At 42.4% G+C, this 262,273-nt stretch overlaps 6 protein-coding genes and 4 long non-coding RNA genes across 13 annotated transcripts; 6 read left to right on the forward strand and 4 right to left on the reverse strand.

Annotated features, from left to right (window-relative positions):
• Nucleotides 1-388: 388 nt before the first annotated feature.
• On the forward strand, nucleotides 389-137,111 carry grin2ba (glutamate receptor, ionotropic, N-methyl D-aspartate 2B, genome duplicate a). Its single transcript, XM_026165706.2, has 16 exons — nucleotides 389-526; nucleotides 1,826-1,933; nucleotides 31,285-31,923; nucleotides 69,826-69,969; nucleotides 72,430-72,700; nucleotides 80,471-80,663; nucleotides 91,880-91,994; nucleotides 98,930-99,138; nucleotides 99,559-99,730; nucleotides 107,105-107,258; nucleotides 108,506-108,631; nucleotides 111,686-111,915; nucleotides 112,030-112,190; nucleotides 113,066-113,253; nucleotides 120,603-120,841; nucleotides 129,186-137,111. The coding sequence occupies exons 2-16, from the start codon at nucleotides 1,907-1,909 to the stop codon at nucleotides 131,466-131,468; spliced, it is 5,151 nt and encodes a 1,716-aa protein (XP_026021491.1). The 5' UTR covers nucleotides 389-526; nucleotides 1,826-1,906; the 3' UTR covers nucleotides 131,469-137,111.
• Nucleotides 72,252-74,685, reverse strand: LOC145428591 (uncharacterized). Its single transcript, XR_013908885.1, has 2 exons — nucleotides 73,808-74,685; nucleotides 72,252-72,715 (listed from the first exon to the last, which is right to left on the reverse strand). It is a non-coding gene; the product is annotated as an uncharacterized LOC145428591 (long non-coding RNA).
• A 15,781-nt stretch (nucleotides 137,112-152,892) lies between the features above and the next one.
• On the forward strand, nucleotides 152,893-168,062 carry tcf20 (transcription factor 20). 2 transcript variants are annotated; one of them, XM_026165711.2, is made up of 6 exons: nucleotides 152,893-153,458; nucleotides 155,414-163,843; nucleotides 164,104-164,197; nucleotides 164,333-164,396; nucleotides 164,553-164,653; nucleotides 166,586-168,062. In XM_026165711.2, the coding sequence occupies exons 2-6, from the start codon at nucleotides 156,641-156,643 to the stop codon at nucleotides 166,588-166,590; spliced, it is 7,467 nt and encodes a 2,488-aa protein (XP_026021496.1). In that variant the 5' UTR covers nucleotides 152,893-153,458; nucleotides 155,414-156,640; the 3' UTR covers nucleotides 166,591-168,062. The 2 variants fall into 2 exon arrangements, with proteins under 2 accessions (XP_026021496.1, XP_026021497.1); XM_026165712.2 differs by having other exon boundaries at nucleotides 164,333-164,382.
• Nucleotides 168,063-168,455: 393 nt separating this feature from the next.
• Nucleotides 168,456-178,476, forward strand: gsg1 (germ cell associated 1). The gene is made up of 6 exons (XM_026163733.2): nucleotides 168,456-171,600; nucleotides 172,068-172,390; nucleotides 175,063-175,110; nucleotides 175,199-175,363; nucleotides 175,469-175,580; nucleotides 176,429-178,476. Exons 2-6 carry the CDS (start codon nucleotides 172,096-172,098, stop codon nucleotides 176,907-176,909), a joined length of 1,101 nt encoding a protein of 366 aa, XP_026019518.1. The 5' UTR covers nucleotides 168,456-171,600; nucleotides 172,068-172,095; the 3' UTR covers nucleotides 176,910-178,476.
• On the reverse strand, nucleotides 177,778-182,513 carry emp1b (epithelial membrane protein 1b). The gene is made up of 5 exons (XM_026165713.2): nucleotides 182,260-182,513; nucleotides 180,649-180,736; nucleotides 179,995-180,103; nucleotides 179,154-179,294; nucleotides 177,778-179,041 (listed from the first exon to the last, which is right to left on the reverse strand). The coding sequence occupies exons 2-5, from the start codon at nucleotides 180,724-180,726 to the stop codon at nucleotides 178,875-178,877; spliced, it is 495 nt and encodes a 164-aa protein (XP_026021498.1). The 5' UTR covers nucleotides 180,727-180,736; nucleotides 182,260-182,513; the 3' UTR covers nucleotides 177,778-178,874.
• An 8,044-nt stretch (nucleotides 182,514-190,557) lies between these two features.
• Nucleotides 190,558-202,007, forward strand: LOC113021210 (uncharacterized). Of its 2 annotated transcripts, none has more exons than XR_013908627.1 (14): nucleotides 190,558-191,341; nucleotides 191,687-191,842; nucleotides 192,030-192,148; nucleotides 193,691-193,862; nucleotides 193,974-194,092; nucleotides 194,246-195,905; nucleotides 196,170-196,280; nucleotides 196,527-196,702; nucleotides 196,842-196,933; nucleotides 198,146-198,296; nucleotides 198,408-198,588; nucleotides 199,329-199,458; nucleotides 199,594-199,654; nucleotides 201,388-202,007. XR_013908627.1 is itself a non-coding variant. In XM_026165716.2 (14 exons), the coding sequence occupies exons 1-14, from the start codon at nucleotides 190,834-190,836 to the stop codon at nucleotides 201,405-201,407; spliced, it is 3,639 nt and encodes a 1,212-aa protein (XP_026021501.2). In that variant the 5' UTR covers nucleotides 190,558-190,833; the 3' UTR covers nucleotides 201,408-202,007. The 2 variants fall into 2 exon arrangements, 1 of the variants encoding a protein (XP_026021501.2); XM_026165716.2 differs by having other exon boundaries at nucleotides 198,163-198,296.
• On the forward strand, nucleotides 192,164-193,349 carry LOC145428338 (uncharacterized). Its single transcript, XR_013908628.1, has 2 exons — nucleotides 192,164-192,865; nucleotides 193,017-193,349. It is a non-coding gene; the product is annotated as an uncharacterized LOC145428338 (long non-coding RNA).
• Nucleotides 202,008-202,135: 128 nt separating the features above from the next.
• Nucleotides 202,136-209,565, reverse strand: cd9r (CD9 molecule related). Of its 2 annotated transcripts, none has more exons than XM_026165718.2 (9): nucleotides 209,414-209,565; nucleotides 209,046-209,157; nucleotides 207,099-207,204; nucleotides 206,898-206,995; nucleotides 204,643-204,717; nucleotides 204,448-204,549; nucleotides 204,091-204,186; nucleotides 203,895-203,978; nucleotides 202,136-203,636 (listed from the first exon to the last, which is right to left on the reverse strand). In XM_026165718.2, the coding sequence occupies exons 2-9, from the start codon at nucleotides 209,109-209,111 to the stop codon at nucleotides 203,430-203,432; spliced, it is 834 nt and encodes a 277-aa protein (XP_026021503.1). In that variant the 5' UTR covers nucleotides 209,112-209,157; nucleotides 209,414-209,565; the 3' UTR covers nucleotides 202,136-203,429. The 2 variants fall into 2 exon arrangements, with proteins under 2 accessions (XP_026021503.1, XP_026021505.1); XM_026165720.2 differs by having other exon boundaries at nucleotides 202,136-202,823; nucleotides 209,414-209,564.
• Nucleotides 209,566-215,489: 5,924 nt separating this feature from the next.
• On the forward strand, nucleotides 215,490-215,853 carry LOC145428339 (uncharacterized). The gene is made up of 2 exons (XR_013908629.1): nucleotides 215,490-215,676; nucleotides 215,772-215,853. It is a non-coding gene; the product is annotated as an uncharacterized LOC145428339 (long non-coding RNA).
• A 42,422-nt stretch (nucleotides 215,854-258,275) lies between these two features.
• Nucleotides 258,276-259,809, reverse strand: LOC113020066 (uncharacterized). The gene is made up of 3 exons (XR_003272149.2): nucleotides 259,044-259,809; nucleotides 258,598-258,887; nucleotides 258,276-258,488 (listed from the first exon to the last, which is right to left on the reverse strand). It is a non-coding gene; the product is annotated as an uncharacterized LOC113020066 (long non-coding RNA).
• Nucleotides 259,810-262,273: the final 2,464 nt, after the last annotated feature.

Consider the following 262,273-nt stretch of genomic DNA (forward strand, 5'->3'; position numbering starts at 1 on the left):
TGCTGCACATACTGTAGTTTGAGGGTGTTGTTAGGGATGTAGGAGAAGACATTTTTTTGTACTGCAGTGCATTTGGAGGAAATGTGTTATTTAAAATATTAGGCTTGGCTTCCTCTCGGATCAGAGAGCAAACACGCACACGCTTTGCTGAAGATGAGCTGTGAGATGCATTCAAACAGGTTTTCATTCAAAGCTGAGAGTTATGTCCAGATGTGCACATGAGCACGGCAGCTCTTGCATTTTAAGTTCCCATCATTTAATCGGGTTTATTGATTCTAAGGGGAGCGGGTCAGAGGTCGACCAGGCGTAGCAAGGCTTTATTAGAGTCTAACTGACTGTGACCTGCTTCTAACCCGCTGTCCTCTCTTTTCCCCTCTGCAATAACAGACTGGCGGTTGTCGGGAAGACGAGCGACTCCAAACGTCTTTCCAGAGGAACAGAAGTGAAGCTGCTCCTGTGGAGTACAATTACCTCGAAATTGCTGCTTTACCCCCTTGACCCAACGAGGATTTTACCTAAAACCGCTGTGAGTTCCCGGTGCCAGCTCCTTGTCACACAGTCACCGCTGAAGGGATTAGGATGCGGAGGGGGGGCGGAGATAAATGCTCAGCATCGGCGCCTTGATTTTTAATCTTACCCTTCCATTCACGAACATCTGTATTTACTTCGGCAAACCCCACACACCTAATGAGGTGTCCTGGTAGAGAGTAAAACACATTTGTTTGATTAAGTGCAATTGGTTTAGCCAAAGACAAACCTGCTGGTAGAATGACACCTGAAAATAATGAAGGGCTACTTTATTGTCCGGTTGTGAGTTAATTAAACTCGTCTTTCTGTTAACCGGCTAATGACTTTGTCATGTGGTATCAATCCAGGTGATTAGTTATGCCAATCACAGGGAGAAATTCTTTTCCTTTAACGTGGAGCGCTGTTTATCCGTCTAGATTGTTGTCCTTTTCTGGAATTAAATGGCACTCACCTCATGTTTGCCACGCAAATAAAAACTTTATGCAGCTTTTTCAGAAATCACAAAATCCACAAACCTGGACGTGAGCGGTTTCATGTGGGGACTATATTCTTTCCAGCCAGCACACCTGCCAAACATCACTGTGCAGGAGGAAGTGCGCTTCTACCTGTGAGTAGAAGCTCCTGCTTGTGACAGCAGGACAGGATGTAAACATTAATAGCGTCCCCCCCCTCAGCTGAGCCGTGATGTCAGCTAGCTGCACTCCTCCGTCGGTTGGCAGATGTAGATGCGGACACTAGAATGCAAAGAAAGTTCCTACGTGAAACTGTTCACAACAAGATCTGGGGATTTCTGTTTTTCTGGACAGAGGACAGTACACTCAGGAGAAGGCAAACATGGTATCTACAAAACAGAGCAGCTCACACCAAAACCATCTAGATGGATAAATGATATTGTAGCACTACTGTAAAAATATGTAAACTTGATTTTGGGGTGAAAGTTGTTTTTAATGCTGTGTTTATTTGTCCACAAGAAAAGCTTTCGGTGCTCCTCAGATCTGATTCAGTTTAATGTAATTGTGTAATTTTTCCACAGGGATAACATTTGTAATCATTTCCTGTCACTTCCCGCTCTATTCCAATTTTTCGACCGCTCTGCATCATCACGGCCTGTTATGAGAGGCAAAATCACGGGAAACCCTTGAGGGGGAGACTGTCATCACCCTCAGGGACAAGTTGTGATAACCCAGAATGCAGCACTGTTTATGTACAGTCAGGAAAAAGAGCTCAAAATTAGTTTTTTAACAGCAGCCACTCACATTCAATAATCATATTGTCTTTTCTCTCATGTTGACTTTAGTTCGGCCTCCCTCAGTCTGAGGCTATGAGAGGGAGAGAGGAGTCCCAGGCCGCACCATCATGCTACTTCTGAGACGCTGGGATGAGACTTTGGCTGGCAAAACACAAAGTAAGACAATATTGATGCATGGGGCCTCTTTACAGGTGGAGCTCTTCTTAGTTTTCTCGTGTTGTCCCCGTAGAGAACCGCTGAAACAAACCATCTTATCTCGGCTGTGTGTGCCTCTCCTAACGCTCAATGATGGATGTTCTTAAACTTCTGTAGTGTGTGTTTTTTTATTGCTTCGTATCTTATGCCAGGTTTGCTTGTGGGTCAGGATAATGGTTCAAGGTGGAGCTTGCAGATGAATGGTTTAATCCTTGGTTTTTAGCACAGTGTGCACTTTGATCAATGGCACGCGTCAGCACGTGGTCGTTCAACCCGACCCCGCCCACCTCGATCGACTATCGGCCACGTTTACACTCCACAGGCATTGATCAGGCAATTAAAGGTTTTGTTAAATTCGTTTTTTTGGTTTTTGTCGTTTGTGTGTGTGTCAGCTGTTCTCATGTTTTCACGCGCTGCATGTTTGTGGACGACAGAGAGAAAGATGAAAGAAGACGTCGTTCCCACTCTCACCCAGGACCAGATTACACAGAGCAAATGTTTTTACCACCAGGGGCAATGAGAGGTCATCATCATATCAGTAGATTTCAACATTTTCTCATCCATTACTCCTCAGTAACTTTTTTCTTCTCTATTTCTTTTTCGTCTCTCTCATCTCATGCACTGTTAATCAGCGGTGACGTTAGGAGACTGAGCCTTGGTGCAAATTTAGTCTCCTCGTTTTGTGGTGGGATGGAGTGTGTGGACTGTGTGAGCACACTACAAACAGCACCATTACACAGGCACTCCTCTACACCTTTAACCTGCTGCCTTTTAGCCAGCAGCAGAGCAACGGCGTGGCTTTGTAACAAAGAGCTTTAGCTTTAGCCTCGGCCCTTCAAGCATCAAGTCGCTTATCTGCTTCGGCTAATGCCACACAGATATATTAACAGCGATGATGCATCTAATTAACAACAACGCGCCGCTGTTTCTGATTTAAAAAAAAAATAGCATTCACACGTACACTGGCAGAATATTAGTCTGCTGGGCTTATTATTCGAGCGTGCTTCCTGCTCTTACATAAACTGTTTAGAAAAAAAGGCTCTGGCTGGAATAATGGCCTAAATGAGGACATATTAGAATAATAATGTCTCATGAGTTTTTTAAAAGCTTTATCTCCAACCTTTGTGTACCTAACCTAAATGGGATTCTGGCCCCTCGTTATATCGGCGCCGTTCAGCGCCGCTAATTAAGTGCTGCATAGCTTTTCAATCATTTTTTCAGTCAAATCCATTTAACAAGAGACTTTTTATTTAGACTCAAAGAGCCCACGTCACCAGTCTTAAATGAAAGCCGCAGTCTTTGACGTGTTAAATGCAATTTGAACATTTTTAGGGTCAGCCTTCTTCTCTCTCTGCCTAATATACGGAGTGCAGTTAAAGGTAGATTTCGGCGTTGAGGTGTAACAGTAAGATAAACGTTGTCTTTCTCCTGTAATCCTGGTATTACAGTCTTTTGCTGAACAGGCCATTATTGCAATCACCTTATTTTTACTGATATAATTTTTTTTCAACCTCTCTCTGTGTCTTTTCTAAATTGGAAGAAATTCAAGAGTCAGGAAGCTTCTGATAAAGAGAAGCTCTCATAATAAGAGACAATAGGAGGAAGAGAAGAGGGGAAGTGTTTTGGTAGTTGTTTCTGGGGATGTGGAGTAGAAGGTAGAAAAGAGCGCAGCTTTTTTTTATTTTCTTTGCGCCTGTGCCGCTGTCTATTTTGTTTTTTCACCTCGTGTGAAATTACACAGCAGTGCGTGTGGGCATCTCATTGCATCAACAGCTCGCACTGGCACGTTTCCCTTTGTAATGAATGCCGGTCACATTGTTAGTTTAAAGCGTCACTGATGCTCAGTCCGCTTGCAGTCGAGTAAACTTGGAAGCTACAGAAACTCAGTCATGCAGGATAAATGTCTCAGGTGTTTAGCTGTCTCAGAGTAATGCGATGCTACATATATTAGCATTAATTAAAATTTGACCGCAAGATCACATACATGCTTGACCTTAAAACACGGCAAAGATCCATGCGGTGGAATCGATTGCTTTGAGAACCAGCAGATCAATGCGGCTTCACTCATTCTTGTCTCCAGCGGTGGAGCGGTAGCATAAGTCACCTGGAAAACGGCCTGCGGATCCAGTCATTAGCTGCTGCACATCCAACATTTGCTTTGGTGGCATCTGTTATTTTCTGGCACGTCCTCAGATGCTGCTGTGGGGAGGCTTCAGGTGCTGTCAGTGTTTGTGCTCCAATTTTTTGGACTGAACAAGTGCTGAAACTGTTAGTCGATGTTCAAGATTTGAATCTGTGACAAATGATTAATTGTTTACATGGTTTTCAGTGTCAACATATAGCACAGCTGCTTTTTCTGTTTTAAATGCCTGCAAATTAAGTAATTCAGGCTGCTAAGTGTGAAAAGCTAACAATCTGATGATGTCGTCCTGTGATTTGTGTGGGCATGGGCAGATTCCTGATTTTTATAGACTAAAATAAAAGTCTATCTTACTTGAAATGGCTCAGGTGATTTGGCTATGACTCCCAGCTAATTCAGGCCAAATCAGTAGGATTGACATTGTTTTCATGCTCCTTCATTTATTTTCTTTAATGTCATCCAGTGTGTTAATTCATTATTTTGTACTTGTTAGAGTTTGTTTCCTTTAAAGAAAGCAGGGAACATAAAAGACTGTACATAGAAGATGAATGGAAATGTGACCAGAACCTTACGAATCCGGTTGTTCAGTGATGACGCGACGAATCCTACTTCCGGGTCTAAAGTAGTCTGCGTTTAATATGGCTTTTGTGTTGTTAACATGCTTAATGTTATGTATTTTCTTCTATTTGATCTCAAAAAGCTCCTAAAACAGTCGGTGATCCCTGTTGACCTCCCTCGGCTTTTATTACCACTAATCATTTATTTAAGCTCAGTTTTTAAAACCTTAGGATGTAACTACAGCCCAGCCCATGCAGCAGTATATGAATGACTATCCTCGTATTGTGGATGGATTATCTCAGTTGTTCTCCTGGCTGAAGTTTGGTCCTTTTACAGCATCCTGCCATGCGATTACATTTGTTCCTGACCACCGAGAACACTCACGGTAACTTTTATCGAGTGGAAAAAAAGTTAGCTTGTTTATATTATGCTAACATAGCTGTGTCGCTAGCGGCCACGTAGCACATCATTATATACCAGCTAGCCAAACTTCAGTAACCCTGCAAACGTCACTGCTGTTTAGTTTTCTGTCTTGGAAGTGATAACAGAGCTGTACGTTTTAATTTGTTTCCAAAACCCCGCAGTCAGGACATGATTTATTGTATTTAGATAGAAGCTAGCGAGCTAACTTCCTGCTAACTTCTAACTCCGTTAAATGTCATAAATTCCATTTTCATGGATGCCTGGATGTTAAACTCAATTTTTACACCTGGTAGAGCAGAACGCTGATCATTTTATTAAAGATGAAAGACTTTAGACAGTTTTTCAACTCTCAGTAATGCCATAGTGATCGTTTGATATATGGACCTGCAGCGGAGTTTAGACCCAGACACGGCTAGTGACATCAGACTGAACAACCGGATAGCTTTTGATACCAAAATTCTGAAAATGTGACAATGTTTTTTTTTTTTGTTTTGTTTTTTTAATTGTAGTTTTGTAAGTAGCATCTTGCTTACCTGAAATATAAATTAGCTTTTTTTTAGCTAGCTAAAATTGCTTTGGCTAAAATGTTTGCAATGTTTAGCACTTTATACATGCTTAAGCTAATTTAAATTAAGGCTACTTGGAAATATCCTAACATTTCCGTCTGTGTCCTGTTAACAGAATAAAATGTTGACATTTCAAAGAATGGTCTTCCATTACCATGTCAGTGATTTAAAATGACTTTTCTGGTTTCTTTGGCAAAGCAAACCTGTTTAGCACAACAGTACAAGCCAAAAGCTACATGCTAAAGAAGCAGAAAATACTTTTTAGCACAAAAGTTTATGCCTAAGCACATAGGATACAAATTGTGTAATTCTCCTGGTGGTAATACTGACTAGGCTACTAAATTTCTGGTCCATTCGTTTGTTGACTACCGTTTTAAAGGTCCAAGTAATGCTAATGCTAGCTAGCTAGTATGGTTAGCAAGGTCATTCCTACATAATTTGGCTAGTAAAAAAAAAAGAGGCTTAAAACAAAAGTGACACCTTAGTGTGTTTTAAGTATAAATAGTGAACAAGACAGTGAGGGCCACATTTACTAAATGCTGAAAAATAGTGTGTCAGCACAATCCCCAAATAGCGCTCATAGGTGTGGTTAGTGTTATGAGTGGTTTACAAAAGTGTGTTGTTTTGTAAACACAGGTGCAGGCAGATCATTTTGATATCAAACAATTCACTGGCTTTTTCCCTAAATTTTACAATTGTCTGTGAATATTTGTATTAATATTAATATTATGCTGTAATCCTGTCTTTCCTGCTGCCCACATGTGCAAATGTGTCCACGTTTCCTCAAGTTTTAACTGTAAGCTTGAACAGGTATGTGACCAGCGCTCTATAAGAGCAGCTGTGCGCTCCGTTTTCAGCTGACTTGTTGTTTCACCTAGAGGTTGTGTTGTAGGAGAGTGTGACTTATTTGTTTCGGCGTGTGAATGCCACAGGTCAGCATCTTTATGCAGCCACGATAGACAGGAAGCGCTTGTGCTCGTGCTTTGAGGAGTGACATGTGGGTGTTGCAGCTGAAAGATGAAACGCACAATCATTTGTATGCTGCAGATTGACAGACCAGTGAGACAGGGAAATTCATATATTTCCGGGGTTTAAAATGAAAGGGGAAAAAAACCTGTTTGCTCTTAGAACATGTAATGACTGAATCTGGGTTTTACATGACTTTATCCAACTTGGTGTCATCCCTGATTTAAAGGCAGCCACTAGGATCCTGCTTTAATTTGGAATAATAACACCTATGTCCTAGTGTGTGATTAATCCGATACTAAGAGATCTGATTAATGTGCTGTTGTGCAGGAGCTGCAACTAAGTAACGCTATTTAAACTTCTTTTTCTTTCTCCCAGCTCCACTAAGCACTGTTTTTATTTCCCATTATCAAAGCTGTGCCAGACAATAAATCAGTGTATACCAGAAAAGAGATTACTTCCCCCAATGCAAGAGAAAGTAGTGCCCCCCTGCCATGAGACTGGATGGAGGTGCATCATCATCATCGTCTAAGCTGTGCACAAACACATACACACACACACACATACACACAAAAACCTCTAAAAGCCTGTTTGTGATGTTGCAAAGATGAAATGGTCAAGCACGGGCAGTGACCCTCAACCATACCTGAATGCACTCGCTTCTGCAAGTTGAACCCGAATGCACGGCGCTGTCTCGCAGCCCCGCTGCTGTTGAAATGTCATCGGTAATGCTCACCGCGCTTCAGTGGGCTCACTAAAGCAAAGCAAACTCCACAGCATTTTCTACTCTGCCTCTCGCCTCCGAGGCTCTCAGCCTCAGCCACAAAGCCACCTGCAGCTTTTTTCGCCCTGACTGTGTTTGCCAGAAGGTAATATTAAAAGTTATTGATTGGGTTGTGTTTAAAGAAAAATACCCAGTAGGAGTTTAGCAGAAAAAGACCCGATAGGGAGCTAATGCCTCCCTCAGGGACATCATCCACATACTGTCAAAACCCATGATGTGTGGCAACCAGGATGCAGAGCAAGGGAGGGGGAAGTGTGGAGAGGGGCAATCTGTGTCATATAGAACAACCAGATGCTGTAGTGCTTCCAACCAGGCGCACAGACAAAAGGAAGCGTGTGAGAGAGGCGATTGCGATGTGCGCTATTTTACAGAATACAAAGATAATAGTTTTGTCAAAGTCTGGCTGATTAAACTGAATGGACCTGAAGACGGTGCAGCTCTCATGCAGCCATTTAACTCCTTCTGTGTGTTTAGTCGATTGTTCCTGTTTGCATCTCACATCGATTTGTGAAAGCCGGGACCAGAGTTTCAGAGCTACTGATAACGATGTAAGTGTCCATGTAGGATTGTTGAGTTGTAAAAAACGTGGCCAGTATTTCTTTGCACAAGAGAGCCGATTGATTAATTGCCGATCATGCCACAGAGAAGGCAGTGCAAAAAAAAAAATACAAGTTGATCTATAGAAATTTTTCAGTTGCACTCTCATTTGATCTAAATATCCATTTAAACATGTTGCATGTTCAATATTGCTAAAAGGCACTGTCACACAGCTTGGTGTTTAATTGGATTGAACTGTTTGTCATCTAATCACTGCATTTGGAGGTTGTTAGGCTTTTTTAATTTGTAGCAATAAATAAAACACAAATACAGCACAAAATTATTTTGTTTCCAGGTTTGTGACAAAAGGTCTATAGTTAAAGTGTTTGCAAACCGTAACAAACTGTTGGATTTGGCTGATTGAGAGCTGTTACTTGAAACGATACAGACTTCTTTCAAGAAGGAAATCCAACATAAAGTTTGGCTGTTCTCAGCTGGGTCTTAAACAAGTAGAAACAAAGGGGGTTAAAAGGAAAGTTGTAAAGGGTAGTTGGAAGATGTCAGAGCACCAGTGTAAATGAACTGTCGAAAATGCACAAAAAACAAATGTGCAGCACAGGAGCCAGTTTTTGTGACAGAACTGCAAGAAATGGACTTAATGAAGAGGGATTTACATAAAGACAAGCCAAACAAAAACCAGCACTCACACCTACACAAGAGAACACAGTGGGATAAAGAGACGCGTTACTGCGCTGTGGATGACTGGATAAAAGTGATGTTTAGTAATAAATCACAGGTCTGAGCTGGCACTGGAGTTATGGTCCAATGCTGGGGTTGAATGTCAGGGAAAGGACCAGGAGAGATTTCAGTCATTATCTCACCAGTAAATGCAAAGGTGTACAAACAAATTTTGGACATTTTGACCCCCTGAATTATTTTATCTATGGAGACCAATACTGTTTTTTAGTATTTGTGATTTGAAGTTGGGGCCTTTAAAGGTAACGTGTGTAAAATCTCAAAACTAGATATCAGTTTTTTGCAAACTGCAGTCATATGAATTCTGTTTCCTTATCTCTCTCAATTCAAATGTGCAATTGTAGCTACGGTAAGGCAAACAAATCGGACTGCCTTCCATCTGTAGTGAGTAAATGGTAAAGTGTAGCCTGTCAGTCTGCTGTTTATCTCAGCTGTAATATGTTTGTGTCTATTTACTCTGGATAGGGATAGAGAACTTTGTGAAAGGAGTCCGATAAAAGTTGATAAATCAGTGACGCTCACATCTGTCAGATGACAGAAGCTGAGGTGAGTTGTTGAGAAAATCCTGAAGTTTTCTGTCGGTAAGCGCTGCTGTTTTTGCTGCTGTTAGCCTCTGTTAGCTGCTCTTAGCCAGTGTTCTTTAAAGTGGATCTAATATTGTTGGAGTGAATAAACTACGTGCCATAACCTCAAAGCGTGGTTACCTCTGGGTTTAAAATAAGAGTGTGAAACCATTAAAGATGATCAGAGAGGCTGACTGCTGTTATAAATTCTCTGTAGCTGTGCTATATACACAAGAGCATGGCCATCAAATCAAATCAAAATTTATTTCTGTAGCACATTTTAAAAGACTAGTGTACATCAAAGTGCTTCACAATAATACTGCAAAGCGGGCAGAACAAGAAACAAATAGTACAATTGCAATTAAAAATTACAATTACATGGTGTAGTGCAGGCCGAGTGAAAGTCAAACTAATTTGCTTCAAAAGCTAAGTTTTTGAGCTAAGTTTAAGTACGATTTGAATGATTGAATAGATTCCAAGAAATTATTCCAGAGTCTATAAGTGGCAATAGCAAAGGAACGGTCACCTCTGGCTTTTAAACGAGATATCGGTTGCATTAGGAGCAGTTGCCTGGAGGATCTTAGTGCTCTTTTTGGGTTATATAGGTCAAGGAGATCAGTTAAGTAGCTAAGGGCCAAGTTATTTAAAATTTTAGAAGTGAGCAAAAGGATTTTAAAATCAATGCGATATTTGACGGGAAGCCAGTGTAAGTTAGCAAGGACAGGGGTGATGTGATCATGCCTTCTAGTGCTGGTTAGGAGGCGTGCTGCAGCATTTTGGACTAATTGCAAGCGCTGAAGGAGGGAGAGTTGGAGGCCCAGGTAAAGAGAATTGCAATAGTCCAATCTAAGTGATGAAGACATGAATAGGGCCATGTGGGGCTTTAGATGTTATTAATAAAATGAATTCTGAATTTCACCCGAAGCCAGTGATGGGAAGCAAGAATAGAGATGATGTCTGATAGCCGACTAGTTTTTGTTAGCAGGCTAGCTGCTCCGGGCTCATTAAAGGATGGATGTATGAACGGATGGACGTCCATGTTGAAGATCTGTAGGTGGTGAGTTAGCACCATTAAGTGTTATGCACAAGAGAGTGACACTTGAGCATAGTGCTAGAAGTCAGTAGACTGTCAAAATTAATTTTAAGGCAAATCCAGATGTTGTTTTAAGGACAGATGTTTTGAAATAAATAAAATCATATTGTGGTTGATCTTGTTCTATTCATGTTCACAGGCAGAATGACAAGTGTGTGTGTGTCTTTTATTTCTAATGCTGTTAGTAATGCATGACAACAGACTGCCAATTAACTTACCATTAGCAGAGATGGGCTGTTGTTGGGTGATGGGACATTAAGGGAAAGATGAGGGGGCACAGAAAGATCGAAATGACAGCGACAGGTAGAGATGGGTGATGGGGAGGGGACAGGAATATGTTTAGAGGTGTAAGTGGAGGGTGTAAGTGCGTTTGCATGTGTGCGCAGTGTTGATGGGATAGGGTGTAAATAACAGCAGCATTAGAGGTGGATTGGGTGTGAAATTAAACCTCGGCCCAAAAATGTGCCACTTCGAAAGATGAGACAATTAGAACACGCTAGCACAGCCAGACCTTGATGGTACCTCCATTAAAATGTGTACGTGTGAAAGAATACCTGTGAGTAGGTTTAAGTTCTTCTACCTAAGATTTTAAAACATGTTCTCTTTCATTACAGATCTATTAAAAACCATAAAAAAAATAGTAGCTGACCAGCAGAAACTTATGTTCCAGATGTATTACATACACATATATATTTAATAGTACTATAAAAATCAGTAGAGGGCAGAGACTCTTTAAAGTGTCTCAGGCCAGGAGATCCATAGAATACATATTAATACTCAAACGACGAACTCAATGCAACATTCAGGCTTCTTTTTTCTTATAGGGCTCTCATACAATGTAACCATGTTTGGGTCTGATATCGGTTACAGATATAGAGGTGGCTTGATGACTGACAGGTTCCCTCCCACATGGGCAAGCACTCTATGTAATTCTACATATTAATGATATGTTTGCTATACCACAAGAAAGTAGCACTTTCTTGCTGCTAAGTGGTGAGTTTGAGTGTGACAGAAGTCTGCTGGAGCTCTAATATCTGTCACGACAGAATTGCTGTCTGACATTATCTGTAACTGCTGCTCAAGTGTCTGACATCTATTATGAAGAAAGGAAACCCTCGGGGTGACCTAAAATAGTTCAGAAACAATCGAGATTTACAGTTCTGCGCATGTGTGCAGAGAGAAGTGAAACGTCTGAAAGGGCAGTCAGTCATTTTGATGGGATTTTATATAGAAAAAAAGATTATTGTTTTCATTATATAGATTAGTGTGTAGCTGTGTATTCCAACAAATTAATGGGTTCTCGTAATCTTAAAATATTTCCGATAAAAACACATGCGAGTGGTCACCATTTTGTGGAGGAAAGGGACAACGCCACTGGTGTTTTAATAAAACATCATCCTTTTCCTCCTCACTTCAAGCCTCATCTCCAAGAGATCGTGCATAAACATGCGTATTTATTATTGCATATATTATTGCAATGACTGTCAATAGAGATGTGGCCCTGTCTCTGGACAGCTGACAGCTATCTGACTAAATTAGAACAAGCTAGTTACGAGCAAATCCTATACCAGCTAATGTTAGGTTTGTCTCCTAAAAATCATACTTTCCCTCTGATAAACAGCTTGAGTACATTAACACGCGTGAGAGTTTATTTGCTAAGTGTCCAACAATCAACTTTTTTACATCAGCTTCAAACACAGTGTCAATAATGCTAGCTAGCAGCAGCTAAGAGAAGTTAACAGTGGCTAAGTGATGCTAACACCGGCAAAAACAATAGTCTTAGTGACATAAAAGTTCAGGATGGCCTCAACAACTCACTACAGTATTGCTATCATTGGTTGGAAGTGAACTTTTTTGACTCTTTGTGTGTCGGAGTCCTTTCAGAAAGTTTTACAGCCTCTTAAAGAAGTAAATGCTTCTCACCCGCCATTGACTGCTGAGGTAAACAGTGGATTGACAGCCTTCCACAAATAGGGAAAAATTCTTGGGGGGATCCAGTCCAAACAGTAGAAACACATTGCCCAGCTGCAGCTGTTATGGGTTTAAGTCTAAATGTAATGTTTTTGAGCTCTCTTGGGTGACTAAAACATGTTTCCTACAACAGCCACGATAGCTAGGATTGCCAGGGGTGAGAAAGCAGAACTCGGCTGGCTGCAAACTACAACTTAACTGACATCTAGCGGCTAAATTTTTAAGCGCTCTAACTTTAAGAAGTGACTTTTTGCCGAGCCCTCACGATTCACAATGTTTTTCTTTCACTTAAAAGCGTGCGTCATGTATTAACTCGTATAATGACAAGAGTGAGATGCTTTTATAATTGCTAGTTATAATCAAACAAATAACAGGTCTGTATTTTAACAGAATTGGCATCTACTTGTCTTTTTCTTTCTTTCTTGTATTTTTTTTTTTGCTGAAAAAGGTCAGTTGTGTAATTTTAGAGGGAGTAGGCCTGTGTGCACGCTCGAACAGTCTCATTTGAGTGGCAGCATTTTTATGTTCATTACTTAACAGAGAGCCTGCATATAAATGGATTATTTCAAAGTATGCATATGCATTGTTTAAAGTGATGCAGCCATCTTGGGTGTGCTTGCGTTTACCTGTGTGAGTTGGGTCAATGCTCATGATAGTGCTTTTTTTTGTATGTGTGTGTGTGTGTGTGTGTGTGTGTGTGTGTGTGTGTGTGCGTGTGTGTGTGTGTGCACTTTCACTGTGGTGTTTGGATGTGAGCCAGAACTTTAAAACAGTCAATCAGCAAGAGTGACAAAAGAACAGAGAGGCACAGAAGGAAGCAACAACACATGCATACGGTGAAGCCCTAGAACATTTAGGCACTGGGACAGAAACAAATATAAAATGCAGGAATAACTAATGTAGAGACACACTGTGCTTTTCTGTTTTCACTTCACTGCAGAATGAGCTCTTACTTTCCACTTATCTCACTCATGTAATCGCTTTCTTTCCCCTTTTCTGTCACTCACTGTTCTATCTCACTTCAGAACTCCTCTGTTCTCTCCGCATCATTTTTCTCATCTAATGCTCCATCTCTCTCTCTCTCTCTCTTTTCTGTCATGCTGTCTCTGCATTTATCTCTCCTTTCTCTCTCTCTCTTTTTTTTTTTTTTAATTAAAATCTGTCTGTATCGAGGGATTCTGTTATGTGGTGATTTAAATGGAGGGCCTGACATAAACGTAACATTACTGTCAGACCAAAGCAAATTCCATCAGCCCTGCTTAAATTTGCAGTGCTGGCTGTTTTCCAAAAGGCTTTTTTGTTCTGCAGCCAATATCTATACCATCTCCTATCTATCTTCTGATACTCATTTATGCTATTCTTTTTTTTTCTTAAAGTTTTCTGTGTCAGGTCAAAGGCATGAATCATGAAGGGTAACTGTTAACGTACGAGCTGGACTCGGACTGACGCTGCAGTCTTTAAGTCCGATGCTGATGCTAATATTTGAAAGCAGGAACGTTATGGTGAAATGAAAGGTTTAACTGTGATAGAAGCATGCGAGTGTTTCTGCTTTGGCTGTTTTTTGTACATAAAATGAGAACCTTTTAGTCCCCTTTCTGCCCCAAACAATGCACGTAGTTCATTATGTTTCTGATGTTCACTTAAAGTTCAGAAGCCTAAAAGCGCACAGTGCTTTTTCATTGGTATATGAAGTGGTTTTCTGGCTAATCAGGGTTTTTCCATCTCTTGTATTCTCTTCTCCTGAACCCACTCCTAAATGTTAGTAAAAATAAGCTCCATTTGATTAGCTGTTTAGTTTCCAAACTTTTTGTAGCTAGAGATCACTTATAGTAAAGTAAGTTTTCTAAGTTTCCCCCCTCATAATCCTGACAGAGTTGATCAAGCATAGGCTTTTTACCATTTGCACTCTAAAGGGGGTTAGACACACAGGAAGAGATTAACAGCGAAATGACAACAAGCGATGAGGGATTGCCAGTGAAATTCTTTGACTTACAGCAATCACTGCTACATAGGCATTAGTGATGTGAAGTCGGTGGATACCTTTAGTCTACCTCTCTTATGCCCTAAGACTGCTGGGATAGGCTGTACATCCTCTGCAACGCTGAACTGGGTAAGTGGAAGATGGATGGATTGATGAATTTATCCATGCAGTGGATTCCTGGGATGTCCGCTGGTCCAAAATGTTGGGAAATGAGTGAATCCCTTGAACATGGTTATAGAACCATTATATTTTTCATTTGTTGCAAATTACAACCTTTTCCACAACCAAATACTTCGGATGTGGTACAATCATATCAGAGTTTCTGTTGTCCCAAAGATAATGGGGGCGGTGGCGAGGGACTCAGGAGTTCTTGTTTTGTTTATCTGCACCAACATATAAATATTCCAGCACAATTTTATAATTTATAATAGTAAATAATTCAATTATATACTTAAATTATAAATTATTTTGCAGAACCCTTGGCTATGGATTACAGACACCTACAGGCCCCAAAACCCCACTCAAGAGATCCAGCCGTCCACAGCGGTTTATTTCCGCAGCCTGTTTCATGGGCGTTGGTTGTATCATGCACCAAATGTGACGTCACCATTCAAGAAGTTTAAACAAGAAGGAAGGGGAAGTTTAAGGAGTTTTTAGGAAAATTCCTGTCAGAAAAGTTGTTGCAGCATCGCCCTATGCGTCTAAACTCTGAGCTCCTAAAGACCGACATGGCCGTGCACTTGTGAAAAGTCTGAGTCAGCATAAACTACATGTAACTGTTTCTTTGACAGTCAAAACAAGAAGGATGTGATGCTGTCATGGAATTGCAAATCTGGCGCTAATATTAGCTGTATCAATATATCGATGAGCCTCGCATGCGCAGAGACAGACCTGTATAGCTTGTCATGCACCTGCACTCTGTCACACTTGTACTGAGTTATGTGCCCACAGTGCCATCCACCTTGCTGTGAGAAATGAGACACTTCACCTCCTCATGAGTGTTAGCACTCCCTCCTCTCCTCTCCTCTTCCCACCCGTCTTCCTCTTGAACTCGCTCTCCCCTGGTGGATGGGAGCCTGTGGTCGGGTCTCCATAAATCAAAATGTTACCACCGGCACTATAAGGCTACTTTTTAATTAAAACTGTGAATCAGTCGGCCCTGATTATGAATTGTACTCTGCTGCCACTGAATAAAATATACAGGGCTCATTTGCTCTCCCCCTCTGACTCCTCTCCGTCTCTTTGTCTCATTCGGTCTGCTTCTCGCTCTCACTTTGCCTCTTGTTGCATGCGACTCAATTTTCCACCAGAAATTGAGAGTGTCCACACAGCAAAAGCCACGGCCACGCGCAGCCACTGAAGACTGTGACAGCATTGTGAAATAGTTGAGGAGCTTACTGGTTGCATAAACATAAAAACTCAATATGGAGGCTCCGGCGCCGCTGGGGTCAACGCTATTATATCACAGTGTAACGGTGGACCCAAAAAATACCAGCCGGAGCGACTTTGACAATGCAGAACTTTTTATTAAACTCGGGGTTGTACGTGGACACATATACTCCCGCGCTCTCTTTCTCTGCTGTCACCTCCGTCTCCGTCTGTCACTGCCAACATATAAAGAGACACAATCACTGTCAGATCCCAGCACACCTGTTCACCCCGCCCCTGCGCCGCCCCGGGAGCTCACTGCGTCACCCCTCCTCTGCAGCTGGCCAAGGACCACACCCACGCCACACACAGAAACAGCCAGGAGGACTACTAGGCCAGTGGGCCTTGTTTATTGTATGATGCCACTCTTTTAGCTGTGCCGCATCAAGTGAGGTTAGTAGCTGTTGAGTTGGATGCTTCCATTAAAGAGAAGCGAGAGCATTCAGCCCAGGTCACGCAATTCAAATCAGCTCTGCAGGGAAAGTAGCTCCTGGTTTTTAGCTGGAAGATGTACAAAGAATAGCGGCAAAGACTGGGGACAATGGCCGTGCTTTACTGTCAGAAACAGAGCAAACCCAACTCTATGAATACATTTATATGCAGAAGAGTGAGTCTTAAAAGCTTCTCTTTGGAGTACCATCAGGTTGAAGCTGAACAGTATCTCTCATTCAAAGGGACTTTATTGCTAATTTATGACCTTTGCGTGTCTTGCAAGTACAACTGACATCGTCTTAGGGAGATATGGGCATGAGCCAGGCCTCGGCGGAGTGGAAATTAGCTCAGTGGAACGCGGCGCAGGGGGGTGCCGCTGTGGCGCTGCCACCTCTGCTACCCTTAACTTTATATCAGCAGGCAAGTGCAGGGAGGAAGGACTAACTGGAATTCCATCTTACAGCTTTGCACAAACAAACTCATGAATGATAATGGGTTGCTAATTGAAGGTACTGGAGCGATTGACTACGCCACTGCAAATGGAGTCCTCCTGGTAGCCATGGCGACAGGCGAAGAGAGGCTCAGGAGGTCTCCTGACCTGAGCTAGAGTCAGATCATCTCTTACACCCGCTCCCCGTAGTCTACCCACCATGTGGATATATTTGCATCAATGAATATTCATAAGTAAGCTGTTGGTGCATCAGAGAGCTTTTTGAAAAGTTGGTTCAAGTGTTGGGTTTGTATCATACGACGGCATTTCAGATGCAAATGTTCTGACGATTTTTTTTGTTTTTTACCCTCTGTGTAATTGCAAGCAGTTAAGGTGTTAAACAAACAGAACAATTACACTTTACTTGTTGTATCCCTATTAAAAAAGATAAAACACCTTCTAATTACAGTAATTAGGAAACAGATTGTTGCCGCCTGTTTTTTATGCCTGTATCAAAGATCTCTAATGATGTGCACTGGATTTCACCGCTGATGAGCAATTTAAGGAGAGCAGAAGGTTTGCACAGTAGGAACTGTGATGACTGTCTGACCTGCAGAGGTGTCCTTGAGCAAGATGCCGAATCTCTGCTAGCTGGAAGGCTTTTTTGTGAGTGAAGATGGGACGGGAGCGAGCGGAGAAGAATTTCTCTACTAGTAACAGGTTCTTTTAAAAGCTGATTTTACACACTGGATAGCTTTGCATCACCTGAAAGGAGTTTCACCAAGGCAGTTTCACACCGATCAGCTACATTAAAACTGATGAAGGAATAAGATCAATAATCTATTTGTCTTAAATGGCACTCCCCAATGGCAGCAACCTCCTAGCAGGATAGTACACCCTACCACACTGCTAAACCTTTCAGGAACATCTCCAGAGAGCTCAAGATGTTGAGCTACATGTATATGCATGTCTCGGTGAATCAGAGCTGCTTCGGCGGCACAGGGCAGATAAATGCAATATTAGGCAGGTGGTTGTAATGTTGTGGCTGATCGCTGCATCAGTAGACATCTTGTCATACTCTTCTTTGGATTAGAAAAGCTGTCTTAGCTTTGCAGAGAGCAGTTTCACTGTGGTGCCACCCACTATGCTTAGGTGTTCACCTGTGGCAGTGTGTTTGTTCCTGTCTGCTTCCATTCCTGCTGGATGTCTGCCGATGAGCTGGCCGGTCTGACCGACTCTACGTCTTTGTGCATCTCAGCGGCTGCTGCCTGTCGAACTGGCAAAGCTGCCTGTCTCTGCGTGTCTGTAATGTTTTTGCTGCTGTCTCTTGGGTGCATGTCTCTCCCGGGCTGAGCTTTGGGTGCGATTAAATCCAGGGGACATCCATTGGAGAGGCGCTCTTAGATGTCATTATCCCTGTGGGGAGTCTCATCATCATCCTGCAGCAGAGAGAGAGAGGCGCTCGGCACAAGCAGCCTGGGAAGGCTGCAAGAGAGACAGCCATGACAGCCTTAGGCCTGCAAGTAAATTGTGATGATCATGCGAAAAAACATCACCCCCACCTAAAAAAAAATGCCGGAGATGAGATCTGTATGTATGTGCATTTGTGCATTTGGAGCTCTTGCTGGAAAAACAGCAGAAAGCTGTCACAGTCTGGCGAGGGCAGACTGTAGGTGTTGGCAAAAAGGACCCAAACGCAACTCCATAAACTGAACGTGGCGTAGATTTAACAGAAAATAAGCCGTTTATTGAGGCCAACAAAAAAGGAGTACAAACAGCAGGACACAGGTGAACACTAAACCATAACCTAAACTGGGTGAACTAAAGCTAAACACGAAAAACCTTAAACGTGGTGAACTGACATAGAATGCTGAAGTGAGGGTATGGATAAGCAGACGACCTGACAAATGACATGCAAAAACAGAGGACTTAAATACACACATGAGGTGATCAGGGGAAGTGGAGACACATGAGGAAACAGCTGACTAACATGAACCTAATGACAGGAGCAGTGAAGCTAAATACAAAGAACCAAGAACACATGACTCCTTCCAAAATAAAACAGGAAGCATAATGAAACGCAGACATGACAACCAGAACTTGACAACGTAAGACACAGACATGAAACACATGAAGAGCAGGGGAGACTTAACATGGGTTGGAAACATGAGGGGGAATTAATAAGAACTAAAATCACCTAGACATGGTAACAAATGAACTTAGAAAACCTGAAGGGCTTAACATAAACTATAAACATCAAAATGAACTCAAACTCAAAACACTGGGTCATAAGACCCAGGACCGTGACAAAAGCCCCGAGATAGAGAAAACCTAATCCTCGTGGAGCTTCTAATCATAGCAACTCCTGCGCAAGAACACCTGGAATTAATTGAAATGTGTAAAATTAGCAGCATGAATTGATAGTCGAAAATGAAAGTCATCAGTCAATATTCAGCCTGAGGGGAGAGCAGGGAAATATAGCTCTCCTAGAGTGTGTTAGCCTAGGTGGTATGAATTAGACAGGTCTATAAAGGATTATACGTGGATGATTTTTTTTACATAACCTCTTTGCTATTCTTTGTTTTTTTGTGAGGTCAGCTGACCAATTATCAGGTTTCCTTTTGTAAACAACTAAAATAAAAGTGTGCTAAAGTTCCTCAACGCAACATTTTACCTCTATGCACACTATTTATTGCACTCTACTTTTTGCAGTGTTAGTATTGTGTCTTGTATCGGCAGACTCGTTAGACATAGTACAGTAGTGGATTAGGCTATGTTCTTGCATAAGCATATTTCAGGGCTTGGCTTTTTGTCTATCCAACTGTTCCCATGAGATTTTTATTTCCAGTTGAGAAGGCAGATTCAGAGCGTGCAGACACATTATGTCCCATTAAAAAAAAAAAGAAAAGAAAAGAAATGGTTCCAGCAAAACATCCACCTGAGGTTATTTATCCCCACAATATAGGGGAGCATGTAGATATCATTCTGTACAATATTGTTATTCCTCACTACACATAAGGACTCTCATAGAAGAAGAAAAAAAAAACTTGCACTCCTACTAATCCAAAAAGGCAGAATCCCAGTGCCAAAAATAACAGCTTGGAATGAGATGGACGGAGGAGGACAGATTATTGGTGGTTCTAATCTGTGAAAAGCTGACAATAAAACACATTTAAAGTGATTACAGTGCTGTTATTGGCACGGGGAGGTCAATGCATCGCGCTCTTCCTATCCTTAGCATTGCGTTTCCACAACAATGCAGTCTGCTGCGTAACTGCACCCATATGAATGCTGCTGTAAAGGTCTTTCACAATGACACATGGGCTGAAGCGCTAATGCTGATGTACGGCGTCAGAGGGGAGAGAAGGCGAATAGATGAAAGGAAGCAGAGGGGAAGTAAGAGACAAGTAAGGAAGGAAGAGGAAAAAGAACAAGTGGAGAAAAGGGATTTTGGAGATGAAGCCACAAATCACGGGGAAGATTAAGCGTCTCTTGTGCGCGGTAGAGGAGGTGTAAATAGAAACATGTCCCAAGGAGAGATCCCGGAGAACAAGCGCTTATCTCCCTGAGTGTTGTCAAAACACATTTGTCAGTCTGACGTATTTAAGTGTCTCAATGTCTATAAGAGACTTGATATGCAAAAATAAACAGCTGATAGTAGTTGGAAGATGTTTAGCTGCAAACATGAAACATGCCTACAATGACACACTCTGCACAAGCATGCATACACACACCACCCGAGACTATAGGCAAAACTGCTTTCACTCCAGTGTGACCCTTGGCTTGATGGGAGATGTGTGGATGAGCAAGCTGATCATGCATTATCCCTGCATCTGACTCCCTCAGCTGAAGTACCAGCACATCATCAAACAGCTGCTGGCGCTTGTACCTGTTCAACAGCTGCCACATTTCACAAAACGATGAGGAAATGCTTCACATTGTGACTGTCTCTGCCCAGTAAATTAGCCAAGGGAGTACGGGGCCCTGGTGTTGCAATACTCTTTCCCCCACTGGACTGCCTCCTGTGGGAGCTTCCTTGAATGGTTTGTGGACTCACTCTGCAACCCTGTGGCCTGCAAACTGCCAGAAGCAGCTGCTGAGAAAATAGAAAGCACATCTGCACTGTGGTTACTTCGTTATAGGCAATATTTGGTATCAGTTGCATCATTTCTATCCTGAAGTGGCAAAGTTTTGCTCCTGCACTTACAGTCATATGAAAAAATAAGCACATCCTGTGGAAACAGGGTTCTTAGTAATGGTGAAATATTCAATCAAAGTGCACATCTTAAAGCTGCACAAATTTGAAAACAAATGACAGGAATGTTCATCTCTCCGAATTAGCAGCCCAGCTGATCAATGCAAAGTGAAGTCTCCAAGAATCCCCCAAAAGATCTGTGGGTAACTCTTGCAGTTGTTCGTTTTCAAGTTACAGTCAGTCAGAGATTTCACTTGCATTAGGAGAACAAAACACACGTTAGCAAAATAAGGTAAATCTAAAGTTTAGTACAGACTATGCGTTTTAGAATAAAGCACTTTTGGGGTTTAAATCAGTGAAGAACAGTTCTGTTGAGATATTTAAAGGCAGCAATTTCAAGTGGTGGCGCTTGTGTTATCACAACTGTAATTGTATCATTAACTTTTCTATTCAGCCAAACAAGCTTCATAACTAAAAAAATAATAATTTTGGACTGCACCTCATGTAAACTATATGCCTGTTTTGGCTATATCATAGTCCCTCTACTGTATATTAGTCCAGAACTAGAATTCTGACTATAGTGCACAATATTTAAGTATTTTCAAGGGTCAATAAAGCCACATTTAATTTGAGAGGGTACCGATCCTGACGGTACAACTTTAATGAGAACTTGGTTTGGATGCAATCCCAGTGGTGGTGGTCTCGTCGACAAAGGTTAGCCTTTGAGTTTGTCAACGATTTTGTTCATAATTGTTTTCCAGCACCCCACCAAGCTGTGCAGGTTGTTGGGTCTGATGGTGTCAGGATCTTGTCTCTGCTTTTTGCAGATGATATGGTTCTGTTGGCTTCAATGAGGAACAACCAGGCTGAAGTGGGGCAGTTTGTAGCTGCTGACATGAGAATTACCACCTAGGAGGTTCTGGCTATCCATGGTTCTCAATCAGTAAAGGGTATAATGCGCACCCCAAGTTAGGAATGAGCTGCTGTCCCAAGTATCTCAGTGTCTTGTTCACTATTGATGAAAGGACAAAGCGGGAGACTGACAGACCAGCCTGCTGTGGTGAAGAGAAAGCTGAATGCGAAAGTGAAGTTGTCAATTTACCGGATGATCTGCTTTCCCACCCTCACCTGTTTCCACGAGCTGTGGGTAATGAGCGAAAGAATGAGGTCGTAGCGAAAATGAGCTTCTTCTGAATGCTGTCTGGGCTCAGCCAAAGAGATGGAGTGAGGACCTCAGTTGTTTGAGAGGGGCTCAGAGTAGGGCCACTATTCTTTTTTACGCCAAACGGTAAATGTTTAGGATGCTTCCTGGACTTGTGTCTCCACAAACCGTCTTTGTCTTCAAACCCGGACAAGCAGCGGTGGATAGATGTATGGATAGTGTGCAACAGTCACCTGATTGACTGATTCAGCAGGACACCTTTATAAAGCTAGAATGAACAATGCATAAATGAAGAGCATGTGTCTAATATTATCAAGCCAGATAAATAAAGTAAAAAGTTCCTTGTATTTTGGATACAAAGCATAATCCAGTGGAGAACAGAAGCACAGAAGCTCGGAGTGGATTCTAAATTCATAATACTTAATCCACAGACAGGATAATTAACTAGGTGACACGCTTCTGTGCTTTGAAGTTTGGAATTATGATGGATAGTTGTATATATCCAGTGTTAACTTGGGCTTTTAAACAGTTCTTTGGTTCAGTATTTACACGGTTTTCTTCTGCTTTTTGTGACCAGTCACACATAACTTTGGGTGGCTGGAATTTATATCCTCAAACTATTATCAATTCATTAAGGACAGTTAATTCAAGCAGTCTTGTAACTGGAGGAAAAACTGCATGATTTGCTAAAGGGCTAACTTTGCATTGCATTCAGTGCAGTACCTATGATCACTTAACCGGAACAGCTATAGTTCCATTTTAACTCGTCATATTGGATCCATTCTTAAGCAATTTACTGCAAATTTTTAAACTCATAATGCATTTAATAATGCTTTATTAGGATCTTCCTATAGCTTATACTGTAGCCTGTTATTCAATAATATGTTTCTATCTATCTATCTATCTATCTATCTATCTATCTATCTATCTATCTATCTATCTATCTATCTATCTATCTGTACATATAGATATAGCTGAAGCACGATTGATATAGGATTTTAAAAACTGATGCAATACAGATATTTGGTAATTAAAAAAAAACACATTTCTTTCAGACGCATGAAAAATAAACACATTTCTGTAACATTTGTTAAGTGTAGTTGTCCTTACTAAGTTAATATGACAATCAATCTTAAAAATAATATTGCTTTATTGTCACAACAAGTGGTGGATTGCTCGTTTAGGCTTTGCCTAACTCTGCTCTGATCAGCTGTATGTTTGTAGTGCTCTAAACACCTGTTGTCAGCAGGAAAGTTGCAGAGAGCCCCCTGGTGGACAAACTATGCAAGCGCAACACCGAAAAGCGGTTTGAAGGGTGTTTCTCTCTTCTCTTCTGTACTTAACAATGACTGATATGTTAAAACTCATCATATCACTCCTGCTCTAATTATAACAACTGTTCTAACTGAACATAGACACACTGCCAACATATCTGTATAAATAAATGAAGGAATAACAACAATTTATTATTAGTAGTTTGCACCAGAGGCTACCTGAACCTCATTACTCTGAAAATGGAGTATTAACCTTGAGCAGGACCTTCTCACCAGTTCTGCAGCAGCTGCAAAGAAAGTCAGACAGAGAGATTCACTTTTAATGTCAAACCACATCTTGTCCAGACAAAAATGGAGTAAAATAACACAGTGCGGCTCTCTAAGTGGGATTTCTGTAGAGGGGATGTCAGTTAGGTTGCCCAGTACTCTACCTGCCTACCTACCTTCACAGCAAAAGCATCGACAACAGCAGAAGCTGTACAGAACTAAACTTACATACACATACACTCCAATTATAAATACAGTATAAAATGCATGCAGAGGCGTAATCATAGACTACTTTCCTCAACAACACCTAATCTCAAACCTGTAAAAATAGAAATAAACTTATAAACTATTTTTAAATAAAGACTTGAAGGTAACAAGGATTTCAGCTTAAGGCCTGAGTAGTCTGCTCCGTTCCTCCCACCCACCACAGTGTCACCAGTTGTGTGTGTGTGATCAACCGCCCCCGTGTCTCGCTGCTGTGTGGTCAAAGAGGTTGTCCAGGTAACGTTTTCTTTCATCACCTGTCAGCAAGGTGCTGCCTGAGGGTTTAGCCTTGGATCACAAAGAACGCGCAATGTGATGCCAAACAACTCAACAGCCTTCGATTACAGCTGTTAAAAATAGTCTTTTCCCCTTGCAGAACATTTGTTTGCTGTAATGAAATCACAAGCTCGGACTGACAAACGAATTACACTCGTTAGTAGCCTCCAGTGTGCAAAAGCAGGCTATTTCTCAAACTCCCGGTGCTTATCCTCAGCGCTGCAGCTCCTGACGTACGAGCCTCTCCTCATGACATTCTTATTTCAATTAAAAGGAGAAATGAGGCCGTCGCAGCGCGCCTGACTTGGCGGTTAAGATAATGTACATGCGCCATAGACATTTGAATGCCATCGTCTGCATGTCTTTCCAAATATCAAAACTGGGCAATAATTGTGAAAAATGACCGAGCGCCTTTGTCCTCCAGTTTTCATGCAAATAACGCCATCGACAAACCTGACACTTACCACATAATGAGAAGAGCGTGATGAGAGAGTGCGAGCACAAGAGAGAGATAAGTGGGAGAACTGAGAGGAAGCATTGTTCAGAGACAAAACTATAAAGCGAGAGAACGAAAGGGTTACACCGAGTTAAAATGGAAGAAAGATAAGGAGGGAATTGGGGAGGAAGGGCACGATGGGTGCTTCAGTGTCCCCTTTTTCTGGAAATAGAGACCATTATGTCAGTAGATTGGTCCTGAATCCTAGTGAACATGTGACTGCAAAGCCTGGCCGGTCTGCTTTGCTGAGGGGGCTGGTGAGTGGCTGCATCAGAACATCATGTTCAGACACAGGCCCAAACACACACACACACACACACACACACACACACACACACACACACACACACACACACACACACACACACACACACACACAGCACCTTCCACCTCCACAGTGGGCTGCACAGACAGTCTGCATGAATATTTATCAGAGCAGGTTTATAATGAGTTCACACATTAGACAAGCATTTCTATCACATGCTCACGTATTGTAGGTTTGGCAGCGATGCTGGCGTCCAGCTGATTTCTCCTCTCATCAGTATGCTGCGCGGTGACCCGCTATGTGGCCCGGTCACATCCCCCGGGGCGGCAGGGGCTCGCCTCCTCAAAACGCTGCCAACAATCGGAAGATGTTCCTAATATTGTCAGGTGCCGGCGGATCAAGTTCAAATCAAAAGGTGTCTCTTCAGTAAAGCTTAGCGGCGAGGAGACATTCTTCCTGCTGGCTTTCATTTGGACAAAAGACATAAATGTCAGTTCTAAAAACGCATTAGGGAGAGAGCAGGCCACTGCGAGTGCTGTTCGCAACCTTTCAAACTAAATTCATCAGCTATACACACAATTATACTACCCGCAAGCACACAAACCGTTTCTTGGCAGCAGTGTTTCTCGTCCTGTGTGGATTTATTGCTGCAAAAGGAGAATATCTTGTGATTGGAACAGATTGCTGTTCAGTCAGATATATTAAATAGAAACTGTCTTTTCTGATTGACATGAAAGACAATTTTCCTGATTGCATATTTTGTGTGTGTTTGGGGTTTTTTTCATAGTGGACAGCTTCATGACCTTCCCTGTAACATTTACCCTGTGGACTCTTTGTTAGTTAGAAGCATGTGATTTATAGGTAGCAAAGCCCCCAAAATAACAGCAAAAAGATGAACAGGGAAGCCAATTACGGCACTACAATATCTGCGTCCCTTCCTCTTTCAAATTCCTGCAGCAGTACGAGCCGTATGTCTTTGGCGCAGCGTTTTGAGTTATGGGCTTTATTTTCTGCTTGATTTTTATTTCCTGGGTGATTTGATCTAGTTTTACATTCTCAGGTTTTCTTAGTTTTGCAGTCTTGTTGTTCCTGTATTCAGTTTATCCTTCCTCCCCTGTGCTCCCCGTGTCTTCTTGTTAAGTCACTGTCTCTTTTTTAGGTGTTTTCATACTTTATGTTGATAGTCATTTTGTCCCTTGTGCCTTGTTTTTAGTTTTACTCCCCCCCCGACTCATTTTGTGATTCAGTTTAGCTGTCTTGTTTTCCCCAGCTATGTCCAGCTCCCCTCGTTGCCCTTTTTTGTATATATAGTGGTCTTCTCCTTAGTCTTTCTCAGTGTCTGTTTTCATGTCCTGTGTGGTTTCTTGATCAGTGTTCCTGTGCTTATACTTTGTGGTTCCTTTTTGAACTTTATGTTACAGACTGTGCTTCTCCTCTGGGGCTTTGTGTTTTTGCCTTGTGTACTTTCTGTTATGTCCTGCCTGCTTTCTGTGTCTGCGTTTTGGGTCCTCATCATCACACTCTGTGCAGTCTGCATAACCTGCAGACTGCACAGAGTGTTGGCCTACTCTTCCTGGTTTATTGGCCATTTGGGCACACTTAGTAACAGCAGGCTTTTTTGGTTGGGATGCATAACTACTGGAAACAGTGTCCTCCTGCCTAATTGAGTGAGGCCCCAGTCACACATTCCTAGAGACCGGTCAGTGGCGCCCTGGCAACACCAAATCACTTGGGGAAAAATGTGTATTCCCTAACTGGTTGATTTTATTTGATTGTTTTTTTATTTTTTATTTTTAACAGGGACAGTGCACATTAACCCACATTCATCCAAGGATCAAACAGGCTGCCTGGACCTATATTATAATTTCAGGAGCCTTTTGAATTTTCTCTCTATCCCAAAATGTTTGAGGAATGATGGTAATGTGAAGCACACATGGTGAAATCTATTTTTCTGTTTGTGTTCAGGCTAATTCTTTCAGACAGTGGGAGTGTCTTATGCTGCTGTGATACATCCCTGTAAAGCTTGTCTTCCCTTCTTTCCGAAACCATTTGGATTTTGTCTCTAGCACAAACTGTAACAGAGTTACAGTCATCTAAAGAGTGCTTGTAAAATGGGCCTCCTGACATACCAGTGGTAAAAAAGAGTTAATAAATATTGCTGTGCATGTGCCTGAGTTAGCAACAGGCTAACATTCATCCATAGTTCCAAACCAGATCTGAAAAACAGCAGCCTCTTTGTGAGGGCAGCCAGCAAACTCCAGGAACCAATCAGTGATTGAACATTTACCGTAAGAACTGTTATAACTGTTCTCTAGGCCCCTAATGTCTTGTGGCATTACAGCAATGGAGATTGAGGCAATAGTGACTATAAGAAATGTCCTGTCCTTGATCCTGTGCATTTTACCGTAAACATAGATTCATACTCTATAAGAATATGTTGTGCAAATTACACCAGCATTGCAACTCCAGTCATTAGGATAGTGGATGGTTTGCTTTTATATAGTCCCTAAGAGGCAAATTTGCTGGACCTTATTTTAAGCTTTGGCTATTTTAAAATTTCCATAACAGTTTAATTTAGTATCATAAAAGAGGCTGATATATTTCCTGTTAATTAACCCATTAATCGGTTAATGGGCTCCAGCATACTCAGAAGATATTTGGCTCCTCAGCATCTTGACCTGCACACACACAAAATAAAGTATATGTGTGTTTATGCTGCTGTATGATGAACGGCATAAGTGCCCACCATAAATGTATATATAAGATGATGAACATGGTGTAAAGCCCAAACAGGAGCTCCTTAAGTCTGCATTCTTTGTAATGATCAGCCGGTAATGATTGCAAAAAGACCAATTACATAAAAGTCTGTGAGAAAATGATCCTTTAGCTTCCTTGATCTACAACCTCATCTCACTATTTGAAATGGGTTTATGGTCTCTAATGCTAGTTTCACATCTTATTGAATAAAACATGATGTCCATTTTGTAAATTAAGTTCTCATTAGAGCCAAAGAAGGAGGGCACACTTAAACACTTAAAGTTACTCCTGTATAAACGTGTGGTGTCCCTGAAGTTTTGGTCCAACACTCACATATAGGAGATAGGACAGATAGGTATTCATTTGCAAAGAAAGATGAGTGTTTATAGGTGGTTCCCCTCTAAAACTGTTCCTCCCTTTGTGTGTGTGTGTGTGGTTGGGGTCGGAGTGGGGTGGAACCTATATGGCCTTGAGCTGGTGGAGGCTATCCACGATCCATCCGTGTGTAACTGATATGGCAGCGATGTGCACTCGTGTGGCTAATGGAGCAAATGATGGGTGAGATGTGAGGGCCGGGCGACGGCGAATTGGGGTCATTTGGTGGCGGAGCCTCGTCCGTGTAATCTACAGTTTCATTTTGTGTTTCTTTGTGAAACAAGCTTGGGCTCGCTGTGGCACTTTTTAATGGCCTCATCTTTCTGAGTGATCGTTGGAGTTACACGGCACGTTGGCTAATATAATCTGTACCCCAGGGGTGTGTGTGTGTGTGTGTGTGTGTGGCTGCAGGGTAATATATATGTGATGCGGAGAGAAAGGGAGAGGAACATTATAAAAAAAAGTAATTGTATGTGTGTGTGTGTGTGTGTGTTTGTTCACATGCCGGCTGTATCAAAGGTCTCCATGTTAATGGTAATAAGTTGGTGTGTGAACTACACCCACTTTAAGGACGCGCAGCAGTGCTCTGGACTTCTGCTGCACTTATATGATCAATGCTTATTACAAAATGTGTGAGTGTGCGTGTGTGTATCTCTGTGTCCATCAACTGTGTCTGTGCGCATGAAGGCTTATTTTAATTGTTGCCATGGAAACAGAGTGCTGCCAGAGAAGTCCAGATTCAAAGAGGGCATCTCTCTCTCTCTTGCTCCCTCTCTGCTTGTCTTTTTCCTCTTGTTTCTCCTCTTCTCCTCCATCCCGCTCTCTAATCTCTCCCCCTCTCTCCTGCTCCTCTTTTTTTTCTCCTTTTTAAAAAAAATCTTTTATGCCTCTCACTGAGGTCCTCCTCAGTTTGCCTCTCTTTTCGTTTCCTTTGCCCGCCCTCCTCCTCTCCTTTTTTCTTTCCTCATGCCTCTTATCAGCCCTCCCTCGATCCATCCCTCCCGCTTCTCGGGTCCTTCCTGGAGAGTAGTGTGCAGTTGACTATTAACACAGGGACCTGTAATTAGCGCTGACGAACCTCCAGCAATTAGTCTCGGCTAAAGAAGTTGTTCTGTCATCTCTGCGCCCGTCCCTTTATCCCTCTTTCAATCTCGTCCTTCCTCTCTGTCATTTCCTGTCTTACTAGCTGTCAGCGTCGCTTTGTTTTAGCGTTTTTTGTTCTTCTTTGTACCTTCCATCTGCCTCGTTAGCGGCAGTCATGTACAAGAGACACACACAATACACCGCTCAGAAGCAAGTTTATGAGAAGCTACACCCCCATCGCCCTGGGTATGTCTGCCCACGAAACCAAAGTGAACATCTATTCCCTCCGACTGTTACACCTACACCAGCTATATGCTGATAAGCTCAAGAGGACGCATGCCCTCCCACTCACTCAGATGTAAACACGTAGAGAACACAGACATCTTCTTTTTCATGTCCAGCGTCATCGCTCCAGCTGTCTTTTTCACCTCTCCTCGAATCATTTCTGGATCTCGCTGATTTCTCTCTTTTCCTTTCCTTCGGTCGCTCACCTGGCCCCTCTGCATCTTCGTTAATGAAAAGCTCTATAAATAATGCGCAGGGAAGAGGGAATCAGACAGCAGGCAAGAGAGAGAGAGATACGGTCAAGTAGAACGTGGGAGGGAGGTGAAAGGATGGAGGGACGGACAGCAGACGAGTGAAAGTGCTTAAACTAGGCCAATAGGGGTTGAGTGAGGTGGGCGGGTATCATATCAAAGCCTCGCGAGCTGCTCCGAGCACCTTTGCCGTCAATCCCTTAATCAATTCCGGCGTTAGTCGGTTTGTCCTCGTCTCAGGTCGGCGTGTCAGTCATCTCGCTCCAGACAGTTAGTCAGTCAGCTGAAGTTGGCGAGGAGCCGTCTCTCCCTCCATCCAGCCCTTTATGGTTTTTGAGTTCGCTCGCTCTGTTCGTCCCTCCTTCCTCTGCTGCACTCTCAGCCGTCTCATCTGGAGGGAGAGTTTATATCATCCTTATACTATAGTGCTGCTTCAGGAGTCCACATGAATAATTGATGCTTGTAAGATTATACTTGAAAACTCTGAACTGTGCTCCATTATGTCGCGTGTGTCTCTGTTAGTGTTGATACTGGAATATTAATCAATATCATCTATTTTTTTTAGCTAGATATTCATTAAAAGACAAATATAACAAAGCTATATCATGACGACAGCAACCAGCGCTGTGGGTGTGTGAGAGGAGGCGCAGCTAAAGCAATGCTTTATGTTTAAGATGAAATATAAAATGACCAACAGTTTGGATCTTCGCTGATATTACGCAGCGTTGTAAAACAAAATTATTACATCCAAGAATATATTTACTGATTTTATTAGTAAAACAATACATGAAAAACACCTCGAATCAAAAACTGTATTTGGCTTATTCGCCTTTTTTCATTTGCACTCCTTTCGCTCCAACTCAGGTTTTTGCTTTGCTCCCATTTACTGCTGCAGCGGTTCCTCTTTTCTCTGCAATCAGCGTTTGTTTACTTCCGCATACACAAAATAGATCCGACTACTCACAGGTGAAGTGAAGGAAGCAATGATTTAGTTCCTTGTCTTGAGCCATCCCTTATTTCTTTGCATGTTGGTTCCAAGTAGCCAGGCTTTGTTATAATTTCTAAAGTGGTCATGCACAGTAGTTCTCCAGACTTTCTGAAAGTGTTTCTTTCAGTCCTTGTACTTAACCATTTTCAGAAGCATTTTGAAAACTGACCTATGAGTCATGAGAACAATCATGAGAAAGCATCTTATTGACAGCAGCTTCGTTTTCAGCATGGCAATGACCACAAACACGCTGCCAATGTACTAAAATCATACCCGGACAGAAAAGCACACAGGGGAACACTATCAGTGTTACTGAAGCAGTGTTAGCGTCCCTACTAGTCGGTGAAGTGATGATGGGTGGAGTAAACACTGCATGAACTGAAGGCAGAAATGTAGCTTTTCGAATCGCTGTCAGTCCAATTTCTGATCCAAATATCAGATCTGTGTATCCATACCAGAAATTTGACCTCATCTCTTATCTCTATTTTCCTTTTAAAGTTTGCTTTGTCTTGATATTTCTCTTCCTTCTTTGTCCCATTTCTTTGAACTGACATTAAATTATGCTTTGATTCATATGATGCATCCAGCCCTGATTGGCAGTTCATTTGTTAACCTCTGTTTCTCTTCATCTCCCGCTTCTTTTTTTCTCTTTCCTTCTTCTCTGTCATCTTGTTTTGTCAAATCTCTGCCTACCTCCTTTTCTTCTCTTTCCTATCTCCATCTTCTTCTCCTCCTTGTCTCGGCAGGTATTGCTCTCCCACTCCTACACCATGCCTGTCTGCGGATGCCGCGGCTGCTCCCCACCTTGCGGCCATGCCAGGGCTTGCTCTGGCACCCCCTCGGTTGCTCAGGAGCAAGAACGGGTCCGAACCCTACATCCACCCCCGCCGCCGTTCCACCACCACCGCACCGGTTCGTCTCTCTGCCTGTCCCTCCTTCTCCTGCTCCTCTGCCTTCTCCACCTGCCCCCGGCCTGCCACTCACGGAGAGACAAGCCCGGCGGAGGAGGCGGTGGCAGCCACTATATTCCCATCCCTCAGCCTCCTCCCCACCACATGGCCCTGCCCAACATCTTGCACGTCTTCAGCATCGCTGTCGTTCTGGTGGGCAACTCCAGTGAAGTGGCGCTGGCCGGGGCCCGAGAGAAGGAAGACTTCATTCACATGGCGCCGAATGTTGAAGTGCTGACCATGAATGAGACTGACCCTAAGAGCATTATCAAGAGCATCTGCGACCTCATGACGGAGCACTGGCTACAGGGCGTGGTGTTTGGGGATGACACTGACCAGGAGGCCATCGCCCAGATCCTGGACTTCATTTCAGCCCAGACGCATATCCCCATTCTCGGAGTACGCGGAGGCTCCTCCATGATCATGGCTGCCAAGGTAGGTCACTTCCACACAAGAGGACAGCTTTTGTAAAAAGGAATTAGCACCATTTATGTGTAGGCTGTGTCTTAATATTAAAATACAAAATATCCAATTATGCCAAACCACATGTACACCTCCAATTCTTGTCTTGTTATTGGGTGACTGGCACAGACAACTTATCAAACTGGCACGCTGGAGGAGAAGGTAACGCTGTTTTTGCTTCTCACAAGGCCAGTCCTCACTCTAACCTTAAATCTCAGCTGCGTTTCATTTCCGATTGGCTGCTGTCAATCACGCTGTTCCCACTGCTTTCCCCCCGTGAAATCTTGTCACGGATTGATTACGTTTTCCAATCAACAAAATATGGATTTAAAGTCTCCAGACGTAGCCTAGGTGATGGAAAGCAACCCTGGCCTTAAACGTCTGCTATCAAATAGGTGAGTTTGTATTTGGCAGTAAGAGTAAAAAAACTGTGGTTCTGCACTATTCATGTGTGCAAGTATGACTTAAAAATGACACAAAGCACTTTCGTGTAATTTTATGTTATAATGAAGCCTCAATAAAACAGAGAAAGCATAGCTTGACTGTAACAGAGGGCTTCTTGACTCTTCCTCCACCACCTTCCTGTTCCTGTTTGCAGACATGCAGACAGACAGACAGACAGCAATGCTAAGCTGGGGTGTCTCACTTGAAAGACAAAGTGCCAACAGAGCTGATGCCAGTGACAGGATCAGCTGGAGATTGCACCAGAATAGAGAGCTAGATCTCTGCCTATTTACTACGCCCTGCCTAATGGGATAAAACAATCTGCTGCTGCTTTATCTGTGTCCGCCTGGGATCTGGATTTGGACTCCGCTTCTCAAAATCAGCTCATTCATTTGGTGCTGGCTGGGAAAAACACACACACACAGTTAAGGAAAAAAGTATAGATCTATGACGGAGAGTGAAACCTGGTGTCTCAGTCTTATCTCTGCCATCCACGTCTTCATGTAGTCATCCTCTAGTTTGTCCGCGTACCCTCTTGGTGGCAACAGGTCGTTGCGCCAGCAGAGATGTGAGCTGCAGTGACACGCCGAGGCCAGCGGCCACCACTGAAACTCTTCTCTCTGTTCCTTCTCATTAGAGCTCTAAGGAGCGAAGTGGCAGAGAACCGTCTGCTCCCATTTAAAACTGCTCCACTCCAATTGCAGACACTGCTGCTTGGCGGACACATCTATGCTCACAGTTCAGTCCTCGTACAGACACGCACCCCCACACCCAGACCTGCTAATCACATTTTTTTTTAAAGAAAACAAAACTGTATAAATCATTTCAAGAACTCCAATCGTCATCCAACTGTGTTAAATATTAAAATTTCTATTTGTGCTTCACCGAATGCAAAAACACAGGCTGAAGAAAATCCACGAGAAAGAAGGAATGGGCCCGTGTGAACATGTTTGTGTGTGTGTGCAGCAGCGGTGTTGTTAATTAAGTGCACGTGGCCCTAAGTGCACCACGCGGTGGAAAAAGAGCAGCGTTTTGTAGAGAAGGATTAAATGGATTTCCCCCAACTGCAAGCCAGAGACTGCCTCCCCTGAGAGCTTCCTCCTGGCTGCGCTGAGGTCTGGGGGAGTCAGGAGGGACGAGGTCGCACCAAGGCTCAGTGTCCCCGAACGGATTTGTGTCTGCCTAATGGGCTGAGACAACGGAGTGCCGAAAGTATAGCAGGGAAGGATCAGAAGGCAGGAGAGGGAGGGGACGCAAAATACATGAGTGAAAATAGAGAAATTGAGATAGCGGGGGGAGGAAATGAGACTGAGGGGACTAAATTCTACTTTGAGGGAAAGTGGGTAGGAAGGGAGAGGCGGGACGTGGATCAGGTGGGGTTCAGATGGGGGCTGCCTGTAGACGAGACGGGCAGATGTGGCCAGAGGGCACAAAAGTAGTCAGTTTAAGACCATTCAGACTTGAGGGGAAGGGGGGGATACTGTGTCTAAAAGTGAGTGGTAGGTGCTGAGAGAGATAAAGAGAGAGGGGGAAAGTTTCCTCTCTCGCGGACAGCTGCGATGGAGAAAAAGCGATAAAGTATGGAAGATAAAATGAAAGGCAGAGTTATAGAGCTTAAGAAAAATTGGCTTTTGGTATTTGTGTGTTTTTTTCTGAGAGAGCATCTCCAGGAAATGGACTGACAAAGATTGGGAAATAGGGATGGAGTACGGGGCGTTTATCTTAGGGCTCCTAATCATCACATGCTCGCGCGCGCACACACACACACACACACACACACACACACACACACACACACACACACACACACACACACACACACACACACACACACACACACACACAAATGAGTGCATCCGCCAAGACTGAAGGCCAAATGCTGCTATTACAGTTGACAGCATAACCCCTCCTTTTTCATTACACATCCGAGGAAAGATGATAACAGGAAACGACGGAGAAGGTGGGGAATGTTGTGTTTGGGGTTTTAGTGTGTGCTGGAGAGGAGAGTTTTCAGGACTGGTACAAGATAATTCCATAAAACGGGCACTCTGCAGGAGAGTAAGTGTGAAGAGTCAAACTGGATCTTTATCAGAAAAATGCTCTTTTTCATGCATGCATGAGTGTTACTTACAAAGCAGTATCATTACCAAGGAACATGCTTTGGGGCTGAAACTGCAGTTCCCTAAATTAAAGGCTGACTCCAGAAGTGAGTGGATCCTCGTGGAATCACATGTTCAGTAGACAGTAGACAGCGGAAAACACGGACGTAGCTTTGGGGTCGGAAAAACGCCAATGCTAAAAACCTGCATTCTGTCTGAAAACCACCAGATGGCGATAGCTGTGGGTGCGCAAAGACGTCCTATAAAAGTCTATGCGATAATGGCTTTCTGTTCTGACCTCCACAATATTTTCCTGCAGAGTTCATGAGCGCACTCGTTTGGAATCATTGCAGAAATTTTTTTTAGAAATCTCGGTGATGCTATGTTTCAAAATGGAGGATTATCTGTGGTGTGAAACTGCACACAGTGGTTTCAGTCAGACTCGCCATCATATCTGGCTATTTGCAGCTGAGACACCAATGGTGAGTAGCTCATCTCATTTGCCAAGATGCAAATGAAAAGCTGAGTTTACCAAAATACACGTGCACACGTGGACAACACCAAATATCTGTTTTAATTTGCAGTTAACTTTAGTAATAGCTTATCCTAAACTCCAGCTCAACTCAAGGTTTCACAAAGCAGTAGGTGACATCACAGCAGTTACATCCATCTTTGATATAGCCTACAGTCAGAGATCATTACCCAAAACACTAAGACTCGTTTGACATCCGTAACAAGCAAAAAGCTCCAAGTGAAGGAATTACCCAGGAATAAGTGGGACTCTAGCTTCCACATTTGTTGTGTATGAGCATGAAAGTGGAAGAGTTAAATAGATGAAAGGCATGGGCGGAGGAATCCAGGTGGGTCCATATTAGCACCAAATGAGGAAAAAGGCGGATGAAGAGGGGAAAGGTGAGAGATGGATCAAGGCAAAGGGTACTCACATCTCCCAGAAAGTTTCATCACTCAACCAAGTGACTCCTTCAGTCCCAGCTCATATAAACGGTACACAGTTCCATTAGGACATTAAAACTAAAAGTAAAACCTTTGCCTAACAATAAGTCACAAGCTTAGGTTCTTGATTCTCAATATACAAGGAGGCCTGCGGGAAATGAGTCTTCTACTCAAAAATTAAGGCATTTTATCCATGTCTCATTTACAGAAGCGTTTTCTTCCATGTCTAAGCGTTTTCTAAAATTGACACTCAAGGTTCAGCATGCAGACTGGAGCAGCCAGGGATCGAACCACCAACAAACCAACCACCAACCGTAACCACATTGTAGATCCCCTCCTTGGTTCAACGATGGTCATTCCCTTTTCACGTAAATGGACTCTTTGACTCCTCATTCAAACCAAGAACCAAGCCTTCTTTTTACACTTACAGGCCCATTAGGTGTAAATACAGAGCAGCGTCTTATCCTGATGAGGTTGCTCTTCTATTTTGTGCCATCCACTTTGTCAGAGGTTCCTTGGTTTCCCTGATATATAATTCCCAGGAACCACAAACACTTTATTGCCCAGTTTATGCTGTTGGACCTGATCCTTCGGGTGAACCCGTTTTTGTAGCATTTTGGGGTTTGAACAAATGCATCTCAGCTGTTCCGATACTCCTGACACATAAAGGATCACCAATGGTTTTTGCTTGGGCAGCGTTCGTTCTTCTTCTCTTCTGAATCACCCGGAGCTTTCTTTTGGCCTCTTCGCAGCTTTGTTAAACGCTCAGCTGGGATAAGCACATTTACTCAGGGCCTCTTTGATATGTTGTTCTCCTCCTTCCCTGGCTGTTGTGTCTGGCAGGAACGGTGTTCGCTCTGTGTTGTAGCCTCCTGATGATGCCCAGTTTATCCTCCAGTGGATGATGATACGAGTCAAACCTTAAATACTGCTCTGTATGTGTTGGTCCCTCCCTGGTTAACTTTATGTGTTTGTCTAGGAAGTTAACATGAACAATGAATTGTGGTACATCCCGAGATTCGTGGTACCCCCCACCCAAAAGCAAAAAACCCGACTGTGTCCACAACAGAATCAACTTTCTGGGATTTCCTTACCTTTACTATTAAGCCTCCATTAAGACTCTCACATCTATATCAGTGAGTAAGATCAATGAGGGAGGGAGGGAAAGAGGGAGGGCATGACGATAAATAAGAGGATGAGTGCTTTGTGTGGATGGCCACATGACTGAGAAAACAGAGGGAGAGAGGGGAGTCGGGGAGCGACACAGACCTATTTGCAGCAGTGGTGTTGCCATCTATCCAAACAAAAAGAGAATCTGCCTACGCCTGGATGGAGGAGGATGGAAGAGGAAGAAGAAGAAGACGGATCGAGCACAGCTGTCCGCACATCTGTGAAAGACTGGATAAGATAACCAAAGAGAAAACACAGGCACTCATCTAACTGTTTAAGTGCGTGCGGGTCTATAGGCATCTGTGTGTTTGTGTTTATGTAGCCAACATGACTGTAGCTGCCAGTCCTTTTGTCACTAGTGATTTCCAGCACCACCCTGTTTGTTGTAGCACTACAGTGTCTGTTGGACTGCAGTAATCAGCATGATCTAAAGCTCTGGCTAATGCTCATATTATCAAGACATGCGGCGCTATTTTCCTCAGCTTGTCTAGAAGGTACGGCTTTGTAGTGGCACAAATAGCTGTAGTTGTTGCCGATCACCCCCAGGGCCACTACGCAACAAGAATAGTGAACCAATCTGAGGGAGGAGGCAGTCGTTGTAGATTAGGAGGGAGATAGCATCTGCTTGTGCATAGGATTTAGCTATAAGATCGTCAGCAATTAACGAGAAAAAGGGGAACGCAGCCAACCCTGATTACTGGAAACTGTAATATAATATGAATAACATTTGCACACATGCAGGAGGATGCAAAATGATGGCACACATGCTTTTTTCCCTCCATAAATGTACAGTAACATGTGTCACAAGGGGGATTAATGGATGCATATTAAACAGATATTCTAAGAAAGTCTAAACTGTTTCCACGACACCATCGCATCCACACACAAAGCATCCACGGGGGGATGCTCGGGCGCTCGGGCACACAAACAAATCTGTTCCCTCGCATCCATTGTGCGACTGGCAGCTTTCTTCAGAAGCCAAACAGCAGGATGCGATCAATTAACTTTTGCCCAAATAATTCAGCTGTTTTCACCGCTCCAAACGTGGTCATTTGCACTGCGGGTGTCCCGAGCCTTTTGTGAGGGGAGAGAGAGAGAGCAATTTTGTGTACGAGCGCGAGTCGTCCCCGTCTGCGTGCCTTTGTGTTCAGAGGAGACCGGGCTGATGTTGAACCGGAGCCAGACGTAATTGCCGTGGAGTGCGCAAGTAAGCCAGTTGAACCATTTAATCACAGCGCCAAGAGGGAGTTCAGTGGTGCAATTAACGCCCGTACCTCTGAAGAAGCATGTTCCGGTCATTCTCTGTGTTTACGTTTTACCCTATAGTTAGGAGGAGCTGTTCTTTCAAATTTTGGGCCCCAAAAGAAACAGACTTGTTTAGGCGTCGTTTCTGTACGCTCACCGTGCCCTCTTGGGGTTTTTATCCGGGGCGGTTGAACATAAACGTTTCTGCATTTATATTCCCAATTAATGTCCTACAATAGCACCTATTGTTGTAGCAATCACCGAGGTCCTGTACTCTATTAATGTAATGTGCCGTTCGGCTTGGCAGGACCGCGTCCTCGCTAAAACATAGATGCAATTAGGAGCAATTTGTAAACGATAAGAGAATTAAAAAGCGAGTGTTCCTCTGCCTGACGTCGCTCTCTCTCTCTCCGAGTTTCTCTTTGTCTGTTTTTATTTCTTGCCTCCCCCCCATTCTGTTTCTGTCTGTTCCAGTCTCTCATCTGTGTCCCTCGCCTCTAATTGTTCAATTCATTTGTGGATTTTATTATTTTTTTGTGTCCAGCAAAGCATATTGAACCCCATCTAACAGCTTTCTGATCTATCCTTTCATCCCAGCTATGTTCTCTTTACTTTCTTTTCCTTATTTTTTTTGGTTTCATCCCCAGGTGCATCTCGGTCAGCTCATTTACTGTCTGTGTGCCTGTAGCAGTGTCCCAAACGGCTGCTTTCAAATGCAAAAAGATTACTGGGAGAGTTCCTTTTCTGGAACTTTGCACGTGTTTTGAGATTGTATATATACTTTTTACTGTTACACAAAAAAATGCTAATATAAACGCTCAGCTGAATCCCGAAATTTACATCGTGGTCCACATACAGCCTACTTTGATCTTAAATGGGCCAGACCATTGTAGCTCACCCTTTCTGCCAGTGTAAAGAAGTTTAATTACACTTTTAATCCCTGAGATATCATAACGTAGAAAAAAGAAGTGCAATTTCAACTGTATGCCTCATGATAAAGAAATACTGCTGTAATAAATGAAAGAAATCTGCCAGCATGACTTTTTGGGCTTAAACTATAAGAAATAAATGTGTAATGATGCATAAAAACGCATGTCATTGCCCAGACTTAAAATAAAAATAAAACAGATAGTTTTGGTCAATTCACAGAAAACATTTTTTGTTTTGTAACTCTTTGTAAGAAAATAGAAACTTCTCAGTTTGACAGTGAAAAAACAGCCATTTGGTTGTTTAACTGTTACTTAATTACCTTAATTAGTATGAAATATGGGGGAGCTGCAAAACGTCTTAAAATAAGGTTAAATTTCCCAACTTTGTGCCCTCCTTTACATTTTCCAACACACTCCAATGGGCCGGGTTGGAGTCTTTGCCGGGCCTATTCTGGCCCCCGGGCCTTATATTTGACACCCCAGCTTTACAGGAAGAGGATAAATCCAAAACTATAGAAAGTTTTCTTAATTTCTGCATGGAAATGTCCCCTCAGTAGTCTGTTACCTTCTCATTGTCCTGGTTTAGAAAATGTGACAGCCCACTGTGTGTGTGTTCCCCTTTCCTTTCCTCGAGCGAGAGAGGGAGCTAGGAAGAGGTAGTGAAAAGTATCGAGAGCCCTAAATTTATGTGTCCTATTTTCTAACCCTGTTGGTCTCAATTTACTCCGACCATTTAGAATGTGGCCATTTTTAAACCTGCTCCACAACTTTTCATTCTGCACCTCTCCCTCTCTGAACCTGACTCACTTTTCACTCTGTGATTTTTAATTTATTTTAATACCTGAAGATTGATTAAAGAAAAAAAAACGCTGAATGCTGATTTGTCGGTCTTTTCATTCATCAGGTTGTAACGTTCTGCTGTTTTACTCTTCCTCTCCGTCTTGATTTGTGAAATTGGATTGTTGTAGATGGTCTCCTTCGTCCCGTGGCAGCTCATGAGCCAGACGGACAGATTTACACTAGATGTATGGGTTAATCCCCCTTCCTTGCCCCCTGTTTTCCACACCTTGTCACTCACCTGCCTCTCCCTGTTCTCAGGTGCCGGCAGAACTGAGCGAAATTTGTCAGGAATGGTGCATTAAACCGGGACAGTTCATCCATCCCTTGCCTCCTTTTCTTTACCTCCCCTCAGGTTCAGGCATTGTCTCAGTCTCGCCCCTCCCCTCTCTTTTCCTCCTCACTTGGCCTCCTTTTTCTTAATTTTCACTCTCTGTCCCTCCGGTATGGGACCACACCTTTTCCTTCCACACCAGCCATCCCTTTAGACATGCCTTTACACCCTGCCTCAGCCTCTCCCCGTCCTCTTCCTCTTCTCCCTCTTACTTTATTACTACCTGCATCAGCCTCATCTTCTGTCCCTCTGTACTTTCCTTTCATGACTACTGCCTCTACACCCAAACGTCTCCTTCCTCTAGACACAAATAATCGAACACTCCCATCCTTTTCCCACTTCACCCAACCACTGCCACCATGATCTAAGCAACTCCTCCCTTCTTATCCGCCCCTTCTCCAACCTCCATCCTTCCCTCCTAGCCTCTTGTGGACCTTTACACCAGCCCTTTGCTGGGACTCTTATTAGTCTTATCTCTGCCTGCCTCCGCCCTGATTCAGGGGTGGAAAGGGAATGTACCGCTATCTGTTCATAGGCTGGGATGAGTCAGTCCTTTTCTATACAGTATATATGGAGAGGGGACAGAAGCGGTGCAAATTCTGAACTCTAGTTAATTACTGTCTAACGACACTTGGGATACTGATGAAGAGCTACACCTTCCTGCTACATCTGCAGGATCTAGGATGATCCTTTTCCCTACAAGTCTTTATATCTGTCCAGTCACAATCTCTGCTGCTCTTCCCGGTGCAAGGTTATGACATTGCCCTGTTGACATTTCCCAGCTGATCCATGATTGTTCATCTCACTGATCAGAGTCCCGGTCAAAGGTGTAGTGAGTATGATTTGAACATAGATCAGCTCTTCACTCAAGTTGCCTTATGAGTATATTTACTGGGAAGGCGCAGGAGCACTGAAAAACTTGGCAGCATCTGAATTAGACTTTAGTTTGTACTACTTGGTCAAATTTAGCCAAGTTTTGTGTCACAAAAACAAAAACATTCAGCTCATGTTTCCCAGTCTGTTAGAAAGGTACAAGATGGAAATCATCACGTGCATTTAAAGAAATAAAAAACAAAACAACAGAAATAATAGTAATTACTCTAAGAAAACATACATATTCATGAGGATAGTCATGAATATTCACCACTTTTAAACTGCGTGTCAGTCTCTGAGTGCTTTTTTCTGGCGTCGTGACGAGGCGCAAGAGCAAAATGAAACTGCCGCTGAACACGGCGCTGAGACTCGAGGTCTGTTTATGCAGTAGCAACTTGGTTTCAGAGTCTGCGAGTCGAGAGGTACAGTCTGAGATAGGAGGATCGCTCTGTGTGACTCACACTGCCTGTCTGGTCATGTCAGCGCTCAAATCCTCCACGACTTCAGCAAGTATGATTTCAACGTGCTCTGGATATGAGCGAGAGAAAATACGGAGAAGATGGTTGAATGCATTTCCATTAGATTAAATATTTGGGCTTCTTTATTAGAAGGCACAGTGAAGAGAGAGAGAGTGGGAGAAGACGGAGGGCCTCGGGTCACGATCGGTCTGGTCGCCTGCTCAGCTGGCGAGCTAAACCGGTGCTAATATTCAGTTTACTTTAATTAGCATAGCACCAAACTTTAACAACAGTCTTCTCAAGGTAGTTTGTACTGTAAGGTGAAGATCCTACATCCTCAACCATCCGGAAGAGAACAGGAAGTGAAAAAAACAACTCCCTTTTCCTTGGGTTGCAAACTCATAGTGCTGGATCATCATAGATGATCCAACAAGACCATTTCTAATAATAATAGATGCCACATAATAGCAAATATATTCACATTCGATTAAGTTCTATCAAGGCTTTTGGTCACGCTGCGCTGGTCATAAATTAAACAAATCTGCTGCGCGACATCAGTAAGTCGATTTTATTTTTAATTGCAGTTTGCTTGGATTCATTTATATGTACAATAGCATTTTATAGAACAGTAACAGCTTTGAGCGCAGTCAATACATGGAAATGTTATCGCCCATGTGTCATTGTGAACAGTTTTAATCCAAGTTTTCCTCCTGATGCTTTATTTAGTCAACAGGTTCTGCCTCCTTTCACCTGCCCTTACGGCGTCCACGCTCTGCTTCACCTTTGGCCTCTTCTCTTACAAGCCCTGCATCGGTTGGTGGGAGAAAAAATAGCAGAGGAGGAAGACAGGAAATAGACAAAATTAGGATGCTAGAGGGGAAGGAGAAATGCAGATGGAGGGATAAAGGAGAGGGATATGTAGTCAAGAGGCAGGGATGTGGAACAAGAAAGGCGTAAGACCACAATGTGCTCACTCAATTACTCACCAATGCTGAGCCAAGCTGGCCGTCATCAGAGCCACATGCTGTGACACACACACAGCTGCAGCTGCACGCAGCAGCCTATACATCAGACCAATATGTTCAGATGTGTTCCTGCTGACCTGCAGAGTAAAAATTATTCAACCCTGGACACCCTTGTCTTCCACGTTTATGCTGACTTAACTTCCCCCTTCCTCCATGTTCGCAGCCGTCCAAGCTCACATATACCTTAAACGTGATGGCAAACGTTTTCACACGTCCGCACAAGCCGTGCGCCTCCCGGGTGACAGTCCAATCTCTTTGGGTGTGTAAGGTTTTCTCCCCAAGATGGATTCCAGGTGGGAAAGAAGCAGGCCAGACCCCGTTTGTTCCCCGCAACGTACGGGCGGATCAGGAGGGAAGAGAAACGCAGCTCTGCAGTGAATGTAATCATTACGGTAAATAAATCGAAATCCGTGCTCGGATGTGAGTTTGCAGATGGTGAAATCACAGGAGCGAGCTCATTTTTCCTCTTTTTTTGTGCAGTTTGTTTTAAAAGCTGCTCAAAGGGCACTGTGGTTTACCCGATAATTACAAATAGAAAAATGCACTGTTTGACTGGCAAGAATATCATATTTGCTCAGGTTTGAAAGCCCGGTGCCTTGTATTTATAGATGCTTCTTCACTAAAGTATTTCTGGGGTAGAATTTAAAAAAAAAAGAAAACAAACACAAAAAAGATCTTTTTGCTCAACCCCATTCTGTCTCGTCTCTCCCTCTCTATGTTTTTTTATCTCAAACCGCTCGGCGCTCTCCTTCCCCTTTCTCACTTTCTCACGTCATGTGAATTGAAGCGAGGCGAGCTCCTGTGATGAATGTAAATATTGCCCATCCCCTCCCTTGTTCTCCTAAATTACAGCAAACACTACCTCCTCTTTAGTCTTCACTCCCTCTGTCTCTCCGCATTTACCCACAACCCCGCAGTTCGTCCTAGCGCGTCGACCGGCAGGCAATCTGCCTGGCCTTCAGCTTCCATACAAACACATTTACAGATACAGTACACAGACATATGAGTCAGACGTGATAAATAGACAATACTCCGAGAGGAAAAATACACCTCCGGCATGTATATTGCTCACTTTGTGGACACTATCAGTACAGCACGAAGGACTGGGCTGCCAGCACATCACGAATACGCTTCATCCTTGCATTGATAATCAATAGATGGTAGCCATATTTTTGTATTGTAATTACTGGAATGATTCACTATGCTCCAGCAATTTGGGGGATTGCAATTTTCTGCGAATGTTCAGACTCTGATGTGACAATGACAATGGATTTAGTAAAAATAAATAAATAATCACACTGTTAAAACTGCAAACAGGATACTTAAATATAACAGAGTCACACAATTAATAGAGTTCAATCTCTTGTGTTTCCTTCACCCTAATGATAGAAGCTGCAAGTGCTTTCAAATGGTATCGAACAGCAAAAACGAAACGCAATCACGGGGAAATCGCTGAATTTGGATGCTCCCTTTTATTTTTACCATAGCCTTTAACCATTAAACAACTTGTGGCAGAAAGCAGGATAACTTTCTGGAGTTTACAAATTAAATTCAGCTCTGTAGGAAGTTATGTAGCCGCTGGTGCATGCTGCTACCCATGGTGACTATTTTTTGTTGCAATCAGTTATGCCCTTGTGATGTTCAAAAAACTCCAAATCTGCTGCCAATATGGCTGACGTGCTGCCTGAAAAACAGCTGTCACCGCATTAAAGTCAAGTCGTGCAAATGGCAAGCACTAGAGAAGAAGACACTCACCCTCGCTCGCTTTGCCAACCTGTCTGGTAGCTGATGATATGTTTTGCAGGATATATTTGACTCTTTTGCCTGTAAGTGGCATTAAATAACATCTGATTGGAAAGTCAATATTAGCCAGCAAGAGTGTTTATACCCAGTGCCATAAAAATCCACGAAGCCTTATTGAAGTGGTGGAGTAACCAACAGACTAGCGCATGCATTGCCGTTTTAGCTAAAAATGGTTGATGAAGAACTGAAGGAGGCATTAAAGAAGTAGAAAGCAGTACAGTGTAGCTGCACACAGCTACAAGCATTTGTGAGCTTTTTTTTGATCATCTCTAACACCATTTCAATGTTCAGTATCAGAAGTTATGATCGTTATCATTATCACTAAAACAACCCCCACTGGGCATTAAAGTTATTTGCATTAGTTCTCTGGCACATCAGTGTTGTGTCTTGTTGGGTGGACCAGAGCTCCTCTCTTCTCCTCTGAAGGCTGATTTGCATTACCAAAGTCAAACAGGCTTAATAGACTTTTATTGGCATGAGGCGGCCGGGCACGGAGGGGGGGCTTTTGTACAATGCAATATGCTAATAGAAAGAACGCTCTGTACTAGGACATCAACTAGCACATCAACAACAACAACACAAAAAAAACAATCCCATACACATACATGCGTCTCATAAACGAACCCAATGGCTTTTTTAAAGAGACGCTTTCAGATTAAACGCGTTGTAACTGTGTTTTCTCAGCAAACAATGGGCCGTAATTCGTGTTTAAAATTTATGCCTCTAACGTTGTGGTGTGCATCTCTTACACAGACAGAATCACAGCTGATACTGTACTAGCATTGTGCTCTTACTCATGCCAAGGTTACCTCGTTCGATAGGAACGTGGAAGCAATAACATCACGTCTGTGCCGTATTATCTCCTCGGTCTGGATGAGAGCCAGTCGATAGTAGCACCTACCTACAGCATGTGGGCATCGCCGTTGATTCTCCAGCACGCTGAGCCGAACTTTTATCTCGGGAAGCGAAGCCAGCGAGAAAGACAAGAGGCCAGGTTTGCGCGATTAGATCTTGCTCCTTGTACAACATGATTTATGCGACCACACGTTTTACTTGAAAATGTAAGGGTCATGTTTTCCCCCCAGAGTTTAACATGTCCTTGGATTTCTGCCGTCCAACTTCTGAGTATTTTTTTACTTGGAAATCTATTTCTCTGTGCTTGCTGAAGTTCCAGCGATGTTCCGGTTTCTCCTGTGTTCATAGAGCACTTAGTATCAAGGCCATTATCGTCTTGAAACATGCTTCCACCTCGAGGTACAAAACAGCGGTCGTACAGACATATGTCTTGGCTGTTATGTAACAGCGGATGATTCCCTCAAGATGGTTGCTTGTGTATTATAGATCTTTAACACTATTTTTAGGCCTCCGGGTATAAACACAGAGCTTAGTATCCTACTGTTCTTGGAGAATAACATCAATATTCAACACCTGTATGTGCTAACAGTGGACAGAGGGTTTGTTGGGGTTGGGGTTGTGCGTGTAGAGTTTACAAAGTTCTTTTTTGCTGTTACAGCAACTTGAAGTAAACATGATGTGTTTCTCTTTCTATAGCCAACCATCTCTTCTTAGTGCAAATTCTGGAAGATCCAAAATGTCTGCGGTCAGTGGAGCCAACAGCCACATCCTCTTATAGTCTGTTAATTAACCTCAATTTGAGAAAGTGACTTGTGGTATTAATTTCTTAATTTGTCGAGCTTTGCCTGTGTTCCTGGTGTCAGGTGGACTTTGAGGCTATTTTTGAGTGTGATTTTCTTTCTTTTCCCCCTTTATCTATAGTTAGTTCAATCTTGTGTCTTTCAGGCATCCATATTAATATGTGTGGACTGTCAGATGCCTTTTAAAACTGACTGAGCTAATTAAAATGGCCCTTTCTTTTGTTCAGGTGTTTTTGCTGTTGGTGATCGAGTTCTTTTTTTACAGTGATATTTCTGCGCTCGCCTCTTGCCTATCCCTTTTTTGTTTGTACCTAAAGTGGTAATGAGCTTTTCTGGCTCACTAGCGTGTTAAAAATCATAATCGTTACATGGATATCTCATTAGTGGTGTGATTTTTCCTTTGACTCTAAAAAGCAAGGAGTTAAACAGAAAAGAGAGTATTTTGTCAGCGTTTGATCCAAGGTCAGCGGGGGGGGGGGGGGGGGGGGGGGGGGGGCGACGCACAAGGCTCCAGGGGTGGCCGACTTTAACCACTCAGCTATCTCTGGGCACAAGCGCAGCTTTTTTTGCACCCTGCAGGAGTTTCTGTTATCAAGAAGCCTCTTCGTGCTTCTGTTTAAGTGCTGTTCTTTTTTTGTTTTTTCCAACAAAATTTGTCCCGCGCCTCTTCTTGCTGACTTAGCCAGTAGCATCGACTGCGTCGACAGAAGTGTTTGTGCCGCCGATGGATGTAACCATGAAACAGGCGGCTCACACAACCGCGCCACAAACCTTCACCTTGCACGCGCAGCTCATGCACCAACCCTGGCTTTAGCAACGGCAGCATCTCTTCTTATGCCGGCCTTTGTGTACACAGTACATGTGGTACGCTGGCATGAACTGCGGTGGTTGTAATCTATGATCAGATCTGTGTTGGAGTCCCAAGTACTGACAAAGGTGCAGTGCGCTTAAGCGACGAAAGCACAATGCACACACATAGTGGTTGTAGAAAAAGTAAGTGGACTCTTGGGTTTAATAAAAAGGCGAGCCTCCTTGGCAGCAACAACTAAAAGCATTTTAGCAAGAATTTCTCCTTTAAAGAAACTGCTTCAGCTCAGACAGGATATCTGCTGTGAACGACTTCTTGAGATAATTCCACAGCATCTCTGGACTCTCTGGTGGAGCCACTCCAAATGATGGATTTTCTTTGGTCAAAGTGATCCCACAGAAGATTTACTTCTTTGGGTTATTGTCCTGGTGTATCGGCCAACTCCTACAGAGCTTTCGGTGGCAGACAGCCACCCTGACATAATCCTGCAAAGCTGAACCCTGTGCACGGTCAGGAGAATCAGCCGGGGTCACTGTCCAAAGTTGTCCTTTCTTACAGGCAGCACACAGCAGGAGGCGGTCTGCTGTTTGGTTTGGGTGAGAGAGCCGCCTGGGTGGCCACTAGCTGTGAAATCACTGGGCTATTAAGCGCTCTGTGCTCAGATCCTTGTGGAAGTTCTGCAGTGCATGTGTGAAAAAAGCCTAACCCTGTAACCTTGAGTGTATTATATTTGATTTATGAGTAAACCATAACCCCCCCATATGTGCGTTTGTTTATTGTGAGCAATAATTTGCACTCATATATGCAAACTGATATTCTAAAAATGTGAATTTTCTGGCCTTTTTTTCATCGCTCAGACTTCACAGGGTTAATATGCTTTGATAAAAACTGATGGCGAGCTGTGTAGAGGCATCAAACCGCCTCCAAATCATGACACTCTCTTCACTGTATGGAGGAAGATTTCGTGTTGGCACTGTATGAAGCCCTTTTTATGCCGTACACACTCCTCAACCTCAGTTTCATCAGTAAATCTTGTGGACCTTCAAGGACAACACCCATCTGTGACCGGAACAGTAATAAAGGCAGATTTTTACCCAGCCCCGGTCTGTTAATCTGTGCTTTTTTAAAAACAAAATTAACTGACTGAGCAGTTTTGTGCTGTGCTTTTGGATTCTTTTCATTTTGGAGCCCATAAAACTTAATCATCTCTTTTACAGACAGTTTGTGCACCTGTGGGCTGATCAGTATCTAAAATCTCTGAGATGCGTTTTTCTGACTTTCTCCAGCTTTATGCAGTTCAACAATTGTTAATGATACGTCTCTTGATGTCTCTTTTTTGCATTGCACGGCAGATTCTTCTTTTAAATTGCGAGCTCCAAACGTCTGCTTTCATTATAAGCGAACGCAGCTTTAGCCAACAGCTCAAATTTCGCTGGTTTTGTATGTCTGAACTGCATGTTTGCTAACTCTTTACTGCATTTATCTTCTGTTGGTGTTGGTTGCCAAGCTACACCGTTTTTATGCAGTATAATGGATTCATTGTTGACCACAACAATACTGTGATTTCACAGCTGAAACTTCCAAAGTGTCCTTTTATTTCTCTCCTCATCACTGTACATAGATTTGCACCTGACCTACATGGATCTAAACAGTGTTGTAGCTCTGCGGCTATATATGGGAGCAGTGCATGCTTGTATGGAGACAAACAACATCTCCCTTGGCCCAAAGCAGTGCTGAGGTTTGAGAACGAGCTGCTTCCTATACCGATATCAGCATCTTGACTCTCAGTAACAGTCGTCCGATTACAGTGCAGATACCCATGCAGTATCGGCCTACTATTTGTTCTGACCACTTCAAGCAACATTTTCACGAGTAATCTGACCCGTAGCCAGCGAATCTTCAATCACTTTTCCATCACAAGATTGCAGGGTGCATGATTAAATGTAAATGTAATAGCATAGCCAGATTTACAGTGCAGGGATTTCATTTCAGAGTGCTCTAGTAACTGATAGTAACCCCTGTCATGTTTTATTTTCATGCCATTACTTTAAAAGCGCTTGCCAGTTTTTTTTTTTCCAGTTTCATTTTGGAATGAGACCGTTTTCAACATTTGTCTGTTTGATCTCCTTTGGCAATAAGGAACAAAACAAATCACAGTGTATTTTGAGATGGAATTTCACTGACATGCAGCAGATTACGAACAAGTTCTGTTTGGCTATTCGGCCCTTGCAGTGGAAACTGGGTTATTGTCTCTGATGCCCTGGAGCAGAGCAGAGAGTGAGCAACATGCCTGCTGCCTACAGTAATATCAACATGCTGTCTTGTATCCAGGCTTAGAGAGGGTAATTTTGCACAGTGCACATTTTAGCATCATCACACAACATACTGTTTTTTTTTTTTTACTTTAGCATCACTTTTATTAGTTTTTTTTTTCTAAATCAGAGCCGACACCCAACAAGAGACTCAGCGACTTGGCTGATTTTATAAATCAACATTACAAAAGGTGAAAAGCTTTGCTTGTATTGCATCCTCCTCTCGGCCTCTTTGTGCTGTCAGTCATTTCGAGATGCTGTTGAGCATCACTGAGTGGCGATGCAAAGGGTCAGCAGCATGCCTTCTGTATAACAAACTATCCACTTCTCTTCTGAATACTAAAGAAAACCATTTTCTGTCAGAGTCCTGTTTATTCAGCTTCTCTATTAGGCATGAATATTCTAGGTAGGAACACGTTTCTCCTGCAGTCTTAGCGCCGCTGCTTTGACCTTCACACTCCTTACTGGTGTCTGTCTGCTCGGTACGCCAGTGATTTACAAATGTAAAAGCTTTCTTGTGTGTTTCTTTTGATAAGCGAGCCAGCTGAAGGCTTAAATGTGTGCTTAAGGTCAGCAATGTGCACAACATGTGTATCAGACATTCCTTTAGCATCTTTCTTTCTAAAAAACACAGAATATAGAGGCCCCCGCAGCACAGCGGCTCAAAGTGTGGAAAGACTTTTATATAGGAGGCACAGCAGGACACGTTGCAGGTGTGAGATAGATTAATATATGTCTGTATTCACTCCTGTGTGGGCAGTGGGGAAGTGGCAGCAGGATGTGTGTTGTGAGTTGAATGGAGGGGGGGGGGATGCAACGCTGTGTGGGTGGGTGCGTGTGTGTGTGAGACTTTTGAGTGCTTCTGAATGTTTTATTTGTGTAGCTTAAAGAAAAAAATGCATGCAGGAGACAATTGTGTTTTCTGTGTATTGTTGTGCTCCCTGAGTGTATGTGTGTGTGTGCGACACGTGTGTGAGACACACACACGCTTGACATACAAGTGGTGAGCGGCATTCTTTTTGTTCCCGACTAATGGCATCCTTAGCAGGGCTGTTACGATGGAAACCACGTTGCCACGGAAACGCAGCCCGTCTCTGTGAATTAGAAGCGTTTCGCTCCCTCTCTCAACCTTCTCTCACTTTGTCACCCTCTCTCTCGCTCTCTCTCTCAGTCTTTATGAGCCTCCCTCGCCCGCTCCGTCCTCTCTCCGCTTCTCCTCTCCACCTGTCTCCCCCTAAATCTGACAGGACAGCAGCTGACGCCTGAAGAGAGGTTTGCATGTACACGAAAGAGCGAGGGGACAGACTGACAAGGGAAATGCAGGACGTGAGAGATAGGGAGAGATAGAGTGTGAGAGTGAGAAGAGTGGTGAGAGTGGAATTTTTTTGGTGAGGTAAAAACTCTCAGAGCGTGAAGGAAGGTGTGTGTGTGAGTGTGTGTGTGTGTGGGGGGGGATTGAAATATAGAAACAAGGATGCTGCAATAAGTAAAAAATAAAAAGACTAAAAGGCCACAAGTACAACGATGGCTGAATGTGAGTATGTCACGTCAAATCATTTAATGTGTGGGTAGTGAGGGCATTGTTTTTTTTTAAGACACAGCCACAGATGCCTGTCTACTCCACTACTTCTTCTCCATTCCTGTTCAGACTGTTTGAATTGATTTTAAACTACCTGAAGTACTGGTACAGTTTCATCTGAAGCCAACATAACCAGTGCATTCAACTAAAAAATGTAACTATTTTTCCATCGCTTGTCTAAATTAATTAGTTGAACCTTCGCAATCAATTCCATATTAAAAGTAAAAAAAAATATTGCTTTTAATGTTACAGGGAATCTAGTATCTCTATCTGATATTTTACGACGTAAGCTACATATACGCTTGAGTTAAAGATTTATGTACGTTCTTTAAGTTTCACCTGTTGATTTTAACTGTTGATTCATGACTTTTCCAGATTCAGGATCCCAGATTTTGTTTTTATAGCCCAACTTTCCGAGTCTACCCTGTGAAATGTTTTGGACTCTGCAGGATTTGGTTAACTTAATCCACAGAATTATTAGTGAACTTCAGCTCATGTTCTCGGTCATTCCAAAGGAGAAATGACAAAGTGGTTCAGGACAGGAAACAGTGAGTGACGGTGATTTCGTTGTGCTTCATACATGCTTTGTAGATGGAGGAACCGCTGTGAAAAAAACGTGTCCTATACTTTTTTGAGTTTCCCACCAGCACGCATCGCATGTCCTTCACATAGACTGTATATAAAAGATGTTCCGCCACGATGTCCCCCACTGATTTCTAAACTCCTGTAATGAAGCCCTAATGTTTGGTATTTTGGCCGTGACAAGTGAGACACTGCCTACATCCTTAAGCATTCGCTGCTTTAACTTTATTTAACAGTAATTTCCAAAGCAAGGATCAGCCTACACTACTGCTGAAGACCATAAACTCATCCGGGAAGTGTCTACTGAGGCTGTAAATCATGCGTCACCCACCTGCACATGCGCCCAGTATCATCCCTGCTTATGATGATATAAACAGACATCTAAGCGCTCCCTTTAATTCCCAAATTTTCTTAATTGCAACAAGGGTCAAGCCAGGCCGTGTTGTATGTGATATCATGCTGCCATTAACTGGAGAAATACACTGAGACAGCAGGGGTAAAGTAAGGAAAAGGGGTATATTAGAAGGGAGTGTTGAGATAGTGCTGAGAATTAGAGGAGACAGGCAGTTTGAGTCCTGTTCCACATATGGAGGGAATACAAAATAGGGTGTGAAAACAAAGAGAAGGAGGGCAGGAACTGAGCGCGAGAGAGTGAGATTGATTATGTTCCCCTAAGTGCTTTCGGCATTATTGGAACTGTAATGTCCTCCCTAACCAGGCAATTTGAATTAACATTGAAGGGAGAGTGATTGAGGGTGTAAAAAAACAAAACAACAACAACAGAGAAGCAGGACAAGGGAGAGACAGTGGGAATGAGTGAGAAAAAGAGAAGTAAGGAGGGCGAGGGGATGAAGGGCGGGTTGGCAGGGAGACAGAGAGGAAGAGTGAGGGTCTGGAGGGAGGACAGAGAGATAGATAGAATAACTGGGTTCAAAAGTAGGACAAAAGAGAGAGATGGCAAGGGACAAAGGGAAAAAGCGTGAGAGAGGAAAGAGCATCCAGGGCTCCGAAGAATCGCAAGACAAGCCAAATTGAAAAAATCAACACGCTAAACTGTAATTTATACATTCCAGCTGGGTGCTGTGCATAATAATCCATTTGGAGGATAATAACGTTAGAAACTCCAGTTTAAATATTCATTCAAAACGCTGAATCGTCCGAACAAAAAAGCCCATTTAGAGGATAATAATAATCCAATCAGAACAGGAGGGAGGGAGAGAAAAGTAGGAGAGGTGTAACTTAAGAATGGACGGATGGGTTTGGATCGGGTTCGGATATAAAGCGGAATGGTGTTCAGTGTGCTTCCAGGAGAAATGGAGGGTAAGGACAAATGAGGGCATACAAGTAGAGATGTTTCAACGTGGGAAATGATGAAGAGTGTGTGTGTGTGCTGGAGATAAAACATGCAAACAAGACTGATAGAAATGGAGGAATGGGAGTGACGCATGTGCAGGACAAGCACAGATGGGAGGAAGGGAGAGGGATGTGAAGCGACAAAGCTGGAGGAACAAAGAGAGTGACGAGTGTTGGGGGAAAAAAAACGTCATGTAAAGTTAAACAAGATTTAGAGCATTTGTCTGTTTTCTCTGCTGCCTTCACTCCCCGCTCCCTCTGGCATCTGACCTTTTCTTTCCTGGGTTGCTTCGTTCCTCTTGCTTCCTCACCCTTCTTCACCCCTCTCCACCTCCTGCTTTTGTACCTGCTTTCTGATTGAAGAGGAGCGACCCCGAGCCCAGGAAAACACGCCACACATTAACAGGGGATTTTTGCTCCGTGTTAAATCTATGATGTAGTTATGTAGTAATGGTAAACCCCTCTGAAACCCTACACTGTACCCTGCACTGTGCTATGATGTAACCTATGCCGTATCCTGTGAGGTACTGTGCAGTGTACACTATGCAATACCTCTAGCCATATCCTACTCCATACCTCACACCACATTATAGTGTAAGCTATGCGGTACTTTATGCTGTGCATGTCGACATGCACCTCTACGCAATGTTACTGCACCTTGCTTGAACCCAGCTTTTGTGATTGGCCTGTTCACTGCTCTCAATTCATCCTCTGTGTTTTTGGCTGCACAGTTTTTTAATTTGTCTGTCAGAAAATATAATACAAGGGATATATTGTAATATATAGACTTAAAGATCACAGCAAATTCCATGGTGAATTTGCCAAAACTATCCAAGTGGACGTGAAAAAATGTACAAAATGGAAAAACTTTAGGGACAAATATATTTGCCTCAGGAAAAAAAAGACCACAGCAGAAAGTGGGGACCCAGAAGGGAGAAGCTCACAGTATTTTATGTGTTTGTATTGTGGCTGGCACGGCATATGAAACACTACTTATGTACAGTAGGTTATGTCTAAGACAGCCTACTGTACCTCAGAAGTCTAAATCATCCATAAGTCACGCTTTAGCTGCACGAGCAGCGCATTACTCTGAGGAGGATGAGGTGGTGGCCTGATGGAAATGAAAATGCCAAATGATGGAGCACCTGCCTCTTTAGTCTAATGAGAAACATTGTCAGGTGGTTATTTAATATCACAGAGAAGGAAGGGACAGGAGAGGAGCCAGGATGCTCTACATCCGGCCAAGGGTTTTCAGGTTATTTCGGATTATAGTTCTCTTCCAGGAAGAAGAATTCAACAGATTTTTAGATGATCACAGTTTACCCTCAAATCTTACTTATGTAAAGCTACAGGTCAGCTAAATGTACTCAATTTCATGTAGAAGCACTTGTTATGCTGTGAAATGACATTTTATATTATATAATGTCATTTGATTGATGCAAGCAGTGTTTAGCTCTTTTAACTGTTTTGTTTGTAGTTTGACTTTTTAGATTCAGGCTCCTCCTAAGAGCTTCATACGGGCATAAAATAACAAGATGGTGCCAAAATGTTAGAATACACCAAAAAACAGGATGCTATTACCGGGTAAAGTTTTCAGGTGAACATTTTCCTTTAAATTGCAGCTAATTTTAAAAGTGTATCTATTAAGGCACTTTCCACAGCTGTTGAAGGCAAATCGAAGTTTGCATGCCAAGTACGTCGTTTAGCATTTGTCACTCGTCCTGTGTTGACAAACTGTATACGTCCATCATGTCCCAGCTGGTTAGCGTCAGCCTTGTAAGAATCTATTTTTAGACATGCAGTTTTTTCGTGTCCTGTGCACCTGCAGTTTATGCACGCGTTTTGGCCTCTTTGAAGCTTGCTCGTCTCATGATGCATTCAAACAGATCGTTTTGCAGCCAGCAAACGCTGCTCATTTGAGCTGATCCCTGTGTGACCTGACTTTGTAGCCGTGAGCGTTGCCGAGATCATCGTTTACTTTTTGGAGATTGTTTTTAACTTGATTTTTAATTCTGTTCATAATTTCCTCATTTCTCTGCCACTTTGCCGTGTGAGTTTGCGTAATTAGCCTGCATTTATTATCTGAGGAAAAGCGTGTATGACATAGAGTTATAATAGAATTCATCAAAAAATGCCTATAGCATATTAGAAGGTTGTGTTTAATAAAGCATTGTATATGCTGTGACTGTATGCCGCTCAAGTGTTTGTGTTTGTGAGATCTAATTAAGTCTTTAATTGAATATATGCTGAATGTGTATATGAGCATGTACATGAATGCATTATTGTCACTCTGCTAGCTTTTTTACTGGACTGAAGCCCAGCTTGCCTGCTCGGTAAATACTGTTACCCTTACTTACCCTCAGCTGGTAATTGTGCAATACATTATGTCTGCTTTTAGAGTTCATACCCTGAAAGTACTCTGAGGTGAGGTAACTCATCACCCAAACTCACAATAATGCAAAGCACACCGCCTTACGGTGCAGGACTGTACCTCCATTACCTGCTGTGGGATTTGTCTGGTGAATGCCAGCCGGCCTTTTTCAGGTTGATTCATGTCATGCATTGCTTTTACTCTTTAGATGATAAGCAAAGTTTAATATACTTACAGTATAGTTGTATTCCTGTATAATTTTCATATATATATATATGTGTGTGTGTGCGTGTTTGTGTTTGAAAGCTTTACTCTTATGGTGCATGGATATAAAACTGTGCTCAAACTCCACAGTGATATCATGCTCCTGATATTTTTAGGATCTTTTTTTTAATTGATACATTTTAATGAAGAATTCAGATTGTCTGGATGAAGAAGGCAAAGATAAAGCAGAGATGTGATGAAGCAAACAGATGAATGAAAAACAGCAGGAGAGTAATATTAGCAAGGTGATTAAAGCCAGGCAACGCACGCACGGCACTAAACTGTAGTGTAGTAGCTGGGAAAAAAGCCGGTGTTGAAATCCATTCAGACAAAGAAGCTGTAATTATTTTTTCACATTCTGACATGAAAACTGGAAGATATTGCACTGCCAGTATGTCAAATACTTGTTTCTATAGACATGCACAGCAGTGAGGCATTTGCCACTGGCATTTAATCGGCTCTTTAAGCGTGCACGTGAATGAGCGAGAGAGTCACCAGCGCGGGCTCCAGAGGCAGCTTCAGTTGTGTGACACAGCATTTAGGCAGGCAAGAAGACAGCGAATTCGAAAGCCAAAAGCTGGCTCTAGTGTCCCAGCTGGTGTGCCTGTGAAATTATACATAGGTGCACCTTATGCATATGCACGCTTAATTTCAAATGTGCCTGCTCGCGCGTCCTGCAGCACACAAGTCGTGTGTCGGCGTTCATCCGCGTGTGCGCGCGGAGCCTCAGCGAGGGAGAGGAAGAATAGTTTGCACCTCCGCTGTGAGCATTCGCTGGCTGCTGTTGCAACCAACTGTAAAGAGTGGAGGAAGAGGATGGGGAGAGGGAGGGAGGAATGTGAGCGGAATGACTTTGTGTGAAATCATAACCAGTTCTTATGGATGTAGAAAACCATACATCAGAGGTGTTTATGCGTGCGAAATCACAGCCAAGGGCTTAATCGGTCAGTAAAGGGTTTGTGGGCATTCACTGTTCGCTATAAACCGAGCTGTAAATCAGAGGCTGGGAGGAGGTGCTCTCATTGAGTATTTCTAACCAGCATCATTCAGGAAGATTGAGCCCTTCTTCTTAAAATGTTTGATGCGATGCCCAAAACCTTTGGTTAATGCTCCCATCCCCGCTGCTTTATGTGCCACTGAGTTTTAAGTCTGCCGGATGTTTCAAGATCTTTAGTAAACACTGACATTCTGAGTAAATAGATTTAAAATAGGTAGGTTCACATGGATCAGGAAGACCCAAATCAGGTCAAGCTGACTATTTTTACTTTCTTTATGGAGCTCAGCTTGGCTCAAATAAACAAGATGTGATTTTTTTTATGTTGAGGTTTTAAATCTGTTAAAATGTAATAATCCACTATATATGACCAGACCAGCTGGATGCTTCTTTGTCAGTAACTCTGTAAATAATTTTTTAGAAATCTAATTATATGGAATAACAACAAAGTGATTAATTGTTCCACTTAAAGTAAGTCATTCCAATTATTTTCTAGCATAACCTAAAGAGGTTTTACAAGTGCTTCGGGGAATTTTAGCTGTGTTTATTACAGGCAGTAGTGAGAGAACAGGAAATGAGCGAGATGGAGCAAAAGTCTGCCTTTCATTATCAAAATATTCTTTACTCTCTGTGAGTTGGCATTAAAATGTAAGGTTTTTTTCGTTTTTGATATCTTTTATGGTTGTTTTACAAGAAAAAAAAAGCAAAATGCATATTTATTTAAAAAGAAAAACCCAGCTGAATCTCATCTGGCCTTTACTCCCTCCTCTTTTTTCACGCTTAGTTCAAATGCTCAAGGATGAGCTTTATTAGCGTGACCGACGGGTGCTGTGGCCGAAGCTGTTGGATCAAAAGTGCACGACCAAAGGAAAATCTCTCTTTTATTCCTAAACATGTATCGGTCGCCTCAAATTCACGTTCTATAGCTTGACGTGCTTACGTGGCCGTTGCATCCGACTGACAAAGCTCACGACAGCGGCACGCTGAACCTTTTCTCCCTGTTCTCCTCATTATTTTGGCCCGCTCCTTCTTTTCATCTCATCTGATTCTCTGTAAATACCGTGTCCAGCAGTATGAAATCTGTTAATCGATCGTGACGCTGATTGCGGGGCTCTCTAGTACGGGGACTTTGGCGACAGAGAGAGAGAGAGAGAGAGGCTAAAACACTGGGGGGATAGAGAAAGAGAGTTGATTGGTGTGAGGTATAGTGAATATCATTGAGTGTGCACGTGCAGCTGGCAGGGTGAGAGGATGGGTGAGACAGAGGAGAGGAAAAGATGAAAGAGAGAGGGAGCATGTGCAAGAGAGACAGGAAGGGAATAATGGATGGGTGGAAGGTGTGTGTGTGTGTGTGTGTGTGTGTGTGTGTGTGTGTGTGTGTGTGTGTGTGTGTGTGTGTGTGTGTGTGTGTGTGTGTGCGCGCAGGGGAGCGAGGTTGAGTGAAATATTCCTAATTGCCAAGCCCAAGGTTGCCGGTTGCTGGTTTAACGGCTTGATGGCTCTAATGGGGCTTTGTGTGCCATTTCGATATTGTTGTGGTTAAAAAGCTTTGGCAGCTACAGAGGACGCCTGTCACGGCGGCACGCAGAGGGAGAGGAAAGACGGGCTACGTGTTTGCATGCAGGTGATGGGGGTGTATGTGTGCAGAGAGAGAGGCAGAGATGGAGCACGGAGTGCAGAGTTGTGAATGCGAGAAGTAGAAAATGCAGTTATTCCCTCTTTTTTTTTAACAAACAGCACAGCAAAATGTAAGTGGAGTGGGGCAAAAGCAGAGACACAGACAGGTGTCTCGCTCTCTCAATCTATATATAAAGCACTGGAGGTTTTCTTGGTTTGTAGAGCTGTGACCATAACAGTTTGACCGAAACAATGTACAGATGTGGTAAAAAGAAAGTACAACGCCTTTAAATTCTAAAGTTTTCCATGTCGGGACATAATAAAAATAATCTGTTCCTTAACAGGTCTTTAAATGTGGTAAATACAACATCAGATGTACAACAACACATGAATCAAATGTAGTTGATTAACTGATGATCAGAACGTGTGAGCAAGTGGAAAACATTCCAGTCAGCAACCAGTCTTCCCAGAATGGACCAGTGGAATCCCTCGGAGGTCAGAGGATTAGAGTGATTAGAGGAACTGCTAAAAACCCAAGAGCAACATCTCAGACTCTACAGGCCTCAGTTAGCATGTTAGCTTTAGACTGATAGCAGCACAGGGGTAATGTTATGTAACATGACCTCCAAAAGGGGAAAATGAAGCAAAGCAATTTTAGCCGGCTCTTCTATGAGGCTGAAACTCTCTAACAATACGTGACCTTAGCACAGTGTGGAGCAACCAAGTTACATTATAGCCAGACAAAAAGAACTACATCAAAGTCAACCGCTCTCAAACAGGAAGTCAAAGCAAAAACATTACCAGTGTGGACACTGTGAGTGACCGCAAACTGGCTTTTCTAACTGGTGGAGAAAGCTGAATCTTCCAGCCCAGAGAGAAGTTCAGCTCTTCCATATGAATAAACCCTGCAGCACGAATAAAGACAATATTGCAAGAATATGACAACCAAAAAAAGAGAAAACCTGACATCGCCGAAGAAGAAGCAAAACGTGTCAGAGCCTCTTACAGCCGGAGGGGAAAAAACCAACCAGCAGAACAACATATGAAACTGCGCTGATTCTTCTTTTAAAATGATTTATTTATCCTCTTTTATTGCTCTCACTGTTGTCATTTAGCTGTAAAACTATATCTCATCTCATCTTCTCACACACGCACATGTATATATGTGTATATACAGACAAGATGAACAAGGTCTCTGCAAACGCGTTCCCATTGCGCTCTGATTTTACTTTCAATCCATCAGAAATCCTCGTTTTCTTCATTTGATGATGATGATGATGATGATGATAGATCAGTGTAGCTGCTTCACGCGCATTAACTTTAAAGCACGCAGAAGTCTGGTCACGAACTCATGTATGCGCCCGTGCACTCGCAGACACGTCTGTGATTCAAGTGTTGGTCACATGTGGAGGTGCGTCTCGAAACTGTGGCCTGGCAGATTTAATTTATTATGAATCTCTGCGTAATGACAGCTTTAATTTAATGCATCTGTGGGGAAATTAGATAGAAATTGCCTTGATTGGCGAGCCATCGTCATTAACTTTGACCAGCTCTCTGACATCATCGTCCATAAACACAACCCTAGTGTGAAGTGTGGAAAGAAAGCGATACGTTTGCTTCTCACTGGTCGGTATCATTGCATTAACTAATGCGAATTAAACATTTCAATGAGTTTGCAAGCATGACCTTGGCTTTGACCCAGTGGGGGATTATTGTGCACAAGTTTCACTAATATCTGACCAACACTCTAGCAGGAGCGCGGTCCTTGTGGATTGCGGATGCCTCATCATGGCAACTCATCAGTCTTTGGCAAGATTACCTAAAAACTACTTTGGTTGCCGTTGTTTGTGTATATTCTTTTCTCAGCTATTGCTAGACTGGGCTTCAACAACAAAAGATGACCGGGTACAGTCGTATGGCGTATTGTCTGTCTTGTCTGTTGGTCTCAAAAGGGCCATATTTTATTATTCTTCAACTATGAAAATGTTGCGTAGCCTGAACCCGACATCAGGCATGCAGCTGAGCCTCGTTCCCACCGCTACATTTTTCTGTCAAGTGCCCTTTGAGCTGGTTTTTACCAACTTTGCTGTCAGCTTTAATACATTATTAAAGCGCATAAGAGAAAGATCTTGTATGTGTCGTTATTAGAATAGGGATTTGCGCCGATATGTGGGTGCATGTAAGATTTAGCAATATGTTGTTAATGGAAGTTACGTGACAAGGCATCTCAGGCAGTATCGCCGAGTGACGCAAAAGTAGTACGAGAACAGAGTAAACAAGTAAGGTAATGGATTAACTGAATAAAAACAATGAGTAATCTGTGAAAAACTGCAAAGGGATGACTAACAACCCCAACACTGCTCAAGCAGGAGAAGGCAGTTTGAATTTTATGTTTTTATGTCTGCTTCTTACAAGTAACGACTACTCTGAGTGTAAATACATTTAATGACCACACTTGGCAAACATGCTTTCAAAAATAGGCTACGTTTGAAAGATTTCGACTTTAGTATGAGTGAGGTAGGGGAAGAGGAGCGTGCAGATTGGCTTATTGTCTTAGCCGTAGTCTTGTTACATGTTTGTGTTGTGGAGACAACTCCCTGCCACTGTCACGCCAGCAAAGCAGATTTGAATTTGAATTGTCATCACAGTGAATGAAAGGAGTCTTCACTGGGGGGAGCCTCACTTGTGTAGCAGAGACAGAGAGGGTGGTCTGTGTGAGTCAGAGATGAAAACATCAACCTCTTTATTTTTTATTTTTTTTATTTTTAACACGTGTTCTCAGTAATTTCTTCCACTCATAATTTCAGCGTTCGAGAATATTTGTTAGGTTCGGTGTCAGAGAATGAGACTCATTCTGTAGTTGTGCCCGTTAAGTCACTGTGGATGAGAGCAGCAGCTAAATGCCCCAAATGTAAAGGCAAAAACACAGGGGATGGGAAAAGAGCAGTGGAGATAAAAGACGAGGGAGATAGAGAGGGTAGTCTTTTGCTTTGGAAAGGATGGGGCGAGGAGGTGGAGAAGGAGGAGGAGGAAGAGGGCGAGCGGAGATAGAGAGGGTGGTCTCGCTACAGACAGTGACTGAGAGCGAGCCTTTATCGTGTTGCCAGGAAAAGAACACAGAAGCACATATCAATAGTGCTGTTATTTTTCTCGTTGCTCTTCATCCCCGTCCTCCACACCCCTCCATCGTTCTCTTCCTTGTGAAGATTCGGCGTTTTGCGCATTTCGCCGGTTTCTACGATTCTTAAGGATAAACGGTGACCCGGGCCTTTGTTTTCTCACTGCACCACATACTGACGTATTGTAGATAAACTGTGAATCTGTGGGTGAGGTGAAGAAAGCCCGATAGTGGGGAGATGGGAATCTGTTTGAGCGTGCGCATGTATGTGTGTGTGTTTGAGCATTCGGTTTTTGTAGTGTGAAGTGGTGAGAAACAACCCCAGCATGACGATGGCTCGGGGCCTTCGGCTGACAGCGCGGACCAGGTGCACCCTGGGATGCATGATAGATGGAGAGAGGGAGGAAGAAAGGGATTGAGCCAGAGAGGAACAGAAAGAAAGCAGACAGGGACTTTAGCAGGGGAGGCCGAAGACGAGAAGGAAGGAAGTTAGCGGTTGTACAATACAGGGGGAAGAGGAAAGGTTAGAAGGATAAAAGAGGAGACCAAAAGAGGGAGAGTGGGGAAAGCTGAGGGCAAGCCAAAGCTGGAGATCGAAATCGGTAGATATGCCTGGAATGGTGAAGATAGCAGCAGAAGAATGCAATGAATGGATTAATAACATCCCTCATATGGATCTCACTGACCTGTGCCTTCCTCTACCTACTCCTCCTCTCTGCGTCTCTTCCCTTTGCTAAAGCTAGCATCACCTTTCCCCTCTTCCCTTTTGCTTGAACAAGGGACAAAACAAATATGTCTGACTAAAGAAGCATGCTCACCCCTCTGACTCTCTAAACCACTTTACAGCCACTTTGGGACACTCTGTGGTGAACCTCAGAGTCTCCTCTGTCCCCGCTTCCACTCATGAATCTGTGACTTACTCCCACTTTTTTATGATGGTTGTGTAGTTGCAAATGAGAGAAACGAAAACAAAGAATCATTGATCTTTTCCCCATACCGCTTCTTTAACTTTCACCATGGTGGCTTTGGGTAAATCGTTTGAGTATCTATAGGCACAATGCTTCAGTCATCGTGATCTGATATGATGGACAGATTAGCTTGAGGTGATTTAATTTTGTATTTGCACTGGATGTTTCCTACTTGTTTCATTTACTGTCGCTTCATTTTTGTTTTGTTTGTACTTTTAATGGTACTTGTATCCATTTTGAGCAAGTCGCATTGCTTTGGACCTTAAATTCAAATTAAATAGTTAATAGTCTTTTACATGTAACTTGTATTGCCTGTGTGAGGTCTCTATTTTGGCTGTGCAACATACTACAAACCTCAAGTAATTAACAGTATCAGACAGTACGAGCAAGAAAAAATTGCCAGAGCAGCCTGTTCTTTCATTCACACAGGACATATTTTCCAAATCAAAACAACATAAATAGCTTTTAGGGTGAGGAGTAGCCAAGTGTTTGGTACATTTTATTCTGTCCTTGTTATCTGTTGTGTTTTTTGTTAACTTAGCCTTTCCCACAAAAAATTATCAGCTAATGAAACTCTGCTCTGTTCTTACACTTGCTAACTTCTTTAACAAGTAAGCTAGCTATCGATTGCTAGCTAAATTGCTAGCATGTCCCAAAGCTGTGTGTTGCTATTTTAAAGGAGTCTTTAATCTGAGTTAAATATCTACAACTTGTTAAGGTTCTACACATGAAACCTCAACGCAAGAGAGCTTCTCATTTAAAGTAAGGCCTCAGTCACACAGGTGTAAAGGTGAATCAGCAACTGCAGATCTGATCCGATGGGCCGTTTGACTAATGTCAATGACTAATGACTAATATGATATGTCTGTGATCTCGTGCAAAAATCAGTCTCGCCAAAATTATACCTCCATCTTCTCATTTATCCACTCAGCCTCTCCCAGCGGCTCATTCACAGAGACACAGATATAAAAACCAGAGTACACCAATTTAATTTGTAGGCTCACCTTTCCCTCTAGCCACCCTGTTCAGTCTTCTTAGCCTAACTCTATGAGACACACAGACAGACACGCACAAAGAAAGACCTATTACCGTTCTACAAGGACCAGGGGACAAACAAGAGCAGCAGCAGGAAGGGCATCAGACTGCAGAGGCCCCTCTGTGGGTCGTCTGCTAAACTTAGAGCAGAAATGGGCCAGAGAGAAACAATCTGTGCATTTGTGTGTCTGTGCCTTAGTTTGTGGCGAGTCTGAGTGTTAAGTGCTATTACCTTTCACTCAGACGCTGTCTGATTGTGTTAAGACGTGGACCGAAACACCCGTTTGTTAAATTTGTTCTTTTCATCCTTTAAATACCTGGAAGGGGACGTAGCTGTCACGTCGCAACGCAATTATGTTAAAGAAAAATCTGTCAAAAATTATAAGTGCGACCTGGGCTCTTTTTTTTCCTTTTTTTAATTAACTTGAAAAGTACTTAGAATAAGGTCAGTGTTAATTAGATGATGGTCTGACAAATGTGTGAGCTAATTAAGCTTGTATGTGTTTGATTAAAGATAAGTAGACTTCCATGATAAGAAAAGGGATGATGAAGCATGAGAAGAGTGAAGTACGGGAGGGGAAACGAGACACCGCGAGTGAGGCGAGGTTTAATTGAGGTAGAGATAATAATTGTGGGTGAAGCGAGAGAGGGCGAGAGAGAGTGCACGAGGGACGGGGAGGTGGAGGAGGGGGGGAGAGGGGAGGATTCGTCATCAATACGTAGTGCATGTGGTGATGGTGGCTTATGCTCACAGGCCTTATCGGAAACGAACACTTGTGTGTTTGTGTGTGCGTTGCCTCGCCCTGCTTCTAGCTCCACTGCGTGCCTGTGTGTGTGTGGAGGCCTGTGGCTGTGGCGAGTTTATATCTCCTGCCCACTGTCTTTTAAATTCACTATATTCAAGCGAAGGCCAGCTGTTCCCTCTTTCCTCCCGCCTCACCTCCCACTCCAGCTCTCTGTTTTTCATCCCTCCATCCTCTTTTTCTCTGTCTCAGTCGCTCGCTCACTCTCTCTCTGGCTGGCTTCTCGTTCCATCAGGCAGTGCAGCAGCAGTCAATAGCACAACCCCCCAACCCCCTCGCTCAAGTTCAAAAGATCCTTTATAGGCAGGATAGAAATATGCATTGCCAAAAACCTCCCAGCAACAGACACCATCATCTCACTCTCCCTGGCTTTCTCTACCTCAGTCTTTGTCTCTCTCTCTTTCACACACACTCCTCTTTTTTTCCCGAATGCTACTTCCTCACTAAAAACAGATGCCTCAATGACACATAATGCTCATAAAGTTATATAAAAATAGCAGTTCTTATGAGTTAATTGGGATCTAAGCCTTGCCCCACATTCTCACATGCTGTTAAGGGGTTTTCTTGCTTTTTTATGCTTGTGAATTTAGGATAAATATTCATTCTTAATATGAAGTCTGTTTCATTGTGAGCCGTGGAATAGACACGGCATAGTTAAAGATATGTAAAGTAAATACGAACCTACAGGCACAAATTACAGTGCTGCACAGTAGTCTTAAGCCACCCTTTATTTCTGAAGGTCTGCTTTTTTACTCATTTTCAGTCCAGCATTTACACCTGACCATTTTTAGGGAAATGTTTGTTTATTTGTTAAGCTACCAATGAATCATTCAAGCATAAAAAAAGACCTTACCCGAGTGATAAAGGAGTGTTGTGTCTACACATAACAGCAAGCTTAGCAAATAACCTATTTTAAATGTTATCTTTAGGTGAATTGTTACTTGCAGCCTGTCACTACGACACATTCTTTACTTGAATCTGTGAAAAATGCCAAAGATAACACAGACAGGCATAAACTAGTATTTTTGCACCAACAAGCTGATTCTCAAAGAGCTATTAGCTGAAAACCTGGCATATCTCGACATGGTGTACAGTGTGTCCTTAAACATTTTTAACCTGGCCAAAAGGACAAAAGAAGAAGTGGTGGGACTAAAAAGTATCTCCAGCAGATAAACAGTATCTGCATCTGTCATGTCCTTAAGAAACAGGAAAAACAGACCAGCAAAGACTTGACACAGGACCTGCGAGATGCATCTGACCCTTCAGTCGATCCATCTACTGTTGACTGAAGCCTCATTAGAAAGAAGTCTCAATGGAAGGGAGGCTGTCAAGAAGCCATTATTAAGGAAGGGAAACAGGGAAAAGCCTGTGTCATGCTAGATTACACAAGAACTGGGCTGAAAATCAGTGGGAACAACTTTATGGAGTGATGAATCCAGATTTGATATTTTTGGTTCAAATCATCATCAATTTGTTCAGAAGAGGTCAAGACTGAGCTAAAAAAGTGACTCCCCTTCATTTTTAGCACACTGCCTTGTCGGAAAAATATACCTGGATAGAAAAACACACATGGATTGGCCCAGACATCAACATTATTGAAGCAGTGGGGGACCATCCTGACAGAGAACAGAATAAAAGGCAGTAACATCCAAAGAAGAGCTTTAAATGTCCTTCAGAAAGCCTGGAGAAGAAATTTTTGGAATGGAAAGGCTTACCTTTGTCCTTAGACTCGGGCTCGAGAAATTTAAGAAGCTCTGGGAAAAATGGGTTGTGTACTCCCCTTTGCACTGAATAAATGAATATTACCATGATGTAAGTAGATGCTATTACTGGAACTGTGAATGTCTCCCATGCTGACCTTAAGTTTTGTATTCCCATACTGTAAAATGATAAATAAAAAGTTATAAAAAAAAAAAAAAGAAACCCTGGAGAACTATTCCTGAAGACTACTTAAAGACATAACAAGAAGCTGCCTAAGAGAGATCAGACTACTGAAGAATAAAGTTCATCATACAAAATATTAACTCTCGATCTTGTTAAAGTTAAACAAAGTTAAACTATGTCTTTTTTATTGCTGATATTTCAATACTAACTTGGCTAGTATTGAAATATCTGCTTGGCTAAGCTAAGCTAAGCTAGCTACTATGGCTAGCTTAGCTTATCTTAGCCAAAAGGAAGGAAGGTTTGTTTTCTTTGCCAGGAAATACTAACTGCTTCCAGGATGGTATGCTGTGATGTGATAATTATGAGGATACAGTTACCCAGAAAGCTTGCAGTTACAAAACAAGTTAAGCTTTCCTTTTTAAATGGTGAATCATGCATTTACAGGGCCGTGCCGGGATAACATAGCAAAGCAAGAAGATTTATTTCCAATATATTCCAAGCCTGCTTGAAATGATAAACAAATAGTTCGTTAATTACAATTGAATTACACAAAAACATCTTCAGAGCCACATTACATCAGCACAAACTAAACCAAAAATAAATAAAATGTTCACAGTAGATCAGGTGACGAATGGACTGGCACACCTTACCTTGGAACTATATTAGTTCACTCCATTAGTCCAAATTGCTTCCCACTAAAACCTCAGCTGACACGTATCCTCCGACAGCCATGATTTATTTTTACGCAAATGGCGCTATGTTGGTTTTCAGTTGCAGTAAAACATAAAGGAGCGTGAGCATTACATCTGTAGCTGCACGTAAACATGTAGCTACAGAAAGCAAAATGCAGCTAATGTAAGCCAAAAATGCCTGCTCTTGACCCCTGTGTTCCCATTTAGTATGTGCTTTATGTGATCACGCTGTGATGCACTTTCCTGTTTAACGGTGCGCCTCATGTTGTTTTACTATGTCATTATTTGTGTGGAGTGTGCGTGAGTGCCTGTGTGTGTCTAAAGCAGCACCCTGGTATTATTCTGTGATTGCGGTGTTGATTTGTCTTTTTGTGTTGGAATCCTCACTTGGAGGATGGGTTTCGATTGCCGCTGCTGCTGCTGTGTATGTGTGTATGCTAACAAGAGATTTTGTGCCTGCCTAAATGTGTTTATATGTGTGTTTAAAGCGAATTATGTGTGTGTATTTTTGTATGTGTGTGTGCATATTCCAGAGCAAGATTGGAAGTGGGTCTATTTCTTTTGCAGTCACTGATGTGCCCCTGTGTGTGTAATTGAAATACCTGAGTTATTGACTCTCCCTCCTCTCCAAGTCAAATAACTGCTCCAGGAGTGTGTGAGTGCACTCATTTGGAGGCTCTGGGGCAGAGCAGGCAACTCTGGCAGACCAAGACCTATCAACCACAGAATACACACACACACGTGCATACCTAGTACAGAGCCTTTATGAGGCTAAATCTACTCAACTGCAGACACGCAGGCACACTGAGGCAACGTTAGAGGCAGAAAATCACACACATATGTATTAATAGAGGTGCTCACACGCACAGTCGTATGCCCAGAATACATTAGATTAACTTCAGTGGATCATATAGGAATGGAGATTTGCAGATGACATGCGGCAGCCAGTGCATTGCCTTTAGTTTCCTTATTAGTCTGCCCAGTTGATGGATGAGGTAGGGGGGAGTCTAAACCTAAGCTTATGCCAGCCTTTGGATACAAATTAGAGTTTTTTCATGGGACTTGCTTTTTGTCCTCATTAGAGGGATGCCTCCCATAATGTGACAGCATCCCTACAACCTGAGTAATACCTGACTTCTCTCCCATCGACACACACACAAACATATGCTCGCGTACATACATCTCTATTTTGCACAAACACACACGTTTCACACAGAGGAAGGCACACGTGTCTCTCCTCTCTCTTCCTCTTTCTGACAGCAGAAGTCCTGTCTCTGTGGTTGAACAACTCAGGCTTAGCCTCCTCTGTAAATGGGTGGCTGACTGCCTGACACACACACATACACACACATTCACATACGCGCTCACACACCTCCGTTTGCCTGCTCCTTCACTGACTGCTGGCTTCCTGCCCCTCACTCGCTCCATGCAGGATCACAGCCGTCTGCCAGCCTGCCCTGTTCTTCTCCATTCATCCCATTGTCACCACATTGTCCTCTGCCTCTGTCCCTCTGGAGGCTTCAAATCTCAGCTACATCCCCACTGCTTTTTTTAAAAACATTTTTTGTACATCTCTATCTTTTTTTCCCTAGCTTGCTTAATTCCTTTTCCCTCCCTTTGGTTTCTCTCTGCTCTTTTCTCTTGTCAGCTCTCTCTTCTGTGGTTTTATCTGCTCTTTCTCTGCCTCTCCTTGTATCTCTCCATCTCTCTCTCTCCCCTGTCTCCACCGGCCATTCATCCCAGCGTATTGTGTTGTATAGTGTATTGTTGCCTTAGTACAGTAGCCAGCACTGACGTCAGCTGTGGATCCACAGAGAGGACAGTGAGCGGCTGTGAGGTGTTTTCAAAGCCTTGCTGGCCGGCTTCTTGTGCCTGGCTGACTGACTTGCTGGCCCTCGAATGCCCCTGTGGGAATTTTAATGCTCGCTAATCGATCACCTCATGCCAGCAGAGGTGATAATGTGGCCAGTCCCTAATTATTGTTGCTGTAAATGAAGAGTGGTGTTTGCAGCACTTCATTTTAGTCAAGCTACCAGCGTCTTTTCTTTTTCTTTTTTTTTTCTTTCTCCAGTATCTCCAAACCCCACCTCCCGATTTTGCATTCGCCTTGCTCTTCTTTGAGCGTGTACTTTTCTCAAAGGCTAATGAAAATTCTGCAGACCTCTGGCACTCTGAATGAGTGTGCTGGACAGCACATTAATACTGCTCTTTAAGAAAAGAGAGATAGAAGGAGAAGGCCAGAGGAAATGGTGGTGGGGAGGCAGGGCGGCAGGGGTGCTCTATAGAGGATAAAGTGGGGGGGGGGGGGGGGAGTGCACAAGTCTGGAAATTCAATTATAACCGTGCCCTGGCAGTAATTCCAGTGGTATTAATGGGACGGCAGAGCGAGAGACGAGATGGATAGAGATGAAGAATGAGAGAAGAAGGGGCGGAGAAGAGACAGAAAGTTGAGCAACAAATGGATTCGAGTTAGCAGCGAAACACGGCACGACGTCAGAGCTCGCATCATTTTTTCATGATCTCGAGACACAGCTCCTGCATATTTCAAGCAGCACGGGGATAATGACATGTTTTCACTCTCATGGATGCAACGCGTTACCCTCATTACTTGCGAGAGTTCTCATCTTACATGCTCGCCGTACACCTCGACATGCTGCCTCAATCGCGCAGCCCTGATCTCGGTAATGCAGCAACAAGGTAACAGATCAACCCACGTGAATCCCCTGGGAGGGCCAGGTTAGCGTTTGATGATGAATGAAGTGCATAAAGAGTCCTAAGACACCGGCACCAGTTCTGCCTGTTTGCCTGGTCTTACTGTCAGCTTCAAATTGCTCACATGCAATAAAAAAAAAACAAAAAAACAGCCTCATTCTCATTCATATCATTTGCCACATTAGAAGCATGAATGCTGTGACCATAAACACACTACTGTACATTGTGTACACGCAAGTTGGACACTCGCAGAATGACTCACAGACACAAACACACATGCAAAATAACCTGCTCATGTTGCAGAACTGCAGAGTCCTGTCTAGACGAGTATTTCTCACCTCCTCCTCTTCTTCTGTCCACCTCGGTATTCTGTTTCAACACTCACGGCAAGACGCAGGCTCGGATATCAGTATGTAAGCAGTGTTTATTGGAGTGTCTGTAATGCTGTTTGGTTTGGTGTACATTTAACGTCTGTAGACTGAGTTTCTCCCAGCAGACAGACTCAGTCAGGGGTTACTGTGTGCCATTTCTTGTTTGTTATTTAAATCTAGTACTGTGCGGGCTAAAAAATGGCCTTGTTGGCTTTAATAAAACAAAAATGATGAACACGACGTGTGAGATTAAGGACAGCAGCTTGAAGCCCTCAGAATTTGCTCCAGCCACCCCCGTGTACAAACTCATTAACAGAGTCATAAAGGCAACTAATGAAAATCATGACCGGTATCATTACAAGACCACTGGTGTCCTCTCGCCTTTTCCCTCTGCGAGCGAGAGAATAAAGGCAACTAAATTAATGTTCACACCAATAATGTTACAAAAACACCGCCGTCCTTTAAGTAGCAGCTATTCTCCTCTGCGTGTGCGCAGTCACCTAAATTAAAGTTCAGACCAGTGTTGTTGCATAACCGTTTACACTCCACATCTTTGTCCTTCTGTGTGTTTTTCTGTCACTTTCAGGATGACAACTCCATGTTCTTTCAGTTCGGCCCCTCCATCGAGCAGCAGGCGTCAGTCATTTTGAACATCATGGAGGAATACGACTGGTACATCTTCTCCATTGTCACAACGTACTACCCGGGTTATCAGGACTTTGTCACCAAGGTAACCGTGCAGCTGATACAACGCATACAATCAATCAGGATGAAAGAGATGCAGAACTTATGATGTGGATGTGTTCCCAAAAGCCTAGGCATTTTTAAAAATCTAATATCTAAGTTAGATATTAGTCAGAATATTCACTTATACTCCCAAATCTTTGCAATCAGGGATAATAACAATTAAATAATAAAAATAATAATTCAAAAAAAGTCCAAAAATAAATGTAGTTACAAGTAAGATTAAAACATAAATGTACTAACAAACAGACAAAATATATATAATATAATTTTGAATTTGATTTAGACGCTTGATTTTAACACATAAAGCACTACAGTTTTACTCACTAAAACCACAAGTGTGTTAGCCCTGCGACAGACTGGCGACCTGTTCAGGGTGTACCCCGCCTCTCGCCCTATAACAGCTGGGATAGGCTCCAGCACCCCCGCGACCCTGAAAAGGATAAGTGGAAGCTCCAAAAGGCACGGACACGACAAACGCACTTCAGTGTTCAGTGACTCCAATTAGCCTAGCAGTCAGCTATCAGCTACAGAGGCCTGACTTTAAGCCTTAAAAGTTGTTTTAAAAAAAATCACCCTCTGTATAGTTGTCATGAGTAGAAAGATAAATTAAAAGCATTTTGTGTACCAGACTGTAAACACGTGTATTTCAGCTGCAAAGTTTTAACTAGAGATGGCACGATACCACTTTTTTATGTCCGATACCGATACCGATATCATAAATTTGGATATCTGCCGATACCGATATGAATCCGATATAGTGTTTTTTAATCAACAAAACTGTTTTTTAAATATCTTGCTGCATTTTGTATAAGTTCATACTCAAGTTTAAAACAACAACTACACTAAAGCTATTCTGTTATACCTGTATGCAAAAAAAATGTTTCATAGTTCAGCAATACTGATCAATCTAATAAACTTAAACCTACACCATCCTCCCTATTCTGGTATTTTAAAGAGTACTTAGCATAAATATTAAGCAACCTAACTAATAGGGTTCCAACTCCCAGCAACAACAAAAATAAATAAATAAAAAATAGGGAACCACCCCTCACGCTCCACCTCATGATGCTTAATCGACGTAATCAACCTTAATTTGATGCAGTGTGAAAAAAAATGCACAGAAATCAATTATTTTTCAAGAAATATTAAATAGATTCAACATCTTTCTTCAACAAAATTGCAGACTGCACAGATGGTACCTTCCCAAAGGAAAAAGTACTATAGCTTACTAGGGTATATATATTAGACTTAATAGTTACTATATACAGTAATGGACTTCTATTCATTTTGCATCAAATTAAAACTTTGGCTGTCAGATAATTATTTATTAAAAGCTAGACATTTTAAATGAGAATAAGAAAGAAAAGTATGTCTTTGTGCCCCCTTTTCCCTGTTAATGCCCTATCGGCCCCCCTGGCTAAACTTTGCTAGATCCGCCCCTGCACAGTTACCAGCGTCAGCTACGTAGAAAAAGATCCTGGAGTAGAAAGTAATATTAAATACATTCTAACAACAGCTGATCAAGCTTAAACGTGCTGCTGTTGTTCAGCCGCTGGTTTCCTCTTTCTGGTGCAAAGTGGGCCAAAAGCAAACTAGAGACACCGACAGAAAAGCTGATCAGCTGATCGTTAAGCAGTTTCATGATTGAAGTAGCAGCAAGAAGAGGCAGTCGCTCCATATATCGTTTGTTAAGCTTAACGCAGGAATGCTTTACAAACATTCAGAGATAGACTTACACACTTGCTTTACTTCTCTCGGGGATAACTTTGTCGGAGATGAAATGCCGGGTTGCTAGCGAAGCTCCAAATGCTATCCAGACCACTGACAGGTCCAGCATGCCACAGCCGCTCTATCACGTGATGCATACTGCTCAGACGTGCTAACGTTCTGAGGTGAGTTACGGCGTGTTGCAAGTTTTGTGAGGTGCTTTCGTGATATTTAATGGATCGGATTACATTTTTAATTTTTCTCCGATATCCGATCCAGTAATTTAGGTCAGTATCGGACCGATACCGATACGTAATATCGGATCGGTCCATCTCTAGTTTTAACATGGGAGTCTTTGGAGACTGACTTTCTTTTGAAAGCGCTTGAATAACTGCATGACTGTATTTTTCAGTCCCAGGGGTTTTCAGGTGCTTTGTAACACAAACTGTATGATGCTGATTAGAGATGTGTTTTATAAACATTTAGTAATTTGTATAAACCCAAATGCCTGATCTGTGAAGTGAAGTGCTAAGTAAAAGAAATTCCAATTCAATCTAGTGATGTATCCACTTTGTTTTTAATAAACTGCTTCATCTTGGAACAATAAACTAAAATGCAAGTCAAACACACATTGAAACACACTGTTGACAAAAATAATAGGGTTTGAATTTTTTTTGTCTTGTTAAAGACTAAAGCAAAGTACATTGTGGTAATCAGCCCCTTCTACCTACTGCAGATTCGTAGTACCATCGAGAACAGCTTTGTGGGCTGGGAATTAGAGGAAGTTCTACTACTTGACATGTCTGTGGACGACGGCGATTCGAAGATTCAGAACCAGCTGAAGAAACTCCAGAGCCCTGTTATTCTTCTCTATTGCACAAAAGAAGAGGCCAACACTATCTTTGAGGTGGCCCACTCTGTTGGAATCACGGGCTATGGCTACACGTGGATCGTGCCCTCGCTGGTTGCTGGAGATACTGATGTAGTGCCGGCCGAGTTCCCCACAGGTAGGAAATCTGAAACTGAACCAGAGTTCGGACTTAAAATTGGATCACAATGAAATCATAATAAATGATCTTTTATTGCTTTCAACTTAAATCCTACACATGTGGAGTTTAACATTTACATAACATTCAGTGATTAGGTGAGAATTTGGAGTGTTACAAATACATCCATTTTCAGTACAGAAGATTGTAAATGAACCACGGCAGACCCGATAAGATTTTTATGCTTTTCAGCATACTTTGTTATTACTATTGCTGTTCACAATCACACGGCTGCAGCTTTGCAGCTTGCAGTCATACACCTACCAACAACAACAACAAGGCGTGATTGCGGATGCTGCTCAGGTGTGTCCGCCTCCCCTGCAGCGGCCCTGCAAACCACGCCCGCCACAAAGATGTTGCCCTAAAATGCTTGTTTTAAATCATAATTGTACGTACCAAAGTTACCAAAACATGTAAATGGCCCAGCTTTTATTGCTAGTTGTGTCAGCTTTAGCATCAAAGCTGCAACAGACACCTCCGATAATCAAAGATCGGCCTCTGCATGGCTGCTGTGGAAATTTTTGCAGAACTGCGTAGTGGATGCACACTGGATCTGTTGTTTTCTCAGTTCACGCTGCAGCATGTCAGTAGGGTTCAAGTCTTGACTTTGACTTCACCATAAGTTTAGTTTATTGCTTTTAAGCCGTTCACAGGGGGGGTAATTCTTGTGTTCAGGATCACTGCACCACTGCATACCCCAGAGTGACAGACTGATGACCTGCCATTGTCCCCACTGTCACTGTCAGAGACTTTCTTTAAGGGAGCAGAATTCATGTTTTCTGCAATAATCACAAGTCGGCCTGTAGCAACATAGCATCTCCACTTTATACAGCTTCCCTCAGCTTTGACCGTTGGTAGAATGATTTGTTTGTCTTTGTTTGGTTTATGCAAACTGTGATGAGACTCTTGGCCTCGAACAAATCCATAGAGTATTCTTCCAAAAGGTTTTGTTGATGCAAAATTAATAAAAGCCTTAATGTACTGTTGGGATAGCACTGATTTTCACTTTACCAATTCTTGTTGCCATTTTAGCCCAGAGCCTTCAGGTTAGCAGAGTAATAAACTGACCTTTGTTGAGTTTAGACGTGACTTTCTTTGGATGTTTTTGTTGGGTTGTTTGAGACTTTCCAGAAGTTGTCACTGCATTAGAGGAATTCTGGAAGGTCAAGCACCTCTTTGAAAGTTCAATCTTGTTTCAAAATCTTCTTTTATAGATAAATCCTTTGTGGACGTGCCTTAGAAATAGTCTCATAAACCTTTCCAGAAAGATACTTCAATCACATTTTTTTCCTTGTCTCATGTCTTTTGGCACACTGTGCTAATGTTGAGACTTGAATCGGGACTGGCAATGTATATTGTGCAGACTATATATGAAAGTTAAAGATGGCCACTCAAATGAGGCAAAGAGTTTCCCCGCCCATTGACGTCCTTACAAGTTGACAGCCTGAGGACTCGCCCCCTGCTGGCACTTAGAAAGAACACAAGTTTTAATTTCTTCATTTGCTTCATTTTTCATAAGAAGAAGAAGCTGCAGCCGAGCTGTGGTATATGTCACGGCTGCCGAGGCGAGCCGTGTGGAGTTGGAAGAAGGACCCAAGATGCAGGCAGTGGATGAGATACCGGTGGTTTTATTTACAGAGGTGTAGTGGCAAACAAACAGTGGGGCATAACAAATAACTAAAGACACCTAAACTGGGAGGACTAAAAATAACAGACCTGGGAGCATACGACAACGGGATGAGAAGCAGAGAGACGCAGACAGGGAACAGGACACCGTGGAAGACAGGGTAACAGACTGACACGGAGTTACACAGAACTTAAACAATCATCATCTAGAAAATGATAACAAACTAAAAGCGCTGGGTCACCGACCCAGGACCATAACAGTATATACTGCACCACATTACAGAAAAGCGTTTTGTTTCATTTCCAAAACAGTGATAATGATATAGTAAACTTCTTTTAGATCGGTCCTAAAAGCGACTCTCTGTATTTGAAAATCATAATGATCCGAGTAGAAACAAAACCAAAGACGGACAAAGACGGACGGCAGAACCACTGAAAAGCTATTCCTTAAATTTTCTTTCCAGTTCACTGTTGGATTGTTTTGTAAGACAAACTGACCTTTTCTAACAAGAAATGAGGAAGCCTCTTTTCTCCACAGCACCACCGGAGGTAACCTTTTCAGGTCAAATGTGAAACCAAAGTGATGTCTAAGTTGGGGCACATTAAAACACTCAACCTGCTCACGCAATTTGTCAGGCAAACCTGTCAGGCTGACTCATCGAAAACGACACTCAGCGCTTGGGGGTGGACAGACACTTTTTAGAAAGGCCATCTCTCAGTGGGAATCAAACCTTTAACTGTTAGTGATGTCCCCACCGTGCTAACTAATGGAACTTTCCTCAACTTTTGGCTCTCTGTGGGAGAGAAAACTGTAGAGGAGGTAGTATATCTAAGCTAGACGTATGAGCGCTGTAATTTGTTGGTGTTTGGCTGGTTGATTTACAACGGAGGGGCGAAATTACACTGCCGCCTGTTCTCAGCAGTTTCTGGGAAATGGTTTTCCAGGCGGAACCTGAGACCGTTGTCCCGTTCAGGCACCGTAACTCAAACCTTTTACCTCTGTTCCCCTATTGGCACCCACAGATGATTTACTCTTGAGTGGGAGCTAGGAGTGTGTTTGCAGGCCGGTCTGTATGTGTGTGTGTGTGTGTGTGCTTTTGTTTTTGTTTCAGTGTGTGATGTCTATGTGCATTTGTCTGTGAAAGTTACGATTGGTTCAGGGTTTAATTTGCATGAGAAAATAATGAGCGAATGTAATCAAATGGGTTGTGTGTTTGCGCACTGCCGTGTACTTCATATGGTGAAGGACGACCGGTGTTTACTCGTTGGACAGGGTGAACCGAATTCTGTGCGCGTTTGTGTCACTCTGTCTGTTGCAAATTAGGGTTCCACTCTATAAAGTTTGATATATCACCGTATCAGTTATGTAAATCACACAACAACGTCCCTCTTGATTTATGTTGCCGCTGAGATAATCGCGTCTCGCTCATGTACCGCCTGGATGATTGCAAAGTAGAGCTGCGTCGATGGACACACACAAAACTCTTTCAGTTAACACTCAATTATCATGACATGACTCACATGGGACAAAATGACACATTTCAGGCTAAATGTCGTCCTCCTGTTTCGTGCGTGATGAACAGGATACAGAATGTGCCAAAATAACCGCACAGAATTCTCAAAGTAAGACGACTTTTTATGACGTCGCTTGTGTCAAAAACATGATTATTTAGATCATACCTTTACTTAAAATGTCATTAATACAGTGTTTTAAGACAGCGTGCAAAGAAACCATGAGTATCCAGATGGCCAAGCTTTGATTCACAGCTCTTCTCCTGTAGGATCTGTGCTTGTTCGTGCTGCTCCTGCCAGAAATATGAAAGTGATGGTTGGCTGACGAGTTTCCTTTAAACAGCTTCAACAGTGACAGTCTGTAAAACCTGTACTGAGAACAGCCTCACCTTTCTAATCACTAAAATGCTAAAGCTTTCCAAATGCCTCTGCTTTGTGGTTTTGTCTTGAAGTGCAAAAACGTAGAAGAATAGCATCAAAATCCTAGCAGCCTAAGAAAGTTAGCAACTGTTAACTCTATATTGCCCTGACAGATATTTATCAGCTTGATGACATATTGGCCTATAACAAACACGAGTCTACATATGACAACATATGAGCTGTCCAGAAAGACGCCAATTTAAAAACTTTATTTTTTTTCTGGAGTGAAGCAGCGTCTTTGTTGCTGGTTCCTTTTTTAAAAAAAAGATTATTCTTATTTCTTTTTTTGCCTTTCAGCCTTTATTGGGTAGAAACAGTGGAGCTAGTCAGGGAAGAGGGGAGAGAAGGGAAGACATGCAGCAGAGGACTGCAGGTCAGACTCGAACCCAGGCCTACTGCTCTCTGGTCAATACTTCCAGGCATGTAGACACGAGTAAGAAGACCCGCTGAAGTTCTGAATATCTGAATGGGGATTAAAAAGGTCATTTCAGTGACCGAACGTGGTGTAGTTGTTGTTGTCAGAAATTGCTGATCCACTGGGATTTTCCCACACAACCATCTCTAGGGTTTACAGAGAATGGCCTAAAAAGTGATCGAGTAAACAGGTTTTCTGAAGGTGAAAATGAAAATAACCCCTCATTACAGCCGAGGTATTCATATAAACACAAAACACATTAAATCTTGAAGCAGATGGGCTTCAACAGCAGCTAAGAGCAGGAAACTGAGGTTATTGTTTTCACAGACTCACCAAAATTGCACAATAGGAGTTTGGAAAAACACCGTCTGGTCTGATGAGTCTTGATCTTTCTTAAGGTATTCCATGTGAGAGTCAGCTTTCATACCGTTTAGGTATGAAAACATGGATCCACCCACGTTGTATCAGTGGTTCAGGCTCGTGGTGTTGGTGGAAATGGTGTTGGGGACGTCTTAGTTCCAATTAAGCATTACTTCAATGTCACAGCCTGCCTAATTATTGTTGCTGACCATGTCCATGGATGCTTTCAGCAGGATAATACACCATGTGACAAAGCTGAAACCATATCAGTCTGGTTTCTGAGTTTACTCAGTGCCTTGAATCTATGAGGAATTAAGCAGCTCTGAACACAAAAGATGATCCAACGTGGGACTAGCAAGGTGTACCTAATAATGCAGCTAGTGTGTGTATGTAGGACATGCTTGCATGTTTGTTTGTGGCATCAGTTGGGATAGTTCTGGAAAAACCAACATGCCTCGTGTAAGCATCGAGATCAGAAAAGCCAAATTAAGCCTGCAGCAAGTGGCAGTCAAGCGCACCAACTTCTGAATCAGCACAGAGTGAAATGACACCGCGACACCGCATGTGACTGTTGGTTTCGCTGGTTGTGTCCTCTGTGGACTCTGGCGGTTCAGGGTTCACCAGGAGGTGCATGCTAGCTGTGGGCCTAATTTACTTACAAGGCACACTTAATAATTTGCACCGTGTGTGATGAAGAGCCTCCAAATCTCACGGGTAATTCCGCTGATCCCTTCCTTAAGTAGCGCTTTGGGAAACCATCTCTTCACCCACTCCTTCTTCCTTCTTGCTTCTCTATATTTTGCTGCTGTTCCCTCACTTTTCTGTTTTTTTCTTCTGTGTTACTATTTCAGCCTCCTCTGACTTGCTCCCAAGTCTCAGCTCCCTTCATCTTCCTGTGTTTCTTGAGTCTGTATCTTTGTGTCTCTGCTGCTGCCTGACTTTCTCTCTCTTCTGCTCATTCTGTCACTCTTTCCCCTCCTCTTCCCTCTCAGCTCTTTCTCTCCTACTAACAGCCTTTCTGTCTCTTTTTTCCCTTGATCAAAGTTGCACACTACTGCCACACACACTGTGTTAATGTAACCACCCAGTCTGACATCACTGGCATTAATAAACTGTTTCCAGAAATATCTGCTGTTATGCTTTCCGATCAGTTTGCTTATTGTGGATGCGTTATGTCTGCAGTGTGATTTAGGTTGTATGTGTGAGAGGGAGATGTCCTGCCACACTGTAATACCTTGTTACACGCCCAAAAGAGAGCTGCGACAATAAGACATCAAACCGTCCGCCCGCGTGCTCCCGACACACACGTCTCGCCTATGTCTTCCTGGGAAGAAAGTCGCGCCCTTAAAGCAATAAAAAGTCAAGCATGTAAAAAGGAACGGGGAACGGAGCGAGTGGTGAGAAAGTGTCGACAATGTGTGACATGAGATGTGGTCCTGAAGGGCCCGAGCTGTCAGTGCAGAGGCCCCGTGAGGAAGGCAGGTTGCCAGGCTGCCTGTCTATTTCTGCACGCTGACATGGTAGCGGGCTGGCTGACATGTGGTCATACATTGTCAGATAGATGCAGACCTGCTGATGGACAGAAAGATGGACAGATTAAATAGAAGAGAGTCAGATAAATTACAAGCTTACAAACCCTGAGAGCTTGAACCCAGGGGGCCTCTAATGGCTCCTAAACAATCAGCTGTTGGCTGTTTTCAGAAGTCATAAAGGCATTTTTGTAGCCAATTTTAAATGCGGAGGTAGTTAAGACTTTTGACTTGAAAGGTTTGAGCGTTAAATTGTTTGTTCGGCAATGCCTACCACTGCTTCAGCCACTGCTGTCACACCTTCTCTAACATGACCACCGAACACAGAAACGCTTGCTTTTTTCTTAAAAGAAAAAAAAAAGATTTCCATGTTTGCTGATTGGATCCTTTTAGTAATAATTGGGTGGTGAACATTTTAACTTTACACCACCCAATTAATATTAAACTTACACCTGCTCCAACTTTGAACTGTAACCTAAGCCAAGAAGGCATGAAATTGTTACCAAATGATGCTCCAAAATGAATCCTTGTGTACCGTGCTTAAGGACAATCCCCTTGTTGGGGCGACCGTGGCTCAGGGGGTTGGGAATCGTATCTGTAACCGAAAGGTCGCCGGTTCGATCCCTGGGCTCTCTGTCCTGGTCGTTGTGTCCTTGGGCAAGACACTTTACCCTATTTGCCTACTGGTGTTGGCCAGAGGGGCCGATGGCGCGATATGGCAGCCTCGCTTCTGTCAGTCTGCCCCAGGGCAGCTGTGGCTACAACCGTAGCTTGCCTCCACCAGTGTATGAATGCGAGAGTGAATGAATAGTGGCATTGTAAAGCGCTTTGGGTGCCTTGAAAAGCGCTATATAAATCCAATCCATTATTATTATTATTGTTAAATCCAGCATGATGAAGTCCTGAACCGCTGAACACGGGAACTTAATGACTGGTCATTAAAAAGAGATAAAGATTTATTGCTGGGAAACATGCACCATGAGTAATCAATTAATGATGACTATTAGTCATGGGTTTATTGTAATTAAAATTGAATATTGTAATGGATTTTATTGCCAATAACAGCAGTTTAATATCAGTGAAACTCATTTTCATAGCATCTGTGTTTAATACATCCCAAAGAGCCTAACAGTAAGTTAATGCCTTTTTTTAAACAAAAAATGTAACATTAAGAAAATATTTTCACATTCATGCAAGTTATTGTCGGGTTTTTAGGATACCTACAGGAAATTTTGTGTTTGCGATTCGCTGCCTGCCACCAGGCTGTCCTCAGCCTCGAGAATGCTTCGAATACCTACAGAGAAGGACGTGGTGGAGGAACGACAGGTATCCTGGCAAACAGCTGAATGGGCTGATGGGCACTTGGAAGGGCATCGGGAGAGATGGGCATGGAGGCACACAGACAGAGAGAGACCTGCAAATAAATATTCCTAAACATTTGACAGATTGTCAAATGCGAACAGGAGTCGGGCAGACAGAAGGACAGATAAGCAGGCGTGCGGAGAGTGCAAAGGCCGACAAACAGACCGTACAGAACGTACTTTAGACAGACAGATGGACAAACACAGCAAGATGATAGACTCTTAGTCAGTCAGAATGGGAGTGCTATTCATCTGCTCCCTGAGTCACTACGTAGTGTATGCTCTGTCTCTTGGAGTGTGTTCAAAGCATGTACACTCTATATATCCTAGCACACTGATCCCCCTGTCTCCCCGGTTTAGTTTCCTCCATCTGTCCATCTCGCTGTGTCTTCACTTTCCTCCGTAGAATCACTCCTTCCCTTCTCACCTCCCTTTAAAACAAAAAACCCCTCATCTACCTTCTTTCTGCATTTCCTCTAAACGATCTCTCTCCTCTTCTTGCTTCCAGGCCTGCTCTCTGTCTCCTATGATGAATGGGACTACGGCTTAGAGGCGCGGGTTCGCGATGGTGTGGCGATCATCACTATGGCGACTTCTACCATGATGATGGACCGCGGGCCTCACACCCTCTTGAAGTCTCAGTGCCACGGAGCTCCTGACAGAAAGACCCCCATCTCAGGCAACCCCAACGAAGTGCTCAGGTGAGTGAAGGTGGAGAGGGCGTAGCATGTCAGAGCAGCATGATCACACTTAATGGACCCAGTCTCAGTTAGTTTATCTGGTTTCGTCGGCACTTATAGTATTGCACGCAAAGCAACACTGTGACATTTAGATGTACGATTCGAGGGTCTTTGTTGTCATTATGCAAGGATAACGAAATTATAGTTTTATTTTCATTTTTCTACATTTGTGACACAACTTCCAGTGACGCTGGAAATAATTAGAGTCCGTCTGCTATCAGTTTACAATGAATGGAGTCGAGTTGGCAATGGCATGCAGTCTGTTGCGGTGATTAACACAGTGAATTAAATCAGTGAAAATCACAAGTCTGTTGCTGTCTGCATATACAGAAATTTGCATTAATCACAAATTCACATTAGCCACTTATACTCAGAGTCCAGCCAGAAACAGAATTTCATGCCCCTTTACTGTTACCTGGACAAATACCTGTTAGTTAACAGAAGTCTGAGATTGAACTATGATCTGGCACATCTTCATCCAGTTCTGAAACCGCAAAAAAACTTTTAAGCAGAGAAAACAAAAAGATTAAGTAGCATTAAGTGACATCTTGGATCTTACTTTTATTAATCACAGAGCTTCTGGTGGTGTGGTTTGCGTTCTTTATCAGTAAGCCTGCTTTCCCATAAAACGTTCAGCTCTCTGCTGGATGTTGCCACTTGCGCGCTGCTTGAATATGTCATTCTGCAGTAGTCTCGGTGTTCTCTAGGAACCACGATCCTTTTCCTTTGCTTTCTGCCCTGCAGCAAGCCGGCACATATCTCACGAAAACCAGCTCTGTGGTGCAAACCATACACTTCTGTACAATATAGAAGAAATGCCACAAAGCACTGGTCGTGTTTGTTTAAAGCTGTTTATTCACGCTAATGTGTCTGAGTTGATGTGGGAGTCATTTGTGGATGTTGCTTTAAAATTGCAACGTTCTGGTGGTCTAACATCCCCACGATCACCATGGCACCGTCATCATTGGTGCAGCAGATGTTGCAGCACGTGCGTGTTAGCATCTCCATCCCCTGCACGCTGTGATCATCCTCCCCCCACGTAATAATACCCTATGCACAAACACCCCTTCACATGCTGCCATCTTCAGGAAAACCGACCCCACCCCTTCAGCTGTCCGTCCCAGCAGCAGGCCTTTTGAACTGGATGTGAAGCCTAGCGTTGGGCTGCGCTTTGCTCTGCGCGCCGCCTAATTGGTCCCAATGGCGTTTCAGTCGGCGAACACTATCCCCTGTCGTGCTGCGCTCCAGAGCTCAGCGCAGCATTATATTCAGTGGCGGTTTCACCCCTCCGCGACTCTGCGCGTCTGCTGGAGATAGATGTGCGTGGGTATGTGTGTTTTTATTGCCCTAAAGAGAGACCAACTGTCAAGGAAAGCCACGTGTGCATGTGTGCACAGGTGTCGTACAGGGCAGCATATGTGTGTATGCTTGCTAAAGAGACTGTCAGTATCGCTTCAGGACACCGGTGGCAGATCACAGACACTTGCACAGAAAACGAAATGCGCTGACCCCTTTTGGCTGATTCAGACAGATGTATAGATGCACAAATAGTCTTTTTCTGCCTTCTCCTGCAATTTTTCTGCTGAATGCAAGCACGCATACATCCCGAAATACTCTTCTCACGCTCATAAGACGCCAGAGAAACGTGGAGCCTACTGTGGAAACTCGGGCTCTTCTTTTGGGATGTGTGTAATTTTTTTGCTCATGGTCAAGCTTAACTGCATCCTGCTCAAAGGCAACAAAACTTTGTTGTCCAGTCAACTCTTTGGATGTCATTTCAGCCCCTGCCTGTTGTTCTCTCCTTTCTGAACCTTTTGCATTTGTTTCACCACTGCTTACTGCTTTGAGATAACAGTGGTGTTTATGGCAGCTGCTCTTGCCCCAGAATACAACCCCCTCCTCTCTCTTCTGTTCATGTGTTTGCCTCGCTGTGGTCTGCTGCGCACTGCTTTGTTCTTCTCAACTCTGCTGTGGTCTCTCTGCCGCGTTCTCTCTGCTCTGCTCGGCTGTCCTCTCGCGCCCCGTAGTCTTCTGTTTTTGTTCTGCCCTGCTCTGCTTTTTTTCCCCTACATCTGCTCTGCTTTGTTCTACTTTTATTCTGTTCTGTGGAGGGCTGCTCTACCGTTTTATCTTCTCACACCTCCTCGCCTCTCCTCTTGTCTCCTCTCCTCTCTTCTCTAGTGATTTTTCCTCTCATCTCTACCGTTCTGCTCCTCCCTAGTTGGTGCCTGCGCTGCAGACCTGCAGTTTTATAATCAACTTAGCTGTGTTGTTGATTAGATCAGTTGCAAACACTGCTAAGATCCTTTGCCCCTTTTCTGCTTTAACTAAATTTGTTTGGTGATAACCTTTGTCTTCAAGTGTTCAATCAAGAGATTAGCATTTGGCCTAGAGTCTATATATTAGAAAGTGAACGAACGCCTAGTTGCCCGGCTTGCGTGGCTGCTTGGCTGCATGGACCGATGCCCACCCGCTCGATTCGTTCACTACTAAGTGAGTCAACGAATGAAAGATGGATGGACGGCAGCTCAATCAAAAAGCTCTTTCCTGCGCCTGGGAAGCCTTACATTCTGTGTTCTCTCCAGTGAATACAAACTCCATTTGTAAAAATTTCAAGCAGACCTTTAAAGTAAATCATTAATAAACCAAGCAGGGGCACAATTAATTCTAAGCTGTCGAAAATGGCATTTAGCAGCTAAACCTGAAAATGAAGCTTTCATCTCAACATATTAAGCTGGAAAAACATCCATGGAAAATGGACCAATCAGAAACTGATTCACTGATCAATATAGGTCCCGAGCTTGCCCCACTGCTAAGTCACAATCCACATGTGCCAATCTGAAACATTTAGGTAAATAAACTAACTATTAGTGCTATAAAATTGGGTGCTTTAATGTTTACACACACACGCTACATATTTTACTTGTAAACCCATATTTTTACTGCGATCTACGGTGGCCCTGAGAGGTCAAACATACTTAAGAAAACAGCAGCAAATAGAAAAGTGCAGCAAAACACACGAACCACAACGGAAATAGAAAAATACACAGCAAACGCTGACAAAAACAAAACACAACAGAAGTGTTTTTAGGGACACAAGAATGTGTCGGACCAGCTGCAGAAGTGAAGCTAACAGTAAGCAAACATGCTAACAGCAAACATGTATCTACAGCGGGGGTGGGCAATCTCAGTCCATGAGGGCCGGTGTCCCTGCAGGATCTCACCTTGGGTCAACACATCTGAATCACATGATTAGTTCGTTACCAGGCCTCTGGAGAACTTCAGGACATGTTGAAGAGCTAATTTAGCCATTTAAATCAGCTGTGTTGGTTCGAGGACACATCTAAGACCTGCAGGGACACCAGCCCTCGTGGACTGAGATTGCTCACCCCTGATCTACAGTATTATATGACAACATAGATGAATCCTCAGCTTCTTTTCTCCATGTGATCCTTTGCATTTCTTAGTTTCTGGTACATTATAAACCACGGCCGCTGCAGATAGCCTACAGGGTAGAAGTTCTCCAGTTGGGGATCTCAGGTTTAAAGAGTGGTAGCAAGTAGCGAGAAGTACCTGTACCTTCTTCTTGCTTTAGATATATTCCACAACATTTTTTTAGGATGTCTTTGAAGTGCGTGATTAAGAATCTGAAGCAGATGGTGAAGAAATCAAGGAAGGACGGTGGCAGTTATCCATTTTTAAACCTTCTTAAAAGCCGATGATTATATGGAAATACATATGTCCCAAAGTACGAGTGAAAAATTTGTATTGTAGCTCCAACACAAGTTGGTCCAGCTTGTGGATTATACACGAGCTAGGTCAGTAAGAGATGCATGGGAATATGTAAATTGAATCTAGTTTACATTTCAATCTGCTGGTGAACGAGGAAGACTGGCTCTAAGGTCACGGTCATCTACTCGAATTTATAAGCCATACATTAGCATTTTCTTGTTCGGCCCTCAGTGCCTCATAGAATACCACAAGAGAAGGACGCGTCACTCCACTAAGTAAATTAAGTCCATTGTAGCCAGCGCTGTGACATTCCAGCTAATTCTACAGCATGAGCCTGACAAATGAAGATAGCAGGAAGGGGAAGAAGAAGAGTGCAAAGCACAGAGGAGAGGGAGGGACAGAGCGAGGGAGAGGTGGCAGTAGAGGCCAGCAGCGAGCAATACACAACAGTGTGAGAATCATGAGTTTGACAACACTGGCCCTGACCTTGCCAGGCGTGGACAGGTTCCAGATGAGGTTGGTCTTGGAAAGGTGTCAAGTGCTTTTAAGCTCCGTGGGCATTTTTGAACTTCTGTGGCCTCAGTAAGGCTTTCAATATGGGGTATATATCTATATATATTTAAGCACATACACGTGTGTGCGTCAGTGTGTTGGTGTGTGCTTGCACGCATGCTCTGGATACAGAACAATCTGCAGTTGCATTTTGACCCTGTTGCGCTGAGAAATGCCAACTCAATGGGACCGTGTCTGACTCGGTGTTTGCGCGTGTCTTTGTGTGCATGTGCGTGTGAGTCTGTGGAGCCCAGCTGGATGTGTGTGTTTATGGGGCAGGCAGTGGGAGGTGGCAGATAGGTACCTGTTTTTGATGGGGCTTGATTGGAAGTAGGTCAGGAATCCTCTCTCCTCTTTCTTCCATCTCCCGTCTCTCCATCTTTATTGCCTTGCTCCTCCTAAATCTTTTCATCTGTCCTGTCACTAAATCTCTTTTTGTCTGCCAGGTTTATCCAGTCCTCTGCTTTTCTGTGTTTCTTATTTTATCTCACATAATCTTTTCCTTTCCCCAGTATTTTTTATTACATCCTTCTCGCTCTTTTCCCCTCCCCTCTGCTGCATCCCATCTTCACCTACCTCCTTTTTGCTGCAGGCTATTATAATTTTCAATTTGTATAGCAGTACAGTACATAGGTTTGTCTTTTAAGGTTTTTGAAGTTTTATTCCAAAATGCTCTGAAATTAGAAAATCAAGAGGAGAATATTGCCTCAGGTATCCATTATATCTGCAATGTAGACAATGCAGTCTGTTCGAGGGCTAGTGCTTTAAAGAAATGTCACTGTAATTAGTTTTAATTAAGTGCTGTCGATCATGTGTCAAAGCCACATATTGATGTCCACGCTTCTTCCCTCCTATTAGCGCAGCTTTGTTTACACATTCACTCGTTGTATATGGATGCCGCTGAATGTATATAGTCACACCTCCCCTCGCATTCACACATTATACCCCAAGTGTGCACGCAACAAAGCCTCAGTATGTTTTTCTACCTCAGCCGCACGGAGCCCTACATGGCTTGTTATCACTCTCAGTATAGATCCCTCCTCTTCAGATCCAGTGATTACACTGTACCACAGTAATTGCTAAGGAGTGTAATTCATAATTAATTCATGTCAGGGTTAATTTATTAAAACTGACTTATCAATATTTTACACAACTCCTCCATTATTCACACCAGAACATGCGCTCAAACCTATCTTTGTCAGGCCATGGAGTTAGCATGGGAAGTGTGCTGCTGCGTGCCGTGTTGTTGTGTCACAGCGTTGTTCTGGTTTGTCTTTAGATAAACCTATGCATGCAAATGGATTCGCTGCATTGTGGTTCATGCTGCAAAAAATATGAGGCGTTTCCTGAATGTAGAAATCGTTTTCTGTAGATTTGATTGGAGTAGTACATGTCGGACTCCGGTCAGTGTTACTAGCTTTTGTTCGCCAGGTGACGACAGCTGCTGCTGTTTGAATTTTAATTCACCTCGTGTACAGCACAGCTGAGATACTCTCCTCCAGCTCATGCAGGAAACTGACAGGTTCAACAGGATATCAAAACATGCAATTTAGCGGGGAAGGTGGATGCGATTCTGTCTTATTATGCTAGTCACACCTGCGTATTCAGATTCCTACCATCCACATAACTTTATACCATCTCATGACACCTACAGTAACTTATGGAAAAGCAGGGATCGGTTTGTGTTCACATTACAGGAAGGCAGCGATGGTGACATGCAATCATCCTGTCACTCAGCTTTGGAATAACAGTCACCGCATTCTTGCAGCTCTAGTCTTTATATGCCTCTGTGAGGTTTGCTACATGGTAAACTGCATGGACTGTAAATAAAAGATGGAGATAGCCACCGTGAGTTATTCACTGTCTTTTAGAGATCTGTTTTTCAAGCCTACATTTGAGCCATTTTGGGCTTTTTCATCTTGGTTCTTTAGAGACAGAAGTGACCATTTTTGGAGGAGAGGGCAAATACCTTAGTAGTCACAGCCGGTTCTCACTCCCGAGGCCTAACATCCTGACGATTTGTCACGTCCCGCAGCGTTCCTGAGGAACGCGAAAGGTGACCTTCCACAATCTTATGCTAAGCGCCGGGTTATGGGTGAAATCCAGTAGAATGACGGTCCCGCGGTAATACACGTTCCAGCCATGTATTCCAGCCCTAACCCTAACCATAACCTTATCCCAAACCTTAACAGCACTTTAATGACATCAAATAGTGTTTTCCAAAGCAATTTAAGTAAAATGACGAACATGTGTAGATTGAGTCCAAACGGTTCTCATGTTTCCAATCTCCTCATTTAGGGACGTGTTTGGTGCCCGGAAGCGTAATATGTTGACGATTTGTCACCTAGCATAAAATATTACGGTTTGGGAGTGAGAATGTGTTGGTAGTTAGCTAATGCTAACAAGCTGCATCTGTGGACTTTACACCAATCAGGCCTCTGACAGGTGAAGCGAATAACACTGATTATCTCTTCACCATTGGATGGGATATATTAGGGAGCATGTGAGCATTTTGTCCTCAAAGTTGATGTGTTAGGCGCAGGAAAATTGGGCCTTTTTTCCCATCATGTAGATGCGTGTGCGTTGCTTACCTGGAGAACACCTGGCACCAGGATGCACTAAGGGAAGAAATACAACTGACAGAGGCAGTCTGTTGCTTTGGACAATGTTCTGCTGGGAAACCTTGGGTCCTACCATCCATGTGGATGTTACTTTGACAAGTAACAACTACCTAAACATTGTTGCAGACCACGTACGCTCTTTCATGGAAATTGTATTCCCTGATGGCTGTAACCTCTGTCAGCAGGATAATGAACCCTGCCACGAAACAAAAATAGTTCAGGAATGGTTTGGCAGCACAACAATGAGTTTGAGATGTTGAGTTGACCCCCAAATTCTCCAGATTTCATTCCATTTCCAACACAACATTAGCAAGGTGTTCATAATGTTATACCTGATTAATATATAGGTACAACACACAGACGCAGACAACTGTTAATTTAGTGCTAAGTTACATACAATTAAAATACTACACATTTATTTGGCAAAGCTACACCATACAAACACCTGAAAAGAAAGCCATTTTAAATGTCATAGTTGCATTAAAAGGCTCCAGAGGGCACCAAAAACATGACCCAAAGCTCAGTTCAGTGACCAGAATGTGCTGAGGTGACGTCTACTACACCACTTGTGGCTAGTCACCTTTGTAGGTATACAGTCAAAGCAGCCACGCCCCTAATTTTGAGCCTTCAAAACCTGAAAAGGCTGAGTAATAGGAAAAAAATTGTCTGGTACAGTTGTTATAAATGGACCAAGCAAGAAACATACTTTTTTTGAACTTTTAACAAGGGACCCTATGGGGATTGACTCTCTTTCTTAAGTCTCAAGTGGTCTTTGAAGGAGCTGCTGTTCTGCTTTGGTTTCATTTGTCACTCCCAGAGACTGCTGCTTACTAAGCTGTTATCACTGTGTCTGGAGATGCGTGTAGGTCCAGTTTTATTATATTTACAGGAAGTTCAGAGAATGCGCTTGAATGAAGAGTGAACACAGATTGCTTTCCTGTAAACACAGAAGTTGCAGGATGATGAGGGGAAGAGAGACGTGTTGAAATCTGCCTGTACTATGACCCATCCCCTCCCTCTTCTTCTTTGAATCCCACCCCTCTCACTCTCTCTGTGTCTCTTTCCCACCCTCTGCGAGATTACCGTTACCATAGTAACAGTGGTTGTGGCTGCTATGGCAACACACATATGCTTGTGTTTCCTTGCTGTCAGTGTGTAGGATGCTCACGTGCACACTCATAGACACACACACACACACACACACACACACACACACACACACACACACACACACACGGCTCTGAATTGCAGCATGTAACAATAGCTTGCTCAGTAAAGATTAAAGGGACCGCAGCGTCGAGTCATTTTGTAAATGGCTTATGATTTATGCAGCAGATTCTATGCACTTTGTATCACTGCCAAGGCTCTACAGGAGCGGCTGTAAGCCGGACACATGGGGCTGCATGAGACGGTGTGATGGTGGATGAGTGTGATCATCACAGCCCATTGAAAATATCAATTTTTGATAGAGAGGAAAGAATAAGAAAGCTGGCATTAGAGTAATTGCTGGATTACATAAGTCATTTCATCACAGATAGATAGATAGATAGATAGATAGATAGATAGATAGATAGATAGATCCCATCAACATACAATCCTCTACATGCACACACTTCCAGATGCAGTATCTTTTGCCATGTATTTATTCATCTCTCTCCATATATATATATAGCGTGCATGCTTTTGAGGTAGAGAGTTTCCATGGAAACAGTCACAGAGCGGGAAGGCTAGGGGTGAGGGAGTGAAATAGTTAAGAGAGAGAGTGTGTGTCTGTGTGTGTGTGGGATGACAGTGAAGTGAATTCAAGTTCATCTGACATAAACATTGCTGTCCTCATGTACATGCACTTACACACTCCCACGCACAATAACCATACCCTCTGCATGAGGGTATGGCACTGCTGAGTGCTCTGTGTGTGTGTGTTGTTTTAGTTGCAGGGAAGTGAAATTATTCCACCTGACACACACTTCTGACACCCGATAGAAACTGCATTGCTCATGTGCGTGTCCCTTCAGCTCCAGGAAAAATTAACTTCAAATCGCTCATAGATTTTAAATTATGTCCGAGCAGTTATTTCAAATTGTATATTTAGTGAATATTTAAGCTGTTTGGTTGTAGATTTTTTTTCATCTCTTTGTAATTATCTTATGATGAGGACAATGGATAAGCTGGATTTTAATAATGTTTTTTAATCACAGTTCTCATGGCTGTGTTTGGCAGCCGTTCATGCAGAAATCAACCCCCAGACAGGACGACAGAGAACATAATTTAGCTTAAAGTCTTAAAACAGAGTGAAGCAACTACCCCGACTGTGTGAATAAAGGTAAAAAAAATCCACCTGCCAGAACCTCTAAAGCTCACTAATGAGCTCCTTTTTTGAAGCATACGTTTTCAGAGTGTGGTCTGACTGCTGTTTCTTGGTCAGAAACAGTAACTTCATGGAATCTCTGCTGGTTGCATGGCAAAAGATTTCAGCCCAGAATGACTGCTATTTTCAAATCACTTGTTCATGCGCTTGTTGTTCATATGTAATGTGCACTGGATTTGGTCCTCGACTGTGTTAGACAGCAACCCTTCGACTTGATTACGATTTGGGTCTGTGACAAAAAGGACAGAGAAGCAACATTAACCACAGAAGAAAAATCCTGCCAATGGTGTGTGCTGCCCCTCGGCGACAGTCACAACAGTTTCTTTTCTTCTCAAGGTTGTCTCTTGTGCTACAGTCACCATAGGAAGAACAGTAGATAGAGACTGTAGCAGAACCGCAGTTAAGGCCGTAAACAAAGAACTTGTAATCACTCGCAGTTGTCGTCTCCAAAGCGACTTTGGCACATTAAGATGATGATAAAATGGCAATAAGACGAAGTCAGTCTGCTATCAGTTTGATTGATCGTGGTCGAATTGGCAGTTACATGCAGTCTTATGCAGTGTGATAAATTAGCTTACAGAATTTCGCATTAATTAGAAATTCACAGAAACTAATTACATTCAGAGTCCAGACAAAACATGAGATTTGAGACATTCCTTCACAAATAGAGACATCGTTGTGGCAGGATTGTGATTTAACTGTAAAATGATTAAGGAGCTTGGCAGCCTTTCTTTTTAATTTAAGAATGAAACCAGGACACAACTAGCTGAGTCTCCAATTGAAACGAGACTGGTTGCAGAATTACTCAGATTGATCGCAATGTGTTGGGAATCTCTCTGCAAACTTAAGCCACTCTGATCATTTTCGTTGCACTCACTCTGCTTTGACAGTCTGATCCTGTGAGATGAATTCACAGTGTGTGCACTGGTAAATGTCACAAAACAAGCATATTCCTTGTCCACGCTGACCTTAACCGTCACCTTCAGGCACTGCAGATTCATCCATGTAAAAACTCATGTTTGCTTCTAATATTGTAGTTGCAGAACCAGCTGTCATTACCAGCGATGATCAGAGGCATGGTAGCTGACTCAGTTGGACACAGATGTTCTTAAATGACGTATAAGACTCAAATGGAGAGACTGGTCTGAAAAGAAAATAGCAGCTACTATCAAAACAATCTGTAGATGGGTACATGTATAAGACTGAATGATAAGGGTCAGCCTTCAAAGTCTGATTGATATGGTTGTTAATTGTTTTTAATGCTGGAGATGTCGAATTTTTTTCTCACACCTTGTACAACGTGTGAATTTCTGTGTTTGTTACGTTTGAAGGATGAAGTACTGAGTGACCAATGTTTCCCTGTGTATCCAGTCTTTGTGCTAAGCTACCTACCTGCTGACTGTAGCTTTTATTTAACAGATAGAGGTTTGATATGAACTTTTTCATCCAGCTCGTGATGGGGAAATATCAGAGGGCAAAAACACAAAATTTCACACTGAATGTCACAACAGAAAAGGTGAACTCATTGGCAGCAATTGAAATGTAATATTTGACATTTAGGGATGACATAATTTGCTGAAATTCATTTTCTTTAGTCCCGTCTTAAAGACATCATCTGCCGTTCTGTTGATGACTAATGTATATCTATTTATGGAAGAGCTGGTTCGACATTAGTTGATAGCTGTTTCTTGGCAGATGACGAATTTATGCAATATCACTGGGTTTGTCAGAAAAGATGCTTAAAAAAATAAGTCTATGTGCAATAAAACTTTAATGATTGGAGAACTGAGTAATGGAACCTGAATGGATGTAGATATATAGAACAAATAAGACATTTGTGAAATGCCAGTGACAAGGATATATTCCAGCAAGTCTGTTTCTTTCCTCAATGTTTTCTTCTGCAGGTACCTGATGAATGTGACGTTTGAGGGACGAAATCTGTCGTTCAGTGAGGACGGATACCAGATGCATCCCAAGCTGGTCATCATTCTGCTCAACAAGGAGAGACAGTGGGACAGGGTGAGACAGAGGGAGACACTGACGGTCTTTGTGTGTGTCGGGGGGGAGGGTAAGACACTCATATGAAAAAAAAAAACAGCCGATGTGCACAAAATTATAAGTCCTGACTAACCTAATTGTGCTCTGTTGTTAACAGTAAAACATTTTGTAAACTGTTAAAATGAATAGAAGCAATGAGTTAGCTGTTCCCTATGAAGTCCGCGAGTATCTGTGTGTTTTTATCTGGATCTCTTATCGTCTGATTTTCACTTTTCAAGCATTTTAAGCCTTAAGCCTTATAGACGCAACTCTGATTAGATATTATCAGCTCAGTGAAGGTGCCTTTGAGCAATGCACTGCAGCAGAGGCTCCAGAGTGGTGATGTGTTATTTGAATGCTGCTCCACAGCTGTTTTAATTTCAAAACTTGGTTAGCAGTTGCCTATTTGTTATTCGGCTTTTTTTTTGTTTGTTACAAAATCCTGGTTATGCGCTGTCTCCAAAAAAATCTGTTTGTTTCACTAAAAAGATGTCAAGACACCCTTAAGAACTAACAGGCAGCAAGTTATTGTAAAGACTGGGTGGGACAAGGAGATCAAGGTAAATATATGGAGTGAAACTGTATTCTCTGAGTAGAATATGTCATTTTTTTATACCATCCCATACATACAGATATCCATTCATACATTTACAGACATCCTGATAATAAAAAAGTATAAGGCTAGAAAGACATCAATGATCTTAGAGAAGCAATTGTTGCTCCGCATCAATCTGGCAAGGGTTATAAGGTCATTTCCAAACAATCGGAGATTGATCATTCTGTTATTTACAAGTGGAAAACTCCCAAGACCTACACCAAACTTAGTGGAGGTCCCAGTAAATTCACCCCAGGGTCAGATCGTTTAATGCTCAGAGAAATTGCTACAAACAACAGAAGTGCTATATCTCAGACTCTTCAGACCTCAGTTAGCATGTTAAATGTTAAAGTTCATGACAGTACAATTAGAAAAAGAATGAAAAAATATGGTTTTTCAAAGGGTTTTCAGGAGAAAGCCTCTTCACTAAAAACAGCAGCAGCACTGCTCAGGTTTGCAAAGGTGCATCCGAACAAACCACAAGACATCTGGAACAATGTCCTTTCGACAGATGGGACATGAGTGGAGATGTCTGGCCATAATGCCCAACCCACATTTGAAGAAATTCAAATGCAGCATATCAGCATAAACACCTCATACCAACTGTGAAGCACAGTGGTGGAGGTGGCTGTAAAGTCAATTCAGTGACCTTACAGCCATTGAGTCGGCCATGAGTCCTCTGCATACCAAAGTATTCTCGAGTCAAATACGAGTCCATGTGTCTGACAGCTAATGCTTGGCTTAAAATTGGGCCGTGGAACAGGACAACGATCCCAAGCACAGCAAATATACAAAAAAGAAAAGAAAAGTATTGCCCAGTCACATACAACCTGATAAAAATGCAGTTAGCTGCATTTAGCTTAGCTTAAGTTAGCTGTGCATGAATGAACACCTGCAAATCTCAATGAACTGAAGCAACATTGCAAAAAAGACTGGGACAAAATTGACATGAGAGAAAGTCATACAGAGAAAAATTACTACAAGTTATGCTGCTAAATGTGGTTCTACAAGCTAGTGAATCATGTGGTCTACGTAGTTTCTCACCGTGCATTTTGGCTTGATTTTTGTTAAATAAATAACGAAACGGTGTAATGAATCATCTATTCTGGTTCATTCTGTTTACCTAAACCTCGTGCAGACTAGATATTTAAAACTTAGAACTGACAGAGGATGGGCAACAATAATTTGACAAATTAATGCTGTTGAAACTTTACTGGCCCTACTTTGTAAATGCCCAACAAAACGCAAGATTTACATTTGTTTAAGCTAGCTCTGTAGCGTTTTGAACAATGAACAATTTCTCGTTCTTCACCTTAAAAAAAGCAACAAAAACTAGAGAGCTGTCCTTACTTTGAAAGCTTTCATCCTGGCAGCAGTGTGAGGTGAGGGATTTTTTTAAGATTCTCACTGAGCTCTGCAGTGGCAGAATATGGAACACAAGTCACTAAAAAGGCCTTCGTTTTTCCTCCATGGATAGATAGATGCGTCCACTATTTGAGGTCATGTTGGAGTACTGTTTTGCCTGCCAGGGTGTTGAGACGGTCACATGACGATCACATGACTGAAATATGGATTCATAAAATAATGTAATTTTGGTCCTGTTGAAACAAAGAACGCCTTAAGGATGTGATCTGGACTTGCTGCCATTAGCAGCATTAACTGACACAACGTTGAGTTGAGCCGTGATTATGATGACATTATTTAAGACAATGTGTGTAGAACAAGTTGCTCAGACACTGATAATATTCTAACTGTTACTTGCTGTGGACAAAAGTAGACTCCCAACTTCCAGTGGCTTTTTTTATTAGCATGTTCTGCTAACGCTTCCACGCTCCCACAGAACAAAGGCATGCAGGTTTGAGTAACTGTGTGGTAAAATTGCCCGTGAACACAGAGGTGAATGGCTGTCCGTTTATGTGTCAGCTCTGTGATTGACTGCCAGCCTGCCCAGTTTGTATCCTTCCTCTTGCATAATGCAAACTGGGATTGGTTTCCGCCTCCTTATAACCGTCACACATAAGCAGTTATAGCTAAAGAATGGAGAGATGAGATTGAGTCTGATGCACAGAAATGGTTCAGGCACTGCACTGTGCCACAGGCCTTTAAAGCTGAGAGGTTGAAAGTTCAGCTGCGAGAGAGTTGCTGACTCGCGTATCGAAACGTACGACTTAATGAATAACAACTAAATGTCAGTCAAACTTTAAATGTAAAACTTCCGTTCAGTGAATGAAGGTGCAGATTTTTCATTGTACAGACTGGGAAAAAAGTCTCCAAGCACAGGTGGAAAAGAAGATGGTAGTGAACATATGGCAACAATAATCCCGTGTCCACAACCTTAAATGAACCTGACGCATCACCACCTGCCAAGTCACCGGCATGCATCTGTGTTTCCTGATGCTTACCCTCTATTGTTTCTGTGTCCTGCAGTCTGACTCCTTTGACTCTCCCTATTCTTTATTCTCTGTATTTCTCTCTTTCTTCTGCCTCTCTAATCTATATTCTGTCCTCTGATCGGAGAACAAGGTGAAACTCTCCCCTCCTCTCTCTCCTTTCTATCCCGTTCTCCCCTTGCAGCCTGAACCACCCCATCCCTTTTCCTCCTCCTCCTCCTCCTATTCCCTCGCTCATGTTTAATTCTTAGCTTGACTTCCAGCTGAACCACTTTTCTTGGATCCTAATGAGTTCCAGCTACAACCATCCTTCCACTGCATCTTTGAAGTAGCAGGTATACTGTAGTACCCAGTCATGCTTTTTGCCCTGGCTGGTTGATTTTAACCCTTATCCTCCAATACACCCCACTCATTTCTTAGTCCCCCACCTCCATCTCTGTCTCTCTCCATCACTTGCTCCAGCTCACTACCCCCCCCCCCCCCTTTTTTTTTGTCCCAACAGGAGAAAGGCTGCATTGTGTCCCAGAGATACACAGCCTTAGTTTGTCCACTCCAGGCAGCCTTGCCAAGTTTGTGCTCCCCAGAGTCCAATGTGTTTGAGCACATTTACATATTTAATGAGAGTGCAAACCTAACTTTACATACTCACACCACAGCTCCCTGTCCTCCCCTGCCTCGCATTATACCGAGTCCAATTAGCTGATGATCCATTCCCACTTCCACCCACGTCTTTCCGCTCATAAAAATGGCCTACTTGGCACAACCGGAGGAAAGGGCACAGGCATAGTCTCCAGGTATGGTTTTATGTGAGAGCCATCCGGGGGAAATTGACTAATTGATGACGCTTATTCAGTGGAGTAGAGCCACAAGGGCTAGAGGGTCCTCCAGACCTACAGCTGGACACTCCTCTACAGAAGAGCCTGTATTTTGCATTTGAATGAGCTCCATCTCTGGCTTTCTTTCTCTGTCATCCCGACACTCACTTGGCTCTTTCTCTTACTTTAAACTCTCCCTTTCTCTCTCTTTTTTTCTTCAATTAATCTCTCCATCCACTTCTGTATTTCTCTACCCGTCCTCTACGCTCTATCTGAATTCTGCACTTTCCCTCTGTTTCAGTCTCGCCCTTCAGAATAACCTTGTTCTCATTCTCTACTCTGTGTCCCAGTCCTCTCCTCTCCTCTCCTCTCCTCTCCTCTCCTCTCCTCTCCTCTCCTCTCCTCTCCTCTCCTCTCCTCTCCTCTCCTCTCCTCTCCTCTCCTCTCTTTTTTACACACTCTCTTGAAATATTAATTTCACTTACTGAGTTGAGAGGTGAACAAACAAAACAAAAAAGTTATGGCATCTCTCTCTGTGAGTGTTCTGTTCTCCTGTTAGACACGAGGCTAGAGTGGAAGGAGTCGTGCACGAGACTGACGAAGCGAAAGGTAGAAGCTCTGGTCAGGATGACAGAGAAGCGGAGGACAGTGAAGGTCGTGGACAGACGAGAATAAAGGCAGCTGAAGCTGAAAATCAGAGTATAACTACAGGTTGTTTGAACGCCATAAATCTTGAAAATAAAGAGTTATAAATGCTTGAGGGTGAGTCTTTGTAGCAATCCTCAGATATTGTATCACGAGACGAGCGCCAACAGTCGTACTCCTGTTACTTTTTTGATAAAACCCTTGGAAGACCGTCTGTGGGAGTCAGACTATTCCCCAGACTTTTCTGTTTTAAAGATGAGGAGAGCGGTTGGTCACGAACAGCTAAGTAAACAAAAAGGGTTTTGTGTAAAGAAGATACTGACTTAACTCAGGAAGGAAAAACGGGGAACTTTAAATATCAGTGGGGGCAGGGATAGAGAAACAAAGCTTGCTCAGGGAGGGGCAAGCTCAGGTGGCTGCCCCTCCCTCAGCTTGGTTCTCCCCAAGATTTCTTCCTGTTAAAAGGGAGATTTTCCTTCCCAATGTCGCCAAGTGATTGCTCATTGTGGGTCATCAGGTTGTTGAGGTTTTCTGAGGCATGCTGAGACAACTGCTGATGGGATTTGGTGCTATATTATATAAATAAAATTGACATGAACTGAAAAATTAAATGATAAATAAAACAGTTAAATAATGGCTCAGTAGTAGTGGGATTGTAAACGTACCACCCATCCTTCAGCTGGTAGAATTACAGGGGAACCTTATACACCTTCAGCTTCCCTTCTGTCCACCGTCATAATTAAAAATGGTCTTAGAGACATCTGGAGGAAGCTTCAGATGTGAGAAAATACACATATGTGGAATCTCTGAAGGCAGCTGGAGGGCAGCCAGGCTTGATAGAATTTAGGTTAATCAATTTTACAGTAATACGCTGGTTAAAGCAGCAATACCACCTGTTGGTTTCTTTGATCACCATTTGGTAATTTTTAGGCATCTCTTTGCTGGCATGCTGTTACCATATTGTCACTTTAATGTGCGACTGACCCATAACCGAGAGTTCTGGCAGGATTTCTCTGACTTCTGGAGTCACTGGAGACTTGAAAACAAAAAGATGTTGCCAATCTGTCTCAATGGGGAGATCTAAGAAAAACACAGGTTAGTTTTGTTGGAATTCTTCTCACCAAAAATACAAGGTGACACAATAGCTATTGGACAAAACTGTTTTCAGGAGTTAGAAAAGGAAATCAGGTTGTTACAGGGTAGAATTATTAGTTTGATAGTGAAAACACCACTTGGGATAGCAGGAAGTGGCTTTAGGTGGGGTTCTTCTAAAAATGTAATTTAATTAAAACTCAGGAAACTGGGGTAAGATCTCTATGACTTCTGGAAAAGCTACGAGAAGAAGTCCCTATTGCCTCTCTAAAAAGCCATCCTGGTATCTTTAGAGAGAAAGTAGGGACTCACTTTCCAGACAACAGGTGGATCTTGGTGCTTGACTTTCCATCATTATTCATTTGTGCTACAGTGGGGAAGCAGGATGAAGAAGGATCGCCATTATCTTTTTTAAACCTGAACTACTTAACTGGTGTTGAAGAAAGCTTTGTACGCCGTGGCTGGCAAAGTTGTCAAAAAAGCATCACTGGCCGCTTTAGGTGGTTTGGCGTGTTGGCTTGGGGTCGTCTCCTAGGGGCAGTTGGAGATCCTTGTACAAACCTTCCATAGAGAAATGCCGTGTGGATCTCCAGTGGTGTGTTCACCAGAGAATGGTGTGGCTAGAAACAGACATGTGATCCAAGAGCAGGAAGCCACTGTTTTCTTTCTGTTAGGCTTAGAAAACTTTGAAACACCTGTGGCTTGTCTGTCCCACAAGCTTTCTGCAGTGTAGGAAGGTTTGTTTAATGAACATCTAATAGACTAATGTAAGCATGGGCTCATGAAGAGTAACCTAATGAATGGGACAGGATCTCTAAATGTTAAATTTGTGAATTTTTTAGTATGAAAATCAAAGGATATGCCATCTATTTTAGCGGGTTTCTCCTGGGGTGGATGGAGCAATTGTACATATATTAAACTTTCATTTGAATTTTCTTGTTTTAAATGAAAAGTTTAACCGATAAAGAATCTGTCAAAGGTAAAAGTCACCTCTCATCTCAAAATCACAAAAATACAGAAAGTAGAAAAAGAAGCTCTAAAATTATATTGAGATATTTTTGCTTGAACACCATGCAGGATCGCTGGTGATATATTTCAGAGCTGTTTGCAGTTGCAGAGCTGCAGTTATTTTTTTATGGTCTTGAGTTACTGCAGTGTGAAATTTAATCCAAATTCTTGTTTTTATTTTGATTTCTGCCATTTGATGTGTTTCAGTGTTATTTTCGGCACTTCAAGGCTCAATCACAAAAGACGAAAATAAAAAGACTGCAAGTCTCTCCATGATTACTATTAAGCAACTATATAAATGAATAAAGTCTTACTTGGTGTGTGATTTTAAAGGCAGACTTACTCTCTTTTGTTTTCTCGATGTTTCTCCAGGTGGGTAAATGGGAGAACGGTTCCCTGTCCATGAAGTACCATGTGTGGCCTCGCTATGAACTATACGGGGGACCAGCAAACAGAGAGGATGACCACCTGTCCATCGTGACATTGGAGGAGGCTCCGTTCGTCATTGTGGAAGACGTGGATCCGCTTAGTGGGACGTGCATGAGGAACACTGTACCCTGCCGGAAACAGATCAAATCAGTGTGAGGCTCAAATTTCACGTGTAGAAAATCTGTGTCAGATTAATGCTGAAATGCCTGAAAATCAAACGTAAGAATGCGTTACAAGACAAAAACTAATTTCCACCGAGTAAAAGGTTAGATTAGTGTGAGTTTTTACACATATTTTTCCTGCCATCTGCCACAGTAGCTCACAGATCCACCTACTGCAGAACTGACCGAAGCAGAAATGAAAAGCCTGGCAACTGCCTAAAATTTACTTGTGAATGATGTTAATTTCCCACGGCAGCTTTGCGGAGCCCGAGGTGGAATCATTTCACACTTCATCGGTGTGACAGTGACAGTGCCAGAAACACCAAATCACTTTTACAATTAATGATTCATGGCCATTCACACAGATGTACATTTTTAATTAAATAATTGTCCATCTGTCCTCTTATGCAGCAATCAGACAAAAGAGTCAGGGATCTACATCAAGCGTTGCTGTAAGGGTTTCTGCATCGACATCCTGAAGAAGATTGCCAAGTCAGTCAAATTTACCTATGACCTTTACCTGGTCACCAATGGAAAACATGGCAAGAAAGTCAATGGAACTTGGAACGGCATGGTGGGAGAGGTAAGGATGTAATACGTCTGTTTGTGTCTTATTTTTTAATTTTGCACACCTTGACTCCATTACTTGCAGAAGTGACAGTTCTGCATGTAATGGAGACGATATCATCAAAAAGGATATCCACTAATAATGTTCTGGGGAAACGGAAACTTCTCATTGTCATGCATGTGCAAATTATATGACAGTTGCACTTATTTCCATCAGGACTGCTACTGTCAAAATAAAATTATGCCCATCTGCAGTCATTTCTTGCAAGACCCCCCATACAAAACAGAGCAGACATCAATGACAGCAGAGACAGCATTGATTAAATAAGGGCTTAGTCATACAGACCCGGAGGCCAACCAACTGTCAACCACCAGTTGTGACGGAAAGATAAAAATGGATGTTCCTGACCAGTTGCGAGTGATTGGTGGAGTTTGCTGTCTGATGCTAGCACCAAAAATTCCTTGTGATTTACTCTCTGAGTAAAAAGCACAATGCAAATCAGAAACTACCCTTCAACCAATTACATGCACTGGCATATTCTGCCAGGGAGGTCACGAACTACCAGAACTCAATCACAATCAGTTTAGACACATCATACATACATCATGGCCTAGCAGACCATTGTCGACATGTTGTAGTTTTTCACTGTCACCAGGGGGCAGTGTGACAAACAGTCTGTGGACTCTTGCTTGTGTTGTTATTGGTCCATTAACCAGCTATGGACAAGAACAAAGGTATATGATACATAGAGCTGAATTGAACCCGAATGTTAAAAACAATGAAAAATGTCCACTACAGCCACCAGCCAGGCTTCTCTGCTGTATTTCTCGTGCTTCACCCATTTGTGGTAATGGCCGCTGTTGCTCCCTTCCCTGTTCTGACCCACTTTTCCAGTCAGTCAGCATTGTGTTTTTGGAGGATTGGACGCAAGTATGTTTCCTTAGGTTAAAAAGCCCTCTCTGGAGGGCACAAACATAACCAAAAAAAACACAAAATAAGAAAAACAGTGTGAAAAAAGTAGCTGGGGGTGGAGGTGGGTTGCAAAGTGGCTTGGAGATGCAAGATCAACTTTAGGCAGGCTAAAGCAACTCTCTAAACCCAGCTGAATGAGTATGAAGTATATAAGCTTAGCCATCAGCTGGTGTGGACTGGCACTGAGGCTTCCTCATATCCACTGATCTGCTCAGAGAACAGCCTGAGCTTGGTTTGAAGTAACAATAAAAGGTGCCATTTCAAAACTATTGGCGCTACAAAATGAATAAATTGGACAGCAGAAATATAAAGTCAAAGCTGTGTACCCTTTGCCTCTTACTGCATCGTTATATCAGCTGCCAGAGGTGTGGACTCGAGTCACATGACTTGGACTCGAGTCAGACTCGAGTCATTAATTTTATGACTTTAGACTTGACTTGAAAAAATGTTCTAAGACTTGTGACTTGACTTGGACTTTTACACCAATGACTTGGGACTTGAATTGGACTTGAACCGGTTTACTTGAAAAGACTTGATATTTTACCCCAAATATAAAATTTAACATGCATATTATATAGAGATTGAAAATGTGACGTCATTCACGGGTAGAACCGCAAAGGATTCTGGGAACTCGTGGCAAGAGGTACTAGCGCACGCAGGCTTTCAATTAAAATCAGTTATACAGCGATAAAAAGAAACACAAGAAGCCGTTGTATTATTAACTGCAATAGCCGGTCGCATGACAGCCACGGGAAGCCGACGGGTAAAGAGATCGGTTGTTATCGGATTACGTCGTTGAAGAGAAATTGTTCGAGCCATGTTTCCGAAGTAACAAAGACACGACTGGATTGCAGCCATTCAAAGGTCAAATATAACATCCCAGAACTCTCCAGCTCACAGGTTAGTCTGCTCCAAGCATTTACACAAAGGTCCGTGTTTTTTAGTAGTTAATATGTCACTTTCATAACATAATTGGTGATATAGGTTACAAGCAAGTCTGGCGCTGAACAGAAATTGTCGCGCTATGCTCCTTTATTTATTGTGCATAAATAGTAAATTGTCCTGACACAATATTGCGTTTCGCTTCTGTTATTATGGTACATTGACAAAAACATATACTTTTATTCACAGGATAAAACAGTTGTTTTGTATCACTAATTGCCCAGTGCGATTACAGCATACAGTATTATTGTCACTGCTACATTTCTGTGATGCTACCAGAAATTATTTCCACTACTAATTAATTACCGTTGAGCTCAAAGGTCCTATTAATAAACGGTTAACGAATGTGTATTTATGAAGACGATTTGTGAGACTGGTAAACTTATGATACGTACGATGGTCTTTCGTTCTACACGGTGCGTTTCAAGGTCCTGCACCCATCCGTCGGTAAACTGTACCTGGGCTTGTTGCAGTGACCTGAAGTTACTAAACTTCATGAGTGTATGCACTCACTCCAAGAACCGTATAATTATAAATATGCATATAAATATGCTACAATGAGATAGCTGACTTCATCTAACTAGCAAATGTTGTCCAGGTGTGATATAGTTTTTTTAATGTGTATGATATTTTTGTCATGCGATTTTAAAGCCGGTCCTACAACCGCATCCAAGAATAACATGCAGCTTATCTCAGAACTGTCGGTGAAAATTATTCTTGGAGCTAGGTTTAATTGAGCTGCATTTTAAAGAGGTGCAATTTCACAATTTGTGTATATTTTCTAAGTTCACTATTTTGTCATGTGTTGAGAAAAACACAGATTTAAAATTACATGGTCTAATATTTACATTTAGCATAACTGCAACATGCTTTTTTCTTTTTTCTTTTTTTTAAAGACTCGAAAGGACTTGAAATTCAAAATTTCAGACTTGTGACTTGACTCGGACTTTTACACCAGTGACTTGAGACTCGACTCTGACTTGCCTGACATTACTTGAGACTTGACTTGAGACTTGAGGATAAAGACTTGAGACTTACTTGAGACTTGCAAAACAATGACTTGGTCCCACCTCTGTCAGCTGCTTGTTGTTTTTACCATGCAGCCAGTGTGATTCTTTTTTCTCTTGTTCTGCTGAGATGAGCGGACCGCATTAGGATGCTTGGAGTTACTGCCAAGTTGGAGGTGAAGGTGAATAAAAGATTAAAGGGGAAACAAAGTTACTGTCTGCTTTCAATGTCCTGAGCTATTTTTAACTCACACAGGGGGTGCCTGAAGGGTTCATTTCCTCTTTGAAGCTCGTTTTCATACCTTGAATTATAAGCTTCCCTTTCCGGGTCAAGCTTCTGCCACACGGGCCTAATTCTTATGTCAGATGGGTTAAGCACCTCACCCCAGGTTCAGCTCAGTCAGCTGCAACAATTCACTGCGGGCTTGAAACATTTCCTAATCGACATTGCTCCCAAGCTAAGGTCGTTGTCAGTTCTCATACTTCAACCTATAAGAGCGAACTGCACTTGTGCTGTCTGACGTTGGCCATTTGTTAATGAAGGCAAACAGATCAATAGGACCCCAAAGGTCACGGGTTGAGAACATGTTTTGTCAGAGTTGCTACTGAAGGACTTTGGCTTTGCCCAACTTTGCGTGGATAATAAAGTTCGAGCAGCCTTCGGAAGTCACAGAAGACAGAGACGAGATGAGTTTACGTGTCTGCTTTTTCCTGCGTGGACACTTTTGCTATTCAATTTACTGACACATTTAATCTCTTACGTAAAGCCATTACAGTCAACCTCTCTTTAGTGGGCACCGAGCTGTAAGTGTGGCCACCTGTAATAAACTCTATCGCCATGACTAAAAGCGTCGTAATGTACCATCTCCTTCTCACCTCCACAGATGAATGGTCATTAGGAGAATAGACGGGGAGAGGGGGGCATTTATCCACCTCTCTTGCACATGCAGACAACAGACTCTAATGTCTGAGTAAGCACAGAAAAACATGAACCAAAGCAGACACGTAGACACAAAGAAACCCTATTTGGTGAGACCGTTTCTTTATGTTGCACTTGTAAGGTCAGATTTACACTCTCACACTTCAGCAAAGCTCCGCCATAACTGCTGGATCTAACTAAATCCGACCTGCGTCCTTCTCCGCTTGGAGAACAGCCAAAACTGCAGCATATCTCACATTGACGGCGGACCGAGATCTGGACCGACGGCGACGCACGCTTGCACACGAAACATGTCTGAGCGCGCTCCCGGATATCTCGCAGAGATCATCGAGGGCGTTTTCACAATTTGCCACAGCTCACAAAGACAAAAGATCAAATTTAAAAAAAGAAAAAAGAAAATCAATGAATGTGATGAGAAGTCCTACATTTTGTCCTAACTCAATTCTAGCAGTTAGTGTCACATTTCATGGGCTGCACTGACTTGCGCTGCCCCCAGTGCACCTAATCTAAAATATTAGAGGCAATACGCTTGATTACATGAATTTTAGCCTCGCTAGCAGAGACGCATAAAGACTGGCACGCGCGCACACACACGCACGCACGCACGCACCAGCCAAGACACATAAACAATCGCAAACGCAGAACCTCGCTCACTCATTCTCAATAACACCCACATGGGTCACTTTCATAACACGGAGAGAACAAGTCGTAGGAGGGAGATGGAGAGAGCGAACGGGGAGAGAGGAAGTGAGTACGCTGCTGGTTGGACTCGCTGTCTTCCCCAGGGAGATATTCGCACATTAAGACACGCACACACAAAGGCAAAGGAATAAGCAAGATCGGAAAGTTACAAATGCACACATGCTGCACACATGCTGCACACACATAAACACTTGACAAAAAAAAAAAAGCATTGCAGATAATGTGCAGAGCAGATGTGGAATATTCTCCCTGCCTGTAAAGGTCCACTTCACAGGTAGCGAACAAAGGTTCACTCGCTTCTCTTTGTCTTTTTCCCTTTTATGACTCACTGTTGTGTGCGCGCACTCACTCTAACACTGAAGCACACAGCGGAGTTTTGACTCACACTAGTCACACACGCCTTATTAACTCAGAGAGACAGTCCTGTCCCACTTGTGCTGTAGGGCTGTAGAAATTTGGGGCTAAATATACTACCTGTGCAGAGGTATGGAAGGGGAGGAAGGCAGGTAGAGGAAGGCATTGGGGCGGCTATTTCAAGCAGCCCTGACCCACTGTGGTAACCCACTTACTCCCTCCCTCTTTGTGTCTTTCTCCCCCTCTCCGTCCCCTGGCGAGCGTCACGAGTGTCCAGTCCGAGTGCTATATGTGTGGAAAGTGTGCTGTCTCGATCTACCGCGCTCCATCTTTGTCTCCATTGCCTCCATTTTCTTAGCCTCATGTTTCTTTGCACACTTTTGTTTCCTTTCTTTCCTAACCTCATATCAAATTTAATCTCCCTCGTATGCCGGAAAACTCTTTTGGACAGCTAGCAGATAGAGCGTACCCTGTCTGCATCATGTTTTATACATGTTAATGGACAAGGAGAAGGGAACTACAAAGGAACTACAACTTTTCTCCCTTTCTCAGAACAAAGTTTAACTTGAGGAACTGAGCTGTGGTTTTGTTCTTTGGAGAGGTTGGTGTTTCAGCCTATTTTGCGCCGCGTGGTTACTGAAGACGAGGGTAAAGTGTTGTATGTATTCTGGGACAGATGTTATTGGAAGGAAGTGAGCAGCTTGACAAGAAGACCGAAAATAAGGTCCACTCTAAAGTTTAAAGTGTTCACCAACCAGAAATCAAATCTACATGCTTTTTCCTCCAGCCTGCAGTGCCGTCTGTCATTGAGATTCTTTTAATGTGCATTTTAAAATATATCTGCTGTGGAAATGTCTGCTTTCTCTTGAATATTCTCTTGAATAAAAAATCACTTTAAAAAATCCACAATCCCTGTTGTGAGCAGTTTAATATAGGAACCAATTTCCTTCTATCAAACTACACCCAGCAATTGTATCAGTCAGCCGAAGAAAGCATCCATCCTCCCTTCAGGAGAGGCTCGTGGGTACAACAGCGAGACATTACTGCTAAATTTTTCAAATGTGTTTTTTGGAACTTTTTCCCTCATGAAAGAAAACTGCTTTCAGCTGCTCCCTTATTAAAAAAAGAGTCGCCACAGAAGGTGGTGCCACATATTTGATTTGCCAGATTTGCCCTTCCTGACACAACCGTGAAGGAGTTTGTGTCCATTCCTGGGATCAAACTGGGGATCTTTTGTTTGTTAGGTGAATGTGCCAAATCAAGTCCCATTTATATCCTTTATATTTAAGAGAAGGCTGACATCCCTTCAGCTGATATCTTTAAAACTGTGAAACTGACAAAAAACACTAGGGGATAAATACAGGACAGAGAAAAAAAAACCCTAAATTTAATTTTGGTCCCAATAATCCCTTTAATATGTCTTCCATAAACAAAGCATAGGTCTAACTCATGCTTTCTATGACCTTTAGATATCTGGAGCTAGGGAGGCAGTACATAATCAGGTCTGTTTGTTTGTTTGTCTGTTTTTTAGCAGTCTAGCATCCACAGTTTCAGAGATATCATTTTCAAATTATGTGTGATGCTAGATACCAATAACAGCTCGAGCTGATTGGTGAAAATCAGGTCAATTGCACACCAAAAGTGAAAATCAGTAAAACCTTTACTCACAATTTATTTTATGGGTCATCTTCAACATTTACAAAATACTAGGCCTTAAGGGACACGAATACCTACAAGTTGGCTAAGCATCTGACCTCGACCTTTATTATTAGTGCCAGAGGTCAAAGTTGACCTTAAAAAAGTCACATATTGAGTAATGCATCACATAAAAGGGCATAGAGACAGCTGTACAACACACTTTTTTGCGCTGTCTGAGTGCTCTTGTTAACTAATTAACTCTGTGATTACACCGGCCTTGTTTATGATCTACATAACGACCTGTGACATAGGATGCCGCCATATGCTTATGAATTGTGACCATGTGATCATCTTAAAGTCAGTACAAAAACATGTCCTATCGTGAAACCTGCTCGTTGACATGTTAGCTAATCCAGAACTTCTCTGCTAAGAGGCTCGTTTTTCATTCATCCTGAAGCAGAGGGGAACCTGAATAGATGGTATAAACAGTATTTGTTTTCCACATTAATGATCTTAAACTATAAGGATGTCCACCTTTGTCTCTGTTACATCGCCAAACAGGATTGATTCACATTTAGAAAGACTGCACAGTCACCTTCAAATGAACCGATGGCTGTGATATGCTATTTTTATGCTGTTTTATGACCAAAAGCTATTCTTAACTATCTCCATTGAAATAGTTTTTTGGAATGTGTTTGTTGCCACAGCACACAAGACTGCATTCATTGACTTACTCTGCCTCTGTTATTGATAGCTGCCTGACGGATGTGTTGAGAAACAGATAACAGACACACTTTCTCTCTTTCTGCTTTTTTTTTTTTGCATCTTGCCTAGGTGGTGTTAAAAAACGCTCACATGGCCGTCGGCTCCTTGACCATCAACGAGGAGAGGTCAGAGGTCATTGACTTTTCCGTCCCCTTTATTGAGACAGGCATCAGCGTCATGGTCTCTCGCAGCAATGGCACCGTTTCGCCCTCGGCTTTCTTAGGTGAGGAAGGCGAGCTGTAAAAGGTTGGGGGAGGGCGGCAGAGATGGATCAGGGGAAGAGACCAAAGGCTGTGTTTTGACCTGTGTGAGCACTGATCCAGGAGAGACCGGTCAAACTTGTAGGAATGTCTTCTTTTGTGCAGTTTATTGAAAAAAAACTAAACAAAAACACAATAATGGATAAGCCACCAGGCATTTAAGCACTATTCTTAAAGGATTGATCTTCATTTGTGCTCTGATCTGGCGGGTTTTGGAAAGTTTTTTTTTTTTTAAATCAGCATTTTGAATGTAGGATGGCCTAATGGCCAGTGCACAGGAAGTGGAGTTTAATTTAGTCATGCTTAAAATGCATTGTTCTTTATCAAATGGCAAAAAATAAGAGGAAAAAGCATGCATGTTTGTTAAGCTAGCATAGACAGGCTCCTTCATTTAACTGTATGTGGACCAATGGTGCTTTTGTCCCTAGTCAGCTCCACCAAAGCCCCTTTAAAGAGAACAAAATCCCCTCTGTAGTACAGACCCATATAGTGTATGCAGTTTGTACTGGTGGTGGAGTCCAAAATGATCCATAGAGTCCACCCTAGAGGACAAATTGCATTTTAATATCTTTATATTTACACGTACAGTAAAGCTGGATCCTTTTGAACTGTACAGACTTTTTCAGTTTCACTTAAATGGTTCGACTTAACTCCTAAGAATTCTTGAAATCTTTAAGTTTAAAAGCAATTTTTGCACAAATGTCTTTTCGTTAGCCTTCCTGACAAACGGACAGTGATGACTTTTTATTACGCTGTTTGATTTTTTTCCCCTTTAAAAGTTGAACAGAAAGAGATTTAGTGGCCACGCCAAATGATAGGAGCCAAGTTTCAGCACATTTGCACAGCGAACACTGGAGTGCATGATAATACGGCTAACTGTTTTGCTCCCTGTCTCTTTGCCCTCTTATATTTCCCACTCCCACTCCATTTCTCTGATGCTTCCTTCCTCTTCTCAATCTGGCGCACCACATTTGCATATTTCTCTTGCCCTCTCCTCTCTCTTGCTTCATTTTCTCTTTCTCTCCGCCGCCCTCGCTCTTTTTCCCTCTCCCTCGCTCTCTGCTAATGTCCCTTGTCTATTCCCCGTCTTCTGCCTCCTTACACACCCCACCGCCGCCCCACCCATTTACTTATCTCTCTCTGTCCATGCTCCCCCCCTTCTCCCTTCATCTTTCTCTCCTCTTCCCTCTCTCGCTCTCTCGCCCTCCAGAGCCCTTCAGTGCGGATGTGTGGGTGATGATGTTCGTGATGCTGTTGCTGGTGTCAGCAGTGGCTGTGTTTATATTCGAGTACTTCAGCCCTGTGGGCTACAACCGGTGTCTGGCTGACGGCAGAGGTGAGAGGCTTCAGCGCAACATGCACACACACACACACACACACACACACACACACACACACACACACACACACACACACACACACACACACACACACTAAACCATTCAGTGATATAGATGTAAACAGTCTTATAGCTGGGTTGCCTTCTTCATCTGTTTATCTATGTTTAATATCCACCAATAAATAGACCAGCAGTATTTATATTTCTGCATTTCAGCATTTATATTGATTATAAGTGTGTCAAAGCACTTAGTTCGCAGGTGAAAATGTCACGTTTTCAGTCTTAAAATTACCACAACAAAATGACATCCTGGTTAAAAACTTTGTTTTGTGTGCTGCAGCTGCTCTCTGTGACCTAGAAGATTTTCAGAAAACACATGTACACATGTTGCCTGTGCACGTAGCCCAGGCAGCAGGTCTATTCAGATTTCTTTGATAGGTGAGATGATATTTTAGTGACCTTGGGTCCAAATATCACACGTATTGAACACACATAACTAGGTACAGGAATAGCTGATAAACACTTTGATATACGCAATACACACTTGCATGTTTACCAGCACTTACCCAGCATTTACTTGTCTGTTGTCGGCTTTATTTTCAGACACTTTTTGTTTCAGATTTTTTTTGAAAGCATCTGAACTGACAGCCAAGTTGGAAATTGTGGATATGACACTAAACACCTAATAAGATCCACAGAAATAAATAAATGTTGTGGATCAGTATCAGTTCACAGGTTACTTGTCTTAGCTGGTGAGGTTTATGAATGAGAATGGTGGCCAGTAATTTGGTTCTTCAGAGAAGGAGTGTTCAGTGAGATTTGCAGTCTGAGTAGCTATTTTCTCCAAAGAAACAAGTGCAGGTACAGATGCTTCCTTTCTGTAACAATACAAGAGTTGGCCCGTGTTGTACAAAATGTTTTTCGTTGTTCACAAAAAATGAATGAGACACAGAAACACATTGCAGGCCACCTCCACATATAGCGTAGACCAGCTGTCCTCACTGACCCATTGACTTCATTCTCCTCGTCCTCCTTCACCGGCCTCTCTTTTTATCATTTACAGTTGTGTCTGCAGTGCACAGGTTTCAGCAAATCCTCCAGCGCTGCTCACACCGGACAAGTCATTTGCATTCATTTTCATATTTCACGCGTCAACTCTGACAGCATTCGTCTTAGATCTCCTCAGCTGAAAGGATGAGAAACAAGGGAAAAAAATCAATGTCTCCCTCAACTCTCTATCTCTAATGTGGCTATATATAGACAATAGTTATCTTTTTTTCATTCCTCTCATCCTTCATCAGCTTCTGGAGAAGATGTACTCCTCCCTGAAGCGCTGTTTTCTTTCTATGTGCCTCCTTGTTTTATCTGCTTGTAGCGCCGTGGGAGTTTGGTATCATGAAGAGTGCAGATCGAAGTTTGGAGTCAGAAGATCTGATGTAATAACATATCAATGACTCGGCTGCAGATTTGTAAAATCTCTGCCCCAATTCATTGAAGTAACTTTCTTGCAAACTTCACAAAGGAGATTTTTGGCACGATAAGGACAGTTTGTCCATGAACAAACGGTCCACACAACAATACACACCCACATGGTTGCACACAAACACCCTCTCATTCTCTCTCACACAATCACACATACCCACACAAATTATGAACCAACTGCTAATCACAGCATAATGGCTGTAATGCACCAGTCTGTCAACTCATAGACGAATGGAACCAACAGCGCTCTAACAAATTACATAAAACAAATAAAATCTACTTACTGCAGTCACATATAAGATTATATAGGTGACATGAAACAGCAGGTCTTCCTTGTCATCATGTAAATCTGTATTATATTATAAAAATATTAAAAAACAAACCAAGAGCTACATCTCAGACTCTGCAGACCTCATTTAGCAAATATTAATGCGAAAGTTGATGACTGTAAAATTAGAAAAAGACTGAACAAGTGTCACTTGTTTTTGAGGGGTTTGCATGAGAGAATCTCTTCTCTCCAAAAAGGTTTGTTAAGTTGCCTCTGAATAAACCACAAAACATCTGGAACAGTTCCGTTTGGACAGGTTTGTCCATAATCCACAGTGACAGTCAAACATAGCATAACAGGACAAACACCTCATACCAACTGTCAAGCATGGCGGTGGAGGGTGATTATTTGGGCTTGGTTTGCCGCCACAGGACTTGGCCACCTTGCAGTTGTTGAGTCTACCATGAACTCTGTTGTATACAAAATACTATCCAACAGCAACAAATCTAATCAAACGAGCAAGTGAAACAAATCTAAACAGAATGTATGACAAAGAAAAGAATCAAGTTGGTCCAACAGCCTAAGTTTAGACCTCAACCTGTATCAAATGCTGTGATAGGACCTTAACAGAGCCAAAATTCCTCCATAGCGTTGTAAGATAACATCATAAAGAAAACCATTACTTCATGTTACTGATGCTAAAGGAGATTCTACAAACTAGTAAATTATAGAGCATGCTAAGTTTTCATAGAGTCCTGTGAAAACCTTATTTTTCACATGATTGTATAATACGGTGGCTGGTTTGTGAAGGACACGTTTCAGGTATTTGGACAAGAAGGTGGAGTGTCATGCTATCAGCTAAATCCAGCTTCTTGGTTAATACAGTGAGTTCGTATACTGTATGGCTGCGAAGCACTGACACAGTGCTCAGTAAGATACAAATAACATATTGTAAAGTTACAGTTTAAAGCTGAGTGTGTTACAAACTCTATTTTGAAGCCAGATCCAAGTGGCTACTCAGGTCTAGCATGTTAGCGAGCAAGCGCTTGCTAATTAGCACTAAACGAAAGCTAGTTGTTTGTCATGAAGCAAAGTCCTGGATAAATTTCTTTATCAGAAACATAGAAGGGGAAAAAAATGAAACTCCTTCATCATACTGAAATCCTAAAATGAATATATGTAGCAAATTAATTCTAATTTTTGGTTTTGTTCTTCTAAATAGATCACTGATGTCCTGGAGAATTGTTCAACTGCTCCAGAAGTGATCTATTGTCTTTAACCAATAACTCTATTTAATTTAGAGCCCCATGGTCCATCCTTTACCATCGGCAAGGCCATCTGGCTGCTGTGGGGTCTGGTCTTCAACAACTCTGTGCCAGTGCAGAATCCCAAAGGCACCACCAGTAAGATCATGGTATCAGTGTGGGCCTTCTTTGCTGTCATCTTTCTGGCCTCCTACACTGCCAACCTGGCTGCTTTCATGATCCAGGAGGAGTACGTGGACCAGGTATCCGGTCTGTCAGACAAAAAGGTAAGGTGAAAGGTTTCTGTTTGATGCTGTGCCACTCGCTCGTCCTTACCCAATGTTGTGTGAAGACTTATCAGAGTTTTACACGCCTCTCCGTTCTCTGTTTTTTATGTTCAGTTCCAGAGTCCCAACGACTTCTCGCCTCCGTTTCGTTTTGGCACTGTCCCCAATGGAAGTACAGAGAGAAACATTAGAAACAACTACCCAGAAATGCACTCCTACATGACAAAGTTTCATCAGAGAAATGTCAATGAAGCTCTGCAGAGTCTCAAGTCTGGGTAAGCATGTTCGCAACAAAGTGGTTAAAAAAGACAAATGTCAAAATGAAAATGACCACATTTATGTTTAAACTTCACAAATCTATTACTGGCAAATTGTGTTAGAATATATTACTTGAGATACTGAAAAGAGTATTTCGGTCAGTGTCACCCCTAACTGGTCGTACAGATGACTGCCCTTCCCTGAGCTTGGTTCTGCTGGAAGTTCTTCCTATTAAAAGGGAGTTTTTCTTCCCACTGTTGCAAATTTCTAGGGCTTAGTGGGCTGTCCGATTGTTGGGGTTTTCTCTGTCTTATTGTATGGTCTACCTTACAATATAAAGCACTTTGAGGCAACTGTTTTTGTGATTTGGCATTATATGAAAAAACTGAATTAAACTGAGTGTGCATTTCTTTGTTTTGGGCACAGTATTATTTATTATGGTGCAATCTGCTTTTTGTTCATTTCAATTGATTGAATGCTTTTTGGAATGGTGCTAATCATGTTTTAAAGTACCCAGAAGCACTATTGGACTCACTACGATGATCAGAATGTCTGTTTCAATAGAAGTGTAAAATTCAGGCTACGATGACTTAAAAAGTAATCACTGCGAAATTCTCTTGTTTGTCTTGCTTCATGTAAATATATCTCAGCTGAATACGTCCAATAATACTATCACTCCCCCTCTTCAGTTTCATCAAGTGCGCCTTTTCGCCAGTTTGTGTGCCAGCCCCAGCCTTTGGCAAACCAAGTGGAAGTCTATTAGACTTATCAGCAGCTTAGAGCTATTTAGCAGGTTAATTGGAATGTTGTAGCTGTGATGTCTGACTCCCAAGTGCTAATTAATTGTAACCTATCGCTCCTCCTCTTTGTCCCTCGCTCTCTTCTTCTCCAGCAAACTAGACGCTTTCATTTACGATGCGGCCGTGCTGAACTACATGGCTGGCAGGGACGAGGGCTGCAAGCTGGTGACCATTGGCAGCGGCTACATCTTTGCCACCACGGGGTACGGCATCGCCATCCAGAAGGAGTCGCTCTGGAAGAGACATGTGGACCTGGCCATCCTGCAGCTCTTTGGAGACGGTGAGCGAGCGAGCTGACACTCCACCGTTTAATGATGTCACGCGCGCAGCTGTGCTGATGCGATGAGTTGTATAATTACACATAAACGGATCGGATAGACGCAGAGATAAGACCAGCTTAACACAGACGTTAACAGATCAAAAACTTCTCCGTGACCTTGAGGCAAATATTAAAGGATAGGTGTGCCCAACTTATTCTGTTGACTTATTCTTTTGGGATAACATTGTGTTCACCAAACTGTTTAAACTGTGTTATGACAGCAGGACAAGCTGAAAAACAATTATCAGATGAACTAACCCAGGTTACTATCAGGCAAATTTGAAATTCAATGCACCTGAAAAACCTTACAATCCCTTGTTAGACACGAAAACCATTTGTGTGTACGGCTGTGCAGTACTGAGGGCATCTCACATGTAAGGGGTAGGGAACTCCAGGCCTCGAGAGCCGGCGTCCTGCAGGTTTTAGATGTGTCCTTGTTCCAGCACAGCTGATTTAAATGGCTAAATTACCTCTTCAACATGTCTTGAAGTTCTCCAGAAGCCTGGTAATGAACTGATCATTTGATTCAGGTGTGTTGACCCAGGGTGAGATCTAAAACCTACAGGACATCGGCTCTCGAGGCCTGGAGTTCCCCACCCCTGTCACATATGAACGAGCAGATAAAATCCCAGACAAGCAGCTGAGAGTTCGGATCTGACAAACGTGGCTGACCTGTGAGTTTATTTGAATGACTGAGTGCCTCATGTGTTTTTGCACCATTTTACTTTTCTAATCTTAGCTAATGACTTCATGTCTACAGTTTTCATACATTATTGCCAGCAGGAAAAAGAACTAACGTATGAAAATGCGATTTAAGTAAGAGCTATAATGGGGGGAAGAAAACTAAAGCTCCATCAATATGAACAGCTTGAGGCTTTGCTGTAGGCTCGTTCTTATGAATATTGTCCAGTGTAGACTTTCTTATTCTTCAGGTTCTGCATTTTTGATTTAAAAAAAAAAAAAAGAAGCTGGACGAGCAATGATTCTCTGTTTATACTTACTGACCACCAATTGGAGATCTCAGACAAAAGCAGGTAAATTCAGCAGCTTTCTAAAGTCCTCTCAGACTTAATTCCTCCCCCGCTTTTTTGTTGGCATGTGAAACAGAGCTCGCTTTAAGTGAGATCATGTGACTGAAGCAGGAAGTTTAGGATGCTCCTCTGCCTGAAAAGCCTTTAGATTACTTAGGACAGGGGTCGGCAACCCTGGGCACAGCTGGCACGCGAAGGGTTAACTGATGGCACGACACGCAGTGAGTAAATCTGAGAAGGTGCATTAAAAAAATAAATGGCCGTGCCACCGGTGCACATCATATAGAGCGTTATTAAATGTATTGCTAATGCGATGGTTGATATGGCACATTAACTTCTGAGGAAATGTTAGATGATACTCATCATCAGAAAGGTGTCCGACCCCTGACTTAGACGTATGTTTAAGGCTGTCTTGTCCAAAAAACTACAAAGTTTCTTCTGGTGAATTTTGCTGAATCCGATCGTGCAAACTGCTGTTTGATTGACTGTTTCCTTGGCAGCCGTGCACCCTTAAACAGAATCTCCACCAACATTTGACAGAGGAGGAGGGTCAGGGTCACTGGCTATACCTTTTTAACACCGTACGTTTGTCACTGGCTAGTTTTAAGGGTCATTTCACAATTTTTTACAAACTGCCTTTTTTCCTCTCTTGATTTTTCTCTCATGAGTTTGGCGGCGGTGAATCCACTGAGGTTAAACTAATAGACTTTCAATCCTCAACAGCATTCTTGACTTGCTGTGCTGTTATACTGAGATTTTTCTTGCCATGTGCTCCTTTCCGTCTACCAGGCGTTCTTTTTTGTTTGCTTTTGCTTTTGACTATGAACCCAACTGTTGATTTTGGCAAACCAACTAGCTTTGATACGGCTCTAATAATTTCTTATCTTCTTCACTTGCTCGGCTGACTCTTTGCTCTGCATATTGCCAGGGTGCTCCCACTCAAACTAAATGGTAACTGAATTAGCTACGAGCCTCATGTGAACTCTTCCACACCCCCAAAAAAAGAAAAGCCAATTTCGTTTTAAAACTGCTACAATTCTGGCACTGTGTGATAGAAGAGCTATATCTCACACACAGTTCTTTCTGTATCACTAGTGAGGCACAGAGCCTGAAGACTAAGAAATGTGTAACTGTCTATATACTTACAGTCTGGACTGTATTAGCGTGAAATATAGTATTTTCATGAATGTTTGAAATCCCTTCCCTTCACTCATGCAAGAAAAAAAAATCTCTCTCAGACTGTAAAATTGTTGATCTCACCCACTCCCATCTGTTCAGGAAAGGATTTTGGAGAGAGCTAGGATAAAAATCATACTTTTTCTTGTGCGTCTGCTTTGCTCTGCGAGTCAAATGTACTGTAAGTCCACTCCCACATATTGTATCTCAAATGCAGAGTGAAAAAGTAAAACGTTAGGAATACAAGTTGAAATTTAGCTCCCACTGTGGGAAGCTGGTGGTTTATGATCATGTTTGCCGTTTATGGGAGACTGTGCAAAGCTCTCCGGGGTTTGTTCTTTAGAGACACACTTTGTCCCAGCTGTAGCTGCAGCATTAATGAGTCTGTGAATGAGCAGGAAATAAAATGCGTTCCAAATGTTCATTTTTGAGCTCTTCGTCACGCACAAATTAAAATGTCACCAACAATGGCTAGTTGTGAAGTTTAACCACTTTAACAGCCTGGTTTTGATATACAGTTAATTCAGTATGGGAAGTGTAATGGAAGTTTTGTGTGTGTCTGTGTGTGTGTAGGTTCAAGTGCGTGTGGTGTAGCTAGTTTATTTGGGCACGGTCCAGAGTGTTGTGAGCATCCTGAGCCAAGGGCCCTCAGGGGCCTGCTATAGTGTGTCCCAGTTAGAGGTGCCAACATAGCTCCTGGTGTATTTCTAAACCGTGTGTGCATTAGTGTGCGGGTTTGTGTGTGTGTGTGTGTTTGCGTGCACATGTAAATATGGGTCAGCCCTCCAAAAATGAGTGCCTGCCTGTGTGTGTGTGTGTGTGTGTGTGTGTGCGCAATGGGCTACAAAGTAAAAGCAGTGTAGAGATTCTGATTATTTATGACACAGGTTTATTTTTATCAACCTACATGCGATTCAGGAAGAGTCTTTTGTGTGCTTGTTGCTTATTGATGATCAGTTAGGTTAGTCGTAGAATTAACTTAATAACCCGTCGAACTTAGTTGAGAGTAATTTATGTGTGTACTTGCAAATGTGAATGTGGGTCGGCTCGCTGTAACATCCCCGTGTGCCACTGCAAAAGCATTAATACAGAAACTGAGCGGCCCTGTCTGGCCCCTCTCAGGATTTCAATGTCACTTTACCACGCCTCGCCATCCACTCCCCTCCTGGTGGCCTAGAAAGTGATCAGACTCAAGCGGCGAGCGCAGTGGCCTGATATGCAGGCTGGAAGAGAGTCGGGGTAGTTTGACGCAGGCCTGAGCAAAAAATATATCACAGCTGTCCTGAAAGTTAAACTGCAAAATTTCCTGTTTCACTTTTAAACGGAATCATTCGTTTGCTTCTGATGAACTTTTTGCCCTTGAAATCAGTGAAAGACCTGTTGCATCATTACAGAGATACCGGGCATCGGTGATGTAATAGTTACTTCTTATTCCGTCATAAAATATACTTCTTTAAGATTTTATATGACATTTTGTAACAAGGTTATTAGATTTTAGACAGTGACTAAAATTAAGAATAGGAAAGATGTCTGTATTTTGTTTATCACATAGCAAAGCTCCATAGAAGTTAAAGATGTAGTTTCTGGCTTAGATGAGACGATAGAGCCAACTCAGATATTTAGTCTGCATTTTAATCATTTACAGTATTGGCTCATTACGTGGCATAAAATTGCAATTTAATGTTTTCTGGAGATTAAACAAACAGATTATGCTAAGCTACTAACTAAGCTACTAGCTAAACTATTAGCTTATCTTATATCATACAAAAATCAAAGAAACGACTGACTTTGACGTGTAACTCTCTGCTCCCACAAAAAAAACCATGTTTCAAAAAATGTTGTAATGCTGCTTTAAAGTGTAGAAGTCTAGCATTCCCTCAGAGTTACAGCAGATTGGTTATGCTACGGTCACACTAGGGAAAGCAGTTGTTGGGAGACCGCGGCATGACCGAAGTTATTAGAACATGTGCAATTAACTGTGATCTCATTGCTTTTTGAAATTTTCTTTTTGCTTTCGAAGATGGGGACCTGGTTTGCAACCACTCGCAGTCAGTTGCCAACTTCTATGTAACTTTGCTGCTTCGAGACATAAATAAGACCTAGTTGGTCTCTTAGTTGCATGCAATCTGTTTATGGCAATATGGCAATAAACTGTAATAAATCAGTAAAAATCACAAATCGTTGCCATATACATAGATATAAATTCTGAAATAAAAGTTCAGATTAACTACCTAAGTCTAGCAAGAACCTCGTAACCTCAAATTTTGAGATAGTTGCTGGAGGTTGATGATTTAATTCGATTATGTAGCGGCAACCTTGCTTTTTTTATTTATTTATAATACTATAACCAAAATATAGCAACCAGCTGAGTTAAGGAGTTGAGTCGCCCATTGGAAAGAGACCTCTGGTTCCCCAGAGGTTGAGTGTGCAACATCATCAACCAGTAGGAAATAGTTTGCTGCTGCAACATCTTCAATTGCCAAATGCAAAATGCAAATAAATAAATAAAGCATTTCCGTCACCAGGCAACCACCATTTTTTTTTCCTAGTTGTAAGGCGTTTGTTGGCCAATTTTTATTTTAGTGTGACTGAGTCATTAAATAACTAAACCAAACAGTGAAAATCCACTTGAATAGACCTAGACAACTGAAATTCCACTCACTTGATTTTGCAGTCTCATGTCATGGACTTGATCATTAAGCAGAGATAGCTATCATTTTCATCTGAGTCAGGAGCAGGTGACATGAGTCATGAGATTCATGTACAGGCTAGAGGTGGGCTGATCGATCCAAATTTTGATAGTATCAATACCAACACTGGTATCGGTATTAGATCGATACTAATGCAATTGGATCGATACTTTGTTTCTATCCTCATAGTTCAGTATAAATTGTGTTGAATAGATTTTTATTAGCATTTTTTATAATAAAAAAATATACCCCAAACATGCACTATGAAAAATGTCTGAACTTTTTTCTGTTCACTGTTACGTCAATTCTTTTTAGCCTATAGCACATTTAAACAACTGAAGCTGACACAAAGGCCTTTAAAGACAGGCACATTTACATTCCAGCTCTCTTAAAAAAAACCAGTACCAATATATAAGAACAAAATCACAACACTGTCATTTGATGTTCATTAAAATCTCTTCAGAATTTGGCAAATCAACGACGATTCAGCTCATAAATCATGACACTCTTTTATAGGTTAAAAGTATCGGTATTGACATCGGCAATACTGCCCTTAATTCACTTGATATTGGATCGATACCAAAATTTGCAGTATCGCTCAGCAGTGCTAAAGGCTCCTAGAGATGTTAATGAATCTTGAGTTGAATGTTTAGAGGGATTTGTAGGGAGGGGTTTGGAGGACTGGAGGAAAGTTGAAGTCAAAAAGCTGTCAGTTACATTAACCTTTATTAACACTCCTTACAAGTCCTGAACAAACACTTAGGCTCAGGTTCCTTTATTGATACCCATAGGTAAATTTGTTTTGCAGTTCAAAGTGCAGGCAACCCTTCTACCAGACATCAAACGCCAATACTGGACAATTGTAACATAGACACAATAAGAAAAATAAAAGGGAAAAAAGTGAGAGTGTTCCAGTAAAAATAGTAAAAAAAAAAAGGCATATAAGCAAATTTGCTATCGTTTAATAAAGAATATCAACTAAGACAAAGTCGTTTCTCTAATGCTTTCTCCTGCATTTAAGGACTACAAACCTCTGTCCAAAGGGAAGAAGCTGAATATCCCAACAAAAGGGGTGGGAGTCATTATTTAAGATGGAGCTGGTCCTTCTCTGCAGCTGTCTGGTATACAGAGACTCTAAGTTGAGCTGTGATGTACCTCGCAGCTTCCCTAACCAGTTCACAATTTGCATCACTTTGTTTCTGTCCTTCAGAGATAGGTTACCGTACCATGATACCAAGGAAAAGATAAAACAGACTCAGTAAAAGATCTATTAAATAGTGTCTTAGTCTCAGTCTTATCCGTGTGAAAGGAGGACAGTTTCTGTATGAGAGTGTGAAACACTGTAACCGTGTCCTGGATTTTAAGCCAGTCAACTACAGTTGTTGTCTCCTCTCACTCTGTATTCTCTGATGTCCATTGAACAACAAAAAGATGAGCAGGTTTTCCCACTAAAATCAGCACTAAATGAAAACTAGTGACAAAGTGGCATACTGACTCCCAGGAGACAGCCCTAACTAGAGATGCCACTGTCAGAATAGCTGCACAAGGGTTCCAGTTACTGTTTATCAGTAGATCTAAGTAGAGGCAGCTGGGTGATGTATCTGTATTTATGCCTTTGTGTGCAGTGCCTCTTTTTTTTACGTTTACATGCTGCGGAGACGCTTGTTGATGCTCAGAGGCCAGGCTGGGCTGTGTGTTGGTGGAGTTGCGCTGACGTGGAGCGACAGCGGCTGAATGTATGATTAATTAACCGACGCCTGTCCTGCCACAGTCAGCTTTGATAGAGAACAGCTCGTGATGAAACAGAAGGTGACCCACAAAAACAAGCACAAGCTCGGGGACTAGCGTCAGATGCATACCAGATACCTATATATGCAATTATTTGGAGAAAACAATGCAAATAAGACTAATGTGATTAACATGTGACTGGTGGCATGTGTGTTTTGCTCTTCCTCTGTCTGCTGTGAAGCTGCTGCAGAATTTAAGATCTGTATTTCACTTCTAACCACCCTGACCCCCCTTTTCTCTTCTGCCCGCCATCTTCCGTCTTCTCTTCTTCTGTTGCATCATTTTCTCCATCCCTCATGTCCTCCAATACCCATCTTGTTATTACATCATGTCCCTCTTCTCTACTTTATATAATACTTCCATTCCCTCTTTTTCACACTCCTTTCTTTACTTCAATTCCACATCTCAAACATAAAAACACTTCCCCCACATATCCTCACTGTGCCCTCCTTCTTCTTCTCTTGTCCGTCCACGTACGCCCCTCCTGTCTCACCTCCATCCAATCCCCTCCTTGTTGGCCTGCTCCTCGTCCATCTCTTCTCACCATCTGTTTCTTCCTTCGTCCTGTCACTTTCTCCCTCCCTTCGTCTTCTTCCCAAAACCTCATGCCAATACCTCTGTCCAGGTGAGATGGAGGAGCTGGAGTCCCTCTGGCTGACAGGGATCTGCCACCATGAGAAGAATGAGGTGATGTCCAGCCAGCTGGATGTGGACAACATGGCTGGCGTTTTCTACATGCTAGGTGCTGCCATGGCTCTTTCACTCATTACCTTCATCTGTGAACACTGGTTCTACTGGCAGCTGCGCTTCTGCTTCATGGGTGTCTGCTCCGGCCAGCCCGGCTTCGTCTTCTCAATCAGCAGGGTGAGAAAGGGTGGGGAAAAGTGGGCTATTATAGCAAGAAAAGGCTCTTTGTTAATACTTTGACCCTAGCTATCCAAATAAGATAATAGCTGCATGTTGGAGTACCATCAAATACACAATTTTTCAATTCAGATACTTCAGTATGTGTATTTCATGTTGTACCCTTCGTATCATTGCTACATATTTACTTATGTAGTAAACATTGTGAGTTGGGGTGCTGGTTTAGCTCACTGTAATGAGCAGGCAACCATATGCCGCATAGCAAAGGGCTGCGGCCGCATGTCTTCCGCTTTCTTATCAGTCTTCACTGTTTATATCAAAAAGAAAGCCATAAAAGGGCCCCAAAAAATATTAAAAATAAATCAAATATTCTGAGTTAGGGCTAGTTACACAGGCCTAGAGACCTGTTGGCAACCTTGACTGGTTGCAAGTGGTAGATGGTAGTTGCTGTAAAATCTATTGCTAAAGCTAAGTCATCTAAAGCAGTGGTCCCTGACCTCTTTTGCGCCACGGACCGGTTTAATGTCAGCCAATATTTTCACAGAACGGCCTTTAAGGTGTCGGAGGATAAATACAACAAAGTAAAATGATATAACCAAGACAAAAACTGTGATATGTTGTAAATATAATAATAAACGTGAATTCACTGTGTAATTGTGTAACTTTATTAGCAGCATCCTCCTGAAATGCACCAGCAACATTGAGAGTAACGTCCTCCTCTCTCAGGTAAACCAAGTTAACGATAAAAACCCTGAAAACCATAAATTTCACTCCTGAGCCTCAAATCTCGCGGCCCAGTACCAAACGGCTCACAGACCGGTACGGGTCCGTTGCCCGGGGTTTGGGGAATGCTGACCTAAAGCCCCTGGTAACCACTGGTCACTAGGAAAAAATGTGTATTCCCTAACCGACTGGCCAGCAGTTGTGGGATGTTGCTTTCTGTCGCTTGGTAGAATTAGTTACAGTATACAGTGTTGCATCAAAAACCCATTTACAATTGCTTTGGTCACCCATAGTGGAAAGTTTTAAGCCTAATTTTAAAAGCAGAGAGGGTGTCTCTTTCCCAAATCCAAACTCGGAGCTGGTTCCACAGAAGATATTGAGAAAAGCCAAGAAAGACTATTATAATAAACTTTTTCAGGAAAACAAGAATAATATTAAGGGCATTTGGAATATTTTTATTCTATATTCTTAGCTGATATTACCATAAAAGAAATAGTAGCAATTGTAGAAAACTTTAAAAATAAAAAACCTACTGACTGTGATGGTATAGACATGGTTATAATTAAAAAGACTTTAGGCTGTATAAGTATTCCTCTTTGCTATATTTTTAATCTCTCGTTACAATCAGGAATATTTCCTGATCGAATGAAAGTGGCAAAAGTGATACCCTTATATAAATCAGGAGATAAGCATAGTTTTAACAACTATAGGCCAGTGTCTCTTTGTCACAGTTTTCAAAAGTGCTTGAAAAACCTTTTGCGCAAAGACTTGATAGTTTTATTGAAAAAAATCAACTAATAAATGAAAATCAATTTGGATTTTGTAAAAATAGATCAACGGCATTAACATTGTTGACTTTCATTGACGATATTTCATCTGCAACCCATAATAATAAATACACAGTTGGGGTATTCGTTGATTTAAAAAAAGCTTTTGACACGTTACAACATTCTATTTTGATTTCTAAATTGTATAATTATGGTATGAGAGGAGTGGCATTGAATTGGTTAAGGAGTTATTTAGAAAATAGGTCGCAATATGCACATTATCTCGGCAATACTTCTGAAAGATTGAAGATTGTATGTGGCGTTCCTCAAGGTTCTACTTTGGGACCTAAACTTTTTAATTTATATATTAATGATATCTGTGACGTATCAAAAAGGTTAAGTTTTATTTTATTTGCAGATGACACAAATTTTTATTGCTCAGGAGTGAATTTGAAAGATTTGGTTGAAATTATGATTTCTTAGATGTTAAGATTAAAAAAATGGTTTGATGTAAATAAATTATATTTGAATCTGACAAAAACGAAATTCATGATATTTGGCAATCGTGTAAAGGAGGAAGAAGTCATTATGTCCATTAATGGAGAATTGATTGAAAGAGTTACTGAATTTCGCTTTTTGGGTGTAATAGTAGATGAAAATTTGACGTGGAAATCACATATTGAGTATATTAGAAAGAAGATAGTTAAAGACATTTATAGTTTGGGAAATGTAAGAGATTTATTAGATTACAAAACAATGCACATTTTATATTTTTCATTGTTTTTCTCATACTTTAGTTACTGTGTCGAAGTTTGGGGGAATACATATGAGGATATAATATAAAACCTCTAAACTTATTACAGAAGAAAGTGATACGAATGATTCATAACGTTAAATATAGAGAACATACAAATAAATTATTTATAAAATCCAAATTATTAAAATTAGGAGATTTAGTGAAACTACGGACACTATTAATTATGTTTAAGGCTAAAAATAATATTTTGCCTTTTAAGTTACAAAGAGTCTTTTTAACGTGTTCGGGGGGAGAAGACAGCAGAAGGAAATTTTATTTTAAGCATCAGCTAGCTAGGACTACACAAAGATTAATGAGTCCAACGGTTAGGGGTATACGACTGTGGAACTCTCTTCATTATAATTTAAAGAATTGTATAAATTTACATTGTTTTAAAAAGTGTTACATGTCTAAAACGATAACTCAATATGAAGAATGTGAATAAAATTGGTGTTAATAGAAAAAAGATCCATTATTTTTTTGCCTCATTTATTTTATTTACTTATCTTTTCTCCTTGTTACTATGTGGAGTGGTATATTCTGATTGTAAATTTGTTGTTTGGTTTGAGTTAGGACTTGAAATAAGTGTTAATGTTAGTTTGTTCCTTGATTTTTGGTGCCGACTTACAATATAAGTTGGATTGTAGATAGGGGGCAGGGTTTAATAAGAATATTTTCTTCCTACTGCTCCTTTTCACACATGGTTGCAGTGCTTTACTGATAGAAAATGTGGTTGGTTTGTCTGAAAGAACTAGCTGTGGAAACTGTTGTACAAAGTGTGAAATAAATAAATAAATAAATAAATAAATAAATAAATAAATAAATAAATAAATAAATAAGAGGGGCCCAAAAACTGAACCCTCTGCCTCCCATTCTACTTTTAAATACTTTAGAAACCACAAGTAAGCCTGGGAAGAGGGAAGTGCTTTATTGGGGTGACAAGATACTTTGACGCCCTTAAGATAAGATAGAGTCTGATAAAAACTTTTTAAGTGAGGAGAAGGATTTTAAACTAATTCTAGATTTAAAAGGAAGCCAGTGAAGAGAAGCCAGTGTGGGAGAAACATGCTGTCTTTCTAGTTCCTGTCAGTACTCAAGGTGCAGCGTTTGGATCAACTGACAGCTTTTCAGGGAGTTTTTAGGATTTCCCTATAATAATAAATCGCAACATTCACCCTAGAAGTAATAAATATATGAACTAGCTTCTGAGCATCAATATGAGACAGGATATTTTTAATTTTAGAGAAACTGCACAAATGGATATTCGTTTGCTATATAAGAACACAGAGGGACATATTCTGGTCAAAAATAACTCAAAAATTCCTCACAGTTTGGTGTAGCGCCCTTTTTTGCCACTTATTTCACCCAACAACAGCCAGCAAGCAATTGCCTAAAAGTTGGGAAATATAAATTTTTTTCCTGTGGTTGCTAGATGGTTGCCAACCAGTCTCTAGGCCCATGTAACTGAGCCCTTAGCTTGTATTGGCAACAAGGCAATAATACAACAATATGCTTAACTTACAATATAAGGCCTCAATTAACAGAGTTTTAAGTTTTTTACAACGATGTCGGGGGTGCAGCTCCATCTAGTGGCAGATGGCTGCATAATATATTGGACACAACAATTTACTGGTATTGTGCATCAATTAAAATGTAAACAATTAGATTAAATGACTAGTACCTCTTGAAGGCTTAGCGACTAGTGATAACAGTTTCCACAATTTTCTTCATTGTAATAATTATTATTGTCAGCTCACAGGTATGAATGACAGCAGCCAAAACAGTACAGTTATTTGGTCGTGGAAAGGCTGCTCTAAAGTAGGTGGTACAAGACATCCAGCTGGCTATAATTCAAATTAACCTCTGCGTAACTGAATCGTCCTCGTCTGTGAAGTCACCATCATTACTCATTACTTCATTACTGTCTCTAATGGCTCACAAATGAAGGTGCTTTACTCTTTAAGGCCTAAGAGATTCTAAAAATTCAAAGATGCATTCCACTTACCCAAATCAAACTACCGCTGCCAAAGTACACACACACATATAGAGAGAGCTTTCTCCTTTACTTTTGATGCCTTGGCCTTTCTGATGCCCATGAGGTAAATATTTACAAAATGCTGAGCTGAAATCAATACTTCACTCAACAAAAAATCAGCCACGGAACCGGAGAGGGTAGATTACCGGGTCCCAGGAGACCAAAGTCACCCCCAAGGTATTTGATTTGCATTCCAATTGTTTTGACATGGCTCCGGTGTAATTCACTGTGCGCCTGTGAAGGTGAAACACTGCATGCTAAACCACGTGGCTAATTTACAGCAGAGAAGCCACACACTGCTGCTTTCTGCCTCCATTTGATATGCTGTTGTGGTGCTGGGTCGGCTTGTGCCAAGAAAACAAGGCTTTGTATTTAAAAAAAAAGTAGAAAAAAGTACCCCTCCTTGCACTCATATTCCGCTCCAGTGCTCAACTTTGATTATTTTGTGTGGTGTTAATTTTGAGCCTGTGCTGTAGCGTCGTTTACGCCTGTCCGTGTCTGTTTTTTTGTAGAACGAGCATGGCATACTTGTTGCTAAAATGTCAGCCGATTTCTCCTTTCCATAGACAGGCTGGTTGTTGTTGTTCATTATTGCATCATTACAATTTGTATGGGAACCGGATCAGAGACCAATTATGCTTTGTGTAACATTCAGCGATTGCTCTCATTTACAGAAATTACCGGCGTCTTTGCTGCGATGTGACAAAATAAATGAACGCTGTGTGTCCGCAAATACAGCCAGATGATTCAGCATGTTAAAATATTCAGGGGAAATATTCATTGGGAGCGTCGATTTGCATGTGTAGCACAGATCACGGGAATTGTGGAACAGTGGAAGCTGCTGTTTATTATCTTTTGGCCAAGACGTCGCATTGTCTCCTTCTCATTTACTTGAGTGTTTTCTCTCCAGCCGTGTGCTTTCTCTTCCCTCTTTTTCCTCTCTTACGCTGCCACTCCGATTGATTCCGCTTTTTTAATTTCACAGCATAATCCAATAAACCTTATTGTTATTGCAGCAATTAACATTTAAGCTCGGCGGTGTAAAAAATGAGACATCTGCCACGGCTGGTGTGAGTCACGTGGCTCCGGTCATGGCTTCACGGTCGGTTAGCGCTCCCCCCTCGGCAGATCTGTGAGCAGTTCTCCCCCCGGCTACCTGCTCCTCCAGGTCCCACCTGGATCACTGAAACAAATTAATTATATTGATTTAAAAGCCTCTAATGACTTAAGAACTGTAAATGTATTAGAGGTTTAATCGCTCCACTTTTCACAGGCCTCAGATCGCGTCATGGCTAAGTTCGTTTGCATTAAGGAACACATGCTTACAGCACGCTCAGGCTGTATTAAATTATACGCCGCTACCTGTTCAGACGCTGTTCTATTTGCAATCAGGAGCTCTTATAGATTTTGATGTGATACCTTGGATTCTGAGGAGTTCTCTGGCCGCCGTTATTTCTTTTACACATCCTGACCAAACAATCAGCTACTGTGGAACCAGCCCTGCCAACTGTTACTTTATGTGGGCCTGCAGAGTAGACAAAATCTGCTGGTGAAGATTAAGCATGCAGTCTCGTCCTAGACTCAATGCTTCTCATTCTTTCTCTGACTGGTTGCTACTGCTTATTCATGCATAAAAGAAATGTAAAAAAAAAAGTGCAAATATTTATCTCGATCTCGCCCTGTAAATCGTTACAATGTTAATTTTACCCTCCGCTATCAGGTTAAGTGCTAATGAGGGAAGCTTGCCGGCAAATTAAGCTGAATGTCGCAGAAAAAAAATCTTCCCAAAAGTTGATTATATCATAGATGTCACGGGAGGGAGGATGTGACAGATTCGGCAGCAGGTGGGGTGTAATCAGAACAATAAAATAAGAAAAACAAAAGCGATGAAGGGATGACTAATTATACAAACAGCCAGATGGAAAAAAGGAAACACAGATGACATGGAGAAGGACCGGATAAACATTAAAAGATGGTTCTGAGTTGGGGGAAAAGAAAAGAGGAATTTCACAAAGGTGGGCGTGTGCGCTTTCCTGAATACTGTTGAGTCATTTTGTATTTATATTAACCTCATAGTTTTAGCCACTGTCAAGCTTTGCGTACTTGGCTGTTAACCGACTGTGAAATTAAAAGAAGTAATAACATTATTTAAAAAGAAGAATGAGGGATGAAGCCTTTCTGCTGCAATGCAGCCACTGTCCATGTAACTAATTAATTACTAGAAACAAGTGGCTTGGGAAAGGAAAAGTCAGGCTCAGGTGATGATATTGTTGGGTAAAAGGAGGAGAAGAAGAAGATCTGACATCCAAGACAGACTTCGCCTTATGACGGGACCTTGACCTCTGCAATGGGATGATCTTTGATCTCTAACAGTGGTTCCCGTCGTCATCTGCAGGGAAAAAAATGAGTAAAATCATTGTCGGGAATTGATCCGATACTTTACAGTCCCCATCTGTCAAGCCTGGTTTGCGCTCTGCTGTACATCCATTTTTATCTGAATATTGTATCGTAGATCACTGGATGCAAATGGAGCAGTTTGTCTTTCTGTCACTATGATGCTCAGCTAGTGTCTCCTTGGCTTGGCCTTTCTCTTCATCCCTAATAACTGCCGAAGGATATTGTTCAGCTGAATTCTAATCACATTGAGTAAAAGTATTGATTGGCGGGGTCCGAGGAGTTCTTCCAGCCACTTGGCCTTTATCAATCATCACCCATCAAGGTACACTATCCTCTCTGAATCTTCACACTGTTTGCGCACTCGCACTGCCCCACTTTATTTCACATCAGTGAATATGCCACATTTCTGTATATAAAGGACATCTATTTCCCTTACCGCATACAGCGAGGTGTTGACAGAATCGATACCGAAAGCCGTAGCGTTTTTTTTATGTTTGCTTGCTTTGCCGTCTCAAAGTTTTTCATTAAACACACCGGCTCTTTTTTTCCCCTTCATCTTTTTTATGAGACGACACATCTGATGTCATTGGTTGTGTTTCTGTGCCATTAACTACCACGAAACATAAATTTTGAATCATATCAGTGCATTTCCAGTTTTGTACCCACTGTGAAGAGATGACATAAAATACGACATTAAATAAGATTGACTGATTGCTGGTGGGTTTGTGTGTTTTTCAGTCGTGAGGCCTGTCCTGTCCTCTCCAGGTAGCTTCACCCCCCATCTTTAAAATAAATCATAAATCTAGTGCCCTTGGTTACCTGGTCTATGTAGACAACCTGGATTGACTGATGTAAAACTTTATCGCTTCTGTCAGATATGTGGGATGGATGGGTGGACACTGTGGCCAAAACACCTCTGTTGGCTTGTGTTACAATTCAATTCAGTTCAGTCCAGTTCAATTTTATTTACATATCACCTTTATGCTGTAAGGTAAAGATCGTACTATAATACAGAGAAAAACCAACAATCAGACGAGCAAGCACTTGGCGACAATGGGAAAGAAAAACTCCCTTTTGACAGGAAGGGGAAGGAGACAGGATAAAAAACGCACTGTTGAAAAGAGCCAAAGATTAATAATAACGAATGATTAACTGCAGACTGGCATATAAACAGTGTGAGTGAAAAGAAATGAGTGAGGAAGTGCATTATGGGAAGCCCCCTCCCCCGCAGCCTAGGCCTATTGCAGCCTAACTAAGGGAAGATGTAGGGTCACCTGATCCAGCCCTAAATATATGCTTTATCAAAAAGAAAAGTTTTAAGTCTAATCTTAAAAGTAGAGATAGTGTCTGTCTCCTGAATCCAGACTGGAAGCTGGTTGCACAGAAGACAGGCCTTAAAGCTGAAAGCTCCCATTCAACTTTTAAATACTCTGGGAACCACAAGTAAGCCTGCAGTACAAGAGCGAAGTGCTCCATTGGGGTGATACTATTAGGTCTGTAAGATAAGATAAGGCCTGATTATTTAAGACCTTATATGTGAGGAGAAGGATTTTGCAGTGTCAAATAACAAATGTTTGAAATGTGCACCCTTTAATGCCTCCTCTCACCTGTTTTTCTCCCACACAGGGCATTTACAGCTGTATTCATGGGGTGCAGATTGAGGAGAAAAGCAGCTCTGCATTGAACTCGCCATCAGCCACCATGAACAACACCCATTCGAACATCATGCGGCTCCTACGGACAGCCAAGAACATGGCGTCCCTGTCAGGGGTGAACGGCTCACCACACAGCGCTTTGGACTTCATCCGTCGTGAATCTTCTGTTTACGACATCTCCGAACATCGGCGCAGCTTGGCGGGCCACTCTGACTGCAAGCCACCCTACATGCCAGAAGACAACATGTTTAGCGACTACATCAGTGAGGTGGAGAGGACGTTTAGCAACCTGCATCTTAAGGACAGCAATTTGTATCAGGACCATTATCTACACCACCATGGTTCAACTTTAGGGCTTAGCGGACCTCCTCCCAACAGACCCCATAGTTTGGGTAGCGCTAGTTCTTTGGAGGGCGGCATGTTTGACTGTGACAGCCTGGGTGGAGGGGTGACCCCTATTTTTACCACTCAGCCCTGTTCAGCACTGACCCACAGGAACATGAGCAAGTTTGACCTGCTGTCCGGACAGACTCCTCCCTCGGGCCAGAGCTTCAAGGGAGGCCTGCCCGACCTATATGGGAAATTCTCCTTCAAAGGAGGTGCCTCGAGTTCCACTTACATCCCTGGACATAGCTATTGTCCAGGGAGAGGAGATGATGATGGGAATATACGCTCAGATGTGTCAGACATTTCCACGCACACGGTAACGTACGGAAACCTGGAGGGTAACGCCAAAAAGCGCAAACAGTACCGGGACAGCCTGAAGAAGAGGCCGGCTTCTGCCAAGTCCAGACGGGAGCTAGACGAGATTGAGCTGGGCTACAGGAGGAAACCTTACCACATCAGTCACCACCACTATCACGGGCACCGCTCTGGTTCCCCACCGCTGCTGCCCTCTGAACGCAAGAGGGGTGGCGGAGGAAGCGGGGGAGGTGGAGGAGGGAACAATGATGGGAACTCTTATCTTTTCAGAGAAAAGGAGAGCGTTAGAGATTTTTATTTGGACCAGTTTCGGCCCAAAGATGGTGTCCCTCAGTGGGAACACGTGGACTTGACTGAGGGTCCTGGGAACAGAGATGGAGGAGTAAGTACCTGCACCTCCCTGGTACCAGTGGATGACTTTCTTCAGAGCAAACCCAAGAAGTCTGATTCAAAGAGCGGGGGAGGTTCTGGATTGGCTGGGGGAGAGTGGGAGTGCAGGAACTGTCGGGCTAGTGGGGGACTGGGGAGCAAGCAGATGTCATTGCATGGAGGTGGCTATGGTGGCGGCATGAGTTGTGGGTCCTCGGGAGGGGGAGGCAGTCGTCCCAGCTCCGCAACCTGCATGCGTTGTGAAGGCTGTAAAAAGACAGGAAACCTCTACGATATCAGCGAGGACAACAACCACCTTTTGGAACAGATGGGGGGCGGGGCGGGTGGGGGAGGAGGGGGTGGCATGGGCGCAGGCCCTCAGTCTCAATCTCAGGCACAGCAGAGGCGGAAGAGCGGCGGTTTCGGTAAGCCACTTCGGCGGCAGCACTCGTATGACGCATTTGTCGACCTGCAGAAAGACGAATTGGGTGGGATGGGCAGTTTGATGGGAGGCTTAGGAGGAGGTGGGGGCATGAGCGGTGCAGGCATGGGTGGAATGCTGCCCCCACCCAGAAGTGTTAGCTTGAAGGAAAAAGAACGCTACATGGAGGGCAGCAGCCCCTTTGCGCACATGTTTGAACGCCACGGGGGCTCCGAGAGGGAAAGGGAAAGAGACAGGGACCCATTGTTTTACGGAGGTGAGAGCCGGTCGGGCCTCTTCAGAGGCGGAGAAGGTGTCCACCGCCGCTCAATAGGGGAAAGAGACATGAGAGACAGGGACAGGTCTTTGATGGAAGGAGGGGGCGGGGCAGGGTTCTCTTTATCCAAATCACTTTACCCCGACCGGGTAAACCAAAACCCCTTTATACCCACTTTTGGCGATGACCAGTGTCTGATGCACGGCGCCAAACAATATTACATGAAAAAGCAACAGCAGCAGCAACAAGTTGCCAAAAACAGCCGAAGTGACTTCAGGAGCCAGATGAGTGCAACTTCGTATCTGCCAACATCTGCCACGGCGGCCGGGGTGATGTCCAGCGCGACGCCCCGGTTCCCGAAAGAGCTCAGCCTCGGTGGAATGAACCACCACGGTTCCATGCTGGGGGTCGGACCCCCGCGTCCCTTCAACGGAAGCAATGGCCATGTGTATGAGAAACTCTCCAGCATTGAGTCTGACGTGTGAAAGACAAATATGGGAGGAGGAGCGGAGGCGAAGGAGGGGGGAGTGAGGAGAGCAATAGAGGCGCATCTAGTTCTAGGAGATCAGGGATGACTTTAAAGACGCTGTAGACACACTTTAACCCTAGCCCATATTGAGATGTTAGGATTGGGAGGAGGGGAGGTAAGGGATTAAAGGAGGAAAAGACTGAAAGGTGGAGACTGAAATATAAAATAATGCGTAGAAGTTTTGATTTTTGCAAGAAATAATGGGAAACAAATCAGGACACCCTGAGGAAGTGTGGGATATCGCCCCCTTCTCTCAGAAATGGCCAAAGCTACTCTACTTTTATGTCCAAACACGGTCAATAAACATCCTCCCCTTAACTCAAGTCTACCATTTTCCATCCACCAGTGTGGCAGAAGTCAGTGTACTCGGTCGGCGTCGCGACGAGGCCGACACCTCTTCATAGTCTGCTATGGGACGTGTCGAGCCTGCTGCGATTCCATGGCTGTCTGAAAGGCTCCCTGCTGAGCGCTCACGAGGAAGGACAGCGAGAGCAGAGACGGGATTGAACTGCCCATCTGCCCCAGTGTCACAGCAGAAAAAGTAGATAGGGTCACGTTTGCTGGAGCGGCGACACGGGACGATGACTGCTGCTTCCCCGTCTTTCTCACGCTCAGTCAGGACGGAGACAGCCCTGTCTGTCCATCTCTTTTCGCAATGCACTTCAGTTCTCAATATCTCCTCTTTCTCTCCGCCCCACACCCCCCCATGCTTTTCCTCCTCCTCCTTATCCTCGACGCCAAAAGAGCTGATCTTGTTTGCTGTGAGAAATACAATCAATGAATGATAATAAGATATTCTTATAGAAAAAAATAACAGGGTATAAGAACAACAGTAATACTGATACAGTTGTGAATAACAGAGATGTTTAGTGCTGATTATAATAACACTGCTTATAATATCACTAAGTTTTTACTTGTTTTGTGTTCTCGCCGTAAAATCTTTCACTGCTGTTTTTAGCATCTGTGGTTGCAGTCTGTCTGCCCCTAGTGGCAGGAGGAAAGTTGTTCTCAGCTCAACCAACAAGCCAGAAAAACTGATTTTTTTTAAATTTGAAAAAAGAAATATTTGTTTTTGGTTTTCTGTAGAATGCTCTTACTACATGTTCATGCATTTATTTGCTCCTTGTAGAAAAACAAGATCTTGAAGATGTATTTGGAGTCGGCAGAAACACGACACTTAACATTTAAAGGCATCACAAGTGCACAGACGCGCGCACACACGTTCGGTTTCTGTCCGTCTGAACTTGTGTTCTTTTGAACGATGACGTGCCGACGGGAGCTGAGGATGCTTGGGAGGAAGGACGTGCCTTAACGGTCTCCGGTGGAAGTGTCCTCCAAGTTCACAAGCGGCCCTCGCGCAGCAGCAGCCACCACCAGGACGGACCGGCAGGCTTCATAAAGGCCACTCGGCGTTCTTGGGGTCACATTTATGAGCCAAAACTGCAGTAAAACAAAATCAAAGATTTACAGCGGGCTTTGAGGCAGTGCTGCTGCTGCTGGTGGTGGTTTAGATACAAGATACCGTTTAAGATCTTTTATAACTTTGTAAAACAGTGTATTTCATATGTCAAGTGTGGGCAGCGTTTTATGAGCCACCTGTATTCAGGATGTCCCATTGTCACGGATAGACCGATGAGTCTCAGTTCACAACATTGGCAGCCTTTAGAACACTTGTTTTTATTCAGGTTACACAATGACAGTCATCAGGCACTTAACTTTTTCTCGGCCTCTTCACCGGTATCCTGTCGAAGGCGTTACTTTTCGCTGAGCGGGCCGAGGGGCTCGCACAGTAAGCTTTTGTTTGGACATCACGTGTGATTAATATTTGCGCTGTCGTTTACGTAGGCGAAACACTGCAAAAAGAAAAGAGAAATGTGTAGGAGGAGTGTTGCCGTCCCGCGACAACAATGCTGATGGAAGTTTGAGCAGAGAGGAAGATGTCTATTTGAGAGACTGGCTGATTGCTTTTTACTTTGACTGATGTACATAGTCTTTTTAGCTGAAGAGGCCTAATTTCTTGGACAGGACTTTTTACTCAGTGTAGGTTCAGGCACTCAGTAGACATGCCTTATCATCCCATTGCCCTCGCCCCCACCCTGAGCTGTCTGATGATGACTCATCGCATTACTGTACAGAACAGAGGGAGCCCTGGTAGTTCTTTAAAGGTCTGATCTTCGATTAGTTGGTGTCAAAAAGTTCAAGGGCTGCTGGAGATTGCGCGGGGAGCGCCGGTCCGAGGAGTGTGATCTTTATCATTGTCGACCACTATATCTTAAGGCACCAGTGGAACGGACTGGGGAGGATATGCACGCGCACACGCGTGGAGGGAAGCGAATCAGGATCGAGTGATAACAGCTGTTCTTTTTTTAAACACTAACTCTGTTGACAACTATTCATAAATTCAAAAACTTGTCCTCCTCCTCTTCCTCATCCCTCGCTCCACAGATCACACTGTCAAAGCGAGACTTATCGAGCTAGCCTTAAATCCGACTCATCTGCCCCCCACACACACCCTCCTAATAAACAGATTGGGATCTCTGGAATTTTTATATGCACACATTTTGAAAGTTCAGGTCAACCATTAAAAGCAAGCTGGTATAGGAAGGAGAACGGCCAACGGGGAGTTGGGGGGGATTCGACAAGGAAATAAGAAGAAGGAGACTTTGCAGTGGGTATCAATCAGCGTCAGCATTAGTATGTTAAATCTTTACCTTGTAAATAATAATATATTTAAAAATCTTTTCACTTTGTACAGTAAACAGACAGACAGGATGTAACTTTCAATATGTTTTACAGCAATTTAAGAAATAAAGAAAACAAACATAAAAACTCGTAAAAACTGAAAAAAAATCACACAAACAAAAATATGCAAAATATAGTTAAGACACAGATATTACTAATCATAAGTGATATAATTGAAGCTCTTTTTTTCTTTCGATCTCATGTTTACTTAATTATAATAGTTTACCAATCAGTATACTGATTATGTTAAGAATTATGCTTTTTTTCCCCTTTTTTTTCTCTTATTTTCACTCAAAGTGTCAGAGGATAATTTTACTGTAGGTGTAGACGTTTGGTGATTTGAAAAAAAAAAGAAGAAAAAACAGAAAAAAAAAACAAAGGGGAAAAGTTTAGTTTTAGGAGTCTTCGCTAAGTTTCCCTTGGATTGTGTTAGATTCTCTCTTTTTAAGGTAAGCTATTCTTCATGCTTTTCGAGCGCAATTCAATTATCTACACATTTATGTAATACAATATTACATGTATACAGAGATGATATTTGCATATAGAGGCAGTATATTGTGATCCTTCATTTTTAAGCAGCGATCCTTGTTAAAAAAAAAAAAAAAACTTAAAAAAAACCTCCTAAAAAACATTTGTGGATTTTTTTTGTTTGTTTTGTTTTTGTTGCCCGTTTCTTTTTCGATGTGGGCTCTAACGGTGATTGCACACAGAATTTAGAGCCATTGTCAGTCCGGCCTATCCTGTTATATCTCTGTTTGGGATAGACATCACTGTGGTAAATAAGGAAGATACACACATGCACACACACACACACAAATGCACACTGGACTTGCCCCAGTGTTGATATTGTGATATTGCTGAGGATTTAGGCACAATCTTGTGGAGAAAACCGTGAACGAGTGCAGTTTCATCTCAGTTATGTGAAGCTGAAATGCATTTGTACAACCCCTTATTAAAAGGTGAAACATCTCTTCCGTCATGTCTCTGTGCAGCGGTTTCTTTGTTCTTTTCTCTTTGCTATGGGTGAATAAACTGCCGTTGCACCGTTTTCGCTCGCTTGTTACTCAACTGTGCTACTTGACAGCTGGAAACAACTCATATGCTTCGGATCCTGATTTGTTTTGTGTGCCACCTTGTATTTGTCTGTTTGAGAAAGGAAGTATCGTTTGTAATCTGTTGTGTACATATGCAGGGTTTTTTCTTCTTTTTTCTTGTTTTCACACAGTCAGAAGCGATTTCCTCGCTCTTATTCTGTATGGTACTGATGCCAATAAGTCTCTATAATCTTCTCATCAGCCCCGAAAGGAGAAATTCATCTCTCTTCTGTTTTGCCCCCCCTTTTTTTTTGTATCTCTAGAGGGCTTGATTGAAAAGTGAAAAAAGTATCAGTGTGCACATAGACTCTGTTAGGTTTGCAGATTTTTTTCTTATTCTCCTCATTTGCAATAAACAGCATGACCAAACAGAAAATCTTCTTACTGTACGCCACATTTTATTTTATTTCATTTCATTTTGTCAGGATTTGGAGGGTAACTAGTTTGCTACCACTGGTTGGGAGGTGTACCTGGCGCTGCGGTGAGCATGCTATCATCAGACCTTTAGCACCTCCAGCTTCAGATCGGTCTGTGCTGCAGAGTAAGCAGGGCTCATTTGGAAGCCTTTATTTCCCTTAAGGCCAAATTGTTCCCAGCTTCCCTTCTCTCTGCACACATTTGTTCAGATAGTTCACATAGGGGAAAACACTGGCACTTTCCCCCTTTTTTTTCCTTTTCTTGTCTTGTCCTTTTTGGGGGGGGGGCAAATTAGCAGGCTGGAACATCCTGAGAGTGGAGGATGTAAATATCACCCCAGATGACGTGTGTGCGGGGGGGGGGGGGGGTTTGTCAGTATTAATGACACATGGGACCAAATACCAGCCTGACAGTCGTCTGCAGGGAGCGATGTAATGGTTAATCTGACTTGTTGAAAATGCTTTTTTTTCCCCTTCTTTTTTTCTATGTGTATGTTTTGGATAAAGGGTATTTGAGAAGTTTCTCATATTTCCAGCTTTCATAATTGACTCTGAACTGCTAATTTTGTAATAAATAAGTGTGATTTCACCCGGTGCAGACAGAAGGAACTATACTGTGATGTTATATAGCTGATTTATTCTGAAGGTCCGTGTGATTTGTTCATTCTTATTCATGACAGAAAATATTTTAAGCCTCTCTTAATGTGTGTTACAGATCTCGCTTTTTACTGACGCACACAAAACTTTCTACGAAACTGTGTACAGTTTGTTTTGTTTTTAATATTGCGATTTTCCACCGTCATCATTCACAGATTGAGAATCGGTCGCGCTAACTGGGTGAAAATTGCCGGTGACATAAGGGGTTGCTACCAAATGTATTTCACAAGGTTAACAGGTTTATGAAATCACAAACATAGCCTGATTGAATTAACTGTGGGTGACAAAAAAAATGTAACATAGAAATAATATCAATTGTATACATAATATTATTCTTGGCCATTCTTTTCTCTTTTTGTGGCCCTTTACTTTGAAACAATGCCAAAATTTTTACACCGTACAAACAGAAAAACCACACAAAAACAAATAATTGTACAGGTTGTGTATATACTGAATACTGGGGAAAATATTTACCTTCATTTTCTTTTTTTTTTATGGAAACAAAGTAATCTCAATAACAAAATTAACCACATCATGACAAAGTTGCAAAAAAACATCATTAAGGTACTTCTAATAAGGATCATACTGATATCTACAATTATAAGTGCTGACATAAGACTATTCTTTCTCTTTGTACATGATGAACAAAATGAAGTGTTGAGTATTAATAATAAAAAACTATAAGTTTCACGCGTATGTGGTCTCTTCTTAAGCTTTTTGGTGTTTATCTGAATTTCAAAGAATTGGTGATAGCCTGTAGATAAATGATGGACATGGCCACTATGACATCATTGGGAAGTCTCATTCTGAGCTTTTGCCCAGTACCATCTTGGTATTTAAGCATGTGATAAAGAGAGGGCTTGACTAAGGAGGGATAGAGTGTGCCTACATGCTAGTGACTTGGCAATCATTAGGTGCAGCAAACCCTGTTTTATGGTCTTTATGGACACTAATAGGGACCATAATCATAAAGTCACCAAGAAGGTGTTTACTGAGGTCAGAACAGTGAACCACAGGGCTCTTTTCCCACAGTCTCTTCTTTGTACCCTTAACAACACCTCAGTATATATCAGGGTTGGGCAACTCGAGGGCCGGTGTGCTGCAGGTTTTAGATGCGTCCTTGATCCAACACAGCTGATTCAAATGGCTAAAATACCTCCTCAACATGTCTTGAAGTTCTCCAGAGGCCTGGTAATGAACTAATCATTTGATTCAGGTGTCTTGACCGAGGGTGAGATCAAAAACCTGCAGGACACTGGCCCTCGAGGCCTGGAGTTGCCCACCCCTGGTATATATCAATAAAAATGTGGTTTGACGACCATGAGATCATTTTCAATAGTAGCTGCATAGACAGGAATCACCCTTGCTCACTTCTGATGTCACAGCCAATCATTTTGTTCTATAAGCTGGCCTGAAATGTCATAGAAACTGTGCAGTTTAGAAAAGAGCTTCAAGAGTTACTCCTATTAGGCTTCCAAACGGTAAAGAGTTACAGCACTTGAATGTTGATTTCACTTTCCAAGCTATGTCCATCTTTTATATACAGTCTGTGGCACTGAACCATACATGAACACACTTCTGGACCTCCTTCAACTCAATATGTATCTATGCAAGCTTGGATAAGGCTGCATTCAAAACCGACTTACTAAGAATACCGTCACTGAAGATGAATCTGTTACAGGGTTACCTAACTCATTAGAGTACATTACCATAATTAGCTTGCTCATGTTGGTTATAGTCCACAGGGTGTTTAGCCTATTGTACCTTTGAGTGTGATAACTTTACCTTTGCATAGCAAGTTGATATTTGCAGCGTGCCCTCCACTACATCACTAACCACAAGATTACCAGCTTTGGCTGAATGCCAGCCACCATGGTTTCAGAGCTGAAGGGCTGGCATCTCCTCTTCAATGTGCCTCACCACCAGGGATGTGAGATGGCACTCAGCATATACTGTAGGTGCTTTACTAAATATGAATTAGAGCCCCTTAACAGCTGACAGGTGCTTAGTTTCACCCAGTAACAGATTGTTTATTTGAGACGAACCCTTTTTTATGCTGCTACAAAGAAGTAATTTGAGTTTTTACTTTACACTCATTATTTAGTTTTATGCAAGAGAAGCATCTCTTGCGTATGGCTTTCATGTCCCCAGGCTTTCACACAGTTGGTCTTTCCACTGGGCTGGAAGCAGTCGGTTTAGTTCTATACGTTTCCTTTATCCCCCCCTTGTTTGAGCATACCAGCCTAATTTAAAACCCTTCATGTGGGTATTTCTTCTCTTCCCGCTCTCGTTCATAGACACATTCGTCATGGTGCTTGCAAATGCATCATCTCTCTGTCACACACAAGTTGGCTCTCTATCTCTCATATCTGGCAGAAATGACAGGAATTCCTGGGAGAGGGGAAGAGCGATGGAGAGGGCTGCATGAGAAACCAGGGCCATATGGTGACGGTATGGTGGAGTGCCTGGGTCTGGGTCTGCCCTCTCTACAACCCACACTGCTGCTGGCAGGCCGCACAGCCTCGTCTAATCCCGTCCAGCCCCCTCGGGGTTCTCTCAGGCTGCTCTCTCAGGCTGCTCTCTCCTCTACCCCATCACTAACTCTGCTCTGATGGACCCTCACAGGACTTTGTCAAAGTGAGAGACCCCTTCCTTAAGCACAGCTGTTGCTCTCAAATATAAGAGGTCCAAACTACACTGGCGCTCATTAATTCACCTCTAATGAAGTGTTTTAACACAATGTACCCACAGTGTCTTTTAGAAGACATAAAAGGTGCCTGTTATGCTCATTTATGGCTCCATATTTTAATATGTGCACCCAGTTTTACATAATTACTTGTTCAAAATATCCTTATTTATCTAATACTGTGCCTAGATAGAGTCCTCTCGTTTTCACCTTGTAATTTATAATCATTGCCATAGATAGATAGATAGATAGATAGATAGATAGATAGATAGATAGATAGATACTAATATGATCCAGGGGCAATATTAGAAATATGCATTCTTACTGATATCTGTGTGAAAAGTACAATTATCTGCAGTCTCAAGCCTGAGCTAGTTGTTATTGCAGGTTCTTTGTAAAGTAGGACGACTGTATTATTTTTTAACTTTATGTTTAATATGAGTATCCACCACTGTAATAGTATATATAGGATAGTAGGAAAATTAGAGTGTTCCTTCGGGTCAAAATAGCAGGACAGGTTGCAAAATCTGGATGATGAAAGTAAATGAACAAAACGCTCCCCTGTCTCAACAATTGCCATCAAACTGACATTGAGAAGGGCATTTATCTTTCAGCAGTCTCCAGAAGTGTTATATTGTGCTTGTACTGAGCAGGTCCCTTGTGCAAATTTATTTAAATGTATGAATAATAAACAGGACATTCTGTACAGCCGGATACAGACAAAACCTCCCGGAGGAAATCAAAGCAGAAAAAAAGTTGCATTTAGCTAGGCTACTGATGTCTGGAGATATATAAACTCCATTTGATGCAGGATTCATGTCTTGTAGAGGATTTGCATGCAACTACAAGGTTAGTCAAATTTGAATTCATTTAGCCATTAACTGTTCTCGTCACTACACTTTTTTTTTTTTTACCTTTTTGTTTCAAAATCGACGTCAATCCAAAAGAAAAAAGTTTTTGTTTTTCACTCTTGTTACGAGCTGGGCTGTAAACTTCCCATTCTGGCATTTTATCAAGCGCGTCTTATCCAGAGTGACTTAAAGATGCATTAGGATTTTTACTGCTCCATAGTACAGAATGAGTGCAATATATCTGCAGAGGTTTGATAGGGTTGTTTGTCAGTAGCAGTGACTCAAAGATTGCTTCACAAGGTACAGTACTGAGACTTACAGCACACGCTTTCCCTCTCCAGTGCACACTAACTCCCGACTGCTCACATTTTCAACATCAGGTCTATATCATGTCGAGTTAACCTGTGTGTGGCCTTTCTGGTCAGACTTCTTTCTCGTTTTAAAGATTCTTTTCAAAATGAACTTCTGTCGATATCTACTCTATGTTCTGTCCATAGACTGTATATAAAAGATGGACATGGCAACGGTAGCATTACACATGAGAAGTAGTTAGTCAATAAGCATTTCTTCTTTTTTTCTTTTTTTCTTTTTTTCTTTTTTCGTTCTTTAAATGCCATTTATTTATAAAGTGAAAAAGAGGAACAACACAAACGGGAGTGTCAACACAAATCCCGCACTCCTGACCTTACCAAAACAAAGTCAAAAATAAAGACAGAGTCTGACCTCCTTAACTAATTCAAAATAGGAAAAATAGGGTGATCAAAAGAAACGGCAGCTCACGCCTACCCACTCCACTTCCACAACTTTCAAGCCACACTGGTGGGTCGTGAGGAGAAACGGGAGAACCTCTCCTGCCATGGCACTCCATCATCCTTTTAATGGGCGGGTCCTCCAGCTGGGACCAGTCACGTCAGAGCAGTGTATCCATGCACCAATCGGAGCAGGGCCCAATAAGCATTTCTTGGTTAGTCTTCGTTTATGACTCGTAGAATGACCTTATAAAACAGACTTACTACTCAGTGTGACTCCAAACATCAGAAAATGGTTGTTACTGTTTTTGGGGTGAAGGCTGTTTTCCCATGGATTCCTATAGCAACCAAAGACTTTTCCCAGCGATAGCGCTTGACCCTTGGCAATTATAAAAAAAATGTCAGTTTTAAGTACATCTGGTTTCACTTTTCAAAAACAGAAAACCCCCCAAAAGCCGATGTCCCCCTATGAGCAACCACTTGGTGACAGTGGGAAGGAAAAACTCCCTTTTAACAGGAAGAAACCTCCAGCAGAACCAGGCTCAGAGAGGGGCGGGGCCATCTGCTGCGACCATTTGGTGCGTGAAAGGAGGGAGATAGGACAAAAGACACAGTGTGGGAATTCTGACATGATGCAACCCAGTATCACAGCAAAGAATGTAAAAGACACACATGCAGAATTTTGAGTGAGCTGCTGCTTCATTTACAAGGTAACAAACGTTTAAAGACGCATTACTAACACATTTACACATAAATACTTATCAGTCATCTGGCTTAATCTTACCTGGGATAGAAGGAGCCTGTACGTCATATCTTCTTTAGTTAGTAGTGACTCTCTGCCTCCTCTTGGTGGTACTGCAACTTCTGCATACATATCAATTTACAGGCTAAGCGTGATTTCCGCATAGGCCATAATGATAATGCTACTATATAGAAAGCACTTTCCGTCACTATCTTAGCTTATTTAATTTGTCCCTAACATCAGAAGTATACATTTGTTTTGCTTTGCTTAGTTTTTTGTTTGTTTTCTTTTTTATTCATCTAATTTTATTTTATGTTATTTTTTGGTGGGGGGGGTAGTAAAAAAATTAGATGAATTAAAAAAGCAATTGAATGGGATTTAAACATGATTTGCACTATTTTAAAATAAACTTAACCATTACATTACATAATATGGGAACTTAGAAACAGTGGCTCAGTTTAATCAAAGGGGATGTCCAAATTCATGGGCTGCATCCTCCTGAGGACGCATTTGTAGGCTGATTACATCACAGCAACGCGACGAAGGCTGTCCAAATTCATAGACTCCTCTGAATGCAGCCGACAAATGCGTCCTCCTTTTCCCCGAATTTGAAGGATGGGTCAGGTGTATCCTTCGTGGCCCACCATATCCCAGAATTCACAGAGTTTTTAATATTACTCTTATTACTCTTTCTGGGTCACAAAATAAACTTTTAACATATTTTCAGGCGAGTATGTGGGTGTCTAAGCTTCAAATATCTGCTCGGTTTATCAAGATATCACATATTTGCAAAAGTGCTCCGAAGTTTTCAGAGACGCCTGTTACCCACCAGCTCGACAGCTAGCCGGGAGCTCGAGGGTCACTAGAGCCGCCAAGAACGGCACAACTCCCGGCACATCATTTTCAGGTTTTTCGCTACTCAGGTTAAACGTAATATATAAGTCACTTACACAACCTAAAAATGTTATTGTTTGGCTTTTTTCAGTGTTTTATTTATTTCGTTAGTAAATTTGTTTGGCTGAGATTAAAGTTATTAGATTAGATAAAATAAAACTTTATTAAGCCCCTGGGTGGGTTCCTCCTTGGTTTTCACACAGCTGAATAGACAGAAGTGTGAGATGGTCGAGAATTTACACCAGTGTCCTGTTATATTTTAGATAGGAAGGAGCAGACGGCCGAGTTTATTAAACTCCACCGAGATTGTGGTGACGCATATCTGAAGGCTAGACTGTCCAATTTTACGGCCTACCCGACCTTCTGAGGACCCGGCCCACGTAGGCCGCAAAGGCCGGGTCCTCAGGAAGATGCAGCCCATGAATTTGGACACGACAAAAGTCGACTTCAAGGAAAAGTCACTGTGATTGGTTCTGTGGGGATGGATGTTGGTTTAAAGAAAAGGTTTGTCATAGTTTTTAAGAAATTTTAGCTTTGACCAAAGCGCCATAGCAACCATAACCAAAAAAGTACACTTAGAAAGAAGGTGGTGGAATGAACGGTTTACAGAAGAAAAGTTGTGGGTGGGGGCAGAGAGTGTAAGTCATGAAGGAAAAGTGAGATGCATGTAAGACTCGAGACCATCAATTCTACTACCTTCCAAAATAGTAAGGATGAAAACAGGAATCTGCCAAAGACAAAAGCAAACCTGCTGACAAGAGCAACCTTGGCAAACACAGCCAGGTGCTTCAAACACGCTAGTGGTGATGGTGCTTCAACTGCAATGCATGTGGCTGCGAGTCTGGGACTAACTACTCTGGCATCAACCTGAAATGCCTCCTCTCTTCTCTGTCCGTGAGCCTTTTGCATATTCCTCCACACAGCAGGCCTCCTGTCACCCGCCCTGGCTATGATGACACCCACCTCCCCATCCATCATCCCTCGAACCTCCACCCACCCAACCACCAATTCTAGCTCCCATTAATTTTTCAGTCACACTGGCAAGCAAGACTTATTTAATTATTGATGATGGGAGTAAGGTGTGAAGGGGAAGGGAAAAAAAGAGAAATATATTAGTAAGATTCACGAGTAAAAGTCATGTGAGGTAGCGCACCTTAAATATGAAATATGTCACAGTTTTGTATTTTTGCCTGGTTGAAGCTTTCACAACTCAAGAGCCACTCAGAGCCAAAACCTTGCTCTCTGCCTGCCTCTCAACATTGCTGCGCTCTGTCGCTCCTTCCTATTTATCTGCCTATCACCTAATCCATCACCCTATACTCTCTTTATCCCACTCTTACTCACTCTCTCTCCGAGACCCCCTTATATTGTGCGTCAGCCTGAATTATTAGGATGGTGAGAGAGGTGGAGGGGCCATCGTGGTAATAAAAGAAAGAGGGGCCAGTGAGTTATGGATGAGAGTTCACTGGATTATGGAGAATGAATGGGCGAGCTGGATGGTGGGAAAATAGAGGTAAAAGGGGGCAGATTAAAATAGTATAGGTGCTGCAGCACTGTAGTCCAATAAAGCAAGCCTCCATCTGAGTGATGCAAGTCACTTCATCCTTTAACCGCGCGTCCTTAGAGGAGTAATTTGCTTGCATAATGTTGCTCGGCTTTCTCTCTTACTTTCCTCTATCGCTGCCTGTCCCTTCGATTTCTACTTCTCATGAAGTGCCTGCATATTAACAATTAACAGTTACCTAGCAACAGGATATACTGTATTATGTCAAAAAGTGAGTGCAGGAGGCTATTCACAGCCAATAATGACATGCCAATAATGCATTTTTGGCCTCACTGGGCAGTAAATGTAAGACAGACAGCTGAATTGTTTAACTCAACCTAATTCCTGCTTTTGATCTAATGGAAGGCAGATGCATTGTGTTTGACACGTGCCTGTTACACAGACACACACACTGCACACTGTGAACCGCTGCGATCGCCTGTGTTACCGTGCATCGAGATCCTTTTGGAAGAACATCAGGTGCTAATTTCACGCCGCAGGTGGACAGCGCACACACCAGCATTCACGGTGCGGGCAGCGGAGCAAGACGATGTGGCAAAGACTGTGGCTTAATGAATGACGGCATATTTCATGATCCTGTGATTTGCAGACCTGAATAATAAATACTCCAAGTCAGCAGCAGTCAGTGTGGTCGCTGGCATGGTGTTTTTATGACTTCTAAATGTCCAGCTTTCCATTTGGCAGACGTTCATCACAGCAAATAGAGGAGCGAGTTTTTATTTTACTTGCAAATGTCAGTTTGATTTGATTTGGCCTGAAGTTCTTGCAATTCAAAATTAGATCAAAATACAGTCAAGATAAAGGAATGATAGAAAATTTTAAAAACAGAAGAAGGAAATCTAGCCAGGCTCAGATTATTTAACATGTTCAAAAAGTTTGAACATGTCAGATCTGTAGATCAGGTCTGTTCACTGGCTTGGATTGGTTGGCAGATAACTAAAAGGTCCTAAAGGTGGAAAATGGTACGATCCTAGCCAGTGTGATGTTGCCCATTGGTTTGAAGGGACTCATTCTGAAACCTTGAGATCAGAAATTTAGCGATCGTCTTATTTTTTTAAATTGTTTTTTCATTTCGCCATTTAAATTAATGAAGACGAAAAAGGGAAGATCCAATTGTGACATATTTGTGACATTGTGACATGTCAGTCCAGATAGCAGAGGCCTTAAGCCTGCAGTGCTTTAGCCTCCCTTTTGACTTTGATAGAGTCTTAAATTGATTACATATACAAAGTGTTAAAGAAGACCTTAACACAAGTGTTTACTGAGGACATAAATGAGGCAAAAAGAAGGGTCAAATAAATGTAATCCCAAACCATTCCTGTCATAACATATTTGAATGTCGGGTGTTTTCTTAGTAGTCCCTTCACTGTAAGACTTACATGTAATATCACAGTCTAAGTAACGTGGTACTCACAACAAGGTGGCACACTTCTAATATTTTGCCATATCACTGACATTTAATGTGTACACTAATTCACATACTTCAAGATCTGCACTTTTTACTGTTTCAGGCTAGACAGTCACCTTCTCACGTGCCAGCAGTGGCTTTCTTGCACTGCGTGTTGAAGTTTTCAAGTGATCACTGAAACCTGACTTGAAATATTTAGTTCCTGATACGGCACGAAATGACTCACAGTCATCAAAGCACATGTGTGCAGACATGACAGGTGGGCCAACATGACGAGGATGAATAATCAAGATGAAGAGGATACAGAGTAGCTCACGGTTCAGGATTTTGCATTACAGGGAGAAGTAGACCTGCGAGTAGAGAGAGAGCTGGAGAGTAGAGAGATGCCTAGAGACACAGAGAGGGACAGATGGGGTGATAGAACATCAACAAGTGAGAGATCACTATGATACAAAGACAGAAGGTGAAAAGGAAGTGCTGTGGAGAAAGGGTTAAAGAAGAGAGGGGAGAGAGATGGTTGCCTCGGCAACAGCAGCCAGCATTTTCGCTTTTCATCAATGTCTCACACGCATATGCAGACACGATACACGCGTACAGATACATACACATGTTCTCTCTTTTTCGCCTTTATCTCCTCTGTAGCCTGGAGTTTTTCAGGCACACAGTATATCTTCCTGGATTTCTCCAGAGGGTGGGCTGTTTTTCTGATGTTGTGGCAATGCTGGGAAGTACAGGATACACTTTTAATTCAGTGGTTCTGTTGAATTTTTTGATTTGATTTGGTTACATTTTATCTATATAGCACCAATCGACAACAACCTGAAGTTGCCTCGGGGCACTTTATATTACAATATTAGAAAGATTCCTGAAAACTACATGACCCCCTGTGAGCAAGCAGTTGGCAACAATGGGAAGGAAAAACTCCCTTTAAACAGGAAGAAACCTATAGCATGGAGAGGCAACCATCTACCATGACTGGCTGGGAGTAATAAGCAAGAGAATGAGGAGGAGTTTAATAATTACTAATGAGGGTAACAGTTGTAGTTTTGTATCCTTGCATCACATTGTTTCAGTTTGTTTGGCTCATCTCATGCTTCATGGCGTTGCATTGTTTTGGCTTACATTGTATCAATTCGCATTACATTGTTTCATCTCATGCCATATTGCATGGTATTGTATTGTATTGTATTTTAACACACTGTATCATACTATATTGTGTCGTATTGCACCATATTGTATGTTGCATCATATTTTGTATCACATCATATCCCACTGTGTGTACTGTATACAAAGATATCATGTACACTCAAAAAACTGTCTATGACTGAAATGTTGACTTTAAGTAATTTGATTACATGTAATTTTCAATGTAATTTTGTTGCTTAAGTACAATGTAAAAAACAATGAACTTTACTTGATTGGTATAAATTCAATAGCAAGCATATTTCCCCTAATAGATAATTATTTGAATAAATAAACCTTTAATTTGGTATATTTCAGTTGCATTTTAGTCAAAGGTACTGCTTCATGTTTATTAAGGGCCAGTATATTGTATATTTTAAAATCTCCTATTATATCACATCACATTAGTTTGCATATCAAAGATGAGCTATATTGTATATTATCATATCTCATAATGCATCACACTACAACAGAGGCTGACTGGTATATGTACAGGTATGGTTTGAAAAAGCTATATGTAAGTTAAGTTTTCTTGATATTGTTCTTTAGCTCTGCATATCCATAAAGTAAACCTGTTCTCTGTACTCTCTGAATGCTTTGTGAAGCCATGTGTCCACATATTTGATCCACATAACTCAACTAAGCTATCATAAATAGAAAAAACAGTTGCTGTAGTCAGACAACGTTAATAATATTACTAATAGTTCAAAGATTATGATCATTATTCTCATATCTTCATGGGAATTATTTCTCCATATATATTATTGCTGACCCGATGCTGTCCTGTTGAGAATGAATTACAGGGTAGGTACAGTAAATAATACAGCAACCATAATAATCGTATAGGTTGAACTGTATTAGCAACGTTTATCTGCAGTGCCACAACACCCCCTCTCAACACCCCCACTCATCTGTATTTCTTTAATATAACATTCATAATTTTCTCTGTGTATTCTCCATTTCCTGCAGGCAAAATGTTGCACCTTCTCTTCAAGCATCGTATTTGTTTGCATTTGCTGCAAGCCGCACACAACCTGTCAGCCTTCACCCGGGTGACTCCTGTTGTGCATCAACCTGACACGGATCATGGCTCCGTCTTCCTGACTAAACTCTGTCATGCGTGTATCAGTGTGCCACATCCCCACATGACAGCTGCCACAGGGGTTGGGAAGGGGGAGGGCAGTGTCTAAGGTCACTGTAGCCTCGCACAAGGAGCGTGTGAAAGCTTGTGTTTTGTTACTGTGAGTGACGAGTACTGTGTGTGGGCCTGCGTGCGAGGTGTTCGGCGTGGATGACATATCCGCAGAATGATGCTACGTGACGTGGCGGTGCGGACAGCTGCACGTGTACACGCGACATGTGCGTGATGTCGTGCGGGACTGCATGTTATCCATATATGTGCACATTTTTTTATCTCGGTGCACACGCGCGCGGTCACCGAGAAACATAGATTACACAGACAGATAGGGCACGGACCCCTCAAGGAAGAAGAGCCATAGAGTCATAAAGCACAGGGGCCAGCCGCGACTCACAAGGACAGAACACAGATGATGATGGCACCATCAAATTTAATGGACTACAGGAGAAGGTGGGTGAGAGTAGAAGAAGAGGAGTCGGGAGGAGATGCTGAAAGAGGAGGGACTGTGAGGTGTGCAGACTAAGCAAAGAGGACCCTCAAGACAAACTGGCTTAATTGAGGCAATCACTCTCCTCCACTTCACAATCTGTAATATGGCTGATTTGAATTATGATCTCAATCTGTCCCTGAGAACCTCGGCTTCATGATTTACCTTTCCTTGCTCATCTCCCCCCTACTGACACACACACACACACTACCCCACCCACTCTAGAAAACCATTGCTTCAACTTGCTACCTCAAGCTCTGCACACTTTCAGTTTTGCTAGCTTGGATGTTGATGCCAGGCCAGACTCACCACCTCTTCTTCCTCTCCTCCCTCTTCCTCACTATCCCACCCTCCCTCCTTCCCTCTCGGTATCCGTAGTGATTGGAGGCAGGGTTCGGAGGTTGCTAGGAGACGGGGAGAGTGTGGCAGCAGGCCTCAGTGTGAGAGCGAGTCGTGCTAGAGCGCCGAGGGATGTTAGGAGAGAGCGCTCCCTGCTGTCCACTGCTTACCACTGCTCACCACTGACAGTGCTGTGGATCCGTTCAGTGCCTTAAACTACCTCTCATTTTGGTGAACAAGCAAAAGGATCAGAAACAGGTGAGTGCAGACATATCTCTTTGTTTGCGCGAGAACGAGCAAATTTAGAGTGTGTGCTTTTACACTGCTTGTGCTGAAAATCACTGGTTCGATGGGGGGAAATCACCTTAATGTTGGTGGACAAAGGGAGTACTGAGCATGTCCCTTTCAGGGGAATTCTTCTTTGCATCATCAGACCAGACTGTTAAGGTCACAGATTCAGAGAATTGCTGCTGCATTTCAACTGGGCTGCATCATACTCTTTGATCTGAAGGAGTTTCACTGAGATTGTGAGAGGGTCACCACACCTAGGAGCAATCAAGATCTCATTTCTCTCTGTCCTCAGAAATATGTTCTCAGCCATACATTATCAAAGCAGCCCCACTGTACTGATATAACACTTAATGTCCGTGGGACACTAATTGTGATATTGTAAGACACTTGGGACGGAGAAGGATCAAAGACTGTGAAATTGTACTAGAGCATAACTTTAGAAGCATGCACTTCAAAGGGATAGATGGACACTGATTTATATATATATATATATATATATATATATATATATATATATATATATATATATATATGTAGCCTGCTGAAATGCAAGGCCAGCTCTTGAACATTAGAGAACAGCTGAATGTTTGTTGTATGACTCTGACTCCATGTGGTCATCAAGGAAACTGCAAATTATTGCTACCTTGGGGCAGATCACTAGATGCTGATGTGTGAACCACATGGATGCTAATGTAGCCTGGGACTGTGCCATGTTTTTAGTAAACCTTCACGTATGAGGTGCCAAATATTTTCGATTTTCAAAACCAATTGTTATTCACGGTTTTGCAAGATTAAAGCCAATTACTTTTACTAACAGAACCTTCAAATTAAGAGTGATTTATTTTTAATGTACAATCCTCAATGCAAACAAATAAATATTAGCTTACATATTTCAAGCAATAGTAACCAAATGTACACAGTACATTTGTCCTCTCAGAATTGGCTGCTCTGTTCTGGGAACCACTGACTCTAAGAAATGTTATAAAATAGTCAGTAGGCAATAGGAACTTTCTAATGAGTCTCGTGCTTCTAGATAAAGGTGACACTTGAGAATGGATTGTATTCAGAGCGAGCGGTGAGAGCACAGTGCAACCATCTATTCTCTGCATGTGCCATTGTTATAAAGCTAAGTTCCAGCTGAGCTTTAATTATCCATTTGCTTGCCGTAATGGCATTATCTTGTCCACATATCTGAGCTGTAGACCTTCTGTATGCTTTGATGTACTTAGTTTTGACGGAAATGCCTTTAGTGGAAATACTGGCTCAAATTTCTGTAGATAGTGTCAAAACGTGCCTGTTTTGCTTCTGTCAGGCTGCAGTGATGTAGTCGGCTTATGGCTCAGTTCTCAGATTCATTCCGGGATCTGTAAAATCTCAATCTGGAAGAAAAAGAAGTGGCAGGCCAAAGAAAAGTAGCTGAACAGTATGTGAAATTCATATCTATAAGAAATACAGGAAAAATCCTGCAGACTTGAAACAAGATGTGAGAGGTGCATCTGGGCCTTCAACTAATCCGTCTACTGTTCACTGAACCCTTATCATAAATGGTCTCAGTTAAAAAGACAGTGTTTAGAAACAGGAGGAAAAGGCTGAGGTATGCAAAATCGCTCAAGAACTGGATTGAAAATCAGCATTAACAATTCTGATGGAGTGATTAATCCAAATTTGATATTTTTGGTTCAAATTGTCATCGATCTATACTGAGGAGTTCAGTAGAGAGGGACAACACTGAGTGTCTACAGCCATGGTGGAGGCTCTGTTATGCTTTGGCTCTGCATTTCAGCCAGCAACGATGGGGATCTTGTCAGAACTGAAAGAATTACAAACATGGAAAAGTACCATCAGATTTTGATCCACCATAGAGTACCATCTGGAAATTGTCTGACTGGCCACTGCTTCATTTTCCAGCATGACAATGATCCCAAACACACAGCCAGTGCAGTGAAAGCATACCTGGATAGCAAAATAAAAACACACAATGGAGCATCGTCACTGATGGACTGGCCTCAACATTACTGAAGCAGTGTGGGGTCATCTTGACAGAGGACAGAACAAAAGGCAGCCAACATCCAAAGAAGTGCTTTGAATGTCCTTGAAGAAGCCTGGAGAACTATTCCTGAAGACTTCTTAAGGAAGAGAGATCAGACTGTGTTACAGAAAAGCTTGTGGTCATACCAAATATTAACTTTCAAAGTCTGCTAGAATTGTAGAGATTTTTCCTTATATACAGGGTTTTCATTTATGTGTGCAAGATCCAATAAGTCACTGCACCTGTTTCCCATTGTCCAAGCAAAAATTAAATAAACGAGCGGCTCAGCGAGGGAATGGGTGGTTCAAGACTTTTGCACACTACTGTAGTCTAGATGCACTGTTCATGAGTTAAAAGCGCTGGTTGTCATAAAGAAAGATGTAATAAATGTCACAGTTCTAAGAATTAATCATCATATAATGAAGCAATCTGTGACAATGTAGCTATGATTGGATAACATGTCTCCTCACAGGTTATACAGGTTGATTATCCCAATTACATGTAATCAGAATACCCCCCCCCCCCCCCCCCCCAGCCCCATACATATCATATGTTTAAGTATAATTATCATTATTAAATATACGATGATTTAAATTGGATATCTAAAGAAAGTTTCATAAGTTAATACAGGTTATGTGGGTATAACATTTTAATGCTAGGGGGTTTGGCTTATTCATATCAGTGTATTCAGTACCGGTTGCTTTCTTTACAGCTGTGCCTTTGACACTCGTCTGTACAAGATTTAGTGACCTTGTACATGATGGAAAGAGTCTGTGTGCATCCCAGCAGGCGCTCGTGTTGATTGGATAGGCCTGGCTAGGCTGACTTGCCAGCCCAGAGTATGAGCCCTTTATGTCGCCTCTCAGCTCTTTCAGTTTGACTTGGTGGCGATACAAGTACACAACTGCTCGCGAGCGATTCGTGCTTGAACGTTTTTCTTTTACCAGCAAACAACAGTGTCTGCATGAAATCGTTCATAGAAGGGAAAAAACACACACACACACACACACACACACACAGAAATGTAGATACGTAGCCTTAAAAATTATCCACAGTTAAGGCTCTGTGATGCAGTTGCTATGGCAACTATGATAGAAATAGACGTGTATCTGCAAGGGAATGAAATGTATTGAACTGCTGGTTAGAAAAAGAGAGGTTTTACCGTGGTGATTGGCAGGTTAAATGAGTGGCTGCATGCGGATGTGCACGCTTGTGCGCAAACGGTGCGCTTGTGAGTTTCAGACTGGAGTTTTGGGATTGTGTTTTGCCAGTATGTGCGTGTGTGTTTTTCAATACATGTGGTGAAAGGAAGAGAGAGAATGAAGAGAGCTGCACACACACACACGGACGCACAGGCAGAATGCGTGTTTGCATGTAAGACACACTGCAGTATATTAAAAGTGCAGCACCATGGATGGAGGGCATAGGGCACGTAATTATGATGGCAGGAGAGTGTGAGTGGGTCTGTACTGCACTCAGTGGCCCTGTGTGAGAGCAGAAAAGCTGAGGCACAGACAACACAATAAATTTAATGGGAAAAGGATTGTTTGTAGCACCTATATTGTTGTCCCGGCCATGATGATATTCTGAGTCTGTCCTGTCAAACATTAACCAATGGTTACATATTATTATCATAATGACTTAAGTGGCTTTTCTTTGTGCCAAAACAGGGGAAATACAGCTGCACTGTGTGTGTAATAGATCTGTTTGAGCATTAAGAGACCACTGTGAACTTCGTCCACTGCACTGCAATCTTCCTCTAATACAGGCGCACCTCTTTGCTCACAAATTGCCTTTCATTTGTTGCCTTCTTCATTAACCTACCATTCCATCCAGCCCCGTCTCCTCTCCATGTTGCCTTTGTAGCCATGGTGCCTTCATCAGGCTAATTCACTTTCACTTGAGATGAAATAAGAACAAAGGGGCAGAGGCAACATACTCAGACACACATGCAAAATTTGCCTTTTGCTATATTAGGATAGTCTTGGATTTGATTGTAGACATAGGTAAAAATCAATGAAATAGCAAAAGCTTGAGAGAGGGAGGCAGGGAGGGAGGGATGTGATGGAGAGAGATGAGGGAGGGGGTGCAGGAATATGAGTGTGTATGCATTTTTAAGGCGGTCTTTCTGTTGCAAGAAGAAGGGGAAAAAAACAGTAGTCCAACAGGAAAACGAATGAGTCGAGCTACTGATGAAGGCATGCAAATGCAATTTAGTGACGGAAACTGACGTCTGAAAGCTTCGCGTGCTGATGGAGGCTCGTGCGAGGGCAATGTGTTTAATTTTACTTCGAGATAGGTGGAATCACCTAAGCGGTGTGTGAAAGAGGGGGGGAGAGAGAGAGCGAGAGGCGAGGGAACAAGAGGGGAGGGGGCGGGGGTGTATGGACCTCGCTGGTTACGGGACCCACAGGCACCCCGATTGTGCTCCGCTCTCATCATTTTTTGGAGGTGAGGACAAAAGAAAAAAGGGGGGATCGGAAGAAAGGCCCGGGATCTAAGTGTCGTGACGGGGCCCCCGACTTCGCCGCCGCTGGTCGGGGTTGTCTGGACTCAAAAGCGCTGAGGGAAAAGCGGCGGAGGAGTCGACTCTAGACTGGGGTTTCCTGCCACAGCAGCGGGATTGTCACAAAACAGCCTTTCACTCTTCGAGGGGCCTGTATTGCTACGTTTTCAGGTATCTACAGTGTGTTAGCTAGCCTGTCTCTGAGTGACTTGCCTCTCCCTGGCAAACGTTAGCTCTGTTTATTCAAGAAAAATATCTGGCTGCGTGACGGCAATTTTTCTGTTGCAGTGCCCACACCAGGTCTCTTATTTATGCTAGCTAACCCATTTACTCACAGCCCCACTGAATAATGTGAGGGGGGAACATCTGCACCTAATCACTTCTCTATTTGTGGCTAAACGCTGCTTGGCTGCCCCTGTTCCTTTAGCCTGCTGTAACTACTCTTTTGTGCAGGGTCTTAAATGCAAGAAACGCAAATTAGCTGCCTTGCTACAATGCTAACTGGAGGTTCTAGCTTAGCTAGCTCTCAACATATGCGGCTAGCTTACAATTTTAATATGCAGCATTTGAGGTATTGTTGCTAACGCTAACCTAAAGGAGCTAAAAAGAAAAAAAGAGGCAGCACTAAAAGGCTAATTGTAATGCGTATACCTTGCTACTGGCTAATATAGCCACTAAGGTTGTTGTGCAAAAGCCTGTGTTTTGTTGATGGCAGTCTGAGACGACAAATTGTCCAGATAAAACGGAGCTAGCGTTTGATAATTATCTGCAAAAACATTGCGTCTGCGTATCAATTAGGCAGCCATGCAGCTGATTGACTTGCTGACAGACTGCACTGAGCCAGTTTTTATTATTGCTGCTGCTGCACTGCTCTCTGTGTTATGAATGCTGCCGCCTGGTCGTGCTCGGCGAGCTGCTTTGATTAATTAATAATCTGTCCATAACCTAAGCGTGAGCTCACAGAAGGATGGAAACCAAGTGTCTCCACCTAACTTTAGCTGTTGCTCTGCATCGCCGGTGTACCTTAACTGTGACCGTCGGAGCATTTGATCAGACCTGTTTGATGGTGCTGTGTGGTTTGACTCAGTCCGATTGACACGGTGTGATCGGTTTGTTTTGTAACCTCACATGGTCCCTGCTCATTGTCATGTTTTTCTTGCAGCTTCTAGTGATGCCCAATAATGTTGCTCAGTTAAAGTCCCCACAGTGGGAGAAGCCATCCAAAGTTGTTTTAGGGCCATTAACAATTTTACAGTGTATTAGAGACATACAATTGAGGCTTATGTCACACATGACAATTAAAGGCACTAACCCCATAAAGGTGGCATCATCCCTTTAATTATCACCCATAACAATTAAATCCTTTAAAAACAAGTTAAGCACATTAAGGTTAATGGTCTCCTTTTCTCATTTTAAAAAGAGGACAGATGGACTGCTTCTGTCTTGACTCCACAGGGTTGGTTGTTTACCTGTGAGGATGAGTATTTTGTTGCCTCACTCAGAGACTGTTGATTACCCTCCTTTCAGCCACCAAGTCTGTTTATCAGTCACAAGAGACGCCTTAAGCATGCATTGTTAAAGTGTGGACCAAAGTAAAAGCTGTACTCGCAGAGAATGATAAAAGAGAAGCGATGATACGAGACCAGAAAGCCTTTTAAGTAGAGAAGACAGAAGTTGAATGAGATTGCTTGTGCAACATTAAGTCATGTTTAGATTATTGCCCTTTTTTGCAAATGCATTTGCAATAGTGCAGCGTAATATTTATGCGGCTGACTGGAAAATAAAGTGCACTTATGAGAAATGCTGAGATAATATGTGACCCCAGATCAATCATTTGAAAATAAAGTATGAGGGGTTTTTTTTTGTTAGTGTTACGTATATGTTGTATTTACCACTGAGTCGTTGCAGTTAATTAATTAATAAAGTAATATATGCAATATATAAGTATAAAACTGTCAATTAGCCCAAAATGCACTTTGCTATTGCCCTGTGAGCAATCAGTGCACTGCTAGTTATAAATATTTACCTACGACAACAGAGCTTTAGCTGGAGGTATATTTAATAAATGTTGGCGCATTACATCTGCACGCATTTGATTTATCTTTTCTTTTTTTTTTTGACAACAGGTTTTTTTCTGGTCAGCAGTTCATGGGAAATGAACACATCTGCATGGAAATACTGAAGAGAAACAGAAAACAGGAGCATGAATTGACTCAACCTGAAGTGGAATAAATGGATTACCCTCCTTTTGGAAAACTGTTGCCATGGAACTAGGTAGAATTAAATGATGGTTGACAGAAAAAAACAAAGGTAAGATGGCTAAGTGCTGAAGACACAGGAAAGCATCAAGATGTGTGGAGGCAAGGAGAGAACGGTCACTATATAGGGATCAAATACTTCTACAGTCCAGATGATTGCATGCAGTTGCAAAAAACTAAAAAAGGAAATCCAAAAAGGAGAGACCGAGAAAACGAACGCCTGAAAAAGCGTTGGACTCTGTATCCAAGAGCCGATGTGAATATATCCATGGAGCGTTTGCCTCTGGGATGATGTTGAGTGAGGGTCTTGATTCAGACCACTTGATTCCATTACTGGAGTTTTTGTCTCACACAGGTGTGAGTCAAGTCCCAGCAGTCTTACACGCTTTGACGAACTGAAGGATCGCCGCGACGGAGCACAATCTCGATGGTTTTAATGAGATATTTTTTTGTTTTTTTGTTTTTTTCCATTTTGCAAGACCGTGTTGGATCGTAACACCGTTTAAACCCAGAAATAACTCTGCCTGCTTGAGCTGTTATTAGTGTGGAGTTCATATGCGTAAAGACATTTAAGGTTGAAAAACTCACATGGTGATGTGGCAATCATCCATATCTTTTGCCTGTTCGGTGCCAAACTGCTTCAGCTTCATGGGAATGACTGCTCATTTTTAATCTTCTAATTTTTTTTTGAAGTAGAAAGCTGCTTCACGACATAAATCTTAAAGAAGAATCTGTTTTCTAAGACCCAGCTGTTAAGTGAACATTTTTCCCCCGTTGGAAAGTACACGTTCACATTTAAAAAGTACAGTTTTTGCAGTTTGACCTTTTTCCAAAACTGGAGATGTCATCCTAAGTTTAACCTCCCGATCCACTGCTGGCACTACAAAAGTGATTATTACAGCTGCAATATATACATATATGTATGTGTATATGTATTGCTTTGCTCTTTGGTGGATTTCAAAAGCATTTCTTTCTTTTCCTGACAGGCCGTAGACTCTCTCTTTGTCATTTATTCATACTGTCATAAGCCTTCCAGTTTCTGATCGGAATCATTCCCTGATATAAACACTAACAGATATTTTAGTTTTCTGAACAATGCAGAATTTTCCTAACAGTCCAGTTCCCCCCTCTCTCCCCCCTGGGTTCAGTGGGAGGGGTGGAGGCGTACCTCCCTATCCCCCACAGCCAGCAGAGCCCCAGATATCCCCGAGGATGACAGATGATTATGCAGGGATGCACCAGCAGAGCCTGCACAGAGGCCATCACCACCCAAGTCAAGCCAGCCACATGCTTGTTTACAGTGCTAGAAACAGAGGAGCTGTGGAGCCAACACCAACACAGGGTAACATTCACAGTGGCAGCAGTAATAACCCTTACAGGAAAGAGACCATGGATTACTATTTTCCAGTGGGTGGAAAGGACAGGCACAGAAGGGGAGGTATGGGCTACGGTTTTGGGTACCCCAATATTGATGGACATATACCTCACCAGTACCGGCATCCCGGATCTAGCTCTGCACCGTCATCTGGCCTGATGTCGCCATATCCAGTAGACTATGCCTCTAGTGCTGGTTCAGGAGGAGGTACTGGAGCGTTCTCTCCCTCTCATCAGTATAATATGAGTCAGAACCCTGCAATGCAGCCAGTGCCAGGTTCTCAGATGCAGCACCGCCAGCATGGGCAAACCTTCCCAGCTATCCATCATGGACAGCAGCATAGGAGCTATCCACACTCTGGACATAGAATGACCCATCAGTACCCGCACTACTCTCCCCAGGGTGGTGCATCCACGGGGTCATCAGGAATGTACAGCCCCCCTCCACAGAGATATCTCGACGGGGCTGCCAGCGCTGGGTTCGATCCCAAAGTCAACAGTTCTCCCAGTGTCAACTCCAGTTCAAATTCAGTCTCCAGTTCAGTTGCTGCTAACAATGTGGGGCCAATGGAGAATGTTCAACAAAGTTACCATGCTTCAAATTATCCTGGATATTCCCCACAGACACATTCACTTCACAAGCAAGCCACACTACAGCACCGCAACTCGCAGCACAATTTAGGGATAGGTTATGACACACCTCTCAAGATGCAGGGCCAGTCTCCAGGCTCTGTATATGCTAAACATCATCAGGCCTCCAATCCCAGTATACCTCAGCCAGCATCCCAAGAAATAACCAAATCTCCAATGCATCCCAATGCGCAACAAACTCAAATTAACCAAAACTTTAGCCCAATTTCCAATCCCTCTCCAGCTGCATCGGCAGTGCACTCCCCCAGCTGTAGCTCCTCTCCTTCCCCTTTGATGGGTGTCTCAGAGGCACATGGAACCCCCTCAGGTCATGGTCCTTCACATCCTCCTACATCAAACCCTCGTAGCAGCCATGGTCATGGTAGATTACTGCAGACTATGCCTCAGTTAAGTCCCACACCCAACTCTAATAGCAGCATCAGTAGTTGTGGTAGCAGTGGCAGTCATAAACCTCACAGCATGAGTGCAGCCGGAGGGAGCAATCTCCCTCCAACAGGCCGCAGTAAAATGGGGCTAGGCACGGGAATTGGATCCCGAGACGAAGGTTCTTCTGTTTATTCATCCTCTTCAGTTGACAAAATGCAGGATGCCGGCTTGAATAGTCTTAATGCCTTGAGCTCACAAGTAGCCAATTTACCAAACACAGTTCAGCACATGGTCCTTACTGACACAGTGCTTTCACCTAAGAAGAAAGAAAGCGGACAGATGCAACAGGCGACGTATAGCGTGCTCCCATCACAGCCGAGGAGTCGCAATGCAAGCGCAGCCTCGAGCACCAGCACGGTCAAAGATGGAAGTGCAGTAGGGGCCGGAGATGGAGCCAGCATAGATGTCGGGGTGGATGAAGACTCCTCATTGTTGTCAGTCGAAGGCTCCTCAGGAACCAAGGTGGAGCGAGAGGAGCAGTTTTCTGAGGGGGAACATGGGAGAGTGAGGCAGATGAGCGGTGCAAGCAGTGGATCTGAAGCAGCTGGCTCTCACCCTCAGTCACAGAGCCAAAGCCAACCACAGACTGGACAAACATCAAATGTCAAAGTAATCACCTCTGATTCATCAAAGGATCCAGTTGCCTCTGAAGCGAAGGCAAATGAAGCTCATATTCCTGCTTCATCGTCATCTCCATCCTTTGTGTATCAGTCGTCAGAGACTGGCCCAAGCTCACATCCGATGCCTCCAGTTTCCTCATCCACTTCCTCCAGTATTCCCCCTCAGCCAAACTGTGTCCCAGAGTCTGGGGCAGCATACAATGACCGCAGAGGTGGCAATAAGAAGACACTAGAAATTAAAAATGAAGTCATTAAAAACGAAAGCGACGGTGTAGCTGATAAAACCGTGAAAGGCAGCAGCCAAATGCAGCGGGATGGGGAAGTCGATACACAAAATGGACAGGACAAAGAGAATAGGGTTCACTCCACATCCAGATTACACAGTAACGAGAGGGAAGAAAAGCACACGTCTGAGGAGCAGCACAACGCCAGTAGTGTTGGAGTGATTGTTTCCGCTCGGTCTGAGGGAAGTCTCACAGAAAAAAGCAAGAATCCCCAGGACAACTGTATAGAAGAGAAACACTCACACTCTTATTTAAGAGAGTCGAGCAGTCATAATGGCGATGAAGGCATAGACCTCAGTCTGTATTCATCCCATTACCAGAAATCAAACTTTGGACGGCCTCATAATCCTTCCCAGTCTGGCCCGCATAAGTATGGCTACCCTGAATCAACATATGGCTCAGATTTATCCTTGAAGAACAAAGGGAGGCCTGGCCCAGTGGGTGTGATGGATTCAAATCCAAGATATTTAGGATACCAACAGTCACAACCTAGTTTCGGACCTGTGCATCAGAAAGACAGTGGTTCTGTAGCAGAGGCTTTGGTGAAGCGAGGCCAGGGATCAGGGGCTAAAGGTCTCGAGGAGAATGCACAGCTTCAGCAATTCCCAAGCCTTTTGCAAGAGGTCCTTCAAGGTTACAATTTAGATCGTCGCTATGGGAGACCAGAACAGGCATTTTCTTCACATCTTCAAGTTCATCAGCAGTTTCAGTCCAGACACCCATCATATGGCATGGCTGAAGGTATGAGAATGCAGAGTGGAGCAACTGAGGGTTCAGCTCAAATGGGTAGCGCTGGAAAACCCCAAAGCCAGCGGCATGGAAGCGAGCCTGATTTTACCACAGAGCCTCAGTCCTCAGTGAAGTCAGAAATGTCAAACGCTAAGATTATGCAAAATGCTGAGAAAACAGAGGTGGGTGTGTCCCAGGGCCATTTACCACAGGCCGAGTCTCAGCAAGCAGCAACAAAACACATAAACTTAGCTGACTACTCTCTACCACCAAGAAAAGCCTTATCTAATGTCTCCACTCCATCCTCTGCTGTGCAGGAGCTCCTTTTGCAAGAGCCAGAGCCACTAACCGGCAGCGGTGGTCAAACTGAGCCTCAGAAATCATCAGGCTGCATATTAGCCCCATCAGAGCGACGCTCTGTCATCTGTGATGTGTCGCCAAACCGACGCAGCACACCAGAGAGGGACAGAGAGAGCGACAGAGAGAGAGAGCGGGAGAAAAGTCAGAGTGGAGCTTCTGTGATTCAACAGCCATTTTCCTCTCCAGCAGCAGCAGCCAGTGATCTAACTAAAAAGGATACGGGAGAGAAACAAGTAATGAAAATGGAAACTGCATCAAAAGAGACTGGGGTGGAAGCTCCAAATTTGCAAACTGAGCAGCAAGGAAGTGGTGGGGCTAATGAGGCAGACACGGAGTATCATTCCAAGTCGATCCATTCATCAGTTGTAATGAATGCTGACCCCTATAGGCGAAGTAATGTTGATATTCCCCCCTTGCCTTCTCATCCTATGAACACTAATCCTTTAACTTCGCCGTCAAGGCATCAGCCGTACCTTCACGGCGTTGATCTGTCAGCTGGCAGCAGCAGCACATTTCCTGGATATCGATATGGAGATTCAAGAGAGGGCAATATGATGTCACGCAGCAATCCTCATTTTCCCTCCCATCATCCATACCACAGTCTGTCCCCTTCAGCTCAAGCTGCATCTAAGCTTCAAATGTATCCTCACCCTCACGGCCCACCTCATCACCATGAAATGAGTGACTGGGTAAAAGCGATGAGCAGGCCCACCAAGGAGATGATGATGCAGCCCAGCTTGTCCCCTGGAAGACATAAAGTCAGCCAGTCAGAGCAGAGACAGAGGATGATCTCTCAAACTGACATGCCAAGTGAAACGCACGCTGGCAAACCTTCCCTCCATCATCAAAGCGCCTACTATGACATGAAAATGTGGGAGTCGACACACTCCGGAAGAGAAGGTGTTCGAATGATGGAGGGGGACTACTTCAGAGCGCAGCCTCCTCCTCCTCCTCCTCCCCCACCACCTCCCCCTCTCCTTCCTCCAACTCCTGTTTCACACGGCCCCGTTCTGCCGCAGATGCCTCACGGCCAAAATGCCGCCGAACCTGAGGTCTCCAGAGTAGCCACAGAAGAAGCCAAACATCCCTGCCCACCTCCTCCACCCAGCTCCACCAAGTCTCCTGCTGACGTGAATTCCACCCAGCCACAGGTGCAGCATCAGACCAAAGCCGGGGGCTCCGGAGACACAAATCCGCTAATATTACGGAGGAGAGTTCGCTCTTTTATCTCTCCAATTCCCGCCAAAAGGCAACTCCAGGATGTGTCTCAACAGAGGGCCGCCACAAATTCACATCACTCTCCTGGGGCCCAGTCTGAGCTTGGCCATCACAACGAAGATGACTCATCCAGTTCAGATATTCCATGTCCCAGGCTCTCATCCCCTCTGCCAAGAGACAGCACCTATTCCCAACCTCTGTCTCCATCCAGTGGCAACACTAAGGCTTTGCCTCCCAGAAAAGGACGTGGTTTGAAACTAGAGGCAATAGTGCAGAAAATCACACCAAATATTAAAAAGCCAGCAGGCCATACTGATGATGAGTCAAATCATTACCCAGGCTTCTCTCACTCCGAAATACCAACATTTAATGACTCGCAGGACCAAGACTTGCCACATTTCCCCAGGGTTCCAGGAGGGGACGATAGTTACATGGATGAAAGTCACTCATTAAACGACATGATTCCCTTTAGAGGCGTTGACGAAACTGGGCCTCTACCTCCATCAGCTTACCCATGCGATCCCCACCAGACGTCTCAGCCCCTCAAACAACAGGACTTTGACTTTGGATTGGGTGCTGCTGTGGCATCGGCATCTGGCGACAAGGAGGATTTTGCTTTGCTCGGACCACTGCCTCCTCCTCCACCTCTTCCTCGCCCGGTTCAGGGTTCCCCACCTCCATCTTCGTCTGCCCTGTCAGACATTCAGCATTTCACCAACACGTACCAGCAGCTTGAGACGAGGAGAGGAGAGCAGTCTGCCGCTAACCTTCTTCGACAGAAACTTCAAGAATCTGGCATGGGATTTGATGATTATCCTGGCAGCGACTACTATGGCACCACTCCGCCCCACCACGGCCAGGCTCAAGGGCACATGCTCAACAGGCAGCATCAGATGTCCTCCGGTAGGTCCAGTCTGTCACCACAAGATTCAAAGCCGCTAGAGAGTGTTGTGCCTAAAGGCTATTTCCCATCTGGCAAGAAAAAAGGCAGGCCTGTTGGGAGTGTGAATAAACAAAAACGGGCCCAAAACCAAGTCCAAACACAAGCTAGCGCTCAGTCTCAAGTCCAAACACAGAATGCAACTTTGAGCACTCCTCCAGCACCGGCCATTCCAGCTACAGCTGCTCCCACAACTCCACCAACAATGCAGACTACCAACAGCAGCAGCAGCACAACAACAACAACAACAACAACCACAACAGCCCCGCCAGCACCCCCTCTGCCAGACAGTAAAACCACTCCTCCGCTGGCCCCACCTGTGTTAACCCAGGTAGTGAAGGTGGACGTCGAGAGCGAGGACACCCAGCCGGAGATCGAGGTCAAACCTGTGCGGCGAAGACGCAGAGGCGTCAAAGATGAAGACGAGCCCCTGGAAGCAAGAGGGCGGCAGAGGAGGAGGCGGCGAGGAGCGGCAGCGGCAACGCCCTCAGTGGCCAAAGACGATCCAGATACACCTTTAGGCGCAAATAGAGCTTTTGCAGATCCTAACAGAAAGGGCTTGTTTGTTCCCCACATACACGTGGAGAAAAAAGTACCAGAGATAGGGGCGGTGTGCACCATTGTGAACGCTGAGGAGGACAAGATGAAAGGAGAGCGCAGCGCAGTTGGAGGGAAAGCTGGTGGGAGTGGAATTGAATGCCTCCTGACCTCGGCTCTTTCCTCCCAGTTATCTAGGAGAGACAGAGAATCAGAGAAACGGGAGACGGACGAGGTGGAAACTACACTTCAGTCAGGAAAAGCACTTCCTTCATCTGGCTATGTTGTTTCAGGCCCTGTGATTACGGAGACCAATCACTCCGGCCGCCTGCTGTGTTGCCTGTGTCAGAAATGGGCAAATTACAAACACCTCGGAGATCTCTACGGGCCTTTCTACCCAGCTGAATATGCTGCAAAGCTCCCCAAGAATCAGCCCCAGGTCAGGCAATGTCAGGCAACCACAGGCACAAACAAAACAGGACCAAATTCAGACGTGAGCTCAAACCCTTTGACTACAATCCAAGACACACAAACACAAGATGCTCAGTTTACCAAGCCCTCATCTGAGAGCGACTATGCCTTCAATCTGGATTCAAACCCTGCTTCTCTTAACACTACAGTCAGAACTGCTTCTCCAGCTGGGAGGGAGGAAATGATGACGCATGTGGCTGACAAGCACAGTAACGCTGCCTCTTCTTCTTCCTCTTCCTCCTCCTCCTCCTCGTCCGCTGCCATTAAAACCTCTCTAACCTGGGATATGAATCTGGATATCAGACCTATCCCTGAGCTTAAGAGAGAGCCAGACCTTGAAACCGACCAGCAGCAGCCGCCGAAACAGCAGCCTGCAGATGAAGCTCAGCAGCGACCTCAGCACAGAAAGCTGACCTCGCATCCCCGTTTTAAAAGGAGACACAAGTCGAGTGAGGATTCCCCCAGAATGGTGCCAGCCAACAGTAAGGCCTCCCTGCCGTTCCAGCCCCCTCCACCGGCCTTGGATTCCCTGGGACCCTTGGCACAGCTGGCACAACTGCCTCAGATGCCCATGGATCCAGAGGAGCTGTGGGTCCATGAAGGATGTATAGTGTGGACCAGTGGAGTGTACCTTGTCAATGGGAGACTGTATGGCCTGCAGGAAGCACTAGATGGCGGCAGAGAAACAGTGAGTTGTACATATTTGGCATTTTTGGGGTGGGGTGAGGTGGAGGGGGGAATTACAAATTTATGCTTTTTATTTAAATTTATGTAGGTTTCACTGCTTAATAAAATCACACGTATACATGCATGTTGATAAGACACCCAGTACTGCAGTGGATCATGTACTATACAGTATATCAAGTGTGCTTGCTCATCAGTTTTTTCAGATTGTATCTGTCTTTCTGTACCTGACGGTTTTTATGTATTTATATCATCTTTTCTCAGTCCTGCTCATACTGTGAGATGGTTGGCTCAACCCTGGGCTGCTATAGTAAAGGCTGTACACTTCGCTACCACTACTTATGTGCTATTGAAGCAGGTGAGTGTCTGCATTACTGCACAAGTGCACTGGAAATAGTAAAATGATGTGAAAGTCTGTTGTTGGATTAAAAAAAAAAAAGAAAAAAGTCTATGGCAGTGTCCTTAGAGTCTTGAAAATCTGTCTGTTTGCCAGATTGCTCTCTGAATGAAGATAACTTCTCGCTGCGGTGTCCGAAGCACAAGGTAAAGAAGGAAAGGTTCGTTTTCTTTTTGTAATTCAGTGCGATATCTTACTTTTCACGTCCAAATCAGTGCCTAAACCCCTCATTTCTTTCAGGATCTTCAGTCTTCTTTAATTCACACTTTTATCTCGTCCTGTTTTTGTTTTTTTCCCCAACCTTCCCTTCTTTCAGTTTACCCAGAGCATCCGGCCTGCCAAGTCAGTGTACCTGGAGCAGTCAGAGAGAGGCTGAGAGAAACAGGGAGGAGGAAGAGACACAGGAGTCTGGGAGCTGTAAGTTTACAGCTGTATATGTAAGATACAGTAGTGTGCAAAAGTCTTGAGCTATGGTAAAATGATAAATGGATGCAATGCAATACAGTCCGACCACTTTTATTCTTCTTCTATTCAAAGCTTTTCTTTGGACGATGGTCGCCTTTTCTCTGTTCTTTTGATTTATTTCCTTCTTTCTTTGTTCCATTTCCTAAAGCACAAACTGCACACCACCCTGAGTTTATGACTAATACCTCATCACCTTGTTGATGTTTCGAAATACTTTTGCACAGATTCCACTTTTTAGCAACAGGCTGCTAGTAACAGAGTGCCCAAAAATACATTTTAAAAATTGCCTTTTTTAATGTCTGAATGGTTCATAGGTCAGTGTTAAGTGCCTTAAACACAAAAAAAGCATTTGTCTGAATAATCAGGCACAAGAACTGCACTGAATATGAGTAAATAAAACCAGCCAATGCTCAAGAACACTTTAAAAAATTAGTCTGTCTCCTTAAACGCAAAATTCAAAGAAAATACAGCGATACTGTTTACTTTTCTTAAAATGATTTTCATCCTTTCAAACGTTGTCAGATCTCATCCAAAACCATTTACATGTTTACTTGTTTCTTTAAAAAAAAGCCTCTTAACCCTTTAAGACCGGTGTTTGCAAAAATTGCATAAAAAGCACTTGCAGCAGCAAAAACATAATATTCCAAAAACACGCTTTGCCGATCTGATCAGCTGTTCGTAACACTTCCTGCGTTGGAAAAGGACGTCAGCGCGAACTATTGCATGTCCGCCATTACCTGCCCGAAACTGGAAGTAGGTTTCTTTTTTTTTTAACCTCCAGAGCCTTATAAGCCTATGCTGGTGTTTTTAAAAGTCATGTTTGACTTTTTGCTTTTCTGTATAGTTTCTGGGATGCTTAGAAATCAAATTGCACTGCTTTAAATAGTTTATTTTGATGCACATGCTGTTTTGTTTTGTGTTTTGCAAATTTGCATTATAATATTTATTTTCGTTTTTCCTGCAGTATATAAAAATTGGTGTATCTCAAAAATAAAACTATTAAGACACTCAAAATGAATTTCCTGTTGTTGGAAACTATTTTGTGCAACCTTTTTGTATTTACATATTTGAGGGATAAGCCTCTTAAATTTCTCTAACTAGAAATATATGTAAAAACAAAAACGATTTTCAATATTTTTTTTTTTGGCACTTTTTTGCAATTTGTGTAGTTACTATGCGCTTAATGCATACATATTATTAAAGTTTGGGCTATAATGGTTGTATTGGTGTATAGCAACTTGAAATGCTGCCAGAAATGGCACTACAGCATGTAAGAATATAGAGATAAGCTCTGGCTCTTGATTCTATGCTAGATCTTAAAGGGTCAAACCTCGTAGTTGTCACATTGTGAGCTTGTGTGCTAGGAGCAGTCATCTATATGTAATCATGTAGAAGTGGATGTTGGTGTATAATGTTACGTTGTCTCGCAACCAGCTCCAGTGTGAAAGCCTGCCTCAACACAGGGCTTCAGTTACCACAGAAACGTTCAAACACATGCTGCATTTTATTTTTGTTTAATTATTAAAAGATGTGGAGACACTTTTGTCTCATTAATGGATGGATTTGTTGCCTCTGGCTCGTTTATACCTTCTCTGTTCATTTAAATTCCAAAAAGCAACACAGCAGCCACTCTTTGTTGGCAGGTTTCTTCGAGTAGCATTGAGGGAAAAAAAATCATGTAGCTCTCGCACTCCTCCTCCTCACCTCACCTTAGTGGCTGTACTTGTGCCTGTCGCTGCCTCCCCCTCACTTCCAATCCAGCCTGTCCTCATGGAAACTGATGCCTCTCGTCTCTGTTTTGTACAACGCTGCTGGCATGCTAAGGTTTTTCGAAACTGCAACGTATCCTTTTTGCTTCATTATGCCTTTTTCTTTCTCTCCTAGGTTAGTTTGGGATAGAAGACCGAGAAATGTGAAAAAGACTGGCCTGTCATCAGCGGCTGAGGACAACAAAAGGGAATGTACAATTTCTCACCAAGATTCAGCATTATTTACATTTAAGACAATGGAGGGAGAAAAATCATTTTTTTTAGGAGAATTGTTGCTCTTTACTTAAAAGCCGGAAAAAAGAAAAAAAAACAAAACAAAAAAACCCCCCATGGACATGCAACACAGGGGCATGGAGCTACAAGAAAAGGACTACAAAGATGGAAGTGGGATGAGATAAAACATCAAGACTGACAGAGGAACTAAAGGAACTCTGCTATAAAGAACAAAAGAAACAACCTTCCTCTCTAGGCTTACTTTAATTTTCCAGTGACACCCTTAAAGTGTTTAACTCATGCTTATCATCATCATCTGTATTTTCTATTGTTTTTCTTTTGTTTGCTTTGACATATTGGGAGCAAGTTGGGTGATAAACCCAAGAAAGGAGAGAACTTTGTATCCTCTCACAATTAGTATTTTACCTTTTATAATATTAGGATGATCACAGTTATTATTTTAGTCCTCATTATTTTGTAACCTCATCAGTATTTACTCATGGAAATGAAATGGATGTATCTCATTTTATATTCAGTCTACGCATTAATTGGATTTTTTTTCCTCATTCCTGGAGAGGGGGGAACCAGAGTGATGTTGTCTGTAATGTCAGGGTCATGTTTGCCACAAAGACATTATTGCCTTGGAGAACGGACATCTGTTGCCTTTCTAAAGTCGTGTATGAGTGAGCAATTGAGTGCGTGTGGAAAAACTGAAAAAAAGAAAAAATGCTGACTTCTGGGTCTTTGATTCCATTTTTTGGTCCTTTTGAAAAGTGTTCTTATTTTTCATCACCGGGGTTTTTACGGTACAGATAGTATTCACGAAAAATGATGGACACAGTCTTATTTTTCAAGTACAAAAAGTTCATAATGTGCAAAGAGAAGGACAGACGCTCGTAAGAGGAGCAGATAACACTATGGACTAAAGTGTGTCTGCCATCTTTAACCACGCCGGCTGGGAAAAGGTGAAGGACAGGACACTGAAGAGGTTTTATTGGTGTGGAACTGGATGCACGCGTTTGTAAGACGTTCGTGCAAAGTTACGTTCGACTGACAGACGTCAGACATTTTTGGAAGCGAACTTTGGAGAGGGTGTCATATGAACGAGGGCGAGCCTAACCAAGTACTTTTGAATGGTTTCAAACTTCTGTGACACGGCAGCATTCTAATCGGGAGATGCAAAATCCATTCAAAAGAAGCATTGCCATAAAAATTTAAAAGTGAGTCGTACATGGTGTTGTCTTTATCATTTTTTATTGTTATTCTTGTAAGAAAAAAAAGGTCAAGCTGAAAGACAGTTACACTATCAAAACCATGCTGTATTAGAAACCTGTCAATATGTATATGAATTATGAATACACTTAAAAATGCTTCACGTATGTTCCTCTTCTTATGCCTGAAATATTTGTTTTCACATCTGTTCCTCTGGGAAACCCGCCTGTTTCAAGTTCGTCTAACATGGTTATCCCCCGATTTTTCTCTCTGCTTTTATTACAAATCAGCCGTTCTATCTCTTTTATGTTCTCAGTGAGTTCTTGGAAAATAACCACATTAGTTGTAGTCATTTCTGTACACATGCACACTTCCTTTCTTGTTTCTTCTTGACTTTGGTTGACTGTGAAGCTTAGCGGCATACTGATGTAATCAGACAGGTTTTAGAAGATGTCTCAAATGGTTTGGGACTGTAATTTCTAACACCAGCAGTTGCTGGACATGGAGACTGGTCAAAAGGGGGGAAAACATGTGAACCATTGTGTGCTTTAATACGACTCTCCTGAACTCTGGATGGAAGTCCATTCTTCTAATGCATGTTTTTTTCATAGTAATTAAGCTATTCCCCACCTCATACCCTGTAGATAAGAGCGCTTTCACTCAGGGACACCACTCCCATCAAGATGGAAATGTTCAAATAAAGCAAGAAAAAAAACCTTGCTATAACGTTACAAAATTGCCAGGTGCCCTCAGTGTAGGAGTGGAGTATTCATAACAGTTCTAAGTATGCTAATCAAAGGGTGTGGTTTTCAAGAGTATTTAAAGTATTGCTATGAATTTTTGGCTGGTATTATTTTCCTTCTTTCATAAAGGTTAGTCTAGTGTAACCTCTGTTAAAGGAGGTATTAAAGGAAAGCACCTTACTTTAGTATGTAGAGAACTCCACCGGCTGTTTTATGGCTGCCACAGATACTTGCAGGTCACTCAGCTCATGTAGAACCTTCTTAAGCAAACTGACTGTCCAACCACACTGCGTGGCATGTCAGTTACCTGCTTTGTATGATGAAGTGCACCTGTGTTGAATCGTATGCATTCATCATTTAGGTTTTTCTTACATGACTAAAAATAGTTAAAATACCTAACACTGGGGAAAGGGTTGAAGGTTAAAATGGTTTATATGAGATGGAAATATTGAGTGAAGTGGGTAATACTGGGTTGCTAGATAAATGGTACACATTTGCTAAAAGTGGTGATAATAACAATGGTTATTTTACACAAAAAACATCAAAGCCCAAATACCTCTGTGAATTAAGCTGAAAAAGCACAGACATGCAACACAGTGGAATGGAGCTAGCTTTAGCTATGCTTTGGTTATGATTACATAAGCTAAAGTATATCAAGTACAACATGGTGAAAGAGCATGATCTAACAATAATGGCTAACATACCTAACAGCAGCTAAAGGATAAATGGTCAAAGTAGTTAAGCATACATTACAACATAATGAATAAAATAGCGTACAATAGCTAAAGGATAAGTGGTTCAGATTTGGTATAAAAAAAACCCCTGAAATAGTTAATATTACCTAAAAACAATGGGTAAGATATCTCACATTAGCTAAAGGCTAACAATTGAAATATTAAGCATTAAAAATAATTGATAACTGAAACGCTTTAATACTAAAAGTGACAATTTAGCAAATAAATAGAATTAACTGACTAAAGGCTAAAAGAAATGCAGCAGTTAGCTTAAAAAAATGGTGATACTTGAGGATAAGTGTGGGCCTTGTACTGTCATCAAGCCCATCTTTCTGTTATCTGGTTTCACTCACCTCAACATGAACGTGGTTATCGACTGAGAAAGTGAAGCCAGAGTTTTCCCAGTCTAGCTGCAAGGGCACAAAAGAGCCGTCTTTGGCAGCGTTGTTGTCACATTCTTTAATATAAAGAGTGACATTAGTAATTTGAGCTATGGAGGTGTTAATTGACAGCTTTCATGTCATTGCAGTATTTTTCAGGGATGGCTTTTGCTCGGCACATGGACAGGAAAACACCACATTAACAGCAGAGCAGGAAACTAGATGTGTAACTATTTATTTATTTACTTAGAAATATGTTCTAGATAGTTTCCTCATCAACCGGTCGGCCTCCTCGCAGATCTTTGCGCTCTTGCTCCTTCATCTGTTGTCGTAAGGCCTCATCCATGATGCTGCCAGTATCACCCAACTTCTCCCCCCTCCTCCTCCTTGGCCTGGAAGGAGACGGTCAGAGAAACAAACTGACTCCCATCCCATATACGTGTACTGCACATGCTGCATGTCTGAGCATGCAATAAAGGTGGGTGTCTGTGGGTGGGCTGCACCTCCCTCTTGTGTCTGCACTTTAAGGTATTCTGGATGCATTCTTTCATGCATCTCTCTTATCTGTAGTTTATCTCGATCTTTCACCTCATCCTGCAACAGCTTCTCCTCCAGCTGCTTCTGGATCTGCTCACCAATCCTCTGCCTTAGTCTGATATAACAAACATGAGGTGACAATTCTTCTAATTTACATCCACTGACTTCAGCAGCATGATGATTGCAAAGTGATCTTATGGCAAAGCTCATAAATCCTTTCGGTCTCCAACCTATTGATTCTCCTGCGTATCTTGTTTGACTCTGCTGAGCGCTCTAAACCAGCTGAGGTAGCCACACACCCATAATAGAGTAGTCCATGTGAATGTACGCCAGACCTACTGTATATTAAAAAATAAATAAAAAAGGCTTTTCTCATTCACATGTCCAGGAGCTGCTTCCTGCCAAGTGCTGGGCCTTGACCTCCATCTCCCTCAGGCCGTTCTGGGTTCTGAATAAATCAATTTAGTATATTTTAGTTTCCTCTGCTGTTTAGATTTCTGTATGAGGAATAAATAAAAGATTTAAGATGTAACTGTGGTGTTATTAATCTAGAAGTCAAGTGTCAGTGATGATATTCGTAATGGCTTCGCTAGTGTTACAGCTGTAAAATGTGTTTTTCTTTTCCATCATGTGGATGTCTGGGCACGTGAGTGTTTCCTCCCATATTGCAACCTGGCACCAGGATGCAATATGGGAAGAATGCAAGCCTGAAGAGGCAGTGTGATGTTTTGAGCAGTGTTCTGCTATTAAACCTTTGCACACCTTCAGGGGTCTAGTGGACCCCCTATAGCCAATCACAGTGGAGTAGCCACGTCTTACAATCAGAGAGTTATGGTGCACACATATAGTACTGGGTAGCACTATAGCCCCTGTCACTGTTTTCAAGGTCATTTTTGATTTCTACATGAACAGAGCGCTGCTTGCACTTACAGGCTGGAAAGTGTTGAAGGAGGGTGGAGATGAGAGGCAAGAGAGATGAATGAAATAGATCAAAATGAGTCTAGGAACCAAAATAAAAACAGATGGAACAGAGTTGTCTGTTTTGGATTTATAAGGATGGATTAAAGAGGAGGAGTGTGTGCTTGTGTGTGTGATGCTCACAGTTGTGTCTGACTGCCGGGGTCGGATCATAAAGACTGACAGACACACTGCTCGCAGAGGTCAGTGTGACGGCCAAAATCCTCCATCACTCTCAGTATCTCATGAGGAGTGAGAGGGAGAGCAGAGCTGTGAGGGGAGCCAGGTTTCTCTTTCACCTTCCACACTCACTCGATGATGCAACTGAGGACAAAGTGAGGGAGGCTGAAGCAGGTGAGTGCGCTTTAATTCACCGCTTGACACAAAGTGCTCAGACGTATTAGTTTGAGCATCTGTCTCCCGGAGAGCTTCCATAGCGACAGCTATTTTCACCCGTTTTCCTCCTCTGATTTGGCTGTCTGTCTTCCCACCAATTACCAGCAGTGTGTGATTTTCTGTCACAGTCTTTTTATTCTTTAAATGTGATTAGTAGTGTAAAACCAATCAGGCCCCCTTCACTCTCTCTTTTAAATGCCTCACTAATCTGAGGCAGTTGGGTAGAGCCGCTTCTCCTTGGAAACTAATAACAGGCTGCTGGTATTTTTAGTGGCATGAGTTATACCTGACGTCAAGCAAATTTAACAGATTCCCTTATGAAGCATTTCATTTACATTGCAAGATTATTTTTTTTTAACTTGCTGTTTAAATCGAGTCAAACACGTCTCAGTATCATGTCTCATTCCCTGTTTCTCCTCCATCAGCCCAAGCCCTCATTTAAACCCTCGCGCGATGGCATTCGTGCAGCGGATGCGCTCCCCTTGCCTCTCCTTTGTCCAGACATTTTTGTCTCTCCTCCTGAGCACCACGGCCCTCATGTCCTCCTACTGGTGCGTGGGTAAGCAGAAGGTGCCCAAACCGCTGTGTTCGCCCACCAAGCAGACCAATTGCATCCCCGTTCCCGGCGTCTCCAACTCCTCCAGGATTCAGTTCTTCTGGGAGACCGGCGACGACCGCTTTGTCTTCCCCAACTTTCACACCGGACTGTTCATCATCTGTGAGGAGAACATCTACATAGATGAGTGGGGTGAGAGAAAAGAGGGGAGTGGGTAGAAATGTGACAAGCCCAGAATATTGTGATTGATTTCTGTTGTGTAAAGTAAAAACAAAAGTCAAACAGAAGTCCTTACTGACCACAATGGAGAGTCAAAGGACAAAGTTGCTCAGTTTCTTACAAAAGCCCAGACGTGGCGCCGCTGACCCTGAAGGGGATTAACAGGAATAGGCACTAATGAATGAGAGAGCACTGGATTTGGACAAAGAAGCTAAAAATAAGCACCGATGCTCCTCTCTAATTTATCTAGTGATGCTTGTAACATTCAATCAGTATCACCGGAAGGTTTTTTATAAGCACGCCCTGATCATACTTGATGATTAAACTGCGTGGTGAGTAGCCAAACAAGGTTAGCCAAACATCTGCCCAGAAACAGGAAGCGAAAGGAATCCTTAGTCCAGCATTAGACACCGAAATGGGTGACAGGAAGAGAGGAAGTGCAAGGTGGTAATGTGAAGTGAGGACTCAGGTGTGTTTGTACGTGTGCGATTGTGACTGTATTTGGGTGGGCGCTCGGCACAAAGAGGATTATCATCTGTGTTTATGTTCTGCTAGCCGAGATTTAGACTTCAACAGCATGACTCAATTATGGATTAAAACCCGGAGAGAGAAAGATTGATAGGATTCACAAACATCGACCTTCACCGTCTCATTTGCAGCTGATCTGCATCAGATTTGAAGGATGATTATCAATATTTACGATAAGCCCCTTCAAAAATTCAACTGACATATATGGTTAATTAAGTAAAACTCCACATTACAATACGCGAGCTGTGCATGCACCCTAATCTCGTGGTCTCCAGCTATCTGTTACCATGTCTGCAACAGAGTAAATCAAGTGTTGAGAGAGAAAAGGCTTTCTCCTAGCAGCCCATCCAAACAAGCCGTACTTGTTCAGTTATTTTCTAATCATGCTGTCATGAACTTTAATATTTAACATGCTAACTGGGGCCTGTAGAGTCTGAGATAGAGCACTTTGGGGGGGTTTTCAATTTCTTTGAGCGTTGGATGATCTGAGCCCACTCCTTGGAGAGGCGTGTGGCTCAGGAAGTAGATCAGGTCATCTGCAACCTTCATATTAGTCATTTACTAATTTGTGGTTCGATTCCTGACTCCTTCAGTCTGCATACGTGTGGGCAAGATAATGAACTCTGTTGCTCCTATTAGTATTAACGTGTGTGTGAATATTAGACAGAGAGCGCTTAGTTTAAAAAGGGGTTGCAGTCAGGGCTGTCACCTCACAGCAGGACTCAAATCCACAATCTCGCCCAGGCCTTTTCTGTGTGGAGCATGTTCTCCCAGTGTCTGTGTGGGTTCTCTACAGGAACTTTGGCTTCTTCCCACAGACCAAAGACATGCAGTTAGTGGGGTTAGGTTAACTGGTTGGTTCTAAATTGTTCATAACAAATGTGACGTTGAATGGTTTACTGTCTGTGTTAGCCCTGTGACCCTGTGGCAGCTGGGATAGACTCTTGGGTCCCTTCTGTTTTCAGATTGTTTAGAAATGACCTTATAACCCAGATTGATGGGCAGTAACTTCTCTAGGATCATTGATGTCTTTCCTCCTTATCACTGTATTAACACACCTGACTGCTCCAGATCAGCAGTCCTCCAAAACTGCTTTTACAGAGGTGCTCACACTCACTGATGATCGGTTAATTAAGTGCGTTTGATTATCATTCTCTACTCTCTTAATTCCAATGAAATCAGTAAGGAAGGCATTTAGCCTTAGTGTTGGTTTAATAAATAATATCAGTGTAATAAGTCACGTGTTTTTTACAACCTCCTACGGATGTGAGGATGCTGTTTACTTATAATTATGTCCTGACACATAACACCGTAGAATAGAAAGAGTTTGCACTTTCTTTTTTACACGACTGAAATTCAAAAATAATTCAAAGCAAGTGCGGCGCGGTGTCCTTGGGAGCTCTGAGCACCAATCCAAAGATAAAAATCAAACAAAGCAAATGAAGAAAACCTATAACAACACAGAGGGGAGCGCAGAGTGATGAAGGCCACGAGCACGCGGCTGTGTGTGTTCATTACTGTGTTTTTCTTAATGCACTTTGCACATGCGTGTTCAAGTTAGTGAAAATCTGTTCCTCATTTCTCCCCCTTTATTTGCATCTGTTTTTCTTAAGTCTCCGTATGCTGTACTTTCAGGGCCACCTCGGTGTAGAGCCATATGGTACTCTAATTATTTCAGCTGCCATGTAAACAATTAGATAAACAGGCTACAAAGAGGCTTAACCCACTACTGGCACACGTTGCTACTGTTTTTAACGCACGGCCCGTTTGATTGGTGGAAACAAAATGCGGCAATATTGAAATGAATCTAATCTAATCTAATGTTATAAAAATGGAAAACACAACAGTCTCAATGTGTGACCCTGTAGCCACAATCTTTCGAGATCTGAGCTAATCTTTTAATCTCCTATCACCAGGTTAACTCAGGCCATTACAGCACTCATGCAAACGGTCATCTCAAATCTGGTTTCTCACACAGTAATTCGATTGCAGTGTTTATTTACACTGAGAGTAATTACGCAGGGACTGGCGGATTTTGGGGAGAGACAATGCTGCAATGGGTCTTACATAAAACATTTCCAGAGCAAACTCTTCTCATGTTTTCTTCTGATTTCTAGAGGAAAAGTGTCGAGGCTTTTACACACTCCCCCCAGGATCTGAAAAAGGTAAAGTTTTGCGGTTTCTCCCGCAGTGTCGTTTGAAATCCGTTCCCTCATCTGTCCCCTCTCTCAGCCTCTCCTCCTCCTTCTACAGCAATGCTTTGGCTGTCGCTGTCAATGGAGCTCGTGAATATCGGTCTGCTGTTAATCAGCTGCATACTGCTGTCCGTGCAGCTGTGTATCAGGGCCTGGTTTCCCTCTACGCAGCACTGGGGCCAGCTGCTCAATGCTTTTGCAGCTGTCTTCACAGTCCTGGGAGGTACAATATTTAGATGCATAGTCAAATCAGAGTGACTTCTGTTAACACCGCAGAAACACCGACAGAGTGACCAGGTTGTTACATTTCCTCGTTTTGTCCTCTCAGGTCTGCTCGGGATGGTCGGTCACATGATGTTCATGCAGGTGTTTCAGACCACTGCCTCGATGGGACCAGAAGACTTCAAGCCACATAGTTACGGGTACTCCTGGGCATTCTAGTGAGTTCTTTAACCATTTATATTACGTAGAAGATGTAGAAGATCACAGTGGTTCAGCCCAATTAGTTGTTCCCTCTCTGACTCAGACCATACTGGTATGATGATAATCTATTCCTCATGTCTATTGCTAAGTGCTTGTCTGACTGACTAAAATTCTTGTTTTGGGGATGAAAACAGGAGAATAAACATTCTTTTCCTGGCTCTTATGTGAATCAGACCAATTTTTTTCCACACCAAATTCCTTGAGCTGTTTGTTTGGGATTCTTTGTGGGACCTCTCAATCAGCTGGGGATCAAGTCCCTCCAGCTTGTCACGCTACTGAAATGCCCTCAAATCATTTGCCCACTTAAAACGACAGTTTTACAACTCTCAGCTTCTGGAAATAAGTTCTTCTGCAAACACACAGTTGCTTGATGCGTTTTAGAGACACAGTACTGTGCAAAAGTCTTGAGTCATCCCTCATTTCTTTATATATTTTATTTAGGAAATAGGTGCATCAATTTATTGCAACGGATTCCAACATACATAGGATACAATATGTGTATATTCTATGTAGAAATACAATATAGCAAAGTCCTGTGTCATTTTTTAAGGACATGACTTTCAGATACTGTTTATCTGCTTTAGGCCTGCCAATTCTTCTTTTCCACTTGTCCAGTATAAATAGTATAAAAGTCAGAGTTTCTGAGTTTTCCCTTTAAGTCCAACTTCCAAGTTGAAGTTAACAATCCAAGATGGTAGTAGGGCACCAAAAAGCTACTCGGAATAATATTACTACTTGTGAAAAAACAAAACGTTGTGAAACGTTTGTGATGCCGTTTCTGTTTCTCCTCCTCTGCCTCCAACAGTGTGGCCTGGCTTGGCTTCACCATCTGCATGGCTGCAGGTGTCTCCACCCTGAACAACTATACCAAAAAGGTCCTGATGGTGGGTCCCAGGCGTGCCTCTGACCTCAACCCCTGCAGCTTTAACTTTATGGGACTTCTGCCACCTGCTCCTTACTACACACCACCAAATCCTGCCTCCAACCTCACCTGTCCCCTGTCTCCTCCTCGGATCTCCCACTTGTCTCCCTACTATGCCCCCCCTTCGGAAACATTGCCGCCCTCCGCCCCCACCCCAAGGCTCACGCACTCCCATTCACTTCCTATCTCGATTTCTAAGTCCTTCCCTCCTCCCCCCTCTCACCCTGCACCTGGATCACCTTTTCACCGTCTGTCCCTGCCCTCACCATCTCCCTCACCTACACCACCCGTCTCTTACCACACGACCCTCCCAAGACACCAGGAGAGTCATTACGAGCAGGAAGAGGACTACAGCCCCCTCTGAGGACCTACACCTCTCTTAGAAATGCTGTGTGCTGGGAATATTAAACTTTATAGAACATGGTCCCAAATTCCCTCCATTTCTCAGTTTGAGGTCCTGCACCCATAGGTAACAATCACATTTACACAATGTTAGAAAACACAAGTTCTGTACTGAAAAAATATGTAATATTAACTTTTTCTGCTTGTTGTAAATAAATGCAAACACAGTTTTGCATTCTCCTGTTTGTTGTGGAGCAATTTTGGCCCACTTCTTTATAACGTCTGTGAGCACATGGGGATAATTTTGTGTTAATACACAGAGGCAGTTAAAGATATACTTCGTTTTTCCTCTCTCTTTACTTCCTTCTAAACCCATTCATGTTACTAATGGACGTCATCTGTTGTGAGATGTTGCCGTGTTTCTTCATAAGTGTGTGAATGTGAGAGTGAATGAATAGTGGAATTGTAAAGCGCTTTGGGTGCCTAGAAAACCGCTATATAAATGCAATCCATTATTATTATTATAAGATTACACAACTTTTTTGTATTTATTAATTTATTTAATCAGAATATTTGAATATTTGTAAAATAAACTTTTTTTTTTTTAGAACATAATAAAATTTTAACATTTGATGTGTTTCCTTTGGACTGCTTTTGTTAGAAAATAACATTTTAGTGATTCATAAACCAGTGTATTCATTTGTTATTTACAATCTGCAATGTCTGTTATTTAAATGAAGAACATGTGGATAAAGACTGAGCATAACACAGAAACTCCTCATTATGTATAAAATGTATATCAACCTTCACTTTGTGAGCCAGTGTAGTTAATTAAGAAATCCATATCATGACAACTGGAGAAGAAAAATAAAAACACCTCCAATAACTGATTGAAATTCACGTTTTAATATAGTAAAAATCACCGTCAGTGTCATTCATCATGACGTACAAAGATAGCAAAAATAAACAAGAGCATACAGAGCATCATGGGAAACAAATTATATTTACACACTACATCTCATACACCAAGAGTAAAGCCAGTTGCCTTTCAGTGTGGAAGCAGGTTTAATCTGGGTGATCGAATCTATGCTTTTAGAAACTAATGTGATTACATTTACAACCAGAAAAGACAGCTGAGTCTTTGAGTTATGTAAAATGGCAACTTTCAAACACTCCATGAGAACGTAACCAAAAGGCTTTTATGTGTTTCACGCTGAAACAAAGTAAATTCATTTTGCCTTTACATTTAGTATTAAACTGTATCTCCAGGGTTTGATTTGGTGTCTTCCCAATTACAAACAATTACAGCACAACCTCAGCAGCATCATAATATCGGCTTTCCACCGTATATCTTTGTATAGTCTTATTATATTTTTATATATTATGTAAGACTTCAAACAGATTAGCTACGGGTTGATTGCATTATGTTTTCACTCTGTTTATTCAGTGGCACACTGTATGAAGTAATACAAGGGCAAATTAAAAATTAAAAATCAATAAACTAACAACAAAAAAAAAATCTAAACAATAAAACTCACCCATTTCCATATTATAAATGTACATTACAAACTGTTTTTTTTTTTATAATAGAGGGATATTAATAGGTCTTAGTCTATGATAGCATCTTATAAACAATAAGGCCTTTTTTTATGTAATTAAAAAAAATAAAGGATTGTTTATCATTAGATGCCCTCAATAAATCCAGCCCCACTCTGGGCTGGAAATACACTCAAATACAGCTGTGATCGACTGAGCCTGCAGAAATAAGCCCGAAACTCCGATTATCTGAAAGCAGGCTCAGTTAAACACCAGTATGTATTTGAGGAGGATCAGCAGATCTACTATATCTATAGCTGAAAATACACTAGCAGCTCAAATCTGATGTCCAAAACAGATACATGTAAACACAGACCACACACTGTAATTAAAGCCAGATTTTAGCTGGAAGAGCAGATTCAGTTAAGGGTTCCAGGTTTGAATTCTGGAGCTACTCCGCAGTCTTCTTGCGTAGCACGAAGTAAATGATGGAGGAGAGGAATGTGAGAGCGAAGGCGATCCACGCCAAAATGAAGCAATGGCCGTAACTACCCAGACTTTGTTCATTAGTATGGAAGCGGTCTGTGTAGATGGAGGCTGCGATCATGATGCACAGGCCTGAAGTGAAGGAAACATGGAGACGAGTGAAGATGCACATCAGCGGATGTCATACAGAGAGAAACACCCTCAGTGAAAGGAATAAAACATAAGAGAAAAAAGAAATACTCACAGGCAAGGAACTGAAAGACACCAGAGACGAGGAACCTCTGTCCTTTGGGGAGGGTGAAGAGTTGAGCCACAAATACGAAGATTCCAATGATGGAGAATATACAAGCTAGCACTGAGCTGGCCTGCACTGCTTGGAGGTAACCTGCAGGCGGAGCCAGAGAGAGCAAACGCAATGAAGATACAGAGTGTGTGAAAGGGTGTGGGGGGTGTAATAGCTTAAGGACACTCCCTGGAAACGGCAGCACTGCAGTCACATTGAACCTTTGAAAATCTCAGACACAGTTGCAATGCTGACAGGCAGGAACATTATGTTCAAACACGCCAAATGCTTTATGGTAAAAAGACGCTGATCACAAACAGCTAAAACAGTCTTGTATGTTTGACTCAAGGCAATAACTGCATACCAAAGGATTAGGAAAAAGTCTTCATTTGCAATGCAAATAATACAGAATTTGGGTGAGTGTAAACTCATTGTGTGTCCCACCAAATGATGCAGATAAAAAGCATGTTCCTGGATTCAACTCTCAATGCTTAAAATAGGTGTTATATTTAATGTGTGAGCTCCAGGCCCCAAAGTATTGTATCAGATAGTACTCTTAACAGAATGCACTGTATATATATTTAAATCTTAGTTGTCTTCCCTTATAAATGGAGCATCACTGTTTAAAATCACAATGCAGTCACAGTGTGTTTGTGCATCTAACTGTGCCTGTGCAGCTCTGCTTAACACAACTGACCAGCTACATGTCATAGCATCAAACTATTACTAATCTCTTACTTTGATTCTACACATACGAAAACGTAACACTGAGAGGTGCAAGCATGGAAACATGTTCTCTTACTCTCTGGGTAGGTTGATGGAAGATCAATAGAATGCCATGAGTTATTCACGAAAACCCAGCGGGCCCATATATCAGTGGGCATGTTTCCGGCTGAGATGACCCACCAGGCCTGACGGGGAAGACAAAGACAATATTTGCAAAAATATTAACAGAATTCTTGTGTGCTAAAGTAAAAGCGGTGAATCAGTATGAGTGGAAATTAAACAGGTAGATACTGCAGCAGCAGTTATGGTGTGCATTTGCAGGGGGAAATTATGACAATATGAAGAAGGAATTCACTCGTTCCTTTAACTGAGACAAATCTCACTCAGGTATGCAACAGTGGCTGCAACGCAGGTGAGACTCGCATATAGGTATCCGTACTTGTGTGACGTATCTGGGTAAGACGCTCAGCGGTATGGGGTAATGACACAGAACTCGTCACCATATATCGCACAGAAATGTCAAACATGTGGCCATCCAGAAGAACAGCTGGCCGCACGCCGAGAAGGAATGAATTCCTCAACAGATGAATCAGTCTCAACTCTTTGCCCATCCATCATGTCAGAGATGCACAAGGCCTGAAGCTAAGGGAGGAGGCCAGCAGCAATGCTGGGGCAATTATGCCTTGAGCATGGAAGAAGTCTATACACGGATAACAAGAATTGCACTTACATTGTCAATAGTGGCTGTCAGGAGGATGATGATGCAGGCGATGTGGAGAACAAAGATGGCGGCGAGGAGAATCAGCATGATGACTGTGCTGCAGAGAGGAAGGCACAACTTTAACATGTAACAGGGCGAGTAAAATAAACCAAGCAGACTAGGAGGGAACAGTCAAGCGTGGCCTACAGCTAACTCATTGTGTTGTTTGGTTTTTCTTTAGTAAAGGAAGCCTTTCGTGCGAGTCCCAAGTGTGTGCGCGCGCACACACATCCTCATGAACGCACGCATTCAGTGCACCAAAGCTAGGCCCAAACCTGGCACCCGCTCAGGGCGTGGCTTCTTAACGTCTAATTACCCTGGTTTACGGCTCCCAGTAAAAGAATCAGAGGTGCTGATGGGCAATTGTGTTTCAAACAAAATCAGTGTATCCCTGGGAAAGCAGATACCTCTGGTATAGAGACAACTGTGGAGGAAAGTTCATGACAGGCAGATGAGTTTAGGCTTGTCTCAGGGCATGGTGATTACAGTGGAGGAACCTGCCACTCCCTAAAATAACTGTAGAGACTACACTCTGTTCTCTGCACCTTGATGCTCCACACCTGATCCCTTTAGTCTGAATCGGACCGCTCGATATCTCCCGACTTAAAAAATAAACTTAAGCCTAGCTTTAAAAACTGTTCCCCCTGACTGATTAGTCAAAAAAGATGACTCCGCCCATGAGATATCAGTTAGTTTAGAATTTGCTAATCTAATGTATACAAGAGCTATGTTTGGCTGTAGCTAACAATAAGGCTGCTCTGGGTGTGAACAGAGAAAGAGGCACATCTGGAATGCGCTGGTTCTCTGGGCTGATAAAGGAGTGTTCATGGGATGGGTCCTCATACACGCTTCACACGCCCGCCAGTTCCCTTACTTTCATACGCAACCACGCACGTGTACAAAAAGAAAAGGGGAGGGGGGCTCGCGCACTGTGATCACACATACTGGCACATCCCCGCAAAGTAATTTCCCACGTTTTGCCCACTTCCAATCTAGTGACAGCGAAGGCAAATATTGGCTCTGCGGCTCAGCCTGAAGGCAGAGAACGCAAATACAGAAAGAAGGACCAAACTTTAATGAAAAAAAGCTGTGAGCAGATAAACAACAACAATAACAACAAAGTTAAAGCTGATGCTTTCATTTAAAACACGCACACTGAGCACTTTGATCAAAGAAGACATGTTGACTGCTCCTGTGGGCTTTCCCCCCGACTAAATCTGAATCTAGCATATTTTCCATACACAAAATAGACCACATTTGTTTGGGGCAAGATCTGAGAATGTAGCAAAACCACAAGTCCTGATGCAGGAACTGAGACTGGAGCAAAACCTGGTGAGGAACAAGTTGCTTTAACGGTAGAGCAAAGAAAGGTAAACCGGCTCTACTTCACAGATGCACAGACACACACGTCTCCACACTTTAGCCTTTTTTATCATTAGATTTTCTTATCTTCCAATGGAAAAAAAACCCCCCAAAACATTAATGCAAAACTACAAAACAAGCTTCTATTCAAACATCACTCAAGCTTGATGAAACACCTGTAGAAAAGAAGCAAAAGAAGAAGAAGAATCTTTGACTTACTGTTAGGTGGCTGTTTGTCTCTTCAAGTCTAATTCCTCCTGCTCTCAAAGACACCGATTTCAGACTGTGTCCAAATGTACAAACACAAGTTCTACTCAATCTGCCCACTATTTTACCCTGCCCTCTTTTTAAGTCCACACCCAGGACAAGCCTCTTGCTGACTTGATCACATAATCTCTGCCCCTTTTTCTTTCTGTCCCGTCTCTTCCTCCTCGACTCTTCACTCATCGTCCCACCCTCCCTCTCTCTCTATGTGTACACATACCAACGCTCAAAAGGACACTTAGTTTCTCTGTGTTTGGTGTGTTTTGCCTTTGTCACTCAGCTGATGGTGGTGATTTTCTCTGTGAGGACACACGTGATGATTCACTGACATTATGTGGGAAAAGCAGGGGGGGGGGGGGGGGTGTGTTAAAGCCTTGGAAAGTGATTTTACGCATGTTGCCATGGCAGCAGACTGTAACCACCCAAAACACAATCACATTGTTACTAGTGTGTGTATGTTATGTACCAGCAATCATAACTTAGCTGCGCAGACGCACACAAACACACATAACTGAATTTATTGTTTCTCCCTAATCACTGCCATTCGCCTTTTCCAGCTTTTGTTACAGAGGAAGAGGTTTCAGGATAAAGGAATGTTGGTGCTTGCCATCGAGGGAAAAATAGCTGGAGGCCCAAACGAGTGCAGCTCGTTGCTTAAGTGAAAAAGATGGAGCAGAAAAGGGGGAGGAGGTTCTTTGCAGAAAGTAGGGTGGCAGTGAGGTATTTCACGCCGCTCGAAGTTCATTAGTTATTACTTATTATTACTCGTCTGTTCCTGCTGATGATTGAGGTTCTCCCAATGACTCCAGTGAGTCAAAGTCATCTGCTTCTTTAGCAGATCGCACAGATTACTCACAGGAAGAACCTTACAGAGGGAATCTATTAGGCTTGTCCTCATTTTCAGTGCCATGCAGGCTGTGTGTACTGTAGGAATAGTGGACGTATGGGATCGGGGTATGTGTAAGCATCCTTGTGAGCCTTCGAATGAGCCTAGCAGCATGGCAGTTCAGTGGTTAGCGCTGGCCCTGGGTTCAACCCCAGATATAGGTCATGTGTCGAGTTTGCATGTTCTCCCCATGCTTGAAATCATGATAGGGCGAAGCAGTTCTCAAGTTTCACTGTAGTTAAATTAAAGTTTAACACTATGAAATCACAGGATTTCATAGATAATCATAATAAGTAGATTTCTTATCTCAGGTACACATCATCTCAGTTGTGACAGCCGTATCCCGACCCACCTTCTGTTTACGAGGGGAAACCGTTCTACCTGTGACTCATGCTGAAGCCACCCTAGTTTGAGTCAAAGAATAAGAATTTCAAGCTGAAGTTGAGCATGACAGGTTTCCTTTCAAAGGCGATCAGTCCATATCATCATAAACTATTTCATTACGGCCTAAAATGTGTTACACAACCCACAGCAAATCAAACATTAACAATGCAGCGTGCTGGTGTCAGAGCCTCATAACTACATCTAACAGCAGTTACACTCTACATCCTGTTTTCCCTCACAGTAATGGACACAGTAAGAGGCGAAGACCGAATTAGAAAAACCAGAATTTCCACATCGTGGTTGTATGCCTCTATTAACCAATCAAGTTGAAACATGTTAGTTAGTTGTCCAAGTTGGTGGTGTGAAAATAGATGCTGTCTGCTTCACAGAGTATGAGGATAATACTCTGTGATTTCTGACATCTACAAAAAAAACAAAAACTAATTTGACCTGGATTTGTTAAGCTCTGTTGTAACTGTTTTGCTCTGTGTGTAGTGTATGAGTGTGCAAGTTCAATGGGCAATAGAGCTAATGTGTGAATAACAAAGGCTTACACACAACAGTAGACAAAGCTACAAATATAGATGCTGCTGCAAGAAGCTGCACATTAAGAGCAGAAGCTTCATGGAGCACCGGACGACTACGCTATACAACAGTCATGCTGTTTCCATGTGAGCCACCAAGTCTAGTGTGACTAACTCAGAAAAAGAAATATGAATTGTAGCCACAAGTTCCTCTTTTTAAAAGAGTCGCTGACATCACAGCAACGAGTGCCTTCGACTTTTTGAGTATGAAATGTCATCATATTTTAATTTTAGCTCATTTTAAATTTGTGTAAATTGTTCCCACACAGTTAGAACTTGAAATGCCACTTGCATTGTAAATCCCTATGACAGGTGAACTTACAGTAAAGCACGATGATGTCAACCGCGCGGAAGCACGAGAGGCGGAGACTAGTTCAAAGTTTGAATTCGGTCACTAGGCAACTGCAGCAAGTGTAAGGGCATATGGCGAGGATAAAGACGAGCTGATGAGCAGCAAAATTGATAGAGTATTCTGCGTGTGATCATTTAGTCTACTGATTATATCTCTGACCATTTGGACGTTTTGATCTTTAAACGAGGTTTGCAGCAGAAGGAAGTGGAAGGTGGCACTTCCTGAAAAAAACTAATTTGATGACAAAAATAACAACAGATGCAAGTAGGTAGGAAAGTCAAACACAATGTAGATGAAGCATCCAAAAATAATCTGTGTGTGGACTGGGAGGCTGAGATCACTTGTTTGCTTCTGCTGAGAATTAAAGTATGGCTAACAACATTTCTGAGTCAAAAGCTTGGCGGTGAGTTAGCATCGTATTAGGCTACCTCGGCCTCAGGTATGAGCCAGCAGGATAATAGCACACTTGCAGACCAGAGCAGAGGCTGCTCGAGGTCACAGCAGGGCTCACTGTGTGGCTCATAACATGAAAGCACGCACACAAGCATGCTTCCATACAAAACACTGTTGTCTCACATTGTTCTTTAGTATGACAAGAGCAGAATCAAGACTACAGAAGCCTTCAGATGAATGAGTGGTCTTTCATTCATTCACTCACTCTTTCAACACTCTCTATTTCTGATGCCGCGCCTCGGTCACCTGACCTATCGTTCCACGTCCCGCCCTATGGGAAAGCTTTCGAGTCCGTTGAAATTGCGCACTTCAGGTTTTAGAATGCAGTTGCATACATCATCCAGCAATGTACGCCAAACATCCTCTGTAGGAAAGCTGGGAGATCGGTGCATGTGATCATATCAAGTCCTGTAATTTGTGCAATGTGACTTCAGATAAAAAACTGCAACTGCTTAAAATATACAATCAGAAAAAAAGTGATATTGGCTGAAGAAAACAGGAGGAGAAAGGAGAAGACAAAGCTGTGAGAGGAGAATGCGGTTGGGCCTGCTCCTGTTCTGGGCGTGTCGACCCCACCTTGCAGCGAAGTTAAGCTCAGGTTTGCAACGTTCTATTCAGCGCGACAGGCCACTCCCTTCAGCCTGTTCATCTCGCCATAATATTAGAAAAGTGTTGGGAGTTTGAGGAAAAAAGCCCCAAAACAAAACAAAATGAATGCTTTCTTTGTTTTTTTGCCACATCAGTTATGCAAGAATCATGCCAGCCCCCTTTTTTTTTTAAGTTCTCGGTGTAATTTTAGGAGAGGAAATTGCCATGAGTCATGCATCAGTCAGCTATCATTTTTTTTCAGAGTGAAAAACTTAGCGGGTGTTTTGCACACCGCAGTTGTGCATGCAGCAGGAGGGGTGGGGAGGGGGGGGGTCGGAGCGTAGCCACGGCAGATTTCTCAGATCCAAACACAAGTCGACAAATCATGTGCCTCCATAACTGTTAAAGGAGAACCAATCAGGTGGCTTGCTCAACACACAGCCCTTTGTCGTGCTGGATCACTCAAAACAGCCGTCATACTGTGTGATCGACAGTGTTGTACTAATACTGATTCCTCCCCAGCGTATGCTCATTCATGGCGGTCCAATTTCGGTTTATTGCACACTGTTGGGTTCATTAAAGAGCTGAAAAGCAGAACTCAATCTGCTCTGCAACAATCGCAGGAACACACATTACTGCAAATGAGCCACGAGACCGACCAAGACAAGGGCTTCTCAATCATGGATTACCTGTCTCACCTTGAAGCCTTGAGCTAAGCCCTGCATTTTTGATTTAGCAGCTGTTTGCGGCACTGGTATTGCTAATCATTTATCACTTTGACACATGTTAAAATGTTTGGAGACGAGCCTCAGATACAGCCCAGCCACGTGATGCGGATGCCTGAACAAGGCGTACAAAAGAGCAGATCGCTACGTTTTGGTTGGGCAACGTCAAAATCCTTTAATGAAGGTGGCTGTTAGGAGCGAGGAGTGAGGGAGGATTTCGACACGACCGTGTGAAACAAAGCCATCCCAGCGGTGCCTACATGCCAACACAGTGAGCCTGACCACAGCCAAGTCGCTGGCGTATTTACACAATAGTAAAGCTCTCTGTCTGTGGTTAGCGTCTCACTCGCCTCATTCCTGTTCCATCTCACAATATGTCACACCCTGCTCTGAGATTTCTAAACCTCTCCTATAAAAACAGTGACTGGGACTCCTTGGAAGAAGCCAGAGTGAACGAAGGGGCCAGAAAAAAAATTGATGTTGAAACTCTTGATTTGCCAAGGGGCAATTGTGTAATTTCAAAAGTACACCATCACCCTTATCTCTGCTCCCGGTGTCACCAGACTGGTTCTGATGAAAAGCCCCGGAACAGGCATGTCAGCCAAGGCGTGAGCCGCTCGCTCAGTCACATGTACATAAAAGCGTTTATAAGCACAGGGATATGTGAGCAGAGCATCTTGAGAAAAGCAAATATGAACAAACTGTACTCCAAATTAATCAACTTCTAAGGGAGTTACTCACAGACAGAGAAACACACCAACACACAGAGTTTCCATTCCCACCCTCCTTTTCTCTGCTGCTCTGGGGCGAGATGGTCATCAGTTTCAGTTTCCAGTAAAACTTTTTTTTAAAAAGTCTTTCTTTAGACAAAGACATTTAAGATACCGTTCATTTAGGAACCAAAATGAGCAGCAGGGTAACACCTGTGATGTAAAAAAGTGGGTTAATTCATATTATTTACGACACTACTTTTTAATCAGGTGTTCTTTTTCTCTAAGACCTGATAAATATGGACAAAAATAACCATTGTTTTACAAAACTGGCCCCAGTTTTTCAATTTTAAAATACATGTTACCATTTAAGCAAAGTTACACTATAATAAGGTGTTAGTCTTCATACCCGACACACAGCTGTACACAGTGTTAGCATCTACTGACATAAACAGCTCAAAAGGTTTCAGGATTTTTAATACGAACTATTTCTTTTTTATATACAAATCATACCAAACCTTAGCTTGCTACCTTACTAGTACCAGGTTGGACCCCATTTTTGCCTTCATACCTGCTTTAATTCTTCGTGGCATAGATTCGATGAAGTGCTGGAAACATTCCTCAGAGATTTTGATCCATGTTGACATGACAGCGTCACACAGCTGCTGGACATCCATGATGTGAATCTCCTGTTAAACCACACCTGGTGACTGTGGGGGCCATTTGACTACAGTGAACCCACCGTTACGGTGTGGTGTGTTGTCCTGTTTGGAAGCAGCCAGGAGAAGATAAGCACGGTGTGGTTATAAAGAGATGGACATGGTGGGCGGCAATAATCAGGCAGCCTGTGGTGTTTAAATGATGCACAGTTGGTCCAAAGGGGCCAGAAATGTGGCATGAAAATATCCTTCACATCGTTACATACCGCAACCAGCCTAAACCGCTGGTACAAGACAGAATGGATCCATGCTTTCATGTTGTTCACGCCAAATTCAGACCCTACTATCTGAATGCCACAGGTCAAAGGAGTGTGCCCAGTCGTCTGACCCAACACTGACATTTCTACCCGGAGGACTGCTGCTTTCTGGACATTTTCCCAGTAGATCAACAGCTCCTGATTCACTCAGACCAGCCCATTTGGCACCAGCAACCATGCCACATTCACTTAAATCACCTTCATTCTTCATTCTGATGCTTAGTTTGAACTTCTCCATGTCTACATGCAGTGACCTGCTGCCATGAGATCAGCTGATTAGCTATTTCTATTAACGAGCAGCTGAAAAGATACACCTGAAAAATAACCTCATTTCTTTAAAAACAATCCTGAGTTCAACCTAATCTTTATTCTGAAAACATAATTTCAGATTGTTGGTGCCCGATGATGCAAATTATTTAAATTGCATATTCATTCATGCATATTTTTAACTACATTTTAAATACTACGTTATGAAGCACACATGTTTTTAGTTTCTGATTCAAACAGTTGAATCTATTTCAAAATTTCCACATTACAAAAAAAAATATCTAATTTCAACGATTTCATCTCACTTTTAATAGTGTGGTTTTGAACATACAGCTGTACGCACTGTTAGTGGCTGATATGAACAATTTTAAATACTTTAAACTGACGTCTAATGCTTATTTGTACAATTTCCTTTTAAACATATACTTGTAGGTGCTTTACAACATATTGTTCTGTTTTTTATTCGCCTGCTTAGTAACAAGAGATTTATTTATTCATTTACTGTTTTATTTACAACATACACTGTATATTTGAGCAAACACTGCAATACCTATTGAAGCAGGAGAAGAGAAGCTGAGAACAGAGGTAAACACTGTGTGAAGGGCCATCAAAATCAAATTAAGACATCAAAGAATCGGCTAAACGCACAGCTAAGAGAATTTATCTCTGAGCATTTGCTTGTGCCCCGCTGGCTGCCTGCCAGTGGTTTGAATAGAAAAGTGAGACAGGAGCAGCTTCGGGAGTCTATTATGAACTCGACACAGCCGAGGTTTTCTACAGTGGATGTGAGCCACTTCACTTTTGAAGGCTGCAGAACAACTTTGTGTGCGGTGAACGTTTTGTGTGTCGACTGTGGTGCCCTAGCTACCGTTTACATTTAATAAAAAAGAAGGGGAAAAAAGATAATGCCTCATATTTAGCTGAGCCAAACTGTCTCCATGGTTACTGGCTAGGGGTTTTCATTCTTGATTCACTTCCTCACCCAGGGCGCTCTTTCGTAGCCCTCCCCCTTCTTTCCCTTTGCTCTTATTACTACATTTAACTCCAGTTTGTCCCCGCGTGGTTTCTTCTTCTCTTTGGGACGATGTCTGCTCCTCCCGCTTCCTGCTCGGTGTCACCCCTGCGTTTATGCCTCCCACACAAAGCCCTGCGATCTCAATGAAAGCCAGACATGCACACTGTACTCATGCTCTGACTCTAAAGAAAACAACTCGTGCCTGTAGCTAGGCAACTCCAAATATGAGTCATCCCACTGCCGCGCCCATCAACTGATCAACACCCCCCCACCGCCGCCGCCACCACACACACACACACACACACACACACACACACACACACACACACACACACACACACACACACACACACACACACACACACACACACAGAGCTCTGGGTCCTCTTTAAGAAGCGTAGCTGTTAACATTATCTCTGCAGTCTCTTCTAAACTTCATGGTAGCTGCGGAAACACAGCACTGATGATAATGCTGTAAGGACGCAGCCCCTCTCTGGCGTCAGTTGATCTGAACCACAATCTGATGGCATGACTGATATCAGCTCCACACTCACTGCCTGTCGAATGGAGTTGGTGGCAAACTATCGCTGACCGTCTTTCTCAGTTGATCGGTTCAGTTTTTCTCTGCTGACAAAGCCATTAAACAGTCTTTTCCAAGAGCAGGTCTCTCCAAAGGGAGTTTATCAGCAAGTTATTAAAAATGAACGCAGTTTGGAAAAAAAAATGCAAAATGCAAATGAATGAAAGGAAGTGGAGTCATTGCAAGTAAAAGCAGGAGTTATGTGGGGAAATATTCTTCCAGTGTGAGTTACTTTTAGCCTCTGACTAATTTTTCTGTCAGCAGATAAAAATAAATGACTTACAAAAAAAGAGGGCAGGGGTCAAATGATCTGAATTTCAGGGATGAAATGGCATCTATCAGAAAGACAGAGCCACATGTGTAGCTGAGCAAATGCATGTCCAGAAAAAAACCAGCTACTCAACTGTATTAGAAGATGAAACATACACAGTTAGCCAGACTTACAGATTAGTAAGTCTACATGATTTCAGTAGGGTTCATAAAATAATGCTTTTCAAATCTTCGGTGACTTTGTGCAATGCAGTGCTGCCCTCTAGTGGACAGAGACGTAAATACACATTTAAGATTCGTGACAGTCAAAACCAGGATCGCTGAAGCGACACAATGCTATTTTAATTTTGGCAATAAGACCCAGATTATTCCGAGACATCACTCACAATCATGTCTATACACAGTGTGTGACCAAATCAGTAAAAAAAACAACCCTCAAGACAAACACGAAATATCTTGTGTGTGTTAAGGAAAGTATATAAATAAGACTAACTGGTAGTATGCTAAATTGATAATATCCCACACGCTATATAACTAGACGGAAAAGGTATTAGATTAGCAGCTGGATGCTAACAGCGCCAACATAAACACTTGGGACAGTAACGGGTAAGAGCGCGTGCCTCTTTGCCAATTAAGGCTAATTAAGTGACCAGGTGCGTTGACAGGAAGTCTACAAAAACACTGCCGCCCTTCATTCCGTCCCAGTGTTTTGGTGCAAAGACAAAAACGCGTATTGGCAATGCATTTCAAACATAAAGGATACTTCGGTGTTGTGCTTATTTACACCATCACAACAATCGCTTTGCCTCTAGTAAGCCGGTGTGAGCCTACTGCGTCCTCCTTCCAATCGAATTCTCCTCCTGATGACAGCAAAGGTCATTTAACTACGGAAAGCAGCAGCAGTCATTCCTCCGGCCCTGACGTCGGAGAGCGGTTGGACCTCGGCTCAAGGCGCGCAGAAGACCTCCTAAACTCTGACGACCTCCACAGCAGGAAAGAGAAACCCAGCAGCAGCCCCGAAGAAAAGCCCGAGAAGAGACTAAGACCCAAAATGGCGTCTTCTTCGGGTCCTACAGGTGTCAGTGACCGTCACAACCCCAGGCAAGCCGAGGACGAGCCGGTTTATTCATATGGAGACTGCAGAGAGGGGAAAATTAAGCACGTAGTTTACGGCAAGTTTGTCATCGCTGGCCAGCTGGAGCCAAACGTCCCAACTCTCGACTACCAATCAGAGTCCTCTGCTTCAGGTAAGCCACTGTCCTGAACTCACCTGACCCCAGGCTCCTCCTCACTGTGCTTGCGTTTTACTTTGCTACTTTAATACTCCCCTAACGAAACCAGTTTGATAATTTTAGTCATTTTTATAAAGTAGTTGGTACATTTTAATCCCTCATGATGATTAGAAACTATTCTACCACTAAAACGAATCTTTTCACTATAAGAGGCATTTTGTGTCCAGTTTTCTTATCCATTAGTTTGCTACATGAAACTCCCAATTTCCCCCTCTTTCACTCACGCACACACACTTTACATTCTGTATAATCCTCACACTAACACCATATTCTCAGAGGTGGTTTGTTTTTGTTTACCAGTCCGGTCTCTGGGAAGCCAGACAAGGCTCAGGGGTCACCGGGTCAGCAGCACAGTGGAGAGCTGGCAGAGGCTGCTCCCTGTGGTGGAGTGTGAGGAGGACTGCATGACCCTCACTGTCAGGAGGAGACGAGCTGCACAGCTCTTGCTGGACCGAGGTGATGCTACACCTTCTGCATGTCTATGCGCTCCAGTAGCCTGGATTTTATACTTGCACTATATTGCAGTGTTTCTTTTTTTTTTCTTCTTTTTTTTCTTCTTTTTTTTAAGGTTTCTCTTGGGAAACCCAAACAGTTTCTTAATATTAGTAAAATTAAGATTTTGTGTCGTCTATTTGTGTCCCAGCGAATGAATCATCGGTGCCTCTGTCCCAGCTACCACCACAGTGTGGTTATACTCTTCAGACCACATGGAGAAACCTCCGTTTGATGGTTCCATATTACGCTTGTCATGTCATTCAAAAGGTGCGTGTGTCTGTGTGCTACACTTAGATTTTAATTTTTTACGTTTCTTAAAAAAAAATTTGAAACAGTTTTTGTAACTTTGCCTTCAGATGCCACCACAGTAAATTAAGTTACACGATCTAGATGTGATGTCTGTGTTGTGCACTGTGAGCTGTCCAATCAGTTTAGCAGTATAACTCAAAAATTACACAGAAAGTGATTTAAACAGAGTACATATTCTGTTATTAAAATATGTGAAATTTAAATGATCGTTTACATTTTCTTTATGAAACTCTATAACTTTCACGCATCTAAGCAAAATACCTCCAGTTTTGGAATGTTGATAGGAAAATCAGAATAAGTACGACTAACAAACGTACTAAACAGACATTCACTTAAATACAACATCTGTTTCTCATGAAAATCATATCTTTATAACTCCTTTTTGAACTTCTTTGTTCTGGCATTGCTTCAACTCTGCATTCAAACTCTTCCACAGTTTTGCTGCATGCACAGTGGTACACGCATCCAGATTTGAAAAAAAAACCAAAACATTTAAATTAATATTTGCTCTTCTCAAAAGAAGCTGTAAATATTTCCTGGTAGTTGGATTTTTTTATTTATTTTTTATTTTTTTTCTGTCTGAACAAAATTTGTGCCACATTATCTCCACCGTGTTTGACAGATGATGTGGCGTGCTTCAGATCACAAGCCATTTTTCCTCTTCCCATCATTCTGGTACGAGTTCTTGGTTTGATGGGTCTAAAGGTTGTTTTTTGCATAACTGTGCAGGCTCTTTAGATGTCTTATGACAAAGCCTAATGTGGCCATGTTGTTGTTTGTATTACTAGGTTTTGTCTTGTCATAAACTCTTTTCTCTTTGTTTTAGACTTTGACAATGACCCGTCTGCTTCCTCCAGAGTGTTCTTGAGTTGCTTAGATGTTGTGCAGTTGGTTTTCTTAACCATGGAAATAATTCTGTCATCATGCACTTTAGTTGTCTTCTGTGGTCTTCCAGGCCCGTTGTTGCAGCTGAGCCAGTCAATGCAGTCATTCTTTTTAACACTGCACCAGATTATTGATTTTTCCACTTGTAAAGTTTCTGCTGTCCCCAAGTCTAAGCAGTTTATGTGGAACCTCTGAAAAATGTTGGACTGTGTATAAAAATGACTGTTATTCCTAAGGAGTTAATGCAATTTTTTTAGTAAAGTTTACACTTCAATCACATGGGTTTGTTTTTTTTCCCCCCTTTTAAAGCCAGAGAGGCAAAACAGCCAAAACTACAAAAAATAATGTAGTGTGTTTGTTTATGGCTGCATTGATACAGTTTTAAGTGTCAAATTACATGAAAAATGTCCAAAACTGGGCTAATTGTTGTTATTTAGAAAAAAAACTGAGTTTTTTGTAAAACCTTCCTCCTTTTGACTGATCAGATGAGTTGTACATTCACATTAAATAATCTTTGAATCTGGCAAATGTTTCTTTTAAAATCCTGAGCATGTATGGTCTAAGGTGGGGTGTTTTTAGCCAAGGGTGGTATAAATGCTCTCTGCTTTTATTCAGGATGGCAGTTATGTGCTGCCCCTGCTATGGAGGGGAACCCCGGTCAAGATGTCCTGTCCAGTCTCTCAGATCAGCCCTCACACTGTGGGGCTATCCTCCCTCTGCTGCTCTTCACATGGGATGACTGTCAAAGTACATGAATCGACTCCTTTGGAGAAGCAGAGAGTAAATGGTAGGCTCCCCTTTCTTTCTATTGGCATCAAACTTAATTTAGATAATAGTTTAGCCTTTTGCCCTCATATGTTGAATCAAATATGAACTTTTATTTCTCTTCTGTCTGCAGTGAGAGGAGATTGGACCCCTCTAGCTCTGTTGGCTGAGCAGTGTGGCTACACTTTGGCTAAGCAAGATGCAGATACTGTAATTGCTGCTCCGTTTATTACATGTGGCATCACAGAAAAGGTGAACTTCAGAGCATACTATACACAAGACAGACTAGACAAGACTCTTTAGCCCATCTGGTTCTCCAGCATAATCATCGTATCTGATGATTACTACATGTGCATATTGTCATTTCCTGTGGTCTTTTAATGTTTTTGTTTTTTCCTCCTCCAGGATGGAGAATATATACTTCCTCTCCAGATAGGCAAGGAAATCTTCACACTTGCCTGCCCTATGTCTTCTCCTGAAGAGCTCTCCGTTAACACTCAGCCTCTGGTCAACAGCCCAGCTCATCTAACCAGGGGGGCAGAAGAACCTATGTTAGGGGCTCAGGAGCCTTTTCCATGGGCCCCTCCTTTCTACCTGGCTCCACCGTACTATCCTCACCCTACATATCACCATAATTATGCCAGTCCTAAAGTACATGCTTCATATGATTCTCCTACTCCAGCATCTTTGACTCCTGAGCCGACTTCTAGCTCTCAGCTTCACCCTCCTGTTGATTTCCAGCCAGATTATCAACCCTACTACGTCTACCAGATGCCTTTCTGGGAGCCGTATGACAGTCCTCCGTCACTCGTTGAAGAAATGGAAGATTTACGTCGGGAGAACCCAGAAAGAAGAAAAAATCAAGAAACTCCTTTTTTGGCGTTCTCTGAGAAGCACAGTGTCACACCTACAGGCTTTCCAGCTCAGCTCGAAGCGCCGCATTTCCAGCCTCTGAGACACGATTTCAATCCATACTACCACTACTACCATCACCCCAAAATCCCCCTTTCTGGCAAACCTCAAAACCCTGATTCAGGTCTGGATGTTTCTCACGAAATCTCTTCAGCTCACTTGCGTAAACATGAATTTTCAGCTTTGGCCCCCAATGTTGAACAGTCTAAGAGCATCAGGAAAGTCACCTCGGACCAGTTCCCTCCACCTGTGTTAGAGACTACCTTTTATCCCTACGCCCAACCGGAAAATGCTAAATTGGTTGACAAAACCCTTGAAACTCATGCTCCTCACCTTCTAAACCCATATCTTTACTACTATTACTTTCCACATATTTCAAGGGTTGAGGCTGAAAGACTGGTTCCATCACATCCCGACATGCCTGGAGAAACAAACTTGTCGAATTCCTCACCACTTCCTCCTTCACAAATTCTTCCAGTAAATGAGCACAACATGAATGCCTACATAAAAGCACACAAGAACTTTGAAAAATATAGCACAGAGCAGATCAAACATCCTAATTTGTCTGCTAAAGTACATTTGGAGCACAATGATGCAAGCCGCTCTGCATCGGTGTCTCCTGCAGTGCTGCCTCCAGTCTCACAAGGTCCCCATCATAGACTTGAGCCTCAACAACGCCCTCCTCACACTCAATCATTCATCAATCAACTAAATCCTTACCAGTACTACTACCACCCTTATTATCATTACTCTCAGATGTATTACAGACCTGGAAACCAAGTTTCTCCAGCTTCACCCCATCTTCTTCAAGCACCTTCTGCTCCGGCTCAACATCTGACTCCACCTGCACAATCAGTGTATGGTTTTCATAACTGGATGCATAGTCCTTTCTATTATCTATACTACCCATCTAAAGTGCCTGAAGGCAACGAGCTCCATCCTACAGGCAGCATAAACTCTGAAAACAAATCTGCTAAATCTCAGCTTCCCTCAGACTTTGACTATGGCATGATGGCAGGATATTTTAACATCCCTCCGCCACTGCACAATCCTTTCCATAGTTTATATTCACATTATATTACTCAGCAGCACCATAATGAGCAATCTGAGAAACCTGATGAAGATGCGAAAGAGAATCTAGACAAAGTGAGAGGTAAATGATCACATTTAAGGGTTTATCAATCTTGAATGCCTTGCAGTTTAAATGTTTGGTCTTACAGTTTTAGTTTGACTGCACTGAAATGTTGTGCTTAAACAGAAAACCAGTGTTTTGACTTCAGATCACCACCACAAGGGGGCAGGAAACCCTCGGCCTAATGTTGTGGCTGTAATTACACACCTGTATTGCATATTTTCCATCTCATGCTGCTGAGTCATCCATAAGAAGTTCTCCTTGTTTTGTTTGCTTTCCTCTCAGATTACCTCGAGGCCCACACGTACACGCCCTCCGCCTCACCCTGCGGCCTTGGATCTGTGTCAGATACTGATTGCAGTAACTCTTTAGGCTGCTGTTCAAACACTGTGAAGGGTAAGTCTCACACAATACAAAGCTTGTAAACACTTGTCTAAAAGGATGACGACTGTAAAGGGGGAAAGCAAATGACTAATGCAATGACTCTCAGGCTTGAAGCCTTAAATAAGTATTTGATCCCCAAGCAAAACATGACTTGGTGCTTGGTGGTGAGATCCTTGTTTGCAAGCACAGCGGCACAATGTTTCTTGTAGTTAGCAGGGGATCCAATAATTATTTCCCACTCTGTATGTGTGTCGGCAGGCTGTACAGTGGGACAGTACTGCGTCTTTGCGGTGCCTGACTCTGTAGTACAGCCCACAGTTGCCCCTCCGGCTCATTCCCCTGAGGACATTAATGCTTCCTGCACGCTGCAGAGGTTGACCCCTGATCTTGACATCTACATTGTACCTCTGGATGGCTGCGGAGTAAACAAACATGTAAGGCACATTCCTATGTTATCACATCATGTAAACCCCCCCACCCCCCAAAAAGAAGGAAAAATGGACAAACACACGCCACTGTTGCAGAATAAATTAAAACCTTTTTAAAATGTGTGTATATATATATATTTGATAGATGCTTGGCGAGACGGTGGTTCATCTTTTGGAAGTTCGAGGTTTACATCCTTACCAAAACGGCAATTCTGCACATGAAAGTTCTCCTTTAAGGTATGTCACTGCTGTTTACAGGAAACTTGCTTTTGTAACAATTGCCAGCAGCCTTGTAGTACTTAGCTTTAAGCATTCAGCTGTAGCAGGAAAGATTGTTTTCTCTTAAATATTCGCCGTTTCTGCAAAATCCTTCTGTGGTTTATACTCCCGTTTGTCTGAAGGTTGTCAGACTTCTGATTTGACCTCAACATGACCCTGCTTGTGTGCTTGGACAAGGATACAATATTTAAACTGTTTGAATAGTAACTTGAAATACCTTGATAATGCTATACTGGATTCTATCTGGACTTTGACTTTCATGAGCTACAATTATCGAAATGAATCAAGTTTTTCCTACTTGTACGAAAGTTTACCTTTTTTGTTTGGGAAATATTTTTTACTTTTTGGTGATTTATAACAGGAAGTGAGGAAAAGCAAAGTCATTGTTCTGTGGTTTGTCAACAGTTTGAGCAAATGTGCTCAATCTTTCTCAACCAGTGTTTTGTGGGGAAATTAAAAAAAAAAAAAAAAGTACTTGCTATTTGTCCACAGGTGTCCAACATGGAGGCAAAGTGTTTTCAGCTTTAATCCATGTCCACCATTTTTGATGCCATGACAATCATCCAATCTTTAAACTGTTCACTTTCAGCTGACAGATGGAGGGTGCTGATTCCAACACATTGATATTTTTAACTATATTTCCTTTAATGACAAATTGCAACATGAAAGAGAAGTACCTCGTTTTATATCATTTCTCATCCCTATTTAAAACTCTCAGCTGTCGATGGGTTCAATAGGAAGTGAAAGATGAAAATGACTTAGTCTCAGCTGCTCAGAAAAGATGCCTCCCCCAGCTGTTATGACACTCATCAAAATCTCATAAATATTAGATCTTCACAACTGAATTATGTACCTGGCCCACTGCACAGTGGCCATTCTGTATTTTCTCTGTGGTGGTAAATGTTTTTCCACGGCTTCTGTATTTACATAGTCACTTGCTTCTTGTGTGGCGCACAGTTTGACACCAAACCAGCTGCCTTTAGGTAAATAAGATACCAGGATCTTGTAAAAGGCTTTCTAATCTCACAAGTGCGCCATCAAGGCTTCATCCTCAGCTTGTTCTTGTTTCCATTATGTTCTCTTTCATTTTGTTTTTGTTCTTTAAGCAGTGCTTTGATCAACAGCTGCTTTTCAAATGTGTATTGTTTCAAAAAAATTCGTATGCGTCAGTCTCCTTCCCTCCACAGGTTTATGGTGGGATGTAGTTCCTCAGCAGATTCTCCAGGTGAAGTGAAGTTTCATGTGATGGATGAACAGCCTCCTCTTCCTCTCTCACAGCCAACACCAGCCGCTGTCACTGTGCAACTGAGAATTGCCGAAGGTAATTTTTCTTTAACATCTGTGTTCTGTTCAAGCACCAGATCATAGCGTGGAGCCAGTAGGCAGAGTATTCTTAAACACTTTATTAAAGCGTTTTTCTTTTTCCCTGCAGATGAGTCTTTCACCAGCTACCACCCTGAAGCTCACCTCCCTCTCAGCCTCTTGCAGGGCAGAACAGTTTATGTGGAGGTTAGCCTGAAGGACCCCTCAGAGTCCACACTTGTGCTGCTGGTTCACTCCTGCCTGGCTTACACTGACGCTCCATATCCCAGTGGGATTCTTGTTTATGATGGGTATGTTTATACAAGGAGGAAAATGACGTCCTCACAGATGGTCTTGTTGTTCATATTGCTGGCTGCCCCAGTAACCATTTAACATGATCAGTGGTTTAGTGTGCTCGGGGATATGGACACACTGCATGAAACTGTAGTTGTAATTAGTAAGTACTAATTTTCTAGTTAATTGCAAAACAGTTTCTCTGTGGTTGTTCATGTTAAAGGACACGTGTTTAACAGTATAAACGGCCATTTTAATTGTAAATTTGATAGCTGTGCCAGCAATTTAAGAAATGCCATTGACTTTGCAAAGCTTGCTAATCAATTAGTGCACTAATAGATGCCAGTCATTCCTCTGCAAGTAGATGAGTATGAGGTTAAAACCTGTTCCTGAAAGCTGCGTGAAACTCGCAAAATATGCAAAGAAAAAACAAAACAAAAATCTTAACCATCTTGGAGGAAATGATTGGTGGATTTTTACTAAAGCCTCGTGTCACAAATTCCACTTTCCACAATTCAAACTCAGTCAGGTGGGCATTACTTAGTAACACAGTGTGTGGATGTTTGTACTGCTTTGATTTTAAAGCCGCCATGATCTTTTTAATGAAGATTTGCGTTGTCTTGCCAAAATTACTGCTGACTCTGTGTGAAGGCAACCTTGCAGCCACAAATCTCCAACATTAAAGAAGGGGGCTTCTTTAATGCCAGTTGTTGGTCAGTCTTTGGTTGTAAAGGCATGTCACTGTTATGTCGTTCAGCTGCAGCAGCCTGGGGGTTTTGCAGATGCTTCCGACCTCGGACTTGCAGGTCCGGAAGATCGCAATTTACAGCTTCCTCTCTCTTCCACCACACATGACTAAAGGGGGCTCCCTCCGAGAAGACCCAGAGGTATTTCACACCTAAGATGCACACAAGTAAACAGCTGTTTGTGTATAAGTTACATTCATGTTCAGGCCCAGTGCAGATAAGTGAACTCGGGTAGTAATGCTATTGTTTTTGGTTTTTCTTTCCCTCCTCACTCAGATCCACTTCTTGTGCCTGACAGAATTGTGCTCTGATGACTGCACCCTAAGATGCCTCGAAGGTAAGACCATAAAGAGAAATGAAACACTGGGCAGCTTGTTCATTTAAAAGTATAAAAATACTTGTTCCAATTTTGAAAAGTTTTGATTCCTGACTGAAAATTGTTTTAATTTAAACACTCGTTAATAAAATCTGATATCTGCAGACTTCTAGATAAACAAGGTTTTCTAACTTTTCATTCTATACGTCACCCAAGTAGACGATGAAGCGATAAGGATTCAGTGGTTGAAAATTTGCTAACAAATGTGCAGGAAAACCTCAGAACATGATGACGCAAGTTGACATTTACGTTGTGTAATGTGGTAATAGTCAAAAACAGAGGGGCCAGGTGAGACTTAGCTCATCGCATCTAAATAAACGCCTTCTTTGGAAAGAATGATGAACTTGAAGCAAAGAACGAGCTCTAAAGAATCACTTGTTCAGTGTGGTGGAGGCCGTGTTGTAGCATGACTGTGTATATGTAGCGCTAAAGTAACTCGACGTTCCATTGAGATTCAGTCTAATGCTCAACCTGAACGGCACTTCTTAAACTACAAAGGCCAAGGCACCGCTGGGTACTGATGGGCGATAACTAAACACGTGAACCCGGTAAATAAAAGAATGTGCCTAAACGGGGAAGTTGGTCTCAACACTTTTCACTACCTGAGGCAGAAAGTTTCAAAAACAAACAGGACCTGAAAGCATCTGAAGCCAAATGTAAAAATTCTTAAGTTTTTTTGGTTTTTTTTTTTTTTTTGTCAGTTTCCTTGAGCTTCAGCAGTCGTTGACGCCAGAGGGTTTACAGCCGATTACTGATGTTGCCTAAGTTTGTGTATCAAATCATTTTTCACTCTGTGAAAACATAACAAAGTGGGGGGGAAATGGCAGAAATCTGTCATTTTTAATGGTAAATGGCCTGTATTTATATAGCGCTTTACTAGTCCCTAAGGACCCCAAAGCACTTTACACATCCAGTCATCCACCCATTCACACACCCATTCACGCACTGGTGATGGCAAGCTACATTGTAGCCACAGCCACCCTGGGGCGCACTGACAGAGGCGAGGCTGCCGGACACTAGCGCCACCGGGCCCTCTGACCACCACCAGTAGGCAACTTCCGATTACAAGGCGAACTCCAAACTCTTGAGCCACGATCGCCCCATTTTAAATGTAATATTTTTCTCAAACCCTTAGTTAATATCCAAAAAAACTAAGAGGATGGGAAATGCTTTCAGATTCTAGTCTGCTGAAATCACAATGATGCAGACTTGCACATTATGTACTTCCTGTTCTAACACATTGCAAAGTTTTCTGTTTGATCCGTGAGGGGTTTGTGACCTTGCTGCCATTGTTGTTGCAAACCACATGCAGTAACAATACCCAGATGGGTCGTTGCGCTGGTTATTTGGTGGTTAAACGAGCCAAAAGTACAATTCTGAGACATTACACCAAAGCCAGAAGCCTTACCAGTTTTTTTTTTTTTTAAATATAAAAGAGGTTAAATACAAAAAGTGGAGGGTGGCATGATTTCCTGCTCCGCTGTCATTCTGCGATAAACTTAAAGTTGTAAAGCATGGTGTGATCAGTAATGTAGCTACATAAATTATCCTTGGAGCTCATATTACTGGAGTTTCCATTCACAGAAACCACCTGGTCAGGTTTCACACAGCTACCCAGTGTTCCTAATAAAGTGCTCAGTGTTTCTCATTTATTACGTGAAATGACTACATTAACATTTTTTTTTCCTCCACAGGTCCAAACACTGGTGTGTAAGCAACGAAATAAAGAGTATTACACAAGTGCAACTTGATTTTTGTCGCTTAATGGAAACGAGTGTCTCTGGAGGTTTTGCTTCTATAACTAAATAGTACAAATAAGTAGTACAGGGCAAGAAAACAAGTGACAGACAACTGGAGGCATTTAGCCTTTGAAATTTATTTATTTTTTTTATCAGCAAGACGGTTAACATTGTGTCATTTAAAAAAAAAAAAAAAAATGTTAACAAGCAAAATACAAAGGAATGAAATGTGAGCTTATTTTTTTTTCCCTTTTCTCAGGATGAAAGCTTTTAAGCTTTTACAGAAACAAGTCTTCTGAAGCATTGAGTCTGGAATGTTTAAACAGTTTGACCTAAAACTGAACCTCTCGGGTACCTGGCTGTCTTTTTTGCTGTTCTTGTTTTTTGACCTGCTCTTTGGCCCTCTGCAACCTCTACCAGAAATCTAAAAGGAATGCACTTCTTAACAATACTCTAGTATACAGCCACTAAAAAGTAATGTGAAATTGAAGCTCACATTAGAGCGATGACACCCACCATGCTACACCTTGCTGTAATTGGACCTCTACTATAACAAAGATGATACACTGACTCCCTTTTAACAGTCATGACTCACCATATCCAGTGACTTTTACTGTGTGCAACAGACACAAACTATTAGTTTTAGGGTCACATGAAGGGGGAACGATTCTCAAAATTAATAATAATAATGAAAATGTGGAGATTTTGTGTTTTTTTTTTTTTAAATTTTTTTTTTTAATTTTTTTAATTTTTTTTTTTTATTCTATAGACTGCCTCATTGAGTTAAGCTGATGAAACTTGTGTTTTTTTTGGTACAACATCTGTACTGCATAAGTGTGACCATAAATGTCCTTGCATCGGTCCATCTCAAGCTATTTCATTTTAACCAGATGCATCTTTCTGCACCTTCAGCGTCCGTATGCTCATGGCCACGTTGTTTCTCTTCCCCCTTTAACGTGGCCCTAATACTCATTCATAAATAAACAGCGTAACTTTTCAGGAGAAAAAATGTTTAAAAAAAATAAAATTCATGTTTTACCAGCTGAATTTGTTAATGTGTTCTCATGGCTGGGTTTGGCCACAATAATCTAGAGGCCTGTCAGGTTAGTGCACATGTTACAGGATTTATTAAGCTAAATATCTAAAAAAACAAAAAAAAAAACACCTTTTAATCAAAATATGGTTCTGAAGTAATGTAATCATAGCTAAAGGAAAATATGTAAACACTGATGTGCTGCTTGTATGTAAAGCAGTGGCCTTTGACAGGAGGTGGTTAAGGGTGTAAAACCCTAATCCGCCTCTTAGTACACATTTGAGTAGTACACTGTCCTCTCCTGATGGGCATTCTTGAGCTGGTTCAGGAGAACTATGGCGCAGACCATGGCCATCATCTGTTGTGCAGACAAAGGAGGAGGGCAAGTAAAGAGCAGGGATGGGATAAAGAGCTATGCAATGACCAACCCACTACATCATCCCGAGAACTGAACCAGCAACAGGTGAAAGAGTGTGAAGGAGGCTAGACCTTCCAGCCACAGCAATCAGATAGCACCCAGCTACAGAAGTGTTTGAGAAAGTGTGAGAGAGAAGTCGAAACAAACAGGACAAATCCAACCCTGTTGATATACTGGCCGTGTGTGTTTAAAGGCACTAAAGTAAAGATTGAAGAGTTGACTAGTGGTGGAGGGAATATTCAGAGCGCCAGATGTCTTATACTGTTTTGCCAGCAAATGTCAATCCTTCTGCAGATGAAGCAACTTTGGTGATTTTAAAAATGTGAAAACTCATTTGCTAAATGCTGTGATCTGCTGTCAAACCTGTCAACTGTAAGCTGAGTCGTGTGTGTGTGTGTGTGTTAGGTTGGATTTCTCCTATAACTGCTAATGATAAAAATTTGAGACAATGCTGAGAGCAGCAGATGGAGTATGTGTAATTCACACTAAAGCAATGTGGAGTAAAATCAAAATGGCGAGAAAAGCGCAGTGAGAATGAAGAGTGCACTAAGCATAAGCCACAGGGATGTTGGCTGCGCTGAGAGGAGTGAAAAAGACCGGCTCCTGGTCGGCACGTGTGCTGGTGACTACTTCATGCTGAGCTGGCAGAAAGTTAGCCTGAGTAGAAGTGGTCTGAGTCAGGATAATGTACTGAGGTGTTGAGGCAGAAACGATCTTTCTGCTGAGGGTAATGCTGCAAATCAGAGCAATGAACTTTGGAATGATTGGGGAAATAAAATGAGAAGAAAAAGTTCGAAAAGGGAGGGGAAAGAAGTATTTAAGAGAGAAGAGTGCAAAGTGATTAATGTATGGCCATTGACATGAACAACAATATAGAACCTTTAGTACTGTGTATAGACTAATAGTAACAGGAACAACAGACTGTGCTATCTTCTTCCCTACTATTTGTAGCATTTGCCAACTCATTTGAAGCTTTACTTGTTGCAAAGTAAACATGCATTATTTGCCTACCAGGAGCACTCCAGTTCCAACGAAGGTGCCCATCATCATTGGTGCTTTACCGATAAAGACATCTGCAATGACGCCAGGACAGCTCTGCAGGAAGACCGAACAAACTGAGCATCTAGTACAGTACAGCTGAGTGAAAGAGGTAAAGCAGTGGTGGCAGGACCACTGTAAACGGCTTCATTTATTGGCACCAACTTACATCCATCTTGATGTGTTCAAAAAACCCATCTGGTTCGGGGCAGGTCTGCTTAACGAGCTCTATTATGGAGACGCCAGTTAATCCACAGCAGTGAAGCTGCAAAGCAGGCAGATGAAGGAAGAGGTGAAGGGAGGCAAAAAACAAGTCTTAAACACTACCCTGCGCAGCCCTGTGGAGAAACTAAACACCTTTACTGCTTCCACAGGAATTGATGGAAACAGCTGACAGTGACGTCTTCTCGGTGTGTATCAGCCATATAACTTGTATGCATAAAGCAGAAAAGACTTGAGTATGCAGGAAGTAAGAGTTAAAATTTAGTATTAGGTAAAAATGAAAAACAGCAGCTTATATACGTACAGTGTTGTGGATGAAGGTGAGTGTGACAGCAATTCCTGGGTCTTGATTGGCCACATAGATAGTATACAAGCTAGCATAGAACTCGGCAAACCTGAGTCCAACCTTTAACATGAGAGATCAAAACACAATCTTATGGTCAGGACATACTGGACACATTAATTGATTTTCATCCCTTTTATCAGTATTTTCTCTCACCTCATTGCTTTTAATGTTGACAAGCACTCCAACAACAACTACCAGTGTAGCCAGTATGGCCAGAAGGGCAGAGAACTGAAGGGACAGGAAGAACTCTGTTAACTTAAACACTTTTAAACACATAGGAACAGGAAGTGAAACAGCTTTTCCAGTTTTATGTGGGTGCATCAAGAGAAGACGAGGCTTAACATTGCAGTAAATTCTAACAAGGACCTGTTTCAAGCTTGACTAAATGTTCAAATTCCCTATCCCTTCCTTGCATCTGGGATTCTTCCTGCAGGTTTGATACAGCCTGAAGATTTCAGAGCAAAACATTTAACTGGTACTGGACATCCATTAATTTCCTTTAACTTTAACATCCTTAAAAACCAAGAGGGCTTGACCCGAGGATGTAATTTACAGTTAGGACACCGTACATTTGCACAGCAAAGGGGAAAAAAACAGCCAAGAAAACTGAGGTCACTGTGTGATTATTGCCAGTTGCCTGTTTCGTCAGCGTGATTACACACAAAGTTACAAAATATCCTCTGTCAAGGCCAACTGGGCAATACACTTCACACGATGCAATCAAATGTTCTGTGTATCTGAACCTGGATAAAGGTCTGAATCAAAAGGCCAAATGTTTAAGTGGTTCAAAAACCTCTGCATCATATAAGATGCTCAAAAGGTGCTTGCACACTCCTGTGTTTCAGACCTCCCAAAAGTAACTACAGCTTTCAGCAAGATGTGAAGAAACAAATTCTGCAACTTTATGTGCAAAACATCTGCATGTTGTGTTGAAGAGACATCAACTTAAGTTGAGCTCGAGCTGTGCTGTACTTTTGATGTAATACCAATCTAAACCAAAAGATGGAGCAGTGAGTCAGTGTGGTCTTTTGGGTGGTTAAAAGAAATAAACGACCAGATTCTTTTCTTTTATCCAGCTGGCCAAACTTTCTTATCCATATGTTGGCCTTCTGTCTTTAAAAGAAAGCAATTAGCTAGCTTTCTTGAAGTTCCTAACTTCGGTCATTGAGGCTAACAATTATAAACCTCTTTTAATATTTAAAGTCATGATATTCTAGTGCATGATCCAAGAATGGAATTGCACAATTCAATGCAGTTGCGAAGACCTTGTCTGATTGGTGGGGTTGGGACAGTTTTGCATTGCAAATCTCTAAACTTTTAGCCGTGTAGCTCCTGCAGACCAGAGACACACGCCAACCTTTCTGCACTCTATTTCTACACTGTGTTTAGACTCAGATAGGATAAAATATTTGCACTCATGCTAAAAACCTTAGTAGGCTTACTGATCTGGCAGCAATAAGGGGAATCAATGGGGAACCAACTATATAAACAGAACCAATAATGACAGTAGCATCAATAAAAACAAAGTTTTTGGTTTTTACCACAATGCTACGCTCGGCTTTTGTTTGACTTTAAACAAAGTCGGCTTTTAACACTTAGTATGCCACATGATGTTAACCTGCCTTGTATCTCATATCATCTTAGACTATTTGACTGATGGGGGGAGCAGAAGCTCTGTAAATAGCCGTCCTTCCTTCCTTCCTGTTTCATTGTGTCATCGATGAATGGAGAAGACTGAGTACTTTCCTCTGGCACTCTGACTTGTCTCTGTGGTTCCACAGAAATTATGTTGTAACAACTTGTTGAACTTGATGTACACGTTAGAATCAAGGATCTGATCTGAATAACGACTTTACACAGATTTTACCATTTGCACCAGCATGTAGGTGATGCATGTGCTCTAACATTTAAGCACCATTTCCAGCATTCACCTTAACCTCTGATGCTGGCACTGGGGTGGTTTTAAAACGTTTCACCGTCTTCCTGTTAAACACAGATAAAAGCCTGAACAGTAACGTTAAAATTTGCCATAAAGTTAATGAATAAAGGAGTCCTCCAGGAAGCAGCGGGGTATTTAAGCTTGTTCTGAACATGTCTTTGCAGGGCACTTCTTGTTCAGGGCGGTTTTTTTAATTTAATTTAATTTTATTTTTATTTAATGACTCCTAAGAAACGAGACCAAATGGGATTACTAGGGGTATACTAAACGTTACTAACACATTTTTGTTTTGGTTTCTCTGACTAAACCTAAAAAGCAACCTAAAACTTTCCCATAACAGTTAAAAGGTGTAACCACTGTGCGACACAGGGTTTTGTGTTCACAGCACAGGAAACAGCTGGTCTGACACCCATCTTTACGGAAAAGTGAGACTGTAAGCCAACATGCATTACCCATCAAAACAACTCACCACTTGCAGAGCGCATCTCTTCTCGTTGCAGGCACCGTAGTCTCCAAACATCACCACAAACAGCATCACTGCCCCGAGAGCGATCAGCACAGTCACACCTGTTAACAAAACGGAGCGGGAAAGAGGGCCGTTTCTGTCTGTTAAATATGCATCGGAGCAAAATGTACCATCGTGATTCTTCGACCTAATAAATGCACCGACCCATAACAAATGCGCTGGAGCTTAATTCCTCCACATGGAAGATCGCTCTTGTGTTGTCGCTGAACCTCAACCACAAACCAAGTCCAAGGAAGGCAAACCCCACCACCTGTCACATGAGGAAATAAAACCAGGACAAAAGTGTAATGAACAACATTCTTGGTTACTTTCACATCTGGTTACTGAAATATAGGTTTTTAGGGTCTATATTTATAAACCATGCTGTGTGACAGATGAGTGTTTTTCACACTGTGCAGAACAGCTGGCAGAGGGGACAAACAACCAAGAAATTGGCATTTCAGGCATTTAAGACAGCTTTCTTCTGATTGGCTGTCCCTCGCAAGCATAACATTTACACGGGATGTGGGCGGGACTGATGCTGTGATGACCACATTAAGGATTTTGCTCTCGTTGATGTCATACAGAACCAAGAAGAACAGTTAAAATAGAAAAGTTAAACCATTTAGTATTATAGTATAAAGTATTATTTAGTATTTTATCCAATACCATAAAGTTCTCTCACTTTGTTTTTTTGATTGTCAAGCACTGGCACTGAAACCTGCTACAAATGTTGCAATAAGACAGAGTTTATAGAATTAAAGAAGTTGAAAATGTCGCAGTGATACCATGTTGTATCAGTCTTTTTGTCCGGCACTCAAAAGATTTTATTTTTAAATATTTACATTTATTACATATAATTTACATATCGTGTTTCATAGAAACATGTTTCAGGTCTTGTTTGGTCACAGAACGATGTGATGGCTAAATGAGGCCGACAGGATTTTACTCACAAATCTGGAAGTGGTGTCAGGAGACGAGGTGGAGGAGGGTCAGAAAGAAACAGGTGAAAGCTGAGATTGAGGACATACCAGCTTTTGAGGAGCCTTAGTGGGGACTACATGATTCAAAGTCTATTATGGACTTTGAAGTATAGTGTAAGCTAAGACTCTGACGTGGTGGCATTTGGTTTCTCAGTTGCTGCACAAAACACCGAGGTGTGAAGGGTAATCATCTATCCGCGGCAGCATTGTTCATGCTGTTTAGGAAAGTTTTCACTTCTTCTTTTCAGACGGCTTTATTCTTCTTCCACTCATCGGAGATACTGCCTTATTTTAAAGAGTCTGTACAATTTAACCTCACATTTCTGAAATCCCACTAAATAGCTAAGAACAAAAATGAATTGGTGGGTCTTAATTTGATCCCATCCCATACAACTCCTATTTTGTTATTTTTGTGACTATTAATACACACACACACACACACACACACACATATATATATTTCAAAAATTAAATACTGTTGGGTTCCTATCAGCTTACAGATGTGCCAAGCACACAGTTTACACTGATGGTAAAGGTGATTCCTGAAAATGAAAGTAACCTCTCTTGGTATCCTAAGAAACGAAACCACAAGGAAACCTGGTGTTGTTCCAAAAAGTGATCGTGTGCAAAACAGTCTACGTTTCTACGTGGGTTGTTTTTTTTTAATTTTGTGTAATGTCTTTGCTTATATCAGTAAACTAACTGTAGCCAATGTGATTTATGGGATTATAAATAAAATAAATGACCTGTTTTGTAAGTATCTGTAAGACTCTTTTATTGTACCCACATTGTAACCATTCCAGTCCAGACCACCTGTAATATCTTTGGAGAACTATTGTTATATTTATTGCAACTTGAAATGTGTTTTACAGATTAGAGTCCAACAGTTCATTAATAGAAGTTCAAATTGTTTGGCAAATACCAGAAACCACTTTTTGGCACAACACCCCTGTTTCATCGCAAAATTACAACTTTTAATCCTTCATGTAAAAAAACAAACGCCTTTTTTCTGCCCGTTTATCTCAAGAATTGATCACAAAACAGGCGAAAGAAAACGAAAGCCATGCTTGGCCTTTCCCTCTACCCTTCCGTAATTAACCACGCAGTATTAAAATCGAGCCGGACTTACCGCGAAGATGATGTTGAAAATGATGAGGATATATTTGCAGAACAAGCCACATCCATCCAGAGCCATGATGATGATGATCAGCGGATCGTTGAGCTGGACACACGGTGAAAGTCTGTAAAGTGCAAAAAGCAGAATTCCCTCACCACTCCGAGCAGGCCTGGCAGATTATGCGCATTTAAAAATACAATACAAACGTTTTCTGTGCTGCTGTGTTAGTTTCTACTATTTCACTCTATTTAATCCGTTAATGCGCATTAAGCAGCCAGTATTGCGTTTAAAAGGTTTAGTAGTCTTTTTGATTTCAAATAGATCACAGCGTGGCAGAAACGCTCGCTGCGAAATCATCTCCCAAACCAATCGATCAATACCTTTATCGATGTTTGTCTGCCTGATCGGTCAGCTCAGCAGGTGGGGAACGAAACAACTAAATCTTGAACGCTGCTGCGTGTGGTTTTCCAAGACTCGATCTGCGTCACGCTCCGCCTCTTCGTCCTCGCTCGGTCTTCTCATTGGGCAAACCACGTGAGTGACACATGCTTTGACCCATGAGAAGGCGCAGCAACGGATCTGTTTTAGAAGAAGAAGAAAGAAAAGGAAACTTAGGGAGAAACGAGAGTTAAAACGACAGCGATAGTGTGATTTACGCATACCAGCAAACAGACCGTGACTGTTTGCGTCATTTAAAATGTTCTAATTTTGCATAAACATAAAAAAAACACGAAGAATAGGGATCTAAGCTTTTTTTTGTCTATTACAGTTATAATCTTTCTTATTTCTTTTTTTTTCTTGTTTTTTTGGGTGGGGGAGTCCCACACAGCACACGTGTGGCTTCCGTTCTGTGCACACAGCAAAATACAAAAATAATACCAAATATCTGACAATTGTGTTCTCCAGATTTTATTGCTTTATGCCACCCGTGTCAGTTCTCAGTTATCCAGTAATAAAGATTAAAGATTAGGACAAATGTAACATACGCCAGTCTAAAGAAATCTCAACCTGCTTCATTAAAGAGGACATGAAAGACGCGAAATCGATCAATGTAGAGCAGTGTCACAAACCACGGAAGCCCCAGAAAAGTGCAATCAAACGATGAGTTTATTAACACACGCGAGAAAACATCAGCATATGTCCTCTGACCAAAATACTAGTGATGTGCGGATCGATCCTGAAATATCGATTCCTCCGATACCAATCATTTATGTTCTAGAATCGATTCTCACATTAAAATATCGATATTTTAGTAATTTAGAGTAAATTTGTGGTTTATCATTAACAGGAACACAGTGGAAAGAAACTATAACATTCGGATTGCCTACATTCAAAGGAACTACTTCCTCTTCCGCCTTTCATAGTCATGTGCGAAATACGGCTGTATAAATGTCTCGCAGCCCCTTGGCGTGCGCACTCACAACAATGGCTGAGCGTAATTGTGCGGATGTATTTTACCTCCACAAACAGCTGAGCCGTGGTTTGCAATAAATGTGGCAAAAAAAGGGAGGTGTTGTGGCCATACTTGCCAACCTTGAGACCTCAGAATTAGGGAGACATTCAAAAGGGCTGTTTGGGCGGATAAATATATTTTACAGGGTTTATTTATCGGATAAAATACGTTAAATGTCACCGTTATTATTGGCCGGCCCGGAAACAGCGGGGGTGTCCAAATTCAGAGGCTGCTTCCACCTGAGGACCGGCCTTCGCGGTCTAAAGTAGTGATGTGCGATACCACTGATTTCCTTTCTGATCCGATACCAAGTAATATTCAGGGTGGTATCGACGATACTGATCCGATACCGATACTTTGTACAAAACGGATTTTATTTATTGTATCTCAAATTATAGCGTCATAATGATTACAGGACATCAGAATACCTTCTTCTTATCACTTAATAATGCAGAGTTCATCATATAGAAATAAAAAAACTAAAGTTGTGCGCTATTTGAACACCTTGCCTGCCTGGAGGACTAAAGGACTCCGTGAGAGACTCTCACCCTAGCAGCACCTGTCCCTCTCCTCCTCTTCAGTTCGCCTCAACATACGCTCGTCATATTTTGTGATATGATTTACTCGGAGGTGTTTGACAAGGTTAGTCATGTTGCCACAACCATACATGCCAACCCTCCCGATTTTTCCGGGAGAATCCCACCTTTCTCCAGATTTTCCACCCGGACAACAAAGTTGAAAAACCATATCGCAGAATTCATAGCGCGGCCCAGCCAATTCCAGTTTCCAACAATGACGGCAGCGACTTAGTTTTAATATCACTCTTATTTCTCTTTCTGGGTCGCAAAAAAACTTTTAACATATTTTCAGGTGAGAATGTAGCTGTGTAAACTTCAAATATCTGAGCCGACCGACACATCGTCTTCAAACCCCCGCGGTCTTTCACCACTCGGGTTAAACATGATGTACAAGTCACTTTGATAACTTAAAAATGTTCTTGTTTGGCTTTTTCAGTGTTTTATTTGTTCGTGAGTAAATCGGTTTGGCTGAGATTAAAGTTATTAGATTAGATTAAATTAAACTTTATTATTCCCTCGGGAGGGTTCCTCCGGGGTTTTCACACAGCTGAATAAACGTCAAACAGAAAACTGATTAAACAGAAGAGTTTACGTCAGTGTCCGGTTATATTTTAGACAGCAAGGAGCAGACGGCAGAGTTTCACTCCACCGAGGGAGCTCGTGACGTACTACCCGGCAGGAAATGTGTCGTTAATTAAAACTGGGAACGTGAGATTGGAAACCCGTTTCAGAAATCCACTACCCCGTACAGTGAACCTCTTGTGTTATTCTGTATTTGATTCAGTCATTGAAATATCTAACATGAGACAAGTGCTCTTGGACTACTATTGAGACAAAAACGGTCATGAACACTATAGAACTATCAGCCGCGGTCGGCAGCATTATCAATAAAAACACACATTTCCTGAATGTCCTTCGTCAGCTTCCAGATTGAAACAGAATAAAGTGTAGCCGTTACCAAAGTCGTCACGTGTTATGGCCAACGATCTGTCCTTTAAATGTCTTCCTGTGGTTTGTATCAGCTGGTAAAATTCTCTGATATAGTGTTTTCTCTGGAAATTTGGCTGGAATGGTTTAGCAGGATAAGCCTGACTATCAGCATATAAAGACATAAATTCTATATCGCAGTTTTCAAAATGAAATGGATTACGCTGGTAGGAGCCTGTGTATGCTTCATTGTCTATGAATGCAATGATGACAAATTTAGGTATCCTACCCATAAATAAATTGTCATTTGTTGATATTCTAGCCCCTGCAGGTATGGAGAAGGTCTTTAAAGATACTCTGTCTACCGTGTATTTTGCGTTTGCATGGTGCAATGCCTTGCTGTGTGCAAGTCTGACGCTAGGTGATACACTAACTTTCTTGACAAAGAGACTGGCTGAGACAATTTTAACTCTGTATGCATTGGCATCCGCTGTCATGAGAGCAAATTCGTCTTTAGAGCGCACAAATTTCAGCGACAGGTCGATTCCATTAAGTAACAGTTTTTCTTGAAAAAACAGGTCTGCATGTACTGGTGCAATCAATTCAACAATACTACTATTTGCTGTGTAGCCACCTCTGGTCATCAGACCCTGGTTCTCTCCTTCTATAGATGTGTCATTCATGTGTGATGCTGTATCCTTACAGAATAACCCGGTGCTGAACTGTGTGTCTAAAGTGTCCTTATTATAATTGATAAGACATTCTATCACACCTCTGTATGGATATGTATTGGATGATTGACTAATGAGCCGGTCTCCCAAATTAATATCGACTTGACTAAATATGGTGCATCCAGGATAATTAATAAATCCTACATTAGCGTCCCTAGCCAGGTTTGAGCCATCAGCGTTTGTGATTCTCACCCGTGTGTAGATATATGAGTCATTTAGATCCAGGTAATCTTCACCCGACGATGAGATGTAAAACTCGATCGGCCCTCCATCAGTGATTGCAGATACAGGTGGGATTTCAATAAATGTACTTTTCTCAATGCTAGTCTGTGTGTATGGGACAGTAAAAAGATCGAGCTCTGTTTTTACACATTCTCCAGAATGACTGTGTAACAGTGCCATTTAGAATATGTCAAGCGCTGCAGTTTTTGAACGACTGGTTCTGGGTCTTTTCACTCTGCGTGACGGTGTCCGTTTGGTGGCTCTCCTGCTAGGTTTTGTGGTTTTACGCTTTTTAGACAACGGCTGCCCTGGGGGTGGGGTCTTAGATGGTTTGGGCGTATACACATACAAGCCGTTACCGTCCTGCTTAGTGGTTGAGGGTCTGGTTATGACATCAGACACTATGCCCGATGCGGCTGTTTTTAGGTGTGGTTTGACTATGCTGACTCCTTTTTTAAACAGCGGTACTGCAAATCTAAACAAGCTACGGAACAACCCACCCAGACCTGTCCCATATTGTGTACTGGTCCCAACATACCCTCCGAGCTCTCCACCAGCCTGTGATAAGTAGTATTTTACATATTTTGAGTCATCAGAGTTGTAGACGGCCATCCTTTTTTTTCAAAAATGCTGTGTTATCGGTCGGAAGTGTAACTTGACAAACACTTTGCCGTATAAAAAGGGTATGTGTTGATTTCGATCGTCTTTCAAATCAATTTCTATGTCGTCGATTAATGTCTTTGACACAGGTGTGTAGTGTGGGCTGTCAAATTGTAGAATAGGCAACCGGCGGTCATCGTCTGTAATATTTATAGCTCTTAATAGCCTCGCGTGGGCGTCACCCACAAGCTGGTAATCAACGATATCTGAATAAATAAAGATGTTATATTTTCCCCCGTATATGTCTGCGGGGTGCGGGGCATATGTGTTTTTATAATGAAGTGCAAACGGTTCTCCTGTTTTGAATCCTAGGATTTCCGCCAGTCTCCCTCTAAATGTGAGAATAGTCCCCCTAGGCCCCATAACACAGGCATGGTTACTAACGGCGTTGTACTGCATTTTAATGTCTCCAGTGGCTTGGTGCTGTTGACATTTAAAATTAAATTCTTTTATTATCTGTTCCACAGATGCATAATGGCCCACAGACAGTTCGATCATGGTTACGGCTATGGTTCCGTCTTTGACGGGGTCATGAATTTCCACTTCCGAATCTGATTGTGGAAAAGTCCGCCATATGCGTGGGTACTGTATCTCTATAACAGCGACCTCATATGGCTGATCCAAAACAATAGGTTTTGCTAGCTTTGTTCTAAAATTAGATATCTTATTACCCGGGTAAACATGTGATGAAGCATTCGAGAAGAGGCTTACATAGAAGCCTGCATTGTTGTTCTTTTTATTCATGCTTTCTCAGTCTATGCTCAGTGTTGAATGAATGTGTGTAGAGCTGCGTCATCTGAGTTAATTACGCCTCAACGATGTCTTTTTCTGGAATCCACGAATTAAAGCTGTTGGGCCATCCTAGCCATTTCACTAGCACCTGCTTTTTCCGACCCACTTTTTTTCTAGCCAATATGTTTTCAATTTTAAATGTTTTGTTTTCATCAACAACCACACGTTGTATCTCAGGCTCATAAAATGACCCTTTCAATACCTCTCCTGCTAAATCCACTAGTCTGTACACTGGGGGCTGTCTCCCTATACGTTCCTTGACTGTGAAAATCTCATCGGTGTAGGTCTGCTCGTATCCTTTTCGAAACTTTCCTCTCAGTTTTGATATTCGTACAGTGTCACCGATATTAAACTTAAAGCGCAGTTCCCTCTGAGGCCTCGTTTTGTACAGCGCGTTGAAGACCGACTTCTCATTATCCTTATTCACCTCTGCCGGAGCCATTTGGATAGATCTGTGATAAGCATTGTTATATGCTTGTGTGAGATCTGGTATGATATCTACATATCTCCGGGAGTTGGCTGATGTTAAGTACTTCCACATTCTACCCTTGAAGCTACGATTGAATCTCTCGACAATACTGCATTTAACCTCGCTAGCTGTTGAGAAATGTTTGATATTATATTGCTTCATTAGCTGTTTAAAGGTTGCATTATAAAACTCTTTGCCTTCATCTGTTTGTAGTTTCACAGGGATCCTACCCTCACTAAGTATATCCTCAAAAGCAGCTGATACAACAGACCCTGTCTTGTTTGTTAGGCATCTAACCCATGCGTATTTTGAGAATACATCTATACATGTTAGCAGATATCTCACATTATCATTATCTGTCACATATTCACACATGTCAACCAGATCGGCTTGAAACTGTTTGTCGACCCCTGTCACCAATACTCTATTTCTGGGGAAATGGATCCTCGCAGGTTTATGGAGTGTGTAGGTGTCGTCTTGTTCTAAATAATGTTTGACCTGAGATAGTGGAGGTGTTACACCTGATGCCTCCCCTGCCGCTATACGTAGCTTATTTAAACTGGCTAACCCCGCAGGATGGGCTGGATCATGATATATTTTATGCAATGTGCTTTCCATGATTTACAAACCACAAATGACTATGATGTTGATGTTAACAAGTCTTTTTATTAAATTTTCACAAAGACACAATCACAGACAATGGATACTTGGACACCCCACATTAAACCAGATGTAACCCAGCCCAGTAGTTTCCAATCATGCGGAGCATGGCTGGTTTAACACGGCGGGCGCAAGTACTTGCATCTAGCAGGTGCCCAATGTTGTCATTAATGGCGCATACTGTATATCGCTCTGATCTCAGTTCACACATGATGTGTTCTGCAACTCTGCGGATTTGTGTTCCAGACCCATCTGCAGTGGATGAGCGTACAAACAGCCGGATGGCAGGGATGAATCGGTCAGTCTGGAGCCTTATCATCACATCATCATAGTAGGTGTCGAAGAAATACTCAGACAATTCCTGCAAGCAGCTGTGTTGCACCTGACTGGGGTGGCCTGTTTGGCATCCGTAACATGTCTCTTGTATAAACTCATTCAAAGCCAACATTAACAGGTGGAGAGTTGCGAGTTTGATGTCGATTACAGTTTCATCCCACAGGTCTGATATGAGGGGGTCCTGCGAGCATTGTGGTGAGGGTGGTGGAGTCTGGGGGGTCGGGATTAGCAGCTCTGTGTATGGTGACTCCAACAGGTCCCACGAGGGCGTGTCATTCTCTGTAAAATGAAAACCACAAGCTCTTAATTTGTCACATAGATACACACTCAACCCCACACACCCGCACATTAAACCTACCAGTTTATTGTTTAGCTGTCGGAAGGTCTTATGATTTTAGGTTTACACAGGGTACCAGGCAAACCAGTCTTCGGACAACTCGCCAGATCGTCAAAAACAAGGCGCTTTCTAATACTCTCGTACGCAGTGTTGAGTCTGTCCCTCTTGATTGCGTCATCAATCTGGCTAAACAGACGCGACAAACCTCTCCAGTCGCACCACTGTATAAAAAACAAGTCCTTAAACCATCTTGTGCGCTCTTCGAGGTTTAGAGGGTATGGATTTAACCTCCAGTTTTCAAGCCCTCTGGAAGCAATAAGACTATCCCTGTCATCACATACACTGAGAAAAATAAAGTCGTCGGGGTTGCGATTGAAACGATCAGCCTCAACCCTGTAAAGCTCAGGGCCTGATGCAGTGTTCCACTGGGAAACATACAGCAGCTCTGGGAAACCCACATTGTCCAGGTCCGCACACACTACGGTGCGGAAGAGCTTCCAGTTTTTAGTAGACATGACTTGGGCTTCCCCCCAAAACAATCCCTCACCACAATCTACACTAAGCACAACTGTCCCTTCGGTATATTTAATGGCATACACATACCCTTCGACGCCTCGATATTCTAACTTAAATACAGTTCCATCTGCGGCGTTTCCACAGCGTTGCTTTTTACGTTGAGGACCCCGACTGCATACTCCTGAAGACATACCTAGAGTGCCTGTGGCATGGGCGATGTCCTGGCTGGGTGTCATTCCGAGCTCCATAGGTCGATGCGTCGGGGATCCTTAGCGCGATGTGTCGGTGCTCTAGGTCGATGCGTCGGGGATCCTTAGCGCGATGTGTCGGTGCTCCTCAGACCGTGGCGGTGATGCTCTTAGAATGTGAAAGGATCACTTTTATACCCATACAACCTAGCACATCCCACTAGGAGGAGTCGTTCCCACCCAGAGGGTAAGAACACCTGAACGCGCATGCGCACACACACACGAAACCGGTCAAACCGGTTGTCAAACCGGCTTGGTTGGCCGCCATCTTGGATAGGTGCCATCGTATTACTACTCAGGCCTTCCGGGACATGTGACTGCCATCCTACTCCTGTCCAACCTACCACATTTTCCCAGGAGCACCACTGACCTGCTGTGTATGTATGGATGTGTTTGCCCCAGGAGGGGCTCCAATAAACATGACTGGAGCATATCATAGGGTGATTTCAGACCCACACATCATATGCTCTCCAGCTGCTACTAGCTCCTGCACACTTAATGACGTCACACAAATCAAACGTGAATGAGCTGGTGGATCCTTTAACATAATTTAATTCTATCCTGTTGTATGTGCTGAGACACTCATCACCTTTACCTGACACCTCGCGCTTTAGTCTTTTCACTAGAGCTGGGCGATATGAGATTTTTTCATATCACGATATGTTTTTTTCATTTCAGGCGATAACGATATCTATCACGATATGAGCCAAATAACTATATTTGTAAGATTTAAATGTGCCGTTGCTCACAAGTAAAATGTGAAATAATCAGAAGCTTGTTTTTAAATATTTATTTCCCATAATAAGTTCAACAGGGTAGATGTACTTAAGGAACATGAGACTTTTTCAGATAAATAAAGGCAAATATTGCAAACTACACAAAAGGCAGCCGCTAAAGCGTTTAAGTTTCAAAATAGAACAAAATTGTCAATTCCACTTAGAAACAAAATATTAATTCTAAAAATAAATCTTAGTTTGTTTTACAGAAGAACAGAAAAAACTGACTAATTTTTGTCAATATCAAATAAACTGAGAACTAAAAGGAAATTCTCAATCTCTCCTTGTTGTATAGCTGAGCTTTTCAAACAGTTTTAACAGTTACTTTAGTCTGACAAAAGCCGAATGACGAATTAGCGCTTCCAGTCAGAGACTGAGGCTACGTCCACACGTACACGGGTATTTTTGAAAACGGAGATTTTCCGTTTTCGTTTTAGAAAATAATCCCGTCCACACATAAAGGCAGAAATGAAGGAAAACGCTGCTATGAACATGCCAAAGCAGCAGGTGGCGCTAGATTCCTAACCGTGAAGAAATGTTGGCCAATCAGAAGTCTAGAAGCCTCGGTGGGAAAAAGTAAACAAAGCTGGGGCATAGAAGCAGAACCGAGTCGTATGTGTGGACGGACAGTAACTGTGTGTATATGTAAGCATTTAAACACTGCAGAGAGTAGAATTAACAGTAACAGTATTGTAGAAATTCATTTCACCGAAACAATAACGTGGCGCACAGTGTGACGCATGCACCAGTTTATTGTATTTCCAGACTTGCTTTCGGCACAATTTACAGTGCACGCTACTCTGTTTTTTGTCAGACTTGAAATAGCCGAAATACCTTCACACTACGGAATTTCTATGGCTCTTCCGTTCGACAATCTCTCCGGCGTTGGAACCATCATCTGTTTTCTCTTCGGTCACGCTCGGTTGATTTTTCTAGTCGGCACACTCATTTCCTCCATTACGCGCTGGCTCCATTACCTGCTGGCTGCTTCCCAAACAAACACACGTGCGGCTTGGCACTTGTGCTGTACGTAACAAGTGACGCGACGTGACACTGCGGCTGTGATTGGTTCGGCTCTGCGCTACTTGATTTGGATTGGCTGACCTTTTTTTTTTTTTTTTTTTTCAAGAGGACAAGAGCGGCGAGGTCTATCGCGATAGCTTAATTTCTCTATCGAGTAAAAGTTATATCGCGATACATATCGTTATCGTTCTATCGCCCAGCTCTACTTTTCACCAATCCCGTTTTAGCAACTATTGTCTCAGGAAGTGCTGTGCTGGACTGGCATCTGCTTCCGACCGATTCACAAAATGCGCCCTGCAACATAGAGGCTGTATCCCAATTCAGGGTCTGCAGCCTTAAAGTACGCAGCCTCAACGATCCTCAAGGGCCGCATACTCAAAGACCGCTAAGGCCGGAAGTGCGAGGCTTGTGAAATGGGATGGTCTAGCCTCCGTTGCGCTGCCCAGGTTGCCTAGCAACCATGATACTAACAGCTGGAAACGTGTCATACAGCTTTGTTTGACAGAAATGAAGGAGAAAATCTTTTGTTCATTTGTTTCTACATGAGCTTTGATCATTCTCTGATTAAGGTCAGCTATTGAACGGCGTATACAGTATTTTAAAGTAAAGGCTTTAAAACCAAGTTAGTACAAACGTCACTAATGTCACATAACTTTGCCGACATGTGGCCAACAGTAATGTTTTAATGCTCTTCGTTATTAAACATTTGCACATAAATAAGTGACATAATATTCAGTACTTACTTAAAGTTTACTCTTCGGGCACCCCCATCTGTCGTTTTTTTCCCCGGCAAAATTATCCACACCCACCGCCGCGCTATGCATTCTGGGATATGTTGGGCCACAAAGTCTACACTGCCACAGCCTTAAAATTCAGGGAAATGAAGGACGCATTTAAGGGCCGCATTTCGAGCAGCCTTCGAATTGGGACAGCCTTCGGCGCGCCGCTGTGACGTAATCGGCCTTGAAATGCGTACTTTAAGGCTGCAGACCCTGAATTGGGATACAGCCAGACAGACCTAATATTTAAGAATCCACACATTTCACTGTTTTAATCTTTGGTTCAGATGTGGATTCTGTATTGTTTGTTCTTTGTGATTGTTTATGTTTAAGTTGTTTATTTCTGGCTTTTAGTTTGTTTTTTTCTGTTTGGGAGCTGACATAGTCTCTATGGATAAGGGTTTTTTGCCACGGGAGAAAAGCTCCAGAGAGGCGTGTTCCATGTTAAAAGCTAAAATATAACAAAAGAGATTTTGCTCAATTTCAATTGCCCAACGCTATCTCTCCCCTCAACGGGTTGTATGTTTTCAATGTTTCCTAATTCTTTTGTCATCAAAATATCAAACAAATAAATCAAGCTGTGAGACAGCACCTTGCGTTTACGCCGGGCTGTGAGCTGCCCTAAATCTACTTCCTACACCTTCACTCCTTCTAGTTCTTTCAATTTGTTACCGCTCCTTTTGGTGGCGCGGCAACCTTCTGCGATGCTCTTCTTCTTTCTTCGGCCTTCCAGGTGGACTACTGGTCGGCCCGTTGCACAGGTGAGAGGGTTTATTCTGCCTCTGTTTGTTGACACCTGTGTTCTTTGAAGACGAGTTTTCCTCTACCAAGCTCTCGTGTGCGGGTGCACACTGCGACCAGTGGTACCAGGTGTCGCCTTTCTCTTTCAGTTGAACTGCTGTAGTCATTCTGTCAATGACCTCGTAAGGACCCGTCCAGCGTGGTTCCTTCCACTTTCGTTTGAGCACCTTTGCCTCCGGGGTTGCCCTGTCCACAGCGTGTACTCCAGATGTGACCTGTTTTGTGAAACTGGAGATTCTCGCCACCCCTGTGGTTGCTGTGGTACTGGAATGTTCTCCTGTAAAGGATAGAAAACAAAAAGCCTCTCTCTGCTACACCTCACTAATCTACTGTGTTCATCTAATATTCCCTTAATTATTCAAAGTTGGTTCAAAATATTATGTTCTGGGCTCTATCCTTTATATTAACTTTACTTAATCTCAATGCTCTTTATGTGTGTAAAGAGTTTATCTTCTAAACAGGATTCAGTTCATTTTAATCCTTCAACTTAAACATGAAAATAACAATTTCTGCCTCAGTTTTACCATATCTAAATTATCAAACACCCCAAAACGTGTGAAACCTGCTGTGAGGACAATTAAAGTGTGGCCAGAGGGGACAGACGCAGTGCTCCAGGACAGATTTAAAAACACAGACTGGAATATGTTCACCCACACAGACCTGGACCAGTACGCCTCATCTGTACTGGATTACACCTCCGAAACCACAGACAGTGTCACCACCCAGAAACGGATCACCATGTACCCCAACCAGAAGCCTTGGATGAACCGGGATGTTCGTCTCCTCCTGAAGGCCCGCAACACTGCCTTTAGGTCAGGAGATGCACACGCCTACAGTACAGCCAGGGCTAATCTAAAGAAGAGCATCAAAAAAGCCAAACACCATTACAAAAAGAAGGTAGAAGAACACTTCTCCAACTCCAACCCCCGACGCATGTGGCAAGGACTCCAGACCATCACAGACTACAGGACTACCAAACCCTCCCCCACATCCTCTGATGTCTCCTTCCTCAACGAGCTCAACAACTTTTATGCTCGTTTTGAGCGAGGGAACCCCACAACCACAACCAAAGCAGACGTGACGCCAGACCACCAACCTCTGACTCTCTCCCCCACCGATGTAGGAGCGGTGCTGAGCAGGATCAATGTCCACAAGGCTGCAGGTCCTGATGGCATCCCCGGGCGTGTTCTCAGAGCGTGTTCTGGGGAGCTTACAGGAGTGCTGACAGACATATTCAACCTGTCCTTGGCCCACGCTGTGGTACCGGCCTGCTTCAAATCCACCTCCATCGTCCCGATACCCAAAAACTCCAACCCATCTTGCCTCAATGACTACCGCCTAGTAGCACTCACCCCCATCATCACTAAGTGCTTAGAGCAGCTGGTCTTAGCACACTTCAAATCCTGTCTCCCCCCACCCTGGACCCCCACCAATTCGCATACCGCCAGAACAGGAGCACAGAGGATGCAGTCTCCATCGCACTGCACCCTGTCCTCTCACACCTGGACAATAACAACACCTACGCCAGAATGCTGTTTATAGACTTCAGTTCAGCGTTCAATACAATCCACCCCTCACAACTCATCAGGAAACTGACAGACCTGGGCATCAGTTCCCTCATCTGCAAATGGTTACTGGACTTCCTGACCAACCGCCCCCAACATGTCTGGCTGGATAACCGCTGCTCATCTACAATCACAATGAACACCGGTGTACCACAAGGCTGTGTGATGAGCCCTTTCCTCTACTCCCTCTTCACCCACGACTGCAGACCTGCTGATGGTTCCAACACCATCATTAAGTTTGCAGATGACACCACGGTGATTGGCCTCATCAGTGACAACGATGAGGCCACCTACAGGGAGGAGGTGGATTGTCTGGCTGAGTGGTGCGACAGAAACAACCTGCTGCTTAACACCGAGAAGACCAAGGAGCTCATCGGAGGAATGCTGACCCACATCCACCCATCCACATTAAGGGGACGGCTGTGGAGCGTGTGAGCAGCTTCAAGTTCCTGGGAGTCCACATCTCCGAGGATCTCACCTGGACGACCAACTGCTCCAAGCTGGTCAAGAAGGCTCACCAGTAGGGATGGGTATCGTTTAGGTTTTATCCGATACCGGTGCCAAATTGGTACTTTTGAAATGGTGCCGGTGCTCAAACGGTGCTCAAACCGGTGCTTAAAGAATGGAGAACACAAAATTGGTCCAAAAACCTCTCATGTTCAGCTGTTTTTTTGTAAAAAGATAACAATGTTAGCCTTTTCTGCAGCTATGGGGCATATATGGTATCACTCTTGGCTGGAAGCAGTGCTTAAACAATGGAAAAAACACAAACTTTGTCCAAAACCTCTCATGTTTAACTGTTTTCCACTTTTTCTTTGGTCATTTTTGCCTTTTTGGCCAGGGTGAAGGGAGTATCTGCCATCAAACAAGAAGACAGCTGCATGTAGCTATGATGATATTTGCTAGTTCACCTTACATGCATTAATGTAATAACATGGTTAGCCTACTCAACGTAAATTACACACGAACAACAATAAGCTACTCACGCAGAGAAGAACGGCTGCTGCTGCCATCATCATCCGTCATCATTTCTGCTACACTGGCAGGGCTAGGGGCCAGGACTCTATTCTTCGTGTTTTTGGGGAATGTTGCATAACAGGCAACCAACCTGCAGTAGATGTGCTCGGTGTGAGGTCTCGCAGCAAGCTATCATACGGCGCATTTCTAGGCTTTTAAAAAAAACGCTATGCGTCGCCAGGTGTTTCATCGGATTCGAGGTGTTACCTCCTTTGACAGTATCACAGTATCAGCTTAAAGCACTTGTTGCAGGCTGCTGAGTTTGCATCTTTTGCTGTGAAGTACAGCTAGACTTTTGACCGCTTCGCCTTAGGCATTTTTAATCTGTAGCTCTGCTCTAAAAGAACGTACGTACCTGGACCCGCCTACTATCCTCGGAAACGTAAAATGATTGGCTAGAAGTGTATCACAGCTCAGGAAAAAAAAGCACCGAAATGTGCGCTGCTTTTCGGTCTGGTTACTACCGTTTATGTCAGAACCACACCGGTACCCATCCCTACTCACCAGTGCCTCTTCTTCTTGAGGACTCTGAGGAAGAACCACCTGTCCTCAGACATCCTGGTGAACTTCTATCGTTGCACCATCGAGAGCATCCTGACCAACTGTATAACAGTCTGGTACGGGAACTGCTCTACCTCGGACCGGAAGGCATTGCAGAGGGTCGTGAAAACTGCCCAGCGCATCGCCGGAGCACCACTTCCTGCCATAAAAGACATCTACAGGAAGCGGTGTCTGAAAAGGGCTGGGAAAAATCATCAAACACCCCAGTCACCCATCACATGGACTCTTCACCCTCCTGCACTCTGGGAGGCGCTACAGGAGCCTCCGGACTAAGACCACCAGGTACCGGAACAGCTTCTTCCCCACAGCTGTCAGACTCCTGAACTCTGCCTCCTGACATCTGACCCACGTTAACACATGGACTGAACATACACACACCCACAATGGACAACTGTACCCTCAAACACACAATAATAACATGGACTGAACCACCACTCACAACCACTAGCACTTTATATAGCCTCTGTAGAAATCTGAAATCTGGAAAGCCCACCTTATGTTTGTTCTCCCGAAAAATTTCAGCGCTGTTATTCACTGTTGCAGGCCTGCTTAGAACAAAAATGAGAAAAAAGAGAGCTGATTATTAGCTCATCAAAGCACAAAACAAAATCACCTGACAGGTTTTCTCTAAGTGCACTGTTACAAAAATAATGGGCCCCTCTCAGACATGTCCATGGTTAATCAAACTCCCTCTATTAAAACAACAAGAACATCCAAAGCAAACTGACCGAATCAATCCATCACTACAACAACAACCTCAAAAATCTTAAACACAGAACATTTTGCCACAAGTTCTTCAAGGTCCTGACACTCCGAAGTCAACTGATATAATTTCACCTGCTCAATACACAGAAAGTCTTGTTAAACGCCACACAGTCACAGTGTCTCCTCCAGTACAAGCTTCACTCACACAGTCAGACAGGAAACCCAAGTTTCTCTTTTTCTTTTCCTGTCCCGAGTCATTCAACTACTTTGCACACTGAGTCATCTCTCAAGAAGTTGCCGTGACAAGAGAAATACATGTTCAAACATTACCACCTTATTAAATTATTTTCTTTCTTTCTACAGTGATCACTGGTTTTGATCGAGAGCACTCCTAAGTCACTCTTTTAAAACTACTTTAATCACTGTTTTCTTTTTCCATAACTCACTCCCTTGTCATATAACTTCTTTTGAGTTATTCCTCAGCTTCAAACTCAAGTGTATTTTATTAAACATTCACACCATTTTATCACTCATACTAGTAGCAAGCTGATCTTCACTGCGTATGTTTGTGTTCCAAGCCAGGTTTAATCAATGTCTATGCATTAATCATCATGCGCTTGTCTTGTCTTTGTAAGGTTAATGCATTTTCTGTTTGTGTGTGTGAGTTCATATATGTTTCTTTTTGCAGTGTTTTAGACTCCTTCACAATTTTCCCTTTAAACAGTCAGTTTTTTCCTTCCCAAATTTGCTAACCCAAATTCTGATTTCCCACCTTAAATAACAGCATTCCTTGTCCTCAGCCAGAAGTTAGGGCCCACTTGTCAGGTTTATGGAGACATGGCGCTGTGAACAATTCAACCAGAAAGAGAGGGAGTGTTTTCTCTGTGAATGTGTGTGTGAATGGGTGGATGACAGGTTGTGTAAAGCGCTTTGGGGTCCTTAGGGACTAGAAAAGCGCTATACAAATACAGGCCATTTACCATTTACCATTCTCTCTTTGGCTCATCACTGGTCATTGTTAATGACATTTCCCCCTCCGCCTCAGCCCAGCGGCTTTACCCTTGAAGTCCCGTCTTCTTCACTTCATCTCACCAGTGAGTCTGAGCTCACAGGGACTGTGCCTGCCTTAGGTTGTCCCAGGGTTTCGAGGTGGGATCTTATCCGTCATGGGCTATCCAGCCTTCCATACTCGCCTGATACGGGGGCCAAGTGGGCAGGGGTGCTGTGAGGGGAGGGGACATACTGGCTCTGGAAATTAAAGGAGTGTAAGCTGCTTTCTTCATTGCATCTTATATTAAACTATCTCACTTCTGATTCTTTCCTAAAATAATTTCACATATAGCACTTTGTGTATGTGTGTTTTCTATTCATTAATGTAATTGTCAGTTATTTTCTCTCTTTATTTTACTTTTTTAGCTGTTTGTTTGTGACGTTCTACTTTAGTTCTACTAAATCTTGATGTAAAAACAATACACCCTTCTTCCACGCACACACTCTGCAGTTTGCCTACACACACACTTCTCTCTCAGACTTCCTCTGTTCACACACTCGCCTATGAGTTATTATTAGTTATTTATTATTTTGTACAAATCACACAGAATCATTCAAATGGAGTACTCACAGCATTCACACACTTAGAATCACTCAAAATACGCTTTCCCAAGAGTATTTTATCAAACATGCTTTCAAGAATCAGAAAGAGGAAGTAGACAAGTCAGTCTAGACAAGACAGTCAGGCCAATTTTAGGTCAACTCACAAATGCTCTGTCCCACCTGAGTTCTGTGGGAATAGTGCACGCTGACCTCAAACCTGGAAACATCATGGTTGTAAACCGCCATGAGTCTCCCATCAAAGTCAAACTTATAGACTTTGGCCTCGCATGTCCTGCGTCTGCAGTGATACCTGGTGACTTTGTGGGGACGGTTGGTTATAGTGCACCTGAGGTTATGCTTGGCCTTCCTTACAATGAAGCAAGTGACATGTGGTCTCTGGGGCTGGTAGCTGTGGAGCTTGCTACAGGGGTGCCACTCTACCCTTTGGAGAATGACTACAGGGAGTGCAGAATTATTAGGCAAATGAGTATTTTGTCCACATCATCCTCTTCATGCATGTTGTCCTACTCCAAGCTGTATAGGCTCGAAAGCCTACTACCAATTAACTCATTCACTGCAGTGACTGACAGAGCATAACAGAGATTTTTATACAGACACCTTTTGGAAAGAAGTTATAACTGCAACAGATCTCTCTAGCGATTGACTTTGGAGCTGTACATAGCTGGTTCCACGGTAAAAGGGTGACACCTATTGGTGAAAGTGGGTAGTGCAGCGGGTTCAGTACAGTGAGTAGAAAGAGAGAATTTGCTACTCTCCGGGCCATTTATAAAATAAGCACAACTTATGAAATCCAGTAGTTTTCAAATACAATGAGCTGCTGTGATATGCTGTGGCAAATAAAACCACTTTTGCTCTGTTTTGACGTATTTTCGTATGATCATTACGCACCACTTTGATGGAGTAATTATGTGGATGCCTAAATATTAAAAAAGCCGCCATAACTGAGGTTGAACTGAGGGAAAAACTCACTAAAAACAATTATTACAGTGATTTTTAACAGTAGGTACAAAAATGCGTGATTTAAAATGACAGGTTGCGTGGTTGCTATGCGTCTCCAGGTTCTATTTGCATTGCATCTTTTGGTATAGTTCAGACAGATTTCACTCGGCGTGTTGTGCAAAGCTACAAGGGATTTCTGCAAATTTCTGCAAAAGTAAGACAACTTTCTGCTCAAGACTTCTTGCAGCCTTACAAGTGTCCAACTCCCATGTCACGGAGGAAAGCGACCCAGCAACCATCATCCATCATGGAAAATGTGAGATTTTATGATCGTTTTCAATAAGTTTTGAATATTTACTCGACGGCCAGAAAGAGTTCACTTTGCAACAGGGCAACATGAAAATATAGACGACACAAATGTGGATAAAAAGCATTAAAAACTTAGGCCTGTGCACGTGGGAGTTATACTTGCATGTTAGACTGTTGCACTGTAGCTGTAAACGGGTAAACTGTGCATAAAGTCATTTAAACTAGTATGTTACCTATAATAACGTTTTCTTTTGCGTGTATTAAATGATCTTGTGGCAGACATGTCACCAAAGTTTGCAGCTGGGATAAAAATGTTCAGTTTTTGCTAATAAGTAGAGTATCTTACATCTCGAATTAACTCAAGTGCATAATGATCACCAGGCCTGTTTCTAGCTTTTTTTGGGGGGTGGGGGTGGGCTGTGCATGTTCCTGATTGGGGGCCTTTATTTTGTATTTAAAACTAAAATCAGGGAATAAAACAAGTAAACACTGAGACTTTATTCACTGTAGAAAAGCTAATCCCCAAAATGTTTATTTACAAATATGCAAGCCATGTTCTGCAGCATCATCTGAATTTTCAAATGTACACACACTGTCACATGTTTACAGGAGCCACATGTAACTGTGATCATCTTTAAAATCCTCAAAGCTTCTGCTTTTGGGCTTTTTAAACTAAAGTTTTAATCTCCTTCTTCATTGTGGCTTATGCTACAATTATTCACCTGATAAGACAGTCACCTCTGGGTAGAGGTCCCTCATTACACCACAGCCTAATGATGATCTTGAACTCATTACCCCCCACACACAAGGCAGGGCTCTCCTATTATTGCAGCTTGCTTTTCTTTATATCCTACATGTCATTTTAAACCATATAAGTGCCACACGTGACCAAGCTTGGCCAGTTACAAAGGTATTTTGTGCATCTGCATTGTTCAAAAACGGCAATAAGCAGCAATGATTATAACAGAAATTAGAGTTTAATACAACATGGACTTTGGTGTTTGTTTAGCTTATGCAAATTATTATTTGACATGTCATTTGGGGGTATGCAGCAGTGAAGCTCTAACACGATGAGCCCATAAGTTGACACGTCTTTTATTACACTGACCTTGATGCATTGTCCTGGTTTTAGTTCTTATGATTTTATGTGAACATGTTGGATATTTTTTGTCGTTACAATCACTGTGGACAAGTTATTCAACCGTGCGAGTGGTTTAAGTAGTTTATGGACATATGAAAGGGTTTGTTATTTTTTAAATGTTTCATGAACTACTAACTGATGTCTGCATTACTGTCATTTTTGTGTATACCTGCAGCTTACTGTGCCCGATGACCTCAAAGACCATAATTATTGTAAGAGAAACACTGCATGCCAGGCCCGTGATGCAAAGAAACCCAGAGCCAGCAGGAAACAACCGTGCTGCAGCAAGGACCAGGTTGGATGTGTAAAATTTCAGGAACAGAATCATTTGAGGGTTTTGGAGTTTGGACTTCATTGTGGTTCATCAAATTTATATTTTTGTCTTGTTTGAAAAAAAATGAGGTTGCTATTAACTACTGACATTCCCTTGTGTGCTTCTGACCTTTCCCAGGTTGTTAATTCAACCCAGAGGCCCCGGCGCCGTGACAGAACAGTCAGTCAGCCCCGGAAAAGGAAGCGAAGCCCAGCATCCAGTTCTTCCCGACCTCCAAAGACCTCAGTGCCTCCCTCTGCAATCTCACATGATGACCTGCCAGTGTCAAAATAATTGCCCCCCAGACCCGAGCCATGCAGTACCGACCACCAGCCAACCAGCTCCAGCTCCAGCCCTTTAAAAATCCACAACCTCTCAGTGGAAGATTATCAGCGAGTCTACCATGAGGTGGTAGATAGCATGCTGACGTACGTTTGTCTCCAAATGTCCTGTCACTTTTTAAAATCGCCAGCTCTAAAATGGTTACAGTATGGTTTTTCCCCTGCATTAGAAAGTAATAAGCCAGATGGAAGTACAACACACATCTATGCATTTCTATAAAAACTGACCTGCCCTGAACTTATAATCTCTCTCTCTCTCTCTTTGTTTTTCCTTAAAGTGATGGCTGTCCATTCTTCCTGTAAAAGTTGTAAATATAAACCTGAATGAATGGGAGTAGAAACTGTGTGTGCGCATGAAGACATGCTTGTGTCGCTGAGATTTAACAGATTTATGTATGTTCACGTAGCCAAGTGATAATCATATATAATAATCACTGAATAGTAATAATGTTATTGAACAGGTTAAACATTTAGATATCACAAAAAGTTGCAAAAAAGCAATAAAAAAAAACAACACACACAGCTGTGAAGTCAGCTGCACATGAATAACATTAGTACAATGACAACTTTAATCAGAGTGAGTTCAGAAGATCCAAAAGTGGGACACTAAAAACAAGCTAGTGAAAGCAAAAAGTGACTTTGAAAAATTTATTTCATAGAATTAAAGCACTGATAGGAAAAAAAACTAAACATGAGAAGAATGGCAATCCTGCAGCGACCAATCAAAGAAGACTGTAATGGCTGCATTGTAAAGAAGTGAGTGAAGAAAGCTGATTTTTTTTTAGTTTTTCTGAGATATGCAGAGTTTTAACGAACAATTTGAACACTATTATTCATTTACATTATTTGTTCTCAACAGAGATGGGCAGTAATGCGTTACAAGTAACGTGTTACTGTAATCCGATTACAGGCACTTGCCCTGGTGGCCATTCTTTCAGTGGGCATTTCTCAACAACAACTACAAACACTAGTGAAGTGAATGGGCATTTAATTAAATAATGAAACATTTAATTCAATAATTAATGGCATATTTAATTCATTCATTTTGTCACTCCTGGCCCTCCACACCTCACTGCCATGATTGTTTGTGTAGTTATTGGATTCTAAAACTACTAGAATAGAATAGAAAACACATAAGATGCAGTCTCTGTTTTTTCTTCACCTTATTAATTTGAACTGAACTGAAATAAATCCGTTCTTTTCTGTATGGTAATGACTAGGACCTGTCCCAGCTGTCTCTGGTGGATTCAGTATTGTCTCCAATGTTTCTGATAACTTCCAGTTTGGGAAGTTTCCCATGCAGGTGAGGAATGCAGTGACTGACAGACTACCCCTCCTTCATTTAGGACCCATGCCAAACACTGAGTAAAGACTTCCTTGCATTAAACCTGCATAGCTGTTTTCACATTTATAACAAATCACCTAAGTGACCGGCAGTGATCGTATAGTGCTCTGAGTTGTTGCCTAAACAAGCCCTCTTCAAATCGGAGTTACAGCAGAGAGAATATGGCACTGAAGCAATGATGACAGCTTTAATAACCTATTTTATCTGCAATTATTCTTGTATGAAATTCTCTTAAAGTAGCAACTGAATTTCAACCAACTCAGCTAGCTCTGCATATTTTATTTCCTCTGTTAAAATAAAATGTGGCGGAGCCCAGCTGTAATTGTACCTTGCATTAATATGGTGTATTATTGATGGTGACACAGCACTGCTTAGCATGTCGTCCTGAATCTCAGGTGTGCCGATGACCTGTGCAGTATATGAGGCACTAAAATCCTGGTGGATTTCTGGGATACGAACAGGACGGAGTCATGTGAGCTCTATCAATATTGCACCACTTACGTCTCAGACCTGTATGTATGTATTTATGCACTGAAATCGCGCTGTAATATCCAGTTAACTGTCCACATTTGTACTCTGTTTTTCCATTTATTATATTTTTTTCATTAATTTGTCTGAAAAAAGATCCACGTAGTAACCAAAGAGAGCCTAAATCAATGGTCTCTAATAGCAGCCAAATTATAAGAGCTTTCATTAGTGATGGTGAGATGAAGCCTTGTGATGAACTGAAGCTTTCCATCCAACTGGTCGACTCATGGTTCGAAGCATTGTGACGATTCATTGGCTCTACTGCGCCATCAAGTGGACGATTAAAGTCAGACAGGCTCAATGATTATAATGATGTGATGTGTAAACCTCTAAACTTAATAAATAAATTGTTTTCATGGTTATTTATCCCGAATATTGTCTCAGTATGTCTGATACAAAAGAGAAAGTGGAAACTATCAGGACAGAGTTTGGTATGATTGTGTAACTGTGTAATCATGCTTATGTACATCTGGACAATGACACAAACTAGTGTGTGGTGCTTCACTTTTTAATAAACTAAAATCAGATTATAAGATCTGTGGTGTTGTTGATTTATATTATGGTACTTATCATTTGTGATATTTATTACTGTGTGCATACTTTATTAGGAGAGATGAGATTAAATGTTGTCAGACAAATATTCTCTTCCTTGCTGGTTCCATCGAAGGAGAAATGTTCAAGTAAGTATGTAACTGGGACGTAATCCAATTCCACAACACAATGTGACGGGGAATCAGCTGTGTTTTGCTGCCCAATTTATTTAGAATCTGGTGCAAACCGGCGAGCCAGTTCCTGAATCAGTCACGTGGTACGGACTGCCCGCGAGGCCTCGAACATCACTGCATACGTAATCAAAGCAAGCCTCGATACGCGCTTTACAAAACTACCACGAGATTACCCGACACACGCTTCAAAGCTTCGACACACAGGAGACATCACTACTGCACACAGCCTTCACACGACAACAGGTGCACCACACTGCTAAGTGTGTTTTGTGTTTAGAGTTTTGCTAAATGGGAGACTGAGCTTTGAATAGTGTTTAAGATTTTGGCAACAGTGGGACTGATTTGATGAAAGAGTTTTCATAGTTGACAGTTTAGTTTTTACAATGGGGTTTAGTGTTTTAGCAATTCAGAAAAACTCTAATACACCTGTGCTTTTCCCAGCAACTGAGGCTTTTACCCTGCACAGTTTAAGGTATGATAAAGCACTGACCTTATAAATGGCACAAAATACACATTTTAGCTGGGAGCTGGTCATTCACAGGGGAAAGGCTCCATTGTACAACAACAACAACAGTAGTAATAGTAATAATAAATTATTATTAGTCAGGCAAGTATATCATATACCAAACATGCTTCCAAACTAATGACATTTTTTGCATTCTTCACATCAGGTCAAAATGTACTTTTTTTAAAAAAGTGACTGGCACTGCGGAAATGGATCTACAGCACCACTTAAGAAATTTTAAAGAACTTCTAACAACTTATTTACAGCTTGAAATACGTGTATGACATTTATTACACACAGATTCAGTGAACCCAATCCAAAGAGGAAGTCTGGAAGTCCGCCATTTTGAATGTAAAATGACATTTTGGCACAGTTTTAGTGTTTTCCAGGCATCGCTGGTTTACACATTCGCCTGCAAAGTGAGAGGTCACTGGTTAAATTCCATTTGGTTACTTCAGGAACTTTTTGGGGTTACTTCAGAAAGGGACATCTTCGTCAAAGCCATGTTTGTGGTGGAATTTTGATCATTTATCACTGGACATAAGATTTTCATCTCTAAAAATGTATTTTGTCCAGTCTGTCCCAAACTTCACACTTTTGATGACAGTCTGGCGACGACTACATGCCAATATCTGGTCACACATGGTGCCACAGTTCTCATATAACATTTTAATCAAGACTACCCCACTGTGATTGAAGTATTTCTTGCAAAACAATCATAACCAAACAAAACCTTTCCTGTTCTGTAAATGAACAGTAGGACAAAATGATTATTAGTCATTGCGGAAAGCACAATTAATGTTTTTGTTTACATCGTTGGAACGAGGAAAAATTCCCCCACCACAAAAACAGAAATACTCATGAAAGCAACCTGTAGTGCAAACACGAGGGCTGAATTTATTACTTCCTGCACTAGAAAGCTGCCGATGTTGCTGATATGGATAGATCACCAGTCTTCCTTGTCTTTATCTTATTATCTCCTGTTGAGATGTTGCAGCAGAAAATGCAGCCTGGCCTGTTGAAACATTGTTTTTTTTTAGTGTTTCAACTGAAAAAATAGAATGCCTTTGATCCAAATGGAATGCATCTTGTGAAAAAAGGTGACATCTTGTGACATCACAAGATGATGACATAGATCCTTTGTTATGTCATCATCTTGCTGAGAGAAAAAACCCTTAAGTAGGAGCTTTGCTCTGTTAAACTTTAATGCTCAACGGACCTTGACCTGACAGCAAGCAAACCCTTTTTGGAGAGTTTTGAGAGAATTTTACTTAGCAATTCACCGACCAAGCCGACACATTTCACCATGTCAGCTCACCCATCCTTCAGCTCAAATGAGCTTGGATTAGTTAAAGGGAGCATTTTGGGAAAGCACTACAAGGTAGAGGCTTTCCTCGGAGAAGGGGGCTTTGGTATTGTAGCCAAATGTCGTGATACCATGACTAACCGAGCTGTGGCTATTAAAGTGAACAAGAGCCGCCCTGATATTCTGCAACAGGCGAAATTGGAAATTTTCATCCTGGAGCAGCTGCGAAGGTTGGATTCAGATGCCGCCAACATTGTTCAATGGAACGGCTTTTTTCACGACGGAGAGCGGGTTTGCCTGAAATTTGAACTCCTTGATCAATGCCTGAGGGACTACATATGGGACTGGAAAAACCACTGTCTCCCCATAAGCGAAGTCAGGCCAATTTTAGGTCAACTGACAAATGCTCTGTCCCACCTGGGTTCTGTGGGAATAGTGCACGCTGACCTCAAACCTGGAAACATCATGGTTGTAAACCGCCACGAGTCTCCCATCAAAGTCAAACTTATAGACTTTGGCCTCGCATGTCCTGCGTCTGCAGTGATGCCTGGTGACCGTGTGGGGACGGTTGGTTATTGTGCACCTGAGGTTATGCTTGGCCTTCCTTACAATGAAGCAATTGACATGTGGTCTCTGGGGCTGGTAGCTGTGGAGCTTGCTACAGGGCTGCCACTCTACCCTGGAAATGAAGACTATGATGTTTTGAAATTCATCATAGAGACTCAGGGTCAGCCACCAGATCATGTTCTAGACTCTGGCGTCTACACTGAAGACTATTTCATTGAAGACAAATACAAGCAACAGCGCTGGACATTTAAGACTGACCAACAATTTCAGTATGAGACAGGATATGAGTCCCTGGAGACAAGATGCATAAAACTGACGCGTCTGGATGACCTTGAACAAATAATAATGTTTAGACGAGGACCAGAAGCTGGCCAACGCTTATTTGTCAGCTTAATTAAACAGATGTTGGCCTTGGATGCACACCAGCGGATAACACCCTCGGAGGTTCTCCGGCATCCCTTTTTCAGCCCTAAGAGTTCCCTGTGCATTGACATGAGTGCTGAAAGATCACAAAACCCTGTGGTCTTTCAGCACCCTTCAAACTTGGAAAGCAAGAGATCACAGAAAATCAACTGCAGTTTTCAAAACTCGGTTGAATTTTCTCATCAAGTATTCGTCCACACATCAGCCAGTCCATCATTCAGCTCAGATGAGCTTGAATTAGTTAAAGGGAGCATTTTGGGAAAGCACTACAAGGTAGAGGCTTTCCTCGGAGAAGGGGGCTTTGGTATTGTAGCCAAATGTCGCGACACAACAACCAACCAAGCTGTTGCCATTAAAGTCAACAAGAGCGACCCTGATATTCTGCAACAGGCACATGTGGAAATTTTCATCTTGGAGCAGCTGCGAAGGTTGGATCCAGATGCCGCCAACATTGTTCAATGGAACGGCTTTTTCCACGACGGACAGCGGGTTTGCCTGAAATTTGAACTCCTTGATCAATGCCTGTGGGACTACATAGGGGACCGGAATAAACAGGGTCTCCCCATAAGCGAAGTCAGGCCAATTTTAGGTCAAATCACAAATGCTCTGTCCCACCTGAGTTCTGTGGGAATAGTGCACGCTGACCTCAAACCTGGAAACATCATGGTTGTAAACCGCCATGAGTCTCCCATCAAAGTCAAACTTATAGACTTTGGCCTCGCATGTCCTGCGTCTGCAGTGATACCTGGTGACTTTGTGGGGACGGTTGGCTACTGTGCACCTGAGGTTATGCTTGGCCTTCCTTACAATGAAGCAAGTGACATGTGGTCTCTGGGGCTGGTGGCTGTGGAGCTTGCTACAGGGGTGCCACTCTACCCTTCGGAGAATGACTATGATTATCTGAAATTCATCATAGAGACTCAGGGTCAGCCACCAGATCATGTGCTAGACTCTGGCGTGTACACTGAAAACTATTTCATTGGAGACAAATACAAGCAACAGCGCTGGACATTTAAGACGGAAGAACAATATAAAGACTCTGTTCCAGGGACAGGACATGAATCCCTGGAGACAAGATACATAATACTTACACGTCTGGATGACCTCGAACAGCTAATGATGTTTAGACGAGGACCAGAAGCTGGCCAACGCTTATTTGTCAGCCTAATTAAAGAGATGTTGGCCTTGGATGCACACCAGCGGATAACACCCTCTCAGGTTCTCCGGCATCCCTTTTTCAGCCCTGGCCTCTCTAAAAGGTTCCCATGTATCAACATTGAAAGACCATACTGAATCAGTCTCCAGCATGGCATCTTCCACCCTGGACAAAAGTGATAAAAATACAAACTGGGGTTGGAAAATGACATTAACAGCAAATTACAATGCAAAAATTAATTAAGCTGCTTCAATAATGATCACTTTGGCTTCTTTTTTTTAAATTTTCACTCCCCCCACCCCAACCAGTCGTGGCAGAGGGCTGTCCCTTCCTGAGCCTGGCTCTGTTGAAGGTTTCTTCCTTTTTAAAGGGAGTTTTTCCTTCCCACTGTCGCTAAATGCTTGCTCATAGGGAAATCTTCTGATTGTTGGAGTGGCCAAAACTCTAGGGGAAGTAACAATTCTTGTGAAAATTAAAAAAAAAAAAGCCTACCAATCTTCAAAGTGCAGCAGCGGACACCTTACCATCACATCAGTCCTTCAATCAGACCTAAAACACCACCTTTACAGAAATAAATTCCATACAAATTGGAAATAAATTGTGTAATAATTGTTGTTTTTGATTGTTTATAAATATATAGAGCTACCCTTCAGCCTCCTAGTAGACATACCTGTGTTATGAATGTGAAACTCCTCTGATTTTCAGAAAAGTTGACCTCTGACCTTGAAGTCAAGGTCATTGAGATTTAAGCTTCACAGAGATTTTCAGTAGATGCAACCATGGTATTGACTTGAAAATTCTACACTATCAAAGACTTAGGTGCCCACAGCACCTCGCCATATACAAAAGATTTTTCTATTCATTTATGTATTATTAGTTTATTTATTTCTTCATCCCGCTCTCTCTCTTTTTTTTAATTCACCTTTCTGTTGCGATGCTCTGGACATTTCTAAATCCCACAAGTTCAGCCTCAATTTTCAACCCAATTTTCCTATACTTTCACTTGAACACGTCCAGCCTTCACCTCTCACCGGTCCTCGTCCCCTCTTCTCACAGCTTCCTGTGTGGCCTCCCAAATCAAACACAGGCCCAAATCAGCCGTTTCTTCTTCTCTGTTCATTCACTCTTCATCTTTTCAGTCTTTTCTTGGCGGTTAACTCCCAGCATGGCAAATATGAACTCAGACAGTCCAATGCAGTGCTTTCACACAGTCATGTCACTGGTACACTTTCCAGCTTGTAATTCAGAGCACATGTTCCATTAACATACATGCTGCTGGACCCTTCAGTGTTTTAGGTCAGTTGTACTGTCTTCTGCCTTCTGTTAATTCTTCAAATCTACGGTGTTGTTCTGTCTGTCTTCTGTCTTCATCAGGAGATTGACTGTCCTTTAAGCTTCTTCTCAGGATAAGGGCAGGATGAGAGGTGAAGCTGTAAAGTTTCAGCCAAAGCCTGGCCTGTTTGTCGTTCCAATTATGTTAATCTATCATTTTGCCGCTGTCCTCATCTGAGGTTGAGCCAAGTCCATGGGCACCTGTATTAACACACTAAGACATTTATTTAATATCATTTTCATTACTATTTCTTAGCACTTTCACTCTCTAATTCCTCTGTTTTCCTTTTGAAACGTCTCTCACAAGCTCACAAGCTATATTCAGACTTCCTGCTTCACTTCCTGCCAGACACACACACACACACACACACACACACACACACACACACACACACACACACACACACACACACACACACACACACACACACACACACACACACACACACACACACACTCTTCACTTTACTGGATTTTCATCCGTTTCTACAGCCTAATCAAGCTCTTATTTTATGTTCACACTCTATATACCCTCTGTAACTCTACTAATTCTAATATAAAAAGAATGCACCCTCAGCACAGAAAAACAGAAAAGTCAGTGATGTACTAATGTAGCAAAAATAGGAAACATTAGAACTGTAAATGTTTTCTTCCTTGTCTGCAGATTAACAGTCCACAGGTTGGGTGCTCGCACTCTGATTTGTTCCCTGGAGATGAAGGAGAGAGAGCTCAGAGGACAGCAAGATGGAGGAGTGAAGGAGAAGGTGGTGCAGCTCAGTGTCCAATCAGGAGTGAGCAGTTCTTTCACCACCTTCATTGCTGTCAACAAAGACAACAGAGAGGCGATCCAAGGACCTCTGCACCGCAGACATATTCTACCACCCTGTGAGGTTTGTTTAAAGCAAACAAAGCAATACCATGAAACTGTTAACAGCAGGATGTCAGAGTCAATAGAGAGGACTCAAAAGAGCAACTTCAAATCAAACTATTTATGTAGTAGGTGTTTCTTTGCCAATGTCTTTCCCCTGCATTAGAAAGTAATAAGCCAGATGGAAGTACAACACACATCTATGCATTTCTATAAAAACTGACCTGCCCTGAACTTATAATCTCTCTCTCTCTCTTTGTTTTTCCTTAAAGTGATGGCTGTCCATTCTTCCTGTAAAAGTTGTAAATATAAACCTGAATGAATGGGAGTAGAAACTGTGTGTGCGCATGAAGACATGCTTGTGTCGCTGAGATTGAACAGATTTATGTACGTTCACGTAGCCAAGTGATAATCATATATAATAATCACTGAATAGTAATAATGTTATTGAACAGGTTAAACATTTAGATATCACAAAAAGTTGCAAAAAAGCAACAACAAAAAAAAAACCACACAGCTGTGAAGTCAGCTGCACATGAATAACATTAGTACAATGACAACTTTAATCAGAGTGAGTTCAGAAGATCCAAAAGTGGGACACTAAAAACAAGCTAGTGAAAGCAAAAAGTGACTTTGAAAAATTTATTTCATAGAATTAAAGCACTGATAGGAAAAAAAACTAAACATGAGAAGAATGGCAATCCTGCAGCGACCAATCAAAGAAGACTGTAATGGCTGCATTGTAAAGAAGTGAGTGAAGAAAGCTGATTTTTTTTTAGTTTTTCTGAGATATGCAGAGTTTTAACGAACAATTTGAACACTATTATTCATTTACATTATTTGTTCTCAACAGAGATGGGCAGTAATGCGTTACAAGTAACGTGTTACTGTAATCCGATTACAGGCACTTGCCCTGGTGGCCATTCTTTCAGTGGGCATTTCTCAAAAACAACTACAAACTGCCAGTGGCGGACTCCCTCAGGTGTTGGTGCGTTGGTGGTTCTTTGTGTGTGGGGGTGGGCGTGTGGGTACACACCAGCTCACTCCTTGGCGGCCGCTTATCGGGGCCTGGAGCCTGGGGCTCGCTCGGGCCACTTCGGAGGTGGGGTGCCCCCGGCCTCTCGGCCTGGGGCTCGGTCACTCAGGCGCAGCTGGCTGCCGGCGGAGCTCACGGGCGCGTCACTGCAACTCCCCCTGGCTTCTGCTCCGCGGCTGCTGAGTGAGCCCTCATCTGTGACTCTCCTCAGCTCTTACTGAGACAGTGGCGCGGCTGCTCCTCTGTTGGTTTTCCTTGGTCTCTTGTGTTCTGGGGGCCTCTGGATGTCTGGAGTTTTGATCTCCTCCATACCTGCTTCATATCCTGGAGGACGGGGCTGTGGCCCCCCCACACTCCCTAGCAGATCGTTACATGGAGAAACCTTTGGAATGCAAGCATGCTGATCCACACAGGTGTGCACACAGGTGTGCACACAGGTGTACACACGGGTATTCACAGACGCGGACTACAGCTTTCTTGGCTGCTGCCTCAAAGCACATTGTGCACTGTCTATCGTGCGTGCTGCACAATATCGTTTATTATTTAGTATCTACTGTTATCTACTGCTAGCTAGTTTATTGTGATGGTGCCGTTTTTTTATTATGTTGCTCTTTGTTGTTTGCTTTCTCTTCTGTTTTTTTTGTCCATACAGGTGACCCAGGTGTTTTGTTTGTTTTTCCTTTCTCTTTTTTTCTTTCTTCCCCCCCTTCTCACCGTCTCTTCTCCCCTTTGGTTTTCTTTCTCTCCCTCTCTTTCTTTCATTCTTTCTCCCTATCCAATCCCCCAGTCATGTCTGTCCCGTTTGTAGCAACTGAAAATAAAATAAATTCATAATTATAATAAAGGTCAATCAAATGGACCAATATGGCAAGGCCATGATGATCCACTTAGTAAAATAAATCCGCTTGGCATCTTTCTTGGCCTTAAGACAACAATTCTGATGGCTAAAGATCCAAACGGGACACAAAAAAAGAAAAAAAAAACAAAAAAACAACAACTACAAACACTAGTGAAGTGAATGGGCATTTAATTAAATAATAATAGATTTAATTCAATAATTAATGGCATATTTAATTAATTCATTTTGTCACTCCTGGCCCTCCACACCTCACTGCCATGATTGTTTGTGTAGTTATTGGATTCTAAAACTACTAGAATAGAATAGAAAACACATAAGATGCAGTCTCTGTTTTTTCTTCACCTTATTAATTTGAACTGAACTGAAATAAATCCGTTCTTTTCTGTATGGTAATCAGTGTTGGTCAAGTTACTTGAAAAAAGTAATCGGTAACTAATTACCGATTACTTCCCCCAAAAAGTATTCCCGTTACTTTACTGATTACTTATTTTCAAAAGTAATTAATTACTTAGTTACTTAGTTACTTTTTAAAAACACGATTTACAACCTGAATAGGTGATAAAGCGATAGATCTTTCAGCCCAATTCTACTTTTTCTACATAATCCATCATACAAAATGTAATCAAATGGAAAAGTCTCTTTTTAAAACTTGTTTTATTAATTTTAATCTTTTAACTTTATGCATCAAGCAAAAATTTAATTATATGCAACATTCTCTGACTGGAAGAAATTTGTTTAACATTTAAACCTATTTTCTGCACATTCCAGCACATAATTTTTTTCGTGTGTGTGTGTTTACACTCGCTCTTTCAAATAGAAGCAAGTAAAACACAGCAGAAACTAAATAACATCAAAGACTAGCGGTCCTGTTGCTCTATTTTCACCTGTAAAGCAGGAGTGGCGTAGGCGGAGGTTTGCCCTGGTGCAGGTGTGCCGCAGCGGTCAGTTGAGTTTCTCTGTGAGTTTCCCATTACGTCATAGCGCACTCGGCGCTTGCTTGGAAGTTTATGGGTTTTTTTCGCTGTAAAAAGAAGTTTTCTTCCCACGCACAACGGGCGCTAATGTTTTTGTCACTTTTTATGGAATCAAACTCAAAGTAAGGTCAGTACTTCCACGCTTTAAACTCTGCACGCTCATACTCTCTCCCGTACTCGATATATGATCCATTGTTGATCTGCACACAGCTGTTGTCACGAATGTCGCACTCGCTTATGTCACTGTCATGAGACATTCTCGCAAAAAAATCACGGTTTTAGTAATGCAGTAACGCAGCGTTCCTGCGGGAAAGTAACGGTAATCTAATTACCGTTTTTGCAATAGTAATCCCTTACTTTACTCGTTACTTGAAAAAGTAATCAGATTACAGTAACGCGTTACTGCCCATCTCTGATGGTAATGACCAGGACCTGTCCCAGCTGTCTCTGGTGGATTCAGTATTGTCTCCAATGTTTCTGATAACTTCCAGTTTGGGAAGTTTCCCATGCAGGTGAGGAATGCAGTGACTGACAGACTACCCCTCCTTCATTTAGGACCCATGCCAAACACTGAGTAAAGACTTCCTTGCATTAAACCTGCATAGCTGTTTTCACATTTATAACGAATCACCTAAGTGACCGGCAGTGATCGTATAGTGCTCTGAGTTGTTGCCTAAACAAGCCCTCTTCAAATCGGAGTTACAGCAGAGAGAATATGGCACTGAAGCAATGATGACAGCTTTAATAACCTATTTCATCTTCAATTATTCTTGTATGAAATTCTCTTAACCCTTGGATGCACAACCTACCAGTACCTACACTCTTCCACGAGTGGGGTCAAAAATGACCCCAAATAGAAACAATGCATTTTGCTATAAACTCGGTTGTTATTCTTCAAAATCTTTAAAACAAAGAGTTGTAATATTTTCATATTTGAGGTATTCCTCATAAAACATGATTGTGACATGAGGCCCTTTGCATTTTTATTTATTTTTTTCATAAATTTTAAGAAATTGCAGTTTTTGTATCACTTGTATCACTTTTGTATGCTTGCTCTGCATATACTGCAGAAGCTGGCTCTTCCCTCTGAAAGGCACAAGTTGTTCATCCACTGTAACACAATCACTGAGGATGAATTTCTGCCTGCAGCTGACCAGGAACAGGTCCCATATGTAGCGGAAAGCTGCCATGTGGTTTGTTTTCAGTCTATAGGCTCTGGTCCTCTTGTCATCAAATTGGAAGAAACTGCAAATATCTTTAAATCTTTGAATTGACATAGTGGCCTTGAACAATGGGTTATGCAGAGGACTCCCAAAAAACACACCGACTGGTACATCCCAGTTCTTCTCACTTTCTGCAAGAATGGTCAATCAAATGAAGGTCAGGAGCTTTTGTTTGATTACAATTTTCCACTCTTTTCCCCTGTCTGTGGCTACTCTTCGTGCCTCCATGTTTGTGCATGTCAGCACCTCTCCTATTATATTATCAGACATGAACATCTTCCATACATCTATTGGGGAGACAGTACTAGACCCAACGACAATGACGACAATAGTCTTTGTCCTCAATATCTGAGATGTCAGATTCTGAGTCAGTGCCATCCGTCCTGGATCATTTGTAGGGCAAGGTCCACAGCTGGCCTCATAGCAGCCATGTTACTTTAAATATTAAAAAAAAAAATGAAATGCACAGGAAACTATAAACAGGGCTGCACATAAATGGTCCGCAGGTGCACATTTGCTGTCAAAATAAAAGACGCGTACCAGATAAGAAGTTGGGATGCTCGTTTGTGTAAATTAGATGTTCTGGAGGAGGACAGACATTTGTTCTTAACTCTTAAAAATGTCGAAAAAGCAAGCTCCGTAAGCAATTACTTTGGTGTTCCTCCACCACAAAAGAGGCACGTATTCTCTGAATTTCCGGGAATACTTTCATTTTCACAGCGAATGCTCACTGACTCCCCAAACCAGATTTGAAATTCTATCAAGTTTCTATTTGATGTGTGTAAATGGAGACTATTTAGTTTGCTGGGATATGGACTGACATGTGTTGAATGGGAGGAGCAGATTGTTGTTGTCTTCTTGTCTGTTTATGAAAACAAATATATTGTTGAAACAATGATTCATTTTTAACTCCACATGTGAAATGTTTCTGATATTTGAATTCTGTTTGATTAAAGACTTTCATCATAACACAAATCCACCCAGTCTCACCCAACATCGTATTCATCCATTCACTTCTGCTTATCCTTTTCAGGGTCGCGGCGGGTGCTGGAGCCTATCCCAGCTGTCATAGGGCGAGGTGTACACCCTGGACAGGTCGCCAGTCTGTTGCAAAACAATGGTTGCATTTTACACTCATCCGTTTTCATTAGAGGCAGAACCCAGAAGCACATCCAGGTTTAGGTCTACTGCTTGGTGCTACACAAAAACAGGCTGAACAGACTGAAACTCACATGAATTTGGACGAATCGAAGTAAGAATGTCACTTCTGCTCAATTGAATCGATTATCATGACCTAATAGCCACTTAACTCATTCACTGCCATTGACGTCTATAGACGTCAATTACGTTTTTCAATGGGAGGGGCTAGAATACAACCTCGGGCAACTTGAAAAACTGAAGCCCACCAGCAGTAAAAGTAGACCTGCAAGGAGGTGCAGGGTTTGCGCACGTAAGGGATTGCGCAGTGAGACAAAAATGTGGTGCAAGTCTTGTTGTGTGCCCTTGCATCCCGGAAAGTGTTATAATGATTACCACACAAAAGTGAATTATTCATTGTGAATAAATGTTTCACTATGTACATTTTATTTTTTCATATATTTGTAAATAAATTGTTTTGATAAAACATAACCTTTCTCAGTGTTATTTCTGTTTTATAGAAGTGAAAAACTATTTTATATGTTAGAGGTGTCACAAAGCAAGAAATATTAGTGTCAAAGGCACTTTTCTGCTTGAAATGTATTTTTCACAAAAAGCTTGTTTTCTCCCTTTTTTTGGTCAAAACAGGCATTTTTGGTGGAACCCACCTCTCTTCTACAGCTGATTACTAAAGAATGGAAAATGGTAGAAACAAGCTTTTTTTTTGGATGAAAGAAGAGAGTCTGTTCTTCATTTTGGTAGGTTCAGCGTTTATATGATCATAACACACAGTTTTCTGTGGCTCTTCAAAAATGAGTAAAAATGCTCAAAAACCCTGGCAGTGGGGAGTTACCTGATTTGAAAATGGCTGGCAGTGAATGAGTTAATAAGTTAAGAGTAATGTGCCAAAGTAGTATAAATATTTAAACTTTTGGCAAATCCAGCAGCTTAATTAAGTGATTTCACATCATGTGTTCAAACGGCTTGTCAGTGCGCATACTTAAGCTTTAAAAAAATACAGTCCAATGACCTGATAGATGTTTGCTGAACATTCTGGTTTACATCAGCACTTAAATTAAAACATAAAGACCATGTTTTGTGTGGGCTGCTCAATGCCATGAAGCAAGACCTCTGAACATCTCAGTTTTTACACACAAACACACACACGCACGCAAGCAAACAGTGTTTTATGTGCTGTTGTCTAAAATATTATAAAATTGCCTAAAATAGAGATGTTTAAAACTTCTATACAGATCCTGTGCAGCTGCAAAGCAAAAATAAAAAATTCCCTCCAGGCAGAAGCGGCCATTTTCGTATGTGGGGAAAACCCCCCACAAAAACAGAGGGGACAGGCTGGCACCAGAACACCACGGATGTGCCCCGAGATGAGTGTGAAAATGTGATTATAATAGAGGAGGGTTAAATCACATATTTGCTACATTTAAGATCAAAGTGGAGCTAATAAGCATTTTTTTTTAAATGCAGGACGGAGGACAATTTATTGAGACTATCACACATTTGTATTGTTTGTATGGAGCTATATTCAGTAAAGCAGAGAAAATGCACAAATGAGAACATAAAAAGTCCGAAAATTAGTTTGGTTTTTCCCCCTCTTATTAACTGACTCATTAACTAACTTCCTAAACAACTAAATGCCATGTTGCCATATCGTTTTTTTGATTAGTCAACGTTGCGCATTTTTCCACCAATAGGAAAGGGTGGGGTTTTTTTTGTTTGTTTTTGCTCACAGGCAGAGAGTGCTTTCGAGCGCTTTCCTTCTAAAATGCAGTTTTTACCGTTTCTACACGATCTATATCTATATATAAATAAACAGTATTCAGAAAACAACAAACATTGCATATATTTTTTTTATCACAACTCTGGTTTTAACACAATTTAAAAACTGGTATAAAGTCCACACGTTTCATCTGTCCTGCTCACATCTCCAATGGTTGTACAAGTTGTCATTAACGTGGTTTCACGCCACATCAGCTTAGCTAGCAAAGCTATGCCGCTTTGCTAGCTAAAACACCGGTGTCGGCACATTAGGACGCTGTCATAGCCTTTCAACGACGTTGATTAGTTGTGCATCACTGGCTGGAGCAGCTAGTCACCGGTCACTACTGACTCACACTGCAAAACAGAATAAATTATTAACGTATTTATTTTAATTTCAATTCAGGTTCGATTTTTTTTTGTGCACAACGCAGATTTTCTGTGCGCGGAGACCGTGCCAACAGTGCGCGCAGGTTAGAGGGAACATTGTTTATCAACCAACCTTGAGGAAGCAGGCAGAGTTGTTGTTCAATGTGTTGTTTTTAAAAAAAAAAAAAAAAAACGCAAGAAAGCGATTACCACAAAACGTGGTGACGTTTAATGACATTACGTCACAGAACGTGGTGATGTCATAGTGACAGTCCTTTCATCCTTTGATGTTCTTAAATAGACGAAACCTGTCAAACGGAATTGATTATTGAGCTATCGTTTTGTTGGAGTGATACTGCACATAAAAAGCAGAAATGAGTTCGAAACCTAACAAAGACAGAGATGTTAATTTCTTGAAAACAATGGTTAACAAAAGTGAAAAAGAAAAAGAAACATATGCCAGACAGTTCGACCAAAGACTGCATCCAATGATCGACGAGGTTGAAAAGCTTAAAACAGAGCTTGACTACTTCAAAAAACTGCATACAGTCAATAAGAAACGGATCGAGGATTTAACAAAAGAAAACAATGAACTTTTGCAGAATAATAAGATGCTCGGTTCGGTCTTGGATGACAGGACAAATATCTCAGACAGGTTAAACTCGAAAAAAGATGACCACGAAGCTCTCGTAAAGTTCCGCGCAGAGACGGAGAAAACTCTGGCTGAACTTAAAGAAAAACATGAGGAAGTCCTGCAAGGACTGCTGGAAACAGAAAAAGAAAAGGTGGCACGTCAGGAATTTCGCAACAGCCAAGTTTTTGAATTATTATTGAAACGCCACAAAGTGTTGGTTCGAGGACACATCTATTGAGGTGGTCATTACCAGGCTTAGACTGGGACATTGTGCATTAAATAAAACACTACAGATGATAGGAGAACATGAGACGGGGCTTTGTGGAGTGTGCCAGGAGGAGGTGGAGACAGTAGAGCATGTAATACTGCGGTGCAAGGGTTATGATGTGGAGAGGTCAGTTCTGCAGAATAGATTGAAGGAGCGGGGAATTGGGGTATTTAATCTGAAGAGTGTGTTGGAGGGTAGTAGGGCACAGGTGAGGGAACTGGTGGGGTTTCTGAAAGCTATAGGTGTTTATGAAAGAGTGTCCTGTTCAACAACGTGTGGTGCTGTGATAAAGAATAGAAAAAGGGACACACGTTGAGCTGATGTCAGTTTCACAACAGGAAGGTTTATTCTTCCTCTGTGCCCCAAAACACTACTCGATACCACTGCGCGTAATGCGGCCTCTAGCGGCTGGATGTAGGATAGCATTTTAAATGACAGGTACAAAAATACAATCACAACAAAAACCTTTGGGGGTGGGGGGCTGTTTTCCCCAGTTTATTTCTGATACCAGATTTTACTAGAGAGCTATTCTCAACTCTCTACACTCTCCCCCACTTAAAAGAATGTCTCCTGACATTTGTTTCTTTATGTGTGGACCCATCAGTGTATGAGTGTGCACTCATTGTGGTAGTACGGCTGAGAATAGTTGGGGTGAAAGAATGATGGGACGCCGTGTGTCCACATCCAGGGTTGGCTAGCTGAAAGGGTGTTCATATCTGCCCTCCAGTGACAGTATGATGGCTGACCCAGTGCGTTGTACGTGAGTCTTTCTGCTGGTCTCCCCCTCCTCTGTGATCTTCTTACAAAGTCATTTTCTCTATTTTCTCCATCCATTTCCTCCATGTCTTTTTCTGCTAACTCCTCAGCCTCCACAACATCTTGCTCTCCCCCATATTCTGGCCTGTCAAGAGGACAGAGCTCTCTTGCTGCTGCACGTAGCTTGGGCTGACTCTGAGAATCCTGCTTTGGAATGACAGTTTCCTGTTGCTGAGGGTGCTCCTGTTGAATAGCAGGTTCTTGTTGTTGAGGGTTCATGAGTCTGTAGCATGGAATCTTCCTCCGGAGATCATGGTGGTAGGTATAACTATCTTCCTCATCCGAGCTACTGGTCGCCGTTTCGTTGACATCTCTTACAGGTTGTATTTGCCTTTTTGCTTTTGCCTTTTCTTCCACAGGAAGTTCTTCCTCAAAAGGTAAGTCGTTTACTGGTAGTAGGAGGTTTCTATGAAGAACCCGCATGGCTTTACTACCTCTCTCTGGCTGTACCTTATAGACTGGTCCATCTCCCAATCTCTCCACCACGCGATGTACTACCTTCTCCCAATAGGCGTGCAGTTTTCCTGGTCCTCCTCTCTCTGACAAATTTTTCACCAGTACTCTGTCACCTGGCTGGAGAGTGATACCTCTTACATGTCTGTCGTACTGCTTTTTGCTTTTGGCTGAGGACTGTCGGCTGTTATTTGCAGCTATTTGGTAAGCGACTCGCATCCTCTCGGCCCACTTTTGGACAAACGTTTGGTGGTTTTGTGCCTCAGTGTCTTTCCCTTGGTGAAAAAGTAGGTCAACTGGTAGCCGTGGAGCCCTGCCATACAAGAGAAAAAATGGAGAGTACCCTGTTGCGTCATGTCTTGTGCAATTGTAGGCATGCACGATCTGAGGCAGATGATCTTTCCATTCACTCCTTTTCTCTTCTTGTAGGGTGCGCAGCATTTGGAGAAGTGTGCGATTTAATCGCTCCACTGGATTGCACTGAGGATGATAAGGAGTGGTGCGTGAGTGTGCAATTCCTGATAGTTGTTGCAGTCTTTGGAACAGGCTGTTTTCAAACTCACGTCCTTGGTCGTGATGCAACTTCTCTGGATACTCAAAGCAAGGAATAAAGTCCTGAAATATCTTTTCAGCAGCTGTCTTTCCTGATTTGTTTCTCCTTGGGTATGCCTGCGCAAAGCGCGTGAAGTGATCAACAAGGACAAGGATATACTCATATCCTCCTTTGCTTGGCTCCATGTGCAAATAGTCAATAGAGACCAACTCAAAAGGTGCACTGGTGGTGAGGGATCCCAGTGGAGCTCTCTGCTGGATATTGGGGTGCTTCTGTTTAATACACTGGCATTTTTTTGTCACGAATTCTTCCACATCTTGCTGCATGTACGGCCAATAGAACCGTTCTCGGGCCAGATGGATCACCTTTTCAGAACCTACATGCCCCATGTCGTCATGTAAGCTTTTCAGTACCACTGATTTGAGCTGTTCAGGGAGGACCAGTTGTCGGTTTTGGTTTGTTTTTCGGTAGAGTAGTCCATTTTCTACTTCTAACTTGTTCCACTCATAGAGCAGTCTTCTTGTCTGTTTAGACATTGTTTTTTTCTCTTTTTCATTTGGAGTCCAAGCTCTCAGTTTCAAAGAAATAACTTCTTTAATAGCTGGATCTGCTTGTTGTGCAGCTCTAATATCTCTGGGAATGATGCCTGAAACACTATTGTGTGGTACAGCATTTCCATCGTCACCATTTAGTTGCAATGCAGCCACCCAGGGAACATCATCGTTTTGTACCATTTTTGTCCCCTGCCACACAGCAGAGACCACCTCCGGTGACACTGTCTCTGTATGGTCACTCATCTGCTGCTGCAGGTTCACGGGATACCTGGACAACATATTGGCATCAGCGTTCCTCTTTCCTGGTCTATACTTAATGTCAAAATGGAAATCCGCCAACTCCCCAACCCATCTGTAACCCACAGCATTTAGTCTTGCTGAACTCAAGATGTAGGTCAAGGGGTTATTATCGGTATAGACCGTGAAAGTTGGTGCATAATACAAGTAATCCCGGAACTTGTCGCAAATAGCCCATTTAAGTGCCAGGAACTCAAGTTTGCCCGAGTGCAGATGATAGTTCCTCTCTGCAGGTGTTAAGGTCCTGGAGCCGTACCCAATGACACGCAGTTTGTTGTGTTGGCGTTGGTATAATACAGCTCCCAGACCTTCGTTTGAAGCGTCCGTGTGTAACACAAATGGAAGATCAAAATCTGGGTAGGCCAGGATGGAGGGGTTTGTCAACATGTCCACCAACCTGGACACCACGTTCTGATGTTCAGTAGTCCAAGTGACAGGTGAGCGAGAGGGAAGTTGCCCCTTGTTCCCTTTGGTCGCTGGACTTTTTCCCTTAACAGTCTGAGGCTTGATGGCATGACCTGTCTCAGCTGGGCTTTGGAGAATTTCAAACAAGGGCCTTGCCAGTCGTGAAAAGTCTTGGATAAAGGACCGGTAGTAGCTGAGAAATCCAAGCAACGTCTGGACCTCTCCAACTGTGCGAGGCTTCTTGTCTTTCAGGGCTAGAACTGCTTCCAAATCCTTTGGATCGATCTGAATCCCTTCTCCTGACACCACTCGCCCGATGTACCGAATTTGTCTCTTAAAGAGCTCACATTTGGCTGGGCGAAGCTTAATGCCGTGTTGTCGCATCCGGTGGAACACTTGTCTTAGATGGTCTACATGTTTGTCAAATGTTTTGGAATAGCAAAGGACATCATCCAAATACGGCACGCAAGATTCGTCTCTGATGCCCTCTAACACTCCCTCCATGCACCTCTGAAAGGCAGCTGGTGCATTCGTCAGTCCAAAGGGTATTCGTACCCATTCGTAGAGTCCCCAGGGTGTGCTAAAGGCAGTTAGATGTCTTGACTCCTCACTCACAAATCCTTGATGGTGCGCACTCCCTTGGTCCAAGATGGAGAACCATGAATTGCCTCCTAGGCTGTCCAACAAATCCTGGATCCGTGGGAGTGGATGGCGATCTGGGACGGTTTTGCGGTTAAGCTCACGGAAGTCAACACACAGGCGAAGACTGTTGTCTTTTTTTCACAAACACACTACAGGTGAGAAATAGGCAGAAACAGACTTCCTAATCCACCCCCTGTTTAAGAGATTTTGGATATACTCCTTCACCTCCTTAAAAAGTGGCCGTGGAATGGAATTGTAGCTTTTTTGAACTGGAGTGTCATCAGTCGTATTGATTTTGAGCTGTTAGCCAGGGACATACCCAATGTCTCCTTCATCACGAGCAAACACGTCTGATTCCTCATAAAGCATTTGCCGTACCGTGCTCTGGTCAGGCTCCGGCAGGTGATCTAAATCCACATTTGGATGCCATCTTTCCTCCACACTGCCAGCCCGGCGATTTTCCTTCCCGTTACTTTGTTCTTCACTGGTCGGACTTGTTTGGGTAGCGCACAGAAGGGTGTCATTGTGTGGTTCTTCAGGCCCCTGCATAGTTGGATGGATGTTTACAGGTGTGCTTTCAATAATTTCTTCAATGAATCCTAAGACTGCTTTTGGAGGTAAAAAAACATCATGCCTTATTGAATTCTGGATTGGTATTCTCACTATTTTTGAGGCGCCAGCCGGCACTTCAACGAGCGCAGGAAATAACTCCAACCCATCCGGCAAGTGACAGTCTACATTCGGCTCAAACAACATGACTCCTCCTCCAGGAAAAGCTCTCATGCGGCATTTCACCTAACAGATCTGACTGCGGGGGATCGTGAGTCCCTTCTTTCCAACTCTTAATACTGGACATTCTGACTCTTCCAGGGGTTGCCTTGTGTGAACCACCGAAACAAGGCTTCCAGCATTACTCTTTTGAATTCTCAGAGCTTCTGAAAGGAGACTCACTAAGTTGCTGTCGTCTCTTTGATCACCATTCCCTGCAATCATCTCTTGTATCACATTGAAGCCTAGTAGCGGGCTGCTCAACCCTCCTCGACTTACTAGCATGGGAACATGAATAGCAACTGAGCCATGTCTGCTACTTGTGATCTCAAAAAAAACTTCTATCCACCCTTCAAACGGCACATCTGTCCCATTAGCTGCAGTGACTTTGAGTGGGGTTGTCCGAGAGTAGGCTTTCCAGTGGCCTAATTGTCACATTTGGCAAGGCTTTTTGCACCCAAGACTTCTCCACCATGCTTACTTGGGCCCCACTATCCAACAACATTTGAAGTTTGACCCCATCTAGATAACAAGTTACCATACACCTGCCCCCAATCAGCTGGGCAACACGCTCCCTTTTGGACACTTGACATGATTTGGAGGTCTTGGTTGAAGATGGAATTTTCTCTTTGGGGTGCAGCTTCTCTGGGATTGGGGACTCTGCATTCTCCAAGGTCACTGGTGGTCCCTCCCCAGAGACCTCACCCGGTTTCCCGACAGAGTTCCCTTTTGTAAGCAGCCAATAGCTCTGTGTCCCTCTTTTCCACATCGGAAGCAGTGTGAGCAGGTGTCATTTCCTTGGGATACACATTGGTGACATTTCCCTTTAACTTCAGGCTTGGCTGACTGTTTTATGTGTAGCAAAGGGTTGTAGGTGTTTTCTGTTGCCACATTCACTACCGGTGTGATGGCTTTCTCCAAACTTTTGGCCAAAGATGACACTTGGGCTGTTAACTCCTGTATAGCACTGCGATTGGCCTGCACCTCTGCCTGCACTTGAATGGCATTCTGTTTGTCACTTTCCAGCTGGGCTGTATTGATACTGATTACTTTTTGTTTGCATACCTGTCCCAACCTGGATTTCCTCTCGGTGTCCTCCCTCAGTGATCTTTTGATCACGTCGAGTATAAAGTCATCAGTCACATTCATCAGTCACGCCCTGCCACACACATCAAACACGTAAAATAAATATTTATGCAATTTTGCATTCACTTTTTGTTTTTTGTTATTTTTACACAGTGTTCTGAATGATTAACAATGGTCTACAGCCAATCTTGTGTATTATTATTATACAAACTTTGGTTGTAAGATTCAGATAACTATTTAATAAAAGCTAAATATTTTATATGAGAGTAAGAAAGAAAAGTATATCTTTGTGTCCCCCTCTCCCTGTTAATGCCCTACCTGGCCCCCTGGCAAAAGCTGTGCTAGATCCGCCCCTGCACAGTTACCAGCTGTCAGCTACACAAAAAAAGGAGCTTGGTGTTAGTTGTCTCTCAGAAACAGTTCATAACTTCCCTTCAACTCATTCATGTCACCTAAAAGGTAAACCTGTTTCTCCATCACCAGTTCAGCTCTGATGACTCAGTAAGGACATCTCATGGTTAGGACCAGCCCTTTTTTTCAGCTGTGGCTCCAGCAAACATCAGCTGATACTAGAAATTAAAATCAAATGAATTCTAACAACAGCTGATCAAGCTTAAATGTGCTGCTGTTGTTTAGCGCGATAAACAAACAAGAGAGAAAAGCCGATCATTGATCAGTTTCACGATTGAAGTTGCAACAGGCAAGAGAATGACAGGGGAGCCTGAGTAACGACAGAATAAATCCAGCTTTGTGTCTTCTTCCATTCTACCTGAAGTATGGGACAAACTGTGTTCCTTTTCAGCTCAATACGAAACGCGTAATATTTTCTCTGAATGCGGGACGATTCCGTTTGCACGGGGCGGTTGGCAACCCAATAACTAACCTTATGAATACAATAAAGTTCACCATCAGTAACACAGCACCCACCCAGCTGTACGACTGATTGTAAAAAGTCAGCACAACGAAAATATATATAACGTCTTACCTGACATTCAGTTCACCGGACACTCGTACCGGCGGCGTGAGGGGGGTGAAACGAGACAGAGAACCGCTCTCGGTGTAAGCCAGGGCCAGTCGCTTGGCGGCCGCCTCGCATCTCTCTTTTTCCCCATCTCCTTTCTGCCATACACCGCTGCCCTCCGTTGTAGCTCCGCGTTAGCCACCACCAAACAACGGAGTTATTTTTTCCACATCGAACAGCATCTGGACAATCCACCACCTTTCACTGTTTTTACCGTTACTAAAATGAATAAATGAATCACCAGCCCATATAAATGAAAAATAAGTCGAGCAGCCAACCAAGAGTCATCACGAAAGACTAAATGGTAAATGGCCTGCATTTGTATAGCGCTTTTCTAGTCCATAGGACCCCAAAGCGCTTTACACTACATTCAGTCATTCACCCATTCACACACACATTCACACACTGGCGATAGCAAGCTACATTGTAGCCACAGCTGCCCTGGGGCACACTGACAGAGGCGAGGCTGCCGGACACTGGCGCCACCGGGCCCTCTGACCACCACCAGTAGGCAAACACAGGGTTAGTATCTTGCCCAAGGATATTTGGCATGCAGCCAGGAGGCAGCCTGGGATCGAACCAGCGACCTTCTGATTAGTGGCTGACCTGCTCTGCCACCTGTAGCTCAGGTGGCAGAGCAGGTGGCAGGTCTGTTTCTGCCTACACCACACTAGGGGGTGAAACGAGAGCGTGAGCCGGCCTGGGTGTCAGCCAGCCCGGCCTGGGCGTCAGACAAGCCGCGCTAGCCAGCTAGCTGCCATGCGGCGCTAGCAGTAACATCGTGAGAGAACTTTTGCCAATATGGGATCTCTTGATAAAACAAGCAGATATTTGAAGTTTACACACCTACATCCTCGCCTGAAAATGTCTTAAAAGTTTATTTTGCGACCTAGAAACACTAATAAAACACATATAAAACGAAATGGTGGCCGCCATTATTTGACTCGGTAGAGGCGTGCTATGAATTGTGGGATATAGAGTCTTCCACCAAGCATACACCCTTGCGGTTACCGTAACTATTCAATGGTTCGCGCAACCTTAAAAATTCCAATGGCTCCTTAAAGCAGCGACGCTGTGTGCGCCGTTGATATTGTCGTCATTACGGTAATCCAAATAAGGGTAGACAGGCCGTACTACTGGTGGCATACCACTAGAGTGAGCCAACACACCACAAATTAAGTGAGTGAGCCAACACACCACAAAGTAAGTTAAGTTTCACTTTCCTTCCCATTCATTTCAATGGGCAAAAACTTGCATTAAAATATTCATATTTAAAAAACAATAGAAGTAATAAACACCAAAAGTCATAGCACACCATTCCTGATCCAGCCGCACAAAATGATATAACATATATGAAGCTTGTTCAAAATTTCAGGCGGAAAAAGGAAAATAAAAATAAGAATAATAAATCCGAGAAAGAATAAGAAGTGTGCCTTTTGGTATAGGCACACTTAATGAAGGGTGATTCTCGTTACAGGTTCCAAGACTGCACTCTAGCGATACTGCCCCCTGATGGTTACAAGCAGCAATTACAGCCTCACTGCACTGATGTGCCAAAAAGTGATCGTATGCCAATCACTTTTTGCGTGTTTTTTATGTCTAGATCTCTTTTTATGTTTTTATATAGTTGCTTATATTGTTAAATAGGCTGCAGTAAACAGAGTTTAAAAATGGGTTATATCAAATTTTAAAGCAGCTCTATGAATCTGCTTTATTGTACCTACATTATAAAGATCCACCCAGTCCTTTTCGGCCACTTGAAGAACATCACAGTTTTTTAAAGGACTGCGATTTTTTTTTTTTGTGACTTCTGCAGCCCTCCAGGCCAGACCTCGTTTGAAAACGACATTTTTAATGTCAGCGACACTTTTTACCTGAATAAATGAAAGCTGAATAAAAGTCACATCTGATGAAAGGAAGTTTCTTTTTGGATCAAAATGAATTGATCTCATTCATGAGAGAAACGTTTGACAGATTATATGACAGCAAGTCATTTACATCTGTTACCATCAATTATTTTTTGGCAAATACCAGAAATCACTTTGGCAAACGATCACTTTTTGGCACAACACTGGGCACCGGTCATTAGAGAACATGAATGATTATTGAATATTTAGTATGCAAACAGAATGACATAAATCTCTAGCATTCTGCACTGGTGTTGGCCAGAGGGGCCGATGGCGCGATATGGCAGCCTCGCTTCTGTCAGTCTGCCCCAGGGCAGCTGTGGCTACAACTGTAGCTTGCCTCCACCAGTGTATGAATGTGAGAGTGAATGAATAGTGGTATTGTAAAGCGCTTTGGGTGCCTTGAAAAGCGCTATATAAATCCAATCCATTATTATTATTATTATTATTACTTTATTCAAGGAAGTTAAGTAATGTGTTGTCTTTAAAAAGACAAAGATGCGAGTGAATTAAAGTTGGATGTTAAGTTTTGTTCACAGTGCCTGAATATATATCATGGTCAAGAATGATTTCAAATGAGCCCTTTTGAGTCAGATAAATAATAATATAAGTAGTGATAGAGCTGGGCGATATGAGATTTTTTCATATCACGATATGTTTTTTTCATTTCAGGCGATAACGATATCTATCACGATATAAGCCAAATAACTATATTTGTAAGATTTAAATGTGCCGTTGCTCACAAGTAAAATGTGAAATAATCAGCAGCTTGTTTTTAAATATTTATTTCCCATAATAAGTTCAACAGGGTAGATGTACTTAAGGAACATGAGACTTTTTCAGATAAATAAAAGGCAAATATTGCAAACTACACAAAAGACAGCCGCTAAAGCGTTTAAGTTTCAAAATAGAACAAATGAAACAGACTAAATTGTCAATTCCACTTAGAAACAAAGTATTAATTCTAAAAATAAATCTTAGTTTGTTTTACAGAAGAACAGACAAAACTGACTAACTTTTGTCAATATCAAATAAACTGAGAACTAAAAGGAAATTCTCAATCTCTCCTTGTTGTATAGCTTAGCTTTTCAAACAGTTTTAACAGTTACTTTAGTCTGACAAAAGCCGAATGACGAATTAGCGCTTCCAGTCAGAGACTGAGGCTACGTCCACACGTACACGGGTATTTTTGAAAACTGAGATTTTCCGTTTTCGTTTTAAAAAATAATCCCGTCCACACATAAAGGCAGAAATGAAGGAAAACGCTGCTATGAACATGCCAAAGCAGCAGGTGGCGCTAGATTCCTAACCGTGCAGAAATGTTGGCCAATCAGAAGTCTAGAAGCCTCGGTGGGAAAAAGTAAACGAAGCTGCGGCATAGAAGCAGAACCGAGTCGTATGTGTGGACGGACAGTAACTGTGTGTATGTGTAAGCATTTAAACACTGCAGAGAGTAGAATTAACAGTAACAGTATTGTAGAAATTCATTTCACCGAAACAATAACGTGGCGCACAGTGTGACGCATGCACCAGTTTATTGTATTTCCAGACTTGCTTTCGGCACAATTTACAGTGCACGCTACTCTGTTTTTTGTCAGACTTGAAATAGCCGAAATACCTTCAAACTACGGAACTTCTTTGGCTCTTCCGTTCGACAATCTCTCCGGCATTGGAACCATCATCTGTTTTCTCTTCGGTCACGCTCGGTTGATTTTTCTAGTCGGCACACTCATTTCCTCCATTACGCGCTGGCTCCATTACCCGCTGGCTGCTTCCCAAACAAACACACGTGCGGCTTGGCACTTGTGCTGTACGTAACAAGTGACGCGACGTGACACTGCGGCTGTGATTGGTTCAGCTCTGCGCTACTTTATTTGGATTGGCTGACCTTTTTTTTTTTTTTTTTTTTTTTTAAGAGGACAAGAGCGGCGAGGTCTATCGCGATAGCTTAATTTCTCTATCGAGTAAAAGTTATATCGCGATACATATCGTTATCGTTCTATCGCCCAGCTCTAAGTAGTGATTTCTCTCCAACCTTCCTTTCATATCAAAAATCCTTGAAAGAGTAGTTGTCAAACAGCTAACAGATCATCTGCAGAGGAATGGTTTATTTGAAGAGTTTCAGTCAGGTTTCAGAGCTCATCACAGCACAGAAACAGCTTTAGTGAAGGTTACAAATGATCTTCTTATGGCCTCTGACAGTGGACTCATCTCTGTGCTTGTCCTGCTAGACCTTAGTGCAGCATTCGATACTGTCGACCATAATATCCTATTAGAGCGATTAGAACATGCTGTAGGTATTACAGGTACTGCACTGCAGTGGTTTGTATCATATCTATCTAATAGACTCCAATTTGTTCATGTAAATGGAGAGTCCTCTTCACACACTGAGGTTAATTATGGAGTTCCACAGGGTTCAGTGCTAGGACCAATTCTGTTTACACTATACATGCTTCCCTTAGGCAGTATCATTAGAAGACATAGCATACATTTTCACTGCTATGCGGATGACACCCAGCTCTATCTGTCCATGAAGCCAGATAACACACACCAATTAGTTAAACTGCAGGAATGTCTTAAAGACATAAAGACCTGGATGGCCGCTAACTTTCTGCTTCTTAATTCAGATAAAACTGAGGTTATTGTACTCGGCCCTGAAAATCTTAGAAATATGGTATCTAATCAGATTCTTACTCTGGATGGCATTACCTTGGCCTCCAGTAACGCTGTGAGGAACCTTGGAGTCATTTTTGACCAGGACATGTCCTTCAATGCACATATTAAACAAATATGTAAGACTGTGTTCTTCCATTTGCGCAACATCTCTAAAATTAGAAATATCCTGTCTCAGAGTGACGCTGAAAAACTAGTTCATGCATTTATTACTTCCAGGCTGGACTACTGTAATTCATTATTATCAGGATGTCCAAAAAACTCACTGAAAAGCCTTCAGCTAATCCAAAATGCTGCAGCAAGAGTCCTGACAGGGACTAGAAAGAGAGAGCATATTTCTCCTGTTTTGGCTTCCCTTCATTGGCTTCCTGTTAAGTCCAGAATTGAATTCAAAATCCTGCTCCTCACATACAAGGTCTTAAATAATCAGGCCCCATCTTATCTTAATGACCTTGTAGTACCATATCACCCTATTAGAGCACTTCGCTCTCGCTCTGCAGGCCTACTTGTTGTTCCTAGAGTATTTAAAAGTAGAATGGGAGGGAGAGCCTTCAGTTTTCAGGCCCCTCTTCTGTGGAACCAGCTTCCAGTTTGGATTCAGGAGACAGACACTATCTCTACTTTCAAGATTAGGCTTAAAACTTTCCTTTTTGCTAAAGCATATAGTTAGGGCTGGACCAGGTGACCCTGAATCCTCCCTTAGTTATGCTGCAATAGACGTAGGCTGCCGGGGGATTCCCATGATGCATTGAGTTTTTCCTTTCCAGTCACCTTTCTTGCTCACTATGTATTAACAGACCTCTCTGCATTGAATCATATCTGTTATTAACCTCTGTCTCTCTTCCACAGCATGTCTTTTATCCTGTCTTCCTTCTCTCACCCCAACCGATCACAGCAGATGGCCGCCCCTCCCTGAGCCTGGTTCTGCCGGAGGTTTCTTCCTGTTAAAAGGGAGTTTTTTCCTTCCCACTGTTGCCAAAGTGCTTGCTCATAGGGGGTCATATGATTGTTGGGTTTTTCTCTGTATCTATGAAGCGCCTTGAGGCGACTTATGTTGTGATTTGGCGCTATATAAATAAAATTGAATTGAATTGAATTGAATTGCTTTTTCAAAATAAAAGTCCTATGAAGGTTTTATGAATTTTCTCAGCAGTGACCTTAAACAGTTGTCCAAACACACAGTGGAATATATCTATAATACACAGAAACACAAACTTGTGCAGAAATTATATTTTAATCAAAGTCACATGTGAACTATTTACAGAAAATCATATTGTGGGATTTTGACTTTTTGCCCATACACAATGTCAATTTCTTCAAGTCCGTCCTCGTTGGTTGATGTCTCCACCATAGGACGATTCAGTCTCTCCCACAGCTTTTGTTTAATACTTCTCCCCAGCTCTAAACTGTAGGGACGTTTGCGGCCATTCTTGGACCTGCAAGAAGAAATTCAATCAAAATGATGCATGTGGTCAAAAACCATACTGTAACCATTTTAGAGCTGGCGATTTTAAAAAGTGACAGGACATTTGGAGACAAACGTACGTCAGCATGCTATCTACCACCTCATGGTAGACTCGCTGATAATCTTCCACTGAGAGGTTGTGGATTTTTAAAGGGCTGTCACTGGAGCTGGTTGGCTGGTGGTCGGTACTGCATGGCTCGGGTCTGGGGGGCAATTATTTTGACACTGGCAGGTCATCATGTGAGATTGCAGAGGGAGGCACTGAGGTCTTTGGAGGTCGGGAAGAACTGGATGCTGGGCTTCGCTTCCTTTTCCGGGGCTGACTGACTGTTCTGTCACGGCGCCGGGGCCTCTGGGTTGAATTAACAACCTGGGAAAGGTCAGAAGCACACAAGGGAATGTCAGTAGTTAATAGCAACCTCATTTTTTTTCAAACAAGACAAAAATATAAATTTGATGAACCACAATGAAGTCCAAACTTCAAAACCCTCAAATGATTCTGTTCCTGAAATTTTACACATCCAACCTGGTCCTTGCTGCAGCACGGTTGTTTCCTGCTGGCTCTGGGTTTCTTTGCATCACGGGCCTGGCATGCAGTGTTTCTCTTACAATAATTATGGTCTTTGAGGTGACCGGGCACAGTAAGCTGCAGGTATACACAAAAATGACAGTAATGCAGACATCAGTTAGTAGTTCATGAAACATTTAAAAAATAACAAACCCTTTCATATGTCCATAAACTACTTAAACCACTCGCACGGTTGAATAACTTGTCCACAGTGATTGTAACGACAAAAAATATCCAACATGTTCACATAAAATCATAAGAACTAAAACCAGGACAATGCATCAAGGTCAGTGTAATAAAAGACGTGTCAACTTATGGGCTCGTCGTGTTAGAGCTTCACTGCTGCATACCCCCAAATGACATGTCAAATAATAATTTGCATAAGCTAAACAAACACCAAAGTCCATGTTGTATTAAACTCTAATTTCTGTTATAATCATTGCTGCTTATTGCCGTTTTTGAACAATGCAGATGCACAAAATACCTTTGTAACTGGCCAAGATTGGTCACGTGTGGCACTTATATGGTTTAAAATGACATGTAGGATATAAAGAAAAGCAAGCTACAATAATAGGAGAGCCCTGCCTTGTGTGTGGGGGGTAATGAGTTCAAGATCATCATTAGGCTGTGGTGTAATGAGGGACCTCTACCCAGAGGTGACTGTCTTATCAGGTGAATAATTGTAGCATAAGCCACAATGAAGAAGGAGATTAAAACTTTAGTTAAAAAAGCCCAAAAGCAGAAGCTTTGAGGATTTTAAAGATGATCACAGTTACATGTGGCTCCTGTAAACATGTGACAGTGTGTGTACATTTGAGAATTCAGATGATGCTGCAGAACATTGCTTGCATATTTGTAAATAAACACTTTGGGGATTAGCTTTTCTACAGTGAATAAAGTCTCAGTGTTTACTTGTTTTATTCCCTGATTTTAGTTTTAAATACAAAATAAAGGCCCCCAATCAGGAACACGCACAGCCCCCCCCCCCCCCCCCCCCCCCGCCCCCCAAAAAAGCTAGAAACAGGCCTGGTGATCATTATGCACTTGAGTTAATTCGAGATGTAAGATACTCTACTTATTAGCAAAAACTGAACATTTTTATCCCAGCTGCAAACTTTGGTGACATGTCTGCCACAAGATCATTTAATACACGCAAAAGAAAACGTTATTATAGGTAACATACTAGTTTAAATGACTTTATGCACAGTTTACCCGTTTACAGCTACAGTGCAACAGTCTAACATGCAAGTATAACTCCCACATGCACAGGCCTAAGTTTTTAATGCTTTTTATCCACATTTGTGTCGTCTATATTTTCATGTTGCCCTGTTGCAAAGTGAACTCTTTCTGGCCGTCGAGTAAATATTCAAAACTTATTGAAAACGATCATAAAATCTCACATTTTCCATGATGGATGATGGTTGCTGGGTCGCTTTCCTCCGTGACATGGGAGTTGGACACTTGTAAGGCTGCAAGAAGTCTTGAGCAGAAAGTTGTCTTACTTTTGCAGAAATTTTCAGAAATCCCTTGTAGCTTTGCACAACACGCCGAGTGAAATCTGTCTGAACTATACCAAAAGATGCAATGCAAATAGAACCTGGAGACGCATAGCAACCACGCAACCTGTCATGTTAAATCACGCATTTTTGTACCTACTGTTAAAAATCACTGTAACAATTGTTTTTAGTGAGTTTTTCCCTCAGTTCAACCTCAGTTATGGCGGCTTTTTTAATATTTAGGCATCCACATAATTACTCCATCAAAGTGGTGCGTAATGATCATACGAAAATACGTCAAAACAGAGCAAAAGTGGTTTTATTTGCCACAGCATATCACAGCAGCTCATTGTATTTGAAAACTACTGGATTTCATAAGTTGTGCTTATTTTATAAATGGCCCGGAGAGTAGCAAATTCTCTCTTTCTACTCACTGTACTGAACCCGCTGCACTACCCACTTTCACCAATAGGTGTCACCCTTTTACCGTGGAACCAGCTATGTACAGCTCCAAAGTCAATCGCTAGAGAGATCTGTTGCAGTAATAACTTCTTTCCAAAAGGTGTCTGTATAAAAATCTCTGTTATGCTCTGTCAGTTTGCAGTGCCTTAGTCTGTGGTGACATTTTTGTTGGCTCATGCTCATGAATCCACATGCAACGCACCCTCTGTCCCAGCCTCAGAAATGGATTTAAGACGTTTTAGTTTGATATATCGCCCTGTGGTCAGTTTTTGACATTCGTTTTGTTGCGGTCTTCAAAACAGAAAACAGTTACATCTGAAAGAAGATTTTAAATAAAACAAAAAGGGACAATTATATAATACATAATAATACATAAATGTAAATTGTCTGTTTTTTATACAGCACTTTTCTGCTCCACTTGCACACTCAGAGCACTTTATGAAACATGCCTCATTCACCCATTGACACACACATTCATACCCTTTTATAGTGTTTTTTAAATAACATTGACATGCATTCTCACTCTATACTGTTTATGGCATACAGTATCTGCTTTGTTGTTGCATCACTAAAAGAACTTTTGCTTAAGCAACATGAACCCAGATGGTTTAAAAAACAAAAACAAAAAAACGAATGACTACAGGGAGTGCAGAATTATTAGGCAAGTTGTATTTTTGAGGAATAATTTTATTATTGAACAACAACCATGTTCTCAATTAACCCAAAAAACTCATTAATATCAAAGCTGAATCTTTTTGGAAGTAGTTTTTAGTTTGTTTTTAGTTTTAGCTATTTTAGGGGGATATCTGTGTGTGCAGGTGACTATTACTGTGCATAATTATTAGGCAACTTAACAAAAAACAAATATATACCCATTTCAATTATTTATTTTTACCAGTGACACCAATATAACATCTCCACATTCACAAATATGCATTTCTGACATTCAAAAACAAAACAAAAACAAATCAGCGACCAATATAGCCACCTTTCTTCGCAAGGACACTCAAAAGCCTGCCATCCATGGATTCTGTCGGTGTTTTGATCTGTTCACCATCAACATTGCGTGCAGCAGCAACCACAGCCTCCCAGACACTGTTCAGAGAGGTGTACTGTTTCCCCTCCTTGTAAATCTCACATTTGATGATGGACCACAGGTTCTCAATGGGGTTCAGATCAGGTGAACAAGGAGGCCATGTCATTAGTTTTTCTTCTTTTATACCCTTTCTT

The sequence above is a fragment of the Astatotilapia calliptera genome, chromosome 4, assembly GCF_964374335.1.
Source record: "Astatotilapia calliptera chromosome 4, fAstCal68.1, whole genome shotgun sequence".
NCBI classification, from domain to species: domain Eukaryota; kingdom Metazoa; phylum Chordata; class Actinopteri; order Cichliformes; family Cichlidae; genus Astatotilapia; species Astatotilapia calliptera.

Coding starts and splice junctions, on each gene's coding strand:
- gsg1 (XM_026163733.2), top strand. CDS start 172,096: ATGGCATTCGTGCAGCGGATGCGCTCCCCTTGCCTCTCCTTTGTCCAG. Junction 172,391..175,062: donor CATCTACATAGATGAGTGGG/GTGAGAGAAAAG, acceptor TCTGATTTCTAG/AGGAAAAGTGTCGAGGCTTT. Junction 175,111..175,198: donor CCCCCCAGGATCTGAAAAAG/GTAAAGTTTTGC, acceptor CTCCTTCTACAG/CAATGCTTTGGCTGTCGCTG.
- emp1b (XM_026165713.2), bottom strand. CDS start 180,726: ATGCTGATTCTCCTCGCCGCCATCTTTGTTCTCCACATCGCCTGCATC. Junction 180,104..180,648: donor TGACAGCCACTATTGACAAT/GTAAGTGCAATT, acceptor CTTCCCCGTCAG/GCCTGGTGGGTCATCTCAGC. Junction 179,295..179,994: donor TCCATCAACCTACCCAGAGA/GTAAGAGAACAT, acceptor CTCCGCCTGCAG/GTTACCTCCAAGCAGTGCAG.
- grin2ba (XM_026165706.2), top strand. CDS start 1,907: ATGAGACTTTGGCTGGCAAAACACAAA. Junction 91,995..98,929: donor AGGAGAGACAGTGGGACAGG/GTGAGACAGAGG, acceptor ATGTTTCTCCAG/GTGGGTAAATGGGAGAACGG. Junction 108,632..111,685: donor GTGTCTGGCTGACGGCAGAG/GTGAGAGGCTTC, acceptor TATTTAATTTAG/AGCCCCATGGTCCATCCTTT.
- tcf20 (XM_026165711.2), top strand. CDS start 156,641: ATGCAGAATTTTCCTAACAGTCCAGTTCCCCCCTCTCTCCCCCCTGGG. Junction 164,198..164,332: donor CTTATGTGCTATTGAAGCAG/GTGAGTGTCTGC, acceptor TCTGTTTGCCAG/ATTGCTCTCTGAATGAAGAT. Junction 164,397..164,552: donor CACAAGGTAAAGAAGGAAAG/GTTCGTTTTCTT, acceptor CCCTTCTTTCAG/TTTACCCAGAGCATCCGGCC.
- LOC113021210 (XM_026165716.2), top strand. CDS start 190,834: ATGCATTTCAAACATAAAGGATACTTCGGTGTTGTGCTTATTTACACC. Junction 191,843..192,029: donor ACAGCTCTTGCTGGACCGAG/GTGATGCTACAC, acceptor TTTGTGTCCCAG/CGAATGAATCATCGGTGCCT. Junction 196,934..198,162: donor CATGAAAGTTCTCCTTTAAG/GTATGTCACTGC, acceptor TTCCCTCCACAG/GTTTATGGTGGGATGTAGTT.
- cd9r (XM_026165718.2), bottom strand. CDS start 209,111: ATGGCTCTGGATGGATGTGGCTTGTTCTGCAAATATATCCTCATCATT. Junction 207,205..209,045: donor TTTTCAACATCATCTTCGCG/GTAAGTCCGGCT, acceptor CTCATGTGACAG/GTGGTGGGGTTTGCCTTCCT. Junction 203,979..204,090: donor TTGAACACATCAAGATGGAT/GTAAGTTGGTGC, acceptor GTCTTCCTGCAG/AGCTGTCCTGGCGTCATTGC.